At 44.0% G+C, this 282429-nt stretch overlaps 2 protein-coding genes, 2 non-coding genes and 1 pseudogene across 10 annotated transcripts; 2 read left to right on the top strand and 3 right to left on the bottom strand.

Annotated features, from left to right (window-relative positions):
* Window positions 1–23766: 23766 nt before the first annotated feature.
* RASSF2 (Ras association domain family member 2) lies at window positions 23767–57279 on the bottom strand. Of its 5 annotated transcripts, none has more exons than XM_037147778.2 (11): window positions 56882–57279; window positions 37913–38003; window positions 35753–35828; window positions 33586–33737; window positions 31218–31306; window positions 29753–29913; window positions 28862–28963; window positions 27813–27864; window positions 27229–27350; window positions 25931–26028; window positions 23767–24554 (listed from the first exon to the last, which is right to left on the bottom strand). In XM_037147778.2, the coding sequence occupies exons 2-11, from the start codon at window positions 37969–37971 to the stop codon at window positions 24485–24487; spliced, it is 981 nt and encodes a 326-aa protein (XP_037003673.1). In that variant the 5' UTR covers window positions 37972–38003; window positions 56882–57279; the 3' UTR covers window positions 23767–24484. The 5 variants fall into 5 exon arrangements, with proteins under 5 accessions (XP_037003673.1, XP_037003675.1, XP_037003677.1 ...); XM_037147780.2 differs by lacking the exon at window positions 56882–57279 and adding an exon at window positions 48802–49034; XM_037147782.2 differs by lacking the exon at window positions 56882–57279 and adding an exon at window positions 47970–48048.
* Window positions 57280–72747: 15468 nt separating this feature from the next.
* Window positions 72748–72973, bottom strand: LOC119051140 (cytochrome c oxidase subunit NDUFA4-like; annotated as a pseudogene).
* A 20590-nt stretch (window positions 72974–93563) lies between these two features.
* Window positions 93564–224390, bottom strand: SLC23A2 (solute carrier family 23 member 2). 3 transcript variants are annotated; one of them, XM_053671310.1, is made up of 16 exons: window positions 224278–224390; window positions 167280–167541; window positions 153105–153203; window positions 140802–140918; window positions 138228–138385; window positions 129005–129093; window positions 127960–128030; window positions 126761–126942; window positions 116239–116359; window positions 115573–115729; window positions 112201–112348; window positions 110497–110602; window positions 103892–104021; window positions 102613–102750; window positions 100284–100379; window positions 93564–98424 (listed from the first exon to the last, which is right to left on the bottom strand). In XM_053671310.1, the coding sequence occupies exons 2-16, from the start codon at window positions 167385–167387 to the stop codon at window positions 98192–98194; spliced, it is 1953 nt and encodes a 650-aa protein (XP_053527285.1). In that variant the 5' UTR covers window positions 167388–167541; window positions 224278–224390; the 3' UTR covers window positions 93564–98191. The 3 variants fall into 3 exon arrangements, with proteins under 3 accessions (XP_053527285.1, XP_037003642.1, XP_037003641.1); XM_037147747.2 differs by lacking the exon at window positions 224278–224390 and adding an exon at window positions 200537–200662; XM_037147746.2 differs by lacking the exon at window positions 224278–224390 and adding an exon at window positions 193745–195074.
* Window positions 224391–241694: 17304 nt separating this feature from the next.
* Window positions 241695–241884, top strand: LOC119051208 (U2 spliceosomal RNA). The gene has a single exon (XR_005082880.2). It is a non-coding gene; the product is annotated as a U2 spliceosomal RNA (small nuclear RNA).
* Window positions 241885–259142: 17258 nt separating this feature from the next.
* On the top strand, window positions 259143–259306 carry LOC119051215 (U1 spliceosomal RNA). Its single transcript, XR_005082885.2, has one exon. It is a non-coding gene; the product is annotated as a U1 spliceosomal RNA (small nuclear RNA).
* The last annotated feature ends 23123 nt before the right edge of the window (window positions 259307–282429 follow it).

Raw genomic sequence — 282429 nt, 5'->3', positions numbered from 1 at the left:
AGTATGTGGGCCCCGGGAAGAGCCAAGGACAGAGCAGAGGTAGCACCTGGGGCTGCTGCTGGCGTTCAGGATTGGTTAGTGGTAAATCTTCATGGACTTTCTATTATATACCTGACCATCCACAGGCTCTGCAGATACCACAGTGAATGAATGAGTCACCACCACGGCCTTCAAGGTGCTTGCACTGTGATGGGGAAGACACGGATAACAAGCGTGCCGAGTAGGAGAATGCTGTGCCAGCCAAGGGCGCTAGCAGGAAAGGTTTCCCGAGAGGGCAAGTCTGAAAGGATGAATGTGGTACCCAGGTGAAGACAGGAAAGGAGCAGTAACACTGAAGGGAAAAATAGATCAGATACATTCAAAGAGCTACAGGTGGTTCAGCCCAGCAGGGCCATGGGGGTGTGTGGAGGACATTGATGTCATGAGGCTGGAGAATAGCCAAGGCAAGATCAGCAGTGATCCCTCCCTCTGTGGGTCCTGCGTCCTATAGGGGAGCACGTCTGAAGCTCTAATGCACACAAACTCCCTGGGGATCTTGGTTAAGTCAGATTTGGCCTTGGCAGGTTTGGGGCAGCCTGAGATTCTGTAGTTCTAACAAGGCGATGCCAAGGCTGCTGGTCATTGGCCACAGACCAGGAGTGAGGGTATAGGTAAGAAGGAAGCTCTGAAGGGTGGAATTCCCGGGTCTCTTAAAGGAGCTCCTTATATTTCATCAGTGGTACAGCAACATTATATATGTGGATCAAAGTAACCAAGGATGATCGTCTTTGCTGTCTGACTCCAGCAAAAGCCTGAGTCTACAGAGGTTGCCTGCACCATAAAAAAGGCAAAGAACAAAACTATTGACAAGAGGAATGGCCGGTGTGTGAGAACATCCTTCAGATGTATCAGAAGCAATCCAGGTTGTAAACCTTTCTGATTCTACAAGGAGAGCAGAATAAGTTGATCCCTGTGGTCTGTTTTACACCTACTGTTCTTTGTCTCTGAGGGTCCTCCACATCAATTCCAAATCTTTAAGAGCATTCTGCCATGCACAGAACGTCATGGCACCTCAACAAAGTGCAGGTGGTCCTTTGTAACCAGCCCTGCCTTGTTCTCCAAGCTCACCTTCCATAACCCCCAACATGCGCTGATTACAGTCTCACCCTGTTGCCTACCCTCTCAAGCTCCACTCCCTGCAGATTACCACTCACACCTAAGGACCAGCTCAGACCTGACCTTCAGGAGACCTGCCTTAAGATTCTGGGTGAAATAACTTGCCTCCTCGTCATTTGTGCAATAACTATTCATTTATGTGCATGTCTTCCGTGGTGTACTCACAGTCCCTCCAGTTACAGCGATGTGTTTGGGTCACCTTGTGTCCTCTGCATGGCAGCTGCCCCGGACCACCTGCAGGGACTGGAGCCCTCATGATGGGGCACTCGGCACCTCTCTACCTGCCCGACTCCTGAATTCTGCTGCCCCCGAATCTCTTTCCTTCCACTAAGATCCTGTGCCTTTGTCCTGAAAGTACTAACCAGCTCTGACATGCCTTAGAGAAGGTGTTCCTCGCTGCTGTTCAAACCCACTTTCCAGGTCTGGCCTTCGTTGATGGAAAGGTCTTGGCCAACTCCCACTGCCTCTAGCTCAACACTTGCTTTGAGGAGCCTCCTGCCTCCCACGAACAACAATATGGCCTCCTATTAGATCTTTTAAAGCCACAAGAGGAATTCATGTTCCAGCATCAGCCAGCAGGGGGCAGTGCAGAAGCACCCGCTACGCCCGTTCTCCAAATGTAATCTTCCTGAAGGTTTCTATCTCTGACTCTATGAAATGGAACTGCTTTATGACCCAGCCATTCCACTTCTGGGAATATATCCAAAGAAACCTGAAACACTAATTTGAAAGAATATATGCCCCCTTATTACACTGCAGTGTTATTTACAATAGCCAAGATTAGGAAGCAGCCCAAATGCTCATCAGTAGATCAAGTAGATAAAAAAAAGCTACCGTACATTTACACAATGGACAAAACGGAAGGAAATCTTACCTTTCGGGACAGCATGGATGGACCTGGAGAGTATTATGCTACGTGAAATAAGCCAGTCAGAAAAAGCCAAATACCATGTGATTTTACTTATATATGGAACCTAATGAACAAAATAAATAAACACACAAAATAGAAACAAGGTCATAGACACACAGATCAGACTGACAGCTGTCAGAGGGGAGGGGTTTAGGGGGCTGGGTGGAAAAGGTGAAGGGATTAAGCAAAATAAGAAAAAACATACCTCATAGACCCAGACAACAGAATGGTAATTGCCAGCAGGAAAGAGGGGTGGGGTCGTAGAAGAGGGTAAAGGAGGGATAAACGGTACTGGAAGGAGACTTTACTTGGGATGGTGAACATAACGCAATACACAGATGATGTATTATGGAATCGGACACTTGAAACCTCTATCATTTCATTAACCAGTGTCACCCTAATAAATTCAAGACAAAATTGAAGATGGCTTGAGCTGTTCTTTGGGTCCCATGTCCAGCTAGATTCTTCTCTTACCACTTGTTTCTCTTAAATTAGAAAATCCTAACTCACTGCCTAGATTGTTTGGAAAGGCGGCAACCTCTGCCAGTCAGTTCTGGATGTTTGAGCGGAAAGTGGGCCTGAAATTGTGGCCCTTCCCTTCAGTGTTACCGGATCTGATACGTCAGAACATTTTGTTTGTTTTGGGCTTGTCACCTGCAAAAGTAGGAACACTGAGTGTTACATTCAAGCTGGCTTACTTTCTTTCAGCTTTATAAAGGTATAATTGGCATATAAAATAAGATATTTAAAGTGTACGTAGCGGTAATTTGCTACACTTATACGTTGCCAAAGGATTCCCCGTGTGGTTAATTAATACATCTGTCACCTCACACATTTATCTTTGTTTAACTTTGGTAAGAACATTTAAGTTCTACTTTCTTAGCAAATTCAATTATACAGCAGTGTTGTCAGCTACCGTCACCATGCTTCACATTAGCTCCTCAGACCTTATTCACCTTGTAGCTGAAAGTTTGTGCCATTTTACCAACCCCTCCAACCACTTTCCCCGCATCATTCCCCAAACCTGTGAGTTCCTAATCCTCTCTGATGCCTTGAGTTGGAGAAAGAACTTCTTCCTGTTCCATTGGAGTGCTTGGATGCGTCTTTTAAATGCGATTTTAAAATGTACTATACGTTTCTTTCTCTGATGAATGAAAAGAATGACCTAAGGTTGGGAAAGAGTGAGATCCTCCACATCTAACCAATTGCACCACGGCGTAGGTTTCTTAAGAAATGCTATTATTGAATCTTCAGAATTTAAAATCATGTTATGTTGGCCCTAAAGTCACATCTTCAGCCTGTGCTGGCTACTGAATGTGTCGCCGAGACCATGCCAGCAAGCCGCTCTGAGGCAGGTGCCTTTCAGGACCATAAAGAAATGTTTCTAGCCCTGGCTGGTGTAGCTTGGTGGATTGAGCATGGGCCTGAGAACCGAAAGATCACGGTTCGATCCTCTGTCAGGGCACATGCCTGGGTTGCAGGCCAGTTCCCAGCAGGGGCCAGTTCCCAGCAGGGGATGTACCAGAAGCAACCATACATTGATATTTCTCTCCTTCTCTCCTTCCCTCCCCTCCTAAAGATAAATAACTAAAATTTTTTAAAGAAATGTTTCTATCTCACCCCTCATTTCAAAAACATCTGCGAGCACTTTATTGAATGCTTAGTTCCAGGCCCTGTTTCAAGAAGTTGCCTGTCGTTGCTTTAACTCTCACAACCTGGTCAGGTACCACAATTGTCCTTGTTTCACAGAAGGGGAGGCTGAGGCCTAGGGACCAGGCATGACTGCTAGTAAGCAGGGGCCCCAGGCAGTCAGTCTGGCTTCAAAGGCCACTTTAACCTCCACATCTTCTAGCCTCCTTTAAAGGCATTTTGGGATTTTTATACTTTTCATCAACATGGTTGGAAGGTCATTGCTTGCTGCTGGAGTCTTTAATGGAAGGCCGTGACCCTCGAGTAGGAGCAGAGGGGTGGGGCGTGCATCCTCCTAGTGCTGTATCATCAGAATACCCACCTAGGACTTCGGCCAAGATGGAGACGTAGGTGGAAACACCTTGCATCCGCGCACAACCAAATATAAAAACAATAAAGTTTTAACAACAATAAACCCAACCAAACCACACAGAAAATCGACAACACGGAGTCCGAAAACAAGGAAATGCTCAGCTAAACTGGTAAGAGGGGCGAAGACAGCGGTGGAGTGGGTTGGCCAAAAAGATCCCCGACCGGGGTGGTACACAGGCAGCAAAACGGATCCCAGGTGCAGGCTAGCTATGGGCGGACACAGGGAAGAGGCGAGGCTGGCTGTCTGCGGTCGGTCAAGCATTTGTGTGCAGATAAACCAGTGAAGAGGCGAGCATTGAGACCGCACAGCGCAGGGCAGCAGGCTTGCACATTTCCACTCAGATAAACAGGCGGGGGCGAGTGGTGGGACGGACTGGGTGAGTGGAGAGGACCACCATTGCTCCCTCTCTGACCTCGCCCCCACATACAGCGTCACAAACCAGCGACCTGGGTGGCCTCACCCTGGTGAACAACTAAGGCTCCGCTCCTTATACGTAACAGGCAGAAACAGATAAAAACATGGCTCAAGAACAACTCAGAGCCACAGAGCCCATAAATCTAAGCAATGAAGAAAGAGCCAAACTTTCAGATGCACAGTTCAAAACACTGGTGATCAGGACTGGTTGATTTTAGTCACAAATTAGAGGAACACATGAAGGCTAAACTAATTGAAATGAATGGTAATGCACAGGAAAACAACAGTGATGAAAAGGAAACTGGGACTCAAATCAAGGGAACAGACCAGAAGGAAGGAAAAAATGACCAAACAGGAAAATATAAAGAAACAAGAATTCAAAAAAATGAGAAGAGACTTAGGAACCTCCAGGACATCTTTAAATGCTCCAACATCCGAATTATAGGGGTACCAGAAGGGGAAGAGGAACAGTCATGAGTGGAAACCTTATTTGAACAAATAATAAAGGAGCACTTCCCAATTCTGGCAAAGGAAATAGACTTCCAGGAAATCCAGGAAGCTCACAGAGTCCCAAAGAAGTTGGACCCAAGAAGGAACACACCAAGGCACATCATCATTACATTAGCCAAGATTAAAATGAAGAAGAGAATCCTAGAAGCAGCAAGAGATGAGGGGACAGTCACCTACAAAGGAGTTCCCATCAGACTGTCAGCGGATTTCTCAAAAGAGACCTTACAGGCAAGAAGGGGCTGGAAAGAGGTATTCCAAGTCATGAAAACCAAAGACCTACATCCAAGATTGCTCTATCCAGCAAAGTTTTCATTTAGACTGGAAGGACAGATAAAGTGCTTCTCAGGTAAGACCAAATTCAAGGAGTTCATCATCACCAAGCCCTTATTATATGAAATGTTAAAGGGACTTATCTAAGAAAAAGAAGATAAAAAAGAAGAACAGTGAAAGGACAGCAAACTCACAGTTATCAACAACCACACCTAAAACAAAAGCAACTTAAGAGGACAGCTAGATCAGGAGTGAAACCATAGAAATGAAGATCACGTGGAGGGTTAGCAACAGGGGAGTGGGAGAAGGAGAAGGGGGGAGAAGGTACAGAAAATAAGTAGCATAGACAGTAGATAGAAAATAGATAGGGGGGAGGGCAAGAATAGTATGGGAAATACAGAATCTAAAGAACTCGAGACACGTGTTCATGAACTAAAGGGGGGGAATGGTAGGGGAGGGGTGTGCAGGGTAGAGGGGAACAAAGGGGGGGAATAGAACAAATGTAATGGCATAATCAATTTTTTAAAATTTTAAAAAGAGAGAAAATAAGAATAACCACCCAAAGCCAGGCACCTGGGGACGGTACTCCTGGTCCCAGCTGTCCCACCAAAAGCTTTGGAAATCCTGGGGCCAGCAATTGTGTTTTCTGCTTTATGGGTTATATACACAGTCCTGCTCTCTGCTCAGTCCCCTGATTTTCCTCTTTGTTTGTATTTATCTTTTTTTTTTTTCAGGCAAAAAAAACCCCTCCATGGCCTCTCTTTCTCTCATTTAGGCATTTCCAGTTCACGTGAGACCTCCACCCTGCCTGGCTGAAGGGCGGACTGGCCTGTTTCACTGAGAGATGCTTGCTGAAGCTCTGAAGGAAGCCCCTGCCCTTCTTGGGACATCTTCCTTGGACACGGACTGAACAGACGGGGGTGAGGCCACTGGGGTTCAGGAGCAGCTGCTCACCCAGCTCTGAACCCACCTGACTCCCTCTGCCCTGCAGAAAACCTAACTGAGCCTCAGCTCCTGCAGACTTCAGTTCCGATCCTCGATAGAGACCTGTGAGCAAGGAGCATCAGGTCCTCCAAAAGACACAAGGATGTTCACAGTGCTCTGTTCAAACTGGAGACAACTCAGGCAGTGGGAGGATGGACCCTCTGCAGCGGCTTCCAGGCAGGGACGAGAGCACACAGCGAGGGACCTTAGAAACGACCATAGACACATGGGAGGAAAAAGCAAGAGCTGGCGGGCCTTGAGCTCTGCCCTCTCATTTAAGAAATGAGGAACCAGGGAGCCACAGAAGCTGGACAAGTCAAGTTCATGGACTTCTCTCCCTTTTTTAGTGCACCATCCCTCTCCTTACACTGCCATGATGCAGGGGAACCTCGCCCCCACCCCACCCCCTTCTAAGGCATTTCCTACAGGCAATGGTCCGTGTGAAGGAATGAATGGGAACAGCTTCAGTCAGCAAAAATGGCAGGTGAGGATGAAGATGGTCCAGAGGAAGCAGACCCACAGGCTCTCCCAAACACCTCCACAGCTCCATTGTTCTCTGCAAGGCTCAGAGGTGTCCACGGCTCCCTGGGGGCCAGCTGGAGGAAGCTTTCGCTCCGGTTTTTGTCATCTCTTCCTGCTGGTGGGAAGAATGGGAGCGGGTGGGAAGGGAAATTGGGTGAACAAAGAAACAGAAGAAAATCAGAGGTTGCCTGGGGAGCAGTGACAGTCAGCCTAGGAGCTCATAGTGTGTGGGGAGGGGGGGACCTGCGTGCCCAACGGAGCCCCGTGTTGCCAGCACCACACCGGGCTCTCACCCAGAATTTGGCTTTCAGGTCTCAAAAGGGATTTAAAGCAGAGTTTTAAAAATGTGACCTTTTCAATATGTATTTAAAACAAAAGTCATGTTAAAAAGCACACAAGAAATGCAAAAGCCCTGATTGGTGTGGCTCAGTTGGTTGAGCGTTGTCCGGAGAAGTGAGAACTCACCCGTCAGATTCCCAATAGGGCTCGTACCTGGGTGGGTTAGTCCCCAGTCAGGGCACGAGCAAGAGGCCAGTGTTTCTCTCCTTACCTTTCTCCCCGCCTTTCCCTTTTACGCAATAAACAAAATCTTTAATAAAAACAAGTACAAAAAAATGAACTCTTGTTAACATCATTAGCTAAGAAAGAGGTTTCTCAAGTGACATAGCCACCATCCAGGATGGGAGAGAAGATGAGTCTGCAGGTTGGGGTTGGGAGTGGGGCTACAGGATCCTGAGAAGTTTTTTGACACGAGACAACACATGAGGCACTCAGGGGCCTTGAGGATCCAGTCTCCAAGCCCTGGTGCCAGAGTGTAGAGGGTCCATCGCTCAGATCTGAATGGGGGACCTCTGAAAGTCTTAAAATAGTGACTCTGACATCATTTTCCTGGAGTTCTTCCCAGGGATATGGCCAACACAGACTGTACTGAGTCCCAGATCCCTCAGCTCCTCTTACCAGCTCTGTGTGCCCTTGAGCAAGTCACTGACCCTTGTGGTATCTCTGTTTCCTCATTTGTAAAGTACAGATAATGACCTACCTCATGGGGTTGGTGTGAGAAAGCCAAGTGCTTAGGGAAGTGCCTAAGACATAGGAAGGACTCAACAAACACTAGTGACTACAGGCTGCTATTACTTCTGCATTCTCATTCAAGTGCCACACACATACCCATCATCTACCTTCCTTTCCCCCTCCGAGTTCCCAGGACTAGTTTTGCAGGGAGGGGAATTGGCAGTTGATGGCAGTTTTCAACATACCCCAAACCACAAATCTTGGTCCTATAGTACCTGTTCTAAAAATGCATTATGAATCCACTCGCTTTTCAGCACCGCCACTGCCACCACCTGGTCCCGGCTGCCATTGTCCCACCTGGGTGTCTACAACAGGCTCCTACCTGGTATTCCTGCCTCTGTTCACACAGGAACAAGGACGGTCTATTAAAAACATAAAACATTCTCTCTCCCCGCTGCCCCACCACCTCTTTTAAAAGCTTCTACTTGTACTAAGAATACAATTCAAACTCCTTGCCCTGGCCTCAAAAGCTCTGTTCCACTCTTTAACTTCATCTTGGCCCCTCTTGCCCTGACTAACGCTGTTTCAGCCACTCAAGTCTTCTATCAGCTCCGAAACACAAGTTCTCTCCAGCCTCAGGGCTTTGTTCTTCCGCCTCTCCCTTCATCACGTGGGAAGTCCATTCTCAACCTTCAGTCTCAGCCTGTATGTCGGTGTCTCACCACACCTTCCCAGATGATTCTGTGTAAAGTAGGTCCTTTCCGCGGCATCTATCTCAGGTTCTTGTTCTCTTCTAAGCACTTGCATCAGCCAGCTATTGCTGTGTAACAAAACACCTCAAAACTCCATGGCTTTAAACCACAATCCTGTATTATCGCTCACATCTACAGACTGGCTGTGGTTCAGCTGCTCTAAGTTGGGCTCAGCTAGACAGCTAAGCTCCTCATGGGAGGGCTGAGGGTCAGTTAGGGGCAGCTCTGATCTACATGTGTATTGTCCTCCTGCTGGGACCAGACTGGGCATATTTTCTCATGGGAATGGCTGAGGAGCAATAGAGCCAGCAGAAATGTGTGAGATCTCTTAAGATGTAGGCTCCAAACTAACAGACACACTGTCACTTCTACCCACATACCATTGGCCAAAGTGAGTCTTGTGATCAAGCCCAAAGTCAAGGAGTGGAGGGGTGTTCTCCGCACTTAATGAGTCCAGGCAGACCGGTGGATGCATGGAGGGATGAAGAATCAGGGCGGTCATTCAACTGATTTGTGATTAATATTTTTATTTCTCCCTCTCCACTAGAAAGTAGCTCTGAGCAATCAAGGAACTTGCCTGTCTTATTATTACTGATATCCCTAGACCCAGAATAGTGTCTGGCAGTGACGGATGTACTACCAGTCCCTCATTATGCATTTGAATGAAATTATGAACTAAAAATCTATGTTGGAGCCCAAGCAGTGGTCCTATAAAACCATCGTGACAGTTGGATTTTCAGAAATGGCTTTTTCTAGAGGTTGACTCAGACACAGACAAACTTGCTTAACGATGGAATCTTCTATGAATCGTGTGCAACTTCACGCCTGCTTGTTAGTGACTGCTGTGGACATGGCCTGAGAATGACAACAGGCACCCTGTGGTCCAGAACGGCAGAAAAGGCCCAAGACAAGGCTCTGTTGGGGGCAAAGACAATGCAGGGCATTCTCTCTACCCTGGATATGGCAGGATATACCAAGTTCAGTGCAAGGCCTGGCCCTAAACTCCCCTGGTTCCAAACCTGCTTAGCCTTACAAGAAGGGAGCAAGGGTGGGGGGCAGAAGGTAGCCAGAGGTGAGTTATAAAGGTTGATGGTCTTCCCTTGGAGCCTCCAAGGAGAAGCCGGCAGCCAAGAGGCTTACTGTCATGGGAAGCATCCAGGAGCACGTGAAAGCCAGCAGCCTTTGCAGAGAAGAGGCCCTGCCTAGCTGGCAGACACACCCTGTATCTTTGGACAAGGGTGCTGACCTTTCTGTGCTTCAGGGTCTCCACACGAAATGTAAGAGTGAGGCCCTTGCCAGCTCACAGCACAGCTGAGCAAACCCAGGGAGATGCCCGGGGTGAAGCCCATACCTCATTTGGGGATCACTGGTCCCCATTCAGGTTCAGAACTACTGGTCCTCAAGCTTTTCAAATTGGACACCTGCTCAGGGAGCATTCTTAATACGTGCTGATATTTATTTATAAATTGTATCTGATATTTATTTATAAATTGTACTTTAAAATAGCATTAGCTTTAGCGGTCTATCTTCTCTACCTCTTGCACGTGCATCATTTGTTACCTATATTTTTGCAGCAATTGTTGAGCTTCCCAGGGTTTTTGTGGGGGTTTTAGTCTGAGTAAAACTAGAAAAGACTAGTTGCTAACACTCATACAGGCCTCACCAAGGCACTTTTCTAAACGTTCTAGAGGCATCTAATCCCTGCAGCAGCCCCACGAGATGAGTCCTAATATTTTCCCCATTAACTTGTTAATGGATGAAATGGAGGTGGGCCGAGAGTCATCCAGGGCTCACAGCAGTGGGACAAGCACGGGAACCTGAGCAGCCTGGCTCGGAAATCATGGGAGCGCACAGGGCTGTGCCAGAGCGTGCGTACAAACCACGGAGCCCAGGGACGCTTTCACCGGAGCCTCTCCCAGGGAAGAGGCTTTCATGAGCACCTCAGGGCACCCCTTCGCTTTACCTTACACAACGTGATACACAGGCCACCAAGGCCAAAATGTCATTATTTTTAAGGTTTAAAAAAATCCATTATTTCCATTAAAATAGAGGTTGTAGTTCTTCTCCCACGCCGCTGCGGAGGCCTGGCACGGCTCAGGAGAGGTGGGAGAGTGGAGGTAGCAGAGCGTCTTCCACCAGAGGGCGCCCTAAACCACGGACTCAGAAGGGCGAGGGCAAAACCCGCCAGGATTCAGGAGGAACCTGAATGTCTGGAGCAAGGTCTTCTGCACAGCTCGCCTTTGACGTTCTCATTAACCATCAGTTTGAGAGATGGTGCTTTGCTAACCCTCGGTCCTTCTCAGGACTGGGCCTGTGCTGTGGAGCAGGACTGTGGCACTCAGCCAACACGGAGGTGGGACAGTGACGGTAAAATGCTCCGTGACAGAGCTAGAAAGTACCAACAGGGGACAATGCCTCGTCTTCAGCCTCCACACCTACCACCTCCTGGAGCTAGGTTTGTGGTCTCAGGGGGAAGTACCTGTGAGGACAGTCTACCTAAACAGAAGTCGACTTTCAAAGGTGTCCTTCATGCACACAAACTCCAGCTCACACACTCCTGCTTCACCCAGACGTTGCAAGGTTCACATGAATGACATTGGCTTCTGGACTGAGTTTGACCCCCCGACTGTGACCTTCCCAAGATGGCACTCTCAGATGAGCAGGTGTGGGTAGAGAAGCGGTGAAGCAGAGCACCAGCTCGGAGAAAGAGCTCTGCCAACTTTATTCCCACAGAAGTGGAGGTAGTAAGAGTGTTGCTCACCTCAGGGGTACCTGCATCTTGAATTCCCTTCCACTAAGGAGAAGGCAATGCCTAATCTCACAGAACCCCTTGGGCGAGTTTGCAGCACTGAAGCCAGGGGCCATGTGCTCATACAAATGGGAAGACCGTTCATTTACTCAGTCAGCACGACTGAGAGGGACGTCCTGAACATGAGGGAGACAGCAGTGAAGAAGACAGACAAGCTCTCTGTTTCATGGGGGCTTCCATTGTAGAAGAGGAGACGGAAAACAAATAACAGATGAATGAGACAGTGTTGCGCAGAGCCTGAGTGGATTCGATGAAACAAGGCGATGTGATAACGAGGCACTGAGGAATGGCTGATTCTTGCTGGGGGGATTGCTATGCTGAGGTACGCATTTGTCAAAACTCTCCAAGCTGTATACTTATGATAGGTGCATTTCCCTGTATGTAGATTTTATCTCAATAATAAACTGTTTAAGTAATAAAGAGTGACTGCAGAAGAAGGACATTACTAGGGTGATCAGGATGACCTCTTTGCAGAAGGGACACTTGAGCTGAGACTTGAAAAATAAGAATGAGGCGGCCATGACAAAATGACTGGTGTCTCTTCCTGCAGCACCTTGGCGGGAGGAGAAACTGTCCTCAAAAGGCCCAAGTTGAGGATGTGCTGAGGGCATAGGGGAGCAGATGTGGACCAAAGGAGCAGGACGGTGGGTTCGTGAGATGAGGTTGGTGACACAGGTGCTGAAGACTGTATAGAAGTTCATTCTAAGGGTGGTTGGAAGCCGCGTGGGGACCAGATGGAGGAAGGATAGAGCTCCCCAACCTGATGGACCCCAAGACACCTCCAGGCAGAGCCTAAGGAAAAGGGAAAAGGAAGCAGCTAGGTGAGGGCTGGTGGTAGGAGTAACCTACACAGGTGCACAACTGGAATGCAGGTTGTCCAGGGAGGGCATCGTGGCCACAGGTAGAAAACACAGCAGTGAATGGGCAGGGCCTAGAAGTCAGCAAGAACCAGGCTCACTTGGAGGGCCCCAAGACCTGGGGGGTTCAGCAAGTGGGCACCAGCATATGTCCCTAAAATGAACCCCAAGATTACAACCAAAATATGAGTCAGAAGAAAAGAGACAAGGCCGAATGCCTTCGGCAGGAACCACTGCCCAACCACTGGCCTGAGCTCTGTGGTGCCCCGTCCTCTGAGCCCACAGGCCGTCCCATGGACACAGCCCGAGGAAGCCCAGTGTCCCAGGGAACAGATGAATTGGTCCACGTGGAGCATAAATTAAGCCCGGAGTCTGTAGGGCAAAGTGTTTCTGTAATATGGGCAGGTGGCCGAAAACTCAGCAGTGTGTTCCCAAAATGCCTTCACTCATTGTTGAGAAGAATGAAGAAAAGCAACTCAAAGCTGCCCCCAAAGACCCAAAGGCCTGGCCTCCTTAGAGAAGGAAGAGCCCAGTGAAATATCTGAGATGGGGCCATCCGCTGTCATCCGAGAACAGAGACTCACCCGAGGAAAGACAAGATGGAGCAATCACTTGGGCAGGGAGCAGGAACAGGGAGGGGAAATTTCCGCATGCTTTTAAAGCTTACACAGAGGAGGACATGGACTTCCAAATTACCAGGTGGCTTCTCCCTTGGAACACCCTGCCCTCCAGACACAACCCCTTTCTTATCTCTGGTTCTGCAATCTTAAAGGTCTCCACTGTTAGATGAATGCCAGGGGAAAGAACCAAAGCTTCCACAGTTCACTAGCTGCTTTGGGAATTACTCATAAGCACATGGCAGCCTGAAGATGGCTTAGAAGGAGGGAATAATCACTGAGAAGTGAGGGTGCTTAGAGCCTAGGGGCCTGGGGTCAGCCCCGCCTTGGCTAAAAAAGGAAAAATAATCATGGTACATACACAAGCTCGGCTTTATGAAGCATTCTCAGTATAATGTAAAGGCTGGACATGGGTCCCACCGAAAATTATGATTGGTACAAGAAGGTGAGGAAGGAGATGGAGATAAACAAGAGTCCAGATTAGCAGATCGGAAAGGGCGACAGCAGTGTGTTACTTCCAGGTAAAGCAGAAGACCACGAAGAATCGGCTGATGCCTTCGGTGTAGTGGGAGGAATGGGAGGGGGGCCCAGAAGGAGCAGGAGAGACAAGTTTTGACTGTTTAAATTATGTGTGTAGGTATCACTGAAGAAAGGGAAATTGTTTTGAAAAACACTAGTCCGTCCCAGGAAAAGGCAGCATGGCCACTGCCCAGCCAAGTCAAAAGGTAACCTTTAACAATTACATACGGTTCCAGCCTCTTTCCACCTGTTTATGTGTGGAGTATTCATGTGTGTGTGTGTGACGCGTAAATAGTAACATCCTGTCTGTATCTCTCACCAAGTAGTCACTTTCACTCAACATTATTATTTCTCAACACCAACTTGCAGTGAGCGGAACTGATTTTTGTGCTAGGCCTATGGACTTTATTAGACTTTCTCTCCGGATTCTGAGTAAAGAAATTATGGCATGCTGTGAGACAAATTTTATTACCAGGACTTTAAACACTTTTTGTCTACTTCATGGAAATCAAATTATTATCTTTCAATATGTCCAAGGAAGTATTACAGATCTTGAATTTGCAGGGGATGCATTTTGGGAACAGTTTCCATGGAGAGATAAAGCAGTTAACGTCAGGATACTCAGCGGGACCACTCACAATATCCCGTATGGATTCTTGAGCCTGGCTTGTCCATTACATGGCATTCCAGGCATTTAATTTTCCTTCAACGTGTTGAATGTCACGCTGGCCTAGAAAGCAACTTCATGACTCTACGGGCAGCTTAAATTTGGTTTTATAAAGCCTAAAACCTGTGTTACTTTCATCTTAATTCAGGATGAATTTCAGTGATTGCATTTTCAGGGTGGGGGTCACATGGTACACAGCCCTCAGATGAGTTTTGGTCAATGTGCAATACACTTCTAAAGAATATTACTTGATCTTATTTTGTAATTAGCTTCTCAGGTGATGGGTGTGCACATGGGGCCAAAGGCAAGGAATGTGGTGATGAAGGCTTATGGTGTCCCGCACCAGGGGGGTCGGCATCACTGCCACGGTTGGGCTATCTTAATATCGCTTTGTTGTTGTTCAAGGGGTTAAGGTTTAAGGTCAGAATTATCAGGGTTTATGGCTCCGAAGATCAAAATCCAGCTTAGGCCCAGCTAAACTGCAGGGTGATCTCTGTCACTGTTCTCATGCCATTAGGATTGTTAGCGTGAGGGTACCCCATCGTTAAAGGGATGGGTGTAGGGTCAAGGTTCTGGTCAGAGTGTGCGTGGGCTGCTCCAATCTCCTTTCCAGCATTTAGAGTTCAGGGTAATCAGATCATGGCAATTAGACTTTCAGGTTGTCAGGGTCAGTGCAGCCAAGGTCAATCACCCATTGTTGTTTGTTGGGGACTCGGGGTCTTCCAAGTCAGTATAAATAGCTCCCCTAGTTCAGGGTTAAAGTAAAGGCATATAAACAGAGCCCTGCCCTTTGGAGCCTAAATGCTGAGTCACTGGGGCGTGGGGTAATCGGGGTCAGGACAGGCCACTGACACAGTGCCCGCTCCGTGTTTGCATTGCTGGGTCATCACCATCAAGTTCACTGGAGTTGTCAGCATGCGCGTCATTGAGACTGGGAGAGGCAGGCTCATTAGATCTGGGCTCCATTGTCACATTGAAGGTCAACTTGGGGTTTAGAAAAATGTTGGCTCTAATTGAATTGTGTAGGGAACCTGGAATCATAGGTGTAGTTAGGATCTTTTGGGTCTTTTAGATTCTTTTGAACTGTTGGGGTTTAGAGTCACTTAAAAATTAAGTCAATTTGAATTTTTTAAGGCGCTTTAGGGAGATGTAAGAGTTATATTCTATTGCAGTGTATTGTGATCCTTAAGGTCAGTTAGACTTGCTTGAGCTAGTTTAGGGTCACGTGGTATAATTTGGGGCTTGGGGCGGTGTGTGCACCAGCAACATCAGCACCCCGAGGGAGTTGGAGAGTAAGGCAGCATCTCAAGTCAGATCTGCTGAGTCTGAGTCAACAGTGTAATTAGACAGCCCCTTCCCTGGGACTCCTCTGTTCTCGGGGATTCACAGTCATTCGGGATCATCTTCAGGCTTTAGGGTTGGCAGCCACGTCAGCCACTGGATCATGACATGACTGGGTTCTTTAGAGTCCTTAGAATTAGGCTTTTTTAAAATTATCCAGGATATTTGCATTTGAAGTTAAAATTGTTTCGGATTCAAAAATAAAATCTTTAAGAGACTTATAAGATTTAGGTTCTTGGGGGGCTGCTTAGAGCTTTTCAAGGATGATTAATACTATTCGGCATCATTCGGTGTCACTGAAGATCATTTAGGGCTTAAAGTCACTCTGAGTTAATTTATGCCTCTTTGGGATTTTTTTTTTTTTTTGAAGTCAGGCCATTTCAGGTATTTTGGGATCACAAAGGGTTTAGAAGCATTTGTAGTGATTTACAGCCCATTCCGTAGGTTGCGATGATCTGAGGTCATTTCACTGGGAATTATGGGAATAAAGATTTTAAGACTCTTGGGTCAAGACCTCATGGTTGTCAGCTTTGGGGTTCTTGGCATTTTGAGGTCTTTGTGTTTAGGATATAGCTGGATATTCATTTGTCCATTCCATAAATATTATCAAGGTGCCCGCCAAAGGTCAGGTCTTACTCTAGGTTTTGGGGTCACTCTCCTGGAGTTTGGGTTCTAGTAGAAAAGAGAGAGATAAATCAACAGAAGCATCCAGAGCTGCTCTGAAGAGAACAGAAGCAGAGGGTAACCGGCAGCTGATGGAGGTGGGGCGCTCAGGACAAGCCTCACTAGGAAGCAAGAGTTGTATTTGGACCCGAATCAAAAAGGAGCCCAGCACGTGATGTGCCAAGGGAAGAACGCTCCAGAGGAGAGAATGGTGATGGCAAAGTCTGGCATGTTTGCAGGACAGGAGGCTCAGTGTGAAGTGTGCTGACCGTCAAGGAGGCTGATGGCAATGGGTCCCAGGAGTAGGTGGGAAGAGGCCATTCAGGTCTAAGTAGTCTGGATAAGGACTCAGCAATTTGGGGTCATTGAATATCACGCGGGTGTTTTGGTTTAGAGTAGGTTCATTCAAGGCTTCGGGTCCCTGGGAGTATTAGGAGCCATTAAAGATTATTTAGAATCTTTTATGACCACTTAGGACCTTTTATTACTGTATAGGGTTTTTAAAAATCACTCAGGCTCATTTAGCATAATTATCGTCATTAAGGATTTAGGGTTTTAAACATTTTAGGTTTTACAGTTGTTTAGAACTGTCGAAGGTTATTTAGCATTGGTGTCATTTAGAGCTTTTTAATTATGTCTTGACTTTCTTAGGGTTGTTTATGATCTTTTTCAATTGGTATGGTCTTTTGGGCATGTGGCCCTTTGAACACGCAGGCTGCCAAGTTCTGGAAAAACCTCGCAGCCTTTAACAAGAACCTGCAAGAACCAGATTCAAAGCAGGACTCCCACCAAGAGCCCCAACCCGGGCAGTCTAGTCTCTCTTTTTGTGTTGTCTCCATTCGTCTTAGACAGCCTTTTTTCTATTGATTTCTGTATAGGGCTCCGTATCTTAAGCTGCGGTGGGATTTTTGTTTTGTGTCTGCTTTTTAAATTGTCTCTGTTTGTCCCCTGTGATGAATACACTACACAAATACATTAGGGTTTTTCTTTTTTAACGGCGCACAAGATAGGCTAGGGGAATAGTGAGTGTCCTGTGTGGCCAGGTAGGGTGAAGCACACATCCAGAATCTTCCATACAGGCCTTGGTTAGCTGCGCAGGCACTGCATCAGTAAGAAACAGAGTTGGGCTGTCTGACAACATATTCTGGCCAACCTCAGGTTTCCAGAATTTACAATAGGCATTTTGTTTTCTCCTTTGAGAACTTTTGTTTGTCTAATGTCTGAAAGCATTGAGAATACAGTTAGAAAGGGGGTTTGGTGTCCGGGGTGACTGAGGCCAGATACAAGGAATTCCCCAGTTTCTCACAGTGAGAGACACAGGGCAGTTGGTCTTCCTGAGGGCCCAGCACTAGGGATGTAGTCCTCCCACTCTGGAGTATGTGTGTGTGCACAACATGCACACACACCTGGTTTTGGCACATGAGGACTGTCTCCTAGGACACCAGGGATGTTGCTGGTTTTTACTTGGAGAAAATGGACCCCACGCAGCCGTGAGACAAGGGCCTAGCTGGCTTTAATCTTATTTTGTGTGTGTGTGTTTTTGCATACATGTGTGCTTTTGAGCCTCAATATTTTTGGATGTATTAAAAAGGAAATTTGTATCCAAAAGCCAATGTAGAAACGTAAAAAAGAAGAAAGCTGGGTACATGGCTTTGTATATTATTTTATACATAATTACAATGTCAGCCACCCACTCCGAGGAACTTTTTCACGAGCTTTTACACATGGTTCTATAGTCATACTGAGCAGGCAATTTTAGTCACTTTAATAATAACACTTTCTAAGTTTTCAAATGAACTTTTTATTATACTTTTAACAGCTTAATAGTATTTATGTCTATGGTTTTTATTTTACCTATAGCTTTATCACAAAAAGAAGGAAGAAGAAAAAGCCCTACTTGGCTTTTTTTGTTTTAATAACAGAGGCACCTACTAGGCCTTCATTAGGGTCACTTGGGGAGAGCTGGTGTCTTTGCAGTCCATTAATGAGGATTTCCATTTCTAAATTTTATTTTCAAATCTAATCGTATTGCTAATAAATGGAAATGAAACTAATGTGCAGATAGTCACATTGTTTTAGCACCCTTGCACAATTTATTTAGTATTTCTAATCATTTCTCTCTAGATTATGATGACCATTTGAAATCCAACTTCTACTTGTTGGTTTCCTTTAATGAGTCATGGATGTTATAATCTGCTTGTTTTGCTAAGTTAGCACAAAGGCTTTTGGACAAACTACTTAAGTGGATTTTTGTGACTTGTTTTATTGCCAAAATTTGGTTGAGGAACCTGAATAATTTAAGTGAACAACACATTACATGTCTGTAAATGTGTCCCTTACTTTTAGAATCTTTCCTTGGGATCCTGTTAAATTCCAGGCTGTCCATAACCCCACACATCCAACGCTCGCCGTGTGGGGGAGTTCACATCAGCAGTTTGCTCCTGAAATTCTACCCCAGACGTCTCTGAGCCATAACAGCTTTCCATCAGCACAACACACCCACGCCATCCTGTTCCTTCTGTCCCAGAGCTGTCACCAGCTGCCCTCCCAGGAACCCAGGTTTCTCTCGGTGCAGGATGTTGTAAAAGACCCAAACATTGGTGCTGTCGGTCCTTAGATGGCTCCACAGGCACAGACGAGGGGTGATGGTCACGGTCACAAATGAATGTCAATGAACGCCAGTGTGCTCAGTTTTATAACTCCACTAAGAATAATGGATTTCTAATGCAAGGACATTTAAATCAGCATTATCAAAACATTCAGCATATAAAATATATTAGCCTTTCATCAAAACATGTGTTTAGAGATCCTAAAGTTTAAACTTAACTTTTTAGACTTTACATAAAAGTTTATACTTTGTAAAACTTGAACTTTTTCCAACTTACGTCTTAGAAACCTCATATATGAACAGCATGTTTGCTTGCAACTAAGCATCTCAGCTGAATCTATTCAAATGTATTCAAAACTTCACAGTAAAGTCTTGTGCTCCCAGCAAACTCAATTCAGGAAAAACTTCATTACCTAAAATAGGCAACACAAAATTATTTCATGAAATCTGTCTCCGTAAAGCAAGCCAAGAACTGCTGCCTCCTTTGGCAGAAGGCCGTTAGCATTTATTTGTTGCATGGTTTTAGGCCCCCTAACTTCTATATGACTTACTGCTTGAGTCGGGGTCTCAGTGGGACCCCCCAAATGGACCATTTATTTATGTTGTCTAGGTCACCTATGAACACATCTACATGTACACGCTGTACAGTACAGAAACCTCACCGCCCTGGAAGTGTCAACCCATCACCTTCATCAACTCAGTCACTGAAACACAACCACTCAGAATAAAAACTCCAAACAGGAAATCAACACAAGGGAGTACTAATTTATTCAAACTTTTCTCTTAAAAAAAAAAAAAAAGAAAACATATAGCATCATTTGAGGGCATTGTTAAAATTCTTGTCTTGGTTGTTACCTTTTCTAGAGATCAAATCACACTGGTCGTTGTTTACGCGCCATGACCAGCTTCCTAAGAAGACAGCCATCAATCACATGTTCAGACATTTTGGATTAGCCACATGACTCCTCTGGGTTAGTCAGAGTTTTCCAGAAAAACAGAACCAATACTTCTGTATACAGAGAGATTTAATTTAAGGAATTGGCTCACACCACAGGGTAGGCTGGCAGGCTAGAGACCCAGGGAAGAGCTGATGTTGCAGCTCAAGTCCAAAGGCAGACTGTAGGTAAAATTCCCTCTCCCTCAGGGGAATCAGTCTTTCTCTCTAAGGCCTTTAACACTGTGGAGGCAAATCTGCTCTACTGATTTTAATGTTAATCTTACCGTGGCTGGTGTGGCTCAGTGGATTAAGCACCAGCCTGCGAACCCAAGGGTCATTGGCTTGATTCCCAGTCAGGGCATATACCGGGTTCGTGAGCCAGGTCCCCAGTAGGGGGCGCCCGAGAGGCAACCACACATTGATGTTTCCTTCCTTCTCTTTCTCCCTCCCTTCCCCTCTCTAAAAATAAAATCTGAAACAAAATGTTAATCTCATCTTTAAAAATACCTAGACCCGTCACAAAAACATCTAGACCAGTGTTTTACCAAACACCTGGGTACCACAGCCTAGCCAAATGGACAGGTAAAATTGACCCTGGGGTGGAACTTGGGCCCTAGTCTGAGGTCTTACACTTGGTGACTCCTAGGGGATTGCAGCCAGCAGAGGCAAGCCTGGGTCCCCACACCGCCTTGGCTATTTTATAAGTGAGAAAACCAAGTCCTAAAGGCTCAGTGAGTTCGTCCCAACAAGTCAGGACAAAAATCCAGCCTCACTAAAAGGAGGCTCTTTCCACTGGGACCTGAATTCAAGACTTCTTATTTCACTTATTTGAAATATTACAGCCAAGTGTGAACCCATTCAAACCACAAACTCTAGGCCAAGGAAACCAACTCTTCTCCTGGGTGCACTTTCACATTCCTAGCCCCCACCCCCCCACACCGCAGAGCCCCCCACCCAGCGGACATGCACAAACCCAGGCACAGACTTCTCTTTGAAAAGTGCTTTATTTAACAAGATCTAAGTTAGGTGCATCAAAACATACCAAAAGGTTACGGAAATGCATGGCTCCCTAGGAAACCTTGTCGAATTATGTTAAGATATCTAAACACGTGCATTTAGAAGTTCGGAACCAAACATTAAACCAGGTCATGTACCACTGCTAAAAGTCAAGTTGTGATTTAAAAAAAGAACACTTCACAAAACGAAAGCAAGTGGGGAAACCCTTAGGAAACACTAGCAACAACAGGCCAGAAGCCATCAGCCTGCAAACCAGGTCTGCGCTCAGCCTGGAAGACTCAAAAGTAGTAGTAGATGGAGGCCTTCGCTTCACAGAGCGCCCGTGCTCTGCGCTGCTAAACCACAGGGGGCGCTGTAACCTCCCGTGACAGGGTCAACACTTTCAGTTACATTCGAAAGAAGAGGTGACACATTTCATTTTATTTCTACCCTGACAGGTGATTATTTTCCTATCTCATCTGATTCAAGCACGACTTTGTGTAAAACTAGTTAAGCAGATTCTCAAAAATTCATGCCGCTGCCTCTGGGGGCTGGAAGACATCTCTTCTGTCTCCTGTCCCACCCCCACATCATGCTTTGGTCACTATGAAACTCTGAAATTCCCTTATTCAGACAGAAATTTCTGTTTTGGAGATGCATGCGTGACACCATGTTCTCTTCTCCATGCCCCAGAGCTCTGAAATAACTTCTCCTTTTTTTAGAGAGAGATCTTTTCTTTTCTTAAAAGAGCTTCTTGCCCTTCTGTGGTCCATTCCACCCTCCTGACACTCTGAAATAACTACCCAACTCCACAGAAAAGAATTTTCGCCAAGACGTCTTTTTTGTCGGAGAACAGTTATTTGTCATTACGTGCTGAAGTCTCGTCTGCACTGATGATGAAATGTCTTTACCTGGAGATTTCTAGGAGAGAGTGCAGGTTGATCCCCGCTACCCCTCCACCACCGTAGGGAGAAGGGTGAAAATACTTCTCGAAGTCTCAGACCAAAATCTCAACCTCAGTCTCAACAATTTTCACATGGATGAGTGGCTTATCTGAGATCCTCACACCTCAGTCTCAAGTCCTAAAGTCTGTCCAGCCTGGGGACCAGTGTGCTCTCCAGCTTACTCAGTACGCCCATCCTTTGTGCTTTCGGTCCCTCCCCCGGATAACCCTGCCCTCCCCCCACACACCCCATTTAACTCATCACCTTCCCACTAATGTGATCACAGAGAACGTGATCTTGTGCTTAATTCCACCACCACCTGGGGGGACGGACACCCTTCCCAGCCAGATGGACTCAGGTGTTTCTTCATTTGATCACCTTGTAACATAAGCCCCTGGCAAAAGAAAGCAGTTGTGGCTATAAAACTGCTTTACGTAAATTAAGGAAAAATCCTATAAATTGGCCTTTGTTCTTCACATGCTTTCAGGTTCATTGCACGCAATTACATAAACCCATACAAATCAGTTGAGAAGTTCAAAGCCGCAGGACTATCTGATACCAATGAGAAAATCCTGCTCCACCCTGTGGAGAAGTGTCTGTTTCAGCTGCTGCTGTTTCAAAAAACTTCATACATCCTGATCAGGTTATTAGGATGTGGGAAATGATCTCTAAGTAGAGTGGCCCAGTTTGGAAATGCGTGGCCTGCATTAAATGGAATGCGTACTGTGTAAAATATGGTTTTCCCTCATTTCCACCCCAACACCCCATCTTTATAGAGCAGAGTTTGCCCAGCACTTTCTTAGAAAGTGACCCAGCAAGCCTGCCATTTTACATTTAACACTATCACGGTGCTAGTGCAAATTAAAGGGAGCTTTTACAAACCAGAAAAGGCTGACCAGTAAAAGTTAGCAGTTAGTATTTTCCTAGTGGAAATTCTTCTCCCTGGCCCTTCAGGGAGAATTATTGGGGTCAAGGCTTTGAGTATCCAACATAAAAATAACTGGAAGAGATGTTTCCCAAGTCATTTTCTCAAATGCAAAACTCAGGAAGTTATGTTTGCACTTACACACTGCTCTTTCCCACCGGTAACAAAGGAAGCCTCCCCTCCACCCTTTTCCCCAAGTCTGTGCATTTTGCAAAGCCCACCGTGGTGTGTGATTGCGACTAAGGCCCTCCGGATTTTCAGTCCACACCCCACTGGGCTGTTGGTGCTGTCCCCACAGAAGAGGGAGGCTTGCTAAGAGACCCCTGGGAAAATGCCAGGTGGCAGCATGCCATCTTTTTGAAAGTCAACAATAAGACCCACACTGTGAGCCGTCTAAAGAGGCCACAAAGGCCAGAGCAGTGGGACGGGAGTAGGAGGGTGCCTGGGGCGGGAACAGGTCTACTGCAAAGATTACCTTCCATTGATTGGGCAGGTACCAATGAATGGTTCTTCTTTCTTCGACTGGCCAGCTCTGAAACCATTCTTGGAGAGGAGGTGGAGGAAAGATGAGGAACGTCCCTTCCCCAATGAGGCCCACAGTCGTCTGCTGTCAAGAGCTCCTGGCTGTGCTTGTTGATCTCCACAGCCAGGTGCCCTGCCCCAAGCACCTGCCTGCCCTTCTTCAAACAGTATCAGCCGCACTGGCATCCAGCTGCCTGGCATCTTCCCGATGGAGGGCAGAGGGGTCAAACTGTCCCTGCCCTTTTCCCCTAACTAGGGTCTGCCCTAAAGATCACCGAGGGGGGCTGCTCAGGGAAGCTGCAAAAGAAGCTCCGTCCTCCCTCTTCACCTTCACGGGGCAACCCAAAGTGCTTCCCTGAACCCACCCCCAAACTCAGTCAAGTCCTTGTTCTTGGAGTCCATCTCCACAGGGCGGGTGACTTGCTAGCATCCAGCCTCGGGAAGAACAAAGCCTTGGCTTCAAACACACAGAAGTGCAGCTTCAAGTACAGAAAGACCCCCTGCTGATGTGAAAGTGGGCTGGGCTCATAGGCACTTGTCATGTCTGCAAGGAGCCTCTACACTTCCCCAAGGAGGCTCACTTTCCAGCCACACCCCAGAGCAAGCCCAGGTCTCGGTCACACTAGCTAGCCAGTGCCAAGTGCAAGCCAGTGAGGTCTGTTTCATGAGATCCTTCCTTCACCTCAAGGAGGCACCAGAGAGCCTGTGTGCTGAAAGAAAGCAGATGCCCCACCAGGCTCCTAGGGGTGGCCACAGAGGTGAGGACAGAGGCAGAATCCATTCTTTATGGGCACCCACAGAGATTACCACATACATCTTTGTTATTCAAAATCAAAGTTTCCAGTGTAAAAACGCGGGCTTATTGCATTTACCCCACTGATGGTTTATCTTTTTCTCTTTCCATGAGACCAGCCCCAAGTGCAAGGGGCTGTGGTCTTGTTTGTTTCCAAGGCTCTCACAGTCACACATCTTTCTGGGCGTACAGGGAGAATCTCTACTAGCACGGGAGCTCACTGAGCTGCCTCCCGCTTCCCAACGTGGGCAGACACGTGTGGCTGCTCCCAGGCATTTGAGGAGAGAAATCTCCTTCAGCCTGAAACCCCTCAGACGGGTGCCTCCCCTGATTTTCTTGCCCGTGAGTAGCCCATCCACTAGCCTCACGGCACTTGTGCTGGTTGCTTGGAATTTAATTGCATGTGAATATCAGGTAGGCACGTGGACATGTATATGTGTGCACACGTGTGCGGATGTGTGTGTGCATGCACAGACACATTTTGGGTCCTCCTAATAACAAAAATCAGAAGTCCTTGTAAATGAAAGAAAGGAAAAGAGCAGGGATCCAAAGATGCGGAGCTTTCTGCTGGCTTCTCCGTCCTGGAGCTGAAGAGGTTTTTCAATGTTTCTGTGGAAGGAAGGCACCCAGCTTCCTGCGGGTCTTCTCATGTCAATGGTGATCCAAATGGTGTCTGGATCCCCTCCTTCTTGTGGCTCAGATTGTTTCTGGGGCCTCGGCTATCTCCTCCAGCCTCTGCCGAATCATTAGCCGTAGCACGGTGTACCTGGGGACAGAAACAGCTGTGGTGGAGAGCAGAGGGCAACACGCACCTCCGCTCAGCCCTGCTTCCCAGCCCAGGTCACAGTGTGGGCAACTGCTCTATCCCGTTGCTTCTGCCACTGGCCCTCTATAGCCACTCGGCCGCTGTGTTCATTCCCACAACAGGATAAGAAGGACTGACGAGGCTAACTCCAAACTGGATTATTTCACTATAATTAGAAAGTCTGGCTAAGAAGGATGAAAAGGCCAAATCAGAAACAATAATAAGGGTCCCATTAGCTGAGTGCTTACTATGCCCAAGGCACTATGAACAGTCCTTCACGTGCATAGTAAAGACAGGGTCCGGCACAAAGAACACCCTGTTTTCATTACAAAATCTTCTATTGCAAAATCATAAGCATGTAATTCTGTAACATAACAATATCACACTCGAGCATGCCATGTGACATTTTTGGTGAAATGTTCGAATTGCTGTCCATTTCCTGTGAGACATTCACGCTCCCTACCAACCACGCTCAAGTAAGCCTTATTCCTGCCGGACCCTGTACAACCCTCACCTAGGCTAGCCCACGTGAAATTACCATTATTTGACCATTATGAGAGTGCTGCAAAAATGACAGCTTCACGTGGTTCAACCTAATGTCAGTGCCTGCGTTTTGCAGTCGATGCCATAGCAGCTCCCAGGCAGGGAGGCCCATGGCTCGTTAGTGATGCAGTATCCCCACCCCTTCCCTGAACTACGGCAATGCCAAGTCCCTGTGCACGGCTAAAGGGGACATTCCTCACGTTCAGGTCTTTGCATTGCACAGCGAAAGCTGTTTTTAAAGTTTGGCCCATTGTAAATGTTCAATAAATGTCAACGGCTATCCTACTAGTTATTATCGTTGATACAGAAACTATAGCATTGGCTTTATTCTGTAGTGGCAAAAATGAATCAACTGTTCTAACTTAGGACCATGGATAGCAAAAATAAAAATCATAAAATCCTCTCCAGAGAGAAGTTTTACTGGACTTGTCAACCCAAATGCTGTTTCCATCAAAGAAATGTAAAAAAGGGAAGAAGGGTGCGAGAAAGGGACTTCAGAGGTGGCTTGCTCAGACCACCTGCGCTGCTGAGGCAGCCTTGCCAAAGCCCCAGAACATCTTTATGTTTCACATCAAAGTGAGAAGCTGACATGAGAAGCAGCGAGGCCAAGACACTGAAGTTTTGTGTCCCCATCTGCAATGTGGATTCACCAATGGGAAGGCCCCTGAAGCAGGTCCCTAAGACCCAGGCCCATGCAGCTGCTCAGCACCATGTAAGGCACCTACCTGAACAGAGAGCCCTCTTAGGGGAGGCCCCAGGGGAAGCCCAACCAACCACCTGGGGGCCCTGCTCACTTGCGCATCAGCTTCTTTACTTCCCGATCTTCCTCCTCTTGGAGCTTTTGAATGAAGCTTTTAAGGACAGGCATCTCGAACTTTATATACTGGGCCACCTGGGGAGGAAGAAGAAGTTGGCATGCGTGCCCCTTCCCGGGATTATTCCAATGCCTTCTGGAGTCTCTCTCACATAAGGCACAAAGCTCCAGGAAATCTATTTCTGCCTTAATCCAGGATTTCCTTAAAGGCAGGAGCCAAGCCTCATTCTTCTCAAGGCTGGCAAGGACTCCACAGTGAAGACCCCTTTATTCACGCGATACACTGTCATTACCTCTCACTTGTCATCTCACATATCCAGTCCCTGCTGAGGTGATGTCTAACACGGAACAGCACCTGGTCCTGATTCCATGATGCAGAGAAAGACCTGAACCCATGATATTTCATATACCTCTCTGCTCTCCCCTGAGAGAATTTAAGGCACCATGACTCAGAATGATGGCCGTGTCTCAAGCAGGCATCCAAATGTGAACTTGATCCTGCGAGGCCGTGGGGGTGATGTGGCTTCCAGGTGAGCTGAAGTTAATCAACCATTCCTTCCTTCCCCACCAGGATCCCTACCCTACTCTATCCACTCTTCTTCAGGGAAGAAGTACATTTCTGCAACCTCTTCGTTTTGGACTTGGCTTTGGTCAGTGGAATGTTATGGACGACATAGAGCAAGTCTGTGTAGAGGCTTGAAATGAGTTCAAATGGTTTGGCCTGGTCTCTTGCACTCCAGCCATCTGCCATGAGAAGCATACTCCGGTAGTGACTGCCCCCTAAGCCTGGGTCTCTGAATAAGACATGCAATGCAGACCCTCAACCCCTAGCCTACAGCAGAGCTGCTGCTAACAGCCTGCAGAATCCTGAGCAAAAAGTAAACGCCTGCTGTCATCAGTGGCTATGATTTGGGGATGTTTCTCACTGTAACAGAAACTGACTAATACACTCCTTGAAGCTGCTAAGAGAGAGTTTGCAGGAACTTCTCAGCCATCGTATAGTACCCCAGAAAGGCTCGAGACATTTACTTCTCCATGGAAATCACTTTGTGCCTGAACATTCCTCCCACGACTCTCACAGGCCCGCCCTCATCCTAGCCGCTGCATCTGCTCCCCTGGCCCCATGGCCACTACTTCTTCAACAGAATCTTGCATTGAGGAACGGCAATGAAATGGGGCACAGTCCTTGGCCAAAAGTCAAGCTATACCCCAGCTGCAGGTAACTCGACCAAACCCCCACCCCCCTGAGGACAGCCCATTGACTAAAAAAGGACTCACGTCATAGGTGACCTCCTCCACCTGGTCCTTCTCCATAAGGAACACCTTGGAGACCTGCTCACACGGGCCCTGCAGGATTCGGGCAATCAGCGGGTAATCGGTGTTCTTCAGCTTCTGTTTTTCTGGAACCACACACAGCCAGGAGCAGCCCTGAGTTTGGCCTGAGGCCTTTGTCACCATAAGTAGGAGTCAACTCAGGGGCCCAAATGGACCAGGCACCTTAGGAGATGTGGCCATACAAGTCGGGAGACTGATTTGCAAATGAACAATTCAAAAGGTACAGCTTAAAGCAAATGTTCCATCTCCTCCCTCCCCAACAGTACTTCCGTGCCTCAAACACTTTGGAAGATGCTGCAATGGAAGCATTAGTTTTATCTGTCTCTCGGGAAAATCAGTTTCTTTCAGTTAGTTTCAGGGTGTGTTTACTGACCACACATGACATTCCATCAGTCTGAGAGGCAAATGGCATTTGAAAGTTTCCAAACAAGAAGCAAATGAGGCAGAGGGTATTTTGTTTTGTTTTTTAACTTGCTATTTTGAGTTAATTCAAAGTCTTCAAAGCACACTGTGTTCTTCAGACTTACCACCGCTGGTATGGACCACGTACAAAGCAAACTCCTCCGCCGAATTCTCAATCTGAATCAGAAGCAAAAGATGCTCGCTAAAAGCAGGTATTACATGTGTGAACTTTGAGCCATTCCTGCCTTATCTCACTGCAAAGCTAAGTAGATTTTAGGCTTTTTTCTGGGGAGGGCTATTTACCTGAAGCTCTCAGAAGTGATACGGAACAGGGACAGCTGGTAATGTTATCAATAATAACAGATAAGGGCTCACATTTATTGGACTGGGTGAGCCGTTTCTACACACCTTAATTTTAATTTGCTGAATACAAAAACCCCATAATGGGGTCCTGTTATCCTCATTTTACAGATGAGGGAGCAGAAGCACAGAGAACTTTTTTTTATTTTATTTTTTTAATTTTAATTTTTATTTTTTTAGAAGCACAGAGAACTTAAGTAACTTGCCCAACTCATCCAACCAGCGGGTAGGTGATGAATGGGGACTTGAATCCAGAGCCTGTGCCCCTAGACCCCTCAGGAACACTGGCTTCCATTAAAATAGGAATACCTGGTCTCCCAAAGACTTATAGGAAAGGGACTGTGGAAAACACACAACAGTAACAGGACTTTTAAAATGCTCATGCACCGTAACTTGCGCATCTATTGAAGGTCCATTTTCAAAGGAGGTTCCCCAACTGTATTCCAGAAGTTAATCTGTGCACAGGACCCCAGACTGGTTGTCAGGCCCACGACCCTTCCAGTGGCCCATAAAGCCCCGAGGGCTGGTGCTGCTCAGGCTCCTGCGGCACCAGAATTCCCTACAAGCTTGGCAGAGCCGGTTCCCTGACCTCACCTCTGATCTCCGGGTTCAGCCAGTCTGACTCAGGGGTGGGGCCCGAGAAGCTGCCTCTCTAACATGCTACCATGTGATGTTGATGCCCGGGTCTGAAAAACCCAAACTTCTGCATGGTGTCCCCCTTACCACATGCTCTCCACAGCCCCCACCTCTATACCTCTGGGGCCCCCAGGGCACACCTGCTGCCCGTTGCAGCCAACCAGCAGAGGGAACTTGCCTTAAACTTGTTGAGCAGCAGCTTGAGGACCTGCGGGGTGGTCATGGTGCTGTTGATGCGGACGTTGGTGATGGAGCCGTAGGCCGGGGTAAACACCGACGTCTGCCAACAGAGGGGCCCAGCTCAGGGTGGGAGTGGGGACAAGGACGGGGTCTAACACCCAGGAACCCCACCCCGTTACCTGGGGTAAAGGGCACAGGGATGATCACACTCAAGCTGTGCTCCCTAACAGCTTCCAAATAGCCTGGCAAGCACTGGGCTTTGATGTCAACCAAGAGCCCTCAGCTTTGCCTAAGTCAGGAGCTCAACAGGTCTAAGATCTCCAATGGCAGGGCTGGGGAGGGGGAATAAGACTAAATAAGAAAGGCCCTCCCTCCCAATAAAAGACACACAAAGTCCCTTCCACTGCAACTTCAACATGAGGAGGTCGCTGACCACTTTCCCACGATACACCTGCTTCTGAGGCCAGATTTGAACCAGGCAGCAGGAGAGAAGGAGAGTCAGCTAACTGTGGTGGGGCAGGTGGGCTCCTGATGCCCCCTCTTCTGAGTCTCACAGCTTTGCTTGGGGGGCTGCCCTTAGCTCACGGAAAAGTCGGACCACACAGCAGCTGGGAGGTACCCGGAGCAGGAAGAGAGTAACACAGGGATTGGCTGGTATCTGACAGAGGGCGTCTGTGGGTCCTCTCGCCCACCACCTGGGGCGTCTTCTGACCTGGGATCCCTCATTCCTCACAGAGCCAGCAGCCCACCCACAACTCAAAGACTGAACAGCAAACACTTGGCTTCCCAGGTGTCCGTAGCCCTAAAGTGGCAGCTGCTTAGGAAGGGGCTTTGCCCTCCTTCAGGCTGCTCCCCAGCCCCCTGCCCCACACCACCCTATCCCCCCTACCTTGTGGTTGTAGAAATGGCCATTGATGGAGAAGCGGTGGCGTCTGATTCGCCGCTGGTCACTGGGTGTCCTCACGTTGCCCCGGCGACGCACCCCAACATCACTGCGTGTACGCATCAGCTGCGGGGTATCTTCCTGCAGGGGCTTCAGGCCTCTGGAGTCTGGGAGGGGAGGGGGAAGGGAGCTCCGTCTGCCTGGGCCCAGCATGTGGCAGTTTGCACATGGTACCCTCTTGGTGGCCAACACTACAGCACCCACCACCTCCCCAAAACATATTTCATAAAATCAGTATTTCCTGCTGGGGGAAAAACACAATACAAACTTCACTGAGAAGCAATACAGGGACGAGGTTCAGAGCACAGACTCACATTCCAACTCACCATTCCTATATAACATTAACCTCTGTTGCCTCAGTTTCCTAATCTATAAAATGGGGATAATAATAGACCTCACGTCCTGGCATTGTTGTGAGGGTTTAAATGGGCTAATTCGTGGAGAGCACTTAGAACAGTGCCAGGCACAGGATAAGCAGGACACAAGGGCTTGCAAGATATCGCAAACTGACTGTCAAAATTGCAAACATACACAGCCTCCGGCTCAGCAATGCCGCCTGGAAGAACCCTGCAGATACTGGCAAATGAGTGAAATGACACATCAGCAAGGCCACTGACTGCAACCTTGTTTGTCATAGCAAAGGACCGGTAATGACTTAAACACGTATCAGTAGGGAGCGATTACAGAAGCGGTCATTTTTCCACACAATGGAACACTGCAGAGCTATGAAGAACGCAGATGTTCCTTATGGATTTGTATGGCACCGTCCCTAAGATAAAGTGATAAACAGAAACAGAGGTGTGCAAACACTACCACTTATGTGAAAGGGGGAAGGAAAGAAATCCATCCAACGACACAGCTTTGTGGGTGCGTACTTGCTTCTATTTGTGAAGCGTATCTCGGGAGGTGTGCCTTTAGGTGGCCTCTATGGAGTGAACTGTGATGCTGAGGAGCGTACTTGGCCATGTGTAGTGCGCACCCAAGTTTTTAGCCCAAACTTTCAGGAAAAAGATCTTTTGTTTCTATTTTTTATTTATTTATATGCAGATACTTGTTTTTTTGTATTGTAAAGGAATTTTAGCATTGGCTTTTGAACATATTACGGTACAAGAAATTTTATGTAACAAATCATTATAAAACAAAGGAAAAGACACAAAGTATTTCAGGTGCTACCTATCTATGATGTGCATCCTTATTTTGCCCTCAAAAATCTGGGCAACAAAGTGCACATTATACGCAGCAAAATATAGGAGATGAAATGAAAACCTTTAAATTCTTTTTAATATTTTTGAATCCTGAATCATGTGGATTTTATTTACTCAGAAACTACATAGCCGTTTACAACATCTATTGCATTAGTCTTCATACAGCAGTTGGCCCCAAGCTGGCGGTCCTTCCACCACGCATGTACCTGTGGGGCTGGATGTCTGGTCACTCTCGGCTGCAGCGTCCACCTCTGTGATCTGAATGTCGGGCATGGTGAGGGGCTTCAGGATGGTGCTGGGGGCAGAGAACGGACAAGAGAGTCTGGTTCGGCCCCTGTGGGGAGACACGCCCACTCCCACCCCACCCCACTTCTGCACAGGGAGCACTCTGCTAGCGCCAGGCTGGGGATGAAGGATTTGGATGGGCTGGCTGACTGCCCCAGGAGGCTGGGCCAGCTCCAGGCTGAGGACTGGGTGAGGAGGGGGAAGTCTGGAGAGAGAAGACACTCAGTCCCAGCAGCTGCAGCCGCAGAAGCACCCAATTCATCAGGGCCAGGCTGGAGAATCACAAAGAACAAAACTCATGTGTTGCCTGCGCTGAATTTCTAAGCACATGTGGCTTCTGTAGCTTATTTGGAAATCCCCTATAATGGCCATTTATTTCTCAGGACAAGGTTCCAGTTCTGATCCACTTCTGTTGGAGAAATAACTCAGAAATTGCTTTGGCATCAAAGAGGAATGGAAAGTAACAGGTCAGATGCCACAAGGGTCAGGGCAGCTTTGGAAGGGGCGCTGGTGGTGGTGTTCTCAGGGTTGCAGGGACTGAGCTCTTGAACCACGCTGGAGAAAGGGCCTCAGGCAGGCCGTCTGAGCCGAGACCTGCCGTTGCCACGATGACTGGTAAATAACTCCTCAAAGCCAAAAAGGACAACGGGAGCAGCTCAATAAACACACCAGAAATCAACAGAGGATTTGGCCAGAAAGGAAAACCATGCATAACAATGAGGACCATCCCGTGGTGAGAAGAACGTAGGCTCACTGGGACCCAGAAGATAGACAGAACCATGTTCAGGGGATGATAGTTTTAAGGGAAGAATTAAAACGGAAAAATCTAATGGAACTTCCTGTTGTAGTATAACCTGTGGCTTCTGACCCCAGAATGGAACCAGTCAGAGCCTCTCGGGAATGGTGGACACTCAGCACCCACTCCTCCTTTGTCCAAAGCTCTTTCTCGCTGAAGCAGAAACTGGTCTCAGCATCCTTCTTAACACAGTGGTCCAGGCATTCACTGCATTATCACAGGCATCTGGGATGACATGATTTACATTCTGAAAACTCACAGTATGTGCAGGTTTCAAGAACCAACCAACCACCAGGTTGATGCCACAGGGACGGGAAAAGACACAAGTGTGTAGAGGACCCTTTAGCAGGCCCAGCCACAGGCCACGTGGTCTAGTGAAATTCCAGAAATCCTCTCACTTAGGGAATGGAATGTAACCTAGTCTGGGAGTCGGGTGGGGCTGCGGAAAGTTTGGCCCATTGGAAATCGAGTACAGTAAAAGAGCTGAATGCAAAGCAGAGTGTGAAAACAGCAAAAAGAGATGAAACCGAAGAGCCGCGGGTGGGCATTCCAGCATCTGGTGGGATGGACAAAAAACTTTTCTCCTTAAATGCTCTTAGAAAACAACCAGATCAGCTCCAGGGCTTGGCCACAATGTAGGTCCCTCTCAGCTTCGAGAAAGATAGCTTCGGCTGTGGAGTTGGACAAAACGTTCGGTGTGGCAAACAGAGAAGGCTTGGTTCTCATTTAAAACAGAGAAACCATCATCACTGTGGTTTTGGCTGAGACTGGCCTGCTCAACCCGTGCTCTGGTCAGAAGGCAGCATCAGCAAGTTTCAAGATGAAACAGGCGAGTCACTTGACCCTAAAAACTGAACTCCCAGAAAGACAGTCAGGAGGGTGTGCCTTACTAGAGGCACTTAGCTACTCATTTGGTGGTGGAGGGAGGAGGGGAGTAGGCTCAGTCTTTGCAGATCTTCCAGTGGGGACTCAGAAGAGAGGGCCTCCCAGACTACTGACCATTACACACCATCACACACCCAGCTTGGCTGGCTCGAACGGGGTCTGATACTCCCTTCCGGGTTTTCCCAAGACATGGAAAGCTCTAGTCTGAAGGTTTGAGCCCTAAATGTCTCCAGTGCAGGGTCTTTCTATGGCATGGTCCAAGGCAGGGAAGATGCTGCAGTATCAGGTGTCCTGTCAGAAATGTACAGGCTGAGCCTGGCTGGCCGCTACCAATGCCTGTCAGAGCCTTGGGAATTCTCCACCAGGCAGGACACTGCTCAGCAGGCTTTGATGCTTCTCTCTGACTCAGTGTCTCCCCTCTGTATCTGACTGTCACTCAGTAACTGGTGACAGGGGTGGGAGCCTCATCACACCAATGCCTGCCCCTTTCTCCTCTTCCCAGAGCAGAACAGGTAGGACAGGAGCTGGGGTCAAGGCTGGCTGGAAGAAGGTGGCATCTACCTGCTCAAGAACACACAAACCCCCAGACGCCCCTAGTCCTTACTCACCCCTGAGCCCCCAAGTTACAGCCAGAGTGCCAGGAGGAGGAGGAAGGAGGGGGGCGAATGCGCTCATTGTCATCCTGCATCTGCAGACGGATGGGCCGGCGCAGCCCCCAGGAGATGTTCAGCAGCCCCTCCACGATGAACTCATCTTCTTCCTGCCCACAAAGCAATTGGTGCGGTGAGTCCAGAAGAAAAGCCCAGGAGAAGCCAGCACCAGGCTGGGGGCCACGGACAGCATCCTGAACAGAAGTCCTGGATGAGCTAGATTCACACCCAGCTCCAATGCACCCTCCACCGTAAACTACCCTGAGGCCATGAAGGGGACCTCGCACGTCAGCACACAAGTTGCCTGGAAACTCAAGTACACATGTGCAAATTATAAAAATGGGGTGTTTTTACACTACTGACTTCAAAGAAAGACGAATACATCTCTTAAAGTAGTGCGAGACTAGCCTTCCTATCAGAATTAACTATTTTCCCCTCCTCTTCTATGGAAAATGATGTCTTTAGCTACAACATATGTTTAGCAATTGACCTGCTGGGTGAAGGAGTTTTAAAGTAATAGTTCCCCAAGTTTACTCTAGGGAATATATAGCAGAATATTCTAGCAGAATAGAGAATACAGAATCCTCTACCAATCAGTTGTCACCTTAAAAGGGATGTTGAGTCAACATGAGTTGGGAGATGTTGTGTTGCTCAGATTTCTTAACAGCAGAACTCCCCAGAGCCCATAGTGAGCTAATGTGCTACAATGCAACTCTCCAAGAGGTGAATAAATCTTGCAAGAATTCCAATTTATACTCAAAGGTGATTCCCCAGTAAGAAGGTAAATGTGAAACCCTTCTAAGGGCATTTGTGTAATTCAGAGAAATGGATCTCATTTATGACCATAAAACTCTTTAATCACCAAGCATTTTGAGAATTCCTCCCATAGGACACACCTCAAAAAAGCTAATTAAGGACAAAGATCTTGTTAATGGCCCAGCCACTAATCAGTAGAAGCTTTGAGGTCAGCGCCTGAAACAGTCAGGCTTTCTTTCCCAAGCCTCAGAAAAACCTTTTTGGGCAGGGCCCACAGACATCAGACCTAAGCCTCGGACACATCTTCAGGACAAGCCCCGTGGATGAAAATGATACCTGACCAGCGGGCAACTAATCTGAGACCCAGATCATTCTTAGAGAGGGAGGGGGAATACAAGAATGCAGGAGAGGAGCTGAGCAACTTGAGGACATTTGTGTATCTCAGGGAGAAAGAGTTTATTTAAGTACCAACTGCATCTATGGCCTTCTAGGTGGTCAAGGCTGGCATCATTACTTTATATTACATTCTTACAGCACAGAATTTAACCCAAAGTAGGGCTTTGCCTGAGCTGACTTGTTTGAGGGACACAGAAAGGGTTACTGCATCCACATAGTATCTGCAACAGTCTGCTGTAGTAGCTGAAATTCTACCATCTCATATCTTTTTCTATGGTTTAAATCACCATAGCTTGATAACCTGAAAATGTGTTTAGAAGGGTATTACACAGACCTTCTTATCAGTCAAGAACACTTGAGTATAAATTACTCTGCCAGGCTCCTTACAGGGCTCTCATCCATCTGATAACAGCTTTACAGAAATGGATACAGGATGAGTAAGCTTAGATGTAGGATGGGGGCTGGGGAAAGACAGCTGGAAAACAAATGCCATTCCAAGAAGGCACCCTAAGAAGCCTGCTGCAGTTGTGGAGAAAAGTGAGGGGAACCAGCAGAGCGTAGGTGGTTGTCTCATTGTTGCAACAATAAGACATGGGCCCAAATGTGTAAACAGAGGACTGGGAAGGTTCCTGAATTGCCCAAATGAAGAAGCCTGCTTGAGAGCCATCTGAAAGGCTCATTTCACAAAAGGCTCCCTTTGGAGAGGTCCCCTCAGTGAGCGGATGCTGGTGCAGCCTCATATCCAAGGCACGTCTCTGGACCAGAAAAGCTCACCCTTCCTGGAACAACTTTGAACCTGGGGGTCTCCTTCCAAAGAACACCAGGTTCTCCTGTTAATATCCTAAAGGAGAAGCCACTCACTGTGGCAGGAGGGACAGGGACCCAGGACCCAGGGCCCCTCAGACCCTGGACACATGGAGGCAAAGACTGGGCTGGCCCCCCAGGGAGGGAACCTCCCCTGCGGACCCCTCACCTCGCGGTGTCGGAGCTGCAAATTCTGGCCTTCATAGTACAAGTTGTAGGTCTTCAGATGCAGGAGGAGTTCATTCCTGAGGGGAAAGAAATATGAGAGGTGTTAACAGTCTTAGCCGAAGCCACTTGTAATGCAGTTGTTCCCTCTTTCCTCACCTCTAACCTGGCTCTCAGTCACCCCAGTCTGGGTGCTTGTCCACAGGGGTGTACATGCACACATACGGGGTCCTACGACCACCCCCATCACCACTTCCCCCAGGATCAAGATCAAGAGTAAAGACTACCTAGAATAGACTGAAGGTGAAAGAAAAGTAACTCTAGAAAACCAAGGAAGGTTTCTCCTTAGTTTTTCCTCCCCTGGAGAAAGAGGGCAGCTCTGGCCATACTCCTCACACCCAGGCTATGTAAGCAGTCCGTACTAAGCCACAGGTTCACGGAGGCAACCACACTTCAGACCCACAGGCAGGGTGTCTCCTGCCTCTCAGCCTTCCCCCCTTCACGCACGCTGGGAGTCAGGAGAGGACAGTCCCTGCAGGCTTTTTTCACAAGACTCAGAAACTTCTAGGCTTTTAAGAAAGTTAAAAGGGACAGGTCTGGTCCCACTGACTTATGCTTCATGGACATGACCTTATCACATGATTAAAAACTTACAAACTCCCATCAATAGTGGAATGGATGAATAAAGGCAGCTACAGTCACACAACAGAAGGTTAAATGGCAATGAGAATATGAATAAACTACGCACAACGTAGATGAACCTCACAGATACTACGTTGAGTAAAAGCTACATGAAAGGGCAGATTTTGTATGATTCCCTTTATATAAAGTTCGAAATGAGTGTCTGAACCAGGACAGTGGTTCACCTTGGGGAGTAGTGACTAGGAGTGGGCATGAGGGGGCTTCTGGGCCCTGGCAATATTCTATCCTACATGCTTTTGTCTTCTTATTCTATTCTAGGTAGCTTACAAGTCCCCTCTAAAGCCTGGTCCCAGGCCTTCTTAGCTGCCTAAGCACTGCTTTCCAGGTGTTTCTTCAGGACACAGCTCTCCTGAGCGTGGGAGAGAGAGGGCTTCGTGCCCTTCATGGTCTGGGCGAGCTCTTGTCAAACCTGAGAATAGTCTGACCAAGTTTAGTTAAAGTGTGTGGCGTGCATGAGGACTTGGCGAAGGGAAGCTAGAAGAGGCTGCTGTGTGCTGCCGCCTGTTTTCAGACAGGGGTGATGGAGTGTGGTCCTCCCAAACCCAGCCATTCCGTGGGGGGGGGGGGGGGGGGTGCTGTGCCAGAGGTCAAAGCCCTGGCTGGAAATTCTAAGAAGCTCCTGACAAGCTCAACCCAGATAAACTGGAATAATTCTACACAAGCTAAAATGAACTAGTAAGAAATGTAGCTCCAAATAACCTAAACCCAAAACTGTTTGGTACTTTTGAACACAGAGATGTGAAAATAGGATGTAAAATGACTGGTCTGTAGAAGTCCCCGGGGAAATCACCCATGAAATAATAGAGACTGACCCCGATCTCCCACCACCATGTGTCTGTAGATGGCCAAGGCGTCTCAAATAATAACACAACTTGGACTCAGGAAAGGTAAACATTCAGTTAAGACACAGAGCAGCCAGCATGCGCACGTCCCTGTGCTGGATATAAAGATATATCCTGACACTTATAATTCGAGGGAGTCTGTTTTGGCTCAGCCCTGTCACATTGCCCAAAAGCTGACTTCAAGAGATTTTAGCGCCTACAAAGCAATGACACTGTCTCCTCCTGCCAGGGGCCACCTGTGCCCGTTTTGGCCGGAACCGCAGCAGCACAGGTTCTCCACTCAGCCGGAACTCCCGGGAGACACCACAGACAGGACAGTGAGCAGCCTCCACTACTCCTCCTCTTGGAAGCCCTCCAGGATGCCATCTCTTTTGAGCTTTCAAAAGTGCCATATTTTGAAGGCCCCCTTTACCTCAGTCTCTATGGTCAGGCTCTGGGGACATATTTTCTAGAGCAGCAACCTGCTGAGGCTCTTACTGTCCACACTTAGCTGCTTGCTTAGCTCTTTCACACACACAAGAGCCCCAGCTCTCTCAGATACAGAGGAGGCATCTCTGCCAGGAGCTTCCATCCACACAGGACTGGCTACTGGGGGCACCACACTACAGAAAAAGTCTTACTTGGAAATGTATTTATCTTTTCCACATGGGACTAGGGAAGTTTGGTGGCTGTAGTCCATTCTTCCTCGCTCTTTTCATCAGAAGGACAGACCTATATTTGAAAGGAGAAGACAGAGTTGGAGTCAGGTTGTGTCCTTCAGAATCAGCAGAACTTGGGCCAGGGACCAGGGGCACGTGACTCTCTGTCCCTTTTCCAGATCCACAGCTTGGGCAGGCCCACGGTGACCCAGGACGAGTGCTGGCTGTTGGCTCTACTTGCCACGGCCTCAGGAAAAAAAGAACACCCAAAGGAAATAGGACAACCCTGAGCCCCAGGACGAGTGCCCCAGCCACAGGGAGTGTTGACCCCCAACTTGGTTCCAAGGACAACCAGCGAGTCTTCCCTGAAGGAACCTTCACAACACAGAAGAGAGATCCATCTGACAGGGGTAGCCCAGACTCTACTGAGGAATAACAAAGGTTGGTAAACCGCCTAAAAATGCCCAGACAATGCTGGGCACAATAAATTGCAGCTACACATCTATAATCACCTTTAAAATATGATTCTGTGAAGGCAATTTAATTACAGGGAAAATAACAATACATCATGAAAACACAGGTTACAAACCTACAAGCCCACTAATGTTTAAAATATATGTAAGCATAAAATATGCATATGTATACATTTATTTAAATAAATATATATTCAGATATTCAATTACATACACACACACATATACAGTCATGCCTCAGTGTTATCAATAGGTTCTGTGACTTTAAGCAAAACATGTATAATGAAACCATTTTACCACAGGCTAACTGATATAAATGAGACTTAAGTTCCTAAGGCATTTCGTTAACATTATAATAGAATGCCGTTGAATGAAATACATTATTTGAGCCTGCTGTATGCATGTCTGTGTACAGTCTCACACATGTCTGTATATATACATATATATGTCAAGATTTCTCAGCTTCAGCACTGTTGACATTTGGACTAGATCATTCTTTGTTATGCTGTGCATTGGGGGGTGTTTGACAGCATCCCCAGCCTCTACCCACCAGATGTCAACAGCTGTACCTCCCCAGCCACGACAATCAAAAGTATCTCCGGACATTACCAAGTGTCCCCTGGGAGCTAAACTGCCCCACTTGAGAACACACGACACGCACGTATGTGCATAAATGTACAGGCTGTACATTTATGTACATAAATGAAAGGCTGGCTGCCTCTGGGTAACAGCAGTGCCCGAAGTTTATCAAATATTTTATTATGATAATTTTCAAACATAAACTGGCATCTGTTGTTATGTTTCCTCTTTTGTTTCTGATTTTATTTATTTGAGTCTTCTCTCTTCTTCATCCAGTTGAAGGTTTGCAAACATAAAGTTGGGGAAAGAAGATAATGAGTAGCCATGGCAGAATACCCTTAACATTTACTATCCTCACTTTATCGCACATCTGTCCATCTACACACGCTTTTATTCATTCAACAACCCATCTTAGAGGAAATCAAAACTATCTTGAAACAAAAAATTGAAACACAACATACCAAAAGTTGTGAGGTCCAGAGAAAGTAGTTCTAAGAGGAAAGTTTATAGCAATAAATACCTACATTAATGAAAAATAAAGGTGTCAAATAAATAACCTAATTTTTACACATCAAGGAACTAGAAAAGGAGGAACAAACTAAGCCCAAAAATTAGCAGAAAAAATAACAAAGAGCACAGCAGACATAAATGAAATAGAAACCAGAAAAGTAATAGAAAAGATAAGTGAAACCAAGAGCTGTTTTTCTGAAAAGATAAACAAAATTAGCAAACCTTTAGCTTGTATACCAACAAACTGGATAACCTGGAAAAATAGATAAATCCCTAAAAACATACAACCTACCAAGACTGAACTGTGAAAAAGCAGAAAGTCTGAACAGACCAATAACAAGGAAAATTGAATCAGTAATCAAAAACCTCCCAACAGCCCTGGCTGGTGTAGCTCAGTGGATTGAGCGCGGGCCTGCGAACCAGAGTATCGAGGTTCGATTCCCAGTCAGAGCACATGCCTGGGTTGCAGGCCAGGTCCCCACTGGGGGACACATGAGAGGCAACCACACATTGATATTTCTTTCCCACTCTTTCTCCTTCTCTTCCCCTCTCTCTAAAAATAAATAAATATTTTTTTAAAAAAGAAAAAAAAGAAAGTGAGGAAGAAATTTAGACATTAAAAAAAAAAAAAAAAACCCTCCCAACAAAGAAAAGCCCAGGCCCAGGCGGTTTCACTGGTGAATACTACCAAACACTTAAAGAAGAATTGAGGCCAATCATTCTGAAACTCTTCCAAAAAGTAAAGAGAAGGGAACACTCCTCAACTTGTTTTACAATACCAGCATTACCCTGATACCAAAGCCAGATAAGGGCAGTCACTACAAGAAAACAGAAAAAGATAGGCCAATATGCTTGATGAATATAAGTGCGAAAATTCTCAGCAAAATACTAGCAAACTGAATGCAACAGTGCATTAAATGGATTGTACAACATGATCAGTGGGATTTATCCCAGGAATGTAAGGATGGTTTAACATATGTAAATCAATAAATGTGATATATCACATTTATCAAATGAAAAATAAAAATCAGATGATGCAAAAAAGGACTCTGATAAAATTCAACATCTTTTCACGATAAAAGTTCCAACATATTCAGTACAGAAAGAATGTACTTCAACATAATAAAAGTCAGATATGATAAGCCCAGAGCTAACATGAAACTCAATGATGAAAACTCAAAGCTATTCCTCTAAGATCAGGAATCAGATAAGGGTACCCATTCTCACCTTCACCAGAGCAATCAGGCTAGAAAAATAAGTGAAAGACATCCAAATCAGGGAAGAAGAAGTAAAACTGTCTTTGAATGATCTTATACACAAAAAATCTTAAAGACTCCACCAAAAAACTATTATACTTAATCAACAAATTCAGTCAAGTTGCAGCACACCAAATCAACAAATAAAAATCAGTTGCACATTTATACACTAACAACAAACTATCTGAAAAAGAAATAAAGAAAATTCTATTTACAATGGCATCAGAAATAATAAAATACTTAGGAATAAACTTAAGCAAGAAATTAAAATTTCTGTGCATTTAAACTTATATAAATAACATTGATGAAAGAAATCAAAGACAAAAATAAGTGAGAAGATACCACATGTTCAAGGATCAGAAGAATATTGTTAAAAGGTCAATATTACACAAAGGTAACTCTAGATCCAATATAATTTCTATTAAAATTCCAGTGGCATTTTTCACAGAAATAGAAAAAAATCCTAAATCTGTATGGAACCACAAAAGGCCTCAAACAGGCAAAGCAATCCTGACAAAAAAGAACAAATCTGGAGACATCAAACTTCCTGATTTCAAACTACGCTAAAAAGCTCTAGTAAGCAAAACAGTATGATGCCGGCAGATAGACCAATGGAACAGAATTAAGAGTTCAGAAATAAATCCATGCATAGATACTGAGTGGTGAAATGGTAGTCTCTTAATATTGGAAAAGACTAGATACCCATATGCAAAAGAATGAAACTGGGCCCTTATCTTACACCACTTACCAATATTAACTTGAAGTGGATTAGACTCAAATGTAAAACTTGAAATTGTATGCAAAAGAAAACATAGAGAAAAAGCTTCTTGGCATTGATCTTGGCAGCAATTTTGTGGATGTGACACCAAAAACACAAGCGACGAAAGCAGAAGTAAGTGAGACTACATCAAGATAAAAAATGTCTATATAGCAAAAGAAACAATCAGCAAAATGAAAAAGGAACATATAGAATAGGAGAAAACATTTGCACACCATATATGGAGTGATTATTATACAAAATACTTAAGGAACTCATATAACTCAACAGCAAAAAAAACCCAAATATTCCAATTTAAAAATGAACAAAGGACCTGAATAGACATTTCTCCAGAGAGTACATACAAATGGCCAATAGCCATATGAAAAGATGCTCAACATCACTAATCACCAGGAAAAGGCAATTAAAATGACAATGAGATACCATCTCACACCTGTCAGAAAGGCCATCATCAATAAATCAACAAACAACAAGTGCTAGCAAGGAGGTGGAGAAAAGGGAACCCGCATGCACTCTCGGTGGGACTGTCGATTGGTGCAGCCACGACAGAAAACAGTATGGAAGTTGCTCACAAAATTAAAAATAAAGCTGCCATGTAATTCCAGCAATTTCACTTCTGGGGTTATATCCAGGGGGGAAAAAACCCACTAATTTGAAAAGATATATGTAGCCCTATGCTCACTGCAGCATTACTTACCATAGTCAAGATATGGAAGCAATCTAGATGTCCATCAATAGAGGAATGGATAAAGAAGATGTCATTGACATGTATTACAGAATACTACTCATTAATAAAAAGAATGAAATCTTGCCATTTGCAACAACATGGATGGACCTAAAGGGTACTATGCTAGGTGAAATAAATCAGAGAAAGACAAACACCATTTCACTTTTAAGTAGAATTTTTTAAAAAATAAATAAATAAAAAATAACAGAAACAGACCCATAGATATAGAGAACAAGCTGATGGTTGCCACAGGGAAAGAGTATGCAGGAGTGGGGAAAAAAAAGACCCAACACCCAGAAGGCATAAAAAAATATTTGATATCAATCTGTAAAAAATTTAAACTTGTGTTTAAATTTCTGTTAAAAAAAATTACCGTACCCAAAGTCAAAAGGCAAATGACAAGTTGGAGAAAATATTTACAATATATATGACCAATGACTAGTGTCCTTAATATGTACAGGGCTTTAATAAGCCAGCAAGAAAAAGATTCTTCCCTCTGTGAAAATTGGCCAAAGGACAGATAATTCACAGAAAAATGAATACAAATAGCCATTAAACTATGAAATCTTTCTCACCACTGTATTTTTACTTCCAATTGATAAGAAGCCAACAACAAATCATAACATACTAGATAGATCAGAATTTAGCTTTTACTTAAAATCACTCTAAAGAGTCGTAGCCCCACTGGGATGTAGTTGCATCCTGGGGCCTGTCAAGCTTCAGGTAACAGAAGAATGTGCACTGCGAAGCATGAAATGTCTAGTCTGTTCTTCCCTTTTTGTTCTTCGGATAACCAAGATGCCTTACTTCTCCTTATGTTGGAGACTACCTGGCCACAGTCACAAGGACCCAGACAGGAAGTCCCCAGGGGCTTATTCAAGTCAGATTGCTGAGGCCTGAATAAGAACTGACCGATCACTACAGTCCAGGACCCTGATCCCCTCACTCATGATTACCCGTGACTTTTGTGCTGTAAAACCCCTTGCCTGTTACACCATCCAGGCGCTTGGGTTTTCCAGCTCAAACTGCCCACTCTCCACACTGCAACACTATCTAATAAACGCCACTTTCCTCCACCACACTCCGCTGTCAGCGCAATCGGCCATCTACAGCGTGAGGCAGACAGGCTCTTTTCTCAGTTACAGACATAGATCGAGTCTGACGGTCCAAATGTGAGAATTCCCCAAACTTTTGGCCACTCTCAACCTGTCGGGCGATCTCACCAAAGCCATCACTGTTAACCTGACCTACTGGCTCATGTTGCCCGATCTTTGTCTCCAGCTTCACTTCTCCTCACCATTTTTCTTACTTTTTTCATTTCTTGGGTTAGAAGTGTTAGGAAAATACTTACATCGTCTATCACATTGCTGAACAGAAATTACAGGTAACTGACTCGAAACACCTCCTTTGTCTGCCTCAAGGGCAACATCTGCATGCCTCTTCACAGACTTCCCAACCATCACCACAAATCACTGGCTCCCTCCAGCCAGCTCGCGGGAGAAAACAGATAAAGAAAAGCCAGATGCATTTACATACACTTTAAGGCAAACCCAGCAGCAGAGCTGACAATGGGCCGGAAGTTTAGAGTTGGTCCCACATGCCTTAAACAGAGTGTTGTTCCCACACAAGGAAGAGTCAGAGGAAGCCGCGATTGGTGCTGGAATGTGGAGGACCTTCCTCCGAGGGTGCCTGCCAAGATCTGCAGCCTCTAGAGAAGGATCTGCTCGGCAGGCTGGTTGCAACTCTTCTGCCTTCTCTGTCACTATTAAAAATTCACGGCCCTGGCCAGATGGCTCAGTTGGATGGAGCATCGATCCCTACACCAAAAAGTTGCTGGTTCTATTTCCGGTCAGGGCACATACATAGGTTGCAGGTTAGATCCCTAACCTGGGGGTGGGGGTTGGGGGTGTGGTCTGGGCACGTACAGGAGGCAACTGATAGGTATTGCTTTCTCACATTGATGTTCCTCTGTCTCCCTTCCTCTCTTTCCGAAATCAACTTAAAAAACATATCCTCGGATGGGGATTATAAAAATAAAAAGAATTTACCACCCCTACCTGGGCTCCAAAATACCTTGTAGAAGCTATTCACAAGCACCAAGTCAGGAGGTGAGCCTCCCAGGCCCTAGTCATGGTGGAGACACATTGGGGCCACCAACCAGTCAGTCTCTGGCACTGACTTCACCCCCTGGCAGAACGTTTCGGGTTCTTCTCAGCTCCATTATATGCCTGGGCAATGCCATCCAGCCAGCCAGTGGAACCTAGTATGTCCCATGGGGAGACCCATCCATGCTTCCTGCCTCCTTCAAAGACAGACTGGAGGTATGGCTGTGCCTAAGAGCACAAAGAATGTCTGGACAATCGGAAGATTCCTAAGCCCCTGAGTACAATGACATCCCAGCCCCAGAGAACTTTCTGGGCCTGCATTTCACGCTCTGTGAGTGTGCCCATGCTCTGCCTCAGACCCAAGCACGCTCACATGTCTCTGGACCCTGAGCCCAAACTTAGCTGTCCCTCCAAAGGGGATCTGCCCCTGGGCAGTGTTGGCGGGACGGGAGCTCACGCCTCAGCCTGTCCTCCACCAGCACTTAATCCCACACAGAAACCCATTCCTACAGCTGGTGTTTCTTTTCCCTCCTGGATCTGGAGCCCCTGCTCTCTGGACCCCCCAGTTCCCAGACTGGGACTTTCTCCCGCAAATTTTCTTATTATCATTATTTCTTCAGGGGATGGAGGGGTTCAACAGCCAGACCAAGGAAAAGCTAACCTGGAGTCTTAGGTCTGGGGATTCCTCAAAGCACAGCCCGAAGTCAGGATTCTCATGCACGGGGTTTACTGAGAAAGTATTTTCAGGAGAAGCTCGTATGGAAGTGAGGGAAGAAGCAGGACTGGGAGTGACGAGGCCCCGCTGGAGTCCAGCCACAGCCCGATCCCAGTGGAGCTGCAGGGTGTGGACAACTCCACAGAGCTGTCCCACCTGAGCCCAGCAGGCCTGGCATTTGTACCTCTGTGCCAGCCAGTCACTGACCCCAGGCCACCCCTCAGAGAAGGGCCTGAGATCCCAGGCATTTCCCTGCAAGAGCAGCTCTCAGGACTAGGGAGCGGCTAAGACACCCATAACACATGACAGATAAGGGGGATCCTGGTGGGGACCGGCATTGCCCACTACACCTGCCCCATGCCTGGGCTTGAAGCAGCTCCTGGCTTTGCCGCCCTCTCCCACCCACCCTCTGGCTGGGGGGGAAATAGCTGCTCACACAGGACCACCAGGTACAGTGCGGGGCTGACCTGTAGCAATGGGGACAGACTTGCCCAAGCTCTGGACCACTCTAAATCCTGAAGTTGCTGCAGGAAGGACCCCTTCCTGTTCCTTTTCAAGGGTGTTTCCAGCCTCCCACTCCTGGCCTCCCAAGTAAACAAAATTCACCAGCCCAGCTTCCTGCAAAGAGGGCAAATATCAAACCCTCAAGAAGCTGGGGCAGGTGGGAAAAGTCATCCCATGCTCACTCCAAACACAGCAGAATCTCCTCTGTTCCTGGCTGTTGGTTCCTCCGAGCTCCAGGACCCTCACTCCCTTTCTGTCAGGGAGCCCAGATAACCCAGGGTAGTTAATCAGGTGTTGGAGCATCCACGGCACGTGGGCTAATTGCTATACAGTTCCAGCCTAGAGACAAGTGTCTCTCAGCTGACTTATCAACTGCAAAGTCCCCAGAGAAGAGGGGGACAAATCCTGGCAGCAAAGTCCAAGTTGAGATGACGACCTCCCCACCTTTAGTGGTTTATTTGGTTCCAGTCTCCTAAACTGTCTTCCTGGTGGTATAGCGGGAGCCAGGGCCCTCTGCACTCCCACCTCGGCTCCCAGCATAGGATGGACAGTGGAGCACAACCTCTAAGAAAGTACAGCCAGGGAAAGAGACAGGCTTTTCCTAGGGGAGGGGAGAGCTTTCCACAAAAAAACTACCCTGGGGACCACCCCGCAGAGCCACCCGCTGACTTGGGAGAGGGCTGTGCACCAGGCTGGGCCTCAGCGGAAACCCAACCGGGAAGGAGGAACAGCTGCCCCCGAGACACCCCGGGACATCTCAGAGGTTCTAATTCTGGATGCTCTTTAGACTCTCCCAGGGTGGGGGTGGGGGGAGGCGGGGTGGTGAGAGAGGTTGATTTAAAATTCCTGACATCCAAGCTGTAACTCAGACCAATCGTGTCAGACTCTGAGCTGCAGGGGAGGCGGGGGCAGGCATGACCATTTTAAAAGCCTCCCCAGGTGGTTGCCGATGTACAACCAGAACTGAGAGCCAGCGTGAAATCGGATAGGAATAGGGACTGAGGACACCCACAAATGCCTCCCAAAGCAGGTTTTCAAGAATGAAGAAAACAGGATTCTCTAAAAGCAAACTGAGTTTTGTCTTTAGTGCCCCCTCCCCATAACTAATATTTCAAAGTGATAAGGGGACAATTGTGCAGCATCCCAGATGGCCAGGGTATGCAGCCAACCAAAGGGCGCGTCACGCAAAGCAAGGCACCACACCACAGAAGCCAGGAAGCCAGCCCTGGGCCCCAGATGCAAAGGAAATGCTCGCTCGCTCGAGGCCGGCAACTTCCCCTTTTGGGGCCCGTCCCCACCTCTTCTCTGAACACTGCCCTGCCTTCTGGGGACAATCTGGAGCTCCTGGGCTGGCTAAGAAAGTTATCCAACACACAGCTTCCTTCTACAGTGCTAAAGACTGTCTGTCCCATCTCGTCTCCCGAAGGACTCTGCTTTGCAACCAGGCAGCTTTGACAGAGGAGATAGTGCTGGCCCCTCTGAAGTTCAGCCCCCTGGTACGGGAACAGGAAGAAGTGCAGATGGCAAACAGGAAACCCCAGCTCTATTGCACCACGCGAGGAATGAGACTTGAGCTGTGGCCTGGAGCCCTGCCAAGATCAAGAGATTACAAGAATTTCCACCTCCTGATTTCCGAACCTGAGCCTGTCCTGGACATGGGCAAAATGTGGGCTGCCCCAGAAGGAAACAGGGTGCACTTTGCCCCCTGCCTGCATGCTTCATCCAATAAAAGGCCCACTTACCGGCCAGGCCCATGTCCTCTCCGGGACCGATCACCCCACAGATCCCTAACCCTCACTTCCTTAAATGTACCTCCATCCCCTTCCCCATCCCTGGTATTGGGGCTGCCGGGACCCACCCACACAGCTCTGCCAATCCCTCTGCTCCAGAAAGGGTCTAAGCATCAAACACCACCAAAGGGAAAGTTAAGGTCAAGTGTTCTGCATATGTGTACTGCACTTTCTCCGCTTTGCTGTGACTATGAATAAAAGGCTTTGCCCCGTCCTACTCCAAAGAATGTTAAGTATCAAAAAAGAGGGAGCAAAAGGCATGTGGAAAAGACTGGCTTGCCCTGCCTGAAAAGAGCTGGCACTTACCTACAGACAGGCAAGGGCTTGGGAAAGGGCTTAGCTCAAGAGAACTGGCAGAAGACTAGTTGCAAAAGGCCCTGGACACCTTTCTCCACACTCCTACCTACCCCAAAATCAGGAGCAGAACAATTACAGTACTGCTGTTGTGAACAATAGACGGCTACCACAAATGCAAGCTTACTATAGGCTACCACCTGCTTCGACGCAGTGAATCCCTACAACCACCCCAGGAAGAAAGAAAGAGACTCCAACGCCCCAATTTTGCAGGTGACCCAAAAGAACAAGGAATTGCAGTAACTTGCCAGAAACACAGCCAGGAAGTGGCAAAGCTGGGGTGCAAACCCAGGGACGTGCAGTTGCAAAGCAGACCCCAATTTACTGCAGCTTCTGTGCAAATGAAGAGGAAGAGCTCTCAGCTACAAATCACCCGACCCAGTCATTTCAGAGTGGTTGTCACATCTGAGGACCTATCAGAATCCCCTGAAGGACTCTTTAAAACACAGAGGCTGCCACCCTTTCCCCCGTTTTCTGTTTCTGTACTTCTGGAGTGAGGTCTGAGAACGGGTATTTCTAACAAGCTCCCAGTGGATGCTGGTGCTGCCGGTAATGAGACTATAGATGCCTAATCTTACTCCTCGTAGGAACCCACCGGGAAGGCTTTATTTTTACCACTTTACAGGTAAGGAAACAGATGGTCCCAGAGATTAGGTGACTTATGCCAGGCCACAGAGCTGACATGAACCCACGTCATGAACTCCTTCCCCAGTGCCCCAGCTAAGTGCTGGACACGCGGGCTCCACGCAGGACGGGTGTGTGCAGCCAGCTTCCGCAGCTCACAGCAGGTGAGTGAGTGACTGGCCCAATGGACAAGCTGTAGGGAAGGCAGACCTTTCAGGGGCCAGGGATGAAGACACTTATTCAGAGACCAGGGTACTTACAATGTCCCAGAACCGTGCACCTCAGAAGCATCTCATCTTCTGTCTAAAGAATGAGCTAGCCCTCACACTCATGAGACCCACAAACTACCTGTCCCCCGATCCAGAAAAAGCCTGGGGACCTGACTGATGACAGGTACAAGGCCCCTGCTGACAAGGAACCTCAAAACTTTCAAAAGGCAGCCCCAGCCTGACCCACCTGCCAGATGAGGAACTGAGATTCAACAGGTGGCTGAGCTGGGATGCCCGCACCAGCTCGGTCTGCAAAGCCCCTGCTCTTTCCCAGGGCGGCTCCGGCTCAGGTCTTCTGTGGCAGCTCAGGCTTTCCGCACTCGGGTCTGAATTCCCAGTGGGATTGGGGAAGGTCTGAAGAAAAGGTCCTGGGACTCTGCCGGGGAAGGCCTGCCTCCTACTCCCACACCAGTGGGAAAGGAGGCGTGGCCAGGTCAGTGACCTGGGAAGTCACTACTGAGAAGTACCCAAACTGTCACCTCACAGGCCCAGATGATCCACTACTTGTTTGTAGAGAAATCCCAAGAGCATCTTACAAGCTTTTGACCTGGATGAATGTTAGAAACCCAAAAGCTTTTAGCCTAATATCAGAGAATGGGGGAGTTTGAGTGAGACTAAAAAAGGCCTAAAGGAAGGAAAACCTCCAGACAGAAAAAGCTGTGTGTGTGTGTGTGCGTGTGCGTGTGTGTGTGTGTGTGTGTGTGTGTGTGTGTGTGTACAATGAAGACTCTGGCCCAGAGAAACCAAAGACCTAGAAGTTAATCCTCCAATACCTACACATCCCCAGGGAAGGGCGCGGTCACATCTGCCTCCCTAAAGCAGCACCTACATCACCTGCGACCAAAGGGGCCCTGGCAGATGTACCCCTCATGGGCTACATGAAATTCTGTGTGACTCAGAGGAAAGAATGGGAACTTGGTGGAAGCAACGACTGGCCCTAATAAGGCAAATAAGACGAAGCATTCCTTGACCTGCATTTCTCAAAGTTGAGGGCTACTTTCTGGGGTAGTTCCATGCCCTAAGTGGGGAAGAGCAAATTAACCTTTCCTCCAGCCCAGTAATGACAGGATCTGAGTGGAGCCCCAGGAGAGCCGGAGGCCTGCATCAGCCCATGCGCTCCGGAACCCCAGTTAGCTGCGGGTTAGTGTCTCAGCTCTGCCGGGACATGCGACCTAATGTGACAGCTGAGGAAGGACCACCTCCACTTCCCCCTCTCCTGCAAGCACAGGTTTCTTTCTGGCCATACTTCCTGTTTCCTGAGTGATTTCTACTCATCTGTGACCTCACATCCCCTTCCTTGGGGAACCCCAAGAGTTCTTCCTTTTTTGGTGCTGTAGCCTGACACTCTTTGTGTGTGGAGATCTTGGGGTTTCCCCTCCTTGCTACCTCGGGCCATGACTGGAAACCCAGGAGCCAGGTCGCTGGCATCCTCCACCCCCAGAGTGAAGGCTCCTTGTGATGGAGAAGCAGTCCGGTGGGGAGAGTGAGGGAAGGGTCCCCATGTGCTGAGCCCTCCCCTGGCGCAGCCATCACGGGCTGTCTTGCGTCCACCCCTCTTGAGCCTCATTTACACCCTGCAACTGCACAGGGAAATTCACCCTCACACAGCAGACCTCTTACCCCCTCATACTGCCAGGGCAGACGGCATGTCCAGGGGTTTCCAGAACATCTCCAGGAAGCTGAGGGGAAGTTTCAGCTGACTAATTCTAACAGAAAACCAGTGCCACAAAAAGCAGAACTTCTCAAAATGGCCTTCAGGGGCCATCTCTGTAAACTCTTTACAGTTCCCCAACTTTCTGACAGTAAAAAAGCAGCTCCTACTGGGCAAACAGAACACAGGTAGAGCCGGGTAAAGAGCGTTCTGGAGAGCCCGGGGGTACATGTGCGCCTCCCAGACCTACAGTCGCTCAGCAACTCGGTGGAGGGCCAGGTAGGCCCTTCTGAGAGCTCACTTAATGAGGAACTTAAAGCATTTTCCACAGGACCAGGTGTTCTAGAGCAAAGCCACCTGACCCACCTGAATAGAGCCACACGACCTGGTTTCCCAGTTCTGGGTCCAGAAGCTTCCCAACGTCCTGTCACCTCAGACTCAACCTGAAGCGTGCACACCACCTCTCCTGCCTCCCCCCACCCCACTGCACCATGTGTCTGATTACCCCGTCACACGCACAACTCGTCACATGCACAGGAGAGCAATCCCTGTCCCGAACATCCCTATGATCAACTGTATGATCCTGTATGGATCTATAGGAAGCGAGAGCCCATAATCTGAGGCTACCACCCATCTCCCCGCCATACTTCGGGCCTCTGGGACCCCACCAGCTAAAGGCTCCCCCCTACCCCAGCCAGGCCAACCCTGCCTGTGCACAAACACTCAGCAGCTGTACCCACAGCCACTGTGTGGGTATTTCGCAGAGTTTGAAACACACAAAGAATGCTTGAAATAGAAAGGCTGAAGCTCTCGCTCTCAGTCCCCAAGGAACATGGTGGCAACCACCCACTCCACCTCGTTGGGGCCTCACTCACTGCAGGGCAGCTGGGAATCCCAAGCAACCCTCTCAATTCCACTACCACACACACAAGACCCTGGAACAAGACAATTTGGCAGCAGGGGGCCTGGGGCTCAAGGCCCAGCTGCCAGCGACCAGCAAGACACGACTGAGGTCATCGCTAGGCCGGCAGGGCTGCTCACCAACCCCTGGCCGCCCGCCTTAGCCCTGCCGTGCTGAGACACGGTCAGGCCCTGACCCCTACCCCAGGTGATGGCGGGAGGGGCAGGAAGATGGCCAAGACCTTGTGACCCTGCCCGACTGAAGCAAAACCACTGAGACCAAAAACCACAACTCTCTCCCAGGCTTTCTCTTTCCTTTTCTTTTTACTATACATGTAAAACAAACATTTTTTAAAATATAGGTAACCAAAAAGATTATGATCCACAAAAAGAGTAATTCCACTTCTACGAGGTACCTAGACTCAGCAAATTCACACAGACATTAAGTAGAATAGAAGTTAACAGGGGCTGGGGCATGGGGGGAGGGGAGGGAATGGGGTAATGGGTACAGAGTTTCTGTCTAGGATCATTGAAAAGGTCTGGCAATGGACAGTGGTGATGGTTGTACAACACTGTGAGTGCATTTAATGCATTTAATGCTAAGGCTGTGATCTGAATGTTTGATGTCCTCCCAAAACTCTTATGTCGCAGTCCTAACCCCCAGTGTGATGGTACAGTCATCCCTTGGTATCCTCAGAGGGTGGGTATCAGGACCACCATGGATCCCAAAATCCTTGGATGCTCAAGTCCCTTATATAAAATGGCTTAGAATTTATTTACATATAACCTATACATATTCTCCCATATACTTGAAATCACCTCTAGATTACTTAGAATACAATGTAAATGCTATGTAAATAGTTGTTATACTGTATCGTTTAGAGAATAATGTTCGGTACAGATACAACCATTGTAGGCCCAACTACATAGAACACATAAAACATAAGATAATATTTCTGCCCCCCCCACCCCTGAATACTTTGCATCCATGGCTGAATCCATGGATGCAGAACACACAAACATGAAGAGGCAACTATGTTAGGAGGTGGGGCCTTTGAGGGGTGATTAGGTCGTGAGGGTGGAGCCCTCATGCATGGGATTAGTGCCCTTATTAAAGAGACCCCACAGAGCCCTTTATCCCTTTCTACCATAGAAGAATATAAGGAGAAGTCTGCAGTCTGGAAGAGGACCTTCGTCCGACCTGCTGACACCCTGATCTTGACCTCTAGCCTCCAGAACTGTGAGAAATAAATTTCTGTTGTCTGTAAGTCACTTGGGTTGTGGTATTTTGTAATAGCGGCCCCGAAGAACTGAGACAGCCACTAAGTTGCCTAGAGCATCATCCCGATATGCTAAAGTTGTAGGTTCAATCCCCTGTCAGGGCACATACAAGAAGAAAATGATTAGAAGGGTAAATTTTCCAATATGTGTATTTTACCATAATTAAATATCAAAATATTTAATACAAAAAGATTAAGATCAAAATCTCCCTGAAGTCTACCACTCAGAGATAATACTAATAGCATTTTGCCACGTATTCTTCCAGAGGCAAATACAAATGAATGATATGGTACATATTATAAAAATAGCATACTGTTTGGTAACCTGCTCTTTAGAAATACCTATTTTTCTATGTTAATAGATAAACATCTCTGTCCTATATTTTTTTGTAGCCAAATGGTATTCCAAAGTATATAGATACACTATAATTAACAAGTTAGTGAGCACTTGGTCTTCACTTTTTTGTTGCGATGGTTGTTATCATAAACAATGCTGCAGAGGACATCGCTGTACTCATATTCTTCTGCGTGTCCAATTGTATCCTCAGAATAAGGATTCCTCCAGGTAGAACTGCTGAGTCTGGGACTCCCTTGGGAAGCTCACCAGCAAAGAAGCGCAGCAGGGATGTTGAATTCTGTGTTATGAAAGTCTGTTTCCCCACGTGGACTGCTCCTGGATTCCACTTGAGTGTCTATGACGTTGCACAGTTTCGGGGAAGGAGGGACAGTCCTTTCCGAGAGAAACCATCCCCCTCCTCCCCACTGCCCCGCTTCCTCGGGGGACACAGCATGCCTGTGTCATGAAGTGAAATTGGTACACCCGGAAGGTGAAATGTTACTGGGTTGATGTCCACTGGATCCCGGCGCCAGCAGGAAGACTCCAGCAAAGCACTAGAGTGGTCCAGTGCTGGGTGCCCCACACTGGACACATGAAGGGTTTTCTTTTGTTCATGGTTTGTTCTTGGGTGGAGAGAAGGAGAATGCAATGGGCTCTTCCTAAAAAGATCAAGGGCTAGAAGGGACTAGTGGCATCATCTAACCCCTTGCTTGGAGATAAGGAAACCGAGGCCCAGAAAGACCCAGAGCATTAACATTTCAATCATCTTCAAACGAGCCCAGAAGTGTCTCACACAGAATGAATCAACCAGCTCAGGGAAGAATCGAACATACCCTAAATGTTGACATCTAGTGCATTTTTTTTCCTCCTTCCTATGTACAAAATTGGAAACTAAGACCCAAGGTCTCATCCAAGCTCAGACACGACCAGACCTGTGCTGAGGCCGGCTCCTGCTGGCGGCAGGAGCTGATGGAGCACATCTCGGCCCAACTCAGTGTTGAGTAATGCCATGTAGCAGCCTGAAATCTGCCACAGTGTGTATATTTTCACTAAAAAAAAAAACCTAGCAAATAGCACAAATCAGAGTGTTTTCCTCCCTGCGGAGCCAGTTGGTAAACGTCACAGGTCACAGTCTAGATGGAAAAGCCATGAGCAGGTGGCCTCGTTTTGCTCATACGGCCTGAGGACGGCACTATAATCCTCTGTGGTCCATTGTAACTTTCACTCCTAAACCCATCACAGGCCCTTCTACACTGATCAGTGAGCCAGCAAATGTTTGTCTGCTCGCTGCCTGCCAGGCCCCGGCTGAGCACGCAGCACAGTATCCCTGTGAGATCGGTATCATTTCCATCTTACACTCAGGGAACCTAACACTCAAGAGACTTCAAATGACTTTTTAATTACAGGCTACAGCCTTTCTTAGGATGCTGACCCCAAGATACTTGGGGATGCTTGGGGTCGCAGAAGCTGACCCCAAGATACAGGTTCAGGTGCCAGTGGAAGGCAGCGGGAAAGTGAACAAGGACAGGAAGGCAGCCAATGACAGAAGTTCTGAGACAGCACAGAACGTGCTCCAAAGTTACCCCAACAAACAGGTGAGGGGGCTGAAGTATTTAGCACCCTCTCCCATCAGCCATCATCGGTTGAGGCCAAAGGCACGCGGGAGGATGCTGACATCACTCAACGCCACACGGCTAGAAAATGGTAGAGTACAGTTCAAACGCCAAGTTCAGAACTAGTTTCATTACTCTTAGAGAATGAGCCATTCATGAAACAAACACTTAACTGAGTGCCAATTATGGGTATAAAGCACCACGCTGGTGAAGTAAACCCACTTTGTCGAGTCGCTTTGGCTTGACACATCCCGGGGAGCACAGGTATCTTTTTGCCAATTTTTATGAATAAAAATAATAGAAAAAGCCCTTCCAGGTTACTTTGCCGGTCCCATGGGAATCAGCCAAATGCCCTTCCCGCCCGCTTCTCCTGTGAGAGACTGCCTTCTCTGGTTCAACCAGTCACCTTGGGCAGGAGTTCCGCAGCCCCACAGGTCATCCCAAGCAGCTACGTCAATCTGTGATTACAGGCTCCAGAGTCGGCCAGGCCAGGGATGACCAAAAATGACCCCCTGGTCGTCCAGCCAGCTGAGTCTGAAGACTGTCCCTGTTCATTGTGCCCTGCTTTCCCTGAGCCTCCTGCCCCCTCCCCTCCCCTCAATGTCCTCCATGGGAACCTACAAGCAGGCCAAATAAATGAAACCACAATCACAGGTCTGTGGTAGCTTACCCAACCTTAAGGATTTATTTAAAATTCTTCTGAAGAGGCGGGGAGGTGTTTAAATAGGCCAGGGTGTCATTGGGCTAAATCATGGGGCCATACTTCGAACAGTGGAGGGAGGGGACTGTGGCCCTGGTTTCATAAACCCAGCTGTGGCTGTTCTCAGCAACTATGTCTTGAAGACAGAGACTGGATGACGTGTTTTACTCCAAGCCCATGGTGGGGAACTGCCCTGTTTTTCACTCTGGGGGGAGAGGAGAAGATGACGTAGGCAAGTCCCAGAACTGCTCTTGGATCACCCAGTTCGCATCCCTCCCTCTCCACGGGCTTCCCTAGCAATCTGGTCCTGATCCTGTCCCCCACCTCAAAGTGAGCTCACGTCCTGCCAATGTATCTTAGAGAGGACTGAAAGCTATAATCAGGCCAAGGTCCTCTTGTGCTTTGGAGACAGGACCCTTTTCTGGCAAGCTCTGCAGTCCGGCGTTTGGCACGCCAGTGCAGGCCCCAGGCTCTTCGGTCCTGGGCATCTCTCTGGCTCACTCTTTCAGCCACTCCTAAGCAGTTCACACACGGAAAGCAGACACAAAGCTTGGCTCCGGGGCACCAGGAAATAGACCAAGAAATCAGAGCAAAACCAGCAATGACTAGTAAGTCCCAGGTAGGCCAGTGCACCAGACACCAAGGCAGGCTGAAGGGCCAAAAACAAGGTGTCGGGTCACCTACCACTCCCAACTCCTAAGACAACACAAACTGAAGAGGAGGTCTGAACCCCCAAACAGAAGCCATGCAGAGAGGCAAGTTCAGGAGCCCAAGCACAGAGACAGACCACCCTCAGGAAGGTGGGGATGCTGCCAGCTAGAGATGCAGCAGGTGCGGGTGCTGCATATGCCCCGGCCCACTCAGCCAGGTGTAGATAGGACACTCCCACCTTCCCTAGAAGGATGGCATGACTGAGCACCTCATATCCCCTGGCCCCCTCCCAACCAGGCTCCCCAAAGGTGCCCCTCATCATTCTAACCAATTTCACCAGCACATAAATGAGGGCAGAAGAGCATGGGCTACGTTTACGCTGAATAGCAAAGATTATCTGATCTCCCCAATACTCGACCTCTGCTCTCCCCCCTCTTCTGGAGGAGGAGTGAGACTCACCTCCAGCCTCCCCAGGACAGGGAAACCCGAACTGTACAGCCCAGCCTTCAGGCGCCCCAGCAGGCTGCTTGCTATGCCTCTGTGTCTCCTGGGGCAAGAACTACCCTCTTTCCAAAACTACCCCACCTCTCTGATCCCAGCCATCATTTGAGGCCCTCTCTATCCACACCTCCCCACCCAGCGCCACCCCCCTCCTCCTGCCTGTCCCAGCTCCCGGGCATCAGCTGACCTGTCTAGAGGAGAAAGAACAGCCGGTGCCCAGACTCATGGCCCCACTCCAGGGTCTCTGATCCCAAATGGGTACCTCCCAGGCCAACTCCACGCCGCGTCTAGGACACAAGCTAAAAAGAATGAACTCTCCTCAAGCAACCCAATATATCATAGTCAGGAGAAGTGTCTTTAATTTTTCAGACTGCTGCAGAAAAAGTTCCTAGTAAGTAAATGTGGATTGATACGTAAAATATTTCCAACCCCGGATTCCTCATCCAGATGCTCTGGAAAGAAGGCCCCTGGCTCTGGCTCACAGGCAGCTGTTTAAAACAATCATCGTTTCTAATTCTTTCCTTCCATTGTACCAAGATCAACCGTGGCAGGAACCGAGTTCCGCTCCAGGGCAAATTGTTAACTTGTCAGCTCATTGGTTCAAACATTCATTCATTATATGTAAGGTACTCACTTTAAACTTGGCCGCCCTCCACACAGCCTCTGTCCTCTGGGAGACCACGCTCTAGAGACGCGAATTCGGGTCACCTGGGAACAAAGTGCATGCAGCGCTGAGAAGCCTCGAGCTCAGTTCCTCTGCTCAGCGAGGTGCAAAGGTGCTGTGATCAGCCCAGGTCCCGCAGAGCGACTCTGAGCAAGATGGACCCGTCAGGTCCTCCGTCAGGCCACTGCGCCTCTCTGCTGTCCCTAGGGCTCTCTCTGCTTAGAAGCCAAATGTAAGGCGGGCGCTCGAAATACAGAAGGGACTGGGGTCCGCCCAAGGCACCTGCCGCTCCCCGGCAGAGCACAAAAAGCCCAGGTCTCCACTGCCCTCAAGCACCAGCTCCGGAGGCGGGAGGGCGGGAAGACCGTAAAGGGGAAGTGCCCCAGGACCAGCCCCCGCCCCGCTCCGAGCACCCAACCTCCCCGTGAAGGCGGAGGGGGCCTGCTCGGGGCGGGGGAGGGGGGCTGGAACCCACCTCTGGGGAAGTGTCCGTGGGGCCGGGAAGAAGTGGACCGGACTGCAGTCCAGGCGCCAGCCATCCGCGCACCTGCCGCCCCGCCCCACCTCGCCAGGGAGTCCCGGGGACCCTGGGGGTGAAGTAGGGGTGCCTTCCCGCCACCGCCCTTGAGGCAGACAGAAAGAAGAACCCCCAGGGCTCGGGGCGGGAGGACGGGATCGGAGCCACAAGTTTCTCCGGCGGAAGGCGAGCGGGCAGGGGCTCCAAGCCCACGCAGCCCCTGGGGAGTCGGCAGCCCCGGGCACCTCCGGCGACTGGGAGAGAAGGGAGGAGACCAGGGGCAGGCGAGGACTGAGGGACTGACCCAGACCGGGCAGGGGACTCGGTGGGAGAACTTTCGGCCAGGCGGGAGAGGGGCAGGGCAGCGAGGCCCGCCGGCGCCTGCACCTTGCGCCCCGCGCGCTGCCTCCGCAGCCCTGTCCCCGCGCCCCGCGCCCCGCGCCTTGCCTGCGTTCCAAGACGGCTGCATCTCGCGCGCGTGCTAGAGACCGTGGAGTTGGAAAGAGGGGGGCCCGGCCCGGCGCGGGGAGCTGCTCCGGCCCGAGCCTGGGTCAGCGGCCGGAGGGTCAGGATCAAATCCGGCGGGGCAGGGTTGTAGGCGGCCGGGTGACTGGGGGTCGGACGCCCCGCCCTCCCGGCGCCCCCTCCACCCCTCCTCGCCCTCTCGCCCGCCCCAAAGCCTTTATCTCCCCTTATCCAGTCTGATCGTCCTCCCTCCCCCGCTTTCTCCAGCTCTCCATCTCCCCACGCCCCTCTTCCCTCGCCTTTCTTCCTCCCTCCCCTCCCCCTCCCCCTCTCTCCCCTCCCCCCTGGGGGGCGGAGCTTCTCCCCTCCCTCCCTCCCAGACAATGCTGTGGCAGCGCGTCCCCTACTTCCCCGCCTTCCAGTCGCGGCTCCGGCTGTCAGAGCCTCTTCGGGCGGGGGCAGGGGCGGGGTAAGGGGTGTGAATGCCGGGAGGGGATAAAAGTGCGAGGGTGAGGAGCATGAACTGGCTCCCCTCATTCTTCGCTCTGCCCTCTCGGGGAGGGATAGAGTCTTCGCTCTAGTCCCTCGGCTCGCCCCGCGCTGTGACAGCCACTCCCAGGGAACAGTCACTTTGCCCCGGGGAGCCCACCTCGAACGCTCCGGATTTCCCAGGCAGCGGACGTGGGATTCCTCCCACCCCCCAACATCCAGGCTTATTCCAAAAAGGGTTTGAGCTGAGCAAGAGCTAAGCCAGGCCCCTCCGACTTCGCGGGCTGGCAGACGTGACAGTAATGTGAAGGAGGCCAAGAGTCTTTGTCCACTTCTCACCTCCCCCCCTTATCCACTCTTGGACCTCGAGGGGCTCTCGGTGCCCAGGAAGCCTTAGAGCACCCCAGCTGCGGGCGCGGGAAGGGGGTGCTTCTCTGCTCCCTCCCTGTTTTCGGAATTCTCTCTTCGCATATATACCCCAATTATGAAAAGTCAGTCCCCAGCCAAAGGGAAGGGACCCAATAGTAAATGGGTAGTCAGGCCGTAGGATACAGCAGGATCAGCTCATCCCTCCTGGAAGCCAAACATTCTCTACTAAATTCATTGTTTGGATCTTGGAATGTGTCTCCCTTAGAAACAATATTATAACATGGAAATAAGAACAAACTGACAGTGACCAGAGGGGAGAGGGGAGGGGGATAAGGGGGGAAACAAGGGGAAAGGACGAATCAAGGAACGTGTATAAAAGACCCGTGGGCATGGACAACCCGGTGGGGACTGATGGGGGTGGGGGGGGAGCAGGGGAGAGCAATGGGGGAAAATGGGATGCCTGTAATTGAACAATAATTCTAAAAATTAAAAAAGAAAGAAAAAAGAAACAATATTATAAATGGTGATCTGCTTCCCAGGCCAGCCACAAAAGTCCTTTGAACCCAAAGCAGCTGTAGGGCAGCACAGAGAACAAGGAGGCCACTGACCAGCTTTTTCTATAGAAAAAAAAAAAATCATCTGGTTCTTTCCCCTTGAGCTATAAACACAAAGCTCTCCCTTGAATTCCCCCCTCGAGCCACTACTGTGTATTAGTTAAGCTTCTTTCCTTCGCAGGTAACGTGAGCACCCTCAAAGGAATGTCTTCTGAGGACAGGGGCAATTTCCCTGTAGCCTCAGGGTCACAACGGCAGGGAAAGCCCAGCCAGAGTTAAATCCAGAGCCTGGAGGGCTTCCAGTAACACAGGCCAACTCTGCCCTTACATCGGGGGTGTCAGATGCATTTTCAGCGGGGCCCACTTCAGGCTCCACGTTGCCTTCAAAGGGCTGAATGTAATTTTAGGACTGTATAAATGTAACTACTCCTTAACAGTTAAGTAAGAGCTCAGTGCTGCTGTGGGGTAGAAACAAGGTGTGGAGCAGATGAGACAAGGTGGAGGGCCGGATTCCTTCCAAGTGCCTTCTGTTTGCCACCTGTGCCTTATGACACAGATTAACATTTCCCACGCCCCCAGATACATGACTAAGGGTGGTAATTGCTTGCATTGCTGGGGCTTGGAGCTCCCTTGTTGAGGAAAGCAGCCAGGCAAAACTAGAATTCCTGAGTCTCTATTCCAATTTCCCAGAAGAGCAGCTCATTGGCCCAGCTTGGGTCAGGTGTGTATCCCATGTCCAATCAACTCGTGCCAGCGGGAGGCTTACCTTGTCCAAATGAAACTGCCAGGAACCCTAACCATATGCTCTGCTTAAAATAAAATCCATTCCTCTTCACTTGAACTCTCCATGGTGGTCAATAAATTGATTGATTAGTTCAAGACATCAGAAAACCTCTTTGTTTTTATCCATTTCCCTACACAGGAGTCACAGGAGAGAAAGGAATCGGCCCTTAATCCTCCAAGTCAGTATAGGGACAATACACTTGCAACAGGGACAATAGTTTGCAAACTGATTATTAAGACACCCCACCACCACCACCAAGCCCTGCTTCTTGCAGCCTTCCACCCCCAGGGACTGGGTCAGGAGGCACATGGCCTCAGGGAAGCAGCAGAGAAGCATGGCCTACCACCAGCCCTTCAGTAGGAATGCAATGCAAACTGCAGGTGTGCGTTACAACTTTCTAGCCACATTACAAGCAGTAAAAAGAAACTAGTGAAATTCATTTTAACATATTGTATTTAAACCAAATATCCAAAAGATTACCGTCTCAATCTGTAAACAATATAAAGAAGTTATTCATGAGAAATTTTATATTCTATTTTTCTACCAAGGCTAAGAAAATCGGGTGTGGATTTACACACATCTCAGTTTGGATGTTAAATTTTCATCAAAAATACTTGTCTGTATTTAGGTTTTATATAATTTCTACTTGAAAAAGTACATTCATGTACCCAATTTGTTCCAAACAACTTGTTTAAAAGTTTCCCCAAAATTCATTTGAGTGTTTTTTAATGTAAATTCTAATTAAGATTACATAAACTTAAAATTCAGTTCCACTAGTCTCATTTCAATTGCTCAAGAACTGCATGTGGCCCTGGCTGGTGTAGCTCAGTGGATTGAGCACGGACCTGCGAACCAGACAATCGCGGTTCGATTCCCAGTCAGGGCACATGCCTGGGTTGCAGGCCAGTTCCCTGCAGGCCAATTCCCAGCAGGGGACGCACGAAAGGCAACCATACATTGATGTTTCTCTCCCTCTCTCCTTTCCTTCCCCTCTAAAGATAAATAAATAAAATCTTTAAAAAAAAAAAAAAAAGAACTGCATGTGGCTAGTGGCTCCCCTATTGGTACTGAGCAAGTTCATGGAGCAAGGATGTCACTGATGGGCTCAGAGTCTCACAACCAATTTCCCTTATCCCTTTAGCAGAATAGTGGCAGAAATGTCAAGCATGGCCAGACAGAAAATGATTTTCCAAATTCCTTTACGTCCCCCTGTAACATCTCCGGTGGCAGCCTTTGCCAGTAGATCTGAGTTCTACCTTATGCCTCAGAAAAAGCAGGATACGCAGAGAAGTGGGTGCCCAGAGCCCACTCTTCTGCTCCCAGTGGATAGAGTCTAAGAGAAGGGTAGAAGCAGGGGACACAGACTGTTGGAAATGCCTCGTCTACCCAGTTTTTGACCTTCCACCAGAGTGAGGATATATTTCCAGGGGTGAAGGGAGTTCTGGAGGACAGAAGGGAGAAGCCTGCCACACTGGCTGCTCTTCCCTGTTGTCAGGTACTGACCAAGGAGACAGGGCAGCTTCACTAAGGTCAACTTAGTGGGTCACCATGACTACATAGAGGGAGGGCCTGCGTTTAGTTTTCTAGGGTCACTTCACGATTCACGCATAGCCTAGACATGAAGTTTCCACCTGCTCCCAAGGACCAGGGGCCTCGGAAGGAAACCAGGCACTGAAGCACAGGCCTCCCACAGGTATTGTCTTTGAATTCCCTCAAAAGCAGAACTGGAGACAAGGACATGGGTACAGGCAATTTACTTAAGAATTAATTTTAGGCCCTGGCTGGTGTAGCTCAGTGGATTGAGCGCGGGCCTGCGAACCACACGATCGCGGTTCGATTCCCAGTCAGGGCACATGCCTGGGTTGCAGGCTGGTTCCCTGCAGGCCAGTTCCCAGCAGGGGACGCACAAAAGGCAACCATACATTGATGTTTCTCTCCCTCTCTCCTTCCCCCACTTCCCCTCTAAAGATAAATAAATAATAAAATATTTTTTAAAAAAAAAGAATTAATTTTAGAAAGCAAGAGAGTGAGACAGGTAAGGAGAAGCTAGTAAAGGGTGTGCAACAGGGGCTCCATCCCTCTGGGGACCCTCCAAGGAAGTGTGTAAAGTGAGCCTCAGACCTGTCCTCTCTGAAGGTTGAGGGTGGGGTCTGGGGCATTTATCCACCAACTCTCATCCCCCACAGGCTGAGGATTACTCCCTGGGAACGCTCGCCTCTTCTTACTTCTGGTTGTGTGAACATCTTTGGCCTCAAGGAAACATGAGGCAGAAAAGCAGGAGCTGCTGTCACTGGCACTTGAGGTGGGACTAGTCTCTGTGTGCGGAGCTGCCCACCACATCTGTGCTGCAGTGAGAAATGGGCTGAGGGGATGAGTCACAGAACACATAGATCATTGGGTCTGAGATCCAGCATGGGTTGGGCATGTTGACCTGGGAGGCTAGGTCAGGGGTAGGCAGGAGGGGGGCTCAGAAGGAACAGTGGTGAGACCCAAGTTAAGGTTGAGGAGGCCAGAGAGCACAACTCAGCAACCTGAGCGGCCCTGTCCTGCTGAACACCTAAGGCTCTGCTCCTCACCCTGCGACCAGGAAGCAGGAGAGGGGAACTCCATTTCCCCACTCTGACCCCACCCCCACATACAGTGTCACAACCCAGCCACCCCGCCCTGGTGGCCCCACCCCACTCCTAAGGCTCTGCTTCTAATACTTAACAGGTGGGAACAGACCAAAAATGGCTCAAGAAGATCTCAAAGCCCCAGAACCCATAACTCTAAGCAATGAAGAAATAGCAAAATTTTCAGATGCACAGTTCAAAACACTGGTGATCAGGATGCTCACAGAACTGGATGATTTTAGTCACAAATTAGATGAACATATGAAGGCTAAACTAATTGAAATGAAGGGAATTGCACAGGAAACCAATAGTGATGGAAAGGAAACTGGGACTCAAATCAAGGGAGTGAACCAGAAGGAAGGAAAAAATGACCAAACAGGAAAATATGAAGAAACAAGAATTCAAAAAAAATGAGGAGAGGCTTAGGAACCTCCAGGACATCTTTAAACGCTCCAACATCAGAATTATAGGGGTACCAGAAGGGGGAAAGGAACAGCCATGAGTGGAAAACTTATTTGAACAAATAATAAAGGAGAATTTCCCCAATCTGGCAGAGAAAATAGACTTCCAGGAAATCCAGGAAGCTCAGAGAGTCCCAAAGAACTTAGACCCAAGAAGAAACACACCAAGGCACATCATCATTACATTAGCCAAGATTCAAATGAAGGAGAGAATCCTAGAAGCAGCAAGAGCTAAGGGGACAGTCACCTACAAAGGAATTCCCATCAGACTGTCAGTGGATTTCTCAAAAAGAGACCGTACAGGCAAGAAGGGGCTAGAAAGAAGTATTCCAAGTAATGAAATCCAAAGACCTACAACTAAGATTACTCTATCCAACAAAACTTTCATTTAGAATGGAAGGACAGATAAAGTGCTTCTCAGATAAGATCAAATTCAAGGAGTTCATCATCACCAAGCCCTTATTATATGAAATGTTAAAGGGACTTATCTAAGAAAAAGAAGATAAAAAAGATGAACAGTGAAAGGACAGCAAATTCAGTTATTAACAACCACATCTAAAACAAAAGCAAATTAAGAGGACAGCTAGATCAGGAACGGAAACATAAAAATGAAGATCACGTGGAGGGTTAGCAACAGGGGATTGGGAGAAGGAGAAGTGGGGAGAAAGTACAGAAAATAAGTGGCATAGCCGGTAGGTAGAAAATAGATAGGGGGAGGGCAAGAATAGTATGGGAAATATAGAATCTAAAGAGTTTGAGATACATGGTCATAAACTAAAGGGGGGGAATGGCGGGGGTGGGGAGGTGCAGGGTGGAGGGGAATGAGGTGGGAATAGAACAACTGTAATGGCATAATCAATAAAATAAAAATTAAAAAAAAGAATTTTCACAGCATCTAAAATATTTATGTTAGAGAGTGTCTGAATTCAGCCTTGGAGATGGAAGGATGGATTAAAGCTCTAATATCATTGGTACCTAAGTAGGTTCAGGTGCATGAGACTCAGGCCCCAAGGAGAAGACCTATTTTACTAGATTTTCCTTCCTCCAGTTAAAGGATAAACAGGGGCTAGTAAAAGGGAAAAAAGGAGGGCAGAGGATCCCAAGTACATGACCTTGACTCATTCACTTTTAGCCAATATATCTCTTTTCACAAAAAGTATTTGGTAGAGTGCCTCAGAGCTAAACTTTCTGGGCAGCCATCCATCTGAACAAAGTGCTTATAAACAGAATTTGGTAACCAAACTGTGATTCAAATTAGATGGTAGATTTTATTTAATTTTTCCAGAAATCCATTCAAGCTTCTTTGACTCCAAGGTTACATTCCATCAAAGTTCCCCTTCCATTTCTGGTTGTGTCAAAATACTAATTACTTAGTGTGAAAGCATTACCCTTTCATAACATAAGATGAGTGCACATTCAAAATTATATCGATTGATATTTACTAGACAGTTATGGTCTCAAGGTGTTACCCTAGGCATGGGAAAAGATAAGAAAAATAATCATGGAGCCACAAAATTACTAGGCAGCATCTCATCCAACATCATTTGGTGGGCTCAGAAAATGAAACTTAGAGAAATCAACTCACTATTACCATTTGATTACAAGAAGCAGAAGCCATTCAAGTTGGCCTAAGTAAAAAGAACCATGAGTATCTTGCATAACTTATGGGAAAGAAGTAAGCCAAGACCAAGATGGGCTACAGCAGTGCTTTTCAAATGGTGTGACACAGAATTTTTAAAACATGCAATACCTGACTATTCTGTCAGGAGCACTGACCTCTTTTCACTTAGATTGTCAAATTAAAAAGAAATGAAACAGGCAACATGACAATACACAAAAGGTGTGAATGAATCAAAATTATACCTATTTTTGTCAGATCGGCAAAATATATAATATATTATTTTGTGTGCCACAGAATTTTAGTCATTAGTTTATGTGTGCCATGCAATGAAAAAGGTTAAAAATCGCTGGGCTAGAGTATGACCTATAGGATTCCTCTCTGTCTGTCATGCTTCCTCACTCTCTTATTCCCTTCTTCTTGTATTGCCTTCTCCATATCTGTTCCAGCTTCTGCCCAGAGGGCAGCCATGGTCCCAAAGTCTAGAGATCCTGCATCTACCACCAAATCACTCAATTTCTGAGTGCCATCACCTGTGGCCAGCAGCATGATGGGTCCAGCACAAAGATGGGTCAGTTTCTCAGAAAGCAGAGGGGTGGGCAGATGTAAAGTGTTCTTCCCCTACTTGTTGGCCCTTACATCTTTGGCTACCCAGTTGTTATAGACCGCTCTGCCTGGTTCTAGGAATTGTATCTCAACCCCTTGTGGCTAAGGGTGAGGGACGACCTTTGGAATGTGAACCACAGGAGACAAAGCTTGTCTCTGTTAGCAAACACTGCCTCAGTTTCCTCTCCCTGCCCCCAAAGCTTGGTTGGAAGTCAATGATGGGTGAGACCCCTCACAGCGGGGGGCAACCTAAGCCAGACTCAATCATGTGGGAGGCCTTCATGGAAGGACTTGGGGGCAGTAACAAAAAGCAATAGACTCTCACCCCCCCGGACTTTGACAAAGCCTGAGCCCCCATGTTCTCTGGGAGAATTGCTTCTTGGCTCTACTCCCCTTAAGCCTGAATATCTGATGGGGAAGGGTGCAGCTCCTTGCCTTGCTGGAGCGTGTTCTGGGGAAAAAATCTGGCATCACAAAGACTTCCTGATAAACCTGTGAAATCTGCTCTGCTAAGAGTGCTTTCATTCATATGTTAATATGAATGGGTTTGAGCAGGAAACCCTAAAACTCTGTTCCTGACAGACTTGGACTCATACTAAGCCCTCAGATTTCTTTGGAATGTTATCTACTGTTCGATCCTTGCCGCCCTGTATTCCTGTGTATTGCAACCCAATAAAAGGCCCCGGAGGAGTGGGCTCAAGGCCTTTTTCTCCTTGGAGAAACTGGCCGCTGCTGGCCTTTCGCCTGAGAAACTGGCCACTGCTCACAGCCTTTTTCCTCTGGGAAACTGGCCACCTCTCCTCCCCAAGCAGATCACATGTCTTGGTCATGATTACTCACATCCGTGGCACACGGGGGGCCTTGCGAGGAGAGTCGCCCCCACACCCAGTCTCATGGTAAAGTGTGATGGGCCTGCTCCATGGGCCTAGGCCCCTAGGTATTCTCGAGACATTTCAGATGGTCAGTTTCCTAAATGTGCCGTGTGTTTGCATAACTTTGTGTACACCCATGCATTCTCTCCTCCTGAGATGCCCTTACTTTCCCTCTCTGCTGAACTGTTTTTTTCCACAGTAGTGCAAGAATGGCATGGGAAAGCTTTACTAACTTTCATCAGTGCCCTCTACCCTTCTGCCTCCCAATTTAAACAAACAATCTAAGTTCCACTCAAACACAGCATCCAGTGCATTGCCCAAGTCCCCTGGTTTAACTAGAACTCTACCAAAAGCCCTTCCATATTCTGGAGCTGCTCTTGATGCCTGCTCATCCTCCAAAACTGGGCTCAAGGGCCGCCTCTACTGAGGGGTCCTCCCTGAAATGCCTTTCCTGACCCACCCATTGCTCCCTCGGTGCTCTTACAGCACTGTTTCATCACCATGAGCACTTACTCAGGTCACCTAGCCCAAAGGCCAGGATGGTGTCTTATTTTTTAGTTCAAATCCTTCTCCACCTGCCACACTGTGAGTACTCAACACGTATGTGATGAATGAAGGAAATGAAAAAATAAACCCTGTCACATTATTTGACAGGTTATAAACACTATCTCATGTAGTTTTCATACAACCCTAGGAAGAGCTACTACTTCTATGTTAATTTTACAGATGGGAAAACAGAGTGGCAGAGTGGCTAACTTGCCAAAGCTCACAGCCAGCTTGTGCCGGAGTTGGAACAGGAGCCCAGGAAGTCCATCTCGCATCCCTCTCTCAACCCTCATACTTTCTGCCTCCTCAGCAACCAGGTCCAGGTCCGGGGGTTGGTGGGTGACACTTGCTGATCCTCACCCGGACTGCCAGCTTCAATTAAAACTTGAAACCAAATTGGGACTCTGAGGCTGGCATAGGTGGGAGTATGGGCACCTGAGGTGGGGGTAGAAAAAGGGCTGTTGCTTCTTTGCCGTCTGTACAGGGATGGGCACTGGAAGTGGTGGGAGTCTTGCCTTGGAATCTTTCCAGTGACAGGCAACGCCCACAAACTCTGGGCACCGCTGGAGGTCAGCAGAAGCCGGCCTTGTGACCTGCCTTCTCTACCTGTCTTTCCCTCCTACCCCACATCCCCATTTTCTCTTTCATTATGACGTGGAGGTCTCTGTCACTCACTCGTTCAACACACACTTCATAAACACGAACCAAGCCAGAAGTGTTCTTAACACTCAGGAAACAAAGCCTTGTCGGTCATTATAGTGCAATGAAAGAAGTAAATATATATCACTATAGTGAGGTGATATGCTTAAGTATTAATCACGCACACACAGACACATATACACACACAAGGCCAACTTCAGGAGAAGAGGCTTCCTGAACCCATGTGACACCAGGGGATGGCAGATGAGATGGGTGCTGAATGAAAAAATGCATAAACATAGGATGCATTGCCACAAACCTACAGAATAAAGGAAAGTCCGTGAGAGGTTGGTGGTTCTACAGTCTCTGTTTAACATAGGAAAGGCTAAACCAGCATCAAACACACACACACACACACACACACACACACACACACACACACACACACTTGTGCATTGTTCACAGCTTCCGCTGGTCCAGAGGAAGACTTCTTGCTAACACTTAAGACTTTGTCTTGGATAAATAAAAACTGGGACCAAGGATTTTTTTTATGAATTCAATAACTTAAGTTTTAAAAATCACTTATAAACAACAATTCAAAGAAAGCCTACAAGTACATGAGAAAAAATTCCAAGGCAAGGGGAAGAGGAGAAATATACATTACCAGAGCTCAGGAATGAATTAAAAGAGAAAATAAATCATCACAGAAATTAAAGACCCAATGAAGCAGCAAAACTCTAGTGAAAAGTCAGCTAAAAATATGAAAGATAGACTAGAAAAACAAACACAATAACATGCAGGATAACAATGAATTTGAAAAGAAAAATAAGAAATAATAGGTATAGAACAAAGACCAAGGAAATCCAACCTATGTATAATTGGCATTCGACAATATAGATTTTAAAAACGTTCCTAAAACAAAAGAACTTGAATTTATAGATTGAAAGAAGACACTGTGTCCCGAGAGAATAAATATAGTTTTTTTTCTAAGTCTTTTGCCTGAATATAAGTCCATTTATGGAACTGTGGAGTTACAGGGACTGGTATTTTTGTTCCTTTTGTTTACTACAATGTCTCTAATGTTTGAAATATTGCCTAGGAGGCCCCAATAAACATTCATTAGGAATAGCCCAACAAGCACTGACACATGGTGTTAATGTTATCGCCCTGCAAGGAAAAGATTCCGATGGTTACACAGAAAAGAGGTCAAATCACCCATTTAAAAAAAATCAAGCTGGCTAAAAACTTCAGCACAACAACATTCAAAGTTAAGAGATAATGTCATAAATGGCTACAAAAACAGAACCCTGGTGTTCCTCAGAGGAAAAAAGCATGACTCAGGAACCGTATGTCACCACAAACTGTAATTCAAATATAAAACATGCAACTATCTTCAAAGTTACAGAAACTCGGCCATCTTGAAGAACATAGTAAAAGACCAAGTTCAGTAAACAAAACAATAGAGAAGCAGCGGCAAAAGCACTATAGCGGGCACTGAACACATTTATGTTTGGAGTTAAGGTAAAAATTGGAATTAAAGTTAAAATACAATAAAGGCATTATAAACTCATGATGTAGAAATTACAAAACCAATGAAGGTAGGAATTTCTTAACTATTCTGATTTCTTCATTTTTTATAGGAAGAGAATGAAAAGGTATGTTCAAAGCAAATAGCCCAGGTGACAGAGAGATAAAGTTATTAGTGTGCCCACCCGATAGTGGTCTTCAGGCCGGTGGCGGGGAGTGGTGCCTACATCGCGGGTGGTCTTGAAACTTGAGCAGCACTGACGTCATTTTGTGTGTTGGGATCAAAGATAATGAGCAAACTGCAAAGCGCTCAACAGTCTCGCACAAAGATTTGTCTCATATGAACACATTCATTCATCCCCATGGAGAAATAAAGCACTGGAACTAACAATAGTAATAACCAACCAAAACTGAGAGGGGAGGGGTGAGGAGAAGAGCGAGGTGGAGATAAAGGAGAAGCACACTGATTTTATCATCACTTGTGGTGGAGAGTCAACTAATACTGTCTCAAGACAAGAAGATTAAATAAATTATATAGCCACTGGAGTGCTCTTTTGGACTATTTGAATTACTTGTTTCGTATGCATATATTAACTAGTTAAAAGTTTAAAAAGATAGTCCTACGAGATACAGGAAGTGGTGGGTTGATAGTGAAGCAGTCAGTTAGATGCTGGTAGATTTCCAAGTGTCCAGCATGCTGCCTCCTCCATAGGGTTATATCCAGAAGGATGGTAGTAGATAATAAGACCCTCAGATTTCAGGACAGTTTGGGATCTGAAAGTGGAGAGGAACCGTGCCACTTTCTGTTAGGCACATGGAATAACCTTGTACCCATGCACGGAGCCTTCCTAGGGCATCTTCGGGAGGGGAGAGACCTCGGCAGACCCAGAAAGTCTCTGAGGGCTACAGGAGGTGTGGGAGACAGCCAACATTTCCATACCCCAGAGAAGGGCATGGAAGCCAGATGGGAGAAAGCTGAGGGACTTGAGGGTATCTCACATTTGGGACAAGAGGACCCACAAAAAGGCAGAGGCCTGGGCCCTGTTGGGGACCACACTGGAACTCAGACATCTTGAGGGAGCCAGGGTGGAAGGATGCAGTACCCAGAACCAGCATGACAGCCACCCAGGACTAGATGTCTGCCCTCCAACTGCTAAGATGTTCCATAAAAGCTACCACCATCGCCAGCAAAACTGAGAGGAGACCCTGGGTAGAAGGAGCTGGGCAGGGAGAAAGGAACGTTTCAGAACTAACTGAATTTAACTTGAAATGACCTTTAAAATTTGTGGTAAACTAATTTGTGGTAAAATTAGTTTACCACAAATGAACCAAAATGTTTTCTGCTACTCACCAAATGAAGGTAGAGAGTAGGGACTCGTTTGTATTTTTAAAAAAGTTTCATGTGTAGCACATCAGAGTATTTGACTTAAAAATTCAAATAAGAGAATGGGCAAAATGATTTAACTCTTTGCTGATTAGAGTGTGTTCCATGGGCCAGCAGTGCTGAACATCACCTAGGAGCTGACTATAAATACAGAACCAGGTCTCAGGTCATGTTCAAGTTTGACAAGATGGCCAAGTACTCCGTGTGTGTGCTAATGGGGCAGACCTCTTTCTTTAATAGTTTCAGATGCTGTACGGAAGCGCCTAGGAAGACAGGACGAGGTGTATAAGGAGAGCCCTTGGGAAGGAGGTGACATCTGGGTCTTAAAGACTGAGCAAGCAGTGCCTTCCAAGGAGAAGGACATTCCAGGCAGAGCCACAGCAGGTCTGAAGCCATGAAAAGCCTGTCCACGTCAGAGAACAGTGTGGTTCATTGTGGCTGGAACAGAAGGTGGGAGGTTAGAGGGGATTTGTGTTCCACTTTTGCAGCCAAAAAACAAAACACAAGACCAATTGAGGTCCCCAGTTCCTGTGGTGTTTAAGGAACACAGCTGTCCTGCCCCTCCTTACATGTGGAGGTTGTCCAAACTGCAGGGCTGGAGCGGGAGCCAACACCACCTCTCGTGGAGATGCAGCCGGCTGAGAGGAGCCAGCTGGGGGAAATTTCTTGGAGAAGAGACACGATTCCTGGGCCAAGAAACCTCTGCAAGGAGCCAAGAAGGGGAGGGCAGGACAGCCAAGCCAGTGGGACTGGTCCATCAGCCACTTCCAGGCTTCGTGAGACACTGACACTCTGCCCAGAGCTGGCCAAATCTCTGCAGTTGCAAAGACAGTGTTCAAGGCCGTTACCACCCAATGTTACCACTTTGAGACTGTGACCACCCCTTCTTCCTGGCCCAGGCCCACCCCACCCTCTCCGTGCACAAAGATGAAAGTTCAGCATGTTCTCTCCCACACTCTACCTAATCGCTTTGCTATGGAGACTTCCCCGGCCCAGCAAGCAGCTCCACGCCTTCCTGCTGTGCCCCTGATTGAGAACAGGCCTAGGCTGTCCAGGCCTTCCAACAACCTTAACCTCTTCCTCCCCAGACCCAGGCCATCTTGAAGCAGCTAACTGACTGAACAGAGAATGTAACTTCCAACATCCAGCCAACTGGCTCTTGTTCTGGTCAATAGCGCCAAGCAAGCAGGGAGGAGGGCATGGGGAGATGGCACAAGATGAGGCCTGAGAGGTCAGGTCATGCCCTGTATTGTAGGCCATGGTGAGAAGTTTGGGGTTGCATTCATATAGCAGTGGGATACCCTTATGATGAATTTATTATAGCGATTAGACCTTATGCCCTTGTGGGAGAAGCTGGTAACATCTGGAGGAAGACTGTTGGAGATAAGAAAAAAGTCACAAACCACAAGTAGAAAGCAGAGGAAATAATGAAGAAATCTACAGAAAGGTTGTAGCCTGTGTTCAGTGGTAAATCTGCATCAGCCCATGTAGACTGAAAAGGAAAGCTGGACACAAAGTGGGGGACAGAAAGGACAAATGGGAACCCACAAAGACACACGAGAACCTACAAGGACAAACCGAAACGTGCATCTGTCTTTCACAGTCTGTGGGTGACTGAAGAAGCCAACACACTGATCTCAGAGCCGCACATGTAGGGAATCCAGCACCAGGACAAGGAGCTGGTGGCCTGACTGGCCCCGCCCACCAATGAGTCCATGTGGCATATCAGGGACCAGGATGGAAGCAACTGCAGTGACACCTGGACCCTGGACCCATCTTCCAAGAGTAAAATCTGCTGCTGCTGTTTGATGTCCCTTTCCAAGTCTTGCACAGATTTCCTTTGTGATCTGGGCCTCTACAGTGAAGGGAATTCTGGGAAGTATAATTCCAGCTTAGCTGAGTTGACACGGTACAAGCTCCCATAGAGTCTTAGAGACCTGGGTGTAACATAAATTGAGAGCTTTCTCAAATGCTGGTTTTGTTTAATACTCCAAATGCACTCAAATAAACAGCATTGTTTCTGAATGCTGTTTTTAAAAACTGTATTTGTAGAAGTGGTAGTATAAGATTTCTTCAGTCTCAATTTTTACTGCATTCCTTCCATACTTGATAAACACATCTGTCTTTTGTTTATCATTTTGTGATCTGCACACTTAAACCCTAATTAAACCTTTTAATTAAAAGTGCTTTACTTAATCTTTGAAAAAAATTGCTTTGGGATATCACTGAAGATTTTTAAATTTTATTTACTTATTAATTAGTGTAAACTCCAACACAATGTACCACATGATTTCATGCATTTGGAGAGGAAATATATCCTGGTTAAGTGGAAAATTGTGGGAATGGCTTCCAGAAGACCTTTATTCTAAGCAGCTTTATTGAGAAACATTTATTTAAAAGTCTAGACCTTCTTTCTTCAGTTTTCTGTAATTTACATTCACTGAGTAGAACTTGTACTGATCGCTGGGATCCAGTTTATTCCAGAGTTCTGGGTTATTCTTTTTGTCCCAACAGACATCTGTTGGGACAGATGCCAGACACAAGATATACTAGCAGTGCTCCAAAGAGGGGGATCAAGCTTGGATGGTTCTTGGCCTGACAGAGGATCTGGAGAAGCATGGTTGCAGCAGAGAGCTCAGGTCTAGAAGCAGAGAAAAAAAAAAAAACAAACAGCAAGGCCCAGGACCAGGTAGTCTCTGCACCAAGGATGAGTGGACATCCAGTCGCCCAGGACCTCCTTTGCCATTGAAGGCTTTTAAACTAGGAAAAGATGTGATCTGATTTATAAATAAAAATATCACAGTGGCTATTGTTTAGAGACTGGATTAGCAAGGGGTAAGATGAAAATATATAAACCAGCTAAGAGGCTATTATGAGAATTGAGGTTATTGTGATCAAAATTGTAATCACATGGAGTACAGATGTGTATTAGTCAGCTATTGCCACAATATTGTCATGTAACAAACAGCCCTCAAACTCAGGGTTGAAAACACTTATGTGTGGTGACAGTTGGGATAGCCCCACTTCATGCTGCAAAAATTAAGCACTACTCTACATTCCCTCATCTTCCAGAGACCAGTGGGCTAGCAGGGAATGTTCTTCTCATGGTGATAGATGAGGCACAAGAGAGGAAGCCTGCCCACACCACCACATTTCAAGTCTTCAATACATCCCATTGGCTAAAGTAGGTCACATGACTGAGCCCTAAGACATAGGGAAATATACCCTTCCTCTAGTGGGAAGAGTCATATGTCAAAGGGTATGAACTCCAGGTGGGTGAAGAATTGAGAAAAGTGATGTGATCACTTCTCAGTATTACCAGTGGTAACACTTAGTGATACTAATCAGTGTGACGACGTTTAACAGTGGATGTGCAGAGAAAAGGAGAAATTCAGGAGATGGTGTAAGGCAGGACCCACAGGGCTGGGTAATAGATTGGATATGGGAGTGACAGAGTAGGAGGAATCATGAGTGAGTGCAATGGGCTGGAGCAGAGGTATATTTCATGGAGAGAGAAGGGGATGCCTTCAGTTTGGGAGACATCATATGGTGATGTCAAATAAGCAGCTGGCTTTCGGGTCTGGAACTTGGACACAAGGTCTGGGTAAGGGTTAGAATGGCCAGTTATTGGCTTATCAAAGGCTTTGATTGTGGCTATACTCTGTGACTCCATGAGAAATCTGCCCTCTTTCCTTCAGCCCCACACGTGACACAAACCCCAAAAGACATCAGACCCCATCTAACTAAGTACCCATCTAAGTACAAAGGGTACCATATTGTCACATGAGAGGAAATTCTCACTTGAAGTTCAGGGAGGCTTACAGGAATTGTTGAATTCTGCTTGGAAAATGGTTGTTGTTATTGTTTGCTTGGTTTGGGAAAATTATTTGTAGAAGCTTCAGAGTACTGTGGAATTCCCAATTTTCACGCCTCTAGGAGGGGCACCTGTTAAGTTCAGTGATAATCATGGGTGGATGGGTGTCAACTTGGGTTCCCTCCACTGAGGACCCCAAGACATAGATTCAAGTGCAAGTTGCTTAGCTGGGAGGTAGGAAGTGGGGAAATGAAGGACGCCGACATGGGGCATGTGTAACAGGTTACCGCTGTCAGCAACTAGACTCGATCCCCCTGGGGATTCTGGGAGAGAGTACAAATTCTGAGTTGAGAGAAGTTGAAGAAAAGAAGAGACAGTGGTGAGCAGTGGACTTTTCAAAATGCACACTGTTAAATGTAACAGAATAAAACACTGTGTGAAATTACAGAGCATAAACACCAAGTAAACATTTTTAAATAAAGGAGACTTTGCAAAAGAAACCCACCTATCATCTGGTATGAAGAATATTAACTATCTGTGCAAAACATAGGAGTTATAGAGCTACAGGTGGGTGTTCAGATGTGAAATCTTTCTAAATGTCTCATCTGGGGAGAGATAGGGAAATGAAAGTATATTTGTCTCAACTTATTGAAGAAAGAGGACAGAGTAGTGAGAGGAGTGGTTGGTGTCCTGTTTTCACAATATAATTATATTTTTAAATTATGAAATCTGGGGAAAAGTCAGTGATATTCCCTATCTAATTGGCAGAGAAGGGGGAGATAGAAGAAGAAAATGAAACAATTTTATATCAAATTAACAAGCATTTTTAAAAGGTTAGATAAACCATCAACAAAATAAAAAGACAACCCACTGAATGGGAGAATATATTTGCCCATAATACATAGGATAAGAGATTAGTATCCAAATTTATAAAGAACTCATAAACTCAATCTCAAAAAACAAACACTTCAATTGAAAAATGGACAAAAGATCTAAACAGACATTTCTCCAAAGAAGACATAGAAATGGCCAAAAGATATGTGAAAAATGGTCAATGTCACTAATCATCAGAGAAATGCAAATTAAAACCACAATGACACAATTAAAAAAACGAATAAAGCCAGAATGAGACACCGCCTCACACCTGTCAGAGTGGCTGTCATCAATGAATCAACAAACAAGTGTTAATGAAGATGTGAAGAAAAGGGAGCTCTCACGCACTATACAGGTGGGAGTGCGGATTGGTACAGCCACTATGGAAAATGGTATGGAGGCTTCTCCAAAAATTAAGAATGGAAACTCTTATGACTCAATGTTTCCCCTTCTGGATATATGTCTAAAGAAACCCAAAACATTAATTTGAAAGAATATATGCACCCCTACATTTATTTTAGCATTATTTACAATAGCTTAGCTGTGGAAGCAACCTAAATGTCCATTAATACATGAGTGGATAAAAAGGCTGTGGTACACATATACAGTGGAATATTACTTGGCCAGAAAAAAATTAAATCTTACCATTTGAGACAACATGGATAGACCTAGAGGGTATTATGCTAAGTGAAAGAAGTTGGTCATAGAATGTGATCTCGCTTATATGTGGAATCTAAACAACAATATAAACAAACAGACAAAACAGAAACAGACTTAGAGATACAGAAAACAGACTGATGGTTGCCAGAGGGGAGGAGGTTGAGGGACTGGGTGAAAAAGGTGAAGGGATTGAGAAGTACAGATTGGTAGTTACAACATAATCATGGGAATGTAAAGTACAGCATAGGAAATATAGTAAATTATTGTGATAATTATGTGTGGTGCCAGGTGGGTACTGAAAATATGGGGGGGACACTTTGTAAAGTATATGATTGTTTAACCACTATGCTGTATACCTGAAACTAATACAGAATAATATTGAATGTAAACTGTAACTGAAAAATATATATATAGTTAAATAGTCACCTTTAAAAAGGTAAAGCAGACACAACAAATTAAAGCAAGTAATAAGTAAAATGAAAAAGGAATATAATCAAGATGATCAGCAAATACAATAAGTTCCAATAGAATAAATTATCTCCATAAAAGACAGAAATGTCAAGCAGAGTTAAAATATAAAAGCTAGTTACATACTGTATACAGAAAAGAGTATATGATTATATATGATTATATATAGTATATGGTAATACAGTATATGTAATGATAAAGAATAACAGCAAAAGGGTGTGTAGAGATGCTGATTAGATACAAATACTACTACTACTAATAATAATAAGGTAAGTTTGATAATTTTTATATTAAACAACATCAAATTTTAAATTAAAAGAACTAAAAAAGAAACAAATTTTAAAAGAAAAAAAAAGAAGTTGCTTCACATCATTAGTTGTTAGAAGCACAATGAGATTAGAGCCCCTCCCACTGGAGTGGTTAGGGATGGGCTGTACCAAGTGTCGGTGAAGATGTGCAGGAACTGGAACGCTCATCCCCTGCTACTGGAAATGAACAAACATCCAATTTGTAGAAGAATTTTTTCAGTTCCTTAAAAGGTTCAGCATACATTTATCATATAATCCAGCCATTGTCCTCCTAGGTATTCATTCAAGAGAAATCCATATTTTTTTTCTTGTTGTTCAAGTACAGTTGTCTCCATTCCCCCCCCAATCCCACCCTCCATCCTACCTGCTTTGGATTTGTCCACGTATCCTTTATACTTGTTCCTTGATGACCCTCCCCTTATTTTCCCCCATTACCCTTCTCCCCGCTCCCTTCTGGTTACTGTCAGTTTGTTCTTTATTTCAATTTGGTTATTTGGTTATTTTTTGCTTGCTTGTTTGTTTTGTTGTACAAAGATGTGTGCAAAACAGTTCTTCACAGCTTTATTTATAATAGCCCCAAACTGGAAACAACCCAAATGTCTACAGACAGCTGATAGACAAGTTAAATAATTGGCTACTCTTCAGCATTTAAAAGGAATAAAGTATGATTCCAACATATAACAGCTATAAACATGTAAAAAAAGAACTTGTTTTTAAAAAGGATAGGGAGGGTCATCATGATAAAAGTTCATAGAAAAGATATAACAGCTATAAATATATAAGCACCAAACAAGAAACAAAACATAAAGAGCAGGAAGTATTGTAAATGAAAGGATAATTCCATTTAAAAATTTATCGTAACAGCCCTGGCCAGTGTGTCTAAGTTGATTGGAGCATCATCCCATAAACTGAAAGATGGTAGGTTTAGTCCCTAGTCAGGGCACCTATGAGAGGCTACCAATGGATGTTTTTCTCACATCAATGTTTCTCTCCCTCCCTTCCCCCTTCTCTCTAAAATAAATAAGCATATACTTGGGTGAGGATTTTTTTTAAGTTTATTGTCAAAGATGTAAACACAACTTTTTTGACATGTCTAATAAAGATAAAATAAAGGTGACAGAGAAACTATGTAATACAATCAACATACTTAAATCCTTTAAGTAGAATGTATATAATATTTTAATTATATTTTATTGATTATGTTATTACAATTGCCCTGATTTCCTCCCCCCATTGCTCCCCTGCACCCACCCACCCCCACTCCCTCAGACAATCCTGTCCCTCCTGTTCATGTCCATAGGTCATGTGTATAAGTTATTTGGCTCTTCCATTTCCTAGACTATACTTTACATCCCCATGGCTATTCTGTAACTACCTATTTGTACTTAATTCCCCTCACCTCTCACCCATTCTCCCACACTAACCCTCCCCTCTCTTTATTTTTAACCTTTGGCATTTTACATATCTTGTTTGGGACTCTCTGCTTCCTAGACTTGCATGACTATTTCCTTCACCCAATTGGGGAAGTTTTCTTTCATTATTTTTTTCAAATAAATTTTTAATTTCTTTCCCTTTCTCCATTCCTTCGGGCAACCCTATGAAGTGAATGTTGGATGGCTTAAAGTTGTCCTACAGGCTGCTTACACTATTCTCATTTTTTATTTTTTCTGGATTCTCTTTTCTTCTTGTTCAGATTGGTTGTTTTTTGCTTCCTTCTGTTCCAAATTATTGATTTGATTCTCAGCTTCATCCACTCCACTGTTGTTTCCCTGCAAATTGCTCTTTATTTCAATCAGTATATCCTTTGTTTCTGCTGGATCTTTTTTATGCTCTTAAGATCCTCACTAAGTTCCTTGAGCGTCCTTATAAAGTGTTTTGAAATCTGCATCTGATAGATTGCTTATCTCCATTTCCTTTAGCTCCTTTTCTAGTTTTGATCTACCCTTTTATTTGGGCCATGTTTCTTTGTCTCCTTGTTTTGGCAAGCTCTCTGTGTTTGTTTCTATGTATTAGGTAGAGATGCTATGACTCCCTGTCTTGGTAGCTTGTACTAGTGTAGTAAGTGTCCTTTAGGACCCAGTAGCATCGCCTCTTATCACCCAAGATGTGTACTTGAGGTGCATCCTTCATGTGGGCTGAGTACACCCTCCTCTTGCAGTTGGGCCTTGGTTGCTATTGGCAGATCAATGGGAGGGATTTACCCAGGCCAGTCAGCTGCAAGAATCGGCTATGACCACTTACCACCAGCTTCTCCCTTCAGTGGAGGATCAGCTGTGCAGGGGCAGAGTGGTAGTTCTCTGAGGTGGTCTGTAGCTGTCCACTGGGTGCACTGGCCTTGGGGTTTCCCAGGTGGTGCAGGCCAAGATCAGCCCCCACCTGTGTTTTTTCCAGGGCCACTCTTTCTAAGTTGCAAAGTAATCTGAGATGGCTGCAACTTGCGCTGGGCATGGAAATTTCCAGAAGAAGCCAACTTGTGAATCTAGGAGCTAGTTCAGTCCTGGGGCTCACTGAGGCCAGCTGTTGCTTATCTGAGAGGATTTCGGAAGTTGTGAAGCATGAGCCAAGACCATCCATTCATATGGAAAAGCACATTTAGCTTGGTGTGGTGGAATCTCTGGGGATCTCCAATGCAGGTCAAACAGTGTTAGCCAGGTTGGTGGAATCTTAGATATGGCACCAGTCTACCAGCTTTGAAGGAGGAGGGCCCAAAGGCCTCTGCTTGCCTTGATGCTGTACACTTCAGCCTTCCCATGCATGCCACTGGTATACCCTTCAAGCCACCTCCCCAGCACCAGAACCCAGAGGGAATGAGTCTGAGTAGGTGAGTCCATCTGTGGGTTCTTTAAGAGGAAGTGCTTGGGGGTCCAGAGTTTCTTCCACCAACTTGATCCCCGCTGCTTGTTGCAGTGAGAAGTTGTGGGAACTTATTTTCCTGGCACTAGAACCCTGGGCTGGAGGGCCTGGTGTGGGGCTGGAACTCTTCATTCCCAAGATATCCAACCCAAATTTTTATCTACCACATGTAGATGTATGACCAGCCAGTTCCTCATCTGCACCCCTCCTACCAGTATGAATGGATGTGGTTTCTTTAATTCTGTAGTTTTCAGACTTCCATTCAACTAGATTTCTGTCAGTTCTGTGTGATGGTTGTTCTATATTTTAGGTGTGATTTTGTTGTGGTTGTGTGAGGAGGTGAGCCATGTCTGCCTACGCCTCCATCCTGACCATAAGTCACCTAGCATATGCATATTTTATATGACATTTGTACAAACTAATCATATATTTGGCTACATTTTCTAATCATAATTCAATAAAATTACCAATAAATAATTAAGTAACCAAAAACTTTACCACTTAGAAATTAAGGAACCAATTCTAGATATTCAAGGATATCAAAAGAACCATTAGGACCTATCCAGAAAGCAATGAAGAGAACAATTCATATCAAAACCTATTGGCAGACACTTTCCCTAGACCCCAGCAGAGAGAGGGCAGAGTGGACAAGAGACACGTGAGGAGAGTCTGGGGCTGGTGGCTCTGGGGAGTAAGCTGAAAGTCAGCCGTCAGAATCCCTGTGCTCAGTCATTCCCCATACTGCAGAAACCATCTTTCCTGGGCAGAGTACTCCCTTCCATGCAACATCAGCCTGGAGAGAAGCAGTAGCTCCACCTGCCGGAATCCATCTCACTTTACCCTGTTCACCTTAAGCCCTGCTGAGTAAAGCTGGAATCTCTCTCTGTGATTAAGCCTAACAGTGAGCCAGGAGGCTGAGGTAGATCCTTGAGTGCTTTGAGACTTTATCTGGCTTTCCCCCAGGTCCAGAGCTGACAAAAGCTGGCCTTGGTGCATACCCTGGTTCTTTCTGCACACATTCTGGCCCAGCAGAGGGATCTACAAGCTGTGGATCACTAGTAGCTCCAAAAATGTTGCCCAGGGCCAGTCACAGGCAGTATCTGACCTAAGTCTGCACAGTGTCTTTGCAGATCTACCTAACACATAGAAACAAACACAAAGAGGCAGCCAAAATGGGAAGACAAAGAAATAAGCCCCAAATGAAAGAACAAGAGAATTCTCCAGAAGAAGAGCTTTATGAAATGGAGGCAAACAGTTTATCAGATGTGGAGTTTAAAGTAATAATTATAAAATGCTCAACGAATTGAGAAAAAGACATAGAAACTGTAAGAAGAACCAGTCAGGAATAAAAAATGCAATATCTGATATAAATAATACACTGGAAGGAATAAACAGTAAGTTAGATGAAGCATAGAATTGAATCAGCAATTTGGAAGACAAGGTAGAAAAAACACCCAAACAAAGCAGCAAAAAAGAAATTTTTTAAAAAGTGAGGATAGTTTAGGGGACCTTTGGGACATTGTGAAGTATAACAACATCCACATCATGGGGATACCAAGAGGAGAAAAGGGAGAGCAAGGGATTCAGAACCTATCGGAAGAAATAATGACTGAAAACTTTCCTAACCTAGTGAAAGAAAAAGACACACAAGTCCAAGAAGCACAGAGAGTCTCCAACAAGATGGACCAAAAGAGGTCCACACCAAGACATATCATAATGAAAATGACAAAGAATCTTAAAAGCTTCAGAAGGGGTCTTCCACCAAGATGGAGGCATAGGTGGAAGCACTGTGCATTCTTACACAACCACGTTTAAAAACAACAAAGTTTTAGCAACAAAAACGCAGCCAAACCACAGAAAATTGAACTATACAGAAGTCTGATAACAACGAACCCTTCAGCCAAACCGGTAAGAGGGGCAGAGCCAGCAGCAGAGTAGGGTTGGGCAGGAAAGATCCACCGTACCGACCCAGGTGCGCAACCCAGGCGCACCAGCAGCTGTGGGCGGATCCCAGGTGTGGAGTAGCAGGCAGGCCCAGTGAGGGCTGACCACGGTCACACATTTGTGCGCAGATAAACCAGCGAAGGAGCGAGCAGTGAGACGGACCACGCAGGCCCCAGTGGCAGGAAGCAGCAGAGGGAACCGCCATTGTCCCTCTCTGACCCCGCCCAGACATACAGCATTATAAACCAGCGACCTGGGTGGCCCCGCCCTGGTGAACACCTAAGGCTTCGCTCCTCATACGTAACAAGCACAAACAGATAAAAACATCGCTCAAGAACAACTCAGAGCCCCAGAGCCGATAAATCTAAGTGATGAAGAAATAGTGAAAGGACAACAAACTCACAGTTATTAACAACCACACCTAAAACAAAAGCAAACTAAAAGGACAGCTAGATCAGGAGTGGAAACATAGAAATGAAGATCTCAAGGAGGGTTAGCAACAGGGGAGTGGGAGGAGGAGAAGGTACAGAAAATAAGTAGCATAGACAGTAGATAGAAAATAGATGGGGGGAGCAAGAATAGCATGGGAAATATAAAATCTAAAGGAATTGAGACACATGGTCATAAACTAAAGGGGGGGTAACGGTGGGGATGGGGGGGTAGGGTGGAGGGGAATGAAGGGGGGAATAGAACAACTGTAACAGCATAATCAATAAAAAAATTAAAATTAAAAAAAATCTTTAGTCCTTATCGATAAGATGCTGAGTAGAGTCTTGGGAAATGAATAAAGATGAATCTAAGCTTCAAAAAAAAAGAAATAGCCAAACTTTCAGATGCACAGTTCAAAAACACTGGTGATCAGGATGCTCACAGAACTGGCTGGTTTTAGTCACAAATTAGAGGAACATATGAAGGCTAAACTAATTGAAATGAAGGGAAATGCACAGGAAACCAATAGTAATGGAAAGGAAACTGGGACTCAAATCAATGGAGTGGACCAGAAGGAGAAAAAAAATGACCAAACAGAAAAGGATGAAGAAACAAGAATTCAAAAAAATGAGAAGAGGCTTAGGAACCTCCAGGACATCTTTAAACATTCCAACATCCAAATTATAGGGGTACCAGAAGGGGAAGAAGAATAGCCATGAGTGGAAAACTTATTTGAACAAATAATTAAGGAGAACTTCCCCAATCTGGCAAAGGCAATAGACTTCCAGGAACTCCAGGAAGCTCAGAGAGTCCCAAAGAAGTTGGACCCAAGAAGGAACACACTAAGGCACATCATCATTACATTAGCCAAGATTAAAATGAAGGAGAGATTCCTAGAAGCAGCTAGAGAGAAAGGGACAGTCACCTACAAAGGAGTCCCCATCAGACTGTCAGTGGATTTCTCAAAAGAGACCTTACAGGCAAGAAGGGGCTGGAAAGAAGTATTCAAGTCATGAAATCCAAAGACCTAAAACCAAGATTGCTCTATCCAGCAAAGCTTTCATTTAGAATGGAAGGACAGATAAAGTGCTTCTCAGATAAGATCAAATTCAAGGAGTTCATCATCGCCAAGCCCTTATTCTATGAAGTGTTAAAGGGACCTACCTAAGAAAAAGAAGATGAAAAAGATGAACGGTGAAAGGACAGCAAACTCACAGTTATTAAGAACCATACCTAAAACAAAAGCAAACTAAGAGGACAGCTAGATCAGGAGCAGAACCATAGAAATGAAGATCTCATGGAGGGTTAGCAACAGGGGAGTGGGAGAAGGTACAGAAAATAAGTAGCATAGATGGTAGGTAGAAAATAGATGGGGGGGGGCAAGATTAGTATGGGAAATATAGAATCTAAAGAACTTGAGACATGTGGTCATAAACTAAAGGGGGGGAATGGTGGGGGAGGGGTGAGCGGGGTGGAGGGGAATGAAAGGGGGAAATACAACAACTGTAATGGCATAATCAATAAAATATATTAAAGTAAAAAAATAAAAGCCTCAGAAGAAACGCAGTTAGTTGGCTACAAGGGAGCTCCCATAGGACTGTCATCTGATTTCTCAGTAGAAATATTTCAGGCCAGAGGGATTGGTATGAAATATGCAAAGTGATAAAAAGCAAGAACTGAAAACAAAGGCTAATTTACCCAGCAGGGCTATCATTTAACAATGAAGGAGAAATAAAGAGCTTCCCAGACAAGAAAAAGCTAAAGGAGTTTGTTGCCACCAGACTAGTATTGCAACAGTGTTAAAGCACTTGGAAGAAGGAGGAGGAGGAGTGGGAGGGAGCGGGGAGGGAGAGGGGAAGAAGAAATTTAAAAAATAAAATGGCAATAAATGCATATCTATCAATAATCACTTTAAATGTAAATGGTTTAAATGTTCCTATCAAAAAAGAGAGAGTCGCTGGATGGATAAGAAAACAAAACCTACATATATGCTGTAGGTCTCTCTTATTCAAGAGACCCACCTCCAAATGAAAGATACATACACTCTAGAAGTAAAAGGATGGGTAAAGTTATTTCATGCAAATGGAAAAGAAAAAAATCTGGACTAGAATCCTTATTATATCCAACAAAACAGACTTTAATACAAGGTAGAAAAAGAAGGGCACCGCACAGCAATAAAGAGAACAACTGGACAAGAGGGTATAACTCTAGTACACATTTGTGCACCCTACACTGGAGCACCTAAATAGGTAAAGCAAATCTTGATGGGCATGAAGGGAGAGGTTGACAGAAACACAATCAGAGCAGGGGCTTTTAACACCCCCTTAACTTAAATGGACAGATCTTCCAGACAGGAAATCAGCAAGGAGATAGCAGCCTTAAATGACACACTAGATAAAATGGATTTAATTGATATCTTCCCAGCATTTTACTCTAAAACAGCAGAATATACACTCTTTTCAAGTGCATATGGAACAGTTCCTAGGATAAATCACATGTTGGGGCACAAAACAAGTCTCAATAAATTGAAGAGGATTGAGATTTTATCAAGCACCTTCTCTGACCATAATAGAATGAAACTAGAAATCAATCAAAAGAAAGAAAACTGAAAAATACACAAGGACACGAAAGTTAAATAACATGTTATTAAACAATGAATGGGTTAACAATGACATTGAGGAAGAAATCAAAAGATACCTTGAGGGGTGGGGGTTAAAAAAAAAAAAGAGATACCTTGAAACAAATGAAACAAGAACACAATGACCTCAAATCTGTGGGACACATGGAAATCAGTCCTGAGAGGGAAATTCATAGGAACTTGAATTCTATCTCAAGAAACAAGAAAAAGCTCAAATAAACAAACTAACTTTATATGTAATGGAACTTGAAAAAGAACAACAAACGAAACCCGAAGCGAGTAGAAGGAGGGAACTAGTAAGGATCAGAACAGAAGTTAACAAAATGAAGTCTAAGATATATACAAAAGATCAACAAATCCAAAAGCTGGTTCTTTAAAAAGATAAGCAAGATTGACAAAACTTTAACCAGACTCATCAAGGAAAAAAAGAGAGAGAACCCAAATAAATAAAATCAGAAATAAAAGAGGAGAAATAACGATACCAAAGAAATAGAAAGAATTATAAGACAATATTACAAACTAGTATATTCCCCTAAATTGGACAACCTGAACAAAATGGATAAATTCCTGGAAACATACAATCTTCCAAAATTAAATTAAGAAGAATCAGAGAATCTGAATAGACAGATTACAGTAGTGAAATTGAAGCAGTAATTTAAAAAAACTCCCAACAAACAAAAGCCCTAGGCCAGCTGGCTTCACAGGTGAATTTTACCAAACTTTCCAAGAAGAATTAGTATATCTCCTTCTCAAACTATTCCAGAAAATTCAAGAGGAGGGAAGACTCCCAAGCTCATTTTATGAGGCCAGTGTATCCTAATCCCAAAACCAGATAAAGACACTAAAAGAAAGAAAATTATAGGCCAATATCCCAGATGAACACGGATACTAAACTCCTCAACCAAATATTAGTAAATTCAATACAGCAATACATCAAAAGATCATACACCATGATCAGGTGGCATTTATTACAGAGATGCAAGGGTGGTACAATATTTGTAAATCAAAAGATGTGATACACCACATAAACAAAATGATCATATCAATAGATGTAGAAAAGGCATTTTCTAAGTAACACCACATATATAGTGTTACTGCATACGTATGTGGCCAGGTAGATCATAGATAGCAGAGACATATTTATAGGGTTACAAGAATATGGAGAAGCATATGAATGACAAAACGCAGGTAGCTAACATAGGTTAGTAGAACAATGAAGAGGGTGGGCAGAGAGAGAGGAAAATGAAAGTGAGAAGCAAGCAAACAGAAAATGTGGGGAAAAAAGAATGCACTAAAAAGAAATCAGTGTTTATAAGATCTTATTTATGTTCAATTGTATCTCAGTGCATAAAATATGGAGAAAAGATAGACCTGTATCTTCCCATCTGTAGGAAGGCTGATGCTATGTTGTAACGTGAAAAGCGCAAGTTGCAGCATGCAGTGTGCTACTATTCTATTTCTATAAAAATAAACAGCACAACCCTTGTACATGTGTATTCGTGATTATGTCAGTTGTGGAACGAGGAGTTCACTGTGAAAGGAGGGGGCGAGGGGAAAGTTTTCAATTTTCACGTCTTTGTTTTGATTTCACTTGTCACGATAAGCACATATTACTCTGATAGCTTCAAATTATCAGTAGGGACAAAAACTAAAGTTATAATGGGCTTCTTTGTCTCTTCTTTGTTCCTCCCTGAACACCTGGCCTGGAAGGTAGCCCAATGTCCCGTCCCACCTGCCACCCGATCCCAGTCCACCTCACATGTGTGTAGACACCTGAGTCCCCTTTGCAGAGGGAGTTGAGGTTCATCTCCCACAAGTCTTTTGAAAACTCTGTGTCCCTTAGGATTTGGTAGTCCAGAGAACAAGAGGAACTTGAGATGAGGCCCTCAGCTCTGGACAGAGCAACATACTCAAGTAGCAGCTCAGGCCTGGCCAGCACTTCCAGTTAAAACGCATTTAGGTCAGGTTTGCGTTGGTGGCCCCTGCAAGCCTGACTGTCTGCACCTGCCAGGTCTGGAGAAGGACTGATGAGGAATGGAACCCAGCTTTTGAGGTTTATAAATCTTAATCCCTGTAATCCATTCTAATGCTCTGGGTAAGTGTTACCTTCAGTTTATAGAGATGAAAACACAGGACCAGAGGTAAAGTGACATACTGAAGCCTATATAGCTGGTCAATTGATAGGTTGAAGCATATAAATTGATAGTCTAATTTTAGGTTGTTTTGATCTATAAAATCTCTAATAGTTAGGACATAGTTTTGGCTGCTACAAGAAGAAACCCAGGTATAATGGTTTAAACAAGCGTATTTCCCTCTCACATCAAAGTCTGGGCTGCCCTCTGTCACCAGCAGTACAAGCTCTTTCACTTGTATTTCCCTCCCCTCCCAAGCGTTGACCTTTTCTAAATGGACCAAATCAGTTGGTCACCGCCTCTGCTTTCCAGCAATGGGAGGGACAAGAAAAAGCAAGCATGAAGGTAAACCTGTACCCTTTGAGAACACAACCCAGGCCCTGGCTGGTGTGGCTCAGTGGATTGAGTGCCAGCCTGCAAACGGAAGGTTGTTGGTTTGATTCCCAGTCAGGGCACATGCCTGGCTTGCGGGCCAGGAGCCTGGTTGGGGGTGTGAAAGAGGCAAGTGATCAACGTATCTCTCGCACATGGGTGTTTATCTCCCTCTCTGTCTCCTCCCCTTCCTCTCTCTCTAAAACTAAATAAGTTTGATATAATACATAAATAAATACATTTTTTTAAAAAGAACACAACCTAGAAGTCGCACCTTTAGCCTTGTTTACTGCTCACCAATCACACTCAGTTGCAAGCAAGGCTGGGAAGTGTGTCCCGTGCCCTTCTGAAATTCCATGACCTCAGAAGAATAGGAGACTAGAGCCTGGGGCCCTCGGTGGTCTCTGCTATGGTGGGGAGAGGGCTTTCTTTTTTTTTAAATTTATTTATCTTTAGAGGGGAAGGGAAGAAGAGAAGGAGAGAAATATCAATGTATGGTTGCCCCTCATGTGTCCCCTGCTGGGAACTGGCCTGCAACCCAGGCATGTGCTCTGACTGGGAATCAAACCGTGATGCTTTGGTTTGCAGGCTCGTGCTCAATCCACTGAGCTACACCAGCCAGGTTTTGTTTTGTTTTTTTTTTGAGGGCTTTCTGAGATTGGAGTATGGACTTGTCTATCTGCAAAGTTCCTTATCTTATCACTGAATCACAATAAAAAAGTCAGGATGCTGCCTGAGGTAAAAAATTTTTATTTTTCTGTTGGGCAAGAAGTTTATTCCTAGCAGGAGCTTGCTGAAGGGCATTCTTCCTCCTTCAGACTCATTCCCGCAATTTTCCCACGGCTACAGTGGATCACTTGCTGCCCAAGAGGTAAAACATAACAAAATAAATAAATGGCACACGTGTTTATATGTATGTGTACACAGGTGTGCACATGCACACCTGTGTGCACACACAGAGGCCCTCTGACACCTTTGAGTCTCCGAAGTCAATTGCCCCATAAGGTGCTAGAAACCAGGACTTTGAGGCTCACCACCTCTGTAGTGTTGGGAAGATTGGGGCTCTAACAAGAAATTGTCTCGTCTCTCCGGCACGTGTGTTGGGAGGTGGGCAGCGGCACAGCCTGGAGGGAGATGCCTAAATCCCACCCTCGGAGAGTCACTCCCCTGCACTCCCCCGGGACCTCTACCCCCAGGAGGAAATGTTACGGAAAATTTCACCCACCAAGCTATGCCATTTATTAGGCAAAGCATTCTTGCACAGAACAAAAGGGGGCCAATCCATATGTGGTTGTTTTAGTACTTTCATGTTTCTACTGAGATATATTTGGCTACAACTGTTATTTTTAATGTCAAGTGTAATTTGAGGAAGTAACAATGTTTTATGTTAGCATTAAAGAAGAACAGGGGCTTTCTATTTCTTAAACTGCAATAATACTGGGTATTTACAATTTTAATCTTCTTTGAAAACACATTTATGTAATTTGTATTTAGGTAGAAAATACAGAAAAATAAGAAGATAGAAAAAAAGGAATAAATGTAACCTACAACCCCACTCCCCAAAGATATTGACCAAAGATTCAGTAGTTCCTCTCCACTACTTTCTTTTAAGTGAACATTCACATAACTATGAAGGTATTTGTAACACAATGGAAATGTTAGGAGAATATCTATGATGAGTTACTGCTGAATCAATGAGAGTCTGGTAAATGGATTCAGAGAGAACCAAACTGAAGAAAGTCCAAGGAGAAGCCAACTCTAAAGGCCTAAAGGATTTTAATTTCAACTCGTGAGATTTGGGGGAAGGTACCCAGTCAAACCCACAGTAAATCCTGTTGTTGAGCAAACACAGACCTCTTTGTTTAGTATAAGCGGTAAGAAAAAAAAATCGCCAAATGTGTGAAAAGATTCAGTAGTCCAAAGAAAGGGTTTATTCTGAGGAACTGGAAGAAGCACTCCCCAATGAAACAAACCTATGAAATGGAGAAAACTTTTCAGCGAAGTCCCTAAGATATATTTTCAGTGGAAATTGAGAGTATTGCATCTTTGAAAAAGATCTCATCGTAGGCAATGATGACTTGAAACACAATCACAAAGCCAGGTTTACAAATGCAACATCCCCTACGAAACTGCTGCATCTGGAAATTGAGCCTCCGTGGCTGTAAGCACCAAGACAGGAGAGACCACGAGCTCCCGGACAGGACACACAGCCACTTAGAAAGCAGTGCTCTCCGCCGCCCACCCCCCATTCCAACAAAGGAACAGCACCTCCTGCAGGAAGCTGTACGTCAAGTAAGTTGCTCAAGAAACTGCAAAGGAGGGAGAGAGAGATTTGCCAAGCAATACCAGTGGCAAAGTACAGACATTATGTGGATGCTATTTCAAATATTTATGAAATAATTGGAAACTTGAACACTAATAATGGCTTGTATTGAATAAATACTGTCAAGTTTTTAAGATACAGTAATTCGTGTTGTTTTTTTTTTAATTCTGTATTTTAGTGGTAACCACTGCAATGCTTATAGACAAAGCAAGATGTCGGGGATTTGCTCACCAGCAATGAGAGGAGGAGAGCGGAGGGGTGAAGACGGAACAAGACTGGCCAGGAGTCGACGTCCTGGGCTGGGCGATGGGCACGTGGGGGGTTATTACACTTTTCTACTTTTGTGTGTGTTTGAAAATGACCTAAATTGCTTAAAAATCGCACTAGAAGGCATGAGCGAGAGGTTTGGTATTCTGGGAAACCCAGTCAGTGACTTAGCTCAGGAGATTCTCCCAGATCTTAGAGGACGTGGGAAGAGAACGAGTGAAACTGGATGAAACTTAGAGGAGAAACCTGGGAACTGCAGTGTGAGCGTAAAATCGGGATCCCAGGAGGTGTGAACAGAACTGACAGAGGCCGGGCAAGGGCCTTCATTAAAGAACATTTCTATTATTGGTCTCTTCTTTAGCCAAATGAGCTGCTTAGCCATAGTCTATACATCCAACGATGCAGAGATTTAAACATTTTTTTATTCTTAACTTCTGACTTACTCGTGTGTAGTTAGGGAACGTGTTCCACATGACACCTATTTTTAAAATCTTTCGAGACTTGCTCTCATGCCTAGACTCAGAGCAGCTTTTAGAAACATTCCAAGTGCTTGAGAAGAATGCTATTCTCTAATTTTTGGATGCAGAGTTCTAAACATGCCCTCCGGTCACTTCTAGACCTTGCTTAGTTTTTGCCTGCCTGACATCAAAAGTATAGGAATTGCCTACTGGCAGGTGGATTTATCCATTTTTCCCCCTATAGTCCTATCCATTTGTACTGTATGAAGTTGGAGGCTGTCTGATTGGGTACATGTGTTTAAAAATGGACTCTTGTTTTTTTAAATTGTCGTTCGAGTACAATTGTCTCCATGTCCCCCCCACTGCTCCCACCCACCCCAGCCATCCCCACCTCCCACCCTCAACTCTACCCACCTTTGGCTTTGTCCATGGGTCCTTTACACATGCCCCTTAATGACCCTTCCCTCTTTTCCCCCAGTACTCCCTCCTACCTCCCCTCTGGTTACTGCAGTTTGTTCTTTATTTCAATGTCTCTGGTTATATTTTGCTTGCTTGTTTTGTTGATTAGGTTCCACTTATAGGTGGGATCATATGATATTTGCCCCTCACTGCCTGGCTTATTCCACTCAGCATAATGCTTTCTAGTTCCATCCATGCTTTCTTTCTGCTGAGTATTATTCCATTGTGTAAATATACCACAGTTTTTTAATCCGCTCATTTACCGAGGGCACCTAGGTTGCTTCCAGCACTTGGCTATTGTAAATGGTGCTGCTATGAATATTGGGGTGCACAGGTTCTTTTGAGCTGGTATTTCAGGACTCTAGGGTAGCAGTGGAATGGCCGGGTCAAAAGGCAGTTCCATTAAAAATGGACTCTTCTTTGAAAATTGAACCTTTGTATCATTATATCAGGAACTCCTGATCCTTAACAATGGTTTTTATCTTAGGACATAGTTTGTCTGAAAATAATGAGATAATTAATATTTGCCTGTGTGATTTTTTCCCTTATCCTTCTACTTTCAACTTGACCTACCCTTATGTGAACCAGGGCTCCTAAACCCAGCTGTGGTCAAGGATCGGTTGTTTTTTTTGTTTTTCCCAATCTATTATAGGCTCTAAGGCTTTTGTAAAATGTTTTTTTAAATAATAAATAGAATTCTGGAAGTGTATTTTACTAAAATTAAAGTACAAGCCAGGTATTCTGGCATTAGATTCAACACACATAAAGTAACTGTCAAGTTGCTTTGAAAATTTTATAAAGCTTTTAAACGTCTCTAAGACACTCTTGGCTTCTGAGCATCCCTGTCGCAGCCACACTTCCGAACACCAGTGTCAACACAGCATGCATCAGGATTTTGTTCTGCCATCCGGTCTAACAGTGTACCTTTTCATTGGCAAGCTTGGTCCATTTATAGTTCTTGGTCGTCCATTTATAGTTCTTAGTACATTTGGGCCCACGTCTCTCACCTCTGTAGGTCTCCTCTCTTTCCCCGTCACCAAGGTGACATGGCCTTAAATGGTACTCTGAGATACAGATTTTCTTCTCTCCTTCAGCCCACCTCTTTTTTATGCCCAGGTGCTACAGACTGTGTCCTCCAGAATTCATGTGTTGAAACCTAACCCCTAACATGACAGAATCTGGAGGTGGAGACCTCCACCTTTGGGAGGTGATTCTGGCATGAGGTCAGAGCCCTCATCAATGGGGTTAGTCCTCATAGAAGAGGTCCCAAGAGACAGATCCTTGACCCCTTCCACCCTGCGAAGACACCGCAAGAAGATGGCCGTCTATGAACCAGGAAGGGGGTCCTCACCAGATACTGAGTCTGCCAGTGCCTTGACTTCCAGCCTCCCAAACTGTGAGAAATGTTTAGTTTTAAGCTGCCCAAACTATGGTTTTCTGTGATGGCAGACAGACGGACCAGGATACCAGGTTTACCAAGGTATCTCTTGCTCGCTTTTCCCTCAGTTATCTCCCACCGCACTTCCTGGGTTCGTTTCTCCTCACATTGAAGTAATTCCTGCGAAGTATGTAGGTAGGGGCTTTTGAGTGGCCAGACATAAAACTCTAAGTTCAGAGTGCTTTCCCTTGAGTCTTTGAATGGGAAACTCCGCAAACAGGGTTGCTACTGGAAAACCTGGTGTCCACTGGTTCCAATGCTTCAGGTCTTGCCTCCGCTCATTCTCTCTGGAAGCTTCCAGAATGATCTTTGTCTTTGTGAACACTAAATTTCACTACCTGGCAGTGAAGACGGATGAAGTGTATTCTAGGTGTGTAGCAGCATGAACCCCAACCACGAGTGAAACGTGACAACGCACACACTGTATCGTGCCTTTTCCGTAATGTTCAAAAACATGCTGCATTAAAAACTACTGGTAACTTGTTTAGGGCTATGTATACATACCAGAATGATGAAGAAAGGCAAAGAATGAATAAACCCAAAGTCCGGGTGGTCATTCTCTCTTGGTGAGGGATTGGGGATGCAACAGGAGAGGCCCGTGGGGGCGGGGCTTGTCTGAAGCGTCGGTGAAGTCCCGGCTGCTGCCATCATCCCAGCTGGGGGTGGGAACGTGGGTGTTCTTTTCATTTTAGAAAATACTTTACCTTCAAGTGTAAAGTGTAATACTTTACACTTTAGTATTATGTATAAAGTATTTAGTATTATACTTATGTATAAAATATTAAGTAGTACTTTAGTACTAAAAAAGTATGACAAGTATAATACTTTACACTTTTATAGTAAAAGTACTTTTTACTATAAAGCAAAAATACTTCATACATTTATAAATGTATACTTTATACATTTTCATGCATATAAACATAATATTAAACATTTCACTGCATGACTGGTTGTCTAGCAATGGCTCACGGGTCAGGACATTGGGGACAGAGGAGTAGCTGTGGGGTCACTCATGGCCCAAACTGTGAGACGCATCAGGGACACAGATGGGAATGAGGGAGCTCTAAGTTTTCTCTCAATTAGGACACTGAGGCACCTCTGGACCCATCTTCTCAGCCCAGTGGGGAGCCACGCCTCTGACTGAGCCAGCAGGCTTGGCTCATTTCCTGCTCATCTAAATACTCAGTGGGCCTGAAGTAACCAAGGCTGCTCTTGGAGCTTTGGATTCCACCATGTGGGCAGTCTTTCTGGTCACCGGTCCCTAAAAGAGCCCTAATGTCTAGGTGTTGCTGCCTTAACGAGAAACTCATGATTTCACTCAAAGTCCAGCCGTCGTGCATCCTGAGGCCTCAGCGTCCCCTCAGGCATCCTCCAAGGAGCCCATAATGGTTCTCCAGGCATCTTGCAGGTACCCGACAGTGATAATGACTGTGAACTGAACAATCAACTGAAAAATAATCAACTGAATTATTTTTTTATCCTCACCTGAAGACATGCTTACTGATTTCACAGAGAAGGGAGGGAGAGAAACATCAATATGAGCATGAAGCTTCAATTGGCCGTCTCTCGCACACACCCTGAGCAGGGCCCGAACCCACGCCCCAGGCATGTGCCCTAACTGGGAACTGAACCTGTGACCTTTCAGTCCACAGGACAACAGTCCAACTGAGCAGTACCAACCAGAGCTGAATTGAACTTTTTATTAGTTGACTTCCCTCCCTTGGGGAAATGACTCTAATTCATGACAAGCTTCTTAAAGACGGGCCAAAGGAAGCACGTGAACAGCAGAACTGCGTCCAGGAGAGCTTTTATTTGTACGGAACAGTTTTAAAAATACAGAATAAAATAGCTTTATCTCTACTATTATTCACAACATCTGGTCCAAATATTACATATTTTTAAAATACTTAAACGTTTAATGAAGCCATGTTAGAAAAACAATATGAAAATTCTTTTTAAAAACTCCGTAAAAGAATTACACATCTCAAAAAACAATCCCACCCTAAATACCCTCAGTATGCAAAATAAAAAAACAAACAAAATCCCAAAAAGGTACATAGCCAAAGTCGGTCACAAAAACTCAAAGAAAATATAGGCACCCCCACTGTTTTAAGAACAGTCAGAAATTTATTAACATGTCAAACAAAGGCTGTTATGAACGAACGAAACAGCGTTAACTTGAACTGTCAGTGAGACGGCTACGCCGGCAAGCGGCTCCTGAATGGCAGGAAACACGCAGCAAGTCTAAGGACGCTGGAAGCTACTTGTGTAGAACGACGACGAGGCCTAGTCAAGAACCTAGAAGGACAGGAATGTGTGCGAGACTGCTGCTAAGGGACCCCCCAGCAGGGACACGCTTTCGGGGTCCGTGGGCGGAAACTGAACACTGGCAAAAAGGGTGGTCTTCTTGCACTGCTTGGGTTGTGACTTTAGGTGGGGTAGAGGCAGGGGAGCCTTACTGTTCTCCCTGTCCAAGCCATAAGGGGACAGAGCACAACACATGCAGCGTGTGAGAACCCAAACCCTCTCCAAAGCCAAGGGGCAGTTTCCTGGAGAACGGGGCTCTGCCAGCGCTCAGGCACGTTCGTTCGCACAACCAGCACTGTCCGGGGGTGTGGCTGAGCGGGCCAGTGACAGCGGCGCCACGCCTGGTCCCGCGTTTGTGGCCGAGTGCACACACCCAAGCGCAGAGGTCTGCAGGGTGCTGCCTCTGCTCAGGCCAGACAAGTTCCGGAATGAGGTTCCCGCCCCAGCTCCTTATTCGCCTTCTCTCTAGCCTGGCCACTCTTGTGGCGTCAACGTTAAGGAAGATTATACTTCAAATCTAGGTTGCTAGTACCAGTATTTCAGCAGGGACATGATTAAAGTCGTAACAACTTAGCTCATTGTCATAAAATATATGCATGGGTAAATAAAGTATACACACGTACTAGAGATTCATCAATGGAGAAATTCTATCATCACATGACATTGTCATGAAAATTATATCATTCCCTCCCCGGAAAACTGTGACTATTATCCTGGGTAGAAATGTTATTTTACTATATGGAAATACTGCAATATTCATGCATAAACCAAGTTGTCATGAAAGTTAGTAATCTACAGCATAAAGCAAATCCCGTGTGTGCATTTGTTGCCATGAAAATGGGAAACCATCAGGACCCAATGATGCTTTACTCTAGCTGACCCGGTTAAGCCACTTCTCTTGTTCTGATCAATCACAAGAAACTCACTACGAGGTACATTTGATGCCTTCTAAGGGTACTCAGATTCAGTACCAATGAATGTAAGTTTGATTCCCTAATGAGAATGAGAAAGAAAATTGCTTACAGAGACTGGAGCTACTTCCCATTATTCTATGAACCATGTTTGGTATTTTATCCAAACCAGTGGTGGGGTCTCCGTGACCCACTCCACCAGGACATGGAAGCATCTGCTGTTCTTATAAATACTTTCTGCTTACTCATCATATCAGGATGGCTCATGTGAATGCGCTGATGTGGGTAGGTGGTCACTGAGGAAACTGGAGACTAAATGCCCTGCCCAAGGACATTTACATATAAAATATCGTAAAACATTCCATTGGCCCAACAAAGCAAGCAGGTGTGCAGCCCCAGCAGGGCCAGCCAACAGCGTAAGCAGGAGGTTCACAAGGACAAACCGTGCAAGGCCATGCTGGGCCTCCCAAACCTCCGCTGCAGTTCATGTGCTTAAACCCAAGGAGCAGATAAATACCTTTTCTTTCAATTAGGCTCAGTCTGTTGCCTATTTGCTAGCAGAAGGACCGCTTCCTAAAATGTGAAATGGTTGGCGTGGCTGCACGTGCAAGATTAGTTAACCTGCAGCTGCGATCAAGTGAGTGAATTTCACAGGCTGTGCAGAAAGTACCAGACTCAATGGGGCCTCCAGTGAGGCCGACCTCCTTCCTTCCTCCCTTGGACAGAGACTCTCAATTGGCCCCCATGGAACACGAAGGGCAAAAACCCTTTGCAACAGGCCCTCCCTCCATACACGAATGCTTGCAGACATGCTCTGGACCAGCAGATTTGAAACCTCCCAGTAACACCTGACCCAAGGAGGGGTTTCGGAAGGAAGTGGGTTTCTGGACACTTGAAGCACATACCCCGAGTGTTACCCACTGGTCAGGAGATAAGCAGTCATGTTAAGTTGAAAGGAACTTAACTTGTTTCTGAATTATTGATGGTTCAGATGCTTTTATTTGGGTGTTTGGGTCCTTCTGCTCACCTACAGAGCTGGAATACTGTAAACCTTTGGGATGTGTAATAGTTTTCCCCATTTTTTCAAAGCTGAGAAATTATAGATGCTGAGCAAAAATACAAATAGAAGGAACTAAGAGCAACTCAGAGGGCTGTCAGCCTCGAGGGCTTACCAGGTTAAAAGGATGAAACTCGTTAACCAACCTGTGCGCTTCAAAAGAAACTAGCATCAAATACACTTCGAGACAAGGTAACATACAAAACTAATACAATCTAAATTCTTTACTTAACCTGCAATAAGCTCTTGGCAAAACAATGAAGTGTTCTTGCCGGAACAAGCCTTGAAGCCCCAAACTTCACAGGAGTCGAGGAGCTGTGGTGACACAACACGGCCACAGACATCCCAGTTCGGGGGAGCGGAGGCGGCCTAGGGGCGGGAACACGCCCCCTGGCACAGGCCCTGGAGAACCAGAACGGGTCCTGCTGTTGGAGACAGCGGCGCCCTCTGCCATCCAAGGCTCAACCAGGTCAACGACCACTTAGAAAGCATGACCACATGCAGCAAGGTCACTACCTTATGCCTCAGGCTTTTCCTTTGGCTGAAAAATTTTCAAACCAAATTCAACACTAGTCTTTTTACTTTTCTCCTAGAAAGAATTTAGTGTTATTTAATCAGAACTCAACAGTGGGGACCTGCTGGCTGCCTTCCTCACCACTACCTTCTGCAATAACTTGAACAAGAACTGCAGTGTTTGGCCAGGGGATCTAACCTTCCCCTCGTGCAAAACCAGGCCCCGGGGGCATGCAACACGGCAACCACAGACAGTCTCTCCCGAAGCCGTAACTGCCAGAAATGACCAGCAACAGAACTGCAGTGGTGCATTTGCCAGCGCGCCAGACCGCTCAACAGGCAGCTGTTCGTTGCCTGCTCCGGCTTCCCTTCTCCACAAAACGAATTCACATGTAATGTAACCCGCGGTTTCTGGGCTCTGGTCCAGTAGTCAGTTTTGATAAATAGATTAAGCATTACAGTATTTACACTTTCATGGTATCAAGCAATACAAAACACAACCACAACAATGGTTACTGGCCTTCAAAAGCCATGACAACAAGCTTCCCTGATGGTGTCCACAGCTTTACAAATGCTGGTTCTTTCTCTAATGGGAAGGAGCAGGGGGACACAAGTAAGAAGGATGCAAGGTAAGAGGGTCACGTGGAAAAACACTGATTTCAAAAATCCGCTATAGTCAGTAACATCAAATAGGAATAAAAGCTTGTATTTATAGACACAGGTGACAAAAACTGACAGCCACATGACAGGAGAGCCAAGACTCCCATAAACACCTGCGTGGTGCCCCTGCGTGGCACTCTATTCCTGTCACACCACAGGAGTGAGAAATGCCAGGCAGAGTGTCTCAGCCACTAGTGAAGAGAGGCCAGTGTGAAATGCGCTGGCCCGGCCTGGGCCAGGGTGGCACCGAGATGGGGCAGCTGAGAACCAGATACTGACTTCTAGGTACTTCCCCCGCCACCTCCTGCTCCCCAGATGAATTCCCACGCTGACACTGCGTGTGCAGACCTTGCCCCTGCACAGATCGGGGCACAGGGTGGCTGTGTCACTGTCTGCAGTCAGGGCAACAGCCTCCTCCCACGAGAGAATCAGGCAACACAGAATCACATTTGACCAGTTGTGACGATGCGAGGACACTGGTGCCCCTTGACCACAGGAGGCCTCTGCGGTTCAGGCTGAGGTCAAATTAAAAAAAAAAATTTTTTTTAACTTAAAATATACCAAGCAAGTCCAGGTGCTTCCAGGACAGAAAGCACCCAGACCCTGGAGGCTTGTAAGAAAGCTAGCGTGGGCTGGGGAAGGGGGACTGAAAACAAAGAATCACTGTGGATTTCAAACATCTACTCCCACAGGAGGGCAGGAACTTCAAGTTCAGTCACCACAGCCAGCAGTGGACACTCTCAAGGGCAAGGGGTCAGGTCTTAAATAAGGAGATAGGTGAGACACCGTATTAGACACAATCACCAACTACAACAAAAAAAGCTATTTGCAATCTTAGCACTGGGGTGCAGAATGTAAATGCAGATATACAAACATATATGTTACTGCTTGTTACTCAGCAAGGAACTCCAGACTCATGCCTCACTGCGGCCGGGCCACAGGGCAAGCTACAGCTATACTGTGGCCTGCGAGTCCTCGTCTGAACTGCGGCTGTTTGCGCTCTTCCGGAAGCCTTTCCACGTGTAGCCCACAAAGGTTGGGCTGATGGGTAAGTAGCTGAAGCATCTGTACTTTTTAATAATGTTCATGCCAAATGGCAAATCGTAGGATTCCATGCCATCGAGCGACTTGCTCCCTTTGCCCACGCCCTTCTTCCACTTTCGGATTCCTCTCTCCTCCAGAGTACCTATGGATGGAAGACACACACGTCGGAACAAAAGAACGGAATGATCAGTTTAACGGTTCTACCCCGAACTGAGAGTCCAAGATGCTGTGCACAGGTGGAGCCCTCGGGGACGACAGCACAGCACACCTGGTGGCACTCAGCTCTCCAGGTGCCCGGGCCAGAAATCTGAGAATCGCTAACCCGCCCTCATTCCTTCTGCTCCAGATTCACATGACACTGCGATGCCGCTGCCTCCTGCTGGTCCTTCCAGGTGATGCGCGTTCTCCATTCTTACCGTGGAGTCCGGCCCAGGCCACGCCACTGCTTCGCAGGGTCGTCGTATCAGTTTCTCACCTGGCTGTCAGGTCTTCCACCTCGCCACCCGCTGCCCGAATTTGTTCTCAAACACTGCACCAACAATGGCCACAGCACAAACCCTTCTCTCCAAAGTGCAAATCTGATCTTGCAAAATGGGGCCCAGAGTACTTGTAATACCACATACGGCACGGCCATCGATTGGTCGTGGCAATCCCCGTCCAGACACACCAATTCCATACTGCCTTCTCTGTTTCAGTGAGTGTGTGTGCGCGCGTGTGTATGTGTGAGTGCACTGCACTCGTCACGTGTTCCCCACTTGCTGTGCTCCTGTGAGGATGAGCCGCCACCGGTGTAACACTCTGAGCTACTCTGCACCTGGACAGACAGGTCAGGGAGAAAGATCTCTCAGCAGCTCCTGGACTTTCTTTACAAGTCTTCCTAGTGCAGACAGCAGCACTGGCACCCAATCTGAGCTACAACAGGACTTAATAATACACTTCTGTGCCTGAGCCTGGGTGATGAGCGTTAGTCTGCAGTGCAATATTTAAGATCATCATTATCTCCTTACATGTAAGGTATGAACCCTCCTTACACGTAAGGTATGACCCCCTTACATGTAAGGTATCAGCTTTGCCACTGATATTTCAGTAACAAAGCTGACTTTAACTTCTTTTGCCTCTCCTTTCTTTGGTTGACTTAGGAGGAAAAGAGGATATTAGTTATTGACTCCTATAAATCTAACATCTTCCACCTAGTCATGTTATGTGATTCCTTTTGCCACATGTGTTCATCCTCAGTTTCCCCAGCAACCTCTTGACTGAGAGGAGAAAACCTCAATAAAACCTTTAAGCACAAGAATAAGCATCACCCTTCCTTGTGGCAGATGAATCTACCGGTGGATCTGCAGTATGTGACAATGGTACACAGCAGCCTCCTGTAGGAAGCCAGGAAGGCAACAAGGCAAAGCCCACAACGCATCCTACTCTGTCACCCGACACTGGGCACGACCCAGCTGAGAAACAAGAGTTGTGGGTGTCGGAGAAATGCTGCCTGCCTCCCTCGGTCGCTCACTGATCCTGGCCTCAGCCTGTGCCCACCACACTCACTGACACTTGGTTGTACTTGGCTGACAGCTGCCTTAGGAAGGACTCATTTAAAAGGCTGGCTCCCGAAGCAGAGAAGTGCCAGAGGCTATTACTAGTTGGCTCAGAAAGGGTGTGAAAGTCGATGAGACCGAACTGCAGGGCGCTGGGCAAGGCCTGGGAAGGAGAGCAGGCAGGCTGGCGTGTGCCCAAGGCCTCCCACTGCCACTGCACCACACACCGGGGATTTGTCTGCTTTTTCTGAAAAGTAACTCAGCAAAGAAAAAAACAACCCAGTAAGTTTATCGGCAAAAAACCTGATGCATAAAAGAAGGCTGGAAGTGCTATCTTAACCATTTCAGAAAAGACCGTTTTAACCAGTCATGGCTTTGAACTGACTCACTCTTCTTGCTTCCTATATTTATTGGGCAAAAAAGTAACTCACATAAGCAGTAAGTAGGTGTGACATAGAACACATACCTGGGATGGTGTTATCCAAAATAAAAGCCACACATCCTCCTACAAACATCGCCGTGGTGAGAAGGACGTTCAGCACTTGATCAATTCCTGTTATCCCTAAAAACAAAACAGAGAGATAGGGTCACTGCCAGCCAGGCCTGGCCTGGCCTTGGAAAGGAGCCCTGGGGTGAGCACTCATCGCCAGTCAGGGCAGTGCACACGAGTGTACATTCCTGTGGTGAATGTGAAGTAATAGTTTAAACTACAACGAAGACACAGTAATCAAAGAAAATTTGCTAACACTGGTGCCTAGACCATCAGTCTGACAGAGTGAAGTCACCTATAATAAAACACGCAGCCACTGGCGGTTGTTGTTTGCAGATAAAAAATAATATGAAAAATGACTGCATAAGGCAGAAAAAACTACTAAGTGACTAAGAAGACAACAAAAATATTTGTGGTATCTGTAAACAAGTTTTCAGAATCCTAAGTTACTAATCTGTGCTTAGCTTTAATTACAAACAATTGAATTTATAAAAATGTCTTTGTACGTATATGATTTACTCAAACCAATGCAGTTCATCCTCATTATTGGCAAATTCACCTGTACACTAAAATTTATTTGTAAGCCCCAAAGTGAATATTCATGGGGCTCTAAGTCACTCAGGGACAGACCCGGCACAGTGAGAACTGAGTCACCCAACACACATGTTCAAACAAGGTCCAACCGGCTGAGGTCAGACAAGATGGCACTCCGCCTTCTCATTGCAGGTCAGACTATACTCCTGTCAGCAGTCTATCGGTACCGCCTTTTTTGCATTTTTGTGTTTTGTTGGTGATTTCGCTGATTAAAATGGCCCCCAGTGTGGAGCTGAAGGGCCGTCTAGTGTTCCTAACTGCAGAAAGTCCATGATGTGCCTCACAGGGAAAATACGTGTTAGATGAGCTTCATTCACACATCGTTACGGTGCTGGTAGCCGTCCTCCCCCAGGAGCAACAGGTCAGGAACATTACCACGAATGAGAACTGATTGTACTGAATGTGTAAAGTGAATCTAAAAAATCTTTTAAAAAAATGTATTTATCTTTAGAGAGAGGGGAAGGGAAGGAGAGGGAAAGAAACATCAATGTGTTGGTTGCCTCTTGTGCGCCCCCTACTGGGGAATGTGGCCTGCAACCCAGGTGTGTGCTCTGACTGGGAATTGAACCAGCCACCCTTTGGTTCACAGGCCTGAGCTCAATCCACTGAGCTACAGCAGCCAGGACTTAAAAAAAAAAGAAAGAAAAATTGATTGTACTGTACATCAATTTTAATAATAGTCAAAAAGGTACAAAACAATCTGTATGTCCATCAATGAATAAATGGATAAACAGATTTAATATATACATACAATAGGACGTTACTTAGCTGTAACATTTTATTACAGGAATTTCATTTCATTCTATTAAAGGAATGAAATACTTATGCTATGTCATGCGTGAATCTTGTAAACATTATGCTAAGTGCAAGAAGCCAGACACTAAAAGACACACATTACAGGGATTCCATTTATATGAAATATACAGAAAAGTTCAGTTCGTAAAAACAGAGAGCAGACTGGTGGTTGCCAGGGACTGGGAGAAAGGAATGATGGGGAATAACTTCTTAATGGTTATGGAATTTTATTTTTGGGTAATAAGATTGTTTTAAAAACTAGATATGAGGTACTGGTTATAACATTGTAAATGTCCTAAAATGCCACTGAATTTTAAAATGGTTAATTTTATGTTATGTAAATTTCACTTCAAAAAAAAAAAAAAGGTCCCCAATTCTATGTAAAATGTCAGCAGCAATAGCTATTTCTTAAGATGGTTCCCCTTTCTTCATTCTTCATGACATTGGGGAATTAAAGAGGGAGTCTGAAAGGTTAACCTTGAATTCGAAGTAGCTATAATCCCTGTAGGAAAACAAGTATTTTAAAGTCTATAGAGTTTCAAGAAATCACATGCTTTAATACAGCCTTAGTCTGAGAAGTCAAAAGGTCTCCTGCACAAGCATTCTCCCACAGGAGAAGGTGCACTGGGAGGAGAGAGGCAGAGAGACCCGAACATGCCCACTAGACACGCGCGCACACACACACACACACACACACACACACACACACACACACACACACACACACCAGTTCACCTGAGAGTGCAAAGGACTCCAGACAAGCAGCAGCTAAGTGAGATTCAAATAAAATACACAGATGAACATTCGCCAAGACAATTCCTGAAGTTCCAACCCCCCCCGACTGATGACGAGCTGTCTGGAAACTGGTGGCTGTGGTTCTAACTACCTGCCAGGGTCCAGGGCCCGTGCTCCTTACCTGTGACAAGAGGGTTCTGTCGGAGGTAACTTGGAAGAACCAGCCCAAAGAAGATCGAAAATCCAAGCACGAAAAGGTTCCGGGAAGAATTTAAATCAATGAACTGCAGGTTAGAGAGTCCAACAGCTGTGATCATTCCTGGGGAGAAAACACCAGACGGCAAGTTGCAATAACTCACGTGGATGAGTTCACAGATGACAGGTGACTCGCAGCTGTCGAAGGCAGACTCCCTGCAGTGTCCTTTCTCCCATCATAAACCGGTCAGAAGACCAGTGCAGTGACAGGACGAGGGCACAAGCGGCAGGAGGGTGTCGGATGGGACCACCCAGGTTGCTGGGCTTGTTTGGGGGCATAAGCGTCACACTGCTGCAAGGTTTTCTCCAGACCAGGCAAAAAACTAAGGATATTGGTTCCTCCTTGAAACTTCTATACAAACATTTCTATCAAATTGGGAAACCCACCCAAATATCCGGTCCCCGACTATGACAACTAAATGGCACACAGACAGAATAGAGTCCCGCAGTAAAAATGGTCTATTTTAAACAGCCATATTCAGAAGGAAAGACAGGTTGAGTTAAATCACCAATTAAAAACCAATTTGAAAGATTACATGTCATCTTTTTTTTTTCCCTAGACCAAATATTTTACCTTTGGTTGTACCTTCAACAGAAATTCAACTGAGAGTAACATAGGGTTTTATGTTCTGAAGGCCTATCCTTTTGTGTGTTTATTTTTTAGAGTAGCTTTTGTAAAGTTTATAAGCACGTGTATGCAATTCTGAGCAATGTTTAGCCAAAGGCCCCCTGCCCCTCTTCTCTCTGTGAAACAGATTCAGCCCTGCTGAGTCCAAACATCTTGTGGGTCTGAATTTCCTGCTGACCCCTGACCTGCTAACGGGAGAGGCCTTCGACCCTACATCCGCCCCCAAACCCTCCAAAAATCCTGGCTGCAGAAGAGTGCAGGCACTCTCAACAGTCAGCTGCCCTGGCCTCTGCTCCCTGGTGACCGTACGAGAGGGCACTGGTCAGGGGTGCTGGTCCCTGGCCCACCCCGGGCGGCCGGGTCCCCTGACTCTAGAGGTCCCGGGCCCTGCTGCAAACGCCCTGACCTGGCATGTGTCTGGCGCCGAGAAAGGGGGCATCAGACTCCTTTTGTATTTTAAAATAGAAATTGTTACCGCTAATCTTACTGAAGAGATTTAGCAAAAAAACATAATCCCTATGAAAAATTAGCAAATGGGAAGAAATAAAATGAGCCTGAGGAAAGAATGGAACTTTACCGAAGAGAGTACAGAAGAGAGCACCAAGCACAGGATCCGGGAGGGAGGCGAAGAGGGCACTGAACTTCCCGATCGTGCCCAGGGCGAGCATGAGGGCGGCCCCGTACTGTATCACCCGACGGCTGCCGACCTGCAGGACGGACACATCAGAGGCAGGGGTTCAGTTCAACACACATTCTCCAGGCCCTTCAGGGCAAATGGGACAAAACCCTCACTCAAAATTTATATTACTTTTAAATTTTTTAGTTAAAAGGAATCAGTCGCATTTCATGATGAGGACTGATCTCAGTGCACAATTACTATAGATTATTATAAAGCACCCAGAGTAAAAAGACTCCCATCACCTTTCCTCATTCCCATCGGTCCCCTTCTCCTCCCCTCGACTCGGAGGAAAGGGACCCGGTCTGCTTCTCTGGGCCCTGGGTGCAGTCACCTCAGTGTGGACCTGCTCCTGCACTCAGGTCCTAGGTTTCTAACACCTGCGGGCACTGGCTGGGATGACCTTCGAGTGTCTCATATGCAAGATGCAAAAGCTACCTTTTGCGTGTGCTTCTCTTCTCTATTTCTAACATTACCCTTCACTCACCAAGTTAACCCACCCAATGCACTTTAGCCTTAATAATCCCATCTTCCTTGTACCCCAAATCAGACAAAACCCCCAAATGTTTCTGGAGCATCCTTCTCCTCACAGTGTCTTTCTCATTAGAGGTGGCACAGCCTAGAGGACAAGGTGCAGAATGCTTCAGCCCCACTGCCTGGCTGGCATCCCCATGCCACCTCTGCTGACGTGACCCGGCAAGCTTCTTAACCTCTGGGCTGCAGGATCCCCATCCTTACAATTCTGAACCTTGCAGTTTTATTTAAGAATTAAATATGAAGACGTATAAAATAGTTTGTACAGCACCCGGCATGCATCAGGCTATTTGATAGCCTCCCACCTGGGCCTGCTGCCTCTGGCCTTTCCTTGGTCCATCTACCCTGTGGTAGAAGGACCTTTCTAATACACTGATTTGGGAGGTCAGTTCCTTACACAAGTTCCCTGCTGCTTGTGAACTGAAACGCACTTCTCAGGCTCTTCCCACGGGAGTGAAGCCCACCAGTGAGCTCCCTGCCCTGCCCCAGCCATGCTGGGGGCTTACTGCCTGTCCCTCAGGGTACCAGGCAGGCCCAGGCCTGTCTGAAACACCCTTTTGCATCTCCCCCTTCTGGCTGGTTCCCAGACACATCCTTCGAAACACTACCCATGGCCTGTGAACCAAAGGGTTGCCAGTTCAATTCCCAGTCAGGGCATATGCCTGGATTGTGGGCCAGGTGCCCAGTAGGGGGGTGCGTGAAAGGCAACCATGCACTGATGTTTCTCTCCCTCTCCCTCTTCCTCCCCTCCCTTCCCCTGGTTAAAAATAAAATAAAATCTTAAAAAAACAACCCTATCCAAATGCGACCTCCCCTGCAAAGCCTTCCTTGATTCTAAGGTTACACCCCCCAACCCCCAACGCCTCTGCTCCTGCTTTGGCAGCACCACTCATCACTTCCACATCGTCTCAACTGTATCTGTTAAACCCGATCCCTGCCTTCTAGAAGTTCCCACCCAGCCCACAGCACCCAGGTAGTGGGAGGTGGAACTGGCACTGGGTTGAAGACTCTTGCATCCCGGGTACCACTCTGTGCTGTCTTTCCCAGGAAAACATCCAGAGGACATAGAAGAGGTTCCAGAATGTCTGGGAGAGTGTCCACAGGGCTTTAAGTATGACTTACAGTAAGGAGAGGATGACTACTTACACTTAAGTTAATTAAAGTGAAATGAAATGTAAGACCCAGTCCCTCAGTGGCACTTGTCACATTACAAGTGCTCCACAGGCAACTGAGGCTGGTGGCCCCCACGTGGGGCCACCCAAGTGCCACCACTGCACCAGAGTTCTGCGGGATGGGGCTGTCTGGAGTGTCCCTCCAGCAGCTTCTCTGGGAACCGGAGGATCAGCTGATTAGGAACCTCGCTGTGCAGACGGCTGTGCAGCCAGGACCCGTCCCCTCAGACTGGCACCCAGGCTCCACTGTCCCCACCCATGGCTCTTCCCACACAGCACCGAGCGCAGGGAAGCAGTGAACAGGGTGAGGAAACTGGCGAATCCAGTAAAACGGCCTATGCTTGGCTGTATCATGTGATAAGGAAACCTTTTGTTTATAAATGGCTCATTTTTCAGCAAGCATTTCTAAGGACCTACTATGTGCCTGACACTTGTTAGACCGGGGGTGAGAGGCAGATACAAAGATGAGTAAGTCACAAGCTTATGATGAAATTCATGTACTTTTGTGATTGTTCTATCGTGTAGAGGTGCCCAGTGGGAAGAGAAACTGCAGAGTTGATGAGGGGTCCCAGGAATGGTCTGAGGGATAAAAGGGCTCCCTGGAGAAGGAGCACAGAGCCCGAGGGAACCACCCGTGCGAAGACTGCCTCCCGGCAGGGTCAGGCAGTCCTGTTCGGTGTGCAGGGAGTGTGCTGGCCCCAGAAATGCCTGAAACAATAAATCCTGTAGGAAAACCAGGCAGATCTGCCTTAGATGCTGTTAAAAAAAACCCAAACAACAAAACACAAGCAGCAATGAGGCCATTCTTGTGTTCAACGAATATTAACTGAGTGCCGACCATACACTTACGTTTCCAAACACAGGTCTGAAATCCCTGCCTTCCAGTGCCGACACGGAACCTTTGTGCCTCCTTCCCCGCTGCCCACGCCCCTCTGACCTCCTTTCTGAACTTTGGCTCTGCTTCTAGGGCCATCGTTTCCAAGTTCCCAAAGGCTTTCAACAGTGTGGGATGCAGCAGAGGAGATATGATCTTCCTCTGGACACCCCCAAGGAGATCTACAGCCAGAGACAGTGTTTACTCTCAAGAAATAAACTTAGTGCTAAGTACTGAGGAAGAGATGAAGAAATAAAACACAGCCACAACAGTCAATCTGCTAAATTACTAAAATCAAGTTTGTTGAGGCACAAGGAAACAATTCTATTCCTGTTCTAATTGGCCCAGGAACTTAAACTTTTGGACTTTTCAGTCCTGCGTCAATGCCGGTAAATGCATCTGGACATATACCAGACCTCCAGACGACCCTCTGATTACGCCCTGAAGGCCTCGTATTCAGACCACCTGACATCCACTGTCCTGACGATGGGGTGTGACTACACCCTCTGGCACCTACCTTTCTGACCTCCTGCTATCTGACTGATACCCATCTTGGACCAATCCTGGGGCGAAGAGTGAAGGACTGAATGAATGGGAATGCAGGAATTCCCAAGACTGTACTTTTTACGGTAAGAACTGTTCATTTTTCTTTCTTCTTTAGAAAGCTTCTGGGTCTTTGCTTAGCTGTATCCCCACTTTGCAAATTCTAAGACCCCTGAATAAATCTTTATCATTTATTTCTAGCTCAAGCCTCCGAATGCTTTTTGAGTTCATTTGACGCTATCACATGAAGATGGTATCTACAGCTTACCAAGTACCCACCACATGCCGGATTCTGCTAAGTGCTTCACACCAAGTTACTAATTCCAATGCCTTGCATGCTATCTTGTTAACAAGGGCATGGAGACTCAGAGGTACGATGTCACACTGGGAGGAAGTGACGGAGCCAGGGCTGGACCCAAAGCGGCCACTTCCCCCAAGTCTGCCCCTCTCTGTGGGACAGACACTGGTACACACTCAGCAGAGAAGTCCTGCACATGCAGTCTGACCCCTCAGAACTTCAAAACACAGCAGGGTGAGCTGCCTGCACGCCTGATCAAGCAGATTAGAACTTCCACGGACACAGAAAGCCACAACTGGATAAAGAATAGCAAAGGTGAGAGTTGCCAGAAATGGGAGGCGGATTCTTTGAAAGAGCCACAGACCACCCTCTTTCCATATGCCCTGGGATTCTGACATTAGATAGAACTTTCTGTACTGATGAAAACATCCTGGCTGATCTATGGCAATTATTAGCCATGAGTGACCATGAGCTCCTGAAATATGGCTACTGTGACTGAGGAAATAAATGTTTTGTTTTAACTAATGTAAACTTGAAGAGCCACGTGTAACAGGACAGATCTAGCTCTAGAACTGCCGGATTTCAGACCTCAGTTCTACTCAAGAAAGTGACTTGTCCCACATCCTTCAGCTGGACAAGAGGCAGAACACAGCCCATAGCTCGTGCCTCCTCTGGACAGGATCTCCCACCAGCTGCAGGGCCCAGGCCACAGAGAAATTTCTGCTCAAGTCCCACTTGCCATGCAAGGCAGCTGCGTAGATGGCTGGCTGACACCATCTGCATGAGGCATGGACACTGATCGCAGGATATAAACGCCCCCAGTAGATGCAGGGATGTAAATGCCCCCAGCAGACGCAGCCTCTGCCTGGGAAAGGGATCCAAAGGGTCCAGAAGGAAAATCGATTCAGTTCATCGAAAAGCCCTGGCAGGCTGCCTCTCAGAATAAGTTGGCACCATTCAGACGGAAATAGAAATAATTACTCCCCAGACCACTCCCATCCTGTTTTAGACGGGAACCCCAATGAGCAGCACCACTTACTTCCCACAGCGACCCTGCCCCTGGCGGGTTTCAAAGGGGTACAGAAAGGGAGCTGGCTTATCAAAATGTCTTCCCCTAAGAAAGAGTCCCTCCATCTATGACAATTTTACATTGATGTTATTTCACATCAGTTATATGTCTACAGGTTCATGCAGCAGACTGGTTAAAGAGCAAGTTGCTTATGCCCCACTCTGCATTCTCAGCATCCGGTTCTCACCACGGGCAGCAACAGGACCCAGGGGCAGCACTGGAGGAGGTGCCCATCAGCAGCCCTCACATACCCTGCGCAGAGTACCAGGCACCAGGTGGGGCCATCTGCACATCCGGGGCCGAGCTCTGTGCTGGCACCGACAGCTCACAGAAAAACCAACTTCAGGCCTGTGCTGTGTGTGCCCTGCTCCTTCTCCCCTGGATTTACAGCCAAGATTAACCAAACTTAGCTAGTACTGGGTTTCTCCTTATCTGGCTGTAGAACCTCAGAGAGCTATGGGGAGGGTTTCTCATTTCACAGAGGTGAAACAGTTCTAGAAGGCTCCAGCTTACCCCCGAGATCTCAGGACACAGGGCTCAGGAGAGGGAGCCCTGTGGCCCATGCAGGCTGCCCAGGACAGGGCATCCACTCTAACAGTCTCTAGCTGCACAGCACACAAGGGCCGGGGGCCGAGCTGCACTACTGAAACCTGGCAAACAGCACGCTTTGGCCTAGACTAGCAGTTTTCATTCAATCAGTGTGCCGTGAGAATTTTTATAGCATGCAGTACTTAATTATATTTAGTCAGAGGCACTGACCTGTATTCCCTTAGGTTTTCAAATTAAAAAATGACAACAGCAAACACAACAATAGCTGTCCAATGTGAATGAATCAAAATTATACCTATTTTTTGGTCAGACTGACAAAATATGTATTTTTTGGTGTGTTGCAGAATTTTAGTAAAAAAGGTTGAAAATTGCTGCCCCCAAACAACCAGGATATAAAGTTTATTTGTTACTAACACATTTGAAAGTCCTAGAAGCAAGCGCCTTCATACAGAGGCTGAACTGTGAGGTGGGGCAGCCCCAGGGTCACGTGTCTGTGTTTGAAGGTGGGTCAGGAGAAGGAGCAACAGGTCACAGGCCCTGTTCAACCTGAGTGACTTGCATGGCTTGTCTAATCCACTCATTTTACAACTGATATCATGTAAAAGAGAAGAGTTCCGGTGCTACCATTTGAAAACCATGTTAATTCTTTACTAGAAGATCAACTTTTTTTCCTGTAACAAGTGGTATCATCTCTCATCTAGAACTAATGCCATCTCCTAACTGGACTTCCATTTCCACCTCTTCCCCCACCTGCCAGGGTCTACTCTCATTATAGCGGCCAAGTCATCCTTAAAACAAAAACAAAACCATATCAAATAGCCTCCTCCCGGGGCACCGCCCCCACTCAGTCTCTGCTGCCTCCAGGGCCCTTGCTGATCTACAACAGGCTGTCCTGCCACCACAGCGGCCTCGCTCTGGCAGCTCCCCGGCCCGAATGCCCACTCCCCAGGCATCTGCACAGCTCCCTCCTGTCCTGGCTTCCTTCAGACCTTAGCTCCAGGCCATCTTCTCAGCTAGGCTTAGCCTGACCACCCCGTTTAACACTCACCCTCACTTCCCATCTCCCACCCTGCCCCACGTTTGTATCATATTTAGAATGCTTACTGCTTATTATGTGTTTCCTCTGCTAGAATGTAAACTCCACAGTGATGGGGATATTTTTCTTTTTTATGCACTGATGGATGTACCCCAAGTCCCTGAAACAGCAGGACGGCACAGGGTTGGGGTGCCCCCCCAAAATGTGTAGAATGCAGGGGGGCATGCTAGCACCCGGTGCCAGGGGTCCCCAGGCCCCCTGAAGGGGCAGAGACCCCCACCAGCACTCCAGACACCCCTCGACAAAAAAGGGAGACGAGGGAGACGATCTGAGAATTGAAGGCCTTCCTTGTGGAACTCAGGTGGTCAGACCAATTAATGAAACAGATCAACACCTAGTGGCCCAACCATTTAATTAGAAAAATTTTGTACCTTAGTAATTCCCAAAACTCCAATGTTGGGACTGGATGAAGTAGAGCCATTCCCAGTACCAAATATGCCATCGAGAACACAGGAGAGACCCTCCACGAAAATCCCCCTAAAATGTAAAGGAATGGGGCAAAGAGAACATTCATTCAATGGGGGAACACTCTGGAATATGCTCTAAATGGCTGTGACCCGAAGGTCTGGTCTGGAGATTTATCACCTCCACAGACACTGGGAGGGGTGAGCAATGCCAAGTCTCAGGCCCCACTCCAGACCACTGTGCTCATTCAACTTTGAAAAGCACCTCTGTGAACCATGAATTAGGCAGTTTTTAAGTAGTATTCCAAATTAAAGGATTTTAGCCAGAGAAATGGCCATTTGTTGGGACCTAAGACAAATATGAACTGTCTACTGATTTGATTCCTTTGCTATTAATATATAGTTTCATCAGGAAGGGCATGCTTTGTGATTGCACAGTGATTACACTGTGATTACAGTGTGTAAACATGGACACTTCTTAAAAAGAAATCAACATACAAGTATTTTAATCATGTGCGACAGCTCAACTGGAGAAAGATATAAAAACATGACTGTAAACCCTAACAGAACCAATGGAAGAAATGCTAAGAAACCAGCCCACTGGATCTCATCGCATGCAATCCCTTTTAGAGGGGCAACAGTGGGGTGGGAGCGAGGTGGGGGGGGGGTGATCTGGGTCATTTGATCTTCTCTGCAGACTCCAGAGTCCAATTCACTCCTGGCACCCAGAAACTAAAGACCAGGTGTGCTGAGAACCTTAAGGCCACAGTTCAATACCTCAAGATTCTGAAGACTTCATTTATTCCTGCTCTCATCTATTTATATGAATTGTAATTGTAAACAGATGGCACAGCATCTACTCCTTAGAACAGCTGGGGAAGCGAGAATAAAGGGGACGTGCCCCAAACCAGTGTGGCTCAGTTGGTAAGGCGTTATCCCGAAGGCAAAGGATCGCTGGTTTGATCCCCATCTGGGGCATGTGCCTGGGTTATGGGTTCAATCCCTGGTTGAGGGACATGCAAAATGCAAACAATCGATGTTTCTCTCCCTATCTCCCTCCCTTCCCCTCTCTTTAAAAATAACTAAAATCTAGCCCTGGCTGGTGTAGCTCAATGCATTGAGCGCGGGCCTGTGAACCACATGATTGCAGTTTGATTCCCAGTCAGGGCACATGCCTGGGTTGCAGGCCGGTTCCCTGCAGGCCAGTTCCCAGCAGGGGATGCACAAAAGGCAACCATACACTGATGTTTCTCTCCCTCTCTCCTTCCCTTCCCCTCTAAAGATAAATAAATGAAATCTTTAGAAAAAAAAATTATTAAAAAAACCTAAAATCTTAAAAAAAATAAAGGGGACATTCACCCATGTCCCCAAACCAAGCAAAGAACAGCAGCAGTGTCTGGCATGTGTTGGCAAGTTTAAGGTCTACAGTGGCCTCAGAGAGGGTCTCATGTGATTGTCACTGTGAGAAACAGGGTGAGAATTCTGCTCAGTGTCACAAACGAGCAAGATGAGGACAGCGGCTTGTCCAAAGACAGAGAGCCAGTGAAGAGCTCTGAGGCTTGGCTGCCTTTCTGCTGAAACTCCTGGTTTCCTCTCCAAGACTAGACAAACCGAAGAGCAGAGTAATGAGGTGCTAGGCCCGATGAAAAACTCATTCTCTCGGGATCGTACCTGTTTATTGCGTGGATGGGAGGCGGTGGTGCACAGGACAGCCTCGCACAGGCGTAGTAGTCCCCGATGGACTCGATGATGCTGGCGACCACGGCACTGAGCATGCCGATGACGCCAGCTGCGGAGACGGTGGGCAGTCCCCACTGAACTGCGGAAGGAAGACAAACGTGAAATCCTCGCTTTCTTGGGGCGGGGGGGGGCAGGCAAAAGTGATCAGATACCAAGTCATTCAGGACATCTGAGGACTCCACAAGATCAACTCAGATTTTGAAGCTCATGGATACTTTATTTTAAACCTTCATCCCCAATGGCTAGATGCCTCGGAATAGCTCCTGAGTCAGATGAAACTGGCCATAATCAGGACTGGTCTGCTCTATGTCCTAACTGAAAAGAAACTGTATGGCAGAAAGAGGCTGGTCCTTCTCTTCCTGCTTTAAAGCCAGTGTCTAAATTACAATCTAAACAGCCTGCTGTGTTGGGTCGGAAATGTGTATGAGGATTTTAACCCCGCTGTACAAACCACTGGTGCCCTTCTCTGGGGGTGGCATAAAATAAAAAAAGCAGTGAAAAGTCACCAGCTAAACTTAAACCCCAACAGTAAAGTGTTGCACAAGGTACAGGTAACCCTTCTCTACTGTTACAGCAGTTCTTTTATATTTAGTGAACCAAGTAATGGAAAATTAAATAGTTTCCTTTAAGAAAGCCAAGAGAAATCCCCAAGCAGCTTCATTTTGAGTATCTGGATTTAGTTAATTCTTCATTTGATATACTTTTAAAGAAAAAAAAAACCCTCTCTTTTAGACTTTCAAAGCCACAGATCCCATTTAATAAAAGTAGCATGAGGAACAGTCACTGTTAGAGTGAACAGACTTCTTTGATAAAGTACCTAGACCTTCTTGTCCTAAACCATCCGTTTTAAAAAGCACAGTAGAAAACGGAAGATGGACAGATAAAGTGGGTCTCCTGTGTGGGGTCAGCAGGGCAGTTTGGGAACAGATGCGGGATGATGCGGGAACAGTGTAAGGGTGAGACCTCTAAGGAAAACAACCCAAAGTGAGTCACAATGAGTGCAAGTCAGGAAGTCAGGAGGACAGTCCCTGTCCAGGGAGGGGCTGGAGGGCAGGAGCTGAGGGGACAGGGCATCCTGGGCAGGCAGCAGCCTGCACATGAGCAGAAGGGCAGGACTAGGCAGGCACACAGGGATGGGCCAGTGCTCAGCAGAGGGCACGTGTGATGTGGGGCAGGCAGGTTTAGGAAGGGCTCCACATGCCACATCCAGGCACTTGGCTTCACAGGTAAAAGGGAGCAACCTCAGGTTTGAGAACAAAAAGTAACACATGAAGTTAAGATGAGCAGAACCCTCATATGCCTGGAGTGTGTATGAGAACAGAACTGCTCCCACAGGCTCACGGCCAGAGGGTCAAGATGTGCATCAATGGACACGGCTCAGCAAGCTCTGTGTCCGCCAGCAACGGGCTCCATCAACATCTCATCTCCGGGTGGGTTTGGAATAAATTTTTCTCATGTAGGTGATTTCTTTCACAAACAACACTTTGTATTTTCTAAATAATCTTTTATATGGTTACCTTGTTGCTGATGTCAAGTTGTGGCTTCATTCTAGTGTCTTGATTTAGGGGAAGGATTCTTATTTTAATTTGCCATTTACTAATTTTCAGATAGTGTTACTTTTCTAGTCTCTTTATTCTTACTGTTTTCCATTATTTTCCCCCTTGTACCTGAAGCCCTTAACTTTGATTTATAAAACCTTTACTCCATCTACTGTTCTTCAGCATTTTAAATTTATAATCTTCTCAATTATGAACACCATTTTCTTCACATTGTATGTACATTTGAAAACCTTGCTTGCTTCAGCCTTCTCTGTTTACTGTTATTTCATCTCTCCCCTCAACTAGAACCTTTAATTTGTGTTGTCACTTTACAGCACGGTTCTCAACCTCAGCACTGTTGACATTTTGGACCTCAAATCTGTATTTTAACAATCAACCCAAGTAAATTTTAGCATGCTAAAGACAGAGACATATATGAAAACTGATCTCCAAATTAACTGAAATCATTGGAGTACTTAAGACTACCTCCTCCTGGCTTTCTGGGGTAGCCACTCCCAGGGGCGCTCTGCCACCAGAGCAGCTCATGGCAGTGAAGGGCTGTCATGAGCGGGAGCCAGGCAGCACGGTCTCTTAGCGCCTGCACAGCTGCCTCTCCGGTGGCTGTGTGTGCTCATCACAGGAGCCGCCCAGCATGCACTGCAGGGCTTCCTCCCGCCTGCCCTCCCAGGTCTCCTCCCGACTACTTCAGCAATTGACTTTTAACCTCATTTTATGTTGGGTTATATGTATATTTATGAACTATGCATTTTTTTTGAAAAAAAAAAAAAAAGAGGTAGATATAAATACATACTTAGACCACATGACCCAATGAGAGTGTTTATTAGAAAGACTACACTTTTTAAAGTGTTTATAAATGTGTCAGGAACAGAAGGGACAACTGCTGACGTTGCCCTCATTTAACACACTTAACAACAGTTGTCTCTGACCCCTTCTTAATTAATATTCTTGGCTTTTCCTGCTTTCTCTCCTTGTTATTATAAAATGTGAAGATGTCATCACTAAACAGGGGAATAAATTAGCACACCCTGACTAAGCTCAGGCTTTGGTTCTAATTAAAATCCCCAAATGCCAGAACAGAGTCCTCACAGCAGCAAGCACCAATAAGCACTAGGTTCACATGAGTCACTTTGGGGGAAGAATCTAGAAGGTGGTAAATGTAAATCCAAATGATACCTCACCAGGGATTGCCCTCCCATCCACCTTACCAAGACTTATCCAATACTTAAATCTTAAGATACATCTTCCACCCATTTGTGAATATCAGTTTACTTGATAGCTGTGACCAAATTTAAAAAGAGATTATGGCTCCCCATCAAAAGATTATACAAATTCATCATCCTTGAGCAGTTTGCTTGCTAATCTTCAGGCCCCTCCCCCTCAAGTCAGGTGCCTAAGCCCTGTGTAGCTAACTCTATACTTGTATTTCTAAGCTGCTGCCCTTAAATCCCAGCCGCCTGATCTCAAAGCCCACAAGAGACCTGTTGTCCAGGATTTCACGCTAGTGGAACCAAAAGAACCAACCAGTTAATCTGAGAAGGGAGCTGGTTTGTCTCTGCACATTAATTATGGTCCTCCAGTGACAGGGCCTCCCTTCCTCTCTGGGGGTTGAATGCTCTAATAACCAGAATGGTAAGACCTGCAGGGACAAAGAAGGCTTTTCCTACTGCAGAGCCTTCTGCCAACTTCCAACTCCTCTAAGTTGCCCTCGTGAGCTCCTGCCTGCTCTGGCCCCCAGAATACTTACACGGGTACGGGACCTTAAACCACGGAGCTACCAGAAGCACACCCTGTCTGGCATCTGTCCGAGCATAGAAGCCATATTTGTTGCTGTCAGGAGGAAAGACATCAGTCACTGTGAAGATGAAGCAGAGCAGCCAGGACACAAGGATGGCCAGGATGATCTGAAGCGGACAAAAAAAAAACAAAACTCTGTCAGGCTACAGAGGTGGTGGTTGCTGGCAAAACATGTGCCTTTCTACAGTCTGAGTATCACACCCTAGAACCCACCACTGTTAGTATTGCACTCAAAAAACCTGTAACGGATCTGCTGAAAACCTATTCCTTGAATGGAAGCACATTTAGAGAGAGCAGTTTAATGCAGCTAATATTACTTTAACCCTAAGTCTGGCTGGTAAAATATGGATAATGGACAAGGTGCCTGCAGAGCTCCCCCATCCCGGGTTCAGTCAATGTCCTCCTAAAGGATTTCAGAATCAGAAGCTTCTACCACTCTAACTTGAAATCCATGACAATTGGGTGGCCATTAGTACCCCAACGTCACCACACAGACATGGTTGCCTCACCGCAGCCCAGCCCAAGGAGACCTGCTTAGAACCCTCCTTTCACATAAACATTGTACACAATGAACTAAGGGCAGTATTGTTGGGAGAAAAAACATGTAAGTACTTACAGGAAACATTTTGAAAAGCTGCAACTTGTACGCAGTCCATCCTTTCTTGGATTTGTAAATTGGGAGAGGAAATTTAACATTTCTAGCATATTGAGAAAACAGTAATACTAAGAAAATTGTCCTGAGGAAGAAAAAGAAAATAAACTAGTTTAAAAGCTATATGTCTGCATTTTAAAATATTACTCAAAGCTTTAATGCCAAAGTGATCACATATGTTCAACTTATTTCTTAGCTGCTTGTCCTCTTAACTATTATTTGGGAAATCATATCTTTTATAAATGCCATTTTTGGAAAAAAATATCAGAACCTTTTTTCTTAGCATTTCTTGATTCAGAAATGAGTTACCATGGAAGTGTTTTGGCTAAGTTTCCCTTAATAGAGTAAGAAAACCCAAAGGACATACACACTGACAGGAAAAGCTCATGCTCTGTAAGGGAAAAGACCGGCTGTCAGATACAACGTAGAGCAGTGTGGTTACAACTACGAATTAACTAAAAACAAGCAACTACCGCACAAGCGTGTGTGTACACAAACACACACACATGTACATGCAAACACTAAAATGGGGTCCAAAATGCTCACAGAAACTGGCCTCAAGTGTTAATATGCAACTTTCTTCTACTTTTCTGTATTTTCTGATTTATTTATAAAGAACATACATTACTTTTTAAAAGGAAAAAGCTTCAACATTTAAGAAAGCTATATGCAGTAGAATTCGATATTAATAATAACATTCCTGAGGTTGGTGTGTCAGACATTGCGTGAAGGTCTTCCCACCTGTCACCTCAGCCTCTGCAGTAGCTTCTGCGATCATCTACTTTAGAGAGACAAAGCCCACAGTCTGAGACCACAGAGCTAGAGTTTGCAGGGTGGGTGGGCCAGGGAGCTAGCACCCTACAGCTTGGACTCCAAACCACTTTGTGACATGGGTCCTAAGTGCTGGGACACCTGGGCTGGCTCGGAAGTCCCTTTACCCTGAGCCCTACTCTCCTGACCCAGCTGCAGTGAGGGCTACAGGAGGCAGTGATGTCAGATGACTTTCCTGCAGCAGGACCTGTCATCCTCATCAGTTCAGTGTCCTGAGTGTGCAGATGTGGGATGGCTTCCCATCATTGAAACAATAAAGGCATAACACAATAAACACAATAATGTGTTTCATCATCCATCGGGACACACTCTTTCACCTACAACCCAAGGTAGAATTGGCAGGAGACTGGGTTCTCTGTCAAAGCTAAGCTTAGTTGTTTCCAGGCACGGTTCCAACGGCTGAGAAGGAATTATCAGCTCCACTGACAGCTGGTCAAGTGCAGTTTCACTGTCATGTTCCTAATGAAGTGCAAACTGCGGCCAGCTGGAGAACAGGCCTGTGCCGCTCCACTGTCTCCCCGCCTCTCGGGTGCTTTGTAGGCCTGGTGATGGGGGTCTCTGCCCTACCACAAAGTCACCAGGCCAGTACAAGTTCAAGGTTAAAAACATGAATAGTGTTCATCAGGTTATTCCAATTTCCCTAGGGAGGTGCAGTTTAACAACAACACAATGAGAGACACTGAAAGTGGTTTAAACTTATACCAACATGAAATTTTCATGTTTTAAAAAATGCTATTAAACTTCCAGTCAAGATGGAAGTGTAGATAAGACAGGCTTTACCTCCTAGCCCAACCACAAAAAGAATTACAACTAAATCTCAAAACAAATAATCCCAGAACTGCCAGAAAATTGAACTGTATGGAAGTCCGACAACCAGGGATCTAAGGAAGCCACACTCATCCAGATGGGCAGGAGGGGTGGGGATGAGGGGATGAATGGAGAGGCAAGGAGATGCAGCATGGTGCAGAGAGGTGGCGGCGGAACAGACATAAGCGGTCCCACACTCACGTATGGTGGATAAAAATCAGAAAGGAATCTTGGGAGCAAGCCATCCCAGCCCCAGGCCAGACCACACAGTACAGGGAAGATAAATCCACGTAACTTCTGGCTATAAAAACCAGTGGGGGTTGGGGTGGTAGAAGAAAGTGCTGGATTTTCAGGCCCTTGAAGGGCCTGCACAATCTTAGAAGGTATACAAACCCACCCACTCTGGGATTTAGCATCAGGGCAACAGCTGGAAGGGCACCAGTCACATATAGGGTAGTGCGTCAGGTGACTGGAAATGGGGTCAGTGCCAGGCAACCCTCCAGATGCTAGGCAGCAGCACAGTCCCCTCCTATACAGACACAAAGCAGTGAAGCATGTTGATCTGCTTTGGCAATTACCTAAGGCTCCACCCCACACAGTTTACAGGTGCCTTTTCCACAATAGGCCATACTACTAAGACAAGGAGCCAAATCAGCTCTACCTAATACACAGAAACAAACACAGGGAGGCTGCCAAATTGAGGAGACAATGAAATATGGCCCAACTGAAAGAACAGAACAAAACCCCAGAAAAAGAACCAAATGAAATGGAAATAACCAACTTATTAGATACAGAGTTCAAAACACTGGTGGATCAGGGTGCTCAAAAAACTCACTGAATGCATCAACAACATAAAGGTAGAAATAAAGGTTACACAAAGAGAAATACAGAAAAATCTACAGGGAACCAACAGTGGAGGGGAGGAAGCCAGGATTCAAATCAATGATTTGGAACATAAGGAATAAATAAGCATTCAACCAGAACAACAAGAAAATGATTCAAAAAAGATGAGAATAGTATAAAGACCCTCTGGGACATCTCCAAACATACTAACATCTGAATCATACAGATGCCAGAAGGAGAAGAGGAAGAGCAAGTAATTGAAAACTTATTTGGAAAAAAATATGACTGAAAACTTCCCTAATTTGGCAAAGAAAATAGACATACAAGTCCAGGAAGCACAAAGAATCCCAAACAAGTTGGACCCCAAGAGGACTACACCAAGACACATCATAATTAAAATGCCAAAGGTTAAATATAAAGAGAATCTTAAAAGGAGCAAAAGAAAAACAGAGTTACCTACAGGGGAGTTCCCATAAGACTATCAGCTGATTTCTCAAAAGAAACTTTATAGGTAAGAAGGGACTGGCAAAAAATATTCAAATTGATGAAAAGCAAGGACCTACAACCTAGATCTCTCTACCCAGCAAAGCTGTCATTTAGAATGGAAGGGCAGATAAAGTGCTTCCCAGACAAGGAAAAGCTAAAAATTTCATCATCACCGAGCCGTTATTATATGAAATGTTAAAGGGACTTATCTTAAAAAAGATAAAAACTATGAACATTAAAAGGGCAATAAATACACAACTATCAACTGAAATTTAAAAACAAAAACAAAAACCCTACATTAACAACCAGAACAGGAACAGAATCACAGAGACGGAGATCATTTGGACGGTATTCAGCTGGGAGGGGCTAGGGAGAGAATGGGGTAAAAGGTGCAGGGATTAGGTAGAGTAATTGGTAGGTACAAAACAGACAGGGGGACGTTCAGAACAGTATAGGGAATGGAGAAGCCAAAGAGCTTGTGTGCACAACCCACGGACATGAACAAAATAGACGGGGGCGGGGAGTACTGCCAGAGGAACAGTGGTACTGGGTGGAGGGGGGCAAAGGGGAAAAAATGGGACAATTATAGTAGCATAATCAATAAAATATACATAAAAATGCTATTGATTTACTTCAAAGTGAACACTCTGAGATCCAAAAAGGCCCTGAATCTGCTATTTTTATCGTTATTTTAGATGACAACCCACCTGACAATTACACCTGCTCTGTGGTATGCACTTTTCAGAGCACATTTAAAAAAGGAGAGATATACACAGAACTTGGGCCCAGATCTGGTGGTGCAAATTAAGTGAGTGGACTGGACAGACGGGCACTCGCTTTCTTCCCCACTCTTAAATCCACCTGCTTCTAATTTATGCTCATCCTCAAATATACCACATTTTGCTGTGTATAATGTGCACTTTTCTGTCCAAATTTTTAGGGAAAAATCAGGATGTGCTTTATACATCAGTACTGCTAATTCTGTATCTATATAAATGTTTTTAATTCTTTATAAAATTTCTTGTACCTTGTATTTGTTCAAAGATAAATGCTAAACTTCCTTTATTATTAAAAAAAACAAGAATCTAAATATAAATAAATAAAAGGTTGAATTAAAAAATTAAAACAAAAAAATTTTCCCTGGAAGTTTGGGCCCAAAACGTGGGTGTGCACTATACATGGGAGCACATTATACACGGCACAGCGAGGGGCCTGTGGGGCAGGCGTCCCACAGCAGAGGCAGGAGATGGGGGATGTGCCTGTGTTCACACCCCTTGGGTGACCAGAAAAGGGAGCAGGATCTGAGCTCCAGATCCTCAGGCCACAGCTCCATCCACCACAGCTGGCTCTTTCCACTTCATGTTTCCATACTGCTTGCTTGTTGACCTTTCTTTTACCTTACAAATATTATTCAAGAAATACATACTAAAATACAGGAAAGTTATACAAGGAAGAAAAGCAAAAAGACAAAATCCTTAAGATTACTCATCATCCCATCACTGGTGACGACCATGCAGCATTCTGGTCTGTTAATCCCAAAGGACTCCCATTATGGGGACATTTATGGATCATCCTGGGGTTGGAGAGGGAGACAGGACTGCCTGTCGTCATCCTTGCCCTCAGAGCACAAACAGGTCCTCATCTGACTCAAAGTGTAATCGTGCTTTACATGCCACTTCCCAGCCAGCTTGGAGCCCCCGTTCATGCCATGACATGGACAGACGGAGCTTGGCACCAGCATCTCGGTGGCTGCACCGCACTCCGTCTCACGGACGTGGTGCGTCCTCTCTGACAATTCCCATTGGTGCGGCCCTGGGAGCAACAGAAACTGACAGACTGCTCATCCCGGCAGCACCTGCCTGAGTATCTCCTCATGGTAAGTTCCTAGGCCCATAATGGACCTGTCAAACAGTAAATAACTTCCTTAAAAGCTTCTGAAACAAACTGCTAAATATGTAGAGAAAAGTTGGGTAAATGTACAGGGACCAAGAACACTTATTTGCTACTCTAACATAGGGTCTTACCATACTTTTAAATCTCTACCAATTTTATCAATTTTAAAAACCTTTTCATGCTTTATTTTAACATTTGTTCTTTACATATGAATTACTTAGTGCAGCATTATTTGCAACAGTAAATATTTTAAACAACATTCATGAATATCAACGGGAAGGGTTTAATTAATTATAGATTATTTTATACTATTTAACATTGTGTAATTTTACAAAGACTGAAATAGATCTAAACATACTGTCTTGGAAAGATGAACCCAACAATAAATGTTGGGATGAAAATCAAATTGTGAAGTAATGTAATGGTAAAGCTGTATATGTATATATTTGTATTTATGCATAAATAACAAAAATATAAAAGAATATTAAATTTTTACTAGCGAATCATGAGACTTTTTTTGAGGATGGGGATTATTGTACCTTATTCCCTGGTTTGGGGAATTACCTTAAATTTCCCTAATTACTGTTAAACTTCAAATGATTAGAATTCAAATGTTTTCAGGATGTAGATAAATTGAGATTTCTCTTGAGTGTTTGGAGATGGTACAGGAGGGCTTGGTACACTGTTCTTTCTACTTCTGCATAGGTTTGGAATGATCCCTAAGAAAAGTAAACAAAAAAGTTCTCTCAAGAAAAACACAGTTCCCATCAAGGAGCTAAGCAGGGTGTTAACATTGTTACCACATGTACCCTCCCCTAAGAACATGTCTGAACGCTGCTTCTATTGGAGTGGCGGGGGGGGGGGGGGGGGGGATGCTGTACAACCTGACCCACCACCGCCACCCCCACTGCACAGGGAATCCCCGTAAATGTGCACTTTGATAACTGGGTGGGAGGGTAACCCTTCTAAAACATTAACTGGCTATTTGTATTTCTTTTTATTGTTATATGACTACTCATAGATCCTTCATGTATTACTTCACTGGGGTTCTCTAATTAATTAAATACTATGAATTAGAGACATTAGCCTTTACCGTAGAATTTGTTGTAAATCTTTTCCCAGATTCATTTATAACTTAGTTTCAGTGGTTGTTTGATATGAGTTTTAAGTGCATCGGAAATAAAATCCATCAATCTTTCTCTTTTCATTATCTGCTTTAAGATCTTCCCGTTTGTTTGTTTGTTTGTTTGTTTAATTCTCACCCGAGCATGCGTATTTAATCTTAGAGGGAAGGGCATGTGCACCCTATGCACCCTAACTGGGGATCAAACCAGCAACCTAGGTGCAAAGTGGGGCCCCCCCACAAAAAGCAGAATTATCTTCTGGAAGGCAGACCCATTGCAGTACTGGCTCCCAAGCTAGGTGAGTGGTTCTGGGAACCCATCTGTATCAGTGTACCAGATGGTGGTGTTGTGTAATGAGACTGCGTTCGGCTTCAATGAATTATTTTAAAGACTCTTTCAACATGTTTGCCCATTTCATGATGGGTGATTTACAGGGCACCTGCCCACACCATGCTGAGTAGTCAGCAGTTTTTATCCAAAAATGGCATGACCCCTGTGCCCCACCCTCCCTATTCACCCAATCTTGCTCCGTGCAACTTTTGTTTCCCAGGATAAAAGAAAGAAGTCCTCAAAGAGAAATGTTTTGCCAGTGTGAAAGAGGTGAAACAAAAAATGGCAGAAGCACTAAAAGGCATCAAGATCAATGAGTTCAGAAACTGTTGTGAGCAGTAGAATAAAAACCTTGATAGGTGTATTGCATCGAATGGAGAGTACTCTGCAGGTGACTGAAGTTAAAATATGTAAGAATAAATACACAATTTTTATAAATAAATGCTGTTTTTTATGTTTATAAATAAATACCCTTCATATGTGCCCTGACCTGGGATAGAACACACAACCTTTTTGGTGTAAGGGATGAAATTCCAATCAATTGAGTCACCTGGCCAGGACAAGATCTTCCCTGTCTTTTTAGAATTATCATTTTTATTTGTTTCATATTTTTTGTGTTATCAATTCTCCCCCCCCCATGTTCACTGGGCTCATTTTTTATCCTGTTTTTCTAGTTTCTTAAGATAGCTCTGTTCATGTGTTTTATTTGCCTTTAAGGTTATTTTCTCAAGAACAACTCTGACTACTCTGTAAAACGTGATCAGTGTCATTACCATCATCATCTCTAAATTATCGGCAATTCTGCCTGGGCTGGTGTGGCTTAGCAGTTTGGGCATTGTCCCACAGACCGAGAGGCCACTGGTTCAGTTACTGGTTTGGGCACAGGCCTGGATTATAGGCCAAGTTCCTGGGTAGGGGTGTGCAAGAGGCAACAAATAGATGTTTCTCTTATACATTGATGTTTCTCTCCCTCTCTCTCCATCCCTTTCCCTCTCTTTTATTAAAAAAAAAAATTACTAGCAATTCCAAAGTTTTAATAAGTAAGTTATAAATAATCCTGACGGCAAGTTACTCGTACCTTTTTTTAAGATTCTAAGCCATTTGGGGGGTTTTGTTCACCTTTTTGTTATTGATTTCTAAATTAACTGTATGCTGGTACATGCAATTTCTCCCTGTTGGAACTTGTTGCACTTCACTGAATGAGCATATTCTTACACGCCTTGTACACACCAAACCTGGTGTGGAGTGTACTGGCCAACCTTCAATAAAATGAAAAAATTAAGAACAATCCAAGGTATTTTCACATACATTAATTTGTAATGATATGTGGGTTACGATTTTGCAAAGATTCACTGCATTGGTACACCATGTTCTAACACAGAGAGGCAAAATTAAGTGTCATGGGTTAAGTTCTACTCAGGCTATTTGGGTTTTGAAAACCATCCCAGCCACTTCTGTGTGATCCTGGGCAGCTCACTGTGCATCTTTGTGCCTTGGCTTTGTTAGTGGGGACAACACTGATACCCACCTTAACTTATAATGTGTACACTGTTACATACAGCACTGATCCAAAATCTTACTACGTGCTGCCTATAGTGGAATAACTGCAGAATATTTCACAGAGCAATACAAAAACAACCGGAAACCCTCTTGTTTTAGAAAGTCTACTGGTTGGTAAAACTTGGAACCATGGTTCCAGTCTTGGAACCATTTTCCTATTATACAGTCAACTCTTATATGTGCTCTATAGACATACAAGAGAAAGTGGGTTCTATTTGTGGTGTACAGAACTCTGTGGCTCTAATTAATAATCAGTCTTGGGATGACTTCTGCCAAGGAGGCGTAGGTGGAAACACTGTGCCTTCTCGCACAACCAAGACTAAAAACAACAAAGTTTTAGCAACAAAAAACGCAGCCAAACCACAGAAAATTGAACAATACAGGAGTCCAACAACAATGAACCACTCAGCCAGACTGATAAGAGGGGTGGAGCCAGCAGTGGAGCGGGTCCGGCAAAAAAAGATCCCCCAATCCAGGTGCTCAGGCAGCCAAGGGTGGATTCCAGGTATGGGGTAGCGACAGGCGGACCCAGTGAAGGCGCAAGGCGGCAGGCTGACCACAGTCACACATTTGCCAGCAGATAAACCAGCAAAGGAGCGAGCAGTGAGACAGACCGCGCAGGCCCCAGCGGCGGGAAGCAGCAGAGGGGACTGCCATTTCTCCCCCTCTGACCCTGCCCCCACATACAGCGTCACAAACCAGCAACCTGGGTGGCCCCGCCCTGGTGAACACCTAAGGCTCCTCTCCTCATATTTAACAGGTGTGAACAGATCAAAACATGGCTCAAGAAGAACTCAGAGCCCCAGAGCCGATAAATCTAAGTGAACAAGAAATTGCCAACCTATCAGAGGCACAGTTTGAAACACTGGTGATCAGGATGCTCACAGAACTGGTTGATTTTAGCCACAAATTAGAGGAACACATGAAGGCTAAACTAATTGAAATGGAGGGAAATGCACAGGAAACCAATAGTGATGGAAAGGAAACTGGAGCTCAAATCAAGGGAGCAGACCAGAAGAAGGAAAAAAAAAACGACCAAACAAAAATATGAAAAAACAAGAATTCGAAAAAATGAGGAGAGGCTAAGAAACCTCCGGGACATCTTTAAATACTCCAACATCCGAATTATAGGGGTACCAGAAGGGGAAGAGGAAGAGCAAGTGAAAATATTATTTGAACAAGTAATAAAAGAGAACTTCCCCAATCTGACAAAGGCAATAGACTTCCAGGAAATCCAGGAAGCACAGAGTCCCAAAGACATTGGACTCAAGAAGGAACACACCAAGGCATATCATAATTACATTAGTCAAGATTAAACTGAAGGAGAGAATCCTAGAAGCAGCAAGAGATAAGAGCATAGTCACCTACAAAGGAGTTCCCATCAGACTGTCAGCGGATTTCTCAAAAGAGACCTTACAGGCAAGAAGGGACTGGAAAGAAGTATTCCAAGTCATGAAGGGCAAGGACCTACATCCAAGATTGATCTACCCAGCAAACCTTCATTTAGAATGGAAGGACAGAAAAAGTGCTTCTCAGATAAGATTAAGTTCAAGGAGTTCATCATCACCAAGCCCTTATTATATGAAATGTTAAAGGGACTTATCTAAGAAAAAGAAGATAAAAAAGATGAACAGTGAAAGGACAGCAAACTCACAGTTAACAACCACAACTAAAACAAAAGCAAACTAAGAGGACAGCTAGATCAGGAGTGAACCATAGAAATGAAGATCACATGGAGGGTTAGCAACAGGGGAGTGGGAGAAGGAGAAGGGGGAAGAAGGTACAGAAAATAAGTAGCATAGATGGTAGGTAGAAAATAGATAGGGGGGAGGGCAAGTATAATAGGGAAAATATAGAATCTAAAGAACTTGAGACATGTGGTCACAAGCTAAAGGGGGGAATGGTGGGGGAGGGGTGTGCAGGGTGGAGGGGAATGAAGGGGGGAAATAGAATAACTGTAATGGCATAATCAATAAAATATATTTTTTTAAAAAATCAATCCTACACTATTATCAAAGCCTCAGATGTCTTTAACTGACATCATTTACAGGGGTAAGTGACATTTTTAATGGGCTTCAAGTTCTGTACAGAAGCACCTGCAATGACCAGCAGGACTCGGGCCTCCTCTCAGGGGTGCAGAGCTCCACCTGGCTTGAGGAGCCATGTCTCCTTTGTTGCCATGAGAGCCTCCTGCAGCACCTGTCTACCACCAGTCTGGATGTATTTCCGAGTGTCATCTAAAGGATTCAGTTTCTAGGTGTTTCAATTCGTGCATAGGAGACCTGGCATGATCTCAAAAGTCAAGCGCTAATGAAATCACCATCTTTCACCCTCCCAAAGTTTGAAACCTTCCAACCCTTCTTCTTTCTACACATCGCTGCCAAGTCTGTCTTTGGTATACCTTGACTCAAGTCACTGTTCAACCTCTGGCTCTAAAAAAAACTGTTGATAATTCCCTGGCACAAAATGAATAAACTTTAAATGGTCTCACTATTCTGACTTTGAGAAAAAACAAAACTTATTCCCTAAAGTCAGAGTGCACTCTAAGAGTTTGACCTTTGGTTGGGAAGAGATTTTTACTGTCCACAGCCGAGTGATCTCAGAACACTTACAGCATGGCGATGCCCCAGTGCTTCCCAGCTCTCTCTCCTGCCGCCTGGAAACCGGACAGGCCAATGAGGGCCACTGTGGGGGTAATGGTCAAGGGGCCAATGTATTTTAGCAGAGCGCCGGGCAGGCCCAGGAAGCCAATGACCACTTCTATCAGTGAAGACATGATGATGGCCCCCTGGATCTGGAATGAGAGGGTACAGACATGAGTAAGCTGCTTATGTCACATACTCCAATGCCACCCACAACCGTAACTGATAATTCTGCAACACGTCAAGTTCTAATAGGCACGTCACGGCTGGAAAATTCCCAAGGGTGACTGGAGCCTAGCAACCTTCAGTAGAACCTGACATAAGAACATAGAAACAAGCCCGTGGTGCAAAGCCAATCTGCCTTTCCCACTGATAAATGAGGCAGGTGTAATTCATAATTCCTGTTTAAGACACATAATATTCAAAAACAGCCTCAAAGGAATCCTGCAGTTCTTGACTTTAAAAAGTGAGCCCCTGAAGGACATTTAAAAAAGTGTTACTGACAAAACCTCTAAAGGAATGTTTCTGTTGTACAGAATGGTTGGACTAATTCTGAACCAATGGTGAATATCTTACAGGTTTTAAGTTTATCTAGATACAACGATCAGCCATTGTTCACATCTAAGGATTCCCCTGACGTGTCCTGTTCAAGTGCACTGTATAGACCATTATCCTTTCATTCTTTTCACAGATGTAGGCAAACACTTAGCCTAGAATGAATAGCTCTGCTGCCTGTTGACAAGACTCTGTGGCTCCTTCCAAAGCAGCCCTACCCCTTGCTGGTTACAGGCCAGGAGTGCAAGTGCGCAGGTCTGTGGGTGCACCAGAGGGGAGAAGGAGCAAAACGAAGAGTGAGAAACAGCAGGGCGGGGGCTGGGAAGAAGTGGGCAGAGGGGGAAAAGGGACGCATCTGTAATAGTGTCAACAATACAAAGAGAGTTTAAAAAGAGTGAGAAACCATATTGTCTGGCTGCACAATGCATTTCTGCATGCCTTATTTTACAATGATGTCATCTAGATCTAGATTGAATGACATGGTTAAAGACGGAAATAAACATAGTAGCTGAAAAGGAGGGCCTGGTGCAAGTAACTACATTTCCTGGGCACAGCCCACACTGAGGCCGCGAGGAAATACAAGGGAGCCACGAGCAGGCAAACTCATCTTTTACCTCGCGTATCCGGGGATGCCAGATGTACTCTGTGTGTAACAGTTCTGTCGTTCCGTTGGCAACTGAAACATCTTGAAAACAAAAACAAAGAAAATTTTTCTTGGAGTGACAGTGATGTTTCACAGGACACATTCATTTCACTTTTTAAAAAGAATTTCCTGTTTTAAGCATATTGGTATAAATTTCAGCAATATAGCTTACCATACTGAAAGGTGGATCCCCCAATGCTAATTTAACCAAATTTATTCAGTGCCTGAGAGCTCCCAGCTTGTCAAAAGCTGACTGAACTAGTGATGCACATGGCTGGTGCCAGCCCCACACAAAGACCAACGCTTGCAAGCAGCTGACTGAAATGCCCAATAGCAAGGTTGCCTACGGTTTTAAAAACCTAGATAAAACAGAGGGCCTGCTCCAGTCCCAGATCCAATCAGTGGTCACAAAGTAACTCCTAGGAGCAAGGAAGGAAATGAAAGCTGGAAAACTTTGCTCCTAGAACCTAAACATGGAACAGTATTTTGAGAGTACTACAGGTCTAGTTTTCTCAAATCCCGTATTTTATCTTTTCCTGACCTTGTCGGATTACTTAAGGATCTTTGTAATCATTAAGGAGGAGAGGGGAAGAAAGTCATTTGCAGGAAAACCCACGCAGCCAGATCCTTAAAAAGCAGAGATGTTTCAGAGAAGGGATGCTGACGCAGCAAAGAGTGTGACTACTGGTGGCTCATAAAACCCATTGAAAGAAAGAGGCAGAAAAATAGCACAAATATCGTTCTCTTCATTCCCACACTTATCAATTTCAGCGGCACAGAGAAATGCCGTCCCTTCTGGTCCTTACTTGCTCTGGAGTTAGGGATGAACAGGTGGATAGAGAGAGACAGAAACCCGATCCACAGATTGGAGCGTTCTGAGCTGTTTGTTGGTTTGTGTGTTCTGTGCCTGATTCCAGAAAGGATTTAACTGTTGCCCAGGGCAGCACATCCAGGCCTCCCTTTTATCGCCTGCATTAAAGGACCCCCATGACATATGTGGAAATAACTGCAATTACCTGTGGTGTTACATTTCCATTTATCTAAAGACAGGATGGCTCGAGCAGGGGCCAGAAATGCAAAAGCACTGGCCTGAAACAGGGGTAACCTAAAAGAAACGAGACCAAAACCATGATCACGGCATCAGGAACTACCGAGGTAGTTCACTATTTGACAGCTTAACAGTCTTTCCACAGACAAACAGCATATGAGTAAATGTAGGCACACCTGGAAGAAAGAACCCCAGTCTGCAAAGATCTCTGCCACACAGCCAGAGCCTTGGCTTCTCCGCCCTTCCCTCCTGCTGCTTTTCCCCCAGACAGCCCTCAGGATGGGCCTGGGGGTAGCCCTGTAATTAGCACCAGCACCCCAATATGGGTCCCTGCCAATGCGACCGTTTCCCCTTAGGGTGGGGATGTTGGGCATTTGGAAGTCTCCCTTTCCTGCTGAGCTTATAAGTTCCTCATTAAACATCAGTGTATATCTTCTATTTCACCACCCACCTCCTCTTCCTCCCTTTCAAATTCTTATCAGTTATCATAGGAAAAAATTTATCTTCCTCTGTTGCTCCATTTTATAAGTCAAAAACTACTCTAAATCACAGAGAATAAGAATTAAAATCATGTTAGTATCTAGATCCATTGAGGAGAAGGAAAGCTGTAAGTTATAAATCAACAGTAGATATAACATTTTCCTTAATCATAAAGACTCAAGTACTCTAAACCTTGTTTTTAAAGGACCCAGAAAACTTAGAGTCTCCATAAAATCTCCACCCACATCCTCCAACTATGTGCAGAGATACACAGATGCTATCATTCAATTACATTTTAGATACTTCTTCACATTATCTTCATGAACACTTGGGCTACTCAAATTCAAAAGATGTTGCCACTTTATATAGAAATGTAAAACATTTTAGCTACAGTTACATTAATATGGTTTTATGGACTAACATGAGAAATTTGATCCCTATTTTTAATATACTTTCAAGGTAAAATATAAAATTGGCTCCTGTTTGCAGGGCTGGGAACTCCCAGATGTCCAGATCCTTCTTAAATACCACGAAACAGCCTTGCAGGAGTGTCCTGGCCAGTGGGACGGGAACCCAGCACGCCTTCCTGAACTGATGGCACGTCCTGCCCTGACTGAAACAGTAACTGGGCTGAAAAGCAGAGTGGCTCTGGCAGAAAGACACCCAGCTGCTTTACAAGTGCAGAGTTGACACACGCCATTCGGAGCCTGATAAGGGTCAAGAGTCCTTGTTTCTTGGCCATTTTAATCATGCAATGAAATCAAACGAGAGGGGGCAGGCTGCTGGCTTTCAGACACAGTTGCAGGCTGCACAGTACAGACCAGATGCATGGTCACATGACCAGACCAGCTGGTCACATGGGCGTGCCCTCCACCAACCATCCATTTGTAATCATCATCTGTCAGAGGGGCCCAGAGCATAGTACCGTCAAAAGTGGAAGTGAAGGTCACCTGACGTGGGAATAACAAAGGAGAAAACACTGCTTGATTTAGACAAATTCCTTAAGCATAATTTTTTAGGAATATACAGAAAGGATAAAAGGAGATTAGCATCTAGTTAGAAATGGATGTCCTATCAAATGGTCCAAACAGCATCTGTTTTGCTCCTGTTTCACATTTCAAGCAATGCATCTTAGGACAATGTAACACAGACTGCACTTAGAGAGCTGGTCCTTGGGAACACTAAGAACAACACTACCCGGGTGACACAATGGACGTGGGACAGTGAAGACTGGCTCTGGGCTCCACTCCTGGGGGCGTGAGCTATACTCAACCTCAGTGGATTTGACCGCTGCCTGGACACCTTTCAGGGCAAGAATTGTATGCCTTCAGCCCCACCAGAGGCCCTGAGACCACGAGACCACTGGTGCAAAGCAGCTCACTAATGTTCAAACAACCAGGACCCGGGGTTCCTTGGAAAATCGATGACAACAGAAAATTACCACCTGTGCTGCCCCGGTCTCCCAAGGTGATGTGGAAAAAGCTGCACATGCTGGCCCACATGCCAGTGTTCGGCCACACACTGCCTGCCTTCAGCAGTGCTGCCTGAAAGACAAGCGGCCGTTTTGCAAGAAGCAGCGGTTAGTACCTCAGCAGTTACCTGTGGCCTCCATTACCAGCAGCATAACTCAGCAGCTTCATTGAATTATCCTTAGGGAAATTTGCAACAAAAGCACATGACTCCATTAAACAAGAGCTTCCCTAAATCACAAGCAACAAAGCTAATTTTCCAAGAGAAAGACTGAGTATGCTAAAGCACTCCATGTTCTCATCCGATAAAGCGGCTTTTTTAGGCACTTCCCCAGTGTCATGCTGGTCCATACTAGGGCACTCCTCTCTGCGCCTCACTCACACTGGCACCTAAACCACAGTCCCCGGGCTCTCCGGGCAGACAAGACTGCCAGCTCTTTTATTTTGTACCAACAGCGGGAGAGGAAACTAATTAAACTGTGCCCTCTTTACACTAGGGGTTGGCAAACGGGCCCATGAGCCAAGTCCAAATTTACTCAAATTACCCGTTTTTATGAGTAAAGAGCTACTGGGACACAATCACCCTCATCTATTTATGAGGTGCTGACAGCTGCTTTTGAGCTGCAGTGGGAGAGGTCAGCCAGTCACAACAGAGACCACAGTGCCCCAAACCTTTACTGCTTGTCTCTTTACAGAACAAGTTGGCTGGCTCTGTCTATGATAAAGCATATCTTAAGTATGTGAAGAGACGGTGGATTTTTGCAAAACCAAGTTTTCACAGTTAACAGTGTCACTGGGTGTTAGTAAGGAAAACCCTGAGCAGAGAAGCACCTTTGTCATGACACCCTCCCGCGGAGGCCTCTGACCCCACGGCAGCAAAAGAACCTAACCAGCCAGTCTGTCGTGGTTGATTTTTCATGGGGCACTTTTACACTGCAAAGTTTAAAAAATGTTTTTATACTTGATGCCATTAAATTTACCACCCTTTAATTGTTCCTGGAGTTTGAACCCTAGTTTAAAAGTTTAAAATCCACCGTGACAGTTTAGCTCAGTAGGTTGGGTGTCACCTGCAGATCAAAAGGTCGCTAGTTCAATTCCGGGAGGGCACATGCAGGTTCGGCCGCCCAGTTGGGAATGTGCAAGAGGCAACTAATCAGTGTTTCTCTCCTGCTCTATCTCCCTCCCTTTCCCCTTCTATAAATAAATAAATAAAACTTTCTTTTTAAGTTTAAAACCCCATTCTAATAAAAAGAAAATTCACTCTTATTTCATTCTCATATTTAGATAGTTTTCATGATTCTTGCATTTGGATCTATAATTCATTTTCAGTTGATTCCAAGAAAACTCAATTAAAAGCAAGTGTAACCATTATCTTCAAGTTCGTGTTATTCTGGTTTTACAGATAAATTCTAAAAATTATATGACCCATTGAGGTCAGCATTTTTAACTAGAGAGACCTGGGGAACCTGGGTGGGAAGGACGCAGCTGACCCCACCTGTCCCCTCCGGAGCCCCAGCTCACAGCGGCAGGCTCTGTGCAGAGAGCACACAGGGACTCCGGGGGGCTGGCTGGGTGTGATTTTGGAACCCCTTTTCCAATATAATAACATTAATGATTTCAGGTCAAGAGCTGGGAGATCTAATCAGTCACAGAGAGGCCTGAGAGAACTCCTGGAGGTGTGGCGATGTTCTGCTGGTTGTGGTTAGATGGCTGAACACATGGGTGAAAATTCATGTAACTGTACATGGTAAAAGGGCAAAATTTTATTGTTTGTCAATTATATCTCAACAGATGTGATTTAAATTCTATCTACAAAGTTAAGGGTCTTTCCGTGAATGGAAGTGGGAGGAGGACGACAACATATTCCTTAAATACCGAGTTAAGTAGTTTAGAAAAACACACTAAATTTAGAAAAAAGAGCTCCCCCCTGGTAGTTGGTGAGAAGCTCTGTCCTCTAGGCCTGTTCTTGCACAGGTTTTGCCACAACAGTCACCTGGCTGACAAGAAAGGTTAAGAGGGGACAGGCAGCAGGCCAGGAGGAGAAGGAAGAGCCATTCGGAGCGGTGGGAATGAAGGTGCAGGGTGCGATGCAATGGTCCAAGAAAAAAAGAAAGACTGTGAAGAACCAAATTCATTAACCCACATTTACTCCGAGGACTCAGTCAGTCTCCTAGTCCCAGAAGCATCAGAAATATTAACAGAGAAACAGTGTGTTAACAGAAAGGGAAAGACCACCCAAGAAAGCTAGAGATGAAGTGGCAAAGCTGATGGCCCGTGTGGCCTGGAGCACAGCCCACCAGCCGCCACACTCATCCAAGTGCGGCTGCTCCGCCAGGTGCCCCGGCCCACTGCAACCCCTCTGCTTCCCTTCCAGAAGCCCCCCTAAACTAAAGAGCGCCCACACGCAGGTGAGTGCAGACTAGTGCCCAGGATTAACCAGAAGAGGCTTTGCAAGACCAGGTGGCTTGCCCAAAATCACATGAAAACAGTGGAATGGCAACAAAAACACCTTTAAGGTCAAAGCCTCCCCCACTTCCACCACACAGCAGGTTAGAGGAGGGAGCTTTGCCTCCTTCCCCTAAGGTCATTACCTCCAGGTTCCCACTGGCCCCCATTTCTTTAATATACAGGGTGGGGCAAAAGTAGGTTTACAGTTGTTCATATGGAATATACAATAATTCATAAATAACAATGCCAGGATAAACTGTGATTCTTGCACTCACAACTGCAAACCCACTTTTGCTCTACCATGTACTACCTAAAATTCTAGAGTTAAGTGAACAGTAATTTTTTTAATCTGGTGAGAAAAACCCCACAACTTGCTAGTTAACATGACAGAATGTCAAGTCACCTATGCAGTAATTTTTGCAAAATTTTCACCCTGAATCACCATTCCCCTAGCCCAATCTCCTTAGGACAAATAAGGGGTGGGGGGCGTTGTACAACTAATCAAATACCACCACGAAGACACAATCAAACCACTTCTGACCACAGAATACTTGACAGACAACTGGACTCTCTAAAAGGGGGTGATGTGGAGGGAAAAGGTAGGGACTGTTCACTGAGATCAGAGATGCAACAAACTAATGCACCATATGAACTTGATCGGATCCTGCTTCAGGGAGGTGGAGGGACGAGCCATAAATGACATTCTAAGGACATGTTAGGAAATTAAATATGGACTGCATGTTAGATAATATGGTAGAATGGGTGTTGAAAATGGTTGCACAGGAAATCGTCATTGGTAGGAGATTTTTTGGGGTGAACCAGCATGCTGTCTGCAACTTTACTTTCAAGCAGTTCAAAAAAATGTGCATACACCCCACACAAATTATATATACAGAAAGAGAATGTGTGGGGAACCCATCTCCCCACCTCACTCTAAGCACTGCACCCCTCGATCCCTGTAAGTTTTATAAGTAGTGGAGTTCAACGCCTGCACTTGAGACCTTGAAGTCTCCCGCAGTCGTCTCTGTACGCAGTGAGCACAGTCTATACAGGCCGCCGGAACCCGAGGAGATGGAAGACAGGAAAGTGGTCTCCTCAGGGCGACAACAGCACCAGCTACAATGACACTTTTGGCCCAAATCCCATCTTCAGTCAGCAAAGGAAGGTTCTATGCATCTACAACAGGCTTGTGATGACCAGGGTAGGCTCCTCCGGGAGGGGCCACCCCGCCCACAGTCTTCTTCTGCTGGAGAGCTCTGAAGGATGCCTCCAAGAGGCACCTGAAGCAAAAGGCTGGAGGTGACCCCCAAACACAGAGCCTGCCACGCCTCAGGGAAGGCCAGGGAAGGTTGGGGTGGGAGGCAAGCTGGAGGGTGCCGGAGGGCCCTCTCTCACCCCCAGCTCTGCACTGATACCCAGGGTTGGTAGGCTGGGGTGGGGGGCACTAGGAAACTACGAGCTGCTCTGTCAGGAAAGGCAGAGGTAGCCAAGGTGAAACAGCAGCTGAGCCCTCACCACAGCCAAGGAGGTGCAAGCTGGCTGACACCCCTGTCCTGAACTCCTGGGATTTTCAAGATTTTGTACTAATTCCTGGAACAAGTCCAAGGGGTGGCTGGGACTGACATCACAAATCAAAGAGAATTAGGAATGTTCAATCCTCACTCATGGAAACTCAATGAAGGCATAGTTGAGAGGAAAGTGCAAGAGATCAAGGTCAAAGGAAAAAAGGAAAGGAAAGGGAAAGGAGGGAGCAGGAGGGGAAAGAAGCAGGCTTGGCGTGGATCGCCCACCGCCCTGCAGACAGAAGCTCTGGGAAGCACTAGAGCCACGGGAGTTGGACAACTGGGGCTGGGACCCACAACCTCCGTTGCAAAGCAGCCACGGTCCACAGAGGGAAGGAACCACTCTTGTGGGGAGTGGGCAGTAAAGGAGGGAGGGTCTGCGGTCCGCGCTGCACCAGACACACTTTGTGTGGCCTCCGCCCAGCCCGTGGGACACGTGCCTCCAAAGGAGCGGTTGTCACATGGTGACATCTCACAGCAAGTTTGTGCTCATACGACATACGACCCCTTCACTGTTTCCCTGTCAATTTTGATTATTTTTGTGGAGTTACACAGGTGTCCAGGAACAGTGTGCCCTCTTCGGCAGGGCGTCCATGTGAAATGAGGATGGGGAATGGCGTGGCCACTGCCCACAGCCCGCAGGTCAGGATGCTGACACTTTCTTCCTTTGAGCTAGTCCTGCAGCTGTCTTAGCTTCCTCAAAATAAAGGGACCCCTCCTCACAAGCACAGACCACGGCTGGTCTTTAAGTCCCAGGCACCGGCTGCATCCAGTGCAATGGAGCCTAAAGTAATCAGCAGGTGGATAGCAAATACACAAAATGGCATACAGAACTCACACACAATTCTATAAGCCACCCAGAGTTGGAAAAGTCTGAAAATCCATCTTAGAAACCACAAAAACTGAACAGGAAAAACTTTTTCTTCTGCTGCTCTAAGCCTAGGTGCTGAAGTGCAACCCCAGCCCATAAAACAAACGCACACTCGTGGCTACATCAGCACTTCCTTCCTGCACGGTCCCACCCCGACAATCCCTCTGCCCCACTGGCCTCATCTATTCATTTGATCTGGTTGTGCCCAGGAAGTAAATATGCATGTGTGTTTTGACAATGATCGTTCATAGCCTATGGTGAGGGTGTGTGGGAGCGTTTAGCAAAACCAAAAGGCTTTTCATATTATTCATGCACTGTAACTTTCTAAACGTATCTTAGGAAGTTTATAATAATCCATGAAAACACAACAGGCCCATTAAAATAATGACAAAATGTCATCCACGGGATAGATACCGCGGGAGGGAGCTCCTCTCATTTTCACAAAGAGAGACGCGGCTGAAGAAGTCTCTATCCAAGGTCCTCCCAGGTTCTCACGCTTGCTTGTTCCACTCCCCCATGTATGAAGAAGAAACCCTCATTTGCCATATTTTGTAAGCTATTGCTTTACACTGAGAAATGCAGATTCTGACTGTCCACGAACTTACAATTTATCATTAAAATATCCAACACCTGATTTAATCAGCACCGGCAGTGTGCCTGACTACAGCTGACCTTGGCACGGGACCAGGGCACAGCTGCACAGTGTACATTTTACCACAATAAAGAATCTTCATATCAACCAACAATTCTCAACTACAGGCACTGCCCAAAATCACAGATAGTCTGTGCTACAAGGTCCTGATGAGTCAGCTATTTGGGGGGGGGGGGGGGGGGGGAACAGGACACTTCCCCAGAGAACCAGTGCCCTATGTACAAGGTAAGGCTCACCAGCCAGCCAGCAAAAGCTTTTTAGTCCACTCTGGACTTGAAATACAGAACCTCAAATGCTGTATCAAAAGAATAAGAGATGCTGCCAGCCAAATAACTACCTGGAGCTAAGAAAATGAATCAAGTCCTCCCTGGAATGCCGGAAACACACCTCCTTCCTCTAGCAGGCCAGTGGCACCCCTGGCCCTCCCTTCAACGTTCAGTCCGAAGATCTGCAAGGGAGCAGCCATTCCCCTTCCAGGGCGCCCTACCACGCTCATGGTTTGACCCATATTCCCCTGTCCCTCCTCCACCCCTCCCCATAAGGGCAGTCCTCTCCAGGTCCCTGAGGATTCTGAATCCTTGGAATACAGTCTATGACTCCCAAGCCCGTACTATCCCCTTTCATTCCCTGAGCAGGCAGGGCAAAGCCCTTCCAGATTATCTCTCAAGAAGCAACGGACAGAACTAGAACCCATAAGCTTACTCAGCTGTCCCTCCCCCGAGGACAGTCCTGTGAGCAGAGCCCTGGGGTAGAGGAAGAAGCTGCAGTATGAAGAGGGCGGAAGACGGGACAGGAGAAAGCAGAGCAAGGCTGCAGGAGGAGGCAGGAAAGACGGGCTCTCTTCCCTCCTCTGCCAGCTGCTCGCCCACTTAAGCTGGGAGCAACGATGCAAAGCCAGAGCCCGGCATCAAGGAGGGGAGCACAATCCAGTGGGAAAGGACACAAAAATAAAAAAAGGGCACTGGAATAAGAACCACATTAGGAGAACGTACACAAGATACACGTGTGGGAATTCAGAGAGAACAAAGTCAGCTTCAAAGAGTCAGAGATGCTTCACAGACAGGGAGGGACCAGGCAGGCCGGGGATGAGCGGGGTTTATGGGGTTGCTGGGGAGCACAAGCACAGGAGTGAGAAACAGCAGGGCTGCTCAGGCAGCTCAGCCCAGGGTGAACGCAGGAAAAAGGGGACAGCAGGGTTCAGAGGCACGGCTGGAAGGGCAACGGGACAGAGAGCAAGGGAGAAGCTTAAAAAGTGGTTTTAAAATCTAGTTTTAAACAGGGAGTAGGGCTGCAGCCTGGCAGCTCCAAGGAAGATGCTGATGTTGGAAAAACAGCACTGGGAGCAGGTGCAGAATGAGACAAGGAGAGTAGCCCTGGAGGAGAGGAAACCAACTAGGAACCTCGTGGGACAGTCCAGGCCTGAACTAAAGGAATGTGGGCAGGAGCGGGTACTGCATAGAGAGCCTGCCCTGTGGCTGGTGGGATGGAAGGAGCTAAGAGTCAGACTTTCCAGCTTGCACAGCTGGGTGGGGGACAGTGCCATCCACCAAGAGAAGAAACTTGGTGTGGGTTGGGCGGGGTCAAGGCTCACTGGAACGATCCCCTGCCCCACCCCCACCCGTCCTGCCAAGCAGCCCTGGGTAAATGGTGTTGTTCAATGCCTTCCCCACACAGGGTTTCAGCACCCAAACTTAGTACCCCAGTCTCACCTGCATCCAAACGTTGTCTGCAGCAAAGTTGTGATTCCCACACAGAAGAAAATGGTCCCAATGAGCTGGCTGGTGGCCCACTGGTCATACCCCACACACATGGCATCGGCCAGCAGGAAGGGCACTGCGATCGTACCACTGAAGCAAGTCAGATAGTGCTGTGGGTGACAGGAAGCCAGAAGGGAAAGAGTTAACCCTCCTCATTTTTTGCCCTGATTTCATCCTAACTCACCCCTCCATTGTTTTAAAAAAAATAGCCCACATGACAAAAAACTCTTTTTTTTAAAGTACACACTTGTATCAAATACCAAATCATATTTCTTTTTCAGCATTTCTCCTTTCCATTACATTTCCTTGTCTTATTACTCACACGAATCTAGGCCAGCATGAAGAAGTACTTAATACAAGCACTGGTGATATTTTACTTACACAATTTTTACTGGGATATCCACGTTTTAAATATATCTTATTGATTATGCTATTGTAGTTGCCCCATCTTCCCCCTCCACCAGGCACCCCCATGCCATCTGGCAGTCCCCCCATTAGTTCACATCCACGGGTCACACATGTAAGTTCTTTGGCCACTCCATTACCTACACTGTTCCTTTGCAGCATCAAATGCAATTATAGGTCTTTCTCCCCTGATCTGTTAACATGAATTATTTTGTGCTGAACCATTCTTGAAACAAACTCTAGTCTTGCTGTATCTTTCACTTCTGCGATTTGATTTGCCAATATTTTATGTAAAATTTTACATCTGTATTTTTTAATTGATTTCGAGAGAGAGAGATATCAACCTGTTGCTGCACTTATTTAACCGTTCATTGGTTGACTCTTGTTTGTACCCTGAACGGAGTCAAACCTGCCACCTTGGAGTACGGGACAATGCTCTAACCACCTGAGCCACCCAGCCAGGGCCAGTCAACTTTTTAAAAAAATTCTCTCGGGTCTGGGGATTAAACTTACACAAACCTTCATCGAACAGGGTGTTTTCCATCATTTTCTACAGGCTGGCACTTTCTGATGACAATCAGGGAAGGATTAAGGGCACACAGGAGTTGTGGGAATGCTCCAGAAAAAGCCCATCCCGCTCTCCCCTTGGGGGCCCACTCTCCATTCCCTGCGGCCCTGGTAAGACAGTCCCAGCAGCCACTGCGCACTTCTCTTCCTCCCAGTGGCCTGCTTGTTCGGCACCTACTTCTGTTCTGCAAGCCCCAATTTTCTTCCCAATAGTTTCCCATCTTCGCTCCTATTTGCCAAAATGTGTTGCTTGCAGACCATAAAACCCAACTTTTACAACACTAATAGGTGTTTTGTGCAAGAAACAGAATGACTGCCATCCAGGACTTCTCAGAGCGGCTCACAAGCTCAAGAACACTGTACTGTCAAGAAGGGCCTAATGTGTGCAGGGTTTCCCAATCCCATTTGACCAGAGAAGACTTCTTCTAGAAACACCTATAACATAAACATTTCCAAAAGCAGGTTTCCTGAATCTGTCTTGGAATGTTCAACCCAAGGAAAATTATCTGCCAGCTCCTTTGGTCAGGCCTCCTCCTTGATTAGACACCTTTCAGTCCAGGGTACCTAAAGGGGGTCAGTGGGGTGCTGTGATACCTAAAGGGGTCGGTGGGGCAGAGGTAAGGGGGAGTGCTAGCAATCTGCACCAAACTATCAGCTGTCAGGGCAGATGCAGTCTCACCTCCAAGTGAATAAACTTGTGTGGGCAATGAGACGGACTTTCTCAGCATGTAAAATACCCTAGGACTGAACTGATCCTTCAAACTTGAAAAAGGAAGAATGGAAAGTCAGACCTGAGAACAGAGCCCAGGCTAAAATAACCAAGAGAAACACAGGCCAGCAATGTGGGTCCTGGAAAAGAGCGTCCGGTCTCGTCCCCTTTCTCCTAAAGCCCCACGTCAATCACTTAGTGGGAAAAGGGTGTTGAGAGACGAATGGGGAAGTACCAGAGATGTAGGAGCCCTGCAGAGGCTTGTCACCTTGTGTGACGTCCCACCCAGTCCCCCAGCCCAGCCCCATTCCCCTACCCTGGCAGCTTCCCTGCCCTGCTCCTACCAGAAGCCGAAGCAGGCAAAGCTGTTACTACGATGGCAACGTTTGTCTTCCTTTAAAAAGAGGATATTAAGTCTGGGCCAATGTAGCATTTCTCAGTGTCAGCTGTATTTCATGACAGAGCTGACCATGATTATAGATTGGTTAACCAAGCCAGGAATGGGAGATGAAAACTGGTTCTGCCTTCCTCCATTCTTCTACTCTTCTCCTCCCTCTACTCTTCCTTCTTTCTACAGCTCTACGATCTTCTGTCCTTCCTCCCATGTCACTTCTTTTGCTAATTCCATGAACATTTTCCTTCTTTCATTCCTTAGTTACCTTCCTAAGCCTGTTCGTTTCTTCCTTTCATTATTATAAAACTGATGTTGTTAATTTCCATTCATCATTCTTAAAAGAGTAATTTATAATAAAGTCATTAATAAAGAAAAATAAAAATTGAATTTAAGAAACATCCAGAGAATTTGAGCACCTGCCAGTGGTTACATCCTAAAGAAATCATCTTACCTGCAGCCCCAGAAATATGCACAGGTACCAGGGAGGAACGTCTTCTATGGTGTAAATCATGTCCGATCTCTGGGGATCTAGACTGCCGGTGCTATCCAACGTCTCAGCCAGAGAGCTCTGTGAGCAAGAAGGGCAAAGGAGTTGTTTATAAAACAAGGACTAAAGTTAGTACTGCTTAGTACAGGCCCATTACTGAAAAACAACTTCGTAAAGAGGCTGCCACGCTCCCATAAAATTAAGCCACGACTACCTTTGACACAGTGCTCAAGCACATTGGCTTAGTGGGACACTCAAATCCTCAGAGTTTGGGGGTCCAGTATCTGCTGCCCTCAACTCATCCCCAAGGGCACCCAGCTTGCTCAGAGATTGTCCCCAAGTCTGGGGACCAGCTGCATGGAGGACACGCTCTCAGGTTGAGATTATGAAGTAATACCTTGGCATGAGCAGTCGTTGAATGGTGCCAGAATGAAGAAATAATATGAAAGGCTAACCACTTTCAAACAGAAAGTACTAATCTGCCACTCCTACCCCACCCCATCCCTGCAAAAAGAATGAACTTCGTGCCTAAAATTAAGCTCCCACATTCTTCTACCAAAACACTGCTGCCAGACACAACATAGAGTGGAAAGAGCAAACTTCAAAAGTATACAGATATGTGATTCATATTTTACTTAAAACAAGACTAAAAATGTACTTACAGTTTAGGGGGCAATTTTCTTTTTTTCCCCTCCAACCACTACTAAAGATTTTTTTCAGTGTTAGGTGTCGCATGCTTTTGAGCCAAAATCTTCACAAAGACCAGACATTTTAGGTTACAGTCCAACATTCCCAGATAATGAAACTCTGACCCTTGACCATATCTAGCCTAATTTGTGCCCTCCCATCAGACGGCTTTGGTCCACAGAAAGATTTCTGACACCACATGCCTATTACTCAATTTTCCATGCACAGGGCAAAAGGGATTTAGGAACCAAACATCCCAGAGCAAAAGAAGTGATGCAATTCAGGCCTGCCCTCTAAAGCCTAAAGGTAAATGTCTGATGTAAGTTACATTTGATCTAATCCAAATGTGACTTGAATATGACCTTTCCAAGAGAACTTTTTCTACCACTCACACAACAGATAATGGGAGATTTATACTGTTGAATGGGCTAAAATGAATTAAGTGTGTTTCTTAAGAGTTTGTTGGTAGAGAAAGTACATGTGTGTGAGGAGTCTGATACATGGTGATGTGCTGTGAAGGAATAACTCAGCAGGTCTGGCATATTCAAACCATGTCCATTTCAGAGAAAGGTTTAGCCCTTGCCTGGCATATGGGGGGTAATCTCTGATCTCATGGAACACCCTGCCTCTTAAGAGTGCGTTTGTTCACCTGAAGACTACCCCAAACACAGTATGTGCTAACGATGTGATCTATGGTAGAGGCCTTGGGTACTTGGTATCGGTTTGACCACTGGTAGCACTGGACACTAAGGTCAACCATGCAGTGGTCAGCCATATCTACTATAAGACTGATCCTCAATAAAACCCTGGACACTAGGCCTCCAGTGGGCTTCCCTGGTTGGCAACACTCCTTGTTGTTTGGGAAAATTAGGCACTGCCCACATGACTCTGCTGGAAGGGGACAACTGAAAGCTTGTGCTAGAGTCTCCTGGACCCTTCCTTAGGTACCTTTTTGTTGGGAACCACTCCGCCTGGTTTCAGGAGTTGTAACTGCCCCTCATGGCTAAGGCTGAGTAAGTGACCTCTTGAATGCAAGCCGCTAAGGAGACAAAGCTTATCTCCCTGGCAGCAGCACTGCTTTCTGCTTCATCCTCTGCCCCCAATGCTTGGTTGGTTAATCAAAGACAGGTAAGACCCCCTCAGAGGAGGGGCAACCTAAGCCAGACACGATCACTTGGAAGGTCCTTAAGAAAGGACTCAGGGGGCTGCAGCAAAGAGGGAATGATGGACCCTCACGCCCCCCCCCCGGCTATTCTTACATAGCCTGAGTTCCGATTTCCATCTGGAAGAAGCACTTCCTGGCTCTAATTCACTTAAACCTAAAACCTATGACAGGGAGGGCAGTGCAGCCCTTTGCCTGCTAGAGCAGGTTCCAGGGTGATCAGGCATAAGAAAGAATTTATAGAGACTTCCGCCAAGATGGAGGTGTAGGTGGAAGCACTACGCCTTCTCGCACAACTAAGTTTAAAAACAACAAAGTTTTAGCAACAAAAACGCAGCCAAACCACAAAAAATTGAGCTACACAAAAGTCTGACAAGAATGAACCCTTCAGCCAAACCAGTAAGAGGGGCAGAGCCAGCAGTAGAGTGGGGTCAGGCAGGAAAGATCCACGGGACCGACTGGGCACACGACCCAGGTGCATCAGCAGCCATGGGCGGATCCCAGGTGCAGAGAAGCGGGCCGACTCACTGAGGGCTGACCAAAGTCACACAGTCCAGCGCAGATAAACCGGTGAAGGAGCAAGCAGTGAGACGGACCGCGCAGGCCCTAGCAGCAGGAAGCAGCAGAGGGAACCGCCAATGTCCCTCTGTGACCCTGCCTCCACATACAGTGTCACAACCCAGCGACCTCGCGCCCTGGTGGCCCCGCCCCACCCCTAAGGCTGGGCTCCTCACACTTAACAGGCGTGAACAGACCAAAAATGGCTCACGAAGATCTCAAAGCCCCAGAGCCCATAACTCTACGTGACGAAGAAATAGCCAAACTTTCAGATGCACAGTTCAAAAACACTGGTGATCAGGATGCTCACAGAACTGGTTGATTTTAGTCACAAATTAGAGGAACAAATGAAGGCTAAACTAATTGAAATGAAGGGAAATGCACAGGAAACCAATAGTGATGGAAAAGAAATTGGGACTCAAATCAATGGAGTGAACCAGAAGGAAGGAAAAAATGACCAAACAGGAAAATATGAAGAAACAAGAATTCAAAAAAAATGAGGAGAGGCTTGGGAACCTCCAGGACATCTTTAAACGCTCCAACACCCGAATTATAGGGGTACCAGAAGGGGAAGAGGAACAGCCACCAGTGGAAAACTTATTTGAACAAATAATTAAGGAGAATTTCCCCAATCTGGCAGAGAAAACAGACTTCCAGGAAATCCAGGAAGCTCAGAGAGTCCCAAAGAAGTTGGACCCAAGAAGGAACACACCAAGGCACATCATTATTACATTAGCCAAGATTCAAATGAAGGAGAGAATCCTAGAAGCAGCAAGAGATAAAGGGACAGTCACCCACAAAGGAGTTCCCATCAGATTGTCAGCGGATTTCTCAAAAGAGACCTTACAGGCAAGAAGAGGCTGGAAAGAGGTATTCCAAGTCATGAAATCCAAAGACCTACAACCAAGATTGCTCTATCCAGCAAAACTTTCATTTAGAATGAAAGGGCAGATAAAGTGCTTCTCAGATAAGATCAAATTCAAGGAGTTCATCATCACCAAGCCCTTATTATATGAAATGTTAAAGGGACTTACCTAAGAAAAAGAAGATAAAAAAGATGAACAGTGAAAGGACAGCAAACTCACAGTTAACAACCACACCTAAAACAAAAGCAAACTAAGAGGACAGCTAGATCAGGAGCAGAACCATAGAAATGAAGATCACATGGAGGGTTAGCTACAGGGGAGTGGGAGGAGAAGTGGGGAGAAGGTACAGAAAATATGTAGCATAGATGGTAGGTAGAAAATAGATAGGGAGAGGGCAAGAATAGTATGGGAAATATAGAACTAAAGAACTTGAGACATGTGGTCATAAACTAAAGGGGGGAATGGTGGGGGAGGGGGTATGCAGGGGAATGAAGGGGGAAATAGAACTGTAATGGCATAATTAATAAAATATATTTTAAAAAAAGAAAGAATTTGTAAAGTCCTGTGAAGCCTGCTTTGCTAAGAGTGCTTTTATTCATATGCTAAGGGTCTGAGCAGGAAATGAGTATGTCTCCCAAAGTTTCTGCAACCCCCTTACCTGACAGACACTGACTTAGATTAAGCCCTCAGATCTCTTTGAAACTCTTTGATCCTTGCCACCTGACATTGATTGATGAGCTTTACTTGTATTCCTATGTGTTCCAAACCTAATAAAAGCCATTAAAGAAGAGGTTCTTGGTCCTTCTCCTCTGAGAGATTGACCACTTCTCCTCCCCAAGTAGATCATGTCTTGATTGTGTTACTTTCATCCGTGGCGGACAGGGGGACTTGCTGGCAAAGTTGCCCCCACACCTATTTCCAGTGGTTTTAATCTGTATCCCTCCTCTGAAATATGCTGTAATCATGAGTGTGACAGATTTTTTGAATTGAGTCCTTGAAAATCAGAGCCTGATTCAGGAACCCCTAAACTCAGGTGACCATTTTGCCGACAGGACACAACTATGGATATTAGTCTTGCTATATAAAAAGTACAACGTAACACTATCGTGTTATCTACAGTCTCCTAGTGGAAAAGTGTTACTGCTCACGAAATAACAGAAATATCTGAAAGCAAGCAATACGACAATTAGATTAGTACAACCTGTTACAGTAATATCATAAGTAATATTTTTGTGATGATTCCAAAACAACTACTTTTAAGTATTGTTTTGATGAACAGAAATGAAAATACTGTATTTGTCCTTGTAGGCCTAGCAGGCTAAGATTAAAAGGTGTACATGCATGTATGTGTACAAATATTCTCCCTCTCAAGTTTTCTTAGTAATGATATAACAGGGTGCAGCCGTGCCCCCCGCAAGAGGGATCTGCAACGGGGTCCAGAACTTGGGGTGTCCAGGAAATATTAAAAATATGTGAGGTCCTCCCCCCTAAAAGTCTGAACTAGGGAATGGGACACATGGAGCAGGGCCATTGAGAGTTACTTTGCATATCGAAAGTTTTGCAAATAACTATAAAAACAGTTATTTTACGTATCTATAACTTTTGGTTAGTCTCATAGATATGTTAAATAGCTGCATGCTTTGAGCCAGGGACTTGGGAGCAACTTTAATCCATGAGGTAACTGGGAGGAAGCTGCCCCTGGTTACAGTGTCTGTGTGAGAGCTTGGAGCTGAATTGCTCCATGCCAAGGGGCCACACCTGCCCAGATTTACAGTCATAGCCCAGAAAAGCTATAAAAATATGGGAAATACTGGCAGGTGTAGCTAACTGTGGGAGGATTCGGAAATGAGGGTACAGAGGAAGATTCACACCAGGATTTAAACCCAGGTGCGGCAGCCATGTGGGTTAGAACCAGGTGGTTTTGGGGGGCCCTTTACCACATGGCTTAGGAAGCAGGAAAGCAAGATGTAGCAGCCAAGCGAGCTCACTCTTAGTTGGTCAGAAGAATGCAGGAGAGACCTTGCAGGGAAGGAAAGAGGTGAAAGGACTCCTGCTGGTGGGCATGAGAAGGTGCCACGTGGTTTTAGACTAAGAACTGGAGATCATGGCGGCGACACAGCTGATGGTGCTGGGAACTGCGGGAAGCCTGCCAGCTGAGCACAGATTACTGGGAAGGACCGGGGAGCTACCTGAGCCAGTCTTCTATTTCTTTTCCTGAGATCTGGTACCCTGGACTGGGCAAGCAAGGAAGGAAGTACTGTGGGTGTTTTAAGAGACTTTGGGTTTTAATGAAGACATTAAGTCATTACTTTAAGTCTGTATACCCTGCATAAATTGTTCCTTTCCTTTTCACCACACCCTGACATCAAGAGCCATATTCCCTGGCAATAGGCAAGATGAACCTAGTACAGAGGGACCCCAGGAAAGGGGAGGGTTCATTCGATAACAGTATCTTGTCCCCGTTCCTTGGGTCCATTCTGTAACAATGAGGGCAGCTCTACAATACAGGACTGGGGACAATGTAAATGTCCACAAAGAGTATAAAGATGACACTGAGTAGGGAACTGTGCTGTCAAGGGGATCAATTAACCCTGTCAGATAAACGCTGCTCCCCTCACTGAGACAGCAGTGTGTTTCGTCATTAGAAGCTATGGTACCACAGACAGTCATCACTGCATTGACAATACAAACCATTTTAAAAACTGCAGTAACAACCTCCAAGAGCAAGGTTTCTTTAAAAGGTCACTCTATAAATATTTTAATAATGTCATTTAGAAGACTTTTCCATCTTTTTCCATAGTCTGAAATAAGCTAAAGAACAAGGCAATTACCTGTCCTTCAAAGATTAATGAACTCATAACTCAGCTCTCTGTCTGGAGACTTCTTAAGGTCATTAATAATCTTTCCGATCTCTTATATGGTTATCTATCTAGTACAGTACTTTGGGGATCAATTGCAGTCTCTTTTTCTCTAGGAAATAATTTCTTCTAGAGCCGAAAACAGCAAACTCTTTCTGTAAGAGGCTATACAGTAAATATTTTAGGCTTTGTGGGCCATAACAATTCTGTCACAACTGCTCGACTCTGCCACTGTAGTGCAGAAGAGCCTTAGATAATATGTAAACCAGTGAGCACAACTGTGCTGCAATAAAACTTTACTTATCAGAACAGGTGTTGGATCAGATTTGGCTTGTAGGATGTAGCTTATCAACTCTTGCTATAGACTTTCAAATTGATTATCATAAAGTCATAGTTAATATTCCCTTATTTTTATTTATTGATTTTAGAGAGAAAGAAAGAAGAGTTAGAGAGAGAGAGACATTGATTTGTTCTTCCACTTATTTATGCATTCACTGGTTGATTCTTATATGTATGTGCCCTGACTGGGGATCAAACCCTCAACCTTGACATGGGGCTAATATTCTCTTGTATATTTTTCTTGTATCTTCTTTCACATTGTCAGTGTGTATCTGCACTTTCTAATTTTTTCCTTCATCAGGTCCATCAAACATGAATTTCATTAGTCTTTTCAAAGAACTATCTTATCTTTCTGAGTTCCAGTTAGACATAGTAAATTGGCCACAAATATCATTTCCTTTAACTCCTAAAAACAGAGAAGGAATGTGACACAAATCTGCAAAGACAAGAGCGAACATGAGAAATAAATGAGATTAACACACTTCTGAAATACTTAAAGCATTTTCATAAGCTGTAACCCGTAAGGGAGAGGGAAGAAATAGACAGCCTGGGTGGTTACGGAAGGAGAGTGGGGAGAAGCGAGCCGACTGACCAACCCCAGAGAGGTTCCGCGCCTGGAGGCATAAAACAGAATGACAGCAAGAGGCAGGTTCTAACTCCACAAACCAACCAGACATCCTGCTGCCTAATGCTATCCTCATCCTTCAACATATAACAATGTATTGTTTGACAAATATAAACCAGAAAGACATCAGACTCAGGAATACTATGTAGGGTTAAAGGCGAACATGATTCGTGGGATCCTCATCTGCTTCCAGAATGCCAGGATCCAGGTCACGGAAACCAGGCTTGTCCCGCAGGAGAAGACCAGAAGATTCTTTTGTGCAGGAATTGTGGTCAGCTCCAGAGACAATATGCTGACATCCAGACCCCACAGGACAAGACAGCTTTCCACCTGGTTTATTTATTCAGTGGCCACTCCTACCAGTAGACAAAGTTCACTGACATACAACAACCTTACAATCATATTTTTCTACTGCTTCACCAACCTGGGACAAAGGAAGGCTCCAAAAATATGAGCCAAAGAAAGATAGGAAATAGGGGCAATGTGGTGTGAAGAAAACATGTTAAAAATAAAAAAAAATATTTTGAGCCTTGGAGAAAAGAAATACCATTTTAAAAAGCTCTAGTCAGTAAATAAAAGCAAAACCAAATAGCAAAAGAGGTCTTAGAAACTAAAAACAAAATAGAAAAAAATCAAAAAGGTTGAAAGTTAAAAAAAAAAAAAATCTCCCAAAATAACAAAAAGACAAATATGGGTAAGAAATAGTAAGTTTTTAAAAATCAGAGTGGAACCAAAAAATATGTAAGAATTAATCAAAGAAATAAGAAAATTTCCAAGAAATAAAGGACACGTTTACAAATTAGAAAGACCCACCAAATACTTCGTGAGTTAATAAAAGCGGTTCAGATATCTTAAAAACTCAGTAAAACAAGTGTGTTAAGGAAGACCTTAAATTAGCAATTTAAAGACAAAGGGAAATAGAACATGAGTTGACACAATTTGGAAAGAAGTAAATGGAAGAAGCCCTGGCTGGTGTGGCTCAGTGGACTGAGCACCCACAGGCCTGTGACCAGAAAGGGCGCCAGTTGGGGCACATGCCTGGCTTGCAGGCCAGGTTCCCAGTGGGGGGCGTGCCAGAGGCGGCCAACTGATGTTTCTCTTGCACGGCACTCTTTCTCCCTCCCTTCTCCCCTCCCTGAAAATAAATAAATAAAATCTTTTTTAAAAACGGGAAAAAAGAAAAATGAAAGTTATAATGAAAAATGAAAGAGCACAAGAAAAAATAGAAAAAAAAACACATTAGAGAAAGTGATAGCTGAGGAAGAAGGCAAAGGAAATCCAAAATATGCATGATTGGAACCCTCAAATAGGAAAATTGCAAGAACAGACTGGAACAAAAAATAAAGATATAATTCAAAACAACTTTTCTCAAATAACAGGAGCTTCGAAACTAAATATTAAAAATGCCAGAAAAACCTGACCCAGAATGGTCAGCGTCAAAACATATTTCAGTAAAGTGACTGAATATCAAAGATAAATAAAGAATCTGTGAGACAGACAAAAGGTCAGGATACTAATAAGGGAAAAAAAGACTGGCCTGATCTGATTTCTTCGCAGCCACATTCAGTATCAGAAAATGGGAGAGCAGCAGCTACAACCTTCAAGCCTTCAGGCTACAGTTACTCTTGGATAGGAATTGATTCCCATGAGCCAGCTCTTCTGTTGGAAACTGCTATAGAGTTACTCCTCTAACTTCAGTGAACATGTGAACCACATAGGAAATGTGTGAAAGTGCAGAATCTGATTCAGCAGGTCTAGGATGGGGCGGAGAGTCTGCATTTCTAATAAGCTTGGATGAACATTCACAAAAATTCAACCATAAAAAACGCTTCAGCCTTGGCTGGTGTGGCTCAGTGGATTGAGTGCCTGCCTGGGAACAGTTTGATTCTCAGTCAGGACACATGCCTGGGTGCGGGCCAGGTCCCCAGGAGGGGCGCATATGAGAGACAACCACACGTGAATGTTTCTCTCCGTCTCTCTCTTCCTCCCTTCCCCTCTCTCTAAAAATAAATGAATAAAATCTTTAAAAAGTAGGTTGCAGAATGATATTTAGAATATAATCTCATTTATGTTTAAAAAAGCAAAAGTAAAGAATCTATATAATGGAAATGCTTAGAAGGAAGAATACCAACCTATCATTAGTGGTTATTGGGTTTTATAGTTTGGAGTGGGGTCACAGAGGGCTTTGGCTTTTCACTTTAACATTTCTGTTTAATTGTGAGGTTTTGGGCCATTAATATTTTTTAACAGTTAAAAAATAAACAATAATATATGCCTCAAAGGGCTAGTAAAATAGGAAGATATCCTATCTCATTAGTATTTAAAGAAATGTGAATGTACCAGTGTTCAGACAGTGAACAAAGTTTTCATCCATACAGGTAAATAAATGCCTAGCATAAATGTGCTAGATGGGGTTTTCTGGCCAACAGATTACCATCATCAGTAAAAGGCACAGCTGCAGGTGTTAAAAAGCCCCAAAGTGTTAATGCTCCTCACTATTCATTTCAAAAGACAGCCTTCATTTCCTAGATAATGGAGGAGGAAGTCCCAAAAACGGTTAGAGTCTAGGGCATGGAAATTTTGATGACTCTGTGATTAAGGACCCAGGACTTCGGCCCTGGATACAACCTAACAAATCTATAAAGTCAGAAGCACTTTGTTACAAGAGGCTGAGCCACTTGGATGCTGAGACCCAAGCAAGCCAGGCAGCGGCCCCCACACAGACCCAGCCCTGTGGCAGGCTGCACCTCAGCTGCAGACTGCTGGCAGCAGACTACATGCTGACTGTGGCTATCCTCATCTCCCACTCCAGGACGCAGTGCAGAATCCAACACTGCAGGAATTGCAACATCTCAGCTTGACTCTAATTAGTCTAATTTATAATAGCTTGACCAAATAATAGCAATATTGGGCAAGACAACCAAAAATGAAGTTTTCATCTCCAAGACTAGAAATTTTAAAAAGAAGCCACACTTATACATAAAAAATTTGATTACTCAAAAATTCCAATATAATTGATTATATTGTACACTTGCTGCATTAATACCCAAGCTGGGTTCTATATGTGCATGTGTCAGCTTTATTGTGGTCTGTAACTAGAATACCCAGTATCCACTGTCCACAGTAAAATGCAGTGGTTCTAGAATACAGTGTCTCATTGTATAAGTTGATCAAATTAGTAATTTTCAGCATGAAAGTAAAACTTATTTTTAAAGTCTATCAAATAAAAATCAAGTGAAATTGAGAAGTCTTAGGGCTGCAATGCTATCTGAAGGTGCCGCCATATCATTTTTCACATGTGTTTGGCACAGTGACAGATACAAAGAAAAAGGAAATCCAGGCATCTGGACTCCCTTTTTTGGGCAGCTCTCTCCGGGCCTCCAGGAATATGGTCACACAGACTGACCTATCAAGGTGGCATAAGGCAAAAGAAGATTCTCCCACCTCGGTGAGTGATTTCCAATGCTTTCATCTGTGCTTCATTAAAGGCTCTGTCATAGTCAACTTAAACCACCTACTGGTGTTGATACAGGGTGCAGCCAAGGCCCCCTCCCCCAAAAAAGAGATTTGGAATGGTGTCCAGAACTCAAAGTGTATAGGAATATTGGAGAGACATATAAGATGTCCTCACCCCTTCCCCCACAGGTGTGAGTTGGGGGAAGGGACACATAGAGCAGGAACACGCAGGGCTGTTTTGTACAGCCACAGCCTTGCAGCTAAACCATGACCTGGTCATTTAACATATCTATAGCCTTTGGCGGGTCACTTGAATATGTTAAATGGTTGTGGCCAGGTTTGGAGCTAGGGGGATGAAGTCGCTTCCCCCAAGATGTAACTGGGGGCAGGTCCCCCAAGTTACAGCACCTGCGTGGGAGCTTGGAGAAGATTGGCTCTAGGACATGGGGCCATAATTGCCCAGACTAACGATGGCAGCCCAGTAAACTTGTAATAATACAGAAATACTGGCAGGTGTAACTGATCGTGGGAGGAGTCGGAAATAAGAGTACAGAGGAAGATTGGCACAGGGATTTAAAAGCCAGACATGGCAGCCATAGAAGGGAGAGCCACGTGGTTTGGGGCAGAGTGAGGACCCCCTCTTTCCCAGGTGAAAGGGAAAACCACACAGCTTTGCCAGAATGGAGATCCCTGAAGCCAGGTGAAGAAGAAAGATACATGCTTTTGGTGGAGTGCACACCCCTGCAGCTTTGGTAGAAGAGGCCCACATGGCTTTGGGGTGCCCCCTTTGGCTGCGTGGCCTGGAAAGCAGAAAGACTTTGACTGGAAGTTGGTACAAAGAACTCTTGCCAGTGGACCATGAGGGGGTGCCACATGACTTTGGATTAACTAGAGAGAGATCCTATCTGCACGGCGACACAGCTGATGGTGCCAGCAGCCTGAAACACAGATATGCTCTTTTCCTAATTTACGGTACCCGGAGTTGGGACAGTGGGAGAAGGGAGCGCTGTGTGTGTGTAGGTGTATACCCTAAAGGACTTTGATATTTTAGTGGAGGCATATGGCCTGAATAGCATTAAATAAACATTTCCTTTCCACAAATCTCTGGCATTGAGAGATGTCTTTCCAATTGGCAGCGGACAGAAGAGCCCAACAGATACTAGTATTCCGTCCTTGGGAGGGGTCCCTGTTGTTCTGTAGCAGTTTTTGGCGTCCCTAGGTGGGCCAAATATTGCCCCCCCCTCGGACCTCTTGTTCGGTAACAGTGTCTCTCATTCTCTTAATCACTGCATACATAGTGTGTACCAGATGCAATGCTAGTAACTTTACATATTTTATTTCGTTTAATCCTCACAACAACCCTAAGATCAGTGCTGATATGTTTACTTCCATTTTAAAGATGAGGCAACTGATGCCCAGTTTAATTCCCACAGGGTCTGAGTCACATTAGCACCCAGACCCAAACTCTGAATCACTTCCTGCTGGCATGCCGGTTGAGGCTTTAAAAAATATATAGTATATGGGACTCAGCTTAACTGCTGTTAAGACATTTAGAAATTAGTAATTTCTATTTCATCATCTCTATTTCCATTATAACAAGAATACCCACATCCATTCAAGCAGGTAGAGACAAACCCCCAGATGAAGGACATGCATCCCGTACAGAACCTGGGACGGCAGCGATGGGGCAGTGGAAGTGGTGATGGAAGTGGGTACCTTTTCTGCGATGCCGTTTTCTGTTGTGTAGATTGCCATGAGCTCCGTGTCTTCATTGTCCTGTTCACCACTGGACGTGGCACCTCCATTCATCACCACCTGAAGAGAAACACTCCATTCAGAAGCTGTTTCATGATATATCTCTTTGCTGTACAGAAGCATCTCCCCACCCCAAAGTCTTCTGTAATTCTCCTAAGAATCAAACACTGTGCATTTTTTACCTATCAAATTAGGCAAGTTTGGGTGATCTTAAATGAAACTCCCAACAAGTGTGTGCTGCATCAGTGACCATGCGTGTGTTTTTGATAGAGAAACATATCCCATAGAGTGAGGCTGCATGAACGGGAGGATCAGCTCAGTGAGACCAGGAATGGAACATCCAAAAGAACTACAAGGAGTGGGACCCCCAGAGCCCTCCAAGGTAAGGGAGGCTTGGTTGAGCGGTTAAAGCTCCCAATGCCTGAGGGGCCAAAGCTGCCAATTGGCTTAGGGGCCAATATCTGAGCTGGTGAAAGGCACTGTAAACTAACTGCCTTGGTTAAGATCCCTTTCCAAGTAAAGATAATTAATGGCTTCTGATGTGCCGTCCCTGCAGGAGGAAATGTGCTACGCACAGCCCTCCTCACTGTGTTCTCCTACTGTGGCAAAGACCCCCTCTTTCAGGCCTGCCCTGGTGAGCCACGACGCAGTGGCCTTAGTCCTGGCTGCCTGTCTTGAAAAATAATACCAAAAATAATTGTACATATGAATGAATAACAGCACAACTACATTTTTTAAACAAAGAAAAAAAGACAAAGTATAAAAACGTTTAAGTTCTGGTGTTGTAAACTATAATAAAGAGAAGTGAAAGATGAGTGATAGCATAAGAGAAAATACAGTACTACACATAAGGAATCAGCATCAAAATTTCCTAAAGAATACCTGCAAAATGTATCCTTAAAAAACCTGTTTTGCTACAGTTTGCAGGTGAAAAAAATATTAGAAAATTTTAAAAAGTTATATGGGGGGAAAAAAGAACACCTGCAAATCCATAATACAAGCAATGCAAAGGAAATGGGCACAGGGTAGAAGTATACAAGTTTACAGAAAAAAATTAAGTTATCCAACAGAACACAAAATGCTGTTGAACCTTATTTAAAATTATGGAAATGACAATTAAAATCAATTTTCACTTTTTAAAAATAAATTAGGGCCTGGCGGGGCTAAGGCGTGTAGGGCAAGTTAGTGCCGGGGGAAAGCGATGTTTTCTCCTCTCCTTCTTCAATATATATTTTATTAAAAAATTTTTAAAGGGGTACCTGGTATTGACCAGGACGTGAGAGAAGAGCTATTCTGTTATTAGAAAGATTACGTTCTTGGTGGAATGGCCTTTGTGCAGAGTAACTTAGCACTGGGATTCATTTAAAAGAGGCATTTCTAGGACCAGCAACTATACTCATAGAATCCTTTTTTCCAAAAATATCTATGCAAGTGGAATGCATTTCCAAGGTTGACAGCTGCAACATTACTTAAAATGCTCAAACAGACATTGTTAAATTATGCTATATCCATTTTGAGAATAATATTCAACCATTAAAAAAAGAATAAAACTGATATACTAACAAGGAAAGAACTCCAAGGAATACTGTAAAAAAAAAAAAAGTCACAAAACAATAAGTATAGAATTATCCCAATTGTGCTAAAAATAAATTAAAATGTTAATAACCTCTCTGTCTAGATGCTTGGTAAAGGAACTAATAAAAGTCACACACCAGCATGAAGGCTGTCCAAGGGGTAGGGAATAAGGATGGGCCCCTTTCATTTTTCACTCCCGACCATTCTTTTTGGCATTAGGATCTTTTAAAATCAGTTCTATGTTATTTGTATATTGTTTTTTTAAAACTGGTAATAAACAAGACATACACCAAAATATTAACAGTGGTTGGGCCATTTTTACCTTCTTTTTCCCTTTATATATGTCGGTAATTTTCTCTAATGAGGACAATTAACTTTTACAACAGGAAGAAATTAAAAAGACTAAAGATCCAAGCAATACAGCTTAGATTGAGGAGGTCCAGAGAGATTTAATCCACTTATTTTTGTAGTTGAAGAAATCGGGCCAGAGAAAATTTTAATTCCTCATTCAAGGTCACATAGATTACAACCCCCAACTGAAGCTAGTTTTAAAGTACGCCAAAGATCTCGATTAAGTGGTATATAAATTCTTACAGGGCAAATTTTCTTATATCAAACAAAGAGCTTCTTTTAAAACTAACTCTAAGACAAGCTATAGCTTTGTACGTAAGGCAACTGGGTTTGTGGAGTTTGTTGGTCTGAAAAACAAGCCGCCAACAGGACACATGTTTCTGGCCAAGTTCAAGTCTATAATATGAAAATCTAACTTAATATTAGAATCATTCTCCAAGTCATATCACAGCAGCACTCAACCCACTGAGAAGCCAAGAGGTACATACACTCAGGATGAACTGTCTTAAAGCAACGATGTTTAGTTACTAGATGTCAGAGAAACCAAGATCTGATTTAACACCCTGTTCTAGCTAAAACTAATACCTTTCACCCACATTCATCTCCAGTTGCCGCAAGAGCCTCATGAGAATAGGGTTACCTTTGGGATGATGAAGATATTTTGGAACTAGGCAGAGGTGATGGGTGCACAACACTGTGAATGTGTTCAAAGTCGCTGAATTGTTCACTTTTAAATTGTCAATTTTGTGTAAGTTTCACCTCAAAAACCCATTTTTTAATCTGTGTATGTGGCTCCAAAGAAGAGACTCTGGCAACTCCCTCTCCTCCCCCCCACTTCCGCTCACACACGCAATTAAATACTATAAAATGCAGATACTCCCCAGCCTGGGAAAGGCTCACATACTCACTCAACAAACCCACTGTGAGCGCCCGCTGTGCCCAGGCAGTAAGGATGCAGTTCGGCCACACAGCCCCTCCCTGTGCCGCCCGGGGCGGGGCCGGGTTAATGATGCCTGCTGACTGAACTGAGGACGCAACAGGGCGCCAGGGAGTAAGACAAATTTTGCTACTATTTTTCCTTTGGCTTATTAAATTAGCTATTTTGATGGCCTGTTTTTAAAAAAAACATAGGATTTAATTTTTAAAATCTCTTAAAATCAGTTTTTTTAAAAAGGTGTTGACTTTTTTTAAAAAGTATAAAAATGTTCCTGATACTATTGAAGCTTCACATTTTTGAACCTCTAAATATTACTTCAACTGGGAAATAAAACATGTCTTAGAAAGCTTTCTAAACGTAATAAAAACGAGTTTTCCTTTGTGTCATTAACAGCATCACAGATAACAGAAATCTTGACATCTTTCATCTCAGGAACCTGATCAAGTTTTTATTAAAAAATGTTATTTTTTAAAATTTTGGAACAAACAACATGCCTTTCCCCCCTTCAAAACTGCTTGAAACCAAACTTGTGGCTTTATACTTCCTCCTTAAACTAATATTGTACAATCACACCATCAGTTATGAAAGCAGGTTTTCTCTGCCTGAATTTGTCCAGTTGATTTTGTTTGTCTCCAAAACATAGGGCTGTTGCCTTTGATACAGGAATGTGTCTATTGCTCAATAAATGTAGGGACTTTGCATTATACTTATTGCTTTATTTCTAAGCCAAGACAGTAATGCTTCAAGTATGTGCTTCTGAACAGTAATCCTAAAATGATTAAATGTACAGGAAACAGGACAGGAGCAATAGGGAAGGAGTGTCATGCTGAACGTCAGTATCACAGCAATGCCAATTTAAGTGATAGTGGAGTAAGCATGTGTTACTCAAACCGAAGTTAAAATGAACCCATGGCTGTGGATACCTGTAAGGTGAAGGGCCCAAGTACCTGGGAAACCCCATGCGTCTGATCCGAGAGTTCAGAACTCAATTATCATCTATTTAGGATCTGGTGTAATTCACCAACAACTACCATATGTCTGGTAGCTAAGTGAACCATTTTATACCAAAACAATGATTTTCAGAGTAGTAATAACATTCCTCAAATTGACTGTTTTCTATTCTTTAAAGAAAAGGCTTGCCCTGGCTGGTGTGGTTCAGTGGATTAAGCACCCACCTGAGAACCAAATTAGGGCACAGGTCTGGGTTGTGGGCCAGGTCCCCAGTGTGGGGCCTGCAAGAGGCAACCACACATTGATGTTTCTCTCCCTCTCTTTCTCTATCCCTTCCCCTCTGTCTAAAAATAAATAAATAAAAATCTAAACGGAAAAAAAAACCTACAACAGAAAACTTTTTCCATCTACTAAATTGGCCAAGACCCCAGTCCAACTATGTTCCACTGGCAAGCCTATAGGATAGGAAAACAGGCACCCACATGTTGCTGATGAGAATAAAATGATCTCAACAGAGGGCACGTGGTGATGCCCCTCAACTTAACAAGGCCCCCCCTCTGCCCCAACGGTCCCAGTCCTGGAAACTTATGCTTTTTACATGAGTGAAAAGAACTATGTGAAAGGTCATTTACTGCTATTTGCTGTTGCAAAATATTAGAAGCAATCTAGATATCTATCAAATGGGAATATTTAAATCAACTATGATACATTCATACCATAGATACTCTGCAGTATACAGAGGTCTGTCCAGAAGTATTCAGTCATGTAATATGAAAAACAGAGACATTTACTAAAGAAAAGAGACAAGAAACATTGTACACAGGACAATGATGTCTCAGTCCCCTTCAAAGTATGTGCCTTGGGACCTCACATAATTCTCCCAATCACCATCAGCTACCCTGTTGTATTTTCCTGAATTTCATCAATGGTCTGATATCCTTTCCCTTTCAAAGATGATTTTAGTTGTGGGGAAAGCCAGAAGTCACAGGGTGCCAAATCTGGGCTATGGGGGAACTGAGTCACCTGGGTGATTTGCTGTTTTGCCAAAAAACTCTGTACAAGACGTGATGATGCATGAGCAGGCACATTGTCATGACGAAGTTGCCAATCACCAGTTGCCCAGAGCTGTGGCCATTTTCGTAGTAGTGCATCTCTCAATGAGTGAAGAATGTTGAGGTAGTACTCCTTATTACTTCTTTGGCCTGGAGGGGCATACTCATGATGGATCACACCTTCCCAATCCAAAAAAACATGGTTAACGTGATCTTGATCTTGCTGCCGATTTTGCAGCACCTTCTGCAGACATGGAGAACCAGGTGTCTTCCATTGCAATGACTGGGCCTTTGTTTCCAGATCATAGGCATAGACCCATCGTTCATCTCCAGATATAATAACCTTCTTGAGGAAATCTGGTTCATAGGTAGCAATTTGAATCAAGTCATTAGCAACTGCAGCACAATGTCCCTTCTGCTCTGATAAAAGAAGCTATGAAATGAATTTTGCCATGACACATATCATGACATGATCCTGAGTAAAACTCTTGGGCACAGTAGTTTTTGGAATCCCTAGATCAGCTTCTAGTTCTTGCACTGTCAGTCTCTGAGCTTTGCTGATTGCAGCCTGTGCATGTTCAACATTTCTCAGGCATTCTACTTGTTGCAGGCCTTCCAGAACATGGATCACTTTCTTGATCACCTTTGAAGTATTTGTGCCACACTTTTTATTTGCACTGCATTCACTGCATTGTCCCCGAAAGCCTTCTGAATCATCCGAATAGTTTCTGCAGAGGAATGTTCAAGCTTAATGCAAAATTGGATGCTGATTTGTCGCTCTACTTGCTCAGGCATTTTGAATGCAATATCCACACAGTACACATGCTCACTCAAAGCTTCTACCCCCACCAACTGACTAGTTCAGTGAATTCATCACTGTTCACCCACTCTCATTCCAGTCCACTCTCCTTTGCTGCCAGGTTACATAGATGTTACACAAATGGTTCTTGTTACATTAACAACGGCCGGACTTCTTCCAGACCGACCTCGTTTAGGTGTGGCATCAATACATGGTCTTCCCACCTCACAAGACTGAGAACTGGCCAGACAGACCCCTGGGCAGAAGGAAGGTCTATTGTTTTAGAAATGGATTGTAACTTCCTCCTTATCACCTTTTGGGAGTGGCTTCCTGTCCTGTGACTTCTTCTTGACCTTTATACAATGAGGTACCGTAGTTTAGAGTCCTACACAGGACACGTGCCTCCTTTGTGGGGACCCCTTAAAACAAGTCTCAGATACTATGGGGTACAGCCTCTTGCACCAACCTGCTGCCATCTCAGTGCGTTCCGGTGTAATGTGAGTAATAAACGGCGTGTCCACATCAGCTAGTCCTCCAGGTGGTTTTTTCCCCCAGAACATCACTAACGCTTAAGCAGCTCCCCAGTCTGGAGCTCCTGCATCACAACAGGGCATTGTATTTTGATAGGGAATGTACAGAACATCATCCATTATACTGGGGTAGGCAAAAGTAGAATTACAGTTGTTCCTGTGTAAAATAATACAATAACATATAATACAAGAATAAACTATTTTGCATACTCACAACTGCAAACCTACCTTTGCCCCACTCTGTACATTAGCAAGTGAAGCAGAGCTACAGTCATTTAGATATGCATACCCGTGTGTACAAAAGGAGAGGAGAATGTGTTGTGTTTGCATGCAGAGTCACAAGCCATTTCTAAAAAGTGGTGTATGGGGAAAATTGATGTGTACAAGGCCAGGCGAGGGACTTTTCACTCCATACCTTTTGTATTCTTAAATTTTGAATCGTACTGATATATTACCTAGTGTTTAAAAAATAAATATAAAACTAGAGCTCCCTTCGAGGAACAATTAACAAAATTATGAGACATCCTCTAAGTTAAATTCCAGGCTGCTGTTAAGGAGGACGAGGAAAATACATCCGAACCTTCTGGGAAAAGGTCCAGGATGCCCTGTCAAATGCGAGGAAGCAGGTCACAGAACAGTCTGCAGAAGTACCAGCCCATTTCAGCAAACATAAGGCCTGGAGAAGTGTGCTTTCTGCCTCCCAACCACGCATGGTGTGGGACCCTTTTCCCGACCCTCACACCACCGTATCAAGTGTGACAGTGAAACCCCTTTCCTCTGGATCTGTTTTTCTGGTTTTTATGAACACGACCACAAGGAAGTTCCTTCAAGGAGAGGGGATGAAGAAAAAGATCCTCTCCTACTTCAATGCGACTTCTGATGTTCTGGTCAAAAAGTGCTGTCAAAGCAACTTCATACTTAGTTAAACTAACCACTAGTTTCCACTTATCTCTTATATTTATTGGACATTTCCTATGTGCCAGGTACCCCGTTCATAAATTTACATGTATTTCTTCATTTAATCCCTGTAAGAAGCCTGAGTCACGTGCTATGTTTAGTCCCTTTTTACAGAGGTGGAAAACCAGCGGCCAGAAAATTTAAGTACTCTAGACCTCACTGCTCTTTCCTCCAGGATCCTGAGGCTTTAAAAAAAAATCTAGATAATTACTCCCCATATGGTCGTGCCCCCCGCACCGCCCCCTTGGCTCACACACTTGTTAGCCCTGGAAGAAACCTATCAGAGGAGTCAGACAGGACTGTTTCCCAAAGCCCGGCACATCTGCACGAAAGTCATGGCATTAGTTTCTTTTCAGATTCCTACCTGCCATTCTGTATACTGTTCTCTGGTTCAGGGGCATGGTGAAGACCCAGGACTGGGAAGTGGAACAAATACTGATTAGCTGCCTACTGTGTACGTGATCTGTGGTTGATATGTATGATCTCATGTACTTCTTAAACATCCTGCAACTCCAAGCATGAGCAAGTGCACAGGTTCACATGGGTATGGAGGGGCTGTAAATTGAGACTGACGCTGAAAGCCCCAAAGCTGAGCCCTCAACATGAAGCTGCCCTGCACAGACAGAGCCTGGGGCTGTGGGTAATGACATTCACAGCTCTGTCAAGGCTGGCACTGCTACAGGCTTCCCCTCAAACTGCTATGTGACCTGGGAATTTTCTCTGCAATTCTAATTTCTAGTAGTTCTGTGGCACCTCTGATTATCAGTACAGCTCAACAGGATAAATGGGGAGGAGGGTGGGGAAGATACTCACAAAGGACAGAATATAAAAGGCCAAGAAACAGGAATGAAAGTGCTCTGCCTCATTAAAATGCAAAACTAAAGCAATTAGATACCAGGCTTTCACTACTAAATTGCTGCTTTTTACATCTAATATCTAGTACTGGTGGGGAAGGTCCTCTCTCCAGAGCTGCTGGGAATATAAACTATTGCAGTAAGATTACATTACACTAGGTTATTGTTTATTACATTAATGAATTAGAAATAACCCGCAGTCCCAATGAAAGCTGTGGGTGTAAAGGGGGTTCTACAGAGTAGCCCCTTAGGGTGACAGGATGGCAAATTTGTAACCAGTCTGGTGGTGGTGGTCATGCCTGGGCCTCGGTGACTTCCTAGGTAAAAGGTTTACCTTCGCCTCAAGCAAGCCCCGTCCACTGTTTCTGTGCATCCAGGTTAACACACCTTTGAAATGCTTCTTTGCAGAGCCTTCCAAAGTTCACCTTAAAAGTACACCATTTGTTTCATCTCTTGAAAGAAATACACCAGAAAAGAAGAATGTTATTTTTCTGGCTGACAGGATTTTAAATTATTTGGATTTTTCCCTCATTCTAGCATTCTGTTTTCTAAATTTTCTGCAGTAAATGTATTTCTTTTGTAAATTAAGTTATGCCAATAAATAAGACAATGAGAGGAAATATATATATTGAATATTAAAAAGCTACAGTGAAAGAACACATCAATTTTCTTACTATTTCCCATTTCACTCCGACAACACTCGTGTACCATGAAGGGAGGGAGAAATACAGAAGCTTTAAAATATGTAAAATTAAAAGAGGCAGCAGAAACCACAGGGTAATTACTACTACCATGAACCTCCCGTACACTACTTTATCAAATCCCAACAGGAAATTAGCTATTTCGCCAACAGATTATGTCTCCATTATAAGAAACCTATCTAAAATATCTTTCCTCTAAAGAAAAGATGTTAAAGGTCAGGAGTCTGCCTACCTAGCTTAGGTAAACACAGGTTAGGAATGAATGGATAATTCAGAGGTAAGAGTTCCAGCAGGTATCTACACTTAGAAGAGGAAGTCTTACTGAGTCTAGGAATGCAAAGGACACAGGCAAAAATGACAATCAGGGGTCGTAAAGGAACGAGGCTGGGAGCCAGGGAGACCATCTAGAGGCTGTCGTAATGATCTAGATGAGAAATGAGGTTGGGCAACCACTTCTGTTGTGTTCTTGTCATGTCTGGTACAGTTTGGAGCACAAAGCAAGCACTGAATACAAGCAGAATGAATACGATGTCTTTGAAGGCCCTTCCCAGGACCAAGAGTCTGTGACTCTAGCCTAAGAGATTATCAGCTGAAATGTGGATCAACGTCGTAAACCTGCTCTGGGAAGTGACTGCCGCAGCTCTGTCATCTATGATCATTCATCTCAAGTGCCCTGTTAGATGGGCCTTCTGTATTACCACCATTCGCATTTCAGTCAAAGCTATCAAACTCACCCTGGCTGCTATGGCTCAGTGGTTGAGTGCCAGCCTATGAATCAAAGGGTCAATGGTTCGATTCCCAATCAGGGCGATGCCTGGGTGGTAGGCCAGGTCCCCAGTAGGGGGCACCTGAGAGGCAACCACACAGTTTCCCTCTCCTTCTCTCCCTTCCCCTCTCTAAAAATTAATCAATAAAAAATTTTAAAAACTATCCAAACTCTATTCAAATTAAAAGTAAGCTGCAATATAAGCAACTATGCGTAACCGCAAAATTAGTGCAGAAAAATTACTTTTTAAGGTCAAAAACTCTAGAAAGATGAGGTAAGGAAGGGAGCCTCTTACTATGCATAAAAATCTTCATTTTATTCCCGTCTTTTCAATGTTTTTATGTGAAAACATACATCAGTATATTTCTTTTCTTAAAAAATTTTTTCTCAACTTAAACATTTTAAAAGAAATGCTGTTCACCTTGGCTGTTTGGTTCTATCAAGAGGATCCCCTGCCCTAAATCATGACCATTATGCAGTAGATTCAAGCTCTCATCTCACAGAAAAAAAGGGAATTAAACCAATTCTCTGGACAGGCTCCAGGACACATATCCTCAGACCCTGCTCAGAATCACACACTGTTGATCCCAAGATCCAATTATTCTTACAGAAAGAGAACATCTTCCAAGAAAACTATTATCATCCACCTGAGACTTTTGATTTTAAGATCTAATAACTCTGAATACTCTATTTACGAATGTACAAGAAGGAACTCCACAGAACCCAGGATTAAATTAGTTTTAAGAACAAGGACGTGTTTGTTCTAGGGCTCTCCTTGCTTGGTTTTTAAAACAGGGTCATTTGCACCTCCAAAAAACGTGTGCTTTTTTTTCACTGCTGGGAATAAGTATGTTCAAATGTGTCATCCCTGAGTCAGGGGTCTAGAGAAATCAAGGGTACCATTATATAGTTTCTATTCCCACCCGCCCCCCCTCTGTCTGCCAGGGTAACTTCTCTTACAATACGTGAAGGGAAGGGAAAGAAGAAAAAAAAAGGAAAGGAAAGGGGAAGAAAGAGGAAGAACAGGAAGGGGAAAAGAAAGGGAAGAGGAAAGAGGCGGGTATCTGCCTCCCTGGCTGCATTCTTACGAGGACACAGCTCCGAGCTGCTCACTTCCCACTTAACAGTGTCCATCAGGCCACTGTCCCTGGGGTCTCAGGTCTCTTCCAGGAGGGCAGCTCCTCCTTCTTTTTAAAACTCTTGGCCACCCTTCCTCCATCCCGGCTCCTTCCAAACGTGTGTGTGTGTGTATACACATGTATTTTTAAAGATATCATCCATTTATTTTTAGAGAGAGGGGAAGAAAAGGAGAAAGAGACGGAAAGAAACATCAGTGTGTGGTTGCCTCTCACATGCCCCCCACCGGGGAAGTGGCTGGCAACCCAGGCATGTGTCCCGACTGGGAATTGAATCACTGACCCTTTGGTCTGCAGGTCGACACTCAATCCACTGAGCTACACTAGCCAGGGATAGACAGATAGACAGACAGACAGATAGATGAATATGTTTTATTTATATTTTTAGAGAGGAGAGAAGGGAAGGAGAAAGGGGAAAAAATTATTGTGTTGTTGCCTCTCATGTGCCCCCCACTGGGGAACCTGGCCTGCAATCCAGCCATGAACTCTGACTGGGAATCAAACCAATGACCTTTCGGTTCAAAGGCAGCGCTCAATCCACTAAGCCACACCAGCCAGGGCTGTTTTCTTCATATATTTTCTTATGTCTGGGCCAGCCTTCTTTTTCTGGCTGTTATTACTTTCTTTTCTTTATAGACTTTCTCACAACCCAGCACCATCTTTTATTAACTACTTAACATTTAACTTTCCTTCTTTTACCTATAATTCAAAAGATAGGAGGCAATTCTTTATTGATGACCATACAATCCCCCAAACATTAACAGTGACCAAGGGAAGCCCTAAATTTCTCTGGTTTGCTGGATTACAGAAGTAGTCGGCTCTGACATTAAATTAAATGTGTAAATTTACGGGAAGAGGAAAATTCCTTTGCAGTAACTACATGAGGTGAAAGGTAGGGCACCCAACTGTCTTCTGGTCAATTCCATAACCGTTCAATTCAAATATATTCTTTAGCTTTTAAATGCCTTATTTTACTTTTCAAATTTCCTAATATGAGCACATATCACTTTTATAATCAGAGAAAGTGTTTTTTTGTAGATCTTATAAGATTTTTCAAAAAGTTCCTCTGCAAGAACTAAAAAAAAAAGAAAAGAAAATGTTTTCAGCTATTTCATATGCTTATCTGGTTGTAATTACAGTGACCACATCCTTCATCACCCAAACCAGGACCCTTGTGAGCACTGAGGGGAACTGTGTGAACAATACGCTGGACAACGGGCATGATCGGGACTGCCTCCGAAACTCAAGCGTTAGCCTGCCAGCATTTATCTGCTTTACAAGCCTCTTTCTAATGGATAAATTAGAGAATTCGTTTCTGTGCTAGAAGATAACAATGTAGATAGTGTTCGATTTGATTTCCGCTGGTCTTTCTCAGCAATAAAGCAGGAAATCTGCTTCCCAGCTGAGAAAAGACAACAGGGAAGACTCCTCCCTCAGGGGCAAAAAGAATCAGTGCTTTCCCGACTAAATGGACAAAAGTATCATGGAAGAGCAGAACCTTTAGTTCTATATTCTATCGATTCCTTACTTCCCCACGCCAATGTAAAAACAAAGCAAATAAGCATCTGTGTTTTGTCGCTGCATTTCTCATTTCCATCATCAGATGCCACCACACACCCAGGTACCCAGTCCCAAGCCTGTCTTGACTTCTGTTGTACCTCACCATCCACATCCAACCCAACACCAAATCAAAGGGGTCAATCTACCCCTTTACCACCGCTCAAAGCTACCCTGGTTCTTCATTGCCTATTTTTCCTACTAGATGCCCCCAAAGACCCCAGTTTCTTGACCCAGCAGGTCTGCCAAACCCTTGACCCAAATGCATTTTCATAGTCTGAAGATCCAGATACTTCTCCAGACTATGAATCTTTTATTAACTACTTAACATTTAACTTTCCTTCTTTTACCTATAATTCAAAAGACAGGAGGCAATTCTTTATTGATGACCATACAATCCCCCAAACATTAACAGTGACCAAGGGAAGCCCTAAATTTCTCTGGCTTGCTGGATTACAGAAGTAGTCGGCTCTGACATTAAATTAAATGTGTAAATTTACGAATGTGTGTCATCAGCTCCAGTTCCCTCCTTACCACACTTAGGGCCCATGCAGCATCACTACAATCACTCTTGCCAAAACCTCAACCGTGGTCCTCCAGCAGTCACCTGGCAAAAAGACCCGCCCTGGCTAAATCCAACGGTCCATCCTTATTGCTCACCCAGCTCGCTCTCACTATGACCTCATCACTGGCTGCCTGGATGAAGCTTCCTTGGTTCCCCTCCTACCTCAGCTTCCTACAACAACCCCTTTGCTGCCCAGCCCAGCCTCCACACCTCATCTGTACAGCAGAGGCAAGTCAATACCCAGACATGAAACACTACTGTTCGCTTTTCAAAGATGATCTGATTTAAACTTGAACAACTGACTTGCCTCTTCCTCTAGAAAACCTGTGTTGACCTTAAGCCTTCAATATGACAGAAAACCCAGTTTCGAAATTCACTTTACATGAAGAAAGAAAACAGTAATGTCAGTTATAAAGTCAGTAGAACATGTCTGTGTGAGTTAATAGGGTAAAAATCAAAATGTGAATGTGAGGTCAACTGATGTACACAAAGACACCACACTCACATTTTTCTTTTCTTATGCAGTAATGCCGCAGTAATGCCACAGTGAGGCAAATACCAGGGCCATTATTTAGGAATCCTAGAACAGCACCCTTGTCATTAACCTCATTTCCCACATCAAGAAAAAACACTTTGAAGTAAGCTCTCTCTAAAGAGGGGTTTTCTTTTTCAAACCTACACTTCAGGTTAACTTTATACACATCAAGTCATAATCCCACATGTGGAAGAATCTTAGCACTGAATATAAAGAATGTGTGTCATCAGCCTTATCTGACTAATATCACTTGCCCAGATAAAACTACCTCTGTCTTGGATGCTGCTGCTATAATGCAAAGCATGGACATTTGGGTCCCAAACAATAAGTCATTCGTTCAATCTCCCACCTTGGAATACAAATCTGAAGTCGGGTTACAGGCTATTTCAAAAGAACACATTTTTGAAGATAAAATTAAGCCTTCAACATCCTCCAGTGTAGAGGAAGTACTGGACCAGCTTTACAATATTCACAGCAATGCATGCTCCCTTTCTGAAGTTGATCCCATCAGGTGACTCCACACGGAGAGCAAGGCCAAAACCAGACAGCCACCAGAGCTCCCGAACACCGGCTCCCGTGAAAAGCATTTGGTTTTCAAGTTCCTTAACTGGCACTGAAAACGTGAGTACTAAAGCTAATCCTATGTTGGAACAATTATGAAGGACACATGAATAACAACGAGGGGTGGGGTAGAAACAGGGGTGGAGTGGGGAGGGCTCAGGGGGCAGGGAGGGGTGGGGGCAAGGGTGGAAAACTGTACTTGAACAACAATTAAAAAATGTCAATAAATAAAGTGAATCCTACGTTGATTCAGTACAGAAACTACTTTAGAATGACTCAAGAAAAAAGAAAGACAGGGAATGCTGTTACCGGAAGCGTGAAGAAAGCGGGGTGCTTTGCTTCGTCTTCATATTTGCCTTCAGTTGAGCTCCCGGCCTCCATGGATTTGGACGTAGTGTTCTTACCAATACCCATCATTAAGAGGAAATCGGTCGTTTGGTCGCTGGATTGGAGTGGCTGGAAGTGAAGGCTTGTTCAAGCAGGGAGCCCAGGATCAGAGTTGGCTTTTCCAGCACCTGGAGCACCTGATTCTCAGGCAGAGATGAGCCCCACAAGCACCATCTCTTAGCACCTAGGAAAAGAGAAAGCAGCCAAATCACCCCAAGCACGCAAACAACACAGGACCCATGGTCATCACATTTTCTGCATGGAAAAGTCAGAGTACAAGTTATACCCAAATTCCAAAATCATGCTGCTTAATTACTTTTTGAGTCCCTATCTCTTTGCACTTACAGTCACTCAGTGATTCTGAATACCCCCTGGAAAGGAGGACCATATCTCATCAAAAACATCAGAATACTAGGGATTAAAAAGTATGTATTTTTTGGACATGTATGATTCTATCTTATAGCCCAGTGCTATCCAATAAAACTCTGCAGTAATAGCAATGTTCTATACCTCCCTCGTCCAACCTAATTGTCACTTGCCACAAGTTACCAAGCATCTGAGATGTAAGAAAGAAATCGAACTTTTAATTGTGTCTAATTTTAATTTCAATTTCAATAGCTACCTGTGGCTAATAGCAACCACACTACACAGTGAAGTTACAGCAAATGTACTACTACACATGACTGGCTGGGTATTAAGATTCTAAATTCCCTTTTGGTGCCCAATTAAAGGCGGGGAAGGCACTCAAAGCACTAAAAAGAAACAAAACCAATCCAGGGTCCAGTGGCCACACAGAATTCCAGGTAGGTGGCCACTCTAATTCCTTAAAAAAAATTAGAATGCCACACAAAAAACAGCCAAAACATTAATAAAACAACAACATAAACATATAAAAGAAATCCAACCGCGCCCCACCCCCAGGCCCCTGCCTCTCCCCCTAAAAGAGGAGAGGCGTTTAGAAGGCAAGTGAGGAGGAAGGAGATCAACACCATTACATCCAAGATAGACCTGATGTGCTCAGAGTCTGGAATCACTTACCAAGGAAAAGTGCAATGCTTCCAGCTAAGAGAAAACCTAAACAAAAGTCAAAAGCAGGAAATTACTGAAATATATACCTCCAAGTTTTGGTGAAGAAGAAAATTAAAACCTCAATTTTAAACAACAGGAATATGTCTGGGGTAATAGAAAAGACCCGCCCAATGATTAACAAGCATTTGGAGAATTTGGCTTCAAAAACAAAAGGCACAAAAGATGCCTGCAAGGGTTGGCACTGTACAATAAAACGTGCTGAGGTGTGCCTACATTTTTATGAGGGGATAAAAACAGCACAGCAGGTGGGGGTGAGAGAGGACAGAGAACATTCACTGGCACTCTGTTTAGAATGATGTCAGTTCTTAGAACCAGTTAATTTCCCACTGAGAATGAATAAAGGCCAAGCTGCCCAGCAAATGTAAAGACGCTCCTACAAGAAGGTTAAAAATAGAGAAGCAGGAAACTTCCTCCTGTTCAAGTTCCGCTAAGTACACTTCATTCGACAAATACTTTGGATAAACCAGGAAAACTTGAAATATTAACAAATAAGAGAAAGAATTACACCAAATTTGAGAGTTCAATATTTAGAGCGTAAAAAGGAAAAATAAAATAGTTGCCAGAACATTAAGTTCTGCCTCAAGGCAACAGAGAAGTCGGGTGCACATTTTGGTTTAATGTCCATGCACATTGTACATTCTTGGTGATACCATATCCCTGTCTGTTTACAGCAGTGGCTCTCAACCAGGAGTGATTCTCCCTCCAGGGGACATTTAGCAGTGTCTGGACATTTAGCAGTGATATTTACTGTTCAAGGAACAATAAATAGGATAATTTTATATTCTTAGTTGTTTCCCTATAAATGGGAATAAACTGATGTACATGCATGTTAAATGGAAAAAATGGTTTTTTCCCACAACAAATAACTCACTGAAAATGCAGTCTATAATTTGTATTCGCTAGTTAGAAAGAAGGTCAAAGAAGTTGGCTGAAATTTGTGTAAGCAGTATTTCATAGTGTCAAAATTCGCAAAGCACATGAAACTGGAAGAAGGAAACCCTTGCCCAGACTCCTTGGAGGTCACCACTGTTCAGTTGTAAGCACTGCCTTCTGTACCACTGAAGAGTCCTTTCTCCATATTTTTATTAGATTTTTGTCCTGCTATTGCCCAAGTTAATACTTTACTTAGATATCAAATACAGCCAATGAACTTAAAACTGTTATTTCTTTGGGGAGGGAGGTGGTTAAACAGTATATTCAAAGTACCTAATACTGAAATGGAGAAAAAAATTTATGTAAAAAATAAATACTTTATATTGACATTAAAATGGAGAGGAGATTTAATGTTTTTAAAAACCTTTACATGAACTGAATAACCACCATGGAGAGAAATGCTATATTAAATATAAACCCCTTATTTCCCTCCTCCCTAAAAATGGCATCCCAAATGTGCCATGTAGGTCCTCAGCAAAAGATGACATCCCCCAAGGGAAACACGTGCCAGTTTAAGAAACGGGGACATGCATATCACCAAACAGAGCAAAGCCCATAAAGGAATGAGTCTGTGGGACTTACCCTGGTTTAGTGACTTTTTAAACAATTTTCCTATTTCAAGAACAGGGACAAGTGGATCACCATATTTTCTCCTTATCTTTTCTGCTGCATGTAGGGGATACGAAGACCCACATTACTATGCAGTTTTCGATATGCATAAAATAGAAGTGGGGACTTTCTACATTCAAAGGGGAAGTTATACACATCACTTACAAAAACCTGAAAGGCTCTCTACTTGTAGCCCTAACAGAGATGGTATATGTTTACTTAGAATGAACCATTTTCCTACATTTTTAATTAAAGTGTTTACAACAATTAAGAAAAAAAACTATCTACATCTTGATCTAGACACTGCCATTCAAAACCTCCCCACAGCTGGGGAGGGGAAAAATACAGCATGACAATGAACACAATACGTAAAAAGATCTGCCTGAAGCAGCCCCAACAGACCTTTACCTTCATAGCCAGGAGCTTATGTTTTCCAAAAGATATGTAAGGCAAAAAAGATAAGGCAACACTGCTGGGTTTTCACAAGACCACATGTCCTGCACGTCAGTCAGACACCAGCAAGCTCTTCGACCCATCCATCCCCATCACCTTTCCAATGCCAGCAGAGCTTTCCCACCCACACTTACCCAGGTTCACTCCAAGGGAATGAGGACTACTTAGCATAGAATACACTTTCCCAGATTCATTTTATCCTCATGCTTGTTTCAGTGTGGACATCCCTCCCCACTGGCCCCATCACCAGGCACAAAGGGTGACAAGTTCCATCCTGACAAGACTAGTTTCCACCAAGTAGTCTGCAGTGTTCTCTACCGGACAGTTAACCATCACAAGCTTTACTGGGAGGACCCACCCACCTTGCTTTGCCCATCTCTTACTCAGCAGCACCCACAGAGCGCCCTGAAAACCCAAATGAACACAAGAGGGGAGGAGACCCAAGAAAGTGCAGGGCAGGATGCTCTGAGAAAGGCCTGGGGCAGAGGACTACAATGCCTGGGAAAGATAAACAGCCTTGCTGGATAGACAGATGGAAGGAAGAAAAGAAAGCAGGGGAGAAGACAGTGAACAGTGAACAAATCTGGAAGTCCCAAAATGACAGAGCATTCCAAAAGCCGAGTACTCAGTAATGATGAAGACAACCTCAAGGGCAGAAACCACCCACTAACTAGAGATCAGAGTGTTTCATTCAGTCGGAACTTTTGTGTGGGGAAATGCCAAGGCTCAGGGGCAAGTACAGCAGAAAATAAAGAAGGAGAGAAGTGGAGTTCCCGGTGCTAGAATTTGTGTTAAAACAAAAGGCAAGATCCCCCAGGGAGACTGACACAGGGGGCAAGTCACTGATAACACCCTTTCACCCTCTTCTCACTCTTTGGGAAAGAAAAATAAGCAGGGTCACTGATACCTTGGCCCTAACCTTAAGGCAGATGGGAAAGGGGGGGGCTAAGGGATGAAAGGTCAGGTTCACCAAAAATGAAAATGAGGACACAAGAATAACAACAGTTTTCCAGCCAAGCAGATCTCTTCACTATCGTTATGCAAATAGATGATTTCTCCCTAGTAAGCACAGTGTTGCTTGATTTGCACACTAACTATCAAAGTGAAAACTGAGCTTCAGAGAAGTAACTTGGCCAAAGGATGCACAGCTGTAAGCAGTGAAAGACTCACACTTTAATCAGTATTCCTGTCTTAACAATGTTTATACAAACAGTACATGAAATTATGCTCAATTTACAGCCAACCTTCCTAGATGAATACAGCCCGGGCCAGCGGACCCGTGAGCACTGTCTCTGCCTGACCTGCTATGTGGTTAGTTCCTGCCTCCATGTGATTCTTGAGGGAGCTCCAAGGGGCCAGGTCTGCTAAAGCCCTCCCTCCTCAGACAGAGAGCTCCCAAATCTGTGCAGTCCGCTCATTCCACAGCACAAGCCATCATCTCATCAGCAGCACGACAGCCCCTTGTCATTTTCTTGTTCCGCCTTAATGGATCTACCACTTGCCCATAATGCTGCCAACACAACCAAGCTATAAAAACATCATGCCCTTTGATGGTGTCCTAGTTAGCCTGGGAATAGACATCCAAATTCCTAAGCAGGTCTACAGGGTCACTGTAGGAAGCTCAGCCCCACCACGCTGTCATTTCTGTCTTTCAGATTCTGAAGGTACTAGGTCCTCTTCTAACCCTCAGGCTCTTGCACACGCAGTCCCTCCCAAATAAGCACCCTTTCCCTTGGGGTAACTCCCATTAGTGCTTCTGTAACAGAGTGCAGCCAAGAGAGGGCCCCCGAAAAAGGGATTTGGAGTGGGGTCCAGAACTCAAGGTGTCCAGGAAATATTAGAAAGACATATAAGATGTCCTCACCCCTTACCCCCCCCCCCAGGTGTCAGTTGGGGGAAGGGACACATGGAGCAGGGCCATTGAGAGCTATTTTGCATCATAACAGCTTTCACAGCTAACCTCTGGCACGGTCATTTAACATATCTATAACCTTTAACTGGTTTCATAGATATGTTAAATAGCTGTGGCCATGCTTTGAGCCAGGGAGAAGGGAGTGACTTCCGCCCAGGATGTAATTGGGAGGCAACACTCCCTGGTTACAGTGGCTGCCTTGAGAGCTTGGAGGTGATTGGCTCCACACCATGGGGCCATGCCTGCCCAGACTCACTATGGCAGCCCAGTAAACCTGAGAGGATATGGGAGTCCCGACAGGTGTAGCCGATTGTGGGAGGAGTCGGAAATGGGGCTGCAAAGGAGGACTGGCGCGGGGATTTAAACGCAGACGTGGCAGTCATTGAGGAGAGAGCCACTCAGTTTGGGCATAATGAGGACCTCCTCTTAGCCATGTGAGGAGAGAGAACCACGTGCTTTCAGCCGGAATGGGGACTCCCGCGGCCATGAGAGAGAGAATCATCATGCGGCTTTAGCAGAGTACCATGCGGCTTTGCCAGAGTGGTGACCCTACCCTCTCCGCAGCTCTGGTGGAGAGGAGGACCACTCAGTTTTGTCCAGATTGCAGACCCCTGCAGCTCTGATAGAAGAGGCCCACGCGGCTTTGGGGTGCTCCCTTTGGCCGCATGGCCTGGAAAGCAGGAGAGACTTTGCCTGGAAGAAGGGTGAAAGAACTCTTTGCCAGTAGACCATGAGAAGGTGCCACATGGCTTTGGAGTAATCAGAGATCCTGTCTGGAAGGCAACACAGATGACGGTGCCAGTGGCCTGAAACACAGATGTGTGCTTCTTTTCCTGAGATATGGTACCCCGAATTAGGGCAGGGGGAGAAGGGAGTGCTGTGGGCGTCTGTGGGTATCCTAAAGGACTTTGATATATTAATGGGGACATCGGGTCACTACTTTAAGTCTGTATAGTTTTAAATAAATCTTTTCTTTCCTTTTCACAAATCTCTGGCATTGAGAGATGTCTTTCCTCTGGCAGTGGACAGACGAGCCTAGTAGGTATTAGTATACCGTCCTTGGGAGGGGTCCCTGTTTTCTATAACAGTTTTTGGCATCCCTGTGTGAACCAAATATTGCTCCCCACCCTTGGACCTCTGTTTGGTAACATTTCCTCTGATCACACTTCATTGCCGTGTCTGGGAAAAACACAGCAAGACTATGTCTGCGGGCCTAGCCAAAGAGAAGCAGAACAAGATATATATATATATGTGTGTGTGTGTGTGTGCGTGCGTGTGTGTGTGGGGGGGGGGGGGAGTATATATAGCCACAACCTATATACCCCCAACTCCCAATGCCAAACTTGACACCAGTATTAAAGACTTCCCAAAATTTGTGGAATGAATAAATGATACTTAAAAAATAAAGGTACCTGGAATAATGTAACAGTCATTCTTGCTTGATACTCTTACAAGACTGGGAAAGAAAATTAGTAGCCAACATCAACCCTATCTGCAATACAACAGACACGTCAATGTCAGGAACACGGCAGGGTGCCGACATCGCTGCTACCATTCCACTGACGGATGAGAGAAATGTTAGAAAGGAAAGACCAAATTATAACCACATCAAGAGACAGAAAACTCTGAGAATCTGTGTAAATGGCTAGGTAGAAAACAGATGAGCGAGCCTCCCTCAATGCTGATGGAAACACTTCGCAGATGCCAGCAATGAGCATCTAGATCAGGAGACGCGAGCTGCTGCCTCGCCTGGTTTTGTTCAGTCCCAGCTAAGAACGGCTTTCACGTGTCTGAGGGTTTATAAGCAATGAGGAAGAAGAACAAATGACAGAAGCCACGTGGTCTACAAAATCTAAGATATTTGTAGATAAAGTTAAAGGATGAAGGAATTCTGTTTAAAATGACAATAACAGCTAAAAACATAATACATTTAACAGAAAAGGTACACGGCCTTTATGAATAAAACAATAAACTAGTACCAGGAGCATAAGAGGTTTTTACAATCAGAGAAACAGACTATATTCTTTGATAAGAAACCTATAAATGTATACATTCTCCCATAAACACTAAGTTTAATAAAAGCCAATTCATATACCAAAAGAGGAGAAAAAAGGCTTGCTAAAATTTCCGTGGAACAGTAAGCAAGAGTAGCCACAAATATCTGTAAAAGAACAGAGCTATCGGATAGGGACACTATTGTAAAACTGTATTAAACAGAAAATTTCAATCAATACAGCACAAAAATAAAAAGATCGGAAGACCCACAAACCAACAAATATATGATTTGGAAGGTACTTCATTCAAATCATAAGACAAAATATTGATTTTTCAATACAACATGCCAAGACAACCAGCTCACTATGTTAAAAATAATAATATAGCCACTAAATAATTATATAATGTTAGGGTGGGAGACTCCTTTCCTAGCGTATTATTAAAGATGAAAAAGACCAGAAGCTAATACATTTTGTAGTATAAAAATTTTTTAGCCCTGGCTCGTGTGGCTCAGTGGGTTGAGCATCATCCTGTGAACCAAAAGGTTACCTGTTAGATTCCCAGCCCGGGCACAGGCCTGGGTTGGGGGCCAGGTCCCCAGTGGGGGGCACGCGAGAGGCAACCAGTCGATGTATCTGTCACACAGATGTTTCTCTCCCTCTCCTGTTCCCTCCCTTCTCTCTAAAAATAAATAAATAAAATCTTTAAAAAAATTTTAGATTTCTCTGTGAAGAAAAATTATACAAAATTTAAAGATAATATACTATACATAAGATAATGCTTAATATCCTTACTATTTTAAGAGCTCTTACAAATCAATAAACAGAAAACAAAAATCCTTAATATAAAAATGGGTAAAATTTACAAGCTTCTAAACTTCTATCTCCCTGCCAAGTACAAATGACAATATAAATGTTCCTTCTTTTAAATCGGATAAAAGTACATTGAAGTGAAGTATCTTTTTGGTTTTTAATTCCTTGGTTGTTTTTAATGCCTTGATCTGTAAGGTGGTAGAGAAATAGACACACTCCTACTGAAAAATAAATTTGCTAATGAGAAGGCAGTCTGGTTACATGTATCAAAAGTTATAAAAATTCATATTCACTCCTAATATCCATCCTGAAGAAATGCTACTTCTGGGTATTCTAAGGTAACAATTAGGACACACAGAGATTTAGCTATAAAATTATACATGTTGCCCTGGCCAGTGTGGCTCGATCAGAGCATCGCCCCATATACAGAATGGTTGCTGGTTCAATTCCTGGTCAGGGCACATACCCAGGTTGTAGATTGGAGCCCCAGTGGGGGCACACATAAGAAGGCAACTAATCGATGTTTCTCTCTCGCATCCATGTTTTTCTCTCTCTGTTTCTCTCCCTCTCTCTCTCAAAAACAATGAAAAATATATCCACAGGTGAGGATTAAAAAAAAAACGCATGTTAACATTATTAATAAGACCAAAAACTAGAAAAACATCTAAGGTCCAACACTAGAAAATAAGTGGTAAAATTGTGCCGTATGTTTTTGCAAAGGAACACCATGTAGCCATTAAAAAGACAGCACAGAAATAAGTATTGACATGGAAAGACATTCATCCTATGTTACAGAAGAAAACAGGTTAAAAAACAATATGTACAAAATTTATTAAGTGAAATAAGCCAGTCATAGCAGGACAAATATTATACGAAGTATCTAAACCAGTCCGACTCACAGAAGCAGAGAACAGGATGGCAGTTGCCAAGGGCGGGGATGGAGGAGGAAATGGGGAGCTGGTACTCAACAGGTATAAAGTTTACTGCACAAGATGAGTAAGTTGTAGGGATGTGCTGTGCAACATTGTGCCTACAGTTAACTATACGGTACTGCACATTTAAAAATTTGTTCAGAGGATAGATCGCAGGTTAAATGTTATTACCATAATAATAATAAAAATATCAATTTTTGAAATGAGGCAATGAATGAAAAGGATTAAAGGTAATTTTTTAAAGATGTTATTTATATTTTTAGATAGAAGGGAAGGAAGTGAGAAAGAGAGGGAGAGAAACATCAATAGACTGCTTCTCACACATGCCCTGTCTGGGGAACCCTGGCATGTGCCCTGACTGGGAATCAAACCAGCAACACTTCACGCTGTAGGACACCCAACTGAGCCTCACCAGCCAGGGCCGAATTAAAGGTAACATACAATGAATAAAACAGTACATATAGAACTGACCCCTTTGCATGTAAAAGTGAGTGTGTGCACGTGCACAGACACTAATCCCAAACTATTAACCGAAAACGGTGGTCGGTGGGACAGCAAAGGACTTATTTTCTTCTCTTTACTCCTCTGTATGTTCTAATTACTTAACAATGGAAGACTCGCCCACTTTCTTCCTTAAGAGCCTAACAGCACACACATCAGCACCCCAGTTCTTCCCCCTTTCAGAAACAAAAACTACACACACATCAGCACCCCAGTTCTTCCCCACCTTTCAGAAACAAAAACTACACACACATCAGCAACCTAGTTCTTCCCAACCTTTCAGAAACAAAAACGGAGTGGTTTGGTTCCCCTTAACTACACAGCAAACACAGAGCAGTTCAGCTGTTTCTATCTCCAGGTCAGGACACAGCTCTAGAGTTACAGGGCAGTGTGGAATAAAGTCCTCCTGGTTAAAGTTGTAAAATAACTTCCGTTACTGAAAAAGAACAAAGAAAAGTCGAGGTCCTGTAATTAAATGCAGCAGGTTAAGAGGAGAACTGACAATGAAGGGGTGTACCAACAACCAAGGCTTCCCTGCTGCCCTAAAGAAGTGGCCTTCAACTTTGCTTCCACATTGAAACCACCTAAGAATTTTAAAAATACCACTGCTTGGGTCCCCACCCAGATTGCCTGACAGAATAGGTCTCTGCAGCCTGAGCATGTTTTAAAGCTCTCTGGCAGCCATGGTTAAAAATCACTACTTTAGAGCAAGCAGGAAATCACCGCAGTCTTTAAAAAAAAAAAAGTCAACCTCCAAATTAATGTAAGCCTGACAAAGTGAAAAAACAGCAATTTGGGAAATTCTGCTATAAAAAGTAAAATATTCAGATCTTTAACAAACTTTCAATTTCCTGAACTAAACCACCAGCTCTCCAGACACCAATAATCAGACACAAATGCAGAATAACAGCTTTCGATTAGTACTTATTTCATCAGCGATCCAGCCAGTGATCATTTCTCCTGCACTTATTTTTTTCTGTCTGACCATTTGTCCCCGTCCAGAAATGTTGTCAACTCCCTCCTGTGGCTGGGCATGGCTACCTGACTTGGAAGTATGATGGGCCTATTTAAAGAGGCACCAAGGGCTGAGCTGCTCCTGAAATTAAATGCCAAGACCTTCTGTGTTTCTTGGAAGCCTAACCAAACCCTAAGAAAACGTGCCCTCCCATCATCAGCACCTAGTATTTCCTAGTCCACAGCCCTCAACAGCTGAATGAATTAATCACAGAGAGTTGTCCCAAAGGGTAGAGTCCCCCTGGGTACAATTCATCTTTATATTCCCAGCTCTCTGCACAGTTAGTAAATGCTAATGAGATACACATTTACCCCAAATAGATGGCATTGAGTGAAACTATAGAAAACATTAATGCAAATTGTGCAAGAATAAGAAAAGACTAGAGACCGTAAGAATCAGCTGTCATGTGCCTAAGGTTCACTTGGGAAGTCTACTCAAAAAGTAGGTGTCTTCTATACATATACTTGTAGTCAAATGTTCAAAGTTATCTTAATATAAGAGCCCATCACTCAAAACATCCAAAGGTTCATCAATGAGTGAATGGATACACAAACCATGCTGGGTCCACAGGAAAAATACCCAGCAATATAAAAGAAGTAACTACCGAGGTACGTAACATGGAGGATGCACACAGACGTTATGTGGAAAGAAGCCAGTCACAAGGCCTGGTTCCGTAAGCCACAGGTGGGAAGCAGGGCAGTGGTGACGTCCGGAAGGAACGGAGGGAGGGAGGTTCTCTGAAGCCAGAGAGTCTCAGAGTGACAGAAATGTGCTGTGCTATATCATGGTTGTGATTCTGATGGCTCCATTGCTATGTATACCCATTTACTGTACGTAAAATATACTTCAATAAAATCAATTTTTGAAAGAAAAAAATTTTAATGTCTTCTCTCCCACAGTCTGATTCCATGGGCCTGTATTGGAACCCAGGAACCTACTTAGTTAACAAATGCACAAATGTTCTGATGCTGGTGGTCCTCAGGTCGCCCACACCTTTGGATGGGTACCCTGGGGTAGGATACAGCTATTGTATTTTCTCCACTTGCATAAACCTAATGAGAAAGGTGAGCATATATGACTAATAAGGAAGACTTTGGGATAAAGAAACTCAAAACATCTACTTGGCAAAGTGGCAGTTTGGTCCTTACCAAGACACAAACGTGAACTTTCAGAGTGGCCAGGTTCAATGATAAAGCACATTTTAAAAGCCAATTTGTGGCTTACAGCATAAATCCCATCGTGAGGGGATTACAGTTGAACTTCTGCTCCATTAAATGCTGTTCAATGCTAACAATTGACCTAAACACATTTCAACCCATGCCAAGAAAAGACTACTGGAACAAATATCCCCAATTTGTATGACGTACTTCCTTTAAATGTACGTACTTAAATGACTGCCTGATGTTGGGTCGGCAAAAAAGTTTAGTTTTTTCTGTACAGTGGCTCTAGTAGTGCTTAGTTGTCTTTAACTTCGCTTGAAACAATTTTGTTAGATTGTACTGTGACAGCTGTCAGACGAGCACACATTTTTAAAAGAACATCAAAATTTGTCAATTTTTATGCAACCATTTTAATATTGAAGATGAAAGATATGTAACATTTTTGACATATTATGCTCTATTATTTCAAGAAAAATAAAAACGCAACTGAAACACACAAAAAAAGATTTATTTGTGCAGTGTATGGAGAAAGTGCTGTGACTGATCAACTTTGTTGTAAGTGGTTTGCGAAGTTTCTTGGTACAACTGACATTTTGGCCAAATAATTCTTTGCTGTGGGCTGTCTTGTGCATTGGAAGATGTTTAGTAGGACCTCTGGCCTCTGCCCACTAGAAGCCAATAGTAAGAGATAGCCAACATACTCAAAATACCTAAACCAATAAAATTATTAATGAAAATGAAAAATGTGTCTTTCATTTGACAGAAAAAACCATGTGGACGTTTTGGCCAACCCAAGACACTGGGTCCCGTTTTAGGGAGTTTACACTTCTGACGCTGATCCTGGCTCTATCTGTCATTATTACACTTAAGCAGCAATGACTGAACTTGGAAGGCATGGTTATTGTCTGATCTTTGTGGCGGTGGTTATGCTTACGGGGTGTAACTGAAAAAAACAAAACAATCTTCCTAGGGCCTTTTCCAAACATCCCCAAGAACTTGTTTTTCAAATTGCAAGCCACTACCCACTAGTGAGCCATCAAATCGACTTAGTAGATCTCAACTGCAATTTTTAAAATGAAGAAATTTACCAAAACAAAAAAATAAAACTTCAAGCCCTGGCTGGCGTAGCTCAGTGGATTGAGCGCGGGCCTGTGAACCAGAGTATAGCAGTTTGATTCCCAGTCAGGGCACATGCCTGGGTTGCAGGCCAGTTCCCAGCAGGGGTGCATGAGAGGCAACCATACATTGATGTTTCTCTCCCACTCTTTCTCCTTCCCTTGCCCTCTCTCAATAAATAAATAAATAAATAAATAAATAAATAAATAAATAAAAAAATACTTAAGAGCACAGCTAACAAGGGTAACCCAGTTTCAAGGTAAAAGGCTTTGTACTACTATGGGTCAGTCAAATAAAGCCTGAAAGTCACTTTAACTAATGTTCTGCCCAATGACATAAAAGGCATATTCCAAGTACCCAATTTAAACCTGGTTATTTGCTGAGCTTAAACTAACCAACCCATAAAAATAATTTGCCAAAGTGGCCCTGGCCAGTGTGGCTCAGTTGGTTGGAGTGTCATCCCATAGATCATCGGGTTACAGGTTCAATTCCTGGTCAGGGCACATACCCAACTTGTGGGTTCAATCCCAAACCCATTATTATTATTATTACTATTATTATTAGCCAAAGTAGTAAAAGGTAATCAACACTAATAACAAAATAGATATCCCCTCTCCCAACAATGGAATGGATGCCCAGAGTCATGACCCAGTGGTGGCTTTCTTTAAAATCTATCGAGTCCCGCCCTTCCCACCCTGCCTGCCCTGCCGGGGGGGGGGGTTCCGGTTGGTTGCAGTTCGTCCCCATACACCAAAAGGGCATAGGTTCAATACCCAGTCAAGCCACCTACTGGAGGCAACCGATTTCTGTGTCTCTCTCACATCGATGTTTCTCTCTCTTCCTCCCTCTCTCTCTCTCTAATTAATAAAACATATCCTCGGGTGAGGATTAAAAAATAAAAATAAAATGTATAGAGCCTCAAACTAAACCACATCAATGACTGCAATCAAGAAAACCTCCTTCGTACCCCACCAGCTGTGTCAGCCTTCTGTCGCTGTCTGGGTTTGTGGGCTTACTCTCTTAAGAGGAAGAAAATTAAAAAATAAAAGCCAGATAAAACCTGGATTTCTGAAGGGAACTTAGGGTTGGGGGCAAGGTTCCACCTCAGAAGCTACCCACTGAGAACCCTGGAAGAACGGTCCTTTAGAGGCCACGCCCCCAGGGCCCACCTGACTTGGAAGTGTGATGGGCTTAGGTAAGGAGGAACTAAGGTCTGAGCTGCTCCTGAAATTAAATGCCAAGACCTTCTGTGTTTCTTGGAAGCCTAACCAAACCCTAAGAAAACATGCCCTCCATCATCAGCACCTACTATTTCCTAGGCCAAAGCACTCAACAGCTGAATGAATTAATCACTGAGTTTGTCCCAAAGGGTAGAGTCCCCCTGAGTATAATTCATCTTTATATTCCCAGCTCTTAGCACAGAATACTCAATAAATGTTAACAATACACATTTTCCCAAACAGATGGCAGTAAATGAAAACTACATAGAAAACATTAGTGCAAACAATACAAGAACAATCCGTGGTTCATGTGCCTAAGACTCACTTGCTCCACAGCAGCAACCCTGCTCTGAAGGTGGAAGAAAAGGGCCCCTGGGCCAACAGTGCTGGATTACTTAAGAATCACCTAAAAATGAAGTCAGGGGCCTCAAGCACAGGCTGCAGAGAACGCGAAGTTGCTGAATAGACATGGCACATGTTCCTGGACCATGCATGGAGTAAGGTGGGTGGGGAGGATGATTTCTAATTAAAAGAAATATTTTATGGTGCATAAAATAAAATGTACAACTGATAAAACAAATGTTAAAGAATACACCCCGCCTACAGAAGACCCCTTTGGTCTCTTCTAGAGACTTAGTCCTAAAGGCCCTTGGTACAGAATAAACTCTATTCCCAAACTAAACACTAAATTCTAAAAAAAGCACCTAAATTCAGCCCAAAAGGTTGTTTACTGATGTTGTTTTACACACAGGCTGAGTAATGAAAAGCAATGGCCAATCTATGTAGATGAGAAGACTCACCGACTACTCAGTTAGGAGAAAGATAGTGAAGTGTACAGTAAAAGGTCAAAGCAGCTGGCGCTGCCCTGGGTGGTGTGGCTCAGTGGATTGAGCACCAGCCTGCAAACCAAAAGGTTGCTGGTTCCATTCCCAGTCAGGGCACATGGCTGGGTTGTAGGCCGGGTCCCCAGTTGGGGGCATGCGAGAGGTAACCAATCAATGTACTACCTTGATGGCTCTGTCTCTCTCTCTTTCTCCTTCCCTCTTCTCTCTTTAAAAATATATTTTTTTAAGCAGCTGACATCTTGTTGGTTTGGAGGCTTTAAAATAAAGTCACCAGTGATCTTTGTTTTTCTCATATGTTGTAGGTATAAGATGCTGAGGTTGGTATCATCCAGCAGAAATCTCTTTTCGAACTTTACTTAAATAAAATTACAACAATACCTTAAGACTCATCATCCTCACCATGCCTCTCTTCCCCCAGGAACCATCCACTGGGACCACACTGACCTGCAATTCCTGGGTTTTAGCTTAAGAAGCATCCTCCTCCAAGAAGCATTCCTGGGTTAGCTACCATTCTTCCGTGTTACTATGGTACATGGCTTAAAGAAGCCATGACCAGCTCCCTGACCAGGCAGGGATAGAATTGGTAAGGAACAGTGTCCACCACAGAAAAGGCATTCAAATATTTGGAGAAAACCTAAACATTTTTTCCATGGGCCAGTTAGTAATATAACACCTGAAATAAAACCTATTTTCTGTCCTCCAGATAATAAAATCTGTCCTCCAGATTTATTAAAGGAAATCATGTGACTGGGGCAAGAGAGGAGAGAGGGAAAAACAGTGAAGCAAAAGGTATAGTCCGCAGGCCAGAATTAAAATATAAATGTATATTTGAGAAAACTCAAGTAGAATCAAGCTGGGTTTTACTGAATTTACTTCTACTGTGTGTGACTTATCATATCACTTTTTGTGCAAATGATTTTTTTTTCATTTAAACACTATTTTTAATGTATTGATCAGTTATTACTGAGGCCATTGAAAAGCTACTTTTATATGGAATTTTAACAACATAAAAATGTGCAAAATTGACTACTTATCATATTCAAGATACAAACATGATTTCATGTAACTTATCAAAAGTATGGGAAGGGTGGTTATTAAAGGGTAGTTTTCTGAACTGTGGAGACAGAAAGACTGATTTACCCTTGGACAAAAGCCAAGGACAAGTGGCAAACACAGCAATCGTCTTCAGAGCACAAAAGCTGCTCCTATTCCCTCCTGGACCAACAGAAAAAGGCTCTAAAGATGAGCAGCCAGATAAGGCATGAGAGGTCATGTCTAGAGGTCATGCTGGAGGAAGACAAGGGAAGTAGGTCCCCATTTATTGTCAGGGAATAGAAAGAAAGATTTCTCCTCTTCCACATCTCCAAATGATCCTTGATATTTGATGACCCCCCCCGCCCCTTTCCAGTACAAGGACTGCCCTGGGTGCTAAGGTAACTTCCCAGGGGTGGCTCCTCCCTGTTAACCCTGTGTTCCCCTCTGTATTGTCCCAGCTCCATCCTCCGATCAGCACAGCTGATGGCTCCTTGGTCACCTCCAGCTACTGTTGCCACTGCTGCCCATGTGCTAGGACAACCATTTACAAAAATTGCTCATACCATGCCTCAAGATCATTGCACTATCAGCTCTCTCCCTGAATTATTCTTCCCATCATACCATTCCTCTTCCACGTGTTCTCCACATTTACTTACTTCTCCAACCACCTGCCGGTCTTCCTACTGCCTGGAAGGAATTCCATTTGCAAATTGTTCTGCAACATCCTTTTTCTCCCTACCCCAACCCCACTGCCCCCCTAGTCCAGTTTACCAAGACTCTCCCAAGATAAGGAAAAGGAAGTGCTGAAATTTCACCTACCCAGCTGGATTATCTGATGGCTGAAGAGTGGGTTTGCCTAAACTGCACTATAATTACCTGCGGCTGCGACACTGTAATTATTCTCCTGATTAACACCAAATACACAGCGATCAAAGTAATCTTGTCCCTGACCTTAAATAAACTTCCCACACCTGTATGTTATACATACTCTTCTACACAGAAGCACGGTCCCCTTAATTTTTATATGTGTGCGTGTATGTGTATATATCCATTCGATATAGAATCGGCAATCACGAGGAGTCCTGCACCACAGATGTACTGCTTTTTTGCTGTCTGAACCTGAAATTTTTACAACCCCAAAACTTAAAAACATTAAAAATAGATATATTCAACTATAAGAGACTCCAGGCTCTCCATCGAGTTTGTTTAAACTATGTTCCTTTTTGCTTTTCCTCCAAACCTTAAAATTCTCCACAGAACAAAATGTAAATAAGCACACAAAACATTGGAAGTCCCAGGACTGGATTTCATTCAGGGAACAAGAAGGTAAATGAGCACCCGAACACCACTGATTTTGACATTTTAAATTATTGTAGATCAGGTGTTTATCATCACTCCTCCCATATTTAATGAGGGGCACAGCTTCTCCCATATTTAATGAGGTGCACAAATGTTAATGTTCAGCTATTACTATTTAAATAATGTCTGACAACACCAAGAAAGACTTCAGAGATTTTCTGCTAGTCCAGCTGGGCAAACTTGAGCCACAGGTTCCTTACCCACCTCACAGACACACATACACATAAGCCATATATTTGCAAAAAAAAAAAAACCAGACACATGGTCCCAGAGAGGAGCACACATTGTCACAGACACACAACCAGAAACACACACAAAAACACAATTCCCCAAAGCAGAGCTCATATACCAAGAAATGGTCTTACCTGCAGAGAGAAATCGTACCCTATCCACAGAAATATTCTTTAATCAGCACCCTACCCACTAATGTTGTGCCGGCGTCTCCGCAAGGCTGGGATCCTGCTAATGTTCAGCATGAGACACTTCAGGTGCTGAAGGAATTTCAGCTTTTATAACCCACACGCTTGCCAAAATTGTATAACCATACCACCTGGTCAGCAATGCTATCTATTTGTGTTACACAACAGCCACCGCCTGGTAACAAGTGGTTACTGCATGCCTTTACATGGCTACTTACCGTGCCTCTGTCTCCACGGGGCAGGCTGCATATTCTATTGTGGAAACCAAACAGCAGCTGGGATTACATTTCTCAAACCCACACAAATAAGGGAAAGTAAAACCCATCTTTCCAAATCCTTCTGTTCAGACAAACAAGTCCACCCACACTGGTTTCAGCTTCAGTGCAAAGGAGGATTAATTTTACTCCCTGGTAATTTTTCATCTCCCCAATTGGGAGACCAAAGACAAGTGTTTAAAAAGCTCAAAGACTTCCAGAGATTAAAAATAGATCTCAAGGTATGAGATCTACTAAATGACAGAAAAAGCCAACAGATCACTGTGATCCCAACTGGACACAGCATCTGGTGTGCAGGTACCAGCGACAGAGGCCCTCACGAAAAGTGAAAGTGCCCATGAAGACACATAAAAAGGCAAACACACACTGACAATTTCCTATCAGTAAGAGGGAAGAAGCCACACCTATAATCAGACTTTTGCCCTTTTTGGTCCTGATTCCAGGCGAGAGCTTGCCAGAAACCTCGGAGAGGGCACTTCTGCCCCTTGGGATGTGCTGTGAGGACCCCTGCCTCCAACTCAACACCAGACTGCACTTCCAAATCCAGACAGGGACAAGGCTCAATGAGGAACAGACAGACAGGCAGAAGAGGCACTATCAGCAGCAAAGCATATCTCAGAAGACGAGGTCTCTGGGATAAAGGTAGAAGAGGAACCAGGACAACTCCGTAAGAAAAGGAGCTCAAAGTGTTATTTATTCATGAATAAACTTAAGGAAATCAGCCGTGAGCATGACAGGAAGATGCGACTTGATGGGAGGAGAAGCTGGAGAGAAGGCTGAAAGCCAAGTGTGTCAACTGTGCAGGGGCAGGAGATTCACCACCACAAGTGCCCAGAACACAGGTCACGTGTAACACACCCAACCCATCGGGTCAACATGCCCAGGCAGACCAGAACACCCCTTGCTCCTAAGTGAGCCAAGAGGGAAAACCCAGCATGTAGCCTATGAAAAAAATACTCTGAGTTTCTGTATTCTGAACAGAAGAACTGTACCAAAGATGTTCTGCTAAGCCACTTAACCTCAGAAAGGTTCTACTGCAGAAACCAAAAGGTGATTTCAACTCAGAACAAAGGAGAAAAGAAAAAACCAAAATAAAACAGTTGGTTTTTTTTTAAAAAGGAAGAAACAAGATCAGACAATTAGATAAAATGGGACCAAGAGACAATAAACTGGGGTGGGGAAGAATTAATTGTAAGGAAACGAAATTAAAAGCAACAAAGAGAAGTGAAACTAGAGAAAACAGCAGAGAAGCCAAAGGTGGAAGACAAGCCTCAGAAACTCCAGTACTGCCAGAAAGGCAGCACCAGTTCAGAGATGAGAACCCTGGAGGTAAAAAAGCAAACAGCAAAGCCAAGACATGAGCAATCGGTGTTTCTTAACTAGACTTCACAGAAAAACAACAAAGAAGCCAGTTGTGTTGTATGATTGCACTTATATTATAAAATGTCCAGAAGAGGTAAATCTATAGAGACAGAAAGCAAATTAGTGGTGGGCTGGGGCAGAAATGGGGGATCAGAATGGAGAGTAACTTTTAATGGGTTTGTGATTTTTTTATGGGATGAAAAAAAGGTTCTAAAATTTGATTGTGGTGATGTTTGCACAAGTCTGATTTACTGGAAGTCGCTGAACTATAGACCTTAAATGGGAGAACTTTATGGTATGTGAATTATATCTCAATAAAACCTTGTTATAAAGAATAAGTGGAACAGACTTAAAGATACAAAAGTATAGAATAAAAAAACCAACCATTCTGAGATTAAGAAAAACCTGAGTATAGAGATTATAGGGGTACAACAGATTCAAACAAAATCAGAGAGAATAAACCCATAAATTGAACATAACCTGGCAAAATAATTTAACTACAGGATGAAAAAGTCATAGAAATATTCAGGAAGGAGATAATATCTGGTTTACTTAAACAGTAGCAATAATTAAGATGAGCCCCAGGATTTCCCAAGGCAGAATTAAATGCCAGAAGTCAACAGAAAATGCTGATCTATAGAGAACTGGAGAAAAGGTTTTCCGAAAGAATTTTATACCCAGACAAGTTGGCCTTCATGTGGGAAAGCAAACAACTGCCATGTCAGATACGCATGGGCTGAGAAAGAAAAGGGGGAAGGAGGATTGAGGCCTTATTCTAACCATGGAAGACGCAAGATTCAGAAAGGCTGCTAATATACAAGGCTGCAAATAATGAAGGCCAACCAAAATCATCAATATTGGGACAAAATTAAATAAGGAACCTAAACCCAGTTACAAAACCAAGCACATGTGTCAAATTATTCTGTAAGCATATGCTATGTACTATAAAATTGGTAATTCATAATAATAAAGCAGAACAAACAAGAATACATTAATAAAGATTGAAGATAGGAAATAAGATGCTAAAGCCTCTCTCCCAAACAGACGGGAATGGAAAAATACCATTAGATCTTAGTACTGACAACTGGAGAAACAGGTTTTTTATTTTTATTTGTTTTACTTAAAATAAAAAAGTTAATAAATAAAAGAAAAATGTTTTTTACTTGAAGAAAACTGATATTAGAATTTAAAACAGACTACAGAAAACAAACTAAACTTGTAAATTAGTTCACTAAAAATATTCTTAGATGTATCAAAAAGTAAATGCCTGAAGACAGACTTTTCACAAAGTGAAACCAAGGTAAAGCAATATGCCCTGGTCAGGTGGCTCGGCCGGTTAGAGAGTTGTCCCGACACTCCAAGGATGTGGGTTCAACCGCCCTGTCAGGGCTCATATAAAGAGCAGCAACCAATAAATGCATAAACAAGGGGAATAACAAATCGATGTTTCTGTCTCCCCTCTCCCTCTTTCTCTAAAATCATTACAATAAAAGATAAAGCAATATTAATGCTGCTTTACTATTATTTTTTTAGTGTCAGACAAAATGAATCCCTGCCAGAAAGTATGAGATGGGGAAAAGATAGTTATTTTATAATACTAAAAGTACAAATTCACAACAAAAATGTCAGTTTTTATGTTCTGAACATTGTATTTCACTGAAATAAGGACCATAATGGCTAGCAGTATAAAAGAGATGACCAAGAGTTCACAAATATACCTGTCTCCAAGGACATGAGGAGCAAGAGGCTATGCACACAAACTTGATCTCCACGTTAATTTTATTTTATATCCATTAGAGAATCTGCCCAATTCATGAACGTGGCTAACATAATAGGCATCAAACTTTGCACCCCACAGGAAACAAAGCTGTTTGAAATGGCTAAAGAGCATTTGTGGAAAGTGACCATCATGCCAAATTGAAATTTCAGCCCTGAAAAAAAGGAACATTTATATTTCTCATTGCCAAAAAGAAAAAAAAAATCATTATCAACCAAGACGGCCTAACAATTTCACAACTTTAAGCCCTTCTCCCAAATAACTGTTGGGTCAAAGGTGGAATTGAAACTATAAAAATATCATTACAATTAAACAAGAAAGAATATGCAACAAAATACCCTAAAGTAAGTAAAAAGAAAAATTTTTAAATTGATTTGAGACAGAGAGAAAAACACTGACTTGTTGTTCCACTTATTTATGCAATCATTGGTTGCTTCTGTTATGTGCTGTGACCAGGGCTCAAACCTGCAACCTTGGTATATCAGGATGATGCTCTAGCCAACGGAAGCTACTAGGCCAGGGCAAAAGTAAAAAGAAATTAAAGAGAGAGAAATTAGCTAGGAAATAAGCAACAGAATTGACAAAGTTAATAAATGCAGCAAGGGTGCTCTTAAACCTCCCAAGGCCACAGTGGATAGAGACTTTCCATTCCAACTACACAGGGCCCAGGTGGCTCCCAGGCAAACACCTCCAAGCCTGAGGAACAGTTACTTGCTATGCTATTCAGACAGTTCTAAAGCACTGAAAAAGGGCAAAACACTTGTCAATCATTTCAGAAATCTAGCATGACCCTGCTTCCAAATTTAACAAAGCACAAGAGAAGGGAAAAAGCTGGTGCATATTACAACTCACATCAACAGTGTGGGATCAACAGACATGGCCCTTCCCTGTCCCAGGACTGAGTGGCCGTCTGGCCATTGGCCAGAAGGAATGCATATTGTTTGGGGAATGAATTCCAACTCCCTCCCTAGCTCCTTCTTGTTCTGTGACTGCTTCTGGACCATTTTACACACCGAGGTAACGTAGTTTGGAGTCATGTGCAGGACATGTGCCTCCTTTGTCCAGGACACCTAATAACGAGCCTCAGACTAGAGAAGGCACGATCTCTCTCACACCAACCCACCTCAGTGGGTGTGCTCCCCTGTAATGTAAGCAATAAACTGCATGTCCACACCAGATGGGGTTTTTGGAGTATCATGAACACTTAAGCAGCTCCCTGGTTTGGGACTTCTGTGCTACAAGAAGGAAGAAAAAAATGTAAAATCAATGAAAACCAGAAAAGCATATGATAAAACTCAACATCAGTTTTTGAATAAAACCCTTACTACATTCCAACACAGAAGAAAAATGTCCTCAAAAAGAATCCCTGTCTCATGCCAATAGCTAAGGAGATACTTATATATTGAAAAACCTGGAGGGAGCCCATTTAAAACGCAAACAGGAGAGAATCTAAGGGCCTCCATTACAGAAGACCACTCTGGAAATTCTAACTAATACAATAAGAAGATTTTTAAAGTTCAAATAATGGAAAGGGAAAGACAAAAGAATTATTCACAGGTAATGGTTCTATTTAAAAAATGAGTTTTTCTTAAAAAAAAAAAAAGCACTAGAATAAAATACTTCAGAAAAGTACCAGTTACAAAATGAATATAGAAAAAACATCCCACATAGCAGCATTAACTCACGTGGTGCCCCCCCTTTGTAAAGGACTGTAAAGTTCATGTACAGGTATGTTCAGAAAGCAGACTGTGTACTACCACACCGAGCAGTTTATGGTGGTCTTCTCTGTCAAATGAGATTATAATAGTTTTTTTGTGTGTTCATCTGATTTTCCAAATTTTCATTTGTATTGGGAAGTAAAACTAGCAGTAGCTCAGTTCTTAGTATCTATATAAGGTTGGTAAATTTAGGACAAAAAAAAAATAAGGTAAAACAACTAAAATACTAAACTTGGCCAAACACAGAAAAGAAAAAAGTTTAATTCTTCAGAAATAAATTGTGCACTTGAAAATATCGATTTTGATTAATGTAATCTCTGATCTATGTTTACTCTTTAAGGACAAATATAAACTATGTTTTTTCTTAATGTTTTAAAAAAGATTTATTTATTCATTTTTAGAGAAGGCAAGAAATATCAGTTGTGATTGCCTCTCACGTACCCCGTACTAGGGACTGGGTCCGCAACCCAGGAATGTGCCCTGACTGGGAATCGAACTGGCAACCCTTTGGTTCGCAGTCCACACTCAATCCACTGAGCCACATGAGCCAGGGCTAAACTGTTTTTTAAAAAGGAAAACATCTTCCACATTCGGTGATTATCTATCTCTGTCTTTCCAAATAAATCCACAAGGAAATTTAGGATTTTTGGATGAACAAAAACTACTCTGTGATAAACCAACCTAGGGGGGAATAAAATTCTATAAACACTAAAAAAATAGAATTAGAATACATTTTCATTCATATCCAACTTATTTGTGACTATGCATTGTTTTAATTCACATGATAACTTCCCTATTTCATTAATAGAAGTACCAGAGACCACTAGGTGTCTCCAAGGGTCTTCTCTCATTCAATTAAGAATTAACATAATAGCCCTCACTGGTGTGCTGTCAGTGGCTTGGACATCCTCCTACAAACCAAAAGGTCTCTGGTTTCAATCACAGGTCAGGGCACATGCCTAGGTAGCAAGCTAGGTACCCAACAGGGGGTTTGTAAGAGGCAACCCACTGATATTTCTCTCATACACTGATGTTTCTCTCACTTTCTCTCTCCCCCCCCTTCACCTCTCTTCAAAAACAAATAAATAGAATCCTTTTAGAAAAGAATTAACATAATAAAAACCCCCGATTTTAATTTGATACATGACCAATTAACTTCAGGCAACACTTCCCAGCCTCCCTTGCAGCTAGATATGTCCATGTGACTAAGTTTTGGCCAGTGGAATGTGACTAAAAATAAGCATTCCCTCTCCTTTCCCTCTTCCCACTGTAATGTTGAAACAATAATAAATAAAAAAAGGAGAGAGAGCCCTGGCTGGTGTAGCTCAGTGGATTGAGCACGGGCCTGTGAACCAAAAGATCATGGCTCGATTCCCAGTCAGGGCACATGCCTGGGTTGCAGGCCAGTTCCCAGCAGGGGCCAGTTCCCAACGGGGGATGCACAAGAAGCAACCATACATTGATATTCCTCTCTCCCTCTCTCCTTTCCTTCCCTTCTAAAGATAAATAAATAAAATATTTTTTAAAAAAAGGAGAGAGAAAGTCTGGTAAGGCAACACTTTTGGAATAACCCCAGTTATTAAATTTTAAAAAAAAATGGATTAGTTTCTAACCTAGCTGAATGTTATTTTCCATGAAATGGAAGGATCATAATAAAGGGTAAACATCTGGGTAAGACTAATAAATTCACTGTTCACCTTGACTATCAAAGACTCATTAAACTGGCTTCTCTGGCAGACACTTAAAACAATGGCCACTCATTCATAATCTCAAAGCATGGTGCAGAATGTGTGCTGACTACACCAGCCAGGGCTAAATTATTATTGAAAACCTGGAGGAGGGAATAATTACGCAATAGGCAGATGATGCCCTTAAAATGTGGGCTCAATACCCTTTTGCTGTAAAATTTTAATACATATTTTCCAGAAATAAACAAAATATCCAACCAATAAATCAAAGATTCTGCCCTGGATGGTGTGGCTCAGTGCATTGAGCACTGGCCTGCAGACCAAAAGGTTGCCAATTTGATTCCCAATCATGGCACATGCCTGGATTGCAGGCTGGGTCCCCAGCTGGGACTCGTGGAAGACAACCAACTGACGTTTCTCTCACGCTCTCTCTCTCCCTCCTTTCCCCAATTTCTATAAATAATAAATAAATAAATAAATAGAGATTCCACAGCTTAGTGAACTTTGATGATAGCAAGAAAAATACATTTACCAAATTTTCTAGCAGCAGCCTGCAAATACTATGCTGCAATGTACCACTTCTCTATCATTATTTGGTTACCCTAACACGATGCTCTGAGTTTTTCATTGAATGGGGGTTAAAAAGATCATTCAAGACCAAGGAAGATAAAAAATCAATTACTTTATATCATTTATAAATAGAATCAATTTTTAATTTTTTTCACTATAAAAATGTATGACATACCTATTAGAATGTCTAAAAAAGAAAAACTGCTAAGACAATACCAAGTGTGACAAAGACACAGCCACTGGAACCGTCACACACTCCTGATGGGTATGTAACATGGCAGGAGCACTCTGTGTTCAAACATACATTTGCCCTAAGACCCAGCAATATTATTCCAGGATATCTACCCACAGAAATGAAAACTATGTTCAAACAAAAATCTGTACGTAAATATTTACAGTGGCTCTATTTACAACAGCCCAAACCTGGAAACAACACTTTTAACAACCTTTAACTAATGAATAAACAAACCATGACATAGCCCTTCTAACACAAGGCATCATTCCACACCCATCAGATAAGGCCAGAATAAAAGCGTTCAATAATACCAAGTGTTGGCAAGGCCGTAGGTAAACAGAAATTTTCACACTCAGTTTTCAGAAATGTAAATAGGCTCAAAATACTTGGGAAAACAATTTGGTAACACTTAGCAGGCTGAAGATGTGTGAGCCCTACGATCCGGCAATGCCATTTCTTAGTCTACTCTAACCCGTTTTTAACAGTATGCAACTGACACATCAATAAAATGTATAAACAAGTTCTAGTATGTTTAAACAGTGAAATAAAAAAGCAATCAAAACAATAAACTCTAGCCACTTGGGTAAGCATGGCATGAAAATACATTCCTGAATGAGCAAGTAGGTTGTAGAACAACCTGTAGAACACACATCACATGAGATCTTTAAGGTTTTAATTCATGCAGACAATATTGTATGTGAGTTTCTGGATATGTAAACATGTAATAATACAAAAGTAAAAATATGAACTAAAAAAGTTACCTCTGAGAGAGAGAAAGAGGGAAATGAGATCAGCAAAGAGGGTATCTAAAATGTCTTTTTTTTTTTTTTTAATCCTAAAGCAAAGGTAATATGTTTAAATTTATTAGGCCTGTTTATTTGGCATTTGAGTGTTCATTCTTTCCATTCCCTAATATTGGAATTTTCACAATTAAATACAAACTTAAAGACAATCTCTAGAAGGATACACAAAACACATACACAAAAACTGGTAAAAGCGGCGGCCTCCAGAGAGGGGACTAGGATGAGATAGAGGGAGGAGACTTAACGCTCCACGTCTGTCCTCATGTACCTTTCGGATCTTGTTCCATGTACATCCATTATCACCTTGAACTACCCCCTGCAAAAAGTCTACCTGCAGTATTTTACTTTAATACTTAAGACAAGGCCACAATGGAGATTCCAGCCCTGAATGTGCCAAGAATGAGCAGCGACTTCTTGGGAGGTAATTTAACCTGCCCTTCTCCAAGGGTTGTATCAATTCTTTTATTTTTTTTGGTTACATTTTATTTTATTTTTTTTTAATTTATTTATTTTAATTGTTGTTGGATTATACCAATTCTAACACACAAACTTACCTTCATAAACCAGAGATGAGAAGTTCTAACTATGCCACAGGGAGCAACTGGCAGTTCTCCTGTAACCCTGGCAGGAAAACATTTAGTCTATCACACTCCTTCCACATGACCATCTGTAGTGACTGTGTCATATCCTCTGTGGAATCAAGTGGGTAGAAATGTGCACAAATAGTTCCTATTTCTCAATACTCACTGAGGTAAGCAGACAGGAAGTTGAGGGAGCAGTTATTTGCCAACTTATTTTCTTAATGATCTAAGAAGTGGAAATTATGATGGAGAGGAAGGAGGTTGAGGATGAAACTGGGAAAAGAATTAGTAAAAAGAATGACGTAAAGAGAAAAAAAAGTAGTCAAGGGTCCAGCTGAGCCCAGAACGTATAAATGTATAGTAGAAAAAGTCACCTTGATGTCTGGTTTCTCTCCAGCAGAGTGCAACTGAAGGGGAAAAAAAACAGAAAAATTAAATAGGACTGTGCCACTGAGCAAGGTTGGCAAAGTTACAGGGCCAGAGTGAAGAAACCAAGATGACAATCTTGGTTGACAATCACATGACTCCCTGTAAAGTCCACAGCAATTAAACAGGGTAAGGAGGCACGAGGAAGCCAGAAAACACCAGTGCCTAAGGAATAAGGACCACTGGAGAAGAAATCAGAACAAGGAAGGGCAGCATGTGTGCAGAGAGGAGACTCTCCCAAGCTCAAGATCCCAAAACAGTCACCTGGAAGAAGACAAGGACCAAGACAGCTGATATGAACTGGAAGTAAAACTCCCTGGAAAAGATGGTGTGAAGGATGGAGGGTTTGGGGACTGAAAGAGCCAGCAACTTAGATGATGTATATTGCTCTCATCTTTAAACCCTAAGTCAAGGCCTAACAACAATACAGAAATACATATGCAGATGAGACAAATGAAGAGACTACAAGGCACTCAAAACCAGTGCTGAAGAAACACATCTTGTTGATGCAGTCAGTGTGCTCCCCCAAAGAGCAGCAGGGGGGTCAGCATTTCCCTGTAACTAGATACTTAAGTCCCTTATTTCTGAGGACTTCCTGCTGACACCTGAGTAACTAAGGAAACCAACCAAAGACGTGGTCACAAGGTAGACATTCTTAATGTTCTCCAAACCAACTATGTTCAAGGATTCTTAATTTACCTGTATTTCCTCACATCCTTTTATTCTCAACTCTTTCCAAGGCTGTTTTTATCTTACAATAGCTGTACTTCTTCACATTTTCCTAGGCCATCCATTCTTCCTTTTTCAAAATAAATGAGAAATATTCATTGGACCCTAAACATTAACATGTCTACAATTATACACTACAAAATACACTTGTGATTCTTGGGTAAAAAATTACTTTAAAAATCAAATTATACATATACACATATATAAATTGTTAAGAATTTTTTTCTGCCATGGCTGGTGTAGCTCCATGGATTGAGCATTGACCTATGAACTCAAAGGTCACTGGTTCAATTCCCAGTCAAGGAGCATGCCTGGGTTGCCAGCCAGGTCTCCAGTTGGGGTTATACAAGAGGCAACCAGTCAATGTGTCTCTTGCACATAGAAGTTTCTCCCTCTCTTTATCCTTCTCTCCCCTCTCTCTAACAAAAAGGCTTTTTTTAATAAATTATTTTCTTCTCAAGCTAGGGAATAAATGAAGTAACATCTAGAAAGACTGCCTATCCATCCACTTACTCATTGAACTGAATCAGAAACATTTCCAGGAAATGGGAAACCTCTCAATTTGGCAGGAAAAAATTGAAAAAGGGGAAGCGGACAGAAGCATCATCATTCGACTATGAGTACCTATTACTAGCAGTCCGTGAATGGAAGTGACTTACATTATGACATACCCCAAATCCAAAAGCTCATAAACACATTACTCGGCAGCAGATAAAGCCACCAGCCTCAAGCTGTGCCACCAGCCCCACGTGACTCCTTAGCCCTTGACATGAGGTCCGTTCAACTGACATGTGCCATATAAAATACACACCAGACTTCAAAGAGTTACTAGTGGGGGGGAAAAGTTAAATATCTCATTAATGATTTTATATTAATTATTTGAAGTGATGATATTTTTTATATACTAGGTTATAAAAATATTACTAACAATTATTTTAACTGCTTCTTTTTACCTTATTTAATACAGCCACTAGAAAATTACACATGTGACTCCCACCACAATTGTACTGGATAGCACTGGTCCAGTAATAGTGGCTACCAGGAAAAGAGAAAAGCAAATGCTATTTCAGCATATACAACCACGGTAATCGCGATCAGGCTCCATCCAATGAACATGTTCCGATATTTTGACTTCAGAAACACACATATGACACGGGCAAGGCCATATGTCTCTGCCCAACATCCAAACGCACCCTACATTACTATCCTACACAAGCAGCTGTGCAGCCCACACTTTGATGGAGAGGAGCTGGTGCCATAAATTTCTCACACCACAACACTGGGAGGAGGAGGGAGGGAGCCAGATGTGAGGACAAAGACGAGCGCATCAAAAGGGGAGTTGGAGCTCTTCCCTGGGAGGTTAAAACCAGCACTTAGAAATCTAAATAAAACACAGGGTCCGTCCAAGGGTAAACACCACTCAAATGCAAGAGAGGGCCTTTATAACTACCAAACTGCAAGTTCTGGTAATGCAGGCAAACCTAAAACAAAGTAAACCCTGTATATAAAAAGAATTATCATAGAAAGAACAGGACAGAGTTACTGACGAGATTTTCCTATACCAAACAAAAAAGTCAGCAAACTCAGACAATTTATAAACATCTGATCTGAATCCAACATATCCGCCTGTAAAGGCTGGAGTTGTTCTAATATGCTTGGAACTACCTTCATAGTAACCGTTACACAACCCTTCCTTACTTACCTTTTTATATAAGCTCTGTAGTCATCATGATACAGGGTGCAGACAGGGGGGCCCCCCAAAAAGATTTAGAAAAGTGTCCAGAATTCAAAGTGTATAAAAATATTGGAGAGACATATAAGATGTCCTCACCGCCCCCCCCCCCCCAGGGGGAAGGGATGAATGGAGCCAGGCCATTGAGAGCTATTTTGCATAGCAATAGTTTTGGAGCTAACCTCTGGAGGAATGGTTATTTAACATATCTATAACCTTTAACTGGTTTCATAGATATGTTAAATAGGAGTGGCCAAGTTTGGAGCCAGGCAGAGGGGAGAAGGTAGTAGCTGGGACTCAAGATGGGATCTATGAGCTGCTCTCCTGAGTGAGGAGGGCTTGGACTCAGAATGTAACTAGGGGCTGCGCTCCTGAGTGAGAAGGCCTGTGTGGGAGCTTGGAAAAGACTGGCTTCGAGACATGAAGGGTCCCCGCTTGGCCAGATGGGAGAGCCACGCGGTTTCAGCAGAGTGAGGACCCCCTGTTGGTGAGGTGAAAGAGGGAGCCACGTGGTTTTGGCAGAGTGTGGAACCCCCTCTTTCCCAGTTGAAAGGGAAAAACCACGCAGCTTTGCCAGAATGGAGATCCCTGCAGCCAGGTGAAGAAGACAGCCACATGCTTTTGGTGGAGTGCGGACTCCTGCAGCTTTGGTAGAAGAGGCCCACGCGGCTTTGGGGTGCCCCCTTTGGCTGCGGGGCCTGAAAAGCAACAGAGACTTTGACTGGAACTGGGTACAAAGGACTCTTGCCAGTGGACCATGAGAGGGTACCACAGTACTTTGGATTAACTCGAGATCCTGCCTGCACAGTGACACAGCTGACGGTGCCAGCGGCCTGCAACACAGACGTGTGCTCTTTTCCTGATTTACGGTACCCGGAGTTGGGACAGAGGGAGAAGGGAGCGCTGTGTGGGTGTAGGTGTATAACCTAAAGGACTTTGATATTTTAGTGGTGGCATTAGGCCTGAATAGCATTAAATAAACATTTTGTTTCCTTTTCACAAATCTCTGGCATTAAGAGATGTGTTTCCAATTGGCGGCGGACAGAAGGGCCCAGTAGATTTTAGTATTTTGGTTTTCGGGAGGGGCCCCTGTTGTATAGCAGTTTTGGGCATCCCTGGATGGGCCAAATATTGTATTGCCCCTCCCTCGGACCTCCTCTTGTTCGGTAACAATCAGTATTTACATAGGGTTTTGAAACTACCCAAGAAATATTGAACTCTTTTATTGTTACTGATCTGACTATCAACAACACAGCATTTTTATGACATGTTTAGTAATAAGAAACCAAGACACTGAGGTCTGCACAGAGTCTAAAAAACAAAAATACCAGGATTACCAGACAGCCTCTTGGAAATCAGCTGCTAATAAAATAGAAATCTTCTCTCCCTCCTTAAAAGTTTTTGATCCAGTTTATTTTTGAGTCCCTCCACATTGTGTGTGGATCAACTTCTAAAATGAGCCTGAACTGGAACCAGGCACCCTGGTCTGCAGGGTCCAGACACTGGACAGAGGGGGCACTCTTAGCCACGAGCATCCAGGCAGTTAACTATCATCTTGTATGCTCTTGATAACAAATATGAAACTAGCAAGCCTTCACTTTTCTGTTTAGTAAAAGCTTAACAGGCTGGGACTTTTACTGACAGTGTCAGAGAAAAGAGAATAAACCAATCATTCGGCCAGTTTCCTGCACTGCCACAAAAAGCCACAACACTGAGGTGGAAAGGGCATATGCGTGAAGCAATCTACCACCTAAGTGGACAGACTGGGACGACTAGAGAATTACAGAAACATAATTACCAAACTGTGCATGAGAGCCTAGAGAGAAAGGAACTCAACTGGAGTTGAGTTCAGAAATGTTCAGAAATGAACTTTGGGGAAGTGAAACCTAAGGTCAGGCTGAAAGGATGCAGAATCCCGAGTGGAAGGCCACAATGGAGTCCAGAGGTAGGCAGAAGTAAGGTGAGTACGCAGGACAGGAAAACAGCCTACACACAGCACACAGGGGGAGGTGGAGGCAGAAAAACCCCTTGCAGGGTTCAAAGGACTCTCAAAAGTCCAATGTAAATGCAACACGATGTTAGGAAACCTGAGTTCTAGGAAGGTGGTAAGAGCAGAATGAGCCCACAGATGGATAAACTGAAGATCAAGTAGCTACTGTGTTGATCCAAGTACAAGAATCTGGGCACTTGGCATGATGGAAATGACAAAGAGCAAAAGGGATGGACAGAGGGAGCAATATCGAAGAAACAATCAAATCGAAGACTTGGTGTCAAAGATGACCTCTAGGAAAAGAACAAGTGTCCTCTTCAGAAATATATAATAAGGAAATGGGCTTGTGAGACAAGCAGTGATCAAGGTCTGGACATGTTGAATTTGAACTGGTCGTGGCATGTCCATTTGACAAGTGACTACCACAGACCGCCAGAGACATGGCAGAGAAGTCCCGTGAAACAACAGAGCAGAGAGAAATGTGTAATTGAAACATAAGGGTGGTGAGTGAAACCAAGAGCTGGGAGACTATTTACTTTGCAGGTAACCCCACACAAAACTGTTTTGCCTTCACTTCTCTCATCATTAATAAATATTACTTTAAAATGTAACACAGTTTGATGATAATAGCTTTTTTAAAAAAGGCTACACATAGAATACAAAAAAATTAAAAGAAATATGCAAAAATGTTCACAGTGGTGTCATTAGGGGGTGAGATCGAGGCTATTTTCTTCTTCCTACTTTTTGGAAGTTCGCAGGCTCTATTTATTTTTTTTTAATAGCAAACACAGACTTTGTCCTAACCAGTGTGACTAGCTGGTTGGGTGTCCTCCCGCAAAGCTAAAGGTCACAGGTTCAATTCCTGGTCAGGGCACATGCCTGAGTTGCAGGTTCAGTCCCCAAATCAGTGTGTATGAGAGGCAACCAATCAATGCTTCTCTCCCTCTCTTCCACTCTCTCTAAAAATAAATAAAATCTTTAAAATAAATAAATAACAAGCAGACTTCATTGGAAAATGAAAAGTAAATATTCTTTCTTAAAAAGAATAATCCCCTCTAAGCATATAGCTGTACACCTAAACAGCAAATCTTAGTATAAATTAAATAAAAATAGCATTAACAATGCTTTACATCCACTATACTGCATAAACTTAGTTTTGACAAGACGAAGAACATGTTTATCAGTAAGAGTGCAAGTTATTGCAGTTTCTCTACAGAAGTTTGCCAATATCTATCAAAACATAAAAACTGAAACACTTTATACACTGTACCCAACAATTTTACTGCCAGGAATTCACTGTGGACAAGATATATACAAGAAATTTCATTGTAGTATTATTTCAAATAGGAAAAAAATATTTGAATAACCAAAATGCCCACCAAGCTTCGGATGCAGAAGAGGATAGAAGGAAAGAATTTTTTCAAAGGAACACTCCTTGGTAATTGATATGTGCTTAGTCTCACTACTTAAATTGCAGAACGCTTGAGAAAGAGTGAAGGAATATGTCTTAAGTATCTTCATACCCAGGTTCATACCTGTGACCCTGACTGGAAGCACCAAAAGCAGTAGGTACACAAATGTTTGCTGATAAAAATAAGACAAAAGCATTTAAATGAAAATATATATCCTTTACGTTGTAAACAATGTAAGTGGCAAGACTGAGCCTGTTTATTTTCTAGTTTAATCTTTGTGGCATGTGGCCTAAAAAAGTCTATTACCTTATCATTAGCATTAACCTAACAATTATCCCCAGAATTGCATTTAGACCGTTGCTGACGTGCAAAGGGTGAGGTCAAGCACAAAGGAGTTCTAACACTTCAAGGCTATAAGCTCTCGGCACAGCTCTGTTACGAAACGCAGTACAAGCAAGGTTGTATTTCAGACGCACCTAAATGCCAGGACGAGGACCTGTCCATATGCTTTGTTACATGCCACTGAGCTCCATTTCCTTGTGCTGTCGAGATCCAAACTCAAAACCACACGGGGAGTCCTGGATAGCAGAGTCAAGACCTAGCTACAGAAAAACAAATGATAAATAGAAAGTAATAGTAAATCCAGCAGGAGGCATATTGCATGAATGGTGTCCAATACTCATTCCTAGAACTCTCTGTGTTACTTCTTCACTTCTAATGAACACCTCCAAGGCCCAGCCCATCCCTGGGCAGGATCCCAGACTGCACATTTGGTCCCTTAAAAATCAATTCTCCGTTTGCACGATGTATGTTAAAGGGGTATTTTACAATGCCTAGAAAAGGCAAGTTTTCACTCAGTTGGTCTTTCTACTTTGACAATTTCTAAATTCCATATTCTCTAGCACAGGGTCTTGATTTAAAAAATAATAATAAATAGCTTCTTAAGGGCTTCTTTTGTTCTATGTGCCAGGCATATGCTACACTTCATACATGCATAATTTCATCTTCACCATAACCCTTGGGAGCCACTGGGGCCACACTTTACAGGCAAAAAACCCAAGATAAGTGAGGTCTCCTGGTCAAGGTCCAGGAGCTTATGAGATATACCTGACTTCCAGCCAATATGGAGGCATAGGAAGATATACTCTGCTTCCTTGCACAACCAAAAGAAGGATAACAATCAATTTAAAAACAAAACACAACCAGAACTACCAGAAAATCTAACTGTATGGAAGCCCGACAACCAAGGGACTAAAAAAGAAACATTCATTCAGACTGGTAGGCAGGGTGGAGATGGGCAGCCAAGGCAGACAGAACCCATGGCAAGGCAGTGATGGACGGGGCAGGCGAGGCGGCCGCTGGCAGACTGGGGGTCCCACATTTGTATATGGATAAACTGGGAGGAACAACTAGGGAGCAAGAAGGGCTATGCAACCCAGGGTTCCAGTGTGGGGAAATAAAGCCACAAACACATCTGGCTATAAGAACCCGTGGGGGTTGCATTGGTGGGAGAAACTACCAGCCTCACAGGAGAGTCCATTGGAGGGACCCATGGAGTCCTGCAACATACACAAACCCACCTACCAGGGAATCAGCACCAGCAGGGCCCAATTCGCTGGTGGGTAGTAAGGGAAGTGACTGAAAGCCAGCCGAGACCTGAGCAAGGGGCACTGTTCCCTCTCAGACCCCTCCCCCACATACAGTACCAAAATACAGTGACATGGGTTGCCCAACCCTGGTCAGTACCTAAGACTCAGCCCCTTACTATGTAACAGGTGTACCACCAAGACAAAGAAATATGGCCCAAATGAAAGAACAGATCAAAACTGCAGAAAAGGGGCTAAGCAATGAGGAGATAGTCAACCTATCAGACACAGAGTTCGAAACACTGGTAATCAAGATGCTCAAAGAACTCAATGAGTGCAGCAACATCAAGGAAGAAATGAAGGTTACATGAAGTAAAATAAATAAAAATCTATAGGGAGCCAACAGTGAAGGGAAGAAAATCTGGGTTCAAATCAACAGTTTGGACCAGAAGGAAGAAATAGACATTCAACTAGAACAGAATGATGACACAAGAATTGAAAAAAAAAAAAAAAAACTAGGGGAGGCTCAGGAACCTCCAGGACAACTTTAAACGTTCCAAGATCCAAATCATAGGGGTGGCAGAAGAAGAGGAAGAGCAAGAAATTGAAAATTTATTTGAAAAAATAACAAAGGAGAACTTCCCCAATCTGGCAAAGGAAACAGACTTCCAGAAAGTCCAAGAAACCTAGAGAGTCCCAAAGAAGTTGATCCAAGGAAGCACACACCAAGGCACATCATAATTATATAACCCAAGAAGAAAGATAAGGAGAGAATCTTAAAAGCAGCAAGGGAAAAGTAGATAGTTACCTACAAAGGAGTGTCCATAAGACTGTCAGCTGATTTCTCAAAAGAAACCCTGCAGGCAAGGAGGGGCTAGAAAGAAGTATTCCAAGTCATGAAAGGCAAGCACCTGCATCCAAGATTACCCTATCCAGCAAAGCTATCATTTAGATGGGAAGGGCAGATAAAATGCTGCCCAGATAAGGTCAAGTTAAAGGAGCTCATTATCACCAAGCCATTATTATATGAAATGTTAAAGACACTTATCTAAGAAAAAGAAAAAGACTGAAACTATGAACAGTAAAATGACAATAAACTCACAACTATCAATAACCAAACCTAAAAAACAAAAACAAACTAAGCAAACAACTAGAAAAGGAACAGAATTATAGATATGGAGAGCACGAGGAAGGTTATCAGCAGGGAGGGGTCAGGAATAGGGGAAGAGATACAGGGATTAATAAGTATAAATGGTAGATACAAAATAGACAGGGAGATTAAGAATAGTATAGGAAATAGAGAAGCCAAAGAACTTATATGCATGACTCATGGGCGTGAACTAAGTGGGGGCAATGCTACCAGGACAGGGAGTACAGGGTGGAAGGGGAGAAAAAAATGGGAGAACTGTAATAGCATATCAATAAAATAGTCTTTAAAAAAGAGAGAGAGAGAGATGTGACAGTGAAGGGCTCAGAGTCCATCAGGACCATGAGAGCAGAGCCCTCACCTCTAATTACAACCCTACCCTGCCTCCAATGCCACTGCTAGAACGAACTAAAGGCACTGCATTTGTGGGGAAAGCAAAGATTTAATTATTCAAAAATCACCTTCTTTTAAAATCTCTTTAAAATGTATGAATATATTACAGGGTGCTTCCAAAAATGCAGTGCCACATTCTATTTAAGTCGGGTTATAAGTAGGTACTCGTGTTCATTTTACTGTTTATTAAATGAACCTGTTTATACACATTTATATCTATGCATATATTTCACAATTAAAAATACAAAAAAAAAAACCCCACAGAGCCTGACGCTGGCAACTGTCCTTGGAACAGCCAGCCAGGCATCAGGAGCCTTGCCTTCCCGTTATACGTAAACAGCACAAGGTAATGACAGTTTCTCACTAGGAAATATTTATGCTGTGAATTTTTCACCTTCACTGTTAGTTTTGGGTCCATTAGCATCGACGCTCACTGCCAGCCCCAATGTAAGCAAGCACTAAAATGCCATCGGCCTTTCTTTCAATGGAACTCCAGCGACCCTGTATATTTTTTCATTTCGGAAAGTAAACATCGGTTTTTGCTGTTTGGAACAAAAAATATTACTACTCATTTTCAATGATTAGAATATGAATAGAGAAATTCTGCTTTTCTCTTTCTAAAACATATTTTTGCATGCGAGGCAAAAAAAAAAAAAAAAAAGGCAATTTGTTCCCCAAAATAAAATTTCCCTGACCATCAATCTATTTTAAGCTATGTTTATTAAAAACTTACGGAGTAAGAAGGGAGGCACAAAGGCAACAATCCATCAGGGAGGATTAGGAATAATGGAAAGAACATGAAAAAAAGTAACAAAAAGCTTTGAGAAAGCAGCTTATTTTCTGTTAAATAAACTCTAATCATATATATTGTTCTTTTAAAAACACAAGTTGCACAATACGTATAGTATAATCCCACTTTTATTAAAAGCATAATTATATAGTGCAGATTTGTGGACACAGAAACAGATTAGAAAGGAAAACTATCAAACCACCTGGAAGTCTAGGGGTGTAAGAGCTGGTGTGACTTCAAAATTCGCTTTATACAATTCTGACAAGTTAGAATTATTTTCCAACACGTGTACGATTCATTTGTAAATCCTTTAAAGTAAAATGTTAACTGTTCAAAAGGTTTCATAAAGGCAAAGCTGCAAATTAACCAAATGTCATTTTAGCCACAAATCATAGAAAAATTCTGACAGGATAAGGAAAAGTTAATGACCCCACGAAGATGTATTTTTAGAAAGTGTTTTTTAAAGCTGATTGGTAAGATGAGTATTTGGTAGGACTAGCTTTGCTTTCAAACTGCACTGAACAGCTACTGCAGACCAAAATCCAGAACTGGGTCAAAAGTTCTATTTCTGAGAAGAGAATTAAGCAGGAAGGGTCACTCAACAAAAACAAGCCTGGGTTATCAGTGAGCATCCTTGAACCGGTGGCACAGGCCCCTGGAGCACCAATCCCCTTCCAACACTCCACCACACTCTGGAAACGTGCAGTCCTGCCCTTTGCACACGAGGCTACGTCTGGCACGGGGCTAAGATGGCAGCCAGGCCCCTGAGCGAGTCCCTGAGCGAGTCAGAGGAAACTTCCCCTGGGGCACAATGAAGACCCCCAGACCTGCCCCCAGACTGGACACTCCGAACTTAGAACAAAATGCTCACAGTGCTTCTGCTGTTTATCAACTGGGGTTTTCAAAAGTACTATATGCAATGCTTCCCAATTTTTTATTTCATAGAACAACATTCCCTATAAAAATTTCTGTTCTTCTCCCCCAGGTTATTATTTATTTATTATTTATGTAGTATTTGTATTTTAACATTTCCTTCAAAAGGGATGTGAACACTTCAGAAACAGGAAGGATGTATCTTTTTTTTTTTTTAGATTTTATTTATTTATCTTTAGAAGGGAAGGGAAGGAGAGAGGGAGAGAAATATCAGTGTATGGTTGCCTCTCGTGCGTCCCCTGCTGGGAACCGGCCTGCAACCCAGGCATGTGCCCCTTTGTCTCAATTCAGTAGATGTCAAAAGGCTGACAAAACCCCTAATCCTGATTTCAAAAACAAAAAAAAAACCTTTTCAGTGAAAACTAAAATGGTGTTTGCTGAATATCACAAAGACTATCTTTTGAAAACAAGGGCAAACACGAATGCTATTATACTTATCGTGCCTTTTACGTTTAGTTTATACTTTTTAAAGGATTTCAAAAGTTGGTGAAAAGGCAAATTTTTTAGGAAAACTATTTTTTGAAAGCCTGAACAAATAACATCTGAATTTTTAAAGAATAGTAAAAGCAAAGAACTATGCTTGGAAATGTGCCAGTTATTCCCTAATCTTTCCAGGAAGAAATAGGAAGTAGAAAACCTTCCCTTTTCCTTCCGGTAAAACTGAGAAATTAACAAAGAACGCCCAAGAGAAGACAACTTCATGTTACCCTTACTTGCCATCCCTAGATTTTCTCTTTAATTTTTGCTAATTTGATGCAAAGAATGACATCTTGACTTCTTTGATCTATGTGTCTATAGTTCTCTTATGAACTCTAAGTGCTTTCTGTCCATTTTTAAGTAGGTTTGGTTTTCTTATGCATCTGTAGGAGCTTCTAGTAAATTAAGGACATTAACCCTTTGTCATGTTGCAAACATTTTCTCTAGAAAGAGCAATGACTGCTTTTGCCATTCTGTTCATACCACTTGAAATAAAAGATACTTTTAAAATCTCTCTGATGTCAAATCTAATTACCTTTCGGCAATCTCTTCTATTACTTTCGTGCTTTGAAAGGCCCTCTCTGATACAAGATCAGAGAAATATTCAGCATCATTTTCAGCTAGATGCTTTAGGTCAAAATCATTTTTAAATGTTTATCAGCCATCCCTTTAAAAATGCATATCCGGCCTGGCCTGTGTGGCTCACCAGCCTGTGAATGAAAAGGTCACCAGTTTGATTCCCAGTCAGGGCACATACCTGGGCTGAAAGCCAGGTCCCCCAGCTGGGGGCATGTAAGAGGCAACCAACCATACACCAATGTTTCTCTCCTTCTCTTTCTCCCTCCCTTCTTCTCTCTCTAAAAATAAATAAAATCTTTTTAAAAATGCATACCCAATGAAAGCACTGCTCTAAGAAAATAAATAAGTATAATTATGTTTCACTTTAATTGTAAAGCAAGTAAATGTCCAATATTTGAGGACTGGTTAAATTATAACGGTAAAATACTGCAAAGCTATTCTACAGTACACTATCTGATGACATGGAGAAAGCCACAGTTTGGTACTAAATGGGAAAATAAAAAGAAGAACATCTGCATTTTTTATATAAAAACTACACTTATTTGGCAAGCCAGGTAAACAAGACACCTAAATGTTAAAGAGTAATCCTCCCTGGGTGTCAGGTTATAGATGATGTCTTACTTCACGCTCTTCTGTTTTACACATTACGAATGAACGTATCACATGTCTGTGATTAGAAAATAATTTTAATTCATAAATACATACAAATAACAAATCGCTTAAAAAGAATTTTGTCCACATGCTTAAGTTGCAACTGTCTTTCAAAAAATTTTGAAATGCCTTTCCTTCAGTTAACATATTTAATCACACATTACAAATGGGCTAATAAACAGTGAAGTCAAGAAATGTGGGGGCTTCACCAATCTTCCTAATTCCTGAGGTACTAAAGAGTAATATGTGACTTACATTCCCAGCAAATGACCAAATTAAACATGCAACCCAATGACAATTATCAGTGGTAGTAAAACCCTGGTAAAAGCAGCAGCTCCATGTTCCCCTTACTAAACTGTGCGTCAGCATGTGAACAAGCACTGTTTGAAGACGAGGAAGCTGAGAGGCCTATTTTAACTATGCTCACCCCCAAATTTCCAAAATCTTTCCAAAATGTCTAGGAGTGATCATGATTAGATACTAATCAGGTTAGAGTGCCTAGATGTCCGAACTTTGAAGTCAGAACCAGGGAGCACCTGCAGATGGACATGCCCGAGTTGCAGGCAGGCAGAGCAGACTGTGCCCAGGTGTCCTACCCAGCACCCAGCCTGAGGACAGCACTCAATAAAGGAGGGTAGGAGAAAGAACAAGAGGGCTTAGAAATCTAGAAGTATTAAAGGCTATTCTCTGAGTTTGATCCAATTCTTTATTTTTTAATTCTGCTGGGAAAAAAACCTGAGAAATTAATGCACAAGAGCTCTATCAACCTACAAGAGCCATCGTATGTGCCCAAAGGGAAAAATACTAAACACCAAAAGTACCCAAGCCTAAAGTTTGAGAGGCAAGCTTGTAAATGACATCTAGCCTCCCTTTCTGACTGTTCAGAATAAGAGCACCCAACTTCCAGGGCAACCTACTTAAGTGTGAAAAATCTTCAAGTTCAAAGTTACTGTTTCCAGCCCTGGCTAGTATGGCTCAGTGGACTATGTGCTGGCCTGCGAACCAAAGAGCCACTGGTTCAATTCCCAATTAAGGGACAAGCCTGGGTTGCAGACCAGTCCCCAGTAGCGAGTACGGCATGCACACATTGATGATTCTCTCCCTCTCTCCCCCTCTTCCCCTCTCTCTAAAAATAAATAAATAAATAATTTTAAGTTACTATTTTCTTAATTCAAAGGTGGCAGCTGATTATTCCAGGCATATTTTAGTAGAAAAACAAATTTGAAATCTAAAAAAAAAATTTTACACAATCAAGTTCTAATAAGATATTTATTCATTCCTTAGAAAAATGTTTCCTTTGAAACTTTAAAGTTTGAAAATGAGATTTCTTTTGAAAACTAAACTGAAAGAAAAATGACCTACAAATAAATCTTAGTTCTCAAATAAACCATAAAAATTTTAAGATGACATGGAGAAAATATCTATAACATTTATTAAAGTATCACTATGCGTATTATAAAAAGTATTATAAATCACTAAGAAAAAGATAAATACAAAACTAGAAAAACTGGTTAACATGAATAAGACAAACAAAATATGAGTACAAATGGCCCAAATCTCATTAAGAAATGTTACTAGTTATCAAAAATAAATAAATAAATAAAGCAAAATGCCCCTGACCAGGTGGCTCAGATGCTTGGGCACTGTCCCAACAAAGTAACCGGTCTCCAGTTCAATTCCCAGGCAGGGCACAAGCCTGGGTTGCAGGCCACGTCCCCAGTAGGGGGTGCGTGAGAGGTAACCACACACTGATGTTTCTCTCCCTCTCTTTCTCTCTTCCTTCCCCCTCTCTAAAAATAAATAAATAAACTATTTAAATATATATTTTTTCAGGGGAGGTTTTGCCCTGAGGGAGACAACAAGGGAAAGGGAAAGGTCCTCAAGGAACAACACGTATAAAGGACCCAGGAACAAAGCCAAAGGGGCTTAGGATGGGAGTGGGGGGGGGGGGGGGGGCAGCAGGGGAAAGTGGTGTAAGGAAAATAGAGACAACTGTACTGAACAACAATAAACGATTTGAAGGACTTCCCCCAAGATGGAAGCGTAGGTGGAAACCCTGTGCCTTCTTGCACGACCAAGTTTAAAAACAACAAAGTTTTAGCAACAAAAACGCAGCCAAACCACAGAAAATTGAACCATACGGAAGTCTGATTAACAACAAACCTCTCAACCAGACCCAGCCAGACTGGTAAGAGGGGCAAAACCAGCAGCAGAGCAGGGTCGAGCAGGAAAGATCCACCGGACCTACCGGGGCTCACCACCCAGTGCACGGGCAGCCATGGGCAGATCCCAGATGCGGAGACGCAGGCAGACCCACTGAGGGCTGACCGTGGTCACAAGTTCGCACGCAGATAAACCGGTGAAGGAGCAAGCAGTGCGACGAACCGTGCAGGCCCCAGTGGTGGGAAGCAGCAGAGGAGACCACTATTGTCCCTCTCCGCCCCCGCCCCCACATATAGCTTCACAAACCAGCGACCTGGGTGGCCCCGCCCTGGTGAACACCTAAGGCTCCGCTCCTCATAGTAACAGGCATGAACAGACCAAAACATTATGGCTCAAGAAGAACTCAAAGCCCCAGAACCCATAACTATAAGCGCCAAGAAATAGCCAAACTTTCAGATGCACAGTTCAAAACAGTGGTGATCAGGATGCTCACAGAACTGGCTGATTTTAGTCACAAATTAGAGGAACATATGAAGGCTAAACTAATTGAAATGAAGGGAAATGCACAGGAAACTAATAATAATGGAAAGGAAACTGGGACTCAAAGCAAGGGAGTGGACCAGAAGGAAGAAAAAAAATGACCAAACAGAAAAGGATGAAGAAACAAGAATTCAAAAAAATGAGGAGAGGCTTAGAAACATCCAGGACATCTTTAAACGTTCCAACATCCGAATTATAGGGGAACCAGAAGGGGAAGAGAAACAGCCACGAGTGGAAAACTTATTTGAACAAATAATAAAGAAGAATTTCCCCAATCTGGCAAAGGAAATAGACTTCCAGGAAATCCAGGAAGCTCAGAGAGTCCCAAAGAACTTGGACCCAAGGAGGAACACACCAAGGCACATCATAATTACATTAGCCAAGATTCAAATGAAGGAGAGAATCCTAGAAGCAGCAAGAGATAAGGGGACAGTCACCTACAAAGGAGTTCCCATCAGACTGTCAGCGGATTTCTCAAAAGAGGCCTTACAGGCAAGAAGGGACTGGAAAGAAGTATTCCAAGTCATGAAGGGCAAGGACCTACATCCAAGATTGCTCTATCCAGCAAACCTTCATTTAGAATGGAAGGGCAGATAAATTGCTTCTCAGATAAGATTAAGTTCAAGGAGTTCATCATCACCAAGCCCTTATTATATGACATGTTAAAGGGACTTACCTAAGGAAAAGAAGATAAAAAAGATGAACAGTGAAAGGACAGCTAACTCACAGTTATTAACAACCACACCTAAAACAAAAGCAAACTAAGAGGACAGCTAGATCAGGAGTGAACCATAGAAATGAAGATCACATGGAGGGTTAGCTACAGGGGAGTGGGAGAAGGAGAAGGGGGAGAGAAGGTACAGAAAATAAGTAGCATAGATGGTAGGTAGAAAATAGATAGGGAGAGGGCAAGAATAGTATGGAAAATATAGAATCTAAAGAACTTGAGACACGTGGTCATAAACTAAAGAGAGGGAATGGTGGAGGAGGGGTGTGCAGGGTGGAGGGGAATGAAGGGGGAAAATAGAACAACTGTAATGGCATAATCAATAAAATATATTTTAAAAAATAAAAATAAAACTGAAATGGTAAAAAGAAAATGATTTAAAAAATAAATAATAATACAAGAATTTTAAAAAATGGAACTGCCTTTTGACCCAGTGACCCCACTGCTGGATATATATCCTAAGAATTCTGAAACACTAATCAGAAAGAATATATGCACCCCTATATTCATAGCAGCATTATTTACAATAGCCAAAGTATGGAAACAGCCCAAGTGCCCATCAGTAGGTAAGCAGACAAAAAAAAAGCTGGGGTACATTTACACAATGTGACACTATGCAGCTGTAAAAAAGGAGTGAAACTTACCTTTTGCGACAGCATGGATGGACATGGAGATTATGCCAAATGAAATAAGCCAGCTGGGGAAAGATAAATACCATATGATCTCACTTATATATGGAATCTAATGCATAAAATAAACTGAAGAGCCCTGGCTGGTACGACTCAGTGGACTGTACACGGGCCTTCGAACCAAACAACTGTGGTTCGATTCCCAGTCAGTGCATGTGCCTGGGTTGCAGGCCAGTTCCCAGCAGGAGACATACGAGAGGCAACCACACATTGATATTTTTCTCCCTCTCCCCTTCCCTTCCCTTTCCCTCTAAAGATAAATAAAATCTTTTTTAAAATAATAAATAATAAACTGATGAACAAAACAGAAACAGGGGCATGGATACATGGAACAGACTGACAGCTGTCAGAGGCAGGGTTGGGGGGGCCCCTGGATGAAAGAAGGTGAAGAGACTGGCCAAAGAACACATATGCACAGCCATGGACACAGACGACAGTGTGGTGATGGCCGGAGGGAAGGGGAACAAAAGGGGGGAGAAATGGGGATCTCTGTAATAGAGTCAACAATAAAAATAAAGAAAAAGATAAAACAAATACAAACATGCATACATGTGCATATATACATACAAAGAAATTTTACTTCCAAGTAAACAAAAGAATATTCGATGAGTAAAAAAAGCTATTTTATGTGTGTTTTCATCATAATCCTAATGGTCTTAATAGTCTAATATAGGACACCAGTCTCACTTCTAGATATTTTTTCAGTATTTCCAATCTGAATTCTGACCAAATAGCTTCAGTATTCTTTATATGACAATCCCTAAAATAGCTGTGAATTTCTTACCTATTTTTCTCAAACTACTCCATCTCCTATAAGCAAAAAGCCAGAAGACACAAAAATTCCTGAGAAATAACACACTCTCCAGGGACTCTGCTCCATCCTTGCTCTCATTACAAACCAGGGACAACTACACACACCAGGAGAAAGTCAACAGTAGTCAAAATAAGAAAATTATTTTATTTCTCAGGAGAACAATGTCAGTGAAAAAGAAAACGGAACTGTCTTCTGAAGGGCGGGCACCTTGTAATACAGGCTTCCCCAGCTAGGTGAATGTTCTAGGAACCCGTCCGTGTCAGTGCACTCGCTGAGCTTGTTGCGTTAGGCTTCAGTGATTTTTCTTTTTTGAAGATTTTTCTTTTTTGAAGACTCTTTCAATGATGGACAAAAGCACAAACACACCCATCCACACCGCGCTGAGTGTTCACCAGTTTTTGACCAAAAATAACAAGTCCCCACTGCCCCACCCTCCCTATTCACCCCCGCAACCTTCTTTTGTTTCTCCAAGGAAGTGGAAGAGGTGAAACAAACAACAACAAAAAGGCAGAAGCACTAAAAGGCATCAAAATAGAGGAGTTCAAAAACTTTGAGCAGTGGAAACAATGTCTCAGTAGGTATGTTGCATCCAATGGAAAGTACTTTGAAGGTGACTAAAGTTTAAACATGTAAGAGTACGCAGTTTTTTATGAATAAATTCTGGGGGAAGGCGGGGCTGGGGGGTTCCCCAGTATTAAAGGAAGAGAAATTGCACAGAACTCTCTAATACGTTTTTCACCAAAGTGACCAAACATTTCACACATGGACCAATAGATAGCAGCGCACACATTTCCATCCCATACTATATTCGGTCAGCTATGCACAGGCTTTAAAAATGTTAAGTATCTGCTTTTTAGCTCATTTAAAGCCGTGGTTCTCAACCCTGGCTGCGAACTGGCATCTACCTGGAAAAAACGCTTAAGCTGTACTGATCAACTACACCCAAGTCTCTAGGGTGACAGCAGGGAGTTTTTTAAAGTTCTCCAAATGATTCTAAGTTGCTGTCACAGTTGAGGAACACTGACTTAAAGCATGTTTTTCAAACAATTCATAATGACCCATGACAGTGAATAGAGAAATCCACTCAGTGGGCTGGGATCAGCAATTTTTAAATTAATAAACAAGTAAATGGGATGAAGCAGACTAAACTAGAAGAACATATGAGAATGTATTGCTCCTAGTGTGAATATTGTCTCATGAAAATTCAGTTACAAACATGTAATTCTTGGCAATACTACCAAGGCTGACCTACAGATTCAATGCAATCACTACCAAAATCCCATCTGCCTCTCTGGCAAGAATTGACAAACTGATCCTAAAATTCAAATGGAAATGCAAAGGACCCAGAATACCCAAAACAATCTTGAAAAAGAAGAAAACTGGAGGACTCACACTTTCTAGTTTCAAAACTTACTACAAAGTTATAGTAATTAAGATAGTGTAGTTACTGGTTTAAGAAGACAAACAGATCAATGAAAAAGAACCGAGAAACCAGAAATAAACCTTAACATTTATGTCAGGTGATTCTGATCACACAGGTGTTGACACAGGGCAGGAACAGTGTTTTCAACAAATGATGCTGGGCCACCTGGAGATCTACAGCACAGGAGTAAAGTTAGACCCCTGACCTCATACCACAAACAAAAATGAACTCAAAATAGATCGAAGACCTAAATCTAAGAGATAAAACTGTAAAACTCTGCCCTGGCTGGTGTAGCTCAGTGGATTGAGCACGGGCCTGCGAACCAGACAATCGCGGTTCGATTCCCAGTCAGGGCACATGCCTGGGTTGCAGGCCGGTTCACTGCAGGCCAGTTCCCAGCAGGGGATGCACAAAAGGCAACCATACATTGATGTTTCTCTCCCTCTCTCCTTCCCTTCCCCTCTAAAGATAAATAAATAAAATCTTTAAAAAAACAAACTATAAAACTCTTAGAAGAAAACAAGGATAAATCTTTGCGACCTTGCCCTAGGCATTGGTTTCTTAGCTATGACATTAAAAGCACAAGCAACAACAACAAAAAAACGTAGATACATGGAACTGCATCAAAACTTAAAGCTTTTGTGTTTCAAAGAACATCAGAAAATTAAAAGACAACCCATTAAATGGGGGAAATTACTTGCAATTTATATATCAGATAAGAGACTGGTATGTAAAATATATTAAGATATCCTACAACACAATAAAAAGATAACCCAATTAAAAAATGGGCAAAGGCTCTGTAGAGACACTTCTCCAAAAACACACATACAGCCAACAGCACATGAAAAGACGCCATACCTCACTAGCCATTAGGGAAATGCAAATAAAAACCACAGTGAGATCCCACTTCGCATCCATTAGGATGGCTATACTCACAAAGACAGACAGTAGCACCTGTTGGTGAGGGTGTAGAGAAATTGGAACCATCATACACTACACATCACTCTGGAAAACTTTAACAGTTCCTCAAAACAGTAAACACAGAATTTCCATATAACCCAGTAATTCCACACCTTGATAGTTACCTGAGAAGAGAACACAGTCAGACAAAAACATGCACGTGAACGTCCACAGCAGCATTATTCATGACAGCTAAAATGGAACGACCACCCAAATGTCTATCAACTGAGTGGTAGCTAAACTAAATATGGTATTGTTACATACTACAACATAGATGCATCATAAACTCACGCTAGGTAAAAAAGCCAATCCATACAGATAACATATACCAATTCTAACTATATGAAATGACCAAATAATGCAAATCCATAGAAATAGGACAGAGTCATGGTTGCCAGAGGCTGAGGAGAGGCAAGAACAATGAAGGATTGCTAATAGTATGGAGTTTCTTTTCAGTGTGGTAGAAAACATTCTGAAATTCGATAGTGTGATTACGGAACTCAATGAATATACTAAAGACAACTGAAGAGTATACAAAAGAGTGGATTTTATGGTATGTGAATTATATCTCAATAAAGCTTTTTTCTTTTTTGAGGTTACCATGGGATAGATAAATAACCTTTCCATCTCAAATGCTTTACCTCAGAACCATTTACCTCATGTATTTCATGACCAGGTCGCAAAAATCAACTTATAGTATCACAGCTACTGTCTTTCATGAGATGAGAATAGAAATGATCAGAATAAACAGCTTATAAGGTTAGGTGTGAATTTTGTAGAACTTTTTTTAAAGATTATTTTATTGTTGTTTGTAGAACTTTTTTAAAGACACTGTGTGTGTGTGTGTGTGTGTGTGTGTGTAATGTGAGTCAATTAGCTCTGGCTGGTGTGGCTCACTGAACTGAGTGCCGGCCTGCAAACCAAAGGGTCACCAGTTCGATTCTCAATCAGGGTACATGCCTGGGTTGTGGGCCAGGTCCCTAGTAGGGGGTATGTGAGAGGCAACCACACATTGATATTTCTCTCCCTCTCTTACTCCCTCCCTTCCCCTCTTGCTAGAAATACATAAATAAATAAAACACTTTTTAAGAGAAAGTGAGTTGACCAAAACAAACCCTAGGAAATATAATTTTAGGGGTTGACCAATACCTATTCAAGAAACAAAAGTACAAGATCTCAGAGTTGAAAATAGAAATTGAGAATACGTTGACGCCACTTTGAAGCATCACCCTAAGCACTGAACTAAACCCTAGAAAAAGTGAATTAGACCCCATGTCCATTTTTATTGGTCAAGTGAAGTAATAAAATTCCCTAGCCTGTGTACCTCCCGGGGCATCTGAGAGACAAAGAGAAGCTTCTGGCTCCCACCACATTCGGGGGCCCTGTTGCTGGTTATCTACAGCAGAGCCAACTGGAAACCAGAGCGAGGAGGGTGCGAACACCACTCTGCAGCGATCGTCCAAAACGGGAAACGCAAGCTGCAGGACCCGCAGCCGAGAAAGGCAGCGGCTGAACTCACGCTGAGTGCCAAGGAGCAGGTGTGAGGAGAACATCAACAGAAAGGGCAAAATCCGTGTTGTGCATATATTCAGTTTATTTTCACAGGGATGAAAGAATAAAGGAAGAGAAAAAAGAACCCACAAAACTTCTGAGGGAGAGAACACTTTCAGCCACTGAGGGTAAGATCCCTGACACAAAAGATGCCAGCGGCTGCACGACTTGATAGCACGGCTGAGAAAACAGAAACCCTTGGGATGCACCTGAAGGAAAGATTTCTGCAATTCTTCCTGGCAACAAATTAGAAATCATCCTGAAACCAGCAGAGAAAATGGATTTATTTGGAAAATTACTACAATAACAGGGACACATGCTACCAAGAATTTGTGTGTTACACAAAATGCCAGGGTCAATGTCAAGGTGACAAAGTTTGTTCATTCAAAACAACATGTGTATTACTGTAATTTCGTAGAAAAGATACTGAAAATAGGACACTTCTTTAATATCACTAAAGATTATATACAAAACTGTATTCCATTAAAAATTGAGACTAAGAGAACCACTGTCACATTTAAAACTGTTCTGTAAGTACTCTACAATTTAATAAGAAAAAGAAATGTACATCTGTAAGGAAAAAACCCAAAATGATCATTTGCAGCTATTATGATTACTAAGAAACTCAGGAAAAGCAACTGAAGAACGAGAACAACAGGATTTAGTTAGGTGGCACAGCAGAGAGTGCCACTTCATTCTCCCCGGGGACACGCAACACGACCCCGTTTCCCATCCCCCTTGTATCTGGGATGGGGCAGACAGACTGAGGAAAATGTGACTGCTTCCAGGCACGGAGCATAAAAACACCTTCCAACATAAAGTTCCGGGGCAAACTTAGAGGCCACAGTCAGTTGTGTTACAAGATGGGCCTAGTTTCTCGACTCACCACTTAGGGAAGGAACCACCTAGAAAACTGTGAGCAAGAAATAAATCCATGTTCTGTTAAGACACAGATTTCGCTAGCATAACTACCTGAATAACACAGATGGTCAATTATGAAGGTAGATGGAGCACCGGCAGTGTACTCTATACACACCCAACAGGAACGGTGTATGTGGCAGGAAGGAAGGAACAAGGAGAAACAATCTCCTTCTAAACAACAAGTATTTTTTAATAAACAGCAGTAAGTAAGTAACCTGTAGACCACATATGAGGAAAAATCTACAAAAATAAGAGATGTAAAAGACCTGCATAAATCAAAATATTTACCTGTGACCAAACGATTCAAGATTAGGAAGATAACAAGTCTTCCCAAAGTAACTTAAACATTTAATAAAAATACCCATTAAAAGTCATTTTGAAACCTTAAACTGAAAAAGACTGGGAAAAAAATGAATGTAGGCGATATCAAATAGATAGTAAAGTCTACTATAAAGTGATTATAATGATGAAATAGCAAGGGCACGGCAAAGGAATAAAAGAGCAGACAGATAAATGAAATAAAGCGGTAAGTCCTATGACAGATATAAAGATTCAACACATGATTAAGGTGCTATTTTAAGTTAATAAGAAAAAAATAACACCCTGGCTAGTGTGCTGTGGCTCAGTGGACTAAGCAATGGCTTGTGGGTTAAAAGGTTGACGGTTCAATTTCCAGTCAGGGCACCTGCCTGGGTTGCTGGCCAGGTCCCCAGTAGGGGGCGAGAGAGAGGCAACTGATCCCTGTTTGTCTTGCACATCATGTTTCTCTCCCTTTCCTTCTCCCTCCTTTCCCCTCTCTCTAAAAATAAATAAAGTCTTTTAAAAAAAGACAATGAATAAACGGTGCTGGAATAAACACAGAGGATAAAATAATCCTTACTTCATATGTAAATAGATTGTAGACAAATATTTTTTTAAAACCAAGAGAAAATATAGGAGAATATTTATAAAACCTTGGGGTAAAGAAGGCATGAAAAACAAAGACTGACAGAGTTGAATTCAAAGCACAGAACAAATATTTGTAGCTTATTACCAAAAGTGCAAATCTTAATAGCATTATTTCTCAAACACAGTGAAAGCAGCATCAAATACAACATATCTCATAGCACCAACTTTACGCAAAGGGTAAGGAGGAAAAATGTTTCATATTAAACCAAGCACTGATGTTTCTGGAATAGAATTTTTTAATTTACATTATTTTTAGACAGGAGACAAAGAAATGGCACGGTTATTACACTTCCTAACCCTTCAAACTATGCATATATTCCCCCAAAGCATACTTCTGGGGAATACTTTGTGAAGCAATGTCTTAATATATGAAGAGCTGTTGATTATAAAGAAGCATTGATCACATACACTACTGTGAAGCAGGAGTAAACAAACATTTCTTTTAAGCAAACTTTTTCTATAAAGGGCCAGATAACAAATATTTTAGGCTGGCACGTCAAACGAGCTCTTGAATGAGCACAGCTGTGTTCCAATAAAACTTAATTTACAGTAACAGATGATGGGAGTTCTCTCAACAGCAGCATCCTCATCACCCGGGAACTGGTTAGAAATCAAATTACCAAGCCCTAGCCCAGACCTGAATAAGAAACCCTCCTTTGAGCTCTACCATGTTAGGCAAGGAAGAGGTTGTTCCCCCTGCCCAGTGACTTGCCTATGGAGACAGAAAAGGATTTGAGCCAGCACTACAAAGGGGACAACAAGGCCAAACCACATTTGAGGCTGAAACCCCAACTACAGTGGAATGTGTGAGAAACCAAGTTTCCAGCAGTGTTCTCCATCAGAAATGGGGAGAAGACCGGCCAAAGAGTCATAATGCCAAGACCTCTGTGAAGTGCCAGTCCAGAATGAAAAAGTTAAGGTGGGTGGAACTGAAGCTGGTGGTGTGTGTTTGCCTGAACAAGGAAAAGATACCTCAACGAAAGACAGTGTGAAAGAGCTGAATGTGTTGGAGAGGAAGGCTGTGGAAGGTTCCTACAGGAACAAACGGGGGAACTAAATAAAGGCACAAAGGACTCAAGTGAGGAGGATACAGAGGCAAACACTGTAGCCAACAATGAACAACAGGTGGGATAACAGGACGGCAGGAAAGAGAAGGGTCCTGTTCTCCTTCAGCCCCCAGCCTCCTCCCAATGCACCCCTCCAGCTGCCCCAGAGACTTTTCTACAACCCACATCTTAACAGGTTACACTCCCCTCAAGAAATCTTTCAGTGGCCTTCCAGACAAGATTCAAGCCCCACAATACAGTGTCACAGGGCCTTTATGCTCTGTACACCCTTCCACTCACCACCCCCTCAGCCTTCCTCCAAGCATCCTGCCACAGTCATCGTCTCTCACATGCCTGTCCACCTCTGCTCATGCTGTTCCTTCCATCTGGAATTCCATTCCCACTTTCCCCAGCCCAACCCCAACCTTCAATCCCAAGTCTCTGAAAAGCATCCTAGAACATTAAGGCTCTAAACCAGCACGATTCAAGTCTACTTGGAGCTTGACAATCAGACAAGCCTGGGGTCAAATTCTGACTCTGCCACTTGGTGGCACTATTGGGCAAGGGGCTGCCCTCTCACCAAACCTCAGCATCCTGGGCTGTAAAATGGGAATAGTGTAACTACTCCACAGAGCTGCTGTATAGTTATACGACTTCAGTGAACACAAAAGTCCCAGCAGAGCACCTGGCACCCACCTATTAATGCTAGCTTCTCTGCACTCTTCTGTGCCAACAGGAACTTAAAAGCCCAGACAAAACCTGGAAATAGCATTCTATCATTGAGGTCCCCACGGACTAGTGGAGCATTAACAGCATAATTCAAGACCCAGAAGTTAACTTAGAGAAATTAACCAAGCTCTGTTCCTCCACTGATAACATACAGACCAGAACCATGCTGACTGTGGATTGTTAGGACAAAGATGATCTCCAGTGCCCCGCACACAACTTATACCCACTGGGGCCATCATTATTGCACTGGCCCTATCATGGAGAGTTGTCTAGTCTTTTTAGGTCCCAGGTATTGCTTGGAAAAACTCCTAGGGGAAAAAAAAATGCCATCTTTTATACTGCTTTCACATATAACTTAGAAGACAGGGAGTCAACTCTGTAAGATTCACATACATAAGAGAGGTGGCCTTCTAGTTGCATGTGCCTTTTCCTGGCACTTCCTGAGATACCGCAGGACAACTGAAAGAAGAGAGCCTGAGAGATCAGCTACTTTGGGAGACACCAATGGAAAGAGCCCATGAATGAAGAAAGAAGAAGGCTTTCCTGAACACTGACCAGAGAAAGCCATGGTTTGGGGCGGCAAGGCAGAGGTCTCTCCCTACTGAAGAACTCAACGAGCCCTGGGCGGTGTGGCTCAGTGGACTGAGTGCCTGTCTGTGACCTGAAAGGTCACAGATTCAACTCCTGGTCAGGCCCCTGGCTGAGAGAGTGCAACAGTCGACCAATTGATGTCTCTCTCCACATTCTTGTTTCTCTCCCTCCCTCTCTTTCTCCCTCCCTTCCCCTCTCTATAAAGTACATTTAAAATCTTTTACAAAAAGCTCATTGCAGCTGCAGAACGAAAACAATGAATAACAAAAAATTTGAGTCAAAATAATGGCAAATAGAAAGAGGCTGTGAGCTACAATCTAAAGTTGATGAAAAGTTCACAGCAGTGAGAACACTAAGATCCTCTATAAAATTATACCCTGTTCATTACTGCATTCATTACACTTGAATATTTCTGTATTTCTTTATTTATTTTTAAAGAAAAGGGAAGTGAGAGGAAAAGGGAGAGAAACATCAATGTGTAGTTGCCTCTTGCACACCCCCTACTGGAGACCTGGCCTGCAACCCAGACATATACCCTGGCTGGGAATCAAACCAGCGACCCTTTGATTCACAGGCCAGCACTCAATCCACTGAACCACACCAGCTAGGGCAGATATTTCTTTATAAAGCATATAGACAAATCATGTCTACCACACTTCATGGGATTTAGGAACTTGTCAAGGGGCATTTTTAATAAATCCAGATTTCTGCTTTTTGTATTATCTTTAGATATAGGCCTGCATAACATGTAACTCCACTAAATAGTGCAAGAAATGGTTAATGAATAAATGAGTAGGTAAAACTCTCCATAGAGTAAAGCCTTAGAGGCCATACTCAGACCCAAGGTCAGGGGCTTGCATGAGGTAAGAGGCAAAAAATCAAGACAAAGGACAATGAGACATTCCCAAGCCTTATATTTCTGTGGGAAAAGACCTCAACATATCAGCCCCCTGCTTTACCATTGCATCTGGGTATGTCAGTTTGGTGTGACAACTTCACATGCCCTAAAACTGCTCCACAGACCTCCGAGTGAATGACTGCTTTTGTTCTAGGTGCTCAGGTCAGGAACCCTGGCATTGTCCTCAAACTCTTCTTTCTCACCCCTCAGATCTAGTCCATCAGTAATCCCCTCGGACCCACTTCAGAGGACGATCACTTGTTACCTACTTCTCTATCCTCAATCCCCAGGCTCCCCAGTCTGACTCACCACCCTCCGTCCTGCACTAGCTGGCAGTCCCGCTGCCCTATCCTGTCCTCCCTGCCTTCAGTCTGTTCTCACACAGCAACAATCAGCACGTTTCTGTCAAGAGCTAAATCAGTCCACGTCCCTCTTCTAACTCAAAACCCTCCAATGGCTCCCACCCCCTTCTCAAAGTAAATCCACAAGCCTTTACCACACGCCACATGGCCCTACCCAATCCAATTTCCATTGTCTCCCTAACCTCCAAAGTAAATGCTGTCTTCCTCCTGCCTCAGGGCTTTTGCATTTGCCATTTCCTCACCGGGAATGCTCTTCCCCCAGCTTTAAGTCACTTCCTCCACCTCTTCAGTCGAGAATGACTCAGGCCTTTCCAGTCTACCTTCCCTAAAAGTTCAGCTCCCTTCCAAACACTCAATACCACCACCAATCCTGCCATATTCTACTTCAGAACACGATCTGTCTCACTGTCTGCCTCCCCACCCGTGTGTGAGCTCTACGTGGGCAGGGAATCTCCATTCAGCATCTGGAACACCAAAACACTACCAGTCACACAGAAGCCTCTCAATAAATGCATTAAATGTGTGAAAGACCTCGGAAAAGCATAAGCTGCAAGCAGACTTCAGTTGTTGGAGAGCCAACAATCTAGAACCTGTGACAAAATGACAAGCTGGAAATAGCAAAACCAGGAAGAAAATGAAGAGAAGTCCTATAAAGCACACAAAGGACTTTTCTAAACCCCATGGTAGTAATGCACGGCTTAACCTGGAGCAGGGATGTTCCCTAGCAAAAGCATGAAAGAAAGCCCATACATGCGGCCCCTGGAGGAGAGAAGAACTGGAAGCACAGCAGGGAGTGAACATGAATTAATGAGGTTACCCAGCTTTGGGATTAGTGTGTTGGGAGTTTTACAGGCAAGGCCTGGAAACGGGTCACGAAAGAACCGTAAAATGCTTCAATTTTAAAAAGCCTAAAAGGATTAAATAAAAATACATTTCATTAAGAAGTACAAAGCACTATATAACTGCAAATTATAACTGCTGAGTTTTAATTCCCTTAACCAAAGTGGGAAAATTCTTTAAGCTACCAGTGGTGCCAGAAATTAGTCCCTAAATTGATCCCAGGTGTGTCTTTAGGGGCACTGAAGAAGATGGCAAAAGCCAACTCAGAATTTCCAAAATCCAACAAAGTAGAGGTTGGGCTCCTTGAGGGCAAAAGACTGGGTTTTGCCCTGGCTGCTGTGGCTCAGTGGATTGAGTACCAACCTGCAAACCAAAAGGTCACACAGTTCGATTCCCAGTCAGAGTACATGCCTGGGTTTCGGGCCAGGTCCCCAGTTGGAGGCATGGGGAGGCAATGTGTGTGTGAGAAATTGTATCTCTCGCACATTGATGCTTCTCTCCCTCTTTTTCTCCCTCCCTTCCCCTCTCTCTAAAAATAAATAAAATCTTTTTTTAAAAGACTGGGTTTCATCAACAATGATTTGATCAACTGCACCCGGCATCAAATTAGTGTACAGACTGGTGGAAGGCTATAGGAGCTTACTCCTGGGCCATCCAATTCATTTCTGCAATGCTAAGTCCATTAGACTTTGCTACACAAACAGAACAGGAAGGACAGCATGACACCTGGCAAAACCCTCGTCAGTATTCCAGCCAGCTACTTTCGTGAGCATTTTTGAAACATCTTAACAGGCATTAAACCTCAGCTTAATCACCTGTGTCACAGTTAGCAAACACACCTGCCACTGAACCATCTAAAATAAAAAGAAACTGACAATATGAAAAGTTCTTGAAATACCTAGTTTCTTAAGAAAACTTCACTCCCCACCTCAAGCAAAGAAACCAGAAGAAAACTGCCCTAGTATTCAAAGAGAAGAAATTATCTTGGCAAAGGCAAGAGCCTATAAATCAGAGAGCTCCTGCTCGGGCTGTCAAGGAAAATAGGTAGCGGGCTGGGGCACACCCACTTGCCTCCTTTTAACTAGCGGACATGCCATGAGGCAGTGTGCAAATCCACTGCTGACCTTTTAACAGGTCGGTGCTCAAAAGCTATTAAATTTGGGGTGAGTGATAGAGAGACCAGTAGTGACAGGTTCACAAGTGATGCTGACAGAGTCTACCATAACCCAGTACAGAAATTCCGAGCTGAAAGGCCCTTTATAAATCTCACCAGAATCAAACTCCTTCAGGCCAGGCAGGCAGGCAAAGTCAAGTGAGAAGGTGAAGGGCAGGTGTAGACAACTGGAAATCGTGAGGCCCCCAGCCTAACAGCATTCAAATGCAAAAACAAAATAAAAATGCTCCAGACACTCCAGGTTCTAGCCTGCGGCTTTAAAGAGGAAGAAACTGGCGGAGGCAGGTCACATGGCCAACTAATGACAGCTCAAACCAGACAGTCTCCGGACTCCGGGTCCCTCTCCTCGCACATCTCCGGCCATCTCTGCACTGGATAACCCAAATGTCTGCAGAGACAGCATCTTCACTTCCCATCTCCCAGCACTGCCAGAATACAAGTAGCTACTGCTAACGCCACAGAACCCAGAAATGCCTTACGAGTGACTTTCTTCAACCTGCAGCTGCCCTCATTTACCCTTTGCCCTGATAATCAAGAATTTCCCATCAGCCATGCCTAAAACCTTCTACAGGCCCAGTTCCTGTCAGCTATCCATCCAAGGGGACATATAAAGTCAACGGAAAGAGAAAATTCTGCGCCCTGAAGTAGTCTCACACTCGAAAATGTCAGTTTCTCTTCCCAGCGCGGTGGCAACAAGGGGAACCCGTGACAAGCCAGAGGGAAAGGGCCTGGGGTCGGAGCAGCTGCTTCTAAAATTACTTGGCGCAGTCTTTGTAGGAGAGGAGAAAGCAAACATGAAGAAGGCGGCACCCTCCAACCCCCGCCGTTCGCCGCCCCTCTTGATGGCCCTGAATTTCGGGGGCGGAAGGGGGGCCGGGGTGCCCTCACGCGCCTCCTGCGGAGGAGCGAGGGGAAAGTGACCCCAGGACGCGCGGGCCAAGGGCGGTGCAGGAGGAGGCGGCGGTGGCCGACCCAGTCCCTGGGGGGACCCCACTTGCCTCCCCGCGGCGCGGCCTGAGGGCCCGGGCGCGCTGCGGCTCTCGCGGCGGGCAGCCTTTAAGCGTCCCGGGCCCCGGCCAGGCCCGGCGGGGACTGGAGGTCGCCAGGCATCCACCGGCCCCACGCCGACGGGCCGGGGTTGGGGCGCGCAGGCCGCGCCGGGAGCCGGTGACAGCCCGCGGGGGCCGTGCCAGGCCGGCCTCGTGGACTCAGCTGGCACCTCGCGGTCCGACCGGCAAGCGCAGTCCCGCGGGCCGGGCGAGGGGCGCGGCGGCCCTGCTCTCACCTGGCCGCAGCTCGCCCGGCTCGCGTCCCGCCGCCGCCGCGCCTCCCCGACGCAGTGTCCTCCGCCGACGCCGCCGCTTCTGCCTCTGGTCCCCGCGACAGCCGCCTGCAAAATGGCGCCGCGGAGGGGCGGGCCGGGGGCGGGGAGCCGCGAAGCCGCCCGCCCCCGCGCCTGCCTGGGGCCCACCTCCCTCCCCGCCCCGGACCCCAGCCCTCCGGCCTCCCCCCGAAGGGAGAGGCTGCCCCCTCGGCCCGGAACGCGCCGCCAGGCATCCCGGATCTCTCGCCCCCACCACCTCCCGCCGGGTTCTCTGGGCGCCCCCCACCACGTTTCCTTTATTTCCCTCCCCTGCAGGGAAGTGGCCCCCGCCTTGGGTCCTTTACTATCGCACCTGCTCCCGGGGACCCACCTGGAATGCAGAGCGCTCTCCCGAAGTCTCCCCCTCCTGGCGTCCCCGTTTTACCCTGCCTCACAGTGAGCTCTGTCCGCGCTCTGTGAAGATCGTCAAGCAGTTTGCGGGGCATTGAGCTAAGTGGGTTGGATATTTTAAGGCAATTTCACCTTTTCTCCAGTTAGGCCTCCAGGATTTTTAGCTTACTGGCGAAGAGGTCCTCGTTACATTATGCATACGTGGTCGTAAAGACCGAGGGGGTCTCAGACTCAAAAGCCCTGGCGATCGTGCGGGCTCTGGGGTGCAGCCCGAGATGCTGCGTTTCTAAAATACCATAAGTGATGCCGCTGAGCGGAAAGGCTGCAGGGATATCAGGAGCCCTGGACTTTTAGCGCATCGCTGCCTCACCTAGAGCGTTTCATTAAGATGCGGATGACTGGGCCCACCCCCTGGTCTGCAGAGGCGGAGGTCTGGAACTGGGCTCCAAAATTTGCATCCCCAGGTGGTGTAGATGCTGTGGCTCTCTGGGGATCGCACTGAGCGAGCCACTGTTCCACACTATCAGAATGCATAGCGCCCGTCCCACCCCACCCCAAAAAACACTAATAATTAGCACTGTCATAGCACCTTCCATCTTGAAACTACTGTGTGGTTGCTATTGCAACCCAATGATAACTGACTAGTTCCCAAGCAACTCTTCGGAAAGCTAAAGGATTGTGGACAGTGTCTGACCTCACATGGGGAGGAGCAGATTTTATCACGGGAGTTTTCTGCCAGTTTTACAGTCTGAGGGACTCCATTACCGATATCGCACACCTCAGTGTTCGTGTGTGACCTGCAACTCTGGGAATTTTATAAGTGTTAGGTCTGAGTCTTCAAGGATCAATAATGTCATCCCATTTACGTTTCTAATGCCGTGCATTAGTAAGATATGAGAGTTGGCTCACCCTCACTGATGTGGTTCAGTGGGGTGGGCATCGTCCTCAGAACTGAAAGGTCGCTTTTGGGACTCCTGGTCAGGGCACACGCAAAAGGCAACCAATAAATGCTTCTCTCGCATTAAATGTTTCTCTCCCTCTCATCCCCTGTGTCTAAAAATAAATAAATAAAATCTTTATTATATATGAAAATTGGCTCATAAAATTCAATACACACTGGAAAGCCAGGTATTTTGATCCCCATTGAAAATGGACAGTATCAGAGATGAAGACTCCATGACTGGCACCTAGGGAAAAATCCGCATCACCCTGTACAACATCTAACATCCCCACCATCCTGCTACAGCAGCGAGAGGGTTTTCTGGCCAAACTTTTTTTTTCTGAGTACTGTGTGTCCTGCCAGCCAGTGGACAGACGTTGGGAACTAAATGTTGCACCTTCAGTGTCTCTTTCTCCATAGGTATTAGAGACTTTTCTTAGCCTTAAAAAAAATTTTTTTCCATTGTCCCAGGTTGCAGCCTTTAGCCTTCATGCCTCTTTTCCTTCCTCCTGAGAAAGATTACTCCCTGCTTTCTCAGACGTCAATAGTGACCTTCTAACTGTCAAATCCCATTGCCTGTTAAGGTCTGTTTCTTCTTTGATGGCTCTGTAACATTCCATTGACTTCTCTCTCCTCTTTTTTATAATTTTTAAAAATATTTTTTAAATTTATTTTTAGAGAGTGAGAGGAAGAGAGGGAGAGAGGGAGAGAAGCATAGATGTGAGAGAGAACACATTGATAGGTTGCCTCTTGTCTGAGCCCTATCAGGAGACCAAACCCGCAAACCCAGTATGTGCTCTGACTGGGAATTAACCAGGCAACTTTTCACTTTTCTGGAGGATGCACAACGAACTCAGCCACACTGGTCAGGGCAACTCCTCCCTCCTTCTTGAAACTCTTTCCTAGTGATATCACTGGGTCTTGCTCACTGTCCTACACTTCTCCAACTTTCCTCTCAGCAATGTGTGCTTTGCTATCCTCACCTCTACAAATGTTAATTTTCCTTATCTCCTTTCTTTCCATCTTTTCCCCTCCTCTATCCTTCTCAAACATCCTCTGAAGTTCAGCCATCTCCTCGTGGTTCCCAAATCTCTCTCTCTCTCTCTCTCTCTCTCTCTCTCTGAACCTCTAGACACACATTTCCAGTTGTCCCCTAGACAAACTCCTCTGGAGAGTATCCAAGAATTATCAGTATGTCATCTCCACTACTCAACTCATTATTCCCCTCCCACAGATTTGTGACTTATCTGGATTCTCTCATTTTGTGGCCAGAAACTTTGAAGTCGACTTTGACTGCTTGTGCCTCAGCTCCCATGTCCAGTCTGTCACCTGTGACCAACTGGAGCAGGGAAGTATGCCTGAAATTCTCTTCTCTACACTCACTGTCCAAGACTCTTCCTCGCTCTTCCTTAGACTGTTGAAAAAGCTCCTCTCTGGCCTCTTGGCCTCAAGAATTATCTCCCAAAGCCATTCTTGTTATCTTCCCAAAACACAGCACTGACCACCTCACACCCCTTCTGGAAAGCCTTCAGGTCCTCCCAGTCTACTTAGTAATGGGGTAAAAAGAAACAGAGCATGGGTTGTATATCAGGACTGCATTTCCCTTCACTGTTTAGTCTCCAGCTCCTTTTTTTTTTTTTTTCTGGACAAAATATTACTTTTTATGGTGTCAGAGGATGACCCTGGCTTCAACCTTGCCTGCAAGGTTGTAAGACTGAAACGAGGTCGTTTATATAAAGAGCCTCTTCAGTGCTCGAATATGTAAGCATTTGCCCTGGCTGGGTTGCTCAGTTGGTTGGAGTGTTGTCCCATACACCAAAAGGTGGTGGGTTTGCTTCCCCACCCCCTTCCCCCAGTCAGGGCACATACTCAGTCATGGGTTTCATCCCCCTTCAGGATGAGAGCACAGGAGGCAGCCGATCAATGGTTCTCTCTCACATCAGTGGTTTTTTTCTCTCTTCATTCCTCTCTTTCTAAAAATCAGTAAACGTATTCTTGGGCAAGGATTAAAAAAATAAAAAAGAATATATAAGTGTTCAATCAATGTCCTTACTTTATATCATTATTTTATCATTATCAATTCAAAAAACACATGATTTCCCGATTTGTTTTCTTTTTCTTTCACGTCCTATTCATTTTCTATTTCTGTGACAGCTGATACAAATAGAGTTTCTTCCTCCTCGCCTGAACTTCTCTAAACTAAATCAGCAGAATATATCAAGACCGCTTCTTGACCTGAATAATTTAATTGAAATTTCTGTCATTTCCAGGCTGTGTTATTTTTGAGAGGTAATTGTAGCTTGCGGCTACTCTATCTTCACACAGTGCTTTTCTTTACAATATTTATTTCCAGTTATCTCCCTGGAGTCTGGAACCGAGTTACGCAAACTTTTCTTGTAAAGGGCAAGACAGTGATTATTTTAGGCTTTGTGGGCCAAGAGGCAGAAATCAAGGACATTGTTAAATACTTACATAATTAGAGGAAACAAATTTCCACACATTTATATTGATGAAATTTATAATATTAAATAATAATTGAGTATAATACTTTGGTAGTACAGGGCCACTAATTTTTTTTTTAATGGAATTGGGAGGGGGATAAGATTTTGCTTAATTGGAGTTCAAAGTCAGTATCTCATCATCAAATTAATAGCAAATGTTCACCTGTGAAAACCATTCTTAGCCTCTACTGAAACAGGCTGAGGGCCGGAGTTTGCTGGGTCTAAACCATAATAACTTCCCTCACTTTGGGTTGTCTCTTCAGGGTAATAGAGGACCAACATAATTTTTAATAGATCCTTAATGATAGAAGAAAGCAAAAATGATTCTCATCTTAAGGTCATTCTTCTGAAAAAGGGCTGGGAGCAGAGGGAAAGAGCGCCATCCACATACCACCTCTTGGAACTAAGGGAAATGCCACTTTCTAAATGGAATGATATAATATCCGGTCATTTGTGACTGGCTGCTTTCACTTAGCATTACGTTTTTAAGATTTAATCATGTTGTAGCATGTATCAGTATTACATTCTTTTTTTATTGTGGTGAAAGCTACATAACATAAAATTTACCATTTTAACCATTTTTAAACGTACTGTTCAGTAACATCTCCTACGCCCCACCCCTAAATAACCTCGAATTTCCTATATACCCATTCCCCCCTACTTGCTTCCTGCTTCCTGGAGACCACTCATGAGAGGTGCATTCCTTCCGTACCATCTGCCTTTTCCACGCCCCTCTGGACTGATGATCCCTCTGAGACCTTTGTCCCTTGATCTCTCTCTCTCCATTATCCTCCTTCTCGCCACACCTTTCTGAAAACTACACCCCCCCTTCTGCCCCAGTTCTTGCATCTGTCTTCCCTTCTCAGCTCTGCTTCAGTCTCTCTCTCCTCCTATCCCTCCCCTCTTTATCTCTTGGCCATCTGGCTTCTCTCTGTCTTCCTCTGATGAAACCGCCTAGGTATATTAGCCTTTTGCACAATCCAGAGGATCTTACTGGGACTTTCTGGAGGCATTTGGCACAGTTGATGCTGTATTTTCTTGGGAAAGGCTCTCCTCTCTTGGATTTGTGGCTGCATTTCCCACTGGTTCTTCTACTTCCCTGACGCTGTTTTTGCTGTCTCCTTCTCACACTCCTCTTTCTCATGCGCCCTTCAAACACAGGCGTTGGCAGCAGAGAGGGAGTGGCTGTGTCCATTCCGCTCAAAGCCCTTCAGGACCTTCACTGTTCCTTCCGCCCAATCACCTTAACCTTTCCTTTGGATCATTCTTATCCATCCCTTACATCTCCCCTGGGCCTCTCCTGGAAACCCCCCCTAAACTCCTAGGCTGGTATGAGTGTATCCTGGGTACTTTCTAGCATTTAGGATGAAATTCCAGTGGTACCTCCATACTCATGGTTAATTCCTTCCAGAACTTCTTCCAGAATTCCGGACAAGTGCTGAAACCAATGAGTACTAAGCAAACAAGAGAGAGAAGCATTTTCTTGTTTTCGGGGCAGCATGGTGACTCATAGTTCTAGCAAGTGCACGAAATCCCAAGCAAGCATGGAGTGCTGAAACATTTTTTTCTCTTTGTCAAAATGCGACAAATACAGGTTCGACAAGTCCTGAAGCCCACAAGTTCTGAAGCCGATGAGTACCGAGGTTTGACTATGTATTCAAGCTATTTGTTTCTGTCCCTCTGTCCTGCCTCACCAATTGCCTCACTAATTATCAGCTCTTCCAGGGCAGAGATGTTGACTGAAGAGCTCTTCACGCAGTTCCTGTCAGGTAGTAAATGCTCAGTAAAAATTCAGTTTCATAATCTCAGCTGTTGGACTGAACCAACATGGGCTGAGCACAGTTGGAGGGTAAGATGAGAAGGTAAAGACACAGAATTAACTCCCAGGTTCCTGGATAACTGGAAGCCAAGGGGGAAGCATAGATTAAAGGCAAAACACAAAAGGCCTCAAATACCAGACTGAAGAAATGGGGCTTTATTCAATAAAGGAGGCATTTAAACCTAGAACTTCATGGACACACTTAATCTTTGGGGGGAAAAAACTGCATTAGTAACTATACAAAGTAGGGAAGAGGCAAAACTATCCCAGTTACTGGAATTCAAGATGCTGTGACCATGTAGGGGGATTTGACTATGGAGAGGCCCATGTGCTCTCCTGAGGAACAGGTCATATTCTATGCTTTGATCTGGGTGCCTATTTACTTTGTGAGATTTCATTAATATGCACTTACAATATGTGCATGTTTCTATATGTATACTACAAAATAATTTTATTAAGAAAATGCAAAATAGACTAGACTTAGAAAAAATCCAATGAACAAATTTGTATTCAATAAATTGGGCGCTCCCTGTTTTATTCTTTAGTTCTTTTTTATTGATTGATTTTAGAGAGGGAGATATTGATTTGTTGTTCCACAAACTTATGGATTTATTGGTTGATTATTGTATGTGCCCTGACCAGGAATTGAACTTACAACCTTGGCATATCTGAACAATGCTTCAACCAACTGAGCCACCTGGCCAGGGCTTATCTCCAGAAATGGGATAAAACTCCTGGCTAAAGTGGACCCCGGGACAGAGGATGAGGCACAGGAAGGTGAACTGGTCCAGGTAATTGTTTCCAGAAATGTGCACTTTAGGAAATAAAGATGCATATACTGCAGGATGTGAAAGTTTAATTTTGAATATTCCTTTGGTCCTAGAACAAATTTATCATGCAACCTTGGAGGAAAGGCATAGGGTACCCTGCTACACCTCTGCTTTGCTGGGCGACCTTGGCGAAATCATCTAACCAACCTGCAGGTAGTTCTCCTAATATGCAAACTCAAGATAATTCTGTCTGCCCTACCCACGACTTAGGTGGGTGTGAGGATCGAATGATATAATTACTGTGAACGTGCTTTCTGCAAATGTTTTCATAGTGCTTTACAAATACAAGATCTTAGTATAGGATGCCAAATTTAGTTGTAGGATGGAGCCTGAGGGTTTTTTTAAGCCCTAATATCACACACTCAGATTTCCCCTAGACTATGTTTGTACTCTGTCTGCATTAACTTTCATTTTCTTTGTTTTAGATAAGATCTCCAGTTATGTAAGGTCACTTGGAATCCAGGTGTTTGGGCCCAGATTGTTGGCTCCACCACTCATCTGATGTTAGCACAGCCATTCTGCACTGGTCACCTGCTACCTGGCGGACAGAGGTGTAGACACCAATGACAAAATGATGGATAAAAACACTCGCCTCGCCCGCCCCACTGAGCTTGCATACTGGTGAGTATGAGGGAACAGAAGCAAAATCCTAGAATACTCAGTGTCTGACGGGGCTCCAAGTGCTGGGCGGACCTCTGTTCTAAGACACAAAATGACATCCAGCAAATAAACAAAAAATAATTATGTTTGTGGTGTGGGGGAAGAACAAACTTTTCTTTACCCTCAAGGTTATTCCGACTGATCTAATAATCAAATAGACATGAGGCAGATTAGCAAGAGAAAATAACCAATTTTAATACATACATGTGTGTGGGAGCCCTGCGTATATGAGGAAGTCGGAAACTCCACATGCAGGAGAGGTGCAGAGATGGAAAGGGAACATGGGTGTGTTAGACATCTTGAGCTAGGGATGAGGTGAGGTGCCTGGGGGGGCTTCAAAAGATCATTGCTGGATAATAAGGTGAGCAGATGCTTTAGTTAATAAAGTTTGTTTTGGCTCTGGCTGGGTAGCTCAGTTGATTAGAACATCATCCTGATACACCAAGGTTGCCGATTCGATCTCCTGTCAGGGCAACCGATCAATGTTTCTCTCTCACATCGATGTGTCTCTCCCTTTCTCCCTCCCTCCCTTCTCATCTCCCTAAAATCAATAAGCATGTCCTTGGGTGAGGATAAAAAAAAATGGTGAAGGGATTGAGAAATACAGATTTGTAGTTACAAAATAGTCATGGGATGTACAGTACAGCATAAAAAATGCAGTCAATGATATTATAATAGCTGTGTATGGTGCCAGGTGGGGACTGGAAATCTCAGGGGAAACACTTTGTAAAGTATATGATTGTCTACCACCTACCCTGTACACCTACAATGAATATAAAATAATATTAAATGTAAAGTGGAATTGAAAAAAAGTCTACCCATAGAAGCTTGTTCTAGAGAAATCATTATAGATGTGTACAAAGATTTATGGACATGGATGCCTATCACAGCATAGTTTGTAATAATAAAGTATTGGAAATCTCCTACATGTCGAGTAACAGAGAAATTATTAAATATATTTCAGTACAAGTGCTATGCTGCCATTTTATTTGATAATGCGGGAAAATATTAAATAACAGAGAAGGTGTTCATGAACTCTAAGTCAAAAGAAGATTCAAATGTACCTAAATTAGATTACTTTTGGCTGAAAAAAACAAAGAATACCAGATCCTATTTATGTATAAGGAATAAAGTATATAAGGAGGTAAAAAAAAATGCATTTTGTCTGCTAACCAGAAGTCCAGAGGTAAGGATGCGTTTAGGTTTGATGACATCCTTCAGGTCTCAAGTTCTTTTCATCTTTCCATCCTGTCTCATCAGCCTATCAGCCTAACTACCCTCATGGTTGCAAGATGGCTCCACGGGTCCAGGCGTAACATGCCATCCGGCTAAGAAGAGGGACTACTTCCCCCATGCATCTTTTTAAGAGTGAGAAACTCTTCTCCAATGTCCATCATCGGAATTTCCTGTCTCAGCTCAGCTGAAGCAAAAGGGGTCCATTAGCGTACCCTGAACCAACCATTGATAAGGTGTACCTGTGCTCTGAGTGGATCACAGGTAAGTCAAAATATTGCTTCCCCAAAGTCCTCAAATAGGCTAAGTGGACCTGAAGGCTGTTCCCTCCTAAGCAGCAATATCCATTTATCTAGATGAGCAGCATGTGAAAAGATCAGGAAATAGTGGCTCAGACCAGTGGTTCTCAAAGGGTGATCCTTAAACCTTCACCATCACCTGGGGATTTATTTTTAAGACAAATCTTTGGACCCTACCCCAATTTTCTAACTTAGAAACTCTAGGGATCTGGGGTTTAATGAACTCTCCAGGTGAATAGAATGCTTGAAAACCATTAACTTAGACTACTCAGGATTTACCTACCATTGAATTGAGAATCCCTGAACTTTGGCACGTGACTGGGGGAGGCTGATGGACTGTCATGGTTGGGATTGGGTATTGGGATTAATTTTCTAGCATATCTTCCTGGTCTGAGAAGACTGGAAGTTAAAACTACATTTCTACCCATCAAAATGCTCATGTGAGCTTATGAATGAAACCTGAGTCACAGAGAGGAGAGGCTAAGACTCCAGGAACACCAACGTGCTTGTATAAAAATGGCACAGGGGTTGGGGTTCTGGAGGTGGCGGCTGTGGCAGCAGCTTCCTGTCTTGCAACATTCTGATTGTGGGCGGGGTCAATAGGGCCCTTTGGCATTATAGTTTTCAGTGTGGTGTTGGGGGTGATCCTGTGACTTCTTTTTTTTATTGTGGTTTAAGTAAAACCCACATAACATTACATTTATGACGTTAACCCTTTTTGAAGCTTTCATTGACTTGCTTTTAGATAGAGGGAAAGGGAGAGAGGAAGAGAAACATCGATGTGAGAAAGAAACATCAATTAATTGCGGGATGTTGCTCCGCCAACTAAGTCACACTGGTCAGGGAAACCTCAACAACTTTTAAGTGTACAATTTGTAGTGTTAAGTATATTCACATTGATGTGCAACAAATCTCTAGGACTTTTTCATGTTGCAAAACTGCAACTCTACCCATTAAACACTAATTTTCATCCCACAGGAAGGGCACACCTGAAGTACCCAGCTTGGGCGACTGGGGAGGCTGTGCTACTGGACCCTACAGGGCACCTACTGCATCAGGCCACACGACCAGGACACGGAGTCAAAGCAGCTCTACTTAATACATAGAAACAAACACAGGGAGGCTGCCAAAATGAGGAGACAAAGAAACATGGCCCAGATGAAAGAACAGATCAGAAGTCCAGAAAAAGAGATAAAGGAAATGAAGATAAGCAATCTATCACATGCAGCGTTCAAGCCACTGGTTATGAGGATGCTCGAGGAACTTAGTAAGGACCTTAACAGCATAAAAAAGATGCAGTCAGAAACAAAGGCTACACTAATTGAAATAAAGAACAATTCACAGGGAAACAACAGGAAAATGGATGAAGCTAAGAATCAAATTAATGATTTGGAAAATAAGGAAGCAAAAAACAATCAATCAGAACAACAACAGAAAAAGAGAATAAAAAAACAAAAACAAAAAACTGAGGATAGTGTAAGCAATCTGAGGGACAACTTTAAACAACTCCACATTCATTTCATCAGGGTGCTAGAAGGAAAAGGAAGAGAGCAAGAAATTGGAAATCACCATGGCTGGTGTGGCTCAGTGGTTGAATGCTGGCCTGCAAATCAAGGGGTCGCTGGTTCAATTACTAGGCACATGCCTGGGTTTTGGGCCAGATCTCCAGTGGAGGGCGTACAAGAGGCAACCACACATTGGTATTTTGCTTCCTCTCTTTCTCCCTCCCTCCCCCTCTCTAAAAAATAAATAAATAACATCTTTTGAAAAAAAGAAATGGGAAATCTATTTCAAAAAATAATGAAAGAAAACTTCCCTAATTTGGTGAAGGAAATAGACATGCAAGTTCCGGAAGCATAGAGAGTCCCAAACAAGATGAATGCAAAGAGGCTAACCCCAAGACACATCACAATTAATGCCGAAGATTAAAGATAAAGAGATGGAAGGGGGGATGTGTGTGGGAGAATGGGTTACAGGTAAGGGAATTAAGAAATACAAATAGGTAGTTACAGAATAGCCATGGAGATGTGAAGTACAGTATAGGAAAGGGAAGAGCCAAAGAACGTACACGAATGACAGTGGATGTGAACAAGGGTGATGGGATTGCCTGAGGGGTGGGGGGTGCTGGATGGAGGGAGGCAAAAAAAGGACTATCAGGATAACTATAATAGCATAATTAATAAAATATAATTAAAACTACCAAGGCTACATAAAAAAATTAAGTTGCAATAAATGTAAAAAAAGACCACAAATTCTTTCTCCTCCCAACCCTTGGCCACTAACTTTGTACCTTATGTTTCTATGATTTCTACTGCTTGAGAGACTTCATATTAATGGAATCATACAGTAGCCCATTTGTAGCTGCCTTATTTCACTTGGCACAATGTCCTTACGGTTCATCAGTGTTGTAGCATGTGACAAGATTCCTTTTATTTAAAGGTTGCATAATATTTCATTTCAGGGGAAAAGGTACAGAGAATAAGTAGCACAAATGGTAGGTAGAAAACAGACAGGGGGAGGTTAAGAATAGTATAGGAAATGGAGAAGCCGAAGAACTTACCATATTTTTTGGACCATAAGACCCACTTAGGTTTTAAAGGAGAAAAATAGGAAAAATATTTTTTGAAGCAAAAACTGTGGTAAAATATTTAATAACATAAATAACAATATTTCACCAATGGAAACGGAACTCAATAGCAGCATTAACAACCATTATTCCTCCCAAATTTTGGTGGGGGGAAAGTGTGTCTTATATTCCAAAAAATACAGTATTATGTACAACCCATGGACATGAACTGAAGTGGGGGAATGAGGGTGGGAGGGGGTGTGCAGAGCAGAGGAAAATAAGGGGGGGATGGGAAAATTGCAATAGCATAATCAATAAAATATATTTAAAAATATTTCATTTCATGTATATGCCACATTTTTTAAAATTTTATTTAGTTATTTTTTAAGTACAGTTTTTTGTCTGTTTCTCCCATCCCAGCCCCCCCTGCCCCATCTCCCCACCTCCCTCCCATTCCCCCCTCCATGCCACATTTTTTTAAATCAGTCTACAAACATTGAGTTTTCTGCTTCTTGGCTGTTGTGAATAATGGGTGTGCAAATATCTCTTCAAGATCCTGCTTTGAATTCTTTTGCATGTATACCCAGAAGTGAAATTGCGGGATCATATGGTAATTCTATCTTTCATATTTTGAAGAACCTCCATACTATTTTCCATAATGGCTGCACATCCTGACTTTTTTTTTAAAGGGTTGTGTACTAAACAATTTCAGCTTTGTGGGATGTATAGTCTCTGTCACAACTATTTAGTGTGGCATTATATAGTGTGAAAGCAGCCACAAGCAACATGTAACCAAATGGGTGTGGCTGTTTCCCATAAAACTTTAGGTACAAATTGGTAGCAAGCCTGCTGGCAATAATTTACTGACCTCTACCATAGACCGTGTTTCTTCAGCTATGCCAATGATTCTGTGATTATACAACTTTCTTCTAGATTAGATTATGTTGTCTGTCACTAAGGATGCTGAATAATAACACCTGAATTAATTGGTATTCTGTTAACAAGAAAGAAAGAGGAAATGACAGTTGGGTGGCCAACCAGTGTTATTTCCTTCACAAGATAGTGTGTACAGGAAAAGAGAAATAGTAGATGAGAGAGAAGATTGGAAGGGGACTGTCTTAGCCAGCCTGCAAAATGGCCCCCAGTGATCCTTACCGACCATTATTCATACTCTGAATGGTTAACTGGTAGGTCAACAGTTTACACTGTACCAACAGTTCTTCTCCTTAATGAGTAGGGCTGACCTGTGTAATCAAAGAATATTGCAGAATTGACAGTGTGTGAACTCCAAGAGTAGGTTATAAAAAATATTGCATCTTGCATCTTGTTCTCTCTTGAATCACTTGCTTTGGGGGAAGCTAGCAGCCATGTCTCGAGGATACTCAAGCAGCCCTATGAAGAGGGTCATGTGTCAAGAACCTGAGAACTTCTGCCAACAGATGATGTGACCACATCACCTTGGAAAAGGATACTTCAGTCCCTTTCTGCTGACTGCAGGCTCCTGAGACCTTGAGGCTGAACTACTTAGTTAAGATGTTCTGGTATTCTTGACCTACCAAAACTGAGTGAGTTAATAAATGTTTATTATTGTTTCAGGTCTCTGTGTTTTTAGATCATTTGTTGTACAGTGTTATGTAACAGGAATACAGTAAAATATCAGTATTAATAATAGCTGTCTAGGAATGGTAGGATTACAAGTGACTCTTAGGATCTTTATTGCTTTTGAAGTTTTGACATTGTGGCAAAAAACATCTGCTTAGATCTTCACATTATCTTTCTCTCTTTGGTCTCTTCTTCCCACCTGCTTTTCCACAGCACTCACGTTAGTTCCATGTACCATACTATGAGTTTTTGGCTGGTCTACACTGTGATGTCTCACTTGGTGTCAAATTTGCTCTTCTCCAAGCAATCCACAAGACTAACATATGCATAGTTCATTCCCAAGCACCACAATACTAAAGAAAGAGGCCAGACCAAACTCCTGAGAGCCTGGCGTATCATTCTCTAGGGCCCGATGTCTTTGAACAGATTTCCCAGAAGCAGACCTCAGTTAGGAAGGAAAGGTTCCCAGGAGAAACTAGTGAGAAAGGAACAGGACCTAAGAGAAGGGTGACTTTAGGCTTCAGCCTGATCCCATAGGGAAGTTCTGGAGCATAAATTATATCTCTAAGTTGGTTCCTACTCAAAGCACAGGAGCTGGGTACTCATACTTCAGCACTTGTCAGTCAAGAAATAAGCCCCACCTGGTGTGGCTCAGTTGGTTGGGCGTCCTTCTGCAAAGCAAAAGGTCATCAGTTCAATTCCCGGTCAGGGCACATTCCTGGTCAGGGCACATGTCTGGGTTGTGGGTTTAGTCCCCCATCGGGGTGCATGCAAGATCAATGTTTCTCGCTCACGTCAGTGTTTCTCTTCCTTTCTTTCTCTCTCTTTCCCCTCTCTCTAAAAATAAATAGCTAAAATCTTTTTTTTTTAAAGAGCTTAAGAAAAAAAAAAAGCTCCTGTCTTCTCTGTGCTTTTAGGCAGAGCAGTCCCAGTGGCCCAAAAAAGACACACATAGGACCGTCCTCTAAAGAGAATGTAGATGTATGTCACTGGAAGCAAAAGCATAGAGAAGCCAGGTGAGTAATGTGCAGAAATAATCAATGGTAATGAAAGAAGCTTGAAGTTCTTCCGGTGAAATAAAGTCACATAAAAACAGAACAAAACTACATATATTTTCAGCCCCAGCTGGTGTAGCTCAGTGGATTGAGCACTGGCCTGCCAACCAAAGGGTCGCAGGTTTGATTCCCTCTCGGGGCACATGCCTGGGTTGCAGGCCAGGTCCCCAGTAGGGAGCTCATGAGAGGCAACCACACATTGATGTTTCTCTCCCTCTCTTTCTCTCTCCTTTCCCCCTCTCTAAAAATAAATAAATAAAATATTTAAATATTTTTTCAGAGTTTTGGGGGTTTTTTTTGCTTTATTGTTTTTTCCAGGAAAACTACTAAATTGATTTTTTCAAAAATAGTCAGTGGGTCCCTGGGCATCTGGGGTTGGGTAGTGGTGCTGATTGTGTCCATAATATCCCACATAGGCATTTAAGATATTTCTTATGAAGTTCACTGCCACCAAGTGTAGAGGCTAGGGAGGTGGGAAATGAGATACTTGGAAAGAAAACCACTTAGAAGGTAATGAAAAAGTCCAGAAGAGAGTGATAAATTTTTGCTATGGCAGTGGGGACAGACATGAAAATAAACATAACCTTCTACCAGCCCACCAGACTGGAAAAAACCCGCTAGGTGAGCTCAGAAGAGGTGGAATATCCAGGGCAGTTCCTTTTTACTATTTAATGTTTCAACCACAAAAAATCTTCCTCTCTGGGCATCAGATACTTCACCTGTGAAATGGGCCAAGTGTAATAATAGTGAAAAATAACAGTAGTAGTGCCGTTTATTGGGCACTTTACTGTGATGAAGGTACTGACTATTCCAAAAACTTTACAACTGTTGCTCTTAACCCTCAAACCTATGATACAGACACAATGACTGTCCCTATGTGACAGATGAAGACACTGAAGGTCAGAAAGAGTAACTCGCCTTAAGTCCCATAGCTAGTAACTGTCTCGAGATTGTTGAAAAGGTTAAATGTCTGCACCCTTAGACCGTATATTTTCAATGGTGCTCCTACAGACTCCCCAGCCTGCCAGTGTGGTTTGTGCCTGAGGACCTGGCAGATGGGGAAGAATGTTGGAAGCACTGGCCACAGGCCCTGCAGGGGTAATTACTGCCACCCAGGAGCTGGCCCCACCCAAGGCTCTCCAGAGGGGTTATCTTAACATCCCAACTCCCCACCCACCCTTCTCCTTCTAGTGAGATACCTCAAGGGTACGAGTTCTTGTGCTGCTTCCCAGAGCTTCTCAGCGGGATTTGGCGCCAGGTTCCCACAGTAATCATTGTTGGGATGAACCACCCATTCCCAGCTGACTTCCTTTCCCTCTCTTACTTCCTCAGTTCCTTCTTACCACTTCCCAAGCTCACTTCTCAAACAAACTACTTATACCCAAATCTTTATCTCAGAATTAGGCACGATTTTTAAAAATTGGTTTTCAATTTCCAGATCTGGTAAAGCAAGAGGCGCCATCATGGAAGTCCACATCCACCACCTCAAAGATCAAAAAGGTCCGGTGTGAGGAGCACAAGAGCCAGGTCAAATTGCACGGTTTTCTAGCCAGCTGAGACAACTCCCTCTTCAAACAAGTGAGGCTGAAGAGTTGTTTGTGAGTTGCACCAACTGGCTGCCTCTGACCCTTTTCCAGATGATCCAGAAGATAAAGCTTCCTGGCCAGAGGGCAAAACCACTGTGTTTGTGGGGACTATAATTAATGACAGGCACAAGTAGAAGGGGCCCAAACTGTCCCTGGCACAGTCTTGCTTTCTGTTCCTTGAAAGAGCTGAGAGCTGTATAGGCTTCTGCAAGGCCCAAGGAACCCCTCACAACCACATCAGACCCTACCTGCACTCCAAGGGTTGGAAGTTCGAGGCCGCTAGAGGCTGACAGGCCAGAGTGGCTACGAAAACTAACCCCAGATCCTACCTGGTTATTAAAAACATTTTGGATGCTGGAAAAAAAATGCTGTCAAGATGAAAAAGTTAGATTTCACGTTAGTATCTGGATTTCATGTTTCTCTTGAAAAATCAGAAGTCCTGGCAATGCCTCCGTTCTGGCCTGACCAGAATCTTCAGGGCTAGAGCTGAGGGTCTCACCCCCACAGGGGTCAGGGGTCGGGTCACTTTGCCATTTGCCAATCCCACACAGTAGACCTGTCATTCATTTATTAACTTATGTCCTCCCTGATCTTAGCAGGCGACTGAATTTGAAACTCTTGATTTGGGCCCTGATTGAAGTATTCCTAAATTGCCTAATATTAAAATGCTAATTCCGCCCTGACTGGTATGGCTCAGTGGTTTGGATATCATCCCACAAACCAAAAGGTTACCAACTCAATTCCCAGTCAGGATACATGCCTGGGTTGCAGGCCAGGTTCCTGATTGGTGGTGTGCTAAAGGCAACACATTGATGTGCAAGACAATCGATGTTTCTCTCACACAAGTGTTTCTCTTCCTTTCTCCCTCCCTCCCCCTCTCTCTAAAAGTAAGTAAATAAAAGCTTTAAAAAAATATTCATTCTGACCTGGCTGGTGTAGCTCAGTGGATTGAGTGCGGGCCTGCGAACCAGACAGTTGCGGTTCGATTTCCAATCAACGCACATGCCTGGGTTGCAGGCCGGTTCCCTGCAGGCCAGTTCCCAGCAGGGGATGCACGAAGGCAACCATACATTGATGTTTCTCTCCCTCTCTCCTTCCCTTCCCCTCTAAAGATAAACAAATAAAATCTTAAAAAAAAACAAAAAACTCATTCACGTTCAGCAGATCTGAGTGCAGTTCCAGAGTCTGCCTTTCTTACAGACTTCCACATGATGCTGATGTTCTTGAGCTACAGACCATTCCTTGTTCCTTGATGAGCAAAGTTCTAGTCTCTCCCCTCCCCAATTCATTTTGCACATTATTGTGCCTTTATTTTTCTGGTAAGACTCCTGTTTTAAAAATGCCATTGTCTGCTGAATACCCATGGCAGTTCCTTTTTGTTATTTAATTTTCTCAACTACAGAATCTTTCAGTTTTCCAAACTCAACGCTATTGCTGGGATCACCCATGCACAGCATACAAGTGAGATAGAACAGGGGTGCTACTGAGGTTGAAGAAGAGTCTTTGGGAGATGTGACCCTTAATTTTCCCTCCACCCAACTTATCTCCAGATCTCATGGCCAAGCCAAAGGAATTTAAAACTCCGCAGAACTCAACTGAAAATCAGAAGCCACATTCTGGTATTCCAAAGCTTCAAGAATTAAATAATTTGCCAGAGGCCGCAGAACTGCCAAGTCCTGGATTTCCCAAACCCTCTACATGTTCTGGTTCAATGCCACATTCACACCCTTTCCTCCCAACACCCAAGCCAAAGCCCCCACTTAACTGCAGGCTTTCCATGCCCGGTCATACTTGAGCCTCAGGTCCTCTGGGGACACTGTTCCTACTGCCTCTCCTTGTCCTTACTTCTCCTTTACCCCCATGCAATCTTTTAAAACAGGGATTAAAAGTAGCAAGAATCGCTTCTCAGCCTTTTGGCTAAGATCAAGTATAGTATTTGTTCCTATCAGTATAATATCTGGTACATCCTCTATATGAAGACAATCTATTAAATGGATGTTTGGAGCAGGGAGATGGCATAGGAGCTTTCTGGGTCCACACTGCACATAGACCCAGTAAGCAGTACTTCTGGGAAGAATGTACAAAAAAAAAGAGCAAAAAAAGGTTTATATCTCTTCCTTCCCCCTGTCCCATAATTCTCTCCAAATGGTGCATTTGACCAAGAATTGAAGATCAGGTATCTGCAGGATATAATTGGAGCTCCTTACCTGGCCACCATGTCTCCATCACATGGCCTCAGCCTCAGTGCCAGGTGAGCATCCTGCCTTGTTGCTGAGCCCAGCCACGAAAACCTCTGCTCTGCCCACCTAGTGTTACCTTTGCCTGAAATCGCCCTTCGTGCTCCTGTCTGGTCTAAGGACCTTTGTTCACTTGTTCAGAACATCTGTGCTATTTAATGAGCTTTTAAAAAGTTACAATGAAGTCTTGGGGACTTCCAGCCAAGATGGAGGTGTAGGTAGACATACTATGCCTCCTTGCACAACCAAACAAAGAACAACAATGAATTTAAAAACAAAAACAACCAGAACTCCCGGAAAATCAAACTGCATGGATGTCTGACAACCAAGGAGTTAAAGAAGAAACATTCATCCAGACCATACAACAAAGCAGTGACATGGGTTGCCACACCCTGGTGAATACATAAGGCTCTACCCCTTATAATGTAACAGGTGCACCGAGACAAAGAAATATGGCCCAAATGAAAGAACAGATCAAACACCACAAAAACAGCTAAGTGGCGAAGAGATAGCCAACCTATCAGATGCACAGTTCAAAACACTGGTAATCAGGATGCTTGAAGAAATGTTTGAGTACAGTCACACAATAGAGGAAAAAGTGAAGGCAATGCAAAGTAAAATAAAGAAAAATATACAGGGAACCAACAGTGACAGGAAGGAAACCAGGACTCAGATCAATGGTTTGGACCAGAAGGAAGAAATAGACATTCAACCAGAACAGGATGAAGAAACAAGAATTCAAAAAAATGAAGGGAGGCTCAGGAACCTCCAGGACCACTTTAAATGTCCCAACATCCAAATCATAGGGGTGCCAGAAGGAGGAGAGGAAGAGCAAGAAATTGAAAACATAATGAAGGAGAACTTCCCCAATCTGGGAAAGAAAATAGACTTCCAGGAACTCCAAGAATCCCAGAGAGTCCCAAAGAAGTTGGACCCAAGGAAGCACACACCAAATCACTTCATAATTACATTACCCAAGATGAAAGATAAGGAGAGAATCTTAAAATCAGCAAGAGATAAAGAGACAGTTACCTACAAAGGAGTTCCCATCAGACTGTCAGCGGATTTCTCAAAAGAAACCTTGCAGACAAAGAGGGGCTGGAAAGAAGTATGCCAAGTCATGAAAGGCAAGGACCTACATCCAAGATTGCTCTATCCAGCAAAGTTATCCTTTAGAATGGAAGGGCAGATAAAGTTCTTCCCAGATAAGGTCAAGTTCAAGGAGTTCATTATCACCAAGCCCTTATTACATGAACTGTTAAAGGGACTTATCTAAGAAAAAGAAGATTGAAACTATGAACTCACAGCTATTAAGAACTAAACCTAAAAAAAAACAAAAACAAACTAAGCAAACAGCTAGTATAGGAACAGAATCATAGAACTGGAGATCACATGGAGGATTATCAGTGGGGAAGGAGAGGCAGAAGGTTGGGGAAAAAACATTAGGTAATAAGAAGCAAAAAGGGTAGGTACAAAATCGAAAGGGTGAGGTTAAGAATAATTTGGGACCCTGGCTGGCGTGGCTCAGTGAATTGAGTGCCAGCCTGCAAAAGGAAAGGTTGCTTGTTCAATTCCCAATCAGGGCACATGCCTAGGTTGTGGGACCAGGTCCCCAGTTGGGGGCATGTGAGAGGCTGCTGATCGATGTAACTCTTGCACTTGATGTTTCTCTCTCTCTCTTTCTCCCTCCCTTACCTTCTATCTAAAAATAAGTATATAAAATATTTAAAACAAAAGAATTGTATAGGAAATGGAGAAGCCAAAGAACTTATATGTATGATTCATGGACATGAACTAAGTGGGAGGAACGCTGGTGGGATGGTGGGTGCAGGGCAGAGGGGAATAAAGAGAAGGGAAAAAAATGGGACAACTGTAATAGCATAATCAATAAAATATACTTCTTAAAAAGTTATGATGAAAAGTCTTTAATGAGTGTAACTAGGAGTATTGAAGAAATGACCAGCTCCTCCCCATGTCTTTTCGCAGTTGAGGCTCATCAGGGGCAAATAAAAGCATCTTTTTCCTTTGTACTTCTCCACGTCTGCTCAGCACTGACATAGGAGGGCAGACAAGCAGCTCTCCTTTGAAGCTTTGAACTCTGTATGTTAAACTCTATGTTTGGAAAATGACACAAAGCAGAAAATTATCTGGAAAACAACAACTACCAAAAATTGCTCACAAAATAAAAAACCCAAATAGACTTACTATACACTAAAAAAACTGAATTTCATACCCTGGCTGGGGCGGCCCAGTGGATTGAACACGGGCCTGCAGACCAAAGGGCACATATGCCAGGGTCGTGGGCCAGGTGCCCGGCTGGAAACTTGGGAGAGGCAACCAATCGATGTTTCTCTCACATGCTGATGTCTCTCTCCCTCTCTCTCTCTCCTTTCCTCTCTCTCTATAAAGTAAATAAATACGATCTTAAAAAATAAAGAAATTGAATTCGAATAAGACATTTTAGCCACAGATTACTTCACCAAATCCAGTTGTCTTCACAGGCACTTTTGTCACCTTCAAGGAAGAGAAAACCTCTATATCACCCAAACTGAGAAAGAAAGTTCAGTAATTTGTAAGAGGCTAGACTCTACCTACTGCTAGTGTAACTCTGACCCCAAGGAAGAAAGGACAGTGAAAGAAAACTGATAGCTCAGTTTCACTAATATAGATGTAATGATTATGAATAAACCATTAGCTAAACAATGGCAGCAATGTTATTGATACAACATTGAAAATAAATACTACCAGGCAGTGTTTATCTCAGGAAGACAAGGATGTCATTCATTTGACCGCTAGAAAACAGCAATATCATTTACTCAGCTGAAGATCAAAGAAGCAAAAACCAACAGTCATTTCAATAGATCCAGAAACAAACAAATGATAAGTTCAAATTCAGCAACCATGTTGCGAAAACACTTAGACTTCTTGTTTGGGTTCCCCCAGAAGTAGACCCTCACAATTATCCCACCAAGGGGTGAGGGAGCTGGGGGAGCTCTACTCCACTTGCCTAGAGAAGGTCATAGCTTGAGAACTGATCCCTGAGCTGTGGTTCCCTAGCACAGCCAGCCTTCCCTTCATGGGGGCAAAGCAGCCTGCTTAGGTTTTGAAAGGGTCCGGGGAGGCCTCAGGCATGAAGACACAGAGCGGGCATTTGAAAGTGGGCCCAGTCACTCAGAATGGTCAAAGATATGAGTAGGGCACACTCAACACACTAGAAATGGGAGAGAACCCTTTAACCCACTTTTTCTTGTTAGGAGTTTTACCAAAAGTAGCCCTGGCTAGTGTGGCTCATTGGACTGAGCACCAGCCTGGGAACCAAAGGGTTGCCAGTTTGATTCTCAATCAAGGCACATGCTAGGTTCCCAGTAGGGGGCGCATGAGAAACAACCACACATTAGTGTTTCTCTGTCTCTTTCTCCCTCCCTTCACCTCTATCTATCTATCTATCTATAAATAAATAAATAAATAAATAAATAATAATATTTTTTTTAAAAAAGAGCAGACATATATGCTCTCACCATTCTGGAGGCTAGAAGTTAGAAATTAAGGTCTTGACGAGGCCCGGCTCTCTCTCATTCTTAGTGTTCTTTACCTAGCTCATATCACATCCAAAGCAAATTCCAAGTGGTTCAAAGGCTTAAATATTAAAATTAATTAAAAATTAATATTAAAAGTACAACTTTCAAAAGAAAATATTGCAGTATTATCTCTTTTTAATATATTTTACCTTGAGAATATGTTTATTAAAGCTCCAGACAGTGAAACGAGAAAGGGCTTAGGCTAGAAGAAGCCACAGGCTCACCGGAAAGTCAAAGAAAAGGGGACCTTGGAGACCAGTTCAGGGGGTTAGCTGGGAGGGAGCTGCCGCTGCCCACTGCTCCCCTGGTTATAAGTCTTGTGGGGGCACTCACAGTTTAGAAGATGCATGCTTGGGAGGGAAGAAGGATGTGACCCTGCTCCCACGAAGGAGAGGAAGCTTGGAGGATTATTTATATGTTAGCTGAACATCTGAATTATGTTTATGATTACTTTTACATTAGCTGAACCTATTATGGTCATCATTTCACAATATCAGTAAATCAAACCACCATGCTATATGCTTTAAATGTATACAGTGATATAGGTTAGCTATTTCTCAATAAAACCAGAAAAAGAGAAATTACACATTGGGAAATACAATTTGAAATGTATTTAATGAGTAATAATTGGTATCCGAAATATTTTGAAACCTACAAATTATGAGGAAAAGACACACAACCTAAAAAGGGAAATAGGCAAAGGGATGATTTCTATGACCAATAAACATGTGAAACATATAAACATGTAAAATGAAGCCCATCTTCATAAGCAGGGAAATGCATATTAAAAGGAGGAGATAACCATTTGCATCCATTGGATTGATAAAATTAGCCAACCTGGCTATTTTAAGCATTAGGCGACAAGTAACAGAAGACAATGGTAACAATGACTCACAGACACCAGATTCTTCTCACAAAACAAGAAGTCTGGAGGTCTGGAGGTGACTGTGGGCATCAGCTCAGTAGCTCGACTTGAGCTACTGAGCTGAAGTAGACTGCAAAGTACCTCATAAGCCTTCCACCTGTATCTCACCAAGTTTTAAAGCCAAAATCAGGGAAGACAGATCAAAGTGAACGCACTGATTGTCTTGGTCAGAAAAGCAAAAGCTTTAAAATCTTCCCAGGCCACTTTTGCCTTACAAACTATTTCAAACATCAGAAAATGATATAACTCAGCACTTATGTGCAAGTATGTACAATCAATTCGTAATGATGGGAGACTCAAAAGTTGGACAATTTTAGTTTAAGTAATAGCAAATAAACTTAGTAATTGATATGTGTAAAAGCTATTGTTCCAGGAACTGAAGGTATGACCCACCCTGACTCCAGGAGACCACAAGCAGTTCCACCTGTGTGTCTCAGGAGGACTGCAAACAGTTCAAGATGGTTTCTGAGCCATTGTGCTCCAGGTGAGGTGACCACTGCCCAGGGTAGGAATGCTGCAGTTTTTTAATCCAATTACTTTTTGCCTGAATTCCAAACCCTTTACCTACTCTGTTCTCCTAATAAAAGGGCCATTTTTAAGTAAAATTTAAGATGGTCTGTTGGGGTACAAACCTGCCTTCTTCTCAGATCATCGACCATCTGCATAAAGTGCCCTTAAAGATTCAGTTCCTGTCTCTGTTTATTGGGTCTGGTAGGTGACAGGCAGCACGAACACCAGCTTTTCTGGTTTCAGTAAAAAACATTGATATTTGGCCAATTTTGCTCCTAATTTTTTCTTTAATAAAACATGAAAGAGAGTGTCCAAAACTGTTACATGGTCATCCCAGATTAAAGAGAAGAGAGTGGATTTAAAAGGGGTGCTGTAATAAATCAAACTGAACATAACCTCACAGGGTGATCTGATCAGAAATTCCTAACTTGGCAGGCTGTGGTGGGTAGTCACACTTCAGGCCGATACCTTCTTTAGGGAAAGGTTTTTAAGCAAGCCCTGCCCATTGTTCTTGTGCATCTAGGGAGGTTAACGCACCTTTGAGATTGCCAGAGTAAACCTCTTTTTCAGACCCCCAGGAGGCAGAGGCATAACCACCCACAGGGGAGCTGTAATCTTGTCAACCATCCTGTAATCCAATCCCCACCTTGCTCTCTCCCGTCTTCATGTGAGCTTCCTGAAGTTCAGTCCTTAATTCCAAATGCACTAAAAAAAAACTGTACATTGTCATTTCTTGGAAGCATCTGAGATCCTGCTTCCTGGCAATTGTAGTCAGTGTGGCTCAAATAAACTAAAAAAAAATTCTCTACCACTTTGGATGTTCTTATATCAACATTAGTTTTCCAGTATCTATAATAGAACAAAGCCACATAGAAAGGGTTAGAAAGGGGATTTGGTTAGCCAGCCCATAGTGTTTAAAACACCAACACAATCAAGTGTGAATGAAGATTTGGAAATGGAAGAAAGTTTGCACGTGGTTGGCAGGAGCAAATTGGCTCAACCGTTTGGAAAGCAATTGCCAACATCCAATGAATCTAAATATGGGGTAACCAAAAACCCTCTCCTAAATGTTTGCAATTGTGAAATTCTCATGTGTGTGCCAAAATGTCCATTTCAGCTTGTTTTTTTTTTGTTGTAATAGCAAAAAAAAAAAGGGAACAGCCTAAATGTTACTCAAAAGAAGAACTGATTAATGCATTTTACGGAATGCAACCAAAGGAATTCTATACAGCTATTAAAATGAGGGGACTCTGCCTGTACACATCAACAATAAACAAACCTTTAACATTCAATGCCGAGTTAAGGAGGCAAATTGCAAAAAGATCTATAGGGTAGGACACTATTTATGCAAGATGAAATGACACAACACAATTCTGTGTTTACGGATTCTATCATTTGTAATAAAGATGCGAATACAGGGAAGGAAACATGCCAAATTCATAGCAGCAGCTATCTCCTGGGAAGGAGATTAAAAAAAAAACTGACATAGCAGTGGGGGTGGAAAGAAACTATACCTCTAAAGTTTTTTTTTAAGTTTTTATTTATTTATTTTTAGAGAAAGGGAAAGGGAGTGAGAAAGAAAGGGAGAGAAACATACAAGAGATACATTCATCAGTTGCCTCTCACATGCCCCCAACTGGGAACCTGGCCTGCAACCCAGGCAGGTACCCTGACTGGGAATCGAACCAGTAGCCTTTTCAATTCTCAGGCCAGCACTCAAGCCACTGAGCCACACCAGCCAGGTACACCTCTAATGTTTTAAGAAAAACAGGTAGATCTAAAGTAAATTTGTCAAAATGCTAACAGGTGTAATATCTGAGTTGTATGTTCCTAAGCATTTGCTGCATTATTCTTATACTTCTTTGAATATTTAAAAGATGTCATGAATTAAGAATCAAAGAAAGAAATGTGCTATTTCTAGTGAAGCAGCTCTTTGCCAATGTTAATGTACAGGCGAATCCCCGGGGATCTTGTTAAAATGCAGATGCTGATCTTGCTTAAATGCAGATATCAGGGCCCGAGATGAGGCCTGAGACTCTGCATTCTAACGAGCTTCATCAACGGGATGTTGCTGGTTCAAGGACCCTACTGTGAGAAGTAGTGTTCTAGAGGACTCTGTCCCAGGCCTCCTAAGGTGGAAGAGGCTTGGCTAACGGAACCGGAGCCCCAGAGAATGGAGGTAGCAGATGAAGAGAGTTCCCGAAGCTTTCCTATGTGTTTTAGGACAGGCTAGGAGCTTGAAGTGTCCTAAAAATTGGCAATGTAAGAGACATTTGAACTTGTAGAGAATTTTTGTGAGTTTATTTGAGCCAAACTGAGGGCAATTGCAGGTAAGCAAGACCTCAATGGATTGAGGAAATGCTCCAGAAAATGGCAGTTTTGCACCTTATTTTGTATATTGCAACCAAAAGAAGGGACGTAAGTAGGTTACAGGAAATACACTTGTGATAGATTAGGGAGGCGGGAGAAAATAAAGCAGGGAAACATCTGGGATTGGATAAAAGAGTAAAATGATAGACACATGCTTCTTTTACGTAGGTGGGTGCAGGATAGCGAACAGTCAACAATTAACAACAAAGGGGATTTGTGGTCTCCGCCCTGGTGGTGGTGCCCCAGGGGCTTGGAAAGTGCCCTTGACGTTCCAAAGGAATGTTATTATTAAGGCAAAAAGACAATAAACAGGCTCAATCAAGATAAAGATTGACTTTGTCAGAGAAGAGTCTAGCCTAAGACAACGACTGCTCCTCCTGACCTGCTTTTAGTAAAAAACAAGAAGTTTTTAATTTCAGACCATCCTATGTGGTTACTTTAGGTCCCTGAGTTTGTAGGCCTCCCCTGACTTTGCTGAGTTTGGTATATGGCCTCTTTTCATCCACAAAACCCTCTTTCAGTCCTTCCTTAGCTGCCTCTAGCAAGACTGTCTATCTACCCTCTCCATACTTGACCTCCTCACTGATTATCTTTTAGGCTTGGGTTTGGTTTCTGTTTTTTTTTACCTTGTAAACCTTCTTTCATTGTGCTGTAGCTTTGTGCTGTCCCTTGATTTTTTTTTGACTGATTGTTCTTTTTAAAACTCTTCTTTTAAAGTTGTATAATTTATTTTTTAAGATTTTATTTATATATGTGTGTGTGTTTTAAAGAGAGGGGAAGGGATGGAGAAAGAGAAGGAGAGAAACATCAATGTGTGGTTGCCTCTCCTGACCCCCATACTGGGGACCTGGCCCACAACCCAAGCGTGTGCTGGTGACCCTTTGGATTGCAGGTTGGCGCTCAATCCACTGAGCCACACCAGCCATGGCTCTTTTTAAAACTCTTAATCTTACTTTGCAGAAATTTAAGCTATAGTCTTCTCCTGCTTTTTCTTTTTGCCTTCTATGGCTTCCATTTTAAAACATTGCCATTTATTGATCTACTTTATTCCTTTATTTTCACTGACTTTCTCTCTTCCTCTCTGTGCTTTTCTTTTTCTTGCTCTAAAAGTTTTTCCCTTAACAAAATAAATTAACAAAATAGAAACAGACTCATAGATACAGGGAACAGACTGGCAGCTGTCAGGGTCCAGTGAAAAAGGTGAAGGGATTAAGTAAAAAAAAAAAGAAAACCAACAAAACAAAACCCTCATAGACAGACAACAGAGGAAAGGGGGTGAAAGGGAGGTGGAGCAGAGTATGGGAGAATAAAGGGTGATGGAAGGAGACCTGACATGGTACAGTGAACACACAATATGTAAATGATGTGTTATAGAATTGTACACCTGAAACCTATATAATTTTATTAACCAATGCCACCCAAATAAAGTCAATAGAAAAAAGTTTTTCTTCTATATTCTTTTAAAAGAGATTTTATTTATTTATTTTTAGAGAGAGGGGAAGGGAAGGAAAAAGAAAGGGAGAGAAATATCAGTGTGTGGTTGTCTCTTGCACACTCTCTACTTCGGACCTTGCCTGAAACCCAGGAATGTGCCCCGACTGGGAATAGAACCAGCAAGCAACACTTTGGTTCCCAGGCCTGCACTCATTCCACTGAGTCACACCAGCCAGGTTCCCTTATCTTCTAACTCTTGATTTAATCCTCCTTGTTTCCCTCAGACAAGGTAGTATATCCTGGTTATACTGGGATATACCAGTGGTATATACTGAGATATAACCAGAGAGTGCCTGGCTGTCCCCAAGCTTAAGTGTGGATCTTCCTCCATAACCCATTTCCAATTCCTCCTACACTGGGTTACACCTGCCAGTAGTCTGGCCACCTTTCTCAGCTGCCATTGTTAGTCCAGGCAGGCATCTCCCCTTGACATAGGAACTGCCTCCAAGCTGCTTGAATGGGTGCAGAAAGCACCCCCGTTACATCACCTCATGGGTTAGAGTCACATCCATCTCCCTGCTCAGAGCAGGCAAAGCTATTTAACATCACTGGCCAAGTTCTTTAGGTATGCAAAGTAACTCTCAGTGACTCTGTTCCACTTCCTCTTTCCCCAACCAGGTTAGTGGGGGAACTTCCCCATGTGGGGGGACCCAAATATTCCCTGTTACACCTCCATGCCTACTAGCCATGGAGCCTTGGGCCTGTAGCTGAACTTCTCAGTGCTTCAATTTCTTCAGGTGTAAATAACAATAAGAACAAAATTTACCTTGGCTGCTGTATCTCTCCACACTATGACCCTCTCGTTTCTTGGAGAGTAGAATAAAAACGTTACTCTCAACACTTTCTTCTCTTTGTGAATTCTTTCACAGCCCTTGTCACCAACTGCCCTAACATTTTGGTTGGCGCATACATGGAACACTCTCTATTTCTACCTCTTTTCTGGCCTTCTGAGGCTCGTAACTGGAGGAGCAGTGGACAGCAGAAGCTCAACCTGCACTAACCCCCTAACTCTGTGAGGTTTACAGAGAGGATTTTAATCTTTCTCCATCTCTCCAGACTCTGCGCAAAGGCTCCTCCTTACCCATCTTCATGGCCAGTGATTGATATAAGAAAACGTGTTTTTTCCCTAGAAGAATTCGTAAGTGATATTCATGTAAGAATACTAAAACATTTCTATTTTTCTCCCTACTTAATCCTTCCAGAACTCAGCAAGTCTTTATGAGTATTATTTTCTTGGCAATATGTTCATTTGCATAAACCCAGTAAGAATCTCTTCTCTTTATAATAGCACCAGTTTCCAAATGTGGTTTTATTAACCAAGTCTTTGTCTAGAGTGTCATAATCGAAAGAGTCACGCCTGGACTCTGGATGTCGCCAAAAATTCAGACATTAAGACTGACTTTTGAAGCAAATAAGAGCCCCTTGGAGAAATGACCTAGTATCTGGCTTGGTCACATACTTCGTAGTAGTCTTTCCAGGTAAGGAACGAAGGTTGCTTTCTTAAGAAATGGCAATGAAGGAAGCTCATAACATTATGGAGACCTCAAGAACTTGAGGAATCCACCCAAACTTATAGGTATTTCAGGCAAAGACATATGGCAATTATGTAGTTTGGCTTCTTTACCCTGTGAGGCTGATTAAAGCTCAGTCTGAAGGTTCCTTGAAAAATTCCAGCAAAGCAGATTTAAAAGAGCCTATATATGTAAAGCCCTGGGTGGTGTAGCTCAGTGGATTGAGTGCAGGACTGCAAACCAAAGGGTCACCAATTCGATTCCCAGTCAGGGCACATGCCTGGATTGCAGGCCAGGCCCCCAGTAGGGGGCATGAGAGAGGCAACCACACAATGATGTTTGTCTCCCTCTCTCCTTCTCTTCTCCTCTGTCTAAAAATAAATAAATAAATAAAATCTTTTGAAAATTAAAAAAATTTAAAGAGTCTATATGATCAATTACTATTCTTATTGTGTTCGTGAAAATAATCAGGCCAAGTTGAAACTGGACTTATATGCAGTCTCTTTATGAGGGTGATTTGGGGAGAGAAAATGTGTTTCAATGGGAATCACAATGTCCAATTGTCACCTACACTCCGATTGAATCCTAGTTTTTCTAGTTTTCTTCTAAGCTGATGTTTCATTTTTTTCCCCTTACCCTTTGATTTGGAATCGGAGAAGTACTGATGCGCTGTCAGCCATACAGAATTTACGTACTACTTCACCTCTCCCTTTTGGGGATTTTAAGGCCAATAGCTGGTCTTGGTTTTCCTGGCTAAGTTCCTTCCTAGGACCTATGGCAGCCTTTTTCTTTATTCTTGTTTTTAGGTCATGTCTCCTCAAATGTCTCATATCCTTCATTCAACAGAGCATCCAGGCTCTGGGAGATTCCCTCCACAAGTGGCCTCTGGCCATAGCTCTCGCTTTTTGGGCTGTCCAATTCCACACTCTTCTCTTTAATGACCCATGCTTGGACCCACAGGCAGGCCCCAGTCTGCCTGAAGTAGTTACAGAAGAAGAGATCTTTGTCCCTACTCCCCAGAACCAGAAGCAGCCCAGGTCATTAAGAATAAATCCATTTCAAAACCAGAGCCGGAGGATGAAAGGACAAAGCCAGCACCATTTGCTTACATGGCACCACTTGCCTAGCAGGCCTAAGACCTCGTTAAACATGACTGCCGTTTTATTCTTCAGAGTTTATGTCCCCTGCACTAGACATTACTGGAAAGCAATGACAGAACTAACCTCACCCTACAGCCCCAGGCAGAAGATAACAGTGGAACAAACTGCAGCCTCTGCTTACCACATCCCGACAGCCCAGGGCCCACACAGCAGCAACCCCCTCCCACCCCTCGTTAATCCAATTATAATCCAGTAACAGCTCAAAGCCCTCCAACCTCAGTTCTGGTGTATCTCTCCAAACCATGCTCCTCTCCTTTCTTGGAGAGTGAATAAAATTTTACTCTCTACCCGCCCCCAAATATTTTTTACAGGGTTATAGGGAGAATGAAATGTATTAATACATTAGGACAGTGCCTAACTCAAAATAAGCACTACAGATATGTTAGCTCATGTCTTTGTTTATGTGGTATGGTAGTCAAACTCCAAGATGATCCACAGGGATCCCTGCCTCCTGATATTCTAGCCCGAGTGCAGTCTCCTCCTGCAATGAATGGGGTCGGGGGTGACCTGTGTAACAGATAATAGAAATGATGATGAATGGCCTTTGAAGCTTGGCTTGTGTTACCTTTGTTTCTGTTTTCTCAGAATATAAGAGAAAGTTTACTTAGAAAGTTACTGAGGTAGTAGATGGGTCCTTGGGTTTTAGTAGATAGAAAGGCAGAGGTAATACACCAGGGGTAAGTAAGAAAAGGGAAACTGGAAAGCCATGAGCGTGCCCCTAGGAAGAGAGCACTTGAGTCATCTTTGATTACTCACTTTGGAGGAAGCCAGCTGCCCTGTCCTGAGGAACTGAGACCTTGTGCCAATAGCCATGTGATTCTAGAAAGTGGATCTTCCAGCCACGTCAAGACATCAGATGACTGCAGCCCCACCCCCACCTTCGTTTTGACCACAGGGTTTTACGAGACTAGGGTTGATAGGGGAACTCAAGATGAAAGATTTCAGCCTTAGTTGATAGGGTTAAGTGATTAATGCTTGTGGAACACTATTATTTAGTAACTGGAATGCCAGACCACAAGCAATTCAATCTGTGTGCCCCAGGGGATCTGCAAGCAGAGGGAGATGGTATCTGTGCTCTTGAGCTGCAGGGAGGAAAATGTGAGGCAGATAAAGAATTGTTGACCAATAGATAAAGAGCTACTAGGACAATCCCTGCAGGACTGCAACTTTTCTGCGATTAACCTTTTCCCCAGCCCCCTTACCTACCCTTTCTTCTCCTTATACAAAGGTCAGCTTGAAATGAGATGTTAAGAAGTTTTTTAACCTACCCTCTTCTCACATTCCCCGCATCTGAACAAAGGACCCATAAAGATTCAATCCTTGTCTCTATTTATTGGTTCTAGTAGTGACAGACAGCACGAGCCGACTTTTTCCTGTTTGATAGAGTTGCATTTCTTGCCATTTTATTTTCATGGTTTTGATCTTCTTCTTTTTCTTAAGTAGGTCCTTTCAACATTTCATACAATAATGGTTTGGTGATTATGGACTCTTTTAGTTTTTTGTTACCTGGGAAACTCTTTATCTGCCCTTTTATAATTTTTTCTTATTTTTTAAATATATCTTTTCAATTATTCTATTACAGTTGTCCCATTGCTCCCCCCTTCATTCCCCTCCACCTTGTACCCACCTCCCACTTGCATTTCCCCCCTTAGTTCATGTCCATGGATTGTACATATAAATTCTTTGGTTTCTACATTTCCTATCCTATTCTTAACTTCCCCCTGTATATTTGGTACCTACCAATTATGTTCTTATTCCCTGTACCTTTTCTCCTATTCTTCCCCTCCCTCTAAACCTATAACCCTCCATGTAATCTCTATGTCAGTGATTCTGTTCTTGTTCTAGTTGTTTGCTTAGTTTGTTTTTGTTTTTTAGGTTTGTTTGTTGATAGTTGTGAGTTCATTATCATTTTACTGTTCATATTTTTTATCATCTTCTTTTTCTTATTCAAGTCCCTTTATCATTTCATGTAATAAGGGCTTGGTGATAATGAACTCCTTTAACTAGACCTTATCTGGGAAGCACTTTATCTGCCCTTTCTCTTCTAAATGATAGCTTTGCTGGATAGGGTAATCTTGGATGCATTGTAGGTCCTTGCTTTTCATGACTTGGAATACTTCTTTCCAGCCCCTTCTTGCCTGTAAGATTTCTTTTGAGAAATCAGCTGACAGTATTATGGGAATTTCTTTGTAGGTAATTCCCAGAATTTGTAGGTCTCCTTTCTTTTCCTGCTTTTAAGATTCTCTCCTTATATTTCTTCTTGGGTAATGTAATTGTGATGATGCCTTGGTGTGTGTTTCCTTGGGCCTAACTTCTTTGGGACTCTCTGAGCTTCTTGGACTTCCTGGAAGTCTATTTCCTTTGCCATATTAGGGAAGTCCTCCTTTATTCTGTTTTCAAATAAGTTTTCAATTTCATGCTCTTCCTCTTCTCCTTCTGGCACCCCTGTGATTTGGATATTGAAACGTTTAAAGTTGTCCCGGATGTTCTTAAGCCTCTCCTCATATTTTTGAAATCTTGTTTCTTCATTCTGTTCTGGTTGAATGTTTGTTTCTTCCTTCCAGTCCAAACCATTGATTTGAGTCCTGGTTTCCTCCCCTTCACTGTTGGTTCCCTGTGCATGTTCCCTTAATTCACTTTTCATAGCCTTCACTCTTTCCTGTATTTTGCGACCATACTCAACCAATTCTGTGAGTATCCTGATTACCAGTGTTTAAACTGTGCACCTAATAGGTTGGCTATCTCATTGTCACTGAGTTGTATTTTTTTCTGGAGCTTTTATCTGTTTTTTCATTTGGGCCTTTTTTTTTTTTTGGTCTCAGCACACTTGTTATGTAGTAAGGGGCGGAGCCTTAGGTATTCGCCAGGGCAGGGCAACCAACGTCACTATGTTGTGGCAGTGTATGTGGGGGAAGGGGTCCAAAAGGGAACAATGCCACTTGCTGTGCTCTCTGCTGGCTTTCAGTCACTCCCTCCACTATGGACAAGCAAATTGGGCCCTTCTGGTGCTGATTCCTGGATTGGTAGGTTTGTGTACATTCTAGGACCCTGTGGGTCTCTCCAACGAACTCTCTTGTGAGGCTGGGAGTTTCTCCCACAGCTGCAGCCTTCCAAGTGCTGTAACACTGGGTGCTGAGGCCTGTCTTACTCCCTAGTTGCTTCTCCATTTATCCACATGCAAATGTGACTGCCCGCTCTGCCTGCCACAACCTCGCCGGTCCATGAGCCTCCACCTTGTCCACCCTAGTCCTCCAGCCACTGCCTTGCCATGAGTCCTCTCCACCCCAGCTGCCTATCTCCGCCCCTCCTACTAGACTGAATGAACGTTTCTTCTTTAAATCTGTGGTTGTTGGACTTCCGTACAGTTTGATTTTCTGTCAGTTCTGGTTGTTTCTTGGTTTTTTTGTGTGTGTTTTTTTAAGATTTTAATTTATTTATCTTTAGAGGGGAAGGGAAGGAGAGAGGGAGAGAAATATCAATGTATGGTTGCCTCTCATGTGTCCCCTGCTGGGAACAGGACTGCAACCCAGGCATGTGCCCTGACTGGGAATCAAACCGCGACTGTGTGGTTCGTAGGCCCATGCTCAATCCACCGAGCTACACCAGCCAGGGCGTGTTTTTTGTTTTTAAATTTGTTGTTCTCTTTCTTTCAGTTGTGGGAGGAGGCAAAGTGCATCTACCTATGCCTCCATCTTGGCCAGAAGTTTGCCCTTTTTCTGAATGATAGTTTTGCCGGGCAGAGCAATCTTGGCTATAGGCCCTTGCTTGTCATGACTTCGAATATTTCTTGCCAATTCATTCTAGCCTGCAAAGTTTCTTTTGAGAAATAAGCTTATATTCTTATGTGAACTCCCTGTAGGTAACTAACTGCTTTTCTTTTGCTGTTTTTAAGATTTTCTCTTTATCTTTAACCTTTGGTCTTTTAATCATGATGTGTCTTAGAGTGGGCCTCTTTGCATCCATCTTGTTTGGGATTCTCTGTGCTTCCTGGACTTACATGTCTATTTCCTTTACCAAATTAGGAAAGTTTTCTTTCATTATTTTTTCAAATAAATTTCCAATTTCTTACTCTTTTTCTTCTTCTGGCACTCCTATGATGCGAATGTTGCAACTCTTGAAATCGTCCTAGAGGCTGCTTATACTATAGTCATTTTTTCAAATTCTTTTTCTTTTTGTTTTTCTAATTGGTTGTTTTTTCATTCCTTATGTTCCAAGTCATTGGGTTTGTTTTGTTTTTAGATTTTATTTATTCATTTCTAGAGAGAGGGGAAGAAAAAGAGAATGAGAGGGAAAGAATTATCAATGTGTGGCTGCCTCTCATGCACCTCATACTAGGGACCTGGCCTGCAACCCAGACATGTGCCCCAACCGGGAATCAAACTGGCAACTTTTTGTTTCACATCCTACACTCAATCCACTGAGCCACACCATCCAGGATCTTTCTTTCTTTTTTTTTTTAAGTTTTATTTTATGCTTATTGAGAGAGGGGGAAAAGGACACACAGAGAAAGAAACATCAACTGGAGAGAGAAAGAGAGAGAAACCCCGATCCTGATCAGCCACCTCCTGCACACACCCCAACTGGGGAATGAGCCCACAACCTGTACATGTGCCCTGACTGGAAATCAAACCTGCAACCCTTTGGTTATGGTACAATGCTCCAACCAACTGAGCTACACCAGCCAGCACTAAACTTTCTTAAATGTATTTGACCCAAATACTATATAGTATAGGTTTGACTACAACACCAATCCTTACTGTTCATGTTGTGTTGATATTAATCTATGAATATTTTTTAACTTAGGATTTAAGTAACTGTTTTTATTTATTAATTCCTATTTACTTCAGCTAAAGTAAAGAGGTGTATGAAAGGGCAGTGTAGAATGAGCAGGGTTTTTTTTTATATGCTTTTTTGCAGTTATGTATAGTGATGACTAATTTTAGTGAAAATTATTTACACATTACATTATCATATTCTATGGTCATTTCCTTTAGAAGGCAGCTCTCAGTGGATGATTAGAATCATATGAATAGATAAAAGTGGTGAGGTTTTTGTTCTTAAATGAAGAGAATAACTTAATGAGCCCCCATTATCCATCTCTAACATTATTTATTCATGGCCAATTCTATTTTGCATATAGTCTTCCCCCACTGAATTATTGTAAAACAAATGCCATATATCATGTCATTGCATTCACAAATTTAGAAATAATTAAAAAAATATATTTCTCGTTTTTGTTTTATGTGGTTGAATTTAATATTACTATAATATACTTAAGCTTCTTCTATTGAAAACTGCTGGAGGGTCTCACTGGACACAAATAAATTAAGCCACATGCCCAGGAAGAATCGCTCTTCTTTTTTTAAGCTGCTCAAGTTTACAACCAGGAGAGCGATGTGTAACACAAATAGAGCTGCTGGCCCATCATGCATCTATTTCCAGTTGGGTTCTTTCTGAGTCTCCTCAAAGTCATTCTCCTTTCCCAGTTTTATTTTTCTTAGGCCTATTGATTTTTCTTCTTTTTTACTGCTCCTTGAATACCGGGTTCAAAGTAGGTTCCATACTTACCTTGCAGAGGAGATCCCTTGATTACCATGGTGGTTTTTCCCAGGACAAGGCTTATACACTGCACTCTGGGTGTGCTGATCCCTGAAGTTTCCCCGATGTGGGAAACTTGACTATATAATTTGTGGTAATGGGGGACTGCATTTGTCCTCTTCCCTGTACGAAAACAACAACAACAAAAATAAACAAAAAAACAAAGTAATTTCCATAATTCCTTTTTAATAATCATCTGGTAAGTTTGAAAAATACTGAGGTGGGAGATTTTAAGGTCTGTGAGCCACACAGAGAGACCTCACCCCCAACTAGGCAAGAAAAAAAAATCTCTTTATGACTAAGTAGGTCTCATTAGCATCCTTTGTCCCTCTTCTAACTTCCACTCTCTTCCTCCACACAAAAAGACATACTCCTCATCTAAGAGTTCACCGATGGGAAAAAGTGTAAGACAGTCCTTTCTGCAGATGACCATTCATTTGGATTTTCTTTAAACTTCAGAGGCATCTGACTTTCATCTTTTAGATACCTAAAAACCCACCATGATCACTTATTGTCAATTTATCTTGCCCTAAAGAAAACAGCTTAAAAGGTAGGTATGTCAGTCTGGTCATGAAAGGGAAAATGACCTTGGAGCTCAAGCCCTCATGAAACTGTGTGTTTGGGAAAACAAGGGCTCTATTTTAGTCAGTACAGGTTAGGTAATGCTACAATAACAAATAATGCTAAAATTGAAGAGGCTCAAAACTGTACAAGTTTATTTTTCACTCACATTACATGTACATTGCAATTAGGAAATCTAAGTTAATAGGAGATTCCCTACCTGTCACACTGTTGGTCATAAACACAGAGGAAAAAGAAAGCAGAGGATACTCACTGATTGTTAACTGCTTCTCTCCAGATGTGAGACATGTCATTTCCATTCATATTTCATTAGCAAGATCAAGTCACATGGTTATGGCTAAATTTAATGGGAAGTAGAATCCTCCCCTATGCCAAGACATGAGGGGAATTAGATGGAATAATGTCTGTTAAAGTTTCCATGTATAAGTAGAATGATACTACTTTTTAATTTGTGAAACTGGAGGACAGGCAGGCAATGAGAGATACTGGTTTTCAATGAACTGTTTTTAATAGAGCTGCTAAAGACATTCAAACTGAACTAAAGACATAAAATCAAAAGTAAACCTGTCATCTGGATACTCCAACCTCCAGTTCTCCTTTTTTAAAAAAAGATTTTATTTGTTTACTTTTTAGAGAGAGGGCAAAGGAGGGAGAAAGAAAGGGAGAGAGACATCAGTGTCTGAGATATCGTTTGCCTGTCACAAAGCCCCCAACTGGGAACCTGGCCTGTAACACAGGCATATGTCCTGACTGGGAATTGAACCAACAACCTTTCGGTTTACAGGCTGGCAGTCAGTCCACTGAGCCACATCAGCCAAGGCCCCAGTTCTCCTTTATAAGGTAATCATAATTACCAGTTTCCTGTGTCTCCTTCCAAAAATTTTCTATGATGATCACATATATTTATACATAAGTTTATTGTATATAGCATGCATTATATTAGCATATAGAAAATGTTTTTAAACTTTGCATGTGGAGCTTAATAAAAATCTAACACCTAGGCGAAGGAATAGAAATGAGAAGCTGGCTCCCCAAAGTTCCCTGTATGCCCCTCGCTGGTCATAACAATCTCATTTTTTAGGTGCCCACAATTCTTACTCTTTTGATAGTTATTTCCTTGCCTTAAAGAAAAAAATCTTTAGCCTGGTTGGTGTGGCTCAGAAGACTGAGTGCCAGCCTAAGAACCAAAGGGTCACTGATTCAATTCCCAGTCTTGGGCACATGCCTGGGTTGCGGGCTGGATCCCCTGTAGGGAAAGTCTGAGAGGCAACCACTCATTGATGTTTCTCTCCCTCTCTTTAAAACAAAACAAAAAAAGCTTTAGTACTTGAATTTCTATCCCTAAGTGATATAATGTATCTTTTCCTGTTTATTTTATTTTATTTTATTTCAGAGAGGGGAATGGAAGGCAAAAGAGAGGCAGAGAAACATAGGTGTGTGGTTGCCTCTCGGGTGCCCCCCACTGGGGACCTGGCCCACAACTCAGGCATGTGCCCTAGACTGGGAGTTGAACCAGCGACCCTTTGGTTTGTAGGCCAGCATTCAATCCACTGAGCCACACCACCCAGGGCACTGGATCTGAAATATATGGAATGGAATCATACAAGTATTTTTTATGTGTCTCTTGCTTCTTTCAATCAACATTTTCTTTGTGATATTCAATCACATATAGTCATAGTTTTGTCATTTCTATTATTGTGTAGTATTTCATTAGGAATTTACCACAATTTATCTATTTTCCTCTTGAGGGACATTTAAGTCATTTTCAATCTGAGACTATTACATGAAAAATGCTGCTGTGGCCTTGGTTGGCGTGGCTCATGGAATGAGCACCAGCCTTTAAACCAAAAGGCCACCAATTCAATTGCCAGTCAGAGCACATGCCTGGGTCGTGAGCCAGGTCCCCAAGAGGGGGTGTACAAGAGGCAACCACACATTGATGTTTCTCTCCCTCTCTTTCTCCCAGCCTTCCCCTCTGTCTAAAAATAAATAAATAAAATTCTTAAAAATGCTGCTGTGAATATTCTTGTCCGTGAGTCTTGGTGGAGAAATGCATGAGTTTCTCTCATTTGCATACCCACAGGAGAATCACTGGGTTACAGAGTACGGCATGGTCAAGTATAGTAATAATGCCGGGGTTCCAAAGGGATTGTACCTGTTTACATTCTCACCAGCAGAGTAAGAATACTCTCATTTTCTGCAGCTTTATCAACTCGGTATTGTCAGAATATATGATTATTGATTATTTCACACAAATGGGAGAGTGTGTATAGTTTATTCTCCAACCTTGCCTTTTAAATAATATAACATTATATCTTGGAATTGATGCCTTCTAGAATACATAGATCCATTTTCACACTTGCATAACACTCTATGCTGTGAATAACTTATTGTTTTTCTTTACCATCTTGAGTCACTTTCAACACAGACACTTGTAGGGCAAAGGTGGCGTGTATTCACAACTTGCTCCTCTGCCTATGGCAGACATTAGTAATAGATCATGATCCATTTTGTGCAGCCATTTTAATATTAAAGATGGAGAAAAATGCATCATTTTCAGTGTATTGTGCTTTACTATTTCAAGAAAGGTAAAACCTCGACTGAAATGCAAAAACACACTCTCACTGAGCAGAAATGTTGCCTCAGATTCCTTCTCAACACAGTGCTCTGATACCTTGTACTCAAAATATAGTCCTAGGACTGGCAGCAACGGGAAGATTTTTGCAAATGCAGAATCTCAGACCCAACGCCAAACTCATTCAATCAGAGTCTGGATTTTAGGAATCCAGGCGGTTCACCTGTACAAGGAAGTTTGGCAAGTGCTGGCTTAGGCAGCTTCTACTATCAAATTCATTCCAGGGATGAAATGTGTGCAAGACGTTCCAGAGGCACACAAGGCTCTGTCCTTGGTCCTGTCCTCCAAGTGTTTCTCTATGCACCACAGGAGAACACAGGAGGCAGGCTGATCTGACCTGCCACAGTAAGAATACCAGAGGGATGGCAGAAACTCTGGATTGTAGATTCAGGATACAAGCATACTGAGAGGGTAGAATGAAGGAATGACCCATTGAGCTAAATAAAATTTGACCAAGACAAACAACTTCATAGGAGTATATTTGAAAATAGGGCTTTGGGTAGCAAGGCATACAGTGTCTGTTTTTGGAGTATTAACCTTGTGTCCCACAGAAGGGTTGCATTCCATATTAGTTTGAGAAACATAACTGTGCTTTTCCCTCCTCTTATAAAGCCAGTCAATGCACTAAAAAATACGGAGGTTATGAGGTGCCAAATGTACTCAGTTCTGTTTAACTCAGCAGTCTCCGAACAGAGCCCTTCCTGTACACCATCTATTATCTACAGAACTGGTGCTCCATGCAACACAGTGTGGGAACACTGGCTTGGGGCTTTAACTTAGGATCTGGGCAATGAAAAAGCCACAACTATCTTTGAAGCATGTAAAGAAAACAATAACCCCCCGGGCAAAAAAGAGGAGGAGGTGCCCAGCTCCTTGCAGTCTGATGAGCATCACATTGACTTTGCAGGTTTCACTTCCTAACAATGAACTTAGAACAGATTTTCCTTTCCTGTCCCCAAAGAAAAATGAAAAGTTATACAAACTGTATTCTTTGACTATAAAAAGATAAAATTTAAAATTAATAACAGAAATTTAACCAAAAACTTGTTAACTTAAAAGGTTTTCAAAGTTTTATTTATTTATTTATGTCTAGAGAGAGAGAAGGGAAAGGAGAGAGAAAGAAAGGGAGAGGAACATCAATGTGCGACAGAAACATGGATTGGCTGCCACTCCTATGAACCTGGGACCCAGGCATGTGCCCTGACCGGAAATCAAAACATCGACCTTTCGCTTTGCAGGACGATGCTTAACCTATTGAGTCACACAGATGAGAGCTAACTTGAAAACTTCAATAAAAGTTTTCAAAATGATATTTGGTTTCAAAAGGAAATAAAAAGAAAGTTACAAAATATTCAGAAACAAACAGTAATTAGAGAGCTACACGTGAATTCACATGTTCAGGTGCACCAATAACAAAACAAGAAAGACTGACATGAGGTGAATTTTTTCAACCTAAGACACTAGCAAGTGAATAGCAAAGGAAATCCAAAGGAAATCTAAGCCAAAATTACTAAAGATAAAATTAGAAATAAATAAAACAAAAAGAAATAAAGCCCAATTATAAATTTGACCAATCAAACCAAATGCTAATTCACTGAAGGAAAAACAATAAAATGGACTTTTTAATTACTATTTTTTTAATCTTCACTTGAGGATATGTTTTTTACTGATTTTAGAGAGAGGAAGGGAAACAGAGAGTGAGAGAAACATTGATGTGAGAGAGAGAAATACCAACCAGTTGCCTCCCATCTATGTCCTGACCAGGAACTGAATCCACAACCTAGGTGTGTGTCCTGCCTGCAAACTTTTGTTTGCAATGATGCTCCAACCAACTATGCCACCTGGCCAGGGCTAAAATGGACATTTTAAAAAAGTATTGTCAAATAATAAAAAGGAGACAATAAAAATATTGGGCTAACCAAAAAGTTTGCTTAGATCTTTCCATATGATGACTCTAGTAGCACTTAGGTGTCTTTAACTTCATCTGAAATACTTTTGTTAGATTGTATTGTGACAGCTGTCATAATCAGTGTGCATTTAAAAAACGTGCCAGATTGGTGAATATTTTGCAGCCATTTTGATATTAAAGATGGAAGAATGCTAAATCCTAATATGTAGCATTTTTGATGTGTTGTGCTTTATTATTTCAAGAAAGATAAAACCTTAACTGAAATGCAAAAAAAAAAGAGAAAGACTTATGCAGTATATGGAGACGGTGCTGTGACTGAGGGAACATGTCAAAAGTGGTTTGTGGGGTTTCTTGGTACAATTGACATTTTAGCTAAATATTTCTTTGCTGTGGGGCTGTCTTATACATTGGAAGATGCTTAGCAGCACCCCTGGCCTCTACCCACTGGAAGCCAATAGCAAGAGGTAGCCAACATACTCAAAATATCCAAATCAATAAAGTTATTGGTGAAAATGAAAAATGTGTCAATTATTTATGGAAAAAATTAAATGGACTTTTTGGACAACCCAATTGCATTTCCAGTAAGAAGAACAGTGTATAACTATCACCAGAAAAAAAAATACTAGGCACAGCTTTAAAGCAATGTACTTAAACATTTAGACAAACAGGTATAACATTTGTGAATGAAACACAAATACCCAATAAACATATGAAAAGGTGGAAAATATAAGAAAGCAAGTTGGTTTCATTATGAGGAATCATTTCCTAGCAAACTGGGATGACCCCAGAATGAGATGGATGACCTGTGTTAGGAAGGGGGCATCACGGGCTCAGACACTGGCTGGGAGGTGGACCAACTGTTGGAAAGCAATGAAGCTGGTGCTTCTGGGGCACTTGAACAAAGAATTCTGTATTTCTTTGATTTGCACAATCCACGTCCCTTGACTCTGCCGTTTTTACCAATGGCCCTTGTCACTACAGGCAGCATAGCTGCTCTGATGATCTCTTAGAGATGAGGAGGCAGAGGATGGTCAGTGGGTGTGGCCTGTTTGCCTGCGCCTGGAGGAAACCAGGAAGCCAGAGCAGAGGCCCCTTAACACCAGCAGCTTTCCAGTTTCCCTGGACACATGTGGGGATGCTTCTGGAATAACTGGGCTCAAGTTAGAACTCAGGGCCTGTTTAATGACTGGGTTCTGGGGCAAAACTCTGGCACGGAGAGGAGGTGAGCAGCCCACAGACTGGACAACATGGCTGTGACTCATCAGTTGTGTAGGGTACAGGCCACACCCCTCTCATGCCAGCTGCCACAACTTCAGGTCAGCTTGAAGCTGCACTGGAAATAGGCAGTGCCGTGATGGTGGGTGGGCTGTACTGGGAATGCCTGTCCCTGTAAGGAGTGGAGAGGCAGGTGCCAATCTGAGCAAGTAGGGAGGGGGCCACCCTCTAGCAGAAAGAGCCCAAAGAGTTTCCCAGCTTTGGCATTCTGCTCAGGCTCTGCCTGCAGCTCCAGCTCTATTCTGCCCATACACCCACACAGACCCAGGCTGGGAAACCTCACAGCCTTGCCCAGGAATAGTCAGGCCACTCATGGGTGGTAAGGCAAGTAGGTGACACATCATTGCCACTTTGTCACACTGGCAGGCCTCCTTCTGACTGTGCTGGGACTGGCATTGGGCCATTCCACCGGCCAGTCAGGGTGGAGTCATTCTTCTTGGCGGACACTGCCTTCCTTAATGAAGGATGTGAAATGCTTCTTTGTCCTCCTAAAGTTCAGGATAATCCCAGAAAAGGCAGGACCAGGAAGCACATTAAAGAGCATCTCTTTAAAAACAAAAAGGTCAAAACCCCAAATGTACCCAAATAACCACCTTCCTTTTTATTCACACCTGGGACTCACTGGTTTATACCTTGAATGTTTCCGGGCTCAGACAGAACATCATTGACCTGAACTCACCACCTCTTGAGGACATGAACTTATTCATCTACCCGCTGACCCCTTCGTTTCCGATCTCCTGTCCCCACCTCTAGAGTCCCCTGCTGCAAACAATACAAATCTAAGCCCCTGTTTAAAGCTTCTAGGTGCCCCCATTGAAAGTGGGCAAGTGGTGCAGGGAAGGAAGAGGATCTAAAGACCTTGATCACGTACAGTCTCACTGTGAGAGCACAGCCAAGCTCACCCACTGTACCATGTCCCTGTTCCAGGTGAGCTGAGGGCTGTGGCAGGTGACAGGTGGAACTCTTCCACTACAGTTGTTCCACTCATCCGGGTGGAAAGCGATGTGAGTGGGAGAAGACTCAACAAACATCTACATAAAAGGATTTTTGTCCTAAAAGGAATTTTGTCCACCCGGGACAAAAATCCTGGCAGGCTTCCCTCGTCATTGTTGTTGGTTGCTCTGGAGAGAGTGGCAGAGGAAGAGAAAAAGCCTTTTCAGAACATGTATGGGATTTTTTGATTGTTTATTTTTCCTTCTTTGCTAGGAGCTGACGAGGTTCCGCTTTCAGGAGAATGGAACAAAGTGGTTGTCAGGGAGGTAACTCAAAAGTCTCAGATGCCTCAGAAATGACAGTAAAACTTGAAAGTGGGAGTATATTTGACTCCAGCCATTAGTGATCGTCGGCTCAGGAAGTGCGCACCATGGGGCTGTGTGGGGAGCACTGCAGAGCAGGGACAAGTTCGGAACACACAAATACACAGACAGGTGTGACTCAGGAATGGGTATGTGGAGACAGGGAGACGGAGAAAGGGACGTGAACATGTACATAAGGATATATAGACTCATGTAGTGATATATATACACCACAAGATGAATATAAACAATATGTTCATTTAGAAAAAGATATAAAGAAAAATATAAAGGTGGTTTTTATAGATGAGAGTTTATTTCCCTATGTATGGTGAGGTTGCAGGTAGATGTTTTTCCTTTTTGATTTTTAAATATATTCTACTTTTCCTGAAATGAAGTTACATCATTTGTCCAAAAGGAGTTATTTTTTTTAAGAAAAATAAAGTTATAGAGAAAGTATAAAACCGTTTTTGGGAAAGGCTTTAGACTAGCAAATAGGTTCAGTTATCACCCATCTAGTTAAGGCGTTGAGGCAAATAGAGGGCTTCTAGCATCAGGAAAAAGGGGGCATTGAATGCCCTGGGAAAATGTCAAAGCTATGCCTTGGTCCCAAACAGCTAATAATGTACCTATTTATGTTTTAGTTCTGTGTAAGAGTTTACTACTGATAAATGACAGCCCATGATGAATATTCAGTTTTCAACCAAGCTGTTTCAGGAATACAGTAGTCAGCAGTGATTCTTGATGGGTGTTCCTGATTTAAAAAGTTTTGGGTTGTTTTTTGAGATTTTATTTATTTTTAGAGAGAGGGAAAAAGATGGAGAAAGGGAGAGAATCATCAATGTGTGGTTGCCTCTCGCATACCTCTCCACTGGTGATTTGGCCTGCAACCCAGCTGTGTGCCCTGAGTGGGAATTCAACCAGGGACCTTGTGGTTTACACGCTGGCAATCAATCCACTGAGCCACACCAGCCAGGGCCATAAAAGCTTTTTACATGTACATTGCTTTCATAACCTGTGGCACATCCTTAAATAATTGGTAACACCTGAATGGGTCCCTTTTTAAATACACTTATCTCATTATAAACAAATTTCATCCTTTGAGGGGGTATTTGAAATACCCACTCAAAGCATCAAAAGTTATCTTTTTTGACAGAAACCTTATAATTTATTTTATTTTTTAAATATATTTTGATTGTGCTATTACAGTTGTCCCATTTCCCCCCCTTTATTCCCCTCTGCCCTGAACACTGCCTCCCACCTGTCGTCACTTTAGTTCATGTCTGTGGGTCATACATATAATTTCTATGGCTGCTCCATTTCCTATAATATTCTTAACCTCCCCCTGTCTATTTTTTACCTACCATTTATGCTACTTATTCCCTGTACCTTTAACCCCTCTCTCTTCTACCCACTCCACCCACTGAAAATCCTCCTTGTGATCTCCATTTCTGTGATTCTGTTCCTCTTCTAGTTGTTTGCTTAGTTTGTTTTTGTTTTTGTTTTAGGTGTGGTTGTTAATAGTAGTGAGATTGTTGTCATTTTACTATTCAAGTTTTTTATCTTCTTCTTCTTAGATAAGTCCCTTTAACAGTTCATATAATAAGGGCTTGGTGATAACAAACTCCTTGAACTTGACCTTATCTGGGAAGCACTTTATCTGCCCTTCCATTCTAAATAATAGCTTTACTGAAGAGAGCAATCTTGGATGTAGGTCCTTGCCTTTCATGACTTGGAATACTTCTTTCCAGTCCCTTTTTGCCAGCAATATTTCTTTTGAGAAACCAGCTGATAGTTTTATGGCCACTCCTTTGTAGGTAACTGTCTCCTTTCCTGTTGCTGCTTTTAAGATTCTCTCTTTATCTTTCATCTTGGGTAATGTAATTATGATGTGATTTGGTGTGTGCTTCCTTGAGACCAACTTCTTTGGGACTCTCTGAGCTTGCTGGACTTCCTAGAAGTCTATTTCCTTTGCCAGATTAGGGAATATCTCCTTCGTTATTTTTTCAAATAATTTTTCAATTTCTTGCTCTTCTTCTTCTCCTCATGGCACCCCTATGATTTGGATGTTGGAACATTTAAAGTGGTCCTGGAGGTTCCTGAGGCTCTCTTCATATTTTTGAATTCTTGTTTCTTCATTCTGTTTTGGTTGACTGTGTATTTCTTCCTTCTGGTCCACTCCATTGATTTGAGTCCTGGTTTCCTTCCTGTCACTGTTGGTTTCCTGTACATTTTCTTTTATTTCACTTTTTGTAGCCTTCATTTTTTCCTCTATTTTGCAACCATACGCGACCAATTCTGTGAGCATTCTGACTACCAGTGTTTTGAACTGTGCATCTGGTAGTTTAGCTATCTGTTCATTGCTGAGAGTATTTTTTCTGGAGCTTTGATCTGTTCTTTCATTTGGACAATTATTAATTAACTGATTAATTTATTTGTCTTGGCATGCCTGATTGTCCCACCGTGGTGAACACCTAAGGCTCAAAAGTTATTGCTAACTGCCCTGACTGGCGTGGCTCAGTTGGTTGGGTGTGGTTCCACAGATGGAAAGGTCAGTTGGGGGTTCTTCCTGGCCATACGTGTGGGAGGCAACCAGTCCATCTTTCTCTCTTGCACTGATGTTTCTCTCCCTCTCTTTGTCACTCCCTTCCCCTCTCTCTAAAAATAAATAAATAAAAACCTTTAAAAAAGTTATTGCTAACCACACATGAGGACTAAGATAAGTTTAGAAGAGGCCTTTATTAGTTTTCTGTTGCTGCATAAAAATCACCATAAACTTAGTTTAAAAGAATGCCTTGTAGTCATCTGTAATGAGACATTTGGGCAGGCTGGGCTGGGTCTTCTGCTCAAGATCTCACAAGGTTGAAGTCAAGGGGTAGGCTGGGCTACAGTCCTCTCTGGAGATTCTACTGGACCCTTCCAAGATACCTCGGGTGTTGGCAAAATTCAGTTCCTAGCTGTTGTAGGACTGAGGGCTTGTTCCTCACTGGCTGTTAATCTGGGGCCACTCTCTCAGTTCCTTAAGGCCACCCCCATTCCTTCAAACCCGGAATCTCCTGTCAAGTCACTCTCCTGCTGTGAATCTCTCTTTTTCTTCTGCTTCCTTCTTCTGCTTTGTACAGGGTTCATGGGATTAGATCCATGTACAGGGTTCAGGCCTACCCAGGTAACCTCGTATTTTAATGCCTATGGATTGGGAACTTAAATTATAATTACAAGATGCTTTTACAGCAGCACCTAGGTTAGTGTCTGATTGACTAACCTGGGGATGAGGATCTTGGGTGGAGGGAATCCTTCTCTAGAGCGTTGGCTTTCACAGGCATGAAATACACAGTTCAAGAGGGACCAAATGCCCCACTCGAAAATAATAACAGTGTTCTTTTTAGCACAAAGAGAAATGATTAAAACAATGTTAAGGAATCTTAAAATTTTAAGTAATTACAATAATTTTAAATAGTGTACTTGTAGGCTGTTAGTTTTGATTATACCCCAGGGTTACCCTTCCTTCTCCCATACTATCACTTATTATTTTTTTAATTTTATTTATTTATTTATAGAGAGGGGGAAGGAAGGGAGGAAGAGATGGAGAGAAACATTAATGTGTGGTAGCCTCTCACGTGGCCCCCACTGGGGACCTTGCCTGCAAGCCAGGCATGTACCCTGACTGGGGATTGAACTGTCGACCCTATGATTCGCAGCCCACGCTCAGTTCACTCAGCTATAGCAGCCAGGGCTCCTATCACTCATTATTAAGTGAACGTAAAGTCCACTGTGCCCGGAACAGCTCCAGGAGCTCCAGGACAGTCTTCCGAGGAAAGTCGCAGGTGAGGAAAGGAATGGGAAGTGCTCAGGCCTGGGCCCTCACACCCAGGGAGAGGGTCTGGACACGGTACTGACAGCAACTACTGTCAGGGGTGTCCAACCTTTTGGCGTCTTTGGGCCACACTGAAAAGAAGAAGAGTTGTCTTGGGCCACACATTAAATATAGAAATACTAAAGGAAACTTAGGAGCCAAAAAAATGGTTTCAAGTAAATTTAAATTTTGTGTTGGGCTGCATTCGTAGCCATCCTGGGCTGCACGCAGCCAATGGGCAGCGGTTTGGACACCCCTGAACCACAGACAGAGGCAGAGCACACAGACAGAGCCAGCTTAGAGGGCCTTCCGCTTCCTTCCTTGGGCCTCGGCCGAGTGGCTCAGACTGTAGGCCGCAGGGTGCTGTCAGGGTGCTGCTGGAGAGACCGAACTGGAGCCAGGTTCAGGCTGAGGCCTGACACCAGTGACTACACGGAGCCCTGGGAGAAGGGCAGCTCATAGATCCTGGATGAGCAGGCTGCCAGCTCAGAGACAGGTGAGCCCCAGGCCAGTTTGAGGCTTGGGTTGTTGGAGGCTTACACACCGAGATGAGGGAAGCTGGAAAAGGGCTTCCTTGCCTCCCTCAACACCACATTTTGCTCTGATTTCTACAACTATATTCTCCCCGGCTTGTGGTAGAGTATTCCTCTTGCCACACCGACAGCCTGCTCCTTTGTGTGGTACTTCTGGCAGCAGCTCCCATCAAGGTACAATGCTTGCCCCCTGCCCAGCTCTTGGGCCTCCTGGGCCTGCCCATCTGCCACCAGCTTTCCCAGCAGATTCTGGTCATGCCCACCCTACAGTGAACTCTATTGAAGGCCCACCTTCGACCAGCTCTTTGAACCCATCTCCCACCAGCTTTGCTGTGGAGTGCTAACACCAGCAACCTTCAGAACCCTGCCCTTGGGCACAGGAGCCTACAGGACTGCTTGGCAAGCTGGAAGTATTTGGGAGTTTTGAAGTTCCCCTTCCTCTGGTTGGCAGCCAAAGACTGAATGGCAGTACAAGAGCCCAGCTCCTTTGTCTGGCTCTTACAGTTTCTTCTCAGATGTAACACATCACTCAAACTCTTTTCATTGGCCAATGAGAGTCATCCAGCATCATCCAACATGAATGGGTGAGGAAGTACAATACAAAGGGAAGCCCAGGAGAACTGGGCACACTTGTCAATCAGTTGTTTTAATACCACTTATTATTAAACAACCCATCCTTTCTTTAGTGATTTTTAATTGCCCATATACCATATACTAAGTTTTTATTGATATTTAGGCCTCTTTTGGGCTAGTTTTCTGTTCCACTGATTTCCTTTTGAACACCTATAGAGAATAGCCCTGTATTAATTTCTGTAGCATTATAATGCCACTTAATATCAAAGAGGGTAAGTACTCCTTCAAGATCCTCCCTTGAAATGTTTTCTAGCTGTTATTATCCCTTTACTGACTAGATAAATTTGAAAGAATCACTTTGTCAAGTTCTCCTAACCTCTCCTGTGCGATTTTGATTCGAATGCAATTGCATCTGTAGACAAATTCATACCTCTTTATACCATAAGACCTACTAATTTGATAAAATCTTTTAAGTCAAGTGTCTCAGTAAGGTTTTGTGATTTTTCTTCCAATGTACTCAGTAACTTCCTATTACTTTGAGAGCCAATGTTTTGTTTCATAGTTATTATGAAGGAGACCCTTATTTTATTATGTTTTCTAATCATTATTCTAGCAGAGTAGAAGGGCTCTTGACTTTGTTACTGTTTATCCAACTGAACTCTCTTACTAGAAATCTCTAGGCTTTTTGTAAATAATTTCTATTTATTTACAAATTATAATCAGCGTCTCACTTCCTTTGTTTACAAACCAATTTTCTACTTCCATTTCTGCAGTAAGAGTGAAACCTTTGGTGTTAGCTGTTACAATGTTCACTTCCACTCTTTTCTTTGATCGTAAGACCACTTCCCTCCAGTCTGGCAGCAGCTTGAGTACTCTGGGCCTATCAGTGCCTTAAGGACAGATGACCATGAAGAATGCGCAGGAAAACAAAGTCAAGTTCTTGGCTTATTTAGTTTCGAATGTCTTATCAGATGTAGAAGAGCAGGTGAGGAAGCGACTGAACCTTTATATCAGGTTACTCAGTGTGACCTTGGGACCGGTGCTGATCCGTGAGCTCTTTGTCACTGGCCTATGACTTAAGGACAGATACTGAGAGCAAGAATTTAGAAACTTTTATAGCAAACTGATGTTGCCACAATATCCAAATGCGCAAGTGGCAGACTCATCTCACCCAGCAGCATATAAACCAAAAATATGAATCCAGGACAATTGAAAGTAAAACAAAAGGATCCTCACCATAGATTGTTTGATCTTCAGGTTAACTTTTTAGGTTAATATGTTTTGGTTTGGTGCTTCCTTAGATTAACCAAAAGGCTCCGGATTTAGAGAAAAGAGAAGAGTTAGAAGGAAGCAAGCTGGTTGGAAATTTCAGCTTGTCCCTGCATCCTGTGTCCCTTCCCCCACAAGCCTGAGCATAGCCATAAATGGAGGGTGGGGGCTGGGAGGGGAAAGCTGCCAGCAGGAGAACAAGCCACATCCTTGACAGAGTGGGAAGCTGTGCCCTTTTTCCAAGTAGAGCCTGGAAAGCGGCTAGATCCTATCGTTTCTTTGAGAAATGAAAGGGCTGTGATAGGCAGACTGGACAGCTGGATTGGAGACAGCCCACACATTTCCCACATACCCCACTGTGGGGCCGGGAGCCGCAGGCTAATTTAGTAAGTGTCCAGAAGGAGCCCGAAGGCAGTAAAGAACTTCGGATACTCCCACCAGAGAGCACGAGGTGTCATAAGATCCACCTCATGCTCTCGTGTGTCCAAATGGGGTACAGAAGGGACTGAGAGAGACCTTAAGAAAATGTGCCACTGAAAATAAGGGACAACACCACAGCTACCTGTGTGGACCAACCCCTGAAGTCTAGACGAAACAAAGTACATCTCAGAAAATGCCAGCGTTGGACACACAATAGCCAGATGCTTTTCCTCCCTGGAGGCCTTGCAACTGTGGGATCCCCTTCTCCAACAGAGGTGACAAACTGGGAGAAGAGGGACACTCATAAAGAGAGTCCATCTCAATCACCTAACAGAATGATGCTCATGACTGAAATTCAATGAAATTATTTTAAAGAGCAGAAAAAATTGGAATGCCTTACTTTTTCCAAACTTGAACCTATGAACTGAGAGTGATGCCTGCTTTTGCTATGTTTAACCAGAATGACGAATGTTAGGGAGGACCTTTACCATTTTTGCTGACTTTAATGGAAATGCATATGGTATTTTACTGTATGGCATTTGCTATTGATTCTTCATTTTTTTTAATGTTAAGATCTAGCTGTATAAAATTGTCTAGAGAGATTTAATTTGTTTTGTTATTAAATCAGGAATAGATGTTGAATTTTATCTAATGTATTTTGGGCATCTATCAAGAGGGTCATATAATTTTTCTCCTTGAATTTATTAAGATAATAAAAACACAACAGATTTTCTTAATATATCTTTGACTTTGCCTGTATTCAACCCATAGCTGTATTTTACCTTACAATTTATTTACAGTTTTAAGATCAATATTCATAAGTAAATTTGGTGTGTGCTTTTTTAAATATTCACTTGGAGCATCATCCTATAAACCAAAAGGTTGTGAGTTCCATCCCAGGTCAGAGCATATGCCTAGGTTTTTTTGGTCTGTGCCTGGTATGGGAGGCAACAAACCAATGTTTCTCTCTCGCATTGATGTTTCTCTTCCTCTCTCTCTCCCTCTCTCTAAAATCAATGAGCATATCCTCTGGTGAGGATTTAAAAAACACATTCATTTGGACAAGCTTTTTTTTTTTTTTTTTAAAGATTTTATTTATTTATTTTTAGAAAGGAAGAGAAGGAAAGAAACATCAATGTATGGTTGCCTCTCATGCGTCCCCTGCTGGGAACTGGCCTGCAACCCAGGCACATGCCCTGACTGGGAATTGAACCACTATTGTGTGGTTCTCAGGCCCACACTCAATCCACTGAGCTACACCAGCCAGGGCTGGACAAGCTTTTATATGGGGGTTATATGGGGCTTATAAAATGAATAGTGATGCCTCTAAACTTTCTCATGCTTTAGATTTTTACATAATATTGTACTTAATAATCTATCCTGAGTGTCTACCCCCGAATCCTAAGTTTCGTCTGAAACCAGCATTCTCAGAATCCAGGTGGCCCCCTCCAATGGCTTCTCCAATCTCATCATGAATATGAATCTTTTTTTTTGTACAAGTTTCCCCTGTTACTGGAAGCAACTCTCCTCCAATTCTCCTTCATTTTTTTATTCTTGAATCTTTTTTAATTGCTGCTCAAGTACAGTTATCTCCATTTTCACCCCACTTCTCCCCCCTGCTCCACCCATCCCCTCCTCCTACCCTCAAATGGACCCCCTTTGGCTTTGTCCATCTGTCCTTTATCAATGTTCCTTGATGGATCTTCTCCTATTTCCCCTCATTATCCTTTCTCCCCTTTAATCTTTTCATGAGCCAAGTGCTTCTTCTCATCCCATTTCAGGGGTTTCATGGGTTGATCAAAGACTGGGGTTTTCCATTCTAATCTTCAAGTCACAGAGAAGAAAAGTCATACTTTCTTTAGATTTAGGGAAATCCGATTTAGAGAAATCTGGATTTATTAACCAGATTTAGAGAATGAATGGAGAATGAAGAGAAGGGCTGGAGCCCCAGTAGACTAGACTCTTTCCCATGGCACTGAGTCTCTCCAAGATCTTACCTGCCTGCGTTCTCTCCTCAGACCCTCCTATTACAACCTACCAGCCACAGAGAGGTCAGCCAGTTCTCAGGCCACATCTGCTTGTCACCTCTCACCATGCTGCCCACGCTGCCCCATCTCTCCAAGATGCCCATGACTTGGAAGGTGCTTCCTTGAGTTTTTACTTTTATTATGATAATTATTTAAGCCATACATTTATGTTTTATGGACTTTTCTGTATAGGTATCATATTTTACAATGAAAAGGGTTTAAAGAGTATCTATGTGTATTTTTATTTATGCATTTTTCTACTCAATCTACTCAGTGGCTCAGTAGATTGAGTGCCAGCCTGCAAACCAAAGGGTCACCAGTTTGATTCTCAGTCAGGGCACATGCCTGGGCTGTGTGGGCCAGGTCCCCAGTAGGGGGTGTGCAAGAGGCAACCACACACTGATGTTTCTCTCCCTCTCTTTCTCCTTCCCTTCTCCTCTCTTTAACAATAAATAAATAGAATCTTTTTAAAAATTAAAAATAATAAGAAATTTTCAGGTTATAGAAAACAGAGATATTTGAGTGAAGAAAATTATCACTGACCTTAATTTCAGAAAATCCCCTAACACCAAAAAAACATGAGCGTCCAGACTAACAGGACCCGGAGTACCTGGCAAAATGGGTAACGGGCGCTAAGTGAAAACAGGGCCACAATAAGACACATCACTGTGAAATTTCAGAACGTTGAAGAAGCTCCTACAAGCATCTAGATAAAATTAATAGTAAAATGAAACCCCGCAGAGCGGCCCCAGGCATCTCCGCAGACACTGTACGGAAGCCTGCAGGCACTGCCCTCACGTCCTCGATTCTCAGGGACAACAGTGAGCAGAGAGACAGCAGGGCAGCAGGCCCTGGAGAGAGGTCTGCAGGATGAAGTGGGTGGAATAGTGGGAGACAAACGGCCCCGGTTTAGACCAGTGACGGGTACACAGAAAACCATGCAAACAAACGAAACAAGATCGTTCATTCCGGGAACACTGCAAGTTGTGCCAGAGGTGAGAAGTCCGTCGTGGTATATGTCTGGCTTAGCTGCCTAAATAGAGTTTACATAAATTCTTAGTATTGCCAACAGTGAATATTGACCCAATTAAAATGACACAGTTCTATGGAGAAAATGAAGGGGTTACCGGTGTGTGAGTGATGGGGGATGTGAGGGACCAGAGAAAAATCTACAACTTGCGCTGGATAAAGTCACTTGCCTAAGCTGAATACTGAGCAACTGTGAAGTGTTAATACAAATATTGCATGTAGAGGTATTGAAGTCAATGCAAAAAGATTCAGCAGGAAGAACTGGTGGTGTCTTTTGAAGAGGGGGGGTGCAGAGAACTATTGGTTTTCATAATGAGTCTGGTGGAACTTTTGAAAAGTACATGCACTGATAATTTTGAGAAAAAGAAAACAAAATTTAAAAAGAAAACCACCATAATTCTTTATTCCTTAGCTGCTCGCTTGCAGCTACTTGCCTAGGGAAGGTACACAGAAAACCATGCAAACAAACGAAATAAGATTGTTCATTTCGGGGAAGACTGCAAGTTGTGCCAGAGGTGAGAAGTAAGCCATGGTGTATGTGTGGCTTAGCTGCCTAAATAGAGTTTTCCTAAATTCTTAGTAATGCCAGCATTGAATATTGACCCAATTAAAATGACACAGTTCTATGGAGAAAATGAAGGGGCTGCCAGTGTGTGAGTGACGGGGGACGTGAGGGGCCTAGGCACCTAGGACTTGCCACCTAGAAACCTTAATCCCCAACTCTCAATGCCCAGCCTGGTGGTGCCCGGACCCCAGCACCCCATTACCAGTTTGGGGCCGGCCCAAGGTCTCCCACCCCCCATCAGCCCTGTCTCAGCCAGACCTTTCCACAGCCTGCTAATCCTCCGTTCCTCTCCAACCCACTCAGGAGAGCAACAATTTTCTAAGTTACTCATTTATGAATATTACTTGTTACATTTGTTTAGCAAGTTCAGTATGGCATTTTCTCCTTAAGTAAGTTACGAACTTCTGGGGCACGTGGATGGTTCCTGTTTTATACCTCGCAAAGTGCTATGTCTGGAGTAGGTGCCCCCAAGAGTGTTTGTGTCATGGATGAACTTAAAAGTAGAATTCAAGGTGAATTACCAGACAACTTAAGATCAAAGTCTAAACATAAGACCAAGGTTAGATGAAAGCTGTGACTGATAATAGGATATGTGAAGGACCTAATTGTATCAAGATAGAGCTGCTTTCAAAGCTCTGTGGTCTACCTTTTTGGTTAATGTTTAAGTTGGCTTGTTTTAATAGAGATAGTTTGCCCTCAAAGTGCTCTCTAGTACCAAGTTCCGGTGCCCTGGGCCTTTGTAAGTAAATGTGGGTCCCCACTGCCAACACCCTATGTGACTTTATAGACTTTGCACCTGCTTTGTTTTCCTAGATTGCAAAATCCTAATCTCTTGTCCTTTGACAAATGAACTCCTTTTATTGCCAATGGACGAGATAAGACCAAAGGAGAGGGGAAACTCCCTGGTGGCCCTCACTGGAGGTGGGGTGCAAACACCTGCGAGCAAAACACAGTAGATTTCCTTCCAGCCAGTGTTCAGAACGAGCAGGAGTCCTTGATCTGGGGCCGGCATCAGTCCACGGCTGCTCTGGTCTCACTGTGGTTTCATTTACCATTCTATGGGGAAAACACTTGGCATTTTCTGACATCCTCAAGAAGGGGAACCTTGAACTCTCAGCAAGTCCTTTGTCAGTAGGTCTTAAAAGGTTCAGATCACAGCTCCAGGGACAGCATCCTGTGGTTATGTCCAGAGTGATTGGACTTAGTTCAGCTCATCACGGCCACTCCTCTCACCCGGTGCAGGTCGTTTTCTCAACTCTGCCAGGCCACACACCCTCCTAAGCTGTTGGTGATTCTGTTGCTGTCATCTTTTCAGTTGTAGGGGGATATTGGCCATGTGGGTGGTGGTCTCCGTGTCAGCTCTGCAGGTATTAATCCCATAGAAAACCCTCTTGAAGGATTAGCACCTTGGCCAAGAAACTTGATCCTTCAGACTGAGGTATTTTCTAACTGGCTCCTCTAAAGTTAGTGAGAGGACCGAGCAAAGGGAGGCAGCAGAGTCAGGGAGGGAGGCCAGCACCTCCAGTGTGCGAGCTAAACTCCTGAGCACCAGGCCTGCCTCGCACAGACACCAAGAAGAAAGATACCCTGCCTTTCCCTGGGTCATAAATGACACATTGTCCCCTTCCCCTGGCCTTCAGAACACCGAAGTGTGCTTCCAGTCTGGCTATGGGCCTTTGCCGCCAATGCGGCCTCTGTTTTGATTTCTCACTGCTCACAAAACACATCTTCATGAGGCTCCCTGCTTTGTTTCCTTTCCATTTCTGTGACACTTCCTCAAGCCCCCAAGAGTTACTCCTTTAGCTGGACAGTACAGGTGGATGGAGGAGGGGCCATACCTTCCTGGGACCTTCTGGGTGCCTTGCACCCCTGGCCGCTGGGATTGCCAGGAGGTCCAGTCTCAGAGTGAGGAAACGGACTAGGCAGTGCAGGGCACTGCAGACCAGGGCTTCTCAGACATTGACATGCCATGGACCACTTTCCAGAGGTTTTGTTCACGTGCAGGTTCTGACTGAGCAGAGCTGGCCCAGGATTCTGTGATTCTAAATGAGTTCCCAGGTGGTGGCGATGCTGCTGCTCCATAGACCACGCTTTGAAAAGCAAGGGGGAAAGACTGAGGAGAGGAAGTACAAAAAAAAGGAGAACAGAGAGGGAAGAACAAGGTCCAGGGAGAGCTGGTTTGAGGGAGGTCCAGCTGCATTGCCCCATCTTCACGGGCTTCCCTTGCAGGGTCTCCTGGGGCAGGGGCCTCTGTGGCCCATGTGTTGGGTACAAGGGAGTGCTTTGGTTCTCCCTGATCCCCTCTTGTTCCAGAGGACTGGAGCGCACAGCTCCCCGGCCCAGTTGCACAGTGGAGGAGGAAGTCCAGGGGCTGGCGAGCTCCTCACACCTTTCGGCAGGTGGTTCTGTCCTGGACGGGAGCCTTGCCTCAGCTGGGGCTGACTGCCTCGCTGGTTCGGGCCTCTAACTCTGGGGCAGTTTCACCAGGGAATAGCAGGTTCCTCAGCTCGGCCTCTGGAATAACTGATGGGCTCCCCCCTCCTCCTAAGCTTCACTCCAGGCACTACTCCTTGAGGTCAAAGTGTGACCTTCACTTTCTCAAAGAGCAGTTTCCATTGAGTGGTTGCTTACTGTGTCAGTAAAGCACCCTCCCGAGTTGTTTTAATCCTCACTTATCCTGTGAAGTGTATCCCACTCTGTGATACCTGAGGCTCCAGAGGTAATTTGCTTCATACCTCATAGCTAATACGACGTAGTCTGTGCCTTCCCGCCACTGCACTAAACCCCCGATTGAACCACACACCTGTGAGGTCAGGAATCTGTGGGACTGAATCTAGGAGAGAAGCCTCAGGATAGGAATTTAGGTGACAGAGCAAGGTAACTAGGGCAGCTTGATTTGGTTTATGAGTCTTTGAAGGCCAGCAGAAAGTCAAGGCTATGATTGTCCCTCTAGCAGCTGCCCTCGGCACACCAGTAACAGGTCCTTCTGTTCCAGCTAGCAGGGACATTACAGGATCTCAGAGGAGGGGACTCCCAGGTGGTCATGAACTGGGTCCACTGAACTTGACTCACTGGGTAGCACCAACTCTAAAGAGTAGCTGGACTGCCGGGCAGGTGACAGAAAGCCATCAGGCAAGTCTGAATCAAACAGTACCAACCCATCTGTTGATGTCCCAAAGGAAGTGTCCCAGGGTGGAAATGTACCCTGCTTTGGTTCTTCATTCAATAGTGACCTAAGTGACCACCAGCACTGTGCTGGACTCTGTGGGCCCATCGGACACTCTTTGTCCTTACCAAGAAAATTAGCAGGTTGGGTATAAAAGTAAATAAGCAATGGTGGCGACCATAGTGAAATAGAGAATTCTGCCCAGCTAAAGCTGCTTTACCACCTGGCTCCAGCTGGGGATAGCCCCTCAGGAACAAAGAAAAGCCAAAAATCAAGGTCATATGAACCTTCCCACTTTTTAAAAACAAAATGCAGGCCAACATCTGTGGCCACTGGTTTGCAAACTTTGCTCCTCACTAACTGAACCCTATCTTTTCCTGTTTACCTTTGGCACCTGACGATTCCTGGTAGAAAGGAAGCAGTCAATATACTTCTGGCACATGATCTGGTGAGGTTCACCCAGAAGCAACGAGTGTGGACTTGCCATTGCACATAGAACAGCTGATGTAACTTGGGAGGACTTTTGGACTTGAGTGGCGTAATAGTCATTGCACATAAGAAAATCCTCACAAGGCTAGGGCATGTAATTTGACCAACACTACAAAGGCCAGGGTTAGAGGGCAGGAGAGGAAGCTACTGTTAAATAGAACATACACTCATCCCTACTGCTACAGTCCATGTCCCGCCCCCCCCCCCCCCCACCTTCTTTACCTACCCGGCCCTAAAGGCATTTGGCTTTCATACCTAGTAAGAGTCAATTCAGGCTTTTCCTAAATTTCAATTGCAAATATCCAACCTATTACCTAAGAATCTTAACCAACTTGGGGTTTTCACAAGGAATAAAATAAAATAGCATACAATAATGAAAGTGCTTGGCATAAAATGGGGCAAAGAGTTAAAGGAACATTCACTATTATTACCCAGGTTTGGATATTTTCTATAAAGCACTGGAATATGCAACTGCTTGTCAATGCCTAGTTACAGGGATTCTTATTTTGACTTAATAAACAATACTCCCGTAACAATCCCGAATGCAATGAGAATGAGCCTGAATGTTCAAACAGAACAGCAAGGGCAGTTCCCCAGGGGACATCCAAGAGAGAATTCCTGCTCTAGGCACCTGGCTCTTATGATCTTTGCTCTTAGGACCCAGTGACTACCTGCACGGCATGAAAAACTGTACTTGTAATTTACATGTTGAAAATGTGGCAGATCTCTGTGGGTATGGAAAGTTATACAAAACAGAAAAGGGAGAAAAAAAATTATAAAACTATACAATGGGAGCCCAAGTTTTTTTTTTTTTTAAGGATACATACACACACACTTAGAACATTTCTGGAAGGGTAGAAGGGTATACAAGAAACTTAGAAGGGATTTGGAGGAACAAATAGAAAGGACACAGGGACGAGAACTAAGGGGGGTGGAAATGGGAGGGAGGTGGCAGCAAGGGGCGGGGAGGCTGGGATGGGAGAAATAGACAAAAAACTGTACTTGAAAAATAACTAAATAAAATTAATTAAAAATTTAAAAAAAAAAAAAGAAACTTAGAGAGCCTTGGGGAATGGGCTGGGGGAGCAAACGCTTACTCACACCAACCAAATGTCTACTTTTCACTGTGTACCCTTGTGTGTCTTCCCCCTACCCCCTTACCATGGGCAAGATTACCCTTATGAACAGGACCAAGTAATCTGGTTTGGCTAAAACCTTCTGGCCTGAGCTTTGCTTTGCAAACACTGCCCAGAATAAAGCTTTAAATATTTCCTCACATTCACTGCCAAGGCCCAAGGACTTTCATTAGTCTGCCGGGTCCCCCATTAACAAACATTCCTAACCTTGGAGGCTGCTTCAGGTCCCTTTCTTTTGTCCCTCATTTCCTGAGTCCGAGTGTCTTTTACCCATGTGCACTCACTCTGTGGGAGATCTCATCCAGCCTCATGGTTCTTAGATATCTCAACACCGACTCCCAAATTTCTACTTCCAGCTTAGACTCCCTTCCGAAACTCCAAACTTGTACATTGCCATTGCCTAGTCAACGGCTCCACTTGGATTTTGAGCAGACATCTAAAACTGAACATATCCTTGCCCTGGCTGGTGTAACTCAGTGGACTGAGCACGGGCCTG

The sequence above is a fragment of the Artibeus jamaicensis genome, unplaced genomic scaffold (genome assembly GCF_021234435.1).
Source record: "Artibeus jamaicensis isolate MK-2021 breed Jamaican fruit bat unplaced genomic scaffold, CSHL_Jam_final contig_685, whole genome shotgun sequence".
In the NCBI taxonomy this organism is placed as follows: domain Eukaryota; kingdom Metazoa; phylum Chordata; class Mammalia; order Chiroptera; family Phyllostomidae; genus Artibeus; species Artibeus jamaicensis.
The sequence above is the reverse complement of the archived record's forward strand: the minus strand, read 5'-3'. Positions and strand labels throughout refer to the sequence as shown.

Bases quoted from the DNA above. Each gene is read 5' to 3' on its own strand.
- SLC23A2 (XM_053671310.1), bottom strand. From the start codon at position 167,387: ATGATGGGTATTGGTAAGAACACTACGTCCAAATCCATGGAGGCCGGG. The intron at 112,349-115,572 runs GTAAGTATTCTG...TTCCTTCCGCAG, and splicing joins GTTTAAGGTCCCGTACCCGT to TTCAGTGGGGACTGCCCACC. The intron at 98,425-100,283 runs GTATGTGTTCTA...TTCCATCCATAG, and splicing joins TTTGGATAACACCATCCCAG to GTACTCTGGAGGAGAGAGGA.
- RASSF2 (XM_037147778.2), bottom strand. From the start codon at position 37,971: ATGGACTACAGCCACCAAACTTCCCTAGTCCCATGTGGAAAAGATAAA. The intron at 31,307-33,585 runs GTGAGTAAGGAC...CTCTGCCCCCAG, and splicing joins TGTAACTTGGGGGCTCAGGG to CACCATCCTGAAGCCCCTCA. The intron at 27,351-27,812 runs GTAAGTCTGAAG...GTGTGGTTCCAG, and splicing joins CGTGGTCCATACCAGCGGTG to AAAAACAGAAGCTGAAGAAC.